The sequence below is a fragment of the Rutilus rutilus genome (assembly GCF_951802725.1).
Source record: "Rutilus rutilus genome assembly, chromosome: 22".
Classification (NCBI taxonomy): domain Eukaryota; kingdom Metazoa; phylum Chordata; class Actinopteri; order Cypriniformes; family Leuciscidae; genus Rutilus; species Rutilus rutilus.
The window spans coordinates 30,410,588-30,675,587 of record NC_140227.1 but is presented as its reverse complement, the minus strand read 5'-3'; the positions used below and the strand labels follow the sequence as shown (position 1 = coordinate 30,675,587).

The window sequence follows — 265,000 nt, the reverse complement described above, 5'->3', positions numbered from 1 at the left end:
TAGTCAACAACATTTATTCCCAAAAAAACCTAATAATCTGGGTTCCATTTTAATGGTTTAATTTAATGTGATAAAAATAATAAACAATACAAATCATATATATTTTACCAAATAATTCACAGTATTAATACTTTAATAATTAATCAAATGTATGAATTCAACTCTTTTTGATATTTTATTATATTTCGAATATTTTATTATGTTTAATTAAACCATTAAAATGGAACCCATAAAATTCATAACAGAAAATACAGATTTTTGGGAAATAAATAAAACAGATTTTATACGTCAAGACAAATGTAATGTTAATAAATGTTTAAAAAGTATTAATTCAGCTGATTAGACATGCTTTTTTATGTTTTATTACATTTTTAATATATTATTATTTATAATTTTTATTAAATCTATTAAAACAAATTAAAAAGTATAAAATAAATACACATAATTTGATTAAAATAAATAAATAATACAATATATTAAAATAATTAAATAATACAATTTGATGAAATACAACAAAAATGTATTAATTAAATAATTTAAAAGATATTACATCTAGTAGTAGTGGTGGTAAAAAAATAAAATAATAATAATCTTCTAAGTGATATTTACACATACAAATGATAAGCAGATTAAAATAAATAAATAAAAATGAGTAAAAAGTATATCAAATTATATAAATACTTAGATTAAAATAAATACAATAAATTAAATTTATATAATTAAATAAAATAAAATAATAAAACAAAACCTAAGCACAAAATACATAAATAATACATCTAACAGTACAGTGCTATAGTGAGTAGAGAAGAAAAAAAACCTTAATGTAATCAAATAGAAACTAAGAATTTTCCAAGTAATATTTTACACATATCTGTCATGTTAATTCTTCACAGTCTTTATATATTAGTTAAACCATTATAACGGAATCCATAAATCAGAAAATACAGAATCTGGGATATAATTAAAAAGATTTCATAGAGTTATATTTTAGGCATGTTATGTTTATATGTGACTCAGAAAGTCAATCCATAGTTTAGTTGAGAAAACACTATTAGACGAGACCAACATCAACCCTACAGGACCATGGTGAGGACAGGACATGAACAAAGACCTCATCACTCACTCAAACTGAGATCTGATGCCATCAGCTGGACACCCGAGTGCTGCACTTAAATATTCAGGAGCTTGAAACTCTAGATTACAGCTCGTTTCACATCCCATAAAGTCCAAAGCAGCTGATTTCAGATCAGTTTGTAATCTTGATTTGCAAGGTTTCAGTAGTGCTCACACACACACACACACACGTGACCTCGGTGGTTTTGAAGTGCGGTAACACAGTGAAAGCGGCTCAGGATTCACAAACACTCCAGATTATCTTTATAATTCACTTTAAAGCAATGCTGAAGAATTGCACACGAATATAGTTACAGGAAATTACAGAAAAACATGTTAGGAATTTTAATTAGATCTTTTGTTTGTTTGTTTATGGTCATGCAGTTTAATCCACAGGGGCCAAAACTCCAAAAACAGACAAATCAAATCAACAAATGCTGTAATGGCACAACATGGGTGAAAAGATATAAACTGTGATTTTAATTTAATATGCTTTTTAATTTAAAAAGGTTTTTAAAATGCTTTTTTGTGGGGCTGCACAACTTGCCAAAAAAAATTATAGTGATTATTTATCAATATGAGCATAAAAAATAATAATAATAACTGTTATTGTTATTTATTATATAATTATAATTCATAATAATTAATATAATTCACAATATATATTATTGTTATTAAATTAAATTAAAATATTAGTAAAATAAAAAAAATTGTATTTAATAAAAACAATATAAATGTTATTTTACAGTATATTTATCAATTTACAATACTAATATTTAGTCTTAATTTCTTCAGTGTCAAACGTTAAACACTATCAACCAGACATTTTGGTGGAAATCCACAGGAAATGTATGTGTGAGTGTTAAACGTCAAGTGTGTTTGTGTAATAAATTACACTTTGACACTTCTAGTGCAATGATGTTGTGCAATGAAGTGTGACTATAGTGTTCATGTACCTTTCAGTGGCCCTGTATAATTTAAACTTACAGACGACAAAACGACAAAAACATCATATGTTTGCTAAAGTCGGCATGAAATTTTGTAAATGCATGTTACAGATCTACCGTCAGCAATTCATCCTTGCATATGTTTTATTTATAAATAAATGTGTTGAGCTCATGATATTTAATCAAAATGTCATAACTGGACCTTGTTGATTCCCATGTTGATGACATATGCAGGATTCACCAATCATTTAGTGTGCTTAAGCCCCGCCCCCTCATCTGCATACACCTGAGTGCCACGCCCACATCTCAACATCCAATCAACCGTGGTGTATATGGTTTTGGTGGTGTATCATATGATGGGGTCATATTTTAACCCAAACACACAGTAAAGAGAAGGGATGTTCAGTAAGACAGTAACATGAAGAACATTGACATCATAATGTTGAGATTTCCACAACTTTGCACCAAATTTTCAATCCACATCTACACATCCCAAAAGTTCACGGTGTTCAAGATGTATAAGCACAATAAATCCAGTATTTCAGAATACTAATGACTCTAACTGAAAATACTGTGGTAATACCATGGTACAGAATCAGATGGTAATACTATGGTGCTTAAATGCAGAGGTTTTCAATGGGAAAAAAGTTGAGAAAAACACTGAACAAAAATGGTATAATAATAATAATAACAAATACTGTAATTTAATACATAAATAATTGTATTATATATATATATATATATATACATATATATATATATATATTATATATGATACAATAAATTAAAATATAAATGTATTTTTATATATGAAAATAATTACAAAATAAAAATTTGTTCAAAATAAATAAGTAGACAACAAAAATTTAACTAAAATAAATAATAGGCTACATTAGTAGTAGTGAGTAGAAAAAACGTAATGCAACTTAAATTAAAAACTAAGTATTTATAAGTAATATTTACACGTAAATAACAAAAATAATGAAAAGTATATAAAATTATTTTAAAAAAATACATAATTCGATTAAAAGAAATACAATATATGAATATATTAAAATAAATCAAAATGACATTAAATTTGAATTATTATATTTGATATATTAAACCTATATAATTAAATTCAATAATAAAAACACAACAAAAACATTAACAATATATTATACATGATCTAACTTTTTTTTTTTTTATGTAACCTAATAGAAACTAAATATTTTCCAAGTTATGTTTTTGGGGCCTTTCTGTCATATTATTTTCCCACAGCATTCACTTGGTCTTGATACATGAAAATAACATCGCTGCCTTTCAAATTTAAGGAATTTATTATCATATTAATGCACAAAAGTACTCCAGTTATTTCCCTGAAATATCATCATAGCGGTGTGTGTGTGTGTGTGTGTGTACCTTAGTAATGATGAGCGGCTCGTGATACTCCAGTCCTCCTCTGAGAGTGAAACCCCACGGTGATCCTCCACTCAGCTGTAACTCCATCAGCTCAACATCTTCATCTTCATCCTCCTCCTCCTTCTTCTCTTGTAGATGATCTCCTGCTGAAACTCCACAGTCTCCTCTGGTGTTCACGACTTCTTCCATGACGCCTCCAGAAACTCTTCATTCGCCTGTGAGACACAAACTCTCCAGGTAAAGCTGACAGGAGCCGCTGCTCTCTCGCATCTTCTGTAATCTCGACTTTAAAGTGTGTTTTCAGCGACAATAAACACGAGAATTAACAAACACACCCGAGCTCAAGATATCCTGCGTGAATCCAGCGGCGTGTTTCATGAATGTAGTTTGAGCTCAAACTGTTGAACATGATCAAACTCCAGTAGGATCAGTAGAACAGCGCCACCTGTCGGTCATCTGAGGCGAGACTGTCAAACACATCAACTTCCCTTATTCCTACAATTTTTTTTTTTTTTTATAATATCATTTAACATTCAATGTACATTCAAACATTCAATATATTCAATATTAATTGAATATATTTTATTTAGGCCTTTTATTTGACCAAACCTACAACAACAACAACAACAACAACAACAGATACATAAATATATAGGTGCATACAAACAAATACATATAAAGATGCAAATTCTTTTAAATATTTAACATTTATTACATATATTTTATTTGTTTATTTGACCAAACCAGCAAAAAAAAAAAAAAATCCACATATGCATGTGAAAATTCTTTTAAATATTATTATTTTTTAATATATATATATATATATATATATATATATTTTTTTTTTTTTTTTTTTTACCAAACCTACAACTATAAATAAATATATAGGTGCATACATATAAATACATATACAGGTGCAAATTCTGTTAAATATTTGACATTTATAGAATATATTTTATTTGTTTATTTGACCAAATAGCAATGAATAAAATTAAATAAACATTGAAATAAAGTTGGAGGTTTTATAAGTAGAAGAAGCAGTTCCGTCTGGTGTAGAAATGACCAAATAAATCGCAGTTATTCTCAGTTTTATGCTCAAATAAAGGATCATGTTAATCGAAACTCTACTTAGTGATGTCACAGAAATCCACCGCTCATTTCCAGTTCCCAAGAATGAGGAAATGATTTCGTATGATTGACCAGAACTGAATTCAATCTGTTAATTCTGCTGTAAAATACGTAAAACAAGCAGATTCCTCATTTTGAGTTGAGTCACTTTTTTTGGGTGTTTCCCATGTTATTTATAATCATCATTCAGCTTTTATAATGAGGCGTGTCTAATGTGGAGACGTTCACTTCCACGTCAATGAATAATTCCAGGCATTTTAAACTCAAACACCAAATCATACCGATAGATAATATTGAGTGAATCTGCCATGAATCCCGAATATAGTGTCATAGTGACTCGGTCATTCACTTGTTAGTCTTTATCGTGTTCTTTACTTCGAATCTTCAGTGCTGTAAAACTACCTAACTGCCTATCCTAGCAACCACCCAGAACACCCTAGCAACTGCCAAGCAACGCCCTAGCAACCACCCAGAATACCATAGCAACTGCCTAACAACACCATAGCAACCACCCAGAACACCCTAGCAACACCATAGCAACCACCCAGAACACCCTAGCAACCACCCAGAACACCCTAGCAACCACCTAGCAACAGCATCTTGCTAAAAACATGTTAGCAGCATGCTAATCATGCTAGCATCATGCTACCAACATGCTAATCAAGCTAGCATCATGCTAATCAAGCTAGCATCATGCTAGCAACATGCTAGCAACATGCTAATCATGCTAGCATTATGCTACCAACATGCTAATCAAGTTATCATTATGCTAGCAACATGCTAATCATGCTAGCATCATTCTAACAACATACTAATCATAGTAAATCATGCTATAATGTGATAAATCGTAGTAAATCATCTTAGAAACATGGTAAATCATGTTATAATGCGGTAAATCATGGTAAATCATGCTAAAACGTGGTATATCATGGTATCACAACATGTTATTTTGTGTTAGCATCTGCCCAGTGGCGAGTTTTGCCACTGCAAGCACCACTCACATTTTCTTCTGGAAATGTACATTCTAGTTCACTTTTCAAATTGTGTTTCAGGTTTATTTGTACAGTGAGTTTTCGTAATGGATCAGTTTGTTCTCCTACAGGATCATCTTTGACTCTACGGTCCAGATGTTAATATCCTGATGGATATATATATTTCAGTCGATGTCATGGAAACACAGATCAAATAATGGAGAAATAGTTGCAGATCCCAGTATAGAAATTATTCTTGTGACCGAACAGTAAGAACACTGACCGGTAAGACCAGCAAACGTTCCTTCATCTGGTGGAAGAACGAGAGGCGTTTGGGATCTGCATCATTCCAGCGATGCGCTAAACAGAAGGAAAAAAAACGACAATCCCTTAAAAGACTTGAAGGAAAAGAGAAAATCACACAGGTAAACCTTAAACATAAATAGATAATACATTTTTTATCTAATAGAATGTGTTAAAAAGGCTTGCATTAAATCATCAGACTGACACTGTGAATGCAAAGGACTCAACGCTGGCTGTGACCTTTGACCTGGAGGAGAAAGGAAAGTCAGTTCATCGGGAAGAAGTTCAATACTCTCATGTCCATGTCCAAGATTCTTCTTTTTTATTATTATTCTTATATTGTTGAACATTAGCAGAAAGGCATTAATAACTGAAAGTTTTACAAACAAGACTGAGCTTCAATCATCACATCATAATATACTAAGTTAAAGAGAGTGAGAGAGAGAGAGAGAGAGAGAGAGAGAGAGTAGTGGAGTAGGACGTTTTACAAATGCAATGCTTTGAGACTTTTCATCCCTCTCAATGTTTCCAAATATACTAGAAATTCATCCTTAAAAAACAATAATCGTGGAGGAATATTATTATTATTATTTTTTTTTTTTTACATTTGTGTATGTAAAATTTCAGCAAAAGCAACACATTATTTATTACATAATATACCTTTTTATCCTTAATTAACAATCCAAACTTCACAGTTTCCCTGATGTTCAGCTCTGTGAGAGCGCAGTGCTGCCCCCTACTGAGCGACTGCAGGATAGAAGATCTTATATACAGCCTGACATATGAAGAAATCATATGAAATATCTTTTTTTTTTTTTTATAATCTAAAAGTTTACATACAGTATGTGTTTTTGTTGAGCATCATAATTGATACATCAGGCTTTTATGGCTCATATAGTCTGATATAGTGAGAAAATGGAGGGGAAAAATCATTCAAACTGAGCAGAAATATTCAGTTTTGGTGCAGATGCTGATATTTAGGGCCAAAAAGCTCGTAATGTAAATCAGTGATTTTTATAACAGTATAGCAGATACTATAAAATGCATATTATAATATCAGTCGTCATTCTATCTGCCAATAATTTGCTTTAGTAAGATGATTTAAAAGTTTATTTTTTATGTATTTTTAAAATATATAATGCAATGTAGTACAATGATGGTTGAGAGATGAACAAATAAACCTTCCTCAAAGCCTGGTAATGATATTTGAGCATTTTGAAAAATGAACATTTTTTTATTTATTTTTAAACATGTGCGGATAATCAAGCAAACCTGAGTTGCTTCAGTCCAGCAAGTATTAATCTTACATTTTTTTTTACAATTACACTAAAATGCCTTTTATTTGCTAAAAAAAACATGAACTATCAATCAGACGTAGAAGGCATGTAGCGGATTGTGTGCAACAGGTTTTTCAGCAAAGTTTTGATCATTCAGAGGCCTTAGAAATGTGTGAAATAAAATAATACATCTAGGCTTTGGGTTTGACTGATGCTATATTAAAATTGATTGGTTTGACTTTGATTATAGTGCTCATGATGCGTCATATCTTGTTTTGCATGCATTACTTTTTCACTCTCATGTACAGCACTCGTATTTATCTTTCATATGAATGTACAGTTAGGCATAATGTAATGCTCCTCTCTGTGGAGTCCCTCCTCGCCTGACGTCAGTCGCCATTTGTGACGGTTGCCATGGCAACCACTAGCCTCCCCTAGAGATATATGTAGTGATGAATTCAGCTTTTTGCATTTGCACTGTACATCACATCTATCCCTATAGCTCTTACAAAAATGTATTTTGTAGATATTCTCTGGCATTAGTTTGTGTATACAGCTACGATTTTCCACTCAAATGTTTTTCTTTTTTTTTTGGTATTTCATGGTATAACCACAGTGATATAATTATTAATTTATTTAGAATGTTCTTGATTATTTTAGAAGAAAGATTTTCAGTTCCACATTTTGGAGACGTGCATGTGTTTGAGACAACAAAAGCAGGGTATCCTCTCCATATTAACACTTCTATTTATAGCCATGCTGCATCTTTTTTTAGAAGGCATGTTACTGATGCTCCTCTGCAGATCCTCAGCCATCATGAGGGACTGCTTTCCCATCGGCTGCCCGAGACACTTATTTTCCTCATACGTGTAGTATATATGCCTTATATGTGTCACTAATATGATTCTGATTTTAATGAGAACAATAACTGAGGAGCTGTGACCCCATCTGGAAGCCTTTTAAAGAGGTTAAAGCCCTGAAAGACCCCATACCATCTCTGACAGAGAACAGATCGCTTTCAACTCACGCCATTGATTCTTCTCCCACTGTTCGCTTTCATTGATGCCATTAAATATTCAATGCGAGTGGATTTATCATAAATTTTGAAATAGTGTAATTGAATTGCTCTTAGCATTTAACACAATATACAATAGCCTACACCCCAAAATTATATATGTACAATAAGCTGATAATGTACACAAAATACATCTCTATCTGTGCTATACATCTTTGGGTTTTTTTGTGTGCATGTGCAAAAATTGTGTATATATAGTACTTTATTATGGTACATGCTATCTATCTATCTATCTTTTTTGTGTGCGTGTGCAAAAATTGTGTTTATTGCACTTAATTATGGTACATGCTATCTATCTTTTATCTATCATCCATCTATCTATCTATCTATCTATCTATCTATCTATCTATCTATCTATCTATCTATCTATCTATCTATCTATCTATCTATCACAACATACTGTTAAAGTGCATTGTACAAAAGTCGCAGAATAATAACAATGGAACTTTAAATCAGACCAACGTGTAAATGTTTCCGAACATTCATACATTAAAGTTTAAATGTAACTTTTACTACGACAGAAACAATGTTTCAAGTTTCCCTGCGAGACTCAAACACGTAGCGGATACGTTTCCTGTTTCTCCTACAGGCGCTTTGTTGAGGCAGCGGACGGACTGTACCATTCATCCGTAGGGGAACACAACAGCACCAACACCTACAGTTCCGAGTGCGTTCACACGATAAACACATAGTTTAGAGGTATATTGTAGTTTTATGTCAGTCTAGGTCATATAAATCATGTTTATGCTTTTAAACAGCGATTTTAGGCATTTGTAGATAAGCGGTGTCTGTCTGGCCACCCCTCCGCCGAGTCTGTTGCCATGTTCCCGGTTCCCTTATGGGTGTGGTGACGAGATTGCTGGTGAAAATTGACTCTCAGCTCGCGTGAGGGCTGCGTGGCCCTTTAAATGTGTTTAAAATTGAGTTCCAGTTAATTAAGCTGCTTTGAAATTTATCTGTGCGCTTATCAACATGCCAGGGATCTGAAAGGAGCTGAATTTGCCCAAACCAGCCTGATCAGGTGAGGGGGTGAAAAAACAATCGTACGCTGTGTTTCTCTTCTCTCGTCTATTTCCTGCTTGTAAAATGCTCGTAAAAGGACCTGCTGGGTGATTTAAACGCATTGCTGAACTTGTTTTGACTGTTTTAGGGGTGAATGATGTGTTGAATCTTGACTTCGTATAGCTAATTAGTTAAATTATAATCTGCTGGTTGTTCTGTTTAAAGAAGAAGCAACAGGAGGCCTGATACACACACAAGAGTTGAGTCTGAACTCCAACCGTTATAATCTGTTAAGTGTTTCCTGGCAGGAGTTAATCATCTTAATGGACAGTGTGGTGTAGTGGTTAAATATCTGTGGTGATGAGTGAAAGATTGCAGGTTCAACCCTCAGCTGGGTTGACAGTATTATTGTGTCCTTGATAAAGACACTTCAGGTTACTACAGTAAACATGAACAGCCCGTTGTTTTGTATAAAAGTCTTCGTTATATGAACGAACTCCACAAGTCATTTTCCGTAGTGGTTATATCTTCCAGCTTGGTTAAATTGAATAAAATGTGAATCCCTTATTAAAAATGAAATCTAAAGTATTTGGTGAAGGACGGCAATCACTGAGATTCTTCGAGCAGAAGCTGGTAGTTTTACTTTCACTTTACCTTTGGCGAAATCTGTTTTGATCCACCTTAAGTTTTTTTTTTTTTGGTCAAATCCAGAGACTTTAAACGCTGCCAGCATGAATACTTTTGATATTTACTGGCTTAATTTGCCGTCTTACTCTATGCAGTTATGGGACAGTCTTGTGTGTTCTTTAATATTGTAGGTTATTGTGTAATTTTATTATTTTAAGGACTTAGAAATGGCCTAGCAGACATTATTTTTTTTAAACAAAATCGTTTAAGATTTCAGTATTTATTAGGTACATGAAGATGTTCACCTGTAAGGAAAGAAAGAAAAAAAAAAAATATATATATATATATATATATATGAAGAGTTCAGATGCAAAAGCCTCTAAGTGCCATCTGAAATTTTCTTCTAGAATGATCATTTTTATCAAGCTTGTATATTTAAGTTCAGTAATTTCACTTAAATTACAATTAATAGGTAATTTTCATTGCCATTTAAGTGAAATTACTGAACTTAAGTATACAAGCTGGATACTTGTACTTGTAGATACTCTGAGCTCCCTTTTGCTTCCTGGAATTGATTTTCAGTTGCAGGTTTTCTCTTTATGGGGTTATTAAATAAAAGCACACAGCTTGTCATATTTGTATTACTGTAAAAGGAGGGTGAAGATACCCATGTCCTCCGTCATAGTGTCAGGTATGGGGCTCAGCAGTGTATTTTGTCATCATTAATGGAGCAAAAAACCAGCATGGCATATCTGTGCCCACTGAGAGCGTGCCAAGCTGATCTGACACACATCCTGGCACCTTCCCGAATCCCGACGGGCTGATATCACCTGGAGTCAGAGTGTTTTAGTGTTATGGTGCACACTTGAATGAAACTTCCATTTGAATTGAATCCATAACAGACAGCACCGTATAGTTTGGTTGGCATCATCATCATCATGTCTGAAATAGGGCTGCATGATTTAGGGCGGGAAAAATTATTGCAATTTTTCTGATAAAAATCCAGAAAACTTTAGCACAATTTGACATTTTCTTTGATTTTTATAAATTGTATCATTATTATTTAGATATTATTTATGTTTAATTATTAACATTTAATTATATATGTTTAATTATTTAAGATATTAAACAAAATGAGAAATTTTACTGTTGTAATGTTTTATCGTATAATAAAAAAAAAAGTGTGTATTTAGTAAAAATATTATACTAATATTTATGGCTGTCGTAAAATTTGTATATATCAAACGTTAAATCATATAAAAGAACACAATGCCGTACTTCACTCTAAAACAGCCAGACAGTATTGTTTACTTACAATGTCGGTTGTATATCTAAATGAACAATGTTTACACCAAAAAAATTCACGTTTATTAGTCAGCAAAAGTCTTTTGACGGCTCCAGGGCTTTCGTGAAAACTACAGATTATACTTCAGCATTTCTGTATCACACAGACCGTCGGATCGGCAGAGGGTTATTAACAGAACATTGTAAGGGTTGGTTTATCACTGAAAACTGGACTCTTTTAACAGCATTATGGTACAAATGTAAGACTATGGCAGCAGCTTTCTTACCTGTATGCGTCACGTTTTGCACGTTTTTCTTTCCGTTTTATCCCCTCCGTTCGGCCTAAAAGACTGTACGTTGAAATGTTGACAACAAACTGAGGTTTTTCAGATTTCCTGTTGCGCCATTCTTTCCATATTTACCATATTTTTATTTTTTTTGCAGCCTTTTAGCCGCTGCCTACGGCGCGCTGGATCCTTCAAACCGAAAGTAACTCACTCCAATACTCTAAACATCTACTCTTTGAATTCTTGCACTCGGGAACAATACAAGTCGATAGATACCATTATGGCTAAAAGTTTGCTAAGAGGTATTTCCTACAAAAGCAAGGCGGTATTTGACTCTGGTTCAGTGTATTCATAGCAGACTGGCGGGAGTGGCCTTGGACATGCACAGTGCATTATGGGTGTTAAAGTTTCTACCTATTTGGCAAAAGGGAAGACAACAGCCTCTTTTCTCTGTGCTTTCTCTAGTCAGGATTTATTTTTTAAAACCTTGTTTCTAATGCATACGCCAAGTTTAATTGAAAGCCCGTTTTGCCAGGGATGAATTACCCCTTTAATCATATCACTAGGCGTGTTTCCATTACAGATTTGTGCGAAAATTTTTCTTTTTCTTTCTAAATGTCGTCAAAAAACGATTGCGAAATGACAGCGTTTCCATTAAACGATGTTATGCGACTAAAACGTAATTTCTTCCTCTCGCTATAAGTCATTCCAAAAATCATGGCGATGGATGTTGGTAGGTTTACGTATATCCCAGCCACCACATTAACCATTATTATTAATGGAAGGTGACGTGACGTATGTGTGTTATCCAAGCATTAATGTTAAGGAAAGACCCTTATTATACTCAGAGCGGCACATATGAGGTGTTTCTCCCTCAGATCTGCTTCGAGGTCTTGATTGTGGCATTTCTTTGAGGTTTAGAATCCAGTATTCCTGTAATTCTTCTGTCTTTTATGAATTTAATAAAGAGCTCTGTCTCGTATTCGGTCCAAACACACCGCGTCATCTACGTCAGGTGACCTGTAAATGCGCAAACACTGTTTCCATTGCAATTTTGCTAAATATTTCTTTTTCGAATTGCGTGAAAAACCTCCTCATGCGAGCGGAAAAACCTTTTTGCGATAAATGGGAGTTTTTGCGAAATTGACGTGTTTTCATTGGGCGTTTTTCCAGTTTACGCAATTTGAAGGGTAATGGAAATGCGGCTACAGACTTTGCAACTTGATAATCTCACTAAGCCATATTGATATTTAGTTTTATTTAGATTAATTGCGCTGCCCTAGTCTGAAGGAGAGCGACGTGGATTATGTGAAGGTTGAGGCTGTAGTTGCTGCATGACGTCATCTTTGCACTGATGTGAGTTTGAATCCATAGGGTCTTAAATCACTCCAACCAAAGACCGACACACAGTCCCAGCTGTGTCGTACACACGACCAAAGATAAACTAATGCCAGACTCAGGAAACATTATCTGTGTCTGATCACTTTTAAAATCATGCATACAGCATTACATAAAGGTCAAAACCCAAATTATAAACATTGTTTGTAGACAGAACTATTTCACAAATGTCTCTATCGTTGTAGTCCTTGGTATTGTGAATAAGTTGGGTGTTGCTGTCTGGTAGTGGTTCGGCAGTATGACCTAATGGTATGAGTAATATCAGTATATCATAATTAGTTTTATTTATTTATTGGAAATTCAATGGAATACATTTTTTTTTTCCTAGTTTTTAATAACCATGTGGTAAATGCCTATCTTTGTACAATCAAATGAACTGGTAACACTTTATAATAAGGTTTCATTTGTTAACATAGAAACAATGAAATTACTTTTACAGCATTTATTAATCTTAAAGACCCCCTGTGGTGCAAATCAAGCTTTTAATGTTGTTTATATGTCTAGTATGTGGTGTTTTTAATGAGCTAACCATGTGTAAATTCATCAGTCCAACTCCATTGCTGAGTATTTTCTCCTCAAAACTGCAGTGAAAAAAGATAAGGTTAAAATTAGGTGCTTTATCTCATTTGATTTTGTTTTGAACTTGATGGACGAAAAGTCTCATTATTTGTTTATAATCATTAAAAAAAAATGAACTAAGCCTCCAGTTTAGGTTGTGCCAGATGACATTTTGAGAGATGCTGGACTAGTAACCAAACCATGTGCTGTTAACACACAGATGCTGTTTGAGTTTGTAGTAGATCTTCTAACTCTTAAACACGTTCGTATGGAATCAAAGGTGAGGGAGACATTAAGACGCGGTCGCTTGATTTGACGGAAAGGTCAGTGAGCATATGGGTGGCATTTGGCAGCAGTTGGCGGGGTTTTGAAGACCCTCTGAGCTCACCGTCATTTCCCACTGCTCTCAGATCAGTTTGTGCGTTTAATTAAAGTTGCTGAAATGGATTTGCTCAAAGGAAGCTGGTCCTTTGACCGTTTGTAATTGCATTTTAAAGGGGTGGTTGATTTATGATTTCACTTTTCTAACTTTAGTCAGTGTGTAATGTTGCTGTTTGAGCATAAGCAACATCTGCAAAGTTACAACGCTCAAAGTTCAAAGCAAAGGGAGATATTTACTTTTAAAGAAATCGCTTTTTAAGGACTACAACAAACGGCTGGTAGAGACTACACCACATTCCTCCCGGGTTAGTGACATCACAAACCCCAGAATTTACATAAACCCCGCCCCCTGAACACGATTTATAGATTATCAAGACAGAATATGCTAATCAATGACTAGAAGATAACTACACATCAGCTACATAAATTCATCAACTAACCATTCAGAAATGTCCTGTTGCTTCTACATGTTGTCACTTCTTCTTGAGTCTCTCCATCATTGTCTGACTCCGGTTTAAACATTAAAAGGCTACGTTTTTGAAATTTTCAGTGTATGTCTGTGTGAGGTAAAATGACACGAGCTGTTGTAGCTCCGCCCCCTGTGCCGGGAGCAGCAGCTCATTTGCATTTAAAGGGACAGACACAAAACACGTTTTTGCTCACCCTCAAAAAGTAACAGTATTAACATGCTATATAAAAATATCTGTGGGGTATTTTGAGCTAAAACTTCACACACACACTCTGGGGACATCAGAGACTTATTTTACATCTTGTGAAAAGGGCATTATACCACCCCTTAAAGTGATTCATGGCCGCATGCATCACTAGTGCAATGTTTGATTGACAGATGAGCACGTGCAATGTAAGAATGATGTCATAATACTGTAAAATTGCACATTTCTTGCAGGTCCAGCACGTTGTCGTCTCGGGTGTAGGTCAAACAGGAACAATGAGTGAGTTGGAACAGTTGCGTCAGGAAGCGGAACAGCTTCGCAACCAGATCCGGGTAAGAGGAATTGTTCATCAGCGTTTGTGTTTGGACTGAGGCAACAAAAGGAAACGTTCATATGAGAGGACTCTCATGCAAACAATATATTTCCTTTGTCGAGTGTTTTGATTGGGAAGTTTTGTGTCATGAATTATTGTTGTTTTGCAGGATGCTAGAAAAGCCTGCAGTGACTCCACACTTTCGCAGGTACGAAACAAATCATTGATTCGTTGATATCAACCAGGTCATCTACAAACTGCTGTGGCGATGTACACTATCTGTCAAAAGTTTAGAATAATTAATATTGCAGTTAATTTTTTACACTATCTGTCAAAAGTAGATTAAAAAAAAAAGATTTCTTTAATGCTTTTGATAGAAGCCTCTTCTTACACTCACCATTATTTTGATCAAATACAGTAAAAACTGTGAAATATTATTACAGTTTAAATTTAGATTTCTTTTTTTTAGAGTCTTCAGTGTCACATGATCCTTCAGAAATCATTCTAATATGATGATTTGCATCAGTTATTATTGGTTTTCTATTATTAATAATGGTTCTGATTATTATCATTTGAAAACATATTTTACTGCTTATTATTTTCGTGGAAACTATTTTTTAGCATTCTTTGATGAATAGAAAGTTCAAAAGAACAGCATTTAATAGAAAATCTTTGTAACATCATAAATGTCTTTTTCTGTCACTTTTGATAAATTTAATGCGTCCTTCCTTACTGAATAAAAGTATTATATATATTTTTTTTTTTACTTGCCCCAAACATTTGAATGGTAGTGTATCAACATTGATAATAATGAGAAATGTTTCTTGGTTAGCATATTAGAATGATTTCTGAAGGATCATGTGACACTGAAGACTGTGATGATAAATTCAGCTTTGATCACAGGAATAAATTATATTTCACAATATTATTAACAGTTATTTTAAATGTAATAATATTTCACAATATATATATTTTTTTACTGTATTTTTATCAAATAAATGCATCATTGGTGAGCAGAAGAAACTTAAAAACAAAAAAAATCACCAGCATTTTTAGTGACTTTAGTGTAAATACTCTATAAATGAGCATTGAAATGCTATAGAAGATGATGCTGTCAGATCTCTGATGTGCCACTGCTTCATGGGAGCTGATGATGTCGTGTGATCTTTAATCTCTTGCTGTTCTGGGCTCATATGGCAGATGACAGCGAGCCTGGACTCAGTGGGGCGGATCCAGATGAGAACGAGACGCACACTCAGAGGTCATCTCGCCAAAATCTACGCCATGCACTGGGGCAGCGACTCCAGGTGTGTGTTTGATTGACAGACACGTTCTCAGAGGGTCACGATTGGTTTTATAAACAGAAAAATGCTGCTTTAAACACTCTGGGCCTCCTTTCAACTGTGTGATTAATATTACATGAAGAAGCGCTTGGGACCCTGGTGTTCGTTTTCCATGGAGCTGTAATAAGGCCTTTCCCACCATGTTACTCAAATCCCATCTGTGCCCCATATTAATTACATTTCATTATGGATATGCTGCAGTGTGGATGAATATAATTTCTTTGGCTTTTTTTTTTTTTTAGGTTACTTGTCAGTGCCTCCCAAGATGGCAAACTGATCATATGGGATGGTTATACGACAAACAAGGTAATGAGATACTAAAGCCATATACCCTGAATTTTTATTTTTTATTTTATTCAAATCAAAAGATGTTATTAAGCATCACCAAATCAACCAAAATACATTGATTTATAGCAACAAAACAACTTTTTATAGGTTAAATCTGCTTTTTAGGTTAATAATAGCATCCACCTATTTTTCTTTCACATTTTGGGATATTGCATAAAACTGCACACAGAAACGCCACATAAATTCATAAAATGTGCATAACTTTATCCAATAAGACTTGTAAACTTTTTTTTTTATCCAATAAGAAAACATGTGCATAAACTACAATGGAAACACGTTTACCGAATATGCCCGAGCAAAGTCTGTCATCAAAGTGGTTCAGTATAATTGTCTTACACGACTTACACGTGCATTTATAAAAACTTTATTCAATAAGACTTTTTAACTTTTTTTTTTTTTATCGGCTATTTTAAAAATGTTTTAGTGTACTCTAATATTTACTGAGATTTATAAGTTAATATTTCAATATTTTAACATATTTGCGGTTCTGTGATGCCAGTTAATGTTAACATGACATGCAGGTGCACAAACTTTTTATATTTCAAGTGTTTTATTTTTATTTATTTTAATATTTACATATTATTTGATATAATTAAGGTGTTTTTGTTTGTTTGTTTTGAAATAAGTCTCTTTTGCTCACCAAGACTGCATTTATTCGATCCGCTGAAAATTCAGCTTTTCCATCACAGGAATGAATTACATTTTAAAATATATTAAAAAAGGGGAACCTGTAGAGTATTATATGCAAATTAGATTTTTTTTTTTTAATAGTTTAATTTATTGCGTTTCATCTGCGCACTGAGACGCAAGTGATTCATTATATAAGAAAATTATTATATACAGTGGTTATATACTTTTTTTTGCACCAGTTTATCAGGAAGTTATGATTTTGTTTTCTTTGACTTAATGGATTGAAACGCTGCTTTATTCGCAAATGTTTTATGCAAAATTCTTATTTTGCGCATAAATTAAATCCGCAACTTTTGATGAAAGCATTGCTAATTGCACCATTATTTACAGTATAGCCCAGTCCTGCTGAGGATTGTTGTCTGTTTATCTTCTATTTTTGCTTATTGTATCACTGAAGGATGTTGTATGTTTTTAACTCAGATGCACGCCATCCCCCTGCGCTCTTCCTGGGTCATGACCTGTGCGTACGCCCCGTCCGGGAACTACGTGGCCTGTGGAGGCCTGGACAACATCTGCTCCACCTACAGCCTTAAGACCCGCGAGGGCAACGTCAGGGTGAACCGAGAACTGGCCGGACACACAGGTAGAGTCGCCTTTATTCATCTCCTCTCTTCTAAAACGGGGATTAACAAGCTTTTTTTGTTAGCCGAACCCCTTTTGACCTAAAATATGTACTAGGGCTGTCAACATTTGCACATTAACGTATGCGATTAAGTCAAAATTCTTAAATCTGCGAACTGCGTTTCTCGGCTGGATAAAGCAAACCAGCGTCTCGCTAGTAAAGTTTTGATGGACGCGGATTGTAATCAAGGTAAAGACGATGGTGGTGACGTACAGGAGTCGTACAGTAAGAACGCGTGAGTCTGTTATTATTGGTGCGCAACCAAAACCGTGTTATATTTATGCACAGACACATTTCAGCGTGGTTTCCACTAGGGCTGTCAACGAATATTCTAAATTCGAATATATATTCGAATAGTTTTAAAAAAACGAATTTCGAATGTGAAAATTAATATTCGAATAATGTGGAAAAACGCCCGGGGTAGCAGAGGCGCGGCTGTCTGCTTTGCGAGTGGGGACAGGTCACAGGAATAAGGCGTTAACGTTAAACAGAAACATTACTAAAGTGTAGGCTACTGTACTGACTGAATAGATATTGCATGAAAAAGGTAGGTTAGATACAGCAGTTTCATGCACTGCAGGCTTCCACTGGTTTGATTATTTACCGTTTCATGTCAAGGAAAAGTTATATGTTTACCACAGCACAGCTCGCTCGGAGCGTTCAATGTCGGATTCGCGTCTACAGCGTCTAGTTGGACTCTTGAACATTTTGAATCCATTCGCGCGTCAAAAGCAAAAGTTTGAAGCGAAATTGACGCGCGGAGAGCGTGACGCCTCATTCGCGCCGCAAGACCCCCAGACGCGCGTAAACGCGTCTTTACATTGACTTAACATTGAAATCACTCGCGCCAGACGCTCTATTTGACGCTCCGTTTGGTGTGAACGCAGCTGTCGCAGCATGAGCGTGAGGGCGAGAGAGAGAGACAGAGTCCAAATGTGCGAGCGAGCGAGAGTGAGGTCTGCGGTCTTGGCCATTAGGTGATTTACTTGTTTTTGTGTAGGTAATACGTTGTCAAATATGTTTAAACTTAAATAAACTACCTATACAAGTAGTTATGTCTCTTTGTATTAATTTGTCCTGTTATTGACGTAACGCGCTTCATTGACAAAATGCACAACCAGATGTTCGAATAGTTCGAATATTCGTGTGTTTTTTAGAGGGAATATTCGAACGTCATTTTTGAGCAGTTTTGACAGCCCTAGTTTCCACACACAATCAGGATCATGTTTTTATCTGTCCTGTGTATGTTGCTGTGTTTAGTAATTCTGAATAGATCCTTGTACTGTATTTTTATATATATATATATACATACATACATACACAGTCAGGTCAAGGCAATGGTCCTGCTCAGTATTGCAACTTGGCATGTCTAAAATGTGACTGTAAATGTAAAGTTTATTAATTATATGGGCTCTTTATATCATTTGGTTATTTGGGGTCCTGTTTGAGTCTCCAAGTGTTTTTTGGAAAGCTCTAAATTTACCTTGAAAAAAGCCTGCAGAAAATACAGGTCTGTGAGAATCATCCTTCAATCTGATAAATCTGATAAATCATGTATGATTCATTTCAAGATAAATATGCAGTTAATCACGATTAATCTCACAAAAAGGGTGCGATTTAAAAAATGTTTTAATCTATTAGTAGCTCTAATATTTTTGTGAGATTAAGTTAATATTTCAATATTTTAACCACATATTTGCATGTTTGCGGTTCTGTGATGATTAATGTTAACATGACATGCAGGTACACAAATATTTTGAAATGAGTCTCTTTTGCTCACCAAGACTGCATTTATTTGATCCGCTGAAAATTCTGCTTTTCCATCACAGGAATGAATTACATTTTAAAATATATTAAATTAGGCAACCCGTAGTGTACTATATCCAAATATATATATATATATATTTTTTTTTTATTATTTTTTATTTCATAGTTTAACACATTAATAATGATTAGCTTAGCTAACTCACAAACCTGCTTGGGAAACTCTGCTCTAATTCAACTCTTCAACTCTTTCTGTATGCCATTTTATACAATGCATAATTAATGAATGCAATACATAATTAATTCTTTATTTTATTTTATGAACAACCCTGTAGGTTATCTGTCTTGCTGTCGTTTTCTTGATGACAATCAGATCATCACCAGCTCTGGCGACACCACATGGTGAGTTCATGTGCCATACACCATACAATAACTCAATAAGTGCCATAATGGCATTAAGTACGAATTATTTTTCCTATTTCATTTTGGAATTTGCCTTTTTTTTTTTTTAAGCAACTTGCATTGCATTAAAGGTGCACATTTTATTAGCTCATGCATTCCCTGAAAATCAAACCTATGACTTAGTCATTGCTAGCGCCATGCTGTTTTAGCTACATTGTATATTGCAATGCTAAATGCAACAAAAAAAAGTTTTGTTCCATGTTGCTTTGAATTAAAAGTGTTTGGTTTTAATTAAAAGAAATTTTCAACTTTGCTTCCGTGTCTTTTGTTGCAGTGCATTGTGGGACATTGAGACGGGCCAACAAACCACCAGTTTCACAGGACACACGGGCGATGTCATGAGTCTGTCGGTCAGCCCCGACTCAAAGACGTTCGTGTCAGGGGCCTGCGACGCCTCTGCCAAACTATGGGACATCAGAGACGGGATGTGCAGGCAGTCTTTCACTGGCCACGTCTCGGATATAAACGCCGTCTGCGTGAGTGTTTAGACCAACCTTTAAAATCATGCTTGCTGTTTGGTTCAATTATTAAAATATAAACTACTAGTCAAAAGTTTGGAATAATTAAAGGGGTGATGAACTGAGAAATCAAATATTTTCCTTGAGCTTTTGACATATAAGAGGTCATCATCCTATAAGAATATCCTGTGAGTTTCAGAACTGAAAACTTCCTTGTTAGTCCAATAAAAGCTTTTATTGACACCAGGCACAGCGAACGAAAGTGGGGATCTATGACATCAAAGGGTATCAAACCCCGCCTCCGCAGAAGATGATCAACGCCTACTTCAACACTGCCTGTTTAGCCCCACCCACCAATTCGTGCATTACATGAAGCTCATTATAATATGCAAAACTGTCATCCAATCATAGCAGTGGGCGTTTCCTTCCGAGTCTTCAATGCGGCACGCCCATAAAAACCGAGCGTTTCAGGAGCTAGGCTCAAAACCAGGGTAGAAAATAACCTATTACTTCTACATTTGGATGTTTTTGAATGTAAAAACTAGTGCTGTAGCGGTGCGTCGATGATGTCGACGTCATATTTTTTGCTTCGACGCTTCTTTATTTATTATTTATTTTTTTGCACCATTCCCGGAGGTACAGCTCGCCACACACACACCGCCCGCCGTGTTATTCTGTCATGTTTTCTCCCTTTCTTTCCAAACCGCGACAAACGCCAGTCTCCTTTCTCTGCAGAATGCCATAAATCCGCTCAACCAATCACAGCGCCATTCCACGCATTGTAAACAGTAACGGTGGCGCTCTGACACCCGGCATCCTATTTTTCCTTATCTACTTTGCACTTTTTGATCAACAAACAAACAAAAAAATTAATACATTTGACGGCATTGATGAACCTGTGGTGGATTCTGCCGTAGGGAAGAAACGTAAGCCATCGAAATCTAATCATTTACGTGAGGAGATTAAGAAGATGAGGCACGCGGGAGGAAGAGAAATGCCGACTGTTGCTTGTTCTCTTGCTGACACGTTAACCCCAGGGGATCTTTTAAAAAACTTTCAATTCTTGTACTCAGTCAACGAAAACCGAGCAGGACCTAAGCCATTTTACAGCTGATCGCCGTCAAAAAAAGAAGGTCGCCGTCGTTCAGAAGGTATTTCTTAGCGATGGCTGATTGAATGTAGCCTATGTTTAGTCCAGATTAGTATTGACCGAGTTCAGAGGCTGTCATATGTGGATCAACTTACTTTGTTGTGTATTTTCAACAGTTGCAATGTGAAAAATAACTTTTATATTGATTCAATGGATTAATTGCATAAAAAAAAAAGGATTTATCACATTTATACTATATTATTCATAGTAAACATTGTAGCTGGCAGTGTGTTTTATGTCAGAATGTTTATTTTTAAACCACAACCTTCTAAGTGCTTCTTTTACCGGTATATTTAACATATCTTTTGCATTTCTCATCCAAACAACGTCAAACTTGGCACTGCACTTACTCGTGCCCAGACAGCTGTCGAGTTTGAAATCCATCGGAGTAACGGTTCGACAGAGATATGCGAATAACAGACAGGATAAATAATTCCAATTAGTCGTTAGATTAGTCGACTAATCGATAAAATAATCGCCCGACTAATCGTTTAATTAATAATCGTTTACCCCAGCCCTAGTAAAAACCAAGCGAACGTCATAAGTTGACCTCAGACAACAATATAATTTTTTTTTTTTTTTTAAAGCCAGTTCATGACCCCTTTAAGATTTTTTTTTAATGTTTTTGAAAGAACCAAGGCAGCATTTATTTGATCAAAAATACAGTATTTATACAGTATAATAATCAGAAATGTTTCTTGAGCAGCAGATCAGCATATTAGAATGATTTCTGAAGGATCATTCAGGATCAGTAATTCTGTATTTTTGATCTAATATTTGCCGTCTTAGTGAGCATTAGAGACAAAAGCATTCATAAATCTTAACCAAAACTACTAACCAATACTACTGGGTGGTTTATATTATGTTCTGGAAGCTTCTCTTGTGTAACACTGCATGAGTAGATGAATCTGAGTTTTTTTTTTTTTTTGTTTACTCCTGCAGTTCTTTCCGAACGGAAATGCCTTCACAACAGGTTCAGACGACGCCACCTGCAGGCTGTTCGACCTGCGTGCGGATCAGGAGCTGATGATGTATTCTCACGACAACATCATCTGCGGCATCACCTCCGTGGCCTTCTCCAAGAGCGGACGCCTCCTGCTGGCCGGTTACGACGACTTCAACTGCAACGTCTGGGACACTTTAAAAGGCGAACGTGCAGGTGAGAGCAAATGCCCTTCAGAGTTTTTTTTATATATATTTATATATGCATACCGAACCGTGAGCAACTCGAACCGTTAACACCCCTAATGGATTTGCACTATAATAATCTGCACCGCTCCCTCTGTCAGGTGTCCTGGCTGGTCACGACAACCGGGTGAGCTGTTTAGGAGTAAATGATGATGGAATGGCCGTGGCCACGGGATCATGGGACAGTTTCCTTCGGATCTGGAACTGAGAGCGGTATTAAACAAAAAAATCTCCAGGTCCAGTTTCCTTCCGTCCCATTTCTACGTCTTTCCACAGCAAGTCCTCTGCATTCCAGTTATTACACATGATTTTCAGTATGTAGTTCAATCCCGTGGGAAAGCCAATCGGCCACGGGAATCATAATAAGAGATTATTAAAGTGTCATTGTGTAATATGTAAATATACATGTATATGAATATAGATATGGTATATATGTACAGCATTATGTGTATGTATATACCATATAGTATATACATACATAGTGTTCATGTATATATTTTTCTAGTTGATCATTGGCCCATGACATTTTTATTAATCTTTCTCTTTTTTGTTTTGTATTTTACTTTGTTTTGTGTACATAGAAAACAACGCTAAACTAGTCGGAACGTTGCGTACTGCAGTCTGTATTACAAAAAGTTCGTGAATTTATGGAGGTTTTCATGCATTGGACAACAAAAGCGTAAAACATGCAGATGACCTCCGAACTTTTTTTCTTTACACGCCACTAAATCAATCATTTATTGGTGTTTGGAACGAAGGCACTGAATTTTCTCAGCCTTGAGATTGAATGTTTAATTCGAAGCATTACGACACCTTGTTTTTAGGAGTCTTGCTTTTGATTGATAATGAAATTTATAATGTCTCTGCCCTTGAACTTTAGCCTTAAAATACTAGTGATCACAACAGAACTAATCCTAGTATATCAATTATTATTTTATTTTTTTTGGTGCTTACAAAGGAAATCTGTGCTTTGAATTAATTCATAACACTTGCTTTTTGTTTTGTTTTTCGGATTAGAAATGGCCACAAACCCTTCTCTTAAATTTTTTAACGTTGCAGTGTTACAAAAATGGAGCATATTGAAAGAAGTATATATAATATTTTTGTGTGCGTCATAGTTGATTAGGAGTCATTTGAATGCTGAGACTGTTTTTCCTTCAAAGTTTTTTGCAATCTCTCAGTTTTTGCATGTAAATGTGTGCAAACAGGTGGAAATGAAGAACACTACCTGGTCAGGATGATTTAACTGCTCACTCAGTCACTATATTCGGCTTTTTCTTTTTTTTTTTTTTTGTGGATAAAAAAAATATTTGTAGATCAGAGCAATGAAGCTGTTTACTCACTTTCGCCATATTTATAAGTGCCATCGGTTCTGACAGTACGTCTCTGTGTTTGTTGTGGTTGCCGGATCGAGGCTGTTTGAGATGTGTGTCAGTAACCAGCTTGATATTCTTTCACCTTAACAAGCCTGATTAAAAATGATATCTGTGCCATTGTTAATGCTCTTAACACCTCATATAACTGTGAATAGAATTTAAAATCTTTCTCTTCACCTTTTTTGTATAAAAGGGAATTGGAAAGTGGCTTGAAATTATGTTGAGGTATTAAAGTGTATTTACAGTATGAAAATGCTTTTTAGCATAAATAAATAAAACCATTTCACCGTTCAAGACACCGTAAAATAGTTAATTTAGGGTTTAAATGTTTTTTTTTTTGTTTTTTTTTTGCTGAGTTTTAAGATGATTAACTGTGAAAAGGGATGTCTTTAGTAGCAATGTCTCATTTAGAAGTCACTTTGAATTCTACAATTTAAACAGGAAATTTGTCTGCTGGTATTATTTGTATTGGTTAGAATTTAAGTCAGATTTCTATTGTTGGTAATGTAGAGGTTGAAAGATTGCCAATCAGTGATTCTTTTTGTGGTTGTTTTATTATAATCATGTTGAAGATTTGAGTGGTTGGTTCCGGATCAGCTGAAATGGACAGTTTTAACATCTAACTGCCTTTATCCTTGGCTTATATAGTCATGTAGTCTTTTCGGGCTTTAATGAAAACCATTGATGACTTTTTCAAACGAGTTTAGCTTTTATTTCGCATTATTTCCAAACATGCCAAACCACTCAAACTCCGCAACAAAAGAGTATTTTACATGTTAGAACCCCAATGCTTTAAGTATTCATAATATACATTGGGCTCATTTGTAATCCTACATTACCTTCTTCTTTGAGCCAATAAAGCCAGGACTGTGGTGCCTGGTATAGACTTTCACAGTGCCATATTTTCAAATAATCAATTTTAATAACATTTTGTTCCTCAATTTTGTTTTGTTTTTTTGGTATTTGTAAAGTAACATGGTGATAAAGCTGCCATACACTGATATTGTAACCAATAAAAAGACTTTTAACCATATGTTAAGATGTTTCTTTTTGATTGTCTCTATTTGCTAATTTAAATGTGGATATTTGGGCTATACTATAGCCTATGTCTGGGTAAAGTCAAGATATGACCTCTTTCAACTGAAAACAAACAAAAACCTGATCAAAACATGTCCAAAGTTTTCTCCTAAACGTAATTAAAGATATTGTGAGCGATACAGATTCATTGCCTGATTCATATGATCCAAGGTTTTTTTTTTTGTTTTTTTTTTCTTACTTGCAAGTATCCAAGAAATTAAAATTGTGTTGCCATTATTATATGTTAATATGTCATAAACCACGATTATTTGTCTTGAAAACTCACCTCAGAAATTCGCGCCATAAATTTCCTCTCAGAATTCCGGCGCACGCGCTGATCTGAAAAAGCGTGCGATTTTTCTAACGAAAGTCGACAAAAATACTTTTGACTTGACACAAAGTTTATAAATAAACGATGCAATATTGCCATTACTCACCTTTAATAGAAACTGTAGTAAAACACACGCACATTACAGCAAACCTACCACGTCTCCGTCACGAATAATGTCGAAAAAGCGTGTCATGTCAACATCGAAATTCACAATAGGCCCAAGTATTATATCGTTGGGGATTATTATACTCAAACTATAAAATTTGAACAAAAGTGTAGAAAGAATTCTCGCTCAAGTCACTATAATGCCCAGACACGATCCTCCCAGTCCCACCCCATACAAAACACATAAACAAGATATTTGCGAAACAAAACGACTTACCTGTTAGTTACAGAATGAGCCGAAGTTGCTGATGGACGGGTGTTATAATGAGCTGTTTTTTTTATTTTTATTTTTTAATAGAATTTTGAATATCCCTGGTGTTTTTCTAACATTTTCTGCAAATAAACTGAATGGGCAAACACACAAACTCACAGGTGCAAAATGGCTGATAACAGCTAATTGCCTAAAACAGATGTCAATCAAACCTTCATCATTCATCAAGCATTATCCGAAAACACTTTTGTTTTTTATTTAAGGATTATAATATTGTAATAATTTTTGTAATTATATTAAAATCAATGAAACAACAATACTTTAATAAATAAATAAAATGTTCTATAATAAATGGGTGGTTCTATTCAACACAGTGGGCGGATCTGACAGGCTTAGGCCCGCCCATTATGCTTAACAGACCCACCCATTGATTATACAAATATTTCATCTATTAATAAAACCTTACATCTCAATATGTAGATTTTTTTTTCTTTGGGATTGATAGCGTTAAATCTAAACATCAAAACGTCAGAGTTTGGTTTCCCACAGTAATGAAATGCATAGAACAATTTAGTAATATTCTATTATATTTATTACATATGAGGAGCTTTTACATTGGATTACATTATTTTACATATATTTAGAAACAACAAGAAATTCATGAAGAGAATTTTAATACCGACTTGGATTCATTGAAACTACTACCAAGGAACGTATAGAAAATAGGCTTTGTGATCAAAAGGCAAATCTACAAAATCGGATTTCCTTGTCTGATGGCATGAACTCTTGTTTCGGAAGAAAAAGGCTCGGTGAAAAAGGCTTGGTATAAGTAAGTTTGTTCTAGGAAAAAAGTTCTACAGAACTTTCTATTGCAAAATTCCATCTGTTTTTTCCCTCATGTTTTGCTTCACAGTTTACTCAATAGTGTCTTTTAGTTTCAAGTGAGACGATCTCTGTACAGAAAAACTTCAACCAAAATACCGCACTGAGCTTTAATTCTACAGTTTAACTAAAAGTAACATTTTTCCCCCTCCACATTCCTTGCAACATCTGTTGAGCTGAGAATTCCCTAAACAGCAGGGCGTACAGTCTTCACGAGCTACGTCACTCTCTGAGCGTCTGTGTGAACTCAGATTCAGGGCTGAGGACGCAGATACTGGGAGCTGAAATCCTCCAACTGCTTTTCCAGAGCTGTGGCTTTATGTCTGTCAAAAAGTAAACACATCTATTATTACAAACAGCTCAAAATAACCAACATTACAGATGTGGAAAACTTTTCTAAGATGAAACTTAAAGCACAACAGAATACAGAAATCTCAAGATGCATTTTTAAAGAGGACCTATTTTGTTACATGTTCATCTTTCTTTAGTGTAATGTTGGTGTTTGAGCATGAAAACGCTCTTAGTTCTTCTCTATATCAGTGTCAGTGTTTCTGAACTCCTGAAACGCCTCCATTGTAGTCTTGAGTTTCTTCCGGGAACAAACACGTCACAATATTCCTCATTTAAATAATTCATACGCAGAATAAAGGGGCGGGGCCTGGTTGAGTTAATCAGTAGTGTGTTAAACTGGCGGTTATGGAAAGGGGCGGGACATTTCCCCAAACACACTCGAAGTGCTCGGCCAATCACAACGAAGTGCTCGGCCAATCACAACACACTGCTCCAGCCGACCAATCAGAGCACAGTGTGCTTTTCAGAAGGCGGGGCTTCATAGAGACAGGAAGTAAACAGAGCGTTACTGACAGACTGGGAAGAGAGGAGCTGCAACAATGGAGAATATGAGAAAAATAATGTGTTTTTGAACATTTAAGCATGAAAACCAATGTTATTACAGCCCAAAAACAAAACCAAGACTGATAATAGGTCCTCTTCAACATCACATCTCACACAAAACAAATGGAATGCACAAATTATTAGGTTTTGACATCACTACCGAGGCCTGATTCTTTTAATTAAGTCTTGTAAACGTGGTTTACTTGCATTGTCAAGTTATTGTATTACATGTAAACTGGGACAACGGGTTAATTCAATAAGCATATTTTGGGAGTTATCAGTGTACTGGTGTGTATGTAAACATGCTCAGTGATAACTGTTTCAAGATCTGTGGGCTGACCTGAGCACTTTAGATCGGTTCTGTACAGTTTCCAGCTTCTGGATCTTGTCAGTGAGGCGTTGGATTTCATTCTCCAGGTCCTTCTGGGTGATGTCAACTTGCTGGCAGAGTCGGGCGAATGTGCTGGCAATTTCCCTGTATCCGACAAACAAGAACACTTTAACATACAGGAACTAAATTATTTTCTATTTGCATGCACAAAAAAAGCACTTTAAGCACAATTTAAAAAAAAACTTGTGCTGCAATGAACTCCATTTCTGAGCAGCAATGAAAAATTGATTATACTGCTATACTATTACCAGCAAATGATATGTCATCAATAGTAGTTCACTTATGCACATGAAGCCATATTAATCTCAAACAACTTGTTAACTGCATTGCCCAGGGTTTCTCAAACTCGGTCCTGGAGGGCCACTGTCCTGCACAGTTTAGCTCCAACCCTGATCAAACACACCTAGCTGTGAGTTTCTAGTGATCCTGAAGACATTGATTAGCTTGCTCAGGTGTGTTTGATCAGGGTTGGAGCTAAACTGTGCAGGACAGTGGCCCTCCAGAACCGAGTTTGAGAAACCCTGGTCTACATGGACCATAACACCATAACCCAGACATTAATTTCACCCGAAGTCTAATTTCAAATGGACTCGGGTGTGAATATCCAGATGAACTCCTACTGTTGCACTTGGTGGCTGCAGTTTGAGCTGGTGAAACTGATGATCAGTTGAAGTTTCTCGGTGGCGTATTCCACAAACTGTCTCTTCAAGGCTCTTTCCTTGGCTTTGGTTGTCCAGGTGAGTTTCTCAAACAGGTACAGCACGCCATACAGACTCATGGAGAGAGCGATCAGACGCCAGCCAACTGTTCGCCACACCTAAACAAAAGGTATCGAGAAGAACTTCAATGCATTCATTTCCACCCAGGAAAGTCAAGTTCACATTTGGTTAATTTTGCAGGCAAAATCCAGTCATTTCAATAGGAATTCACACGATTGGGAATTTCACATGAGGCCAAAAAAAAATCCCAACGCAGGTTTCGCAACATATCAAGTTGGTCTTGCGAATTCACAGATGCGTGATTTGTAAGATCTGCATACAATTGACCTTTTTTGCCTGCAAAATTTTGCCGAAGTTTCACTAATGTCACCACACTTTTACACTACAGCTACTGATAATGACAAGTATCTCAATTTATGATTCAAACACATTATAAATCATATATTGGGTGTCTTAAGGTGCGTCACATTTGCATTTTCATGGGTAAAATTCAGTCATTTCAATAGGAATTAAAGTGATTGGGAATTTCTCATGAGGATGAAATATTTCCCCATGCAGATTTCCGAATCTGTTCAGTTGGTCACAGATGATGTCGCCACGTTGACCAAAAGAATGCTGCTTGGTTCGAAAGGGACATCTGTGTGAGCTGTGCTTCATACATCGCTTTTTTTTCGTGACGAAATCTCACTAATATGATCACATCTTTTGACTTTTGAAAGCTGGGCCACGTTTCAGCTTATTCTGGCCAAGAAACTCTTCTGACAGTCACATAAACTGACCAACCACATATGTGAACCTGGACAACAAAACCAGTCACATGGGTAAATGTTTTTGAAATTGAGATTTATACATCATCAGCTGAATAAATAAGCTTTCCATTGATGTATGGTTTGTTAGGATAGGACAATATTTGGTCGAGATACAACTATTGAAAATCTGGAAAAAAATCGAAACATTGAGAAAATCTCCTTTTAAAGTTGTTCATTTATGTTCACGATTGTGCTGCATTCACTCACAGAAATACATGTTTTATATATTTACGGTAGGAAATTTACAAAATATCTTCATGGAACATGATCTTTACTTAATATCCTAATGATTTTTGGCATAAAAGAAAAATCGGTAATTTTGACCCATTCAATGTATTGTTGGCTATTGCCACAGATATACCCGTGCGACTCGAGACTGGTGACGTGATCCAGGGTCACATATATAAAATATAGGGAATTCTGTAAAGCATTAATAAGGAAGCACTGAGATAATTCTCACCACTCCTCCGACGATGACCACGCTCATAGATGTGCGTGAGGTGAGAGAGGCCAGGTTGTTCACCATTGACATCATGAGTTCCTCCTGCGCCACTGAAGCCTGAATCTGACCTTGACCTCCAGGAGCTCTGGGGATCTGAGACTGAACCACCGCTGGTGCTGAAGGGGTGAGCGGTGCCGTCAGCTTAAAAAACAATATAATACACCATTAAAAATTTGAATAGAGTCTGTTTCGCTAACATTTTAGACTAAAAACAAATCAAAAAGCATCTCATTGTACACCAAAGGTAACGCAGATTTCACTTTAGCTGATGCATGTACAGTCAAACCAAAATTTACTTCAACATTTCTCACATTATCACAGTTTATTCGCTACAGTTTAGAAAATGGTAATAAAAGATGACAAGAACTCAGTTGATATTTCACTGGTTTTGTCCGTCCTTCTGTTAGACTGGCTCATAAATGAATTATGTTGAATATCTGTCAGCTGTTAAATTTAACTACACAATCAGATAATACCAGAGATGTCAAGTAACGAAGTACAAATACTTCGTTACCTTACTTAAGTAGAAATTTGGGGTATCTATACTTTACTGGAGTAATTATTTTTCAGACGACTTTTTACTTCTACTCCTTACATTTTGACGCAATTATCTGTACTTTCTACTCCTTACATTTTAAAAATAGCCTCGTTACTCCTATTTAATTTCAGCTTGCCGTCGTAAAAAAAAAAAAAAAAAGATTTTTTTCCTTACATTACTTTTACTTTTATACTTTAAGTAGGTTTGAAACAAGAACTTTTATACTTTAACTTGAGTAAAAAGCTTGCGTTGATACTTCAACTTCTACAGAAGTCTTTTTAAACCCTAGTATCTATACTTCTACCTGAGTAATGAATGTGAATACTTTTGACACCTCTGGATAATACCAGTTTAGCTCAACCAACTACAAAGCAATGCTTAATTTTGATCAGTCTGTGTGTAAAAAGGTCGCATTAGCAATTAAAGAAAAAACACTTCAGCAAAACATGATCAGCTCAAAGTGTCTGAATAATTTTTGGCCCCAAATGTTTAAAAATTGTACTGGTAGTCACTATATGAAGAATATTTTGGTATAATGTCACAGTTTACTTTATTTTGCTATCCTCACTTGCATAAAATAACTATAGTGGTCCTGCACCCACTAGTAAAAAAAATATATAAAAAATTATATCTGAATAATGTTTGGTTTGCCTGTACCTGCAATTTCTGATCCACCAGCATCAAGGCACGTCTGCCGTTGACAGGACCGAGGAAACGGTGGACCAGGGCGGTCCAGCCCAAAGAGAACTGGAACTCAATGTTTTCCTGGAAGTCTGAGCAGAGAGTGGCGCAGTTCAGGTCGTAGCTGAGCTCAAACTTCCTGCAGGGAATGAGCATGTGGAGCTGGTTCTGCACAGCGGAGGGCAGCAGAGGCTTCAGACACTCTGGAGAGAGAACAGGCAGGTAGATTACTGAACTCGCTCATTTATCATACTCTTGCTCATACAGTGAGTATCTTCAGGGAACCGCTACAGACATGAGGGATAACGCAGGGCTCGACAGTGTGTGAGCATTTTATTTGCGACAAAATAGATGTATACAAACTGTTAGATGTATTAAGAAGCATGTGTGCAAATAGAAAAAGGCTATAATTTCATTAAATAAATATGAGCGGTGCACATTTCAAAGTAAAGTCGAGCAGTCGAGACAAGCTACAAGAAGATGCCAGATACAGTAACCAAAATACTAATAATAACCAGAGGAAAAAAGTATGCATAATGCAGGACTTTTAATTATGAACATGCCAAAATACTGAATGAATCAATGAATACATTTCGTTTATACCAATAGACTGCTAGATTTATGGGATTTATATTATATGCTGAGAGCATATTTGATCTCCCTCATTCTTTTGAACGAGCAGCTAAGAATAGTAATGCATATACATTTCAAAATAAGAGTCCTGGTGTATTTTGGCATATTCATAATTAAAAGTCCTGCATGCTTTTTCTGATATTTGGTTACTGCAGTGGTTCCCAATTCCAGTCCTCGTGACCCACTGCTCTGCACATTTTGTATGTCTCCCTTATTTAACACACCTGAACCAGATCATCAGCTCATTAGGAGAGACTCCATGAACTGAACTGAGTGTGTCAGATAAGAGAGACATACAAAATGTGCAGAGCAGTGGGTCACGAGGACTGGAATTGGGAACCACTGGGTTACTGTATCTGGCACCTCATTCAAAGTAAGCTCTTGTAGCTTGTCTCGACTGCCCCGTCAGAGGAAGAAAAGACTACGAATATTATTTAACATTATTCAATATATAGATTTTACTCACTGCTGTTTAGCGTCGTCACAGTAGATTGGCACCACTGAGCAACCATAATTAAGTATTCCAGAGAGCCAGATAACACACTAATGTTTGTAAAGAACTAAATAAGCAACACTTCACCGGTTATCAGGCATTATCTATTAATAGGACTGTCACCTACTGCCGTTTAAATATCAAACACAGGTCATTGTGTCTGTCCGGGACCTGGTGTTCTCACATACCGATCATGTCTTTCTGAGAGGACTGTACAGAGTCGTTTACAGCATCGGAACAGCGGAAGGCCAGATTCTTGCCCATGCCCTGCTCGATATGGCTGAGAAGATCCTGAAAATACGGGTGAAAATTACAGGTCAATTCTGCTCATCCATTTACAAAACATGAAAATGTTGATAAATGTCTATTCTGATTTTGACTTTGAAGGGGCGAGGGCAAACTCACAGATTTGTAGATTTTAAGCACGTTTTGTGACGGGTGAAAATCCGAATGAAACTCGTCTATGAGCACAGACAGACGGCAGATCTCCTCTGCCATGGCATTCGACACCTGAGACACACAAACACAGGAAGACGTTTCACACAACATTAAATCTGCTGTGGATTCTAAGTCAAAAGACTGGTCAGATTACTCATAAACAGCAGTGGGTCACATGACAGCAAGACTTACTAACAAGGAACTTGAAATTTAAGATTGTTGTTAGGGTTAGGGTTAGACTAACCTAACCCTGACGACAAAATTTGAATTAATCAAATGAAATTCTGATGTTTAAAATCTGAATTCCTGCATAGGAGTTCAAATGCATGTTGTAAAAAGTAGTTTTATCATCAAGGTGAACAGTTAGTGGGTTCCTCTGGTTTACCTTGTTTTCTACCTCCTTTGTGATGGCCTCGATTTTTTTCTTGATGTCCTGGATGAGCAGGTTTAGTTGATTGCGGACAAAATCCAGTCGGTCAATTAGATACTCTCTGTCCTCCAGAGAGACGACCCTACGATCAGACACAACACGTGTGACTACATGACATTTAAGCTTTGAGATTAGACATGTGAGGGATAACCCACGGCTAGCTGTGCATTAAACGATTTTAATGCACAACTTGGAGGCAAAGAAATGCCCGATGCAAAGCAAAGGGTGTTTGCCTCCACGAAGTGCATTAAAATCGTTATCCCGCTTATACCATGGTCACTTGCCAGCATTGACAACTTAAAGATGTTATTAATGTTTGCGATTTGACTGGAAGGGTAAAATTGATGGTTATGTTCGTCAGTTGCGGCTCGTTAGATCCAGCATTCTGCCTGCTTTGAATCAGACAAGAGATAAAGTAGTGCGTAAGATTACATTTATTAATATATTAAACAGACTTGGAACTACATGTGCATTAAACCGTTTATTCCAGCCAATCAGAATTGAGTATTCAGACGGACCATGGTATAATGGTACTTATACCATGGTGATTGTTATTTAAGTTACAAGTTTAAGTTTTTTTATTTTTATTTCCAGTTAATAATTTTAGTGCCTTAACCTAAACTTATTTAAGTTTATTGCCAAGGCAATTTAATTTTTTCTAAGTTTTTCAACTAATATTTATCTTTTATTTTATTTTACCTTTATTTCGAAAAAAATGTTTTAATAGTTTTATTTAACGATGTTCAAAGGTTCAAAGTTTTTTTTTGTTATAAGAACAAAAAGTTATTAGGCCTGTTAGCAGGACAACGCTTAAATTTTGCAACTTAATTCAATACCGTGATAAAAGCTTAATCAGTTATCGTGATATGAAAATTTTATACCGTCACATGCCTACTTGAGATACTTTATCAATACTGGACTGTTTAAGATTTTTTGGACTCATTTCAGAGACGAATCTCTCCAAAATAATCTGCTCTCTTGCTGTAGATTACCGGACCTTCTGGTACACTATTCCTGTGACAAAATAAAGAGAAAAGAAGACAGAAGAACAGGACGCACCTCTTGTCCGCGGCGGCGATGTTGATTTGATCCATGATGTCTTTGACCGTTTCAGTGATCTGCTTTGCTCTGATTGTGTGGTGCTCAAACTTTGTTTTCACTGCTGAATGCGAGATACACTCCTGCGAGGTCATGCACACACACACACACGCTACTGTGACAGGAGCCGACTTTATGACTTTAAAGGGTTAAAGGTTCAAACCTGCTGCAGCCGTAAACTAAATCGTCAGAAATTAAAATCAAAAACTGCAGCAAATCTAAACCCTATACGTCAACGACTCTCCAATTCATCTCACAGCAGCATGAACATAAAAGTAAACCATCAATAAAACAATGCAATGAACGCAAAAGACAAACATGAAAACAACCGTTGTCCCAGAGGAATTACAGTAAGGTCAAAAAGACTCAGAGCACCACATTTTTTATTTATCATTTGACTAGTCCCCTTAAAGGGGTGGTATAATGCCCTTTTCACAAGATGTAAAAAGTCTTTGATGTCCCCAGAGTGTGTGTGTGAAGTTTTAGCTCAAAATACCCCACAGATATTTGTATATAGCATGTTAAAATTGTCAATTTTTGAGGGTGAGCAAAAACACACCGTTTTTGTGTCTGTTCCTTTAAATGCAAATGAGCTGCTGCTCCCGGCACAGGGGGCGGAGCTTCAACAGCTTGCACTCACACAGACATGCACTGAAAATTTCTGTTCAAACCGGATTCAGATAATAATGTAATTAAATAAAGTAAAGTCCTAGATTTAAATGTGGTGTCAGATTCTTTTTTTGATCACTGTATTTCTGGGATTCTTCTAAAAAAAATAATAATCAACAAAAGTATATTTGTTTCAACACAAAAAAACTGAAATATACTGTAAAATAACTCCATCCACACCGAACGAACAGAAAGAAGAGGGTGAAACAGAAATTCAAACTGAACTAAAGAAACAAAATGTCCTCGCCTCAGTAAATCTAGACTTCAGCAATGACGACACAGATTGAAGATTACATGTGCACAGAGACGCTCACAGTGGAGAGACAGACTAAACTTCACCAGGGTAAACACTGACTGCACGCAGTCATATCAAAAGAAGAAGTGAGCTTCTCTAGAAGTAGTCTTAATATGTAATATCAATATGAAGAATATGTAAATGTAGATTGTGACTCTATTAAGAAGATCATCCCAAAATGTATGTAAAAAATAAGATTTTTTTTATTTTTATAGAAAATAAAGCACATTTTAGGACTGTTAAGATGTTTTACATCCCAGTGCTCCTAATAATAGGCTTCATTTCTATTATGAACAATATAACTTTAATTTTGAAGTGTGTTTGTGATATTCATTATCCTGTAGTCTCTGTGTGAAGAGCTGGACTCTCTTAAATAACTAGTGCTGGTTAACAGTGATGCAACGGTTCTAGCTAAAATAAGGCATATAGGGATTGCACATTTTAGCACTTACATTTTTTCTATCGCACACACACTTAAGTCTTCAAACAGATATCAGCCGACCTGGACTGAGATTATCTGTAAACTGTTTCACCCACTGCTTACTGTAAACATGAGTTAATCATCCAAATCTGTCCACATGTTTTAATGCAACAAACGCTAAAACAAGTAAATAATCAGTAGAGATAGAATTTCCATCGTAGATTGCATTGCTAAGGCAGCTATTAAATACAAATTTAATTTCAACTACGAGACATGACCAAAAAAAAAAAAAAAAAAAAAAAATCACAGCCAATCAGAAGAGTGTGTGGGCGGAGTCTCTCTGCAAACGCAGTGCACTCGCAACCAAATCAATCAAGAATCACAGCCAATCAGAAGAGCGTGTGGGCGGAGTCTTTCTGCAAACACACTGCTCTCACAACAGAATGGATAAATACATAAACAGGAAACACAAAATGATATTCAAACGCACATTTAATTATTTTAACATTAAATAATGCGCATAATCAGTACCTGAGATTATCGTTATCATTCTTTGTATTAGGGCTTGCGGGTAGTCGACTACTTCAACCACTAGTCGGCACTGTCGGAGTACTTGAACGCTCATTAAACATAACAACACGCTTGTTTTTTCTTAACACAAACCAGCGACAGTGACAGGAGGATGATGACAGCGAATAGACAACATGAAAACTTTGTCTTATTCTACAATAAACTATTTTGAACAAGTTTTATGAGGATCTAAGCGATCTATGTATGCATATATTGTTTGCAGACGCAGATGTTACGTTTATAATGTTGTGTGTCGAAAATATAATCTCCTGTTACTCGTCGTGAATCGCTGGTTAGAACAAAAACTCAATATCGCAGCATTGCGTCACATCTGGCTATAACAGGTGTTAGTCTTGTTTTTGTGTTATCATGTAACCTAAAACAGCCAGAGTTCTCCTATCTAGCAAACGCAATATCTGCTCCTACTTGCCTCGAACAATCTCTCAAACTTCTGGAACTCCTTCAGTCGTTCCTGAAACCCCTCAGCGAGAGCACCACCTGTGAACACACACAAGCATCTTCATCAAGCTCTAAACACACTTCCAGGTTTAACAGAGTAACTCATGGGGAACACACTTGGACCTTGTAGCACTACAGTGCAGCCCACCAATAACGTCAGGGGAACCCATAGTAGGAACGGATACTATGACCAACAGTTCAACCACGTGTCACAGTCACAGTCTGAATGGCCAGTTTGCAAATGTGGCTTTTGTGATCTTCAGTTATTAGTAAATCACACATATTTCAGAGCCAGTCATGTACTGTTTTTTAAAATGCTTGCAGTGAGAGTATGAAAACCAGTAATACAAGTTTGAGAGGTGGCGCCCCGACAAATCTCGCGAGAATCACGACTTGCTTTACGGCACGAGGTCATTTACATCAACAACATATGAAGCAGCCTCTATGGAAGACACTAGCACGCATTTCAGATGTGAATCATGGCAGAGTAGACAAAGAAAACGAAGAGAGCGCGGTCAGAAGAGTCAAGGAAAATAAAATGACGGCTCTGTGTGAGTGGTATTTACGACAATAACGTTAAATACAAGTACTCCACAGCGACTCTAGGGGGCGCTGTTTGAGAAAAACGGAAACTTCATAGTGTGCCTTTAATAATACAATACAATACAAAAAAATGCCATGACAGATAATTTTTTAAAATACCCAAATCTATGATTCCCATCCACTAGATGTCATGCAGGCAGTGAGTATCTGGCTCTGCCACGTGATCCCCCTTTAAGATCCCACTCTTACCAGTCTCTGGCATACCCTGCGCCCGCTGCATCCGCGAGTTCAGCACCTCCTTCGCCGACACGAAGAAAATACGGTTAGGCGCCTGAGCTCGATCCACGACCTTCAGCTCTTCCACCAGGAAGTTCACACACCTGTCCGTGTGCTGCTTGCGCACCTGAGACCGTTAACACAACCCCACATCAATGACATATCCGAGACAGAGATACATTTCATTTGGCTTCGGGAACATCCGTAGTGATCCACATAAACTCACGTCCTCCATGTACTCCGGTTCGTTAGCAGAAGCATCCCAGCGATTGTTCAGGATGAAGATGTTGGGCTTTGAGAGGCGTTCGTTGACCTTGTGGAAGAAATGCTTCTCCTTTAAAAAGAAATAACAAAGAGGTTGATGAGGTTGAGTTCACTAGGGGTCATGTGATGGAAACACTGTAAAGGACAAACACACACACACACACACACACACACACACACACACACACACACACACACACACACACACACACACACACACACTGGCAGTGTAAAGACAACACATGTGTTCACTCTTATCAAATCAGCTGTTGAGCAGCAATAAACTACTGCATTAAATCAGTGGGGAACATGAAGAATGTGCACTTAAACACAGAACTACAGGAACACATGAAAATAATGAGAAAAAATATATATAATAATAATAATAATTATTATTATAATTTTTTTTATTTATGATGCACTTTACATTTCAATGAAATCTCAAAGTGCTAAACATTGGCTACCTCAGAAGGGAATAATTAAATATTATGTGCTATATATATACACATATACATATGGAGGGATGTAACAGACTAAATTACGAAAGAAGAAATAAATAGGGTGTGAAATACATTTTATTAATGTAAAATGAAAAGGGATGTAAAATACAAAATTAAATGTTATCCTCAACATTTTATTTCAAAGTGTATTTAATTTCGTGTTTCACATTCTGATGTGTAATTATCTATACTTACATTTCATTATACTTTTGATCTAAGCATCTAATCATTTCATTATATAATTTAGTTAAACACCTCCATGTTTACAGTATGCCACCATAAATGTTTCCGGTCATGCACGGTTACATTGTTTTCATTTTAATCTTAGTTAAAGTTTTAGTAATGTAGTTGCTTGTTTTTGCCATTTTTATTATTTTATTTTTTTAATAGGTTTTATTAATTTTTATTTAAAGGTATAATGGAGGATTTTTTACTTCCGGGTGGATCACCTATACTATTGGTCCTCCTAATTGTCAATCATTCTGGTGAATCAATCAAACTTATTCAAAAAGTGGAGAGGGCGGGTCTTATCTAAAATTCGGAAAGATCCTCCACTATACCTTTAAGTTTTAATTATTTAGTACATCAAGATAAATTAAAAGAATCTGAGAAATGCTCCCTAATTTAAATAAATAACATCAAATAATAACTTAAGTTGTTTTTTTATAGTTCATTTCAGTTCATGTTTATTTGATTTGATGTATCTAAGATGTTTTAATGGTTTTAGTTTTATAAAAACCCTGATAACAAATAATATAAATTTAGTTTTCTTCATGTTTTTCCATGAGTAATGCCGCCTGAACATTAGGGGATGTCATTTATAATGGAGTGTTTATCTGCCCTTTATGAAAATCCCCCCGAGAGAGGCCCTGAAATACACTGAAGCATCCTGGGATAGCAGGCATGCCTCCGTCTGTGCGTGATCTAACATTCCTCTGAACCGAACGCAACCAAACACTGAGCAACGCCTCCTCCTCCTCTGCATACTTTCCCATATTAGCACACACTTCACACCATGTGACACCACATGCCAGTCAGATTAATGTTTGACAGTTTAATAATCCAGCGTTTTTAACTCACCGTGTTCATGAGTGTAGATTCAGAGTTGGCCACCAACACAAACACATCCGCATCCAGACAGAACTTGTCGATCCAGCTGTCCAGCTGTGTGGTGACGTCAGTTCCAGGGCTGTAAGAACAGTCAAACATACACACTTTACTCTTCATACGACGCTACAACGGGGCATATCAGCAGCATTTTGGGCTCCTGGAAGTGTACCTGTCCACCAGAACCAGGTCGTCTCGGAGCAGGGCACACTTCGTCTTGGGCCAGAACACTTTCACGAGACAGCCAGCATCCAAACTCTCATCCATGTGTAGCGCGTGAGCCAACTGATTTACTGTCTGCAGAGAAAGAGTGTATTTGGCCCTCATCATATGCACTTTAAGAGGCCGTTTTATGACTATAAACACTATTATATGTGCAATTCTGTTTTTTTTGTTTGTTTTTTTCAAAACGTATTTGACGTAGTGTAAAGTCTAGTGTGAAGGCACACGATTCGCGGTCACTTTGCTGAGAGCGCTGTGTTTCTCACACACGCAGAGAGAGAGAGAGAGAGAGAGAGAGAGAGAGAGAGAGAGAGAGAGAGAGAGAGAGAGAGAGAGAGAGAGAGAGAGAGAGAGAGAGAGACCACGCAGAATCGATGCGTTAGTTGTAAACGATATTCTTTATTGTATTTCCTGTCATAATAACAGTTCATTTGGAATTATTCAGCTTTTAAGAACGAGCAAAAGATATCCCAGTTTCTCCAGTAGTGGGCGGGACTTATTCGCAAACGGCAATCTCATTGGCTGACGCTCATCCCTGTTTTGATTTCAGCAAATAAGTTTAAGCGAACGCTGACAGCATGATTAATATTCATAAACCCAGCAGCTCATCAATCCTTTGTGTGTTGTATATTGTTATTGGTAGTAGATTTAGTAGTAGTATTATTATCTTTTATTAACTATTATTTTTTTACAGAAACGCTGAATGACCAACAATATCTTAAGCACCACCACCAGTCCTAAGTTCAGTTAAAATGACAAATACGCATTCATGCATGGTTACCAAGTTTTAGTTATAATTACTAAAGTTCTATCATTAAATAGTGCTTGATTATCATAATATAATGCTTGATTGACTGATGTAAGAGTGTATGTTCAGATGTTTAAAAAGCTGTGGCATTTTTCAAAGATAAGCTGATTTGGTGGAATCATGTATATATATATATATTTATAGACTTACAAATTAGAACAATAGAAGCAGTTAAACTAACAATAGGACAACAATATGCAAGTGCTATGACACTTCCCAGTTTAATCTAACGCAGTACATGTACTTTATTTTTTTATTAATAGATATAGAATAGAAGAGAAAGTGTTAGTATTACTGGATCAAGCGTTGCTGAAAAAGATGCGTCTTCAGCCGCTTCTTGAAAACGGCCACGGACTCTGGTTGAGTTAGGTGGATCTTTCCACCAGCAGGGAACGGTCCAGGTGAAGGTCCGAGAAAGAGATTTGGTGCCTCTTTTAGATGGAGCCACAAGACGACGTTCACTCGCAGAGCGCAAGTTTCTGGACAGGCACTTACCTAACGCTAAAAGATATTTCATGCCTCTAACGAGTGCTGTCGATCTTCTCTCTGATCTGAATGGTGTGTGTAAAACACTTGAGTTCTGCCACAGACTCGTCCCAGCGTCTAGAACGCGACTGAATGCTTTTTCAAGCGACTCCATACTTGAAAAACCGCGGAAAACTACTTATAAACAGGAAATTATGAAATATTTACGGACATATTTACAGCGGGTCTATTCACACAGGATTAGTGTTACCTGAGGTCATTTTTCCAGACCTTTTTACTGAAGGTTAAAGTCGCCGTAATCTTTACTGACATTGTCCGTGATGATCACTGAGATGCACATTCGGACGGGACTAAAATCACAGAGAAGCTCTGGTAATTATTACTTTACACCAGCTCTCCATGTTAAACTAGTCCCGTCCGAATAGGGCTGATGGCACATATATATATATATATATATATATATATATATATATATATATATACACACGCATATACAGTAATCAACATTTGAAGTGGATCAAACCCTTTCATCAAAGTTATACATGAATTCAGAACAATACCCGTTCTTGTCTTAGGGCAACTTTGATTAACTTTTTTGATCCACTTCAAATGTTGACTACTGCATATAAAATAGTATATCAGTCTGGCGAGTAAACAAAAAATGTACTAGCCAATGGCGATTCTATTTTTCCTATATCTATATCTATTGTGTGTTTATTGAATAGGAGAAAACATGCACTTGTCTTCACCTTGATGCTCTTCTCCTCCTCGGACCCCTCGGTCTTCAGAAAGGCCTTGTCCTCGTCCGTTCCCTCCACGCTGAGGAAGCAGTTGGTGGTGTGACCGATGCCGCTGGGAAGCACGCGGTCATGCAGCATGGCGTTCACGACCGTGCTCTTACCATTGCTCGTTCTGATGAAACAACGAACAGAGGATGTTTGTAACATTTACTGAAGCGAAACACATGTGGAGCTTCTGCTCAAACACGAAACTCACCTGCCGAAAAAGGCCACCTTCATATGATTGCGAGATAACACCCCTTTAATGTCGGACAGTTTGCTTGTGTACGTCTCTATCTCATTCAACTGACTCCTGTTTGCAATATTCTCCAGCGACTCATTATTAGAGGTTTCTGTTGACGAATACAAGAGAATAAACAAAACACATGCAAATAGTTACACTACAATAGTTATTAACCCTTCGCAACGAACAAACCAATCCTACTTTGGCAACTGTTGCTGTCTGCTGTATTAGAACAACTTTTGCACATTTCTACTGATCTAATCAAGTCAGTGGAGAATCTGTGTGATTGGATATTTTCAGTCAAATCAAAGATTACCTTTCACAAACTCTGAGCCCTCCTGAACGTAATCTAAGAGCTGCTCGAAAACCTCGCCGATCTTCTTTTTGGCCAGCACAAAACGCTTCAGCGGAGAACGATCTGACTGCTCCATTTCCACACCTGTACTGGGAATACTTCAGAAACATCAGCAAATTCAGGAGAAGCTACTTTGGATTATCACTTTATCATTTATAAATGATTTTTACTCACTCTTATCTTCAAGACTTTCACATCAGAGCTGTCGAAACTGGGAAATAAAACAAATAGATTTGATTTTGGGGTTAATTAATATGGAAACTCTTCTCATTCTCTTCTCATCAACTAATATGTAATATAGCATTACCATGTTTGGTGCTATGATAATACCATGGTTTTCATTTAAGTAACCTGTGGTATCGTGTAAAAAAAATCATGGTAACGTACAGTTTACAATTACGTTATGTCAGGAATACAAAAGTGAAAGTAACTCATGATGTAATATTAGAGACAGACAAAATTATTAACAGCCTGTTGGCTTATAGAGTAAAATGCAAATATATTATTAAATGTTTATATTCAAATAATGACCATAATAAAACGCAAGAGTAATGTACTTTAAAAGATAGTCATAAAAGTTAAATTTGATAAACTCTATGCTGTTAACTTGGATATTTACTAATCTGAATCCTGTAAAACGATTAATTTGCTCTCTGGTTGTATAAATACTAAATAGCCTATTTAATCTCCTGTCAGAAACTTAACGTTAGTTGAATTGTCAAATGTTTGTAGAGGTGACATGAGCTTCTAGCGTTAGCGCACGAGACACATGATTTGCTAATCAGGAAATAATACCTGATTAAAATACTTTACTTTCCTTCTTTATGTATCGATATCCTCGCATAATCAGTATAAATGTTATAAAACACATGAATCACACATCTCACCCAATCTCAGGAATGTTAAATCTGCTCCTGTCATGACAAACACACCGCCTGACAGACCGACACTGAACCTCTAGGACTTCAAAATAAAAGTCCCAGAAGAGAATACTACTTTCAAAATAAGAGTCCCAGAAGAGAATACTACTTTCAAATTAAAAGTCCCAGAAGAGAAACCGACTTTCACAATAAATGTCACAGGAGAACAGATAACTCACTGTTTATTTACATTCAGTATCAGTCATTTTAAAAACATTTGAATGTTTTAGGACAACTAACCTTATGTGATGTACATTAAACATAGACAACAGTCATTGTGAAATCTCAACAATTTCTTTATTTTTAACTTGATAAAATGCAATTATATAAAAAGTTAAATACACATGATACATTATACAGACGTCAAAACCATACTATGCTGATACATTACATAAGCAGTAATTACTTTATATTATGATGAAATGTATACCTTTAAGTAATATATAGCCAATATATTTCGATATTATACAACAATATCAGATATTAATTAAAACTAGCCTACGCATGGCAAGGCAAGTTTATTCATATAGTACAGTTCATACACTATGGTAATTCAAAGTGCTTTACACAGAAAGGAATTAAAATAATCACAAAATAAAAGCAAGGACAATTAAAACAGTTCTAAAAGGAGTTAAAAGAGTAAAAAGATGATACATAGATAAACTTCTCATCTGGCAAAACACCGTATCATATTTTTCACAGCTGCTTGTTTTACTGTGAGATTTTCCCATGTTGATTGTACTGTGTCTGTGCTCTTTTGGCGCGCCTAAGAAATATTTGACGTCTCCAATAGATCAGATTTTCCCCTAAAATCGGACAGGAAGAGCTCTAGGAACTCAAACATATTAATAACTAGAAAAACACATATTTAACAAATAATTGCAAATTAAAATAGTTTTAAAACCAATGCAAACTGGATTTTAGGCATGCATTGTTTGAAGTTTGGATGCATTATCTGACATCTCTGGATTCTGGGGATCTTCTACTAGATCACTGTGTTCTGAGTCTGTTTCATATCCTGATGTTTTAGATATGCTGTATTCCTCACATTTCTGAAGCCAGCCCTTCACCATTGCATTTGTACTTTGAATCATTTCATCTGTATGAAGAAAATAAAGAAAAAAAAATGAAGAAAATATTTTCCTTTAAGCAGTGTGATTCATCATGTAAATCTATAATAACTCACCATATGATTCTTCAGGATTCAGAACGTTCAACATCCCATCCAATATAATTGCTTCCCATCTTATTACTTCTCTCCTTATCTTCTCCTTGAGTTTATCATTATCCGACACTAGAAGAGGAAGATGACACGGAAAAGTGCTCAAATGCAACATTAAGACAACATTTATAGAAGTCCTTTGCTGTTTGCAGCTATGTCTATAAAGAATTGCCAATTTACCATTTGGAGGATGTTCTATGCTAAACCGTCCGCTCCTGTCATCTGCTATACATCCACTGAAATCCATCCCTAATTCTTCTAGCTTCATTATGATCTCTTTCCGCCTGTTTTTCATCTCCTGGTACATCAGTTTCAGTAACTGGTCACTGTTCAGACTTATTTCCTCGTCGTGTTGTGCGTCAGACACATGAACACTTTCTTCTGCAGCACATTGAGTTTTGAGACTGAACAGACTGTTTTCTGCCACCATCTCATCGATCTTCTGGAGCAGCTCTGTGACTTGAGCTCGATTATTCTTGTCTGTGTTGTCAAACACATGATATCTGTTCCTGCATTTCTCAATCAGCCACTGAAGCGCTTCACCTTCACTCTCGATGTGCTGCTCGATCGATATGTCTGGAAACCTGTCGCCCCACGTGAACAGAACTATAGTGTGTCTCCAGACGTCTTCTCCAAGTATGGCCATACGCTCTGCAATGATTCTTCTCTGTTCATTCTTGAATGAACTATCAATAGGAATCACCAAGATCATGGCGTGAGGGAATTGCATGTGTTGTGATAGGCCCATGCTCTCCAGGGTTGTAGCCTGAGAAAACTTCGGGTTGAATTTAGAGGAGAAATACTTCCACCAGCTTGGGGTGTCCAACACAATTATTTCTCTGCCATTTACATCACCTGTATAATTTGTGCCCGTTTGTGATTTTTCTATCTGAGATATTTCGTTACTGAAGATGGTGTTTGCGGTTGCACTCTTCCCAGAGAGAACCCAACCCAGCAGCACGATTCTCAGTTTACAGAGCGGAGCCACTTTTTCCAAAAAAGCAAACAAACAAAAAATAGAATTAGAATTTTTGAATTTTATTAGATGTTTAAAGGCCCTTTTCACAAGATGTAAAAAATTTATTTGATGTCCCCAGAGTGTGTGTGTGAAGTTTTAGCTCAAAATACCCCACAGACATTTTTCTATAGCATGTTAAAATTGTCACTTTTTGAGGGTGAGCAAAAACGCACCGTTTTTGTGTCTGTCCCTTTAAATGCAAATGAGCTGCTGCTCCCGGCACAGGGGGCGGAGCTACAACAGCTCGTGTCCTTTTACCTCACAAATTCAAATAATTACATGAAGAAACAGAAAAAACTGAGACAGACTAAATCCAGAAGAACTGCGGGAACCTTTGCGTTTAAAACAGCTTTTGTCAGGGTACACTTGCACATAGTTTTTCAGGGAGCTTTGCAGGAAGGTTTCTTCAAGCATCTCGGAGACGTTCCTGCAGTTCTTCTGGATTTAGTCTGTCTCAGTTTCTTCTGTTTCTTCATGTAATCACAGACGGACTCGATGATGGTGAGATCAGATCAGACCGGCTGTTGTCAGACTCCTTGTGCATACACAAATCTCACTGGATTATTACAATTAATGGCAAAAAGAATGTTTGGAAATGAGAACTGATATTTCCTACTGACACACTACAGCAAAAGATATAAATAACTGACTTAAAATCATTTTTGGGGATACTGTATATATTGTAAAAAAAAAAAAACACCCAATTCACTGTATATTTGGATACAAAACTAATTTGAATCACATGAGCAGAAGCTTTTATTTCAAAATATTTGTTAAACATATTTAGGGCTTTTCACGCTTCAAATAATTAACCCCGGGTCATTTGAAGACTCCAGGAATCCTGGATTATCTTTCTTCATGTTTGCTCATAATTTAACCAGGGTTAACAATTAATCCCGGGTATTCTGTTTCACGCTACATTCCTAAACCCTGGGTAAACATCCTTATTTGCATATTTACAGTCACTGACTGGATGAACGGCACATGCTTTTTGTTAACATAAAGGCTGTAGCATTGCACATCCTCATATTATTGCTGTCTGTAGGCCTACTATAAATTTATACTGAACACTGACTTTGTAAAGGAATGACACTGTCTTTGGCTTTGACCATTGTTTATATGCTACACACTCATATTACTATGGCTGCATCTGAAATCACATACTTCCCTACTACATAGTAAGCAAAAAACAGTATGTGACAAAAGAAGTATGTCTGAATTCACAGTACTCATAAAAGAGTTGGTAAAAAGTCCTCGGATAACCTTCTGAAGTGAGCATATGGACACTTTACTATCCCATGAGGCCACGGGAGAGGATTTGTTGTGGAATTGCAATGAAGCGACGCAACTGGCGCTGGTAGAACACATAATATAGTCAGGTCCGAATCTTCAAGATTGTGTAACCCTGTAGGCATTTTTGAGGAAAAGTTGTTATGGCATATATGGCATATGGCATCCGCAGCCGCAGTAATGTCGCTCGGTTTGCTTCATATGAGACCGCTTCGCGATCAAGTCCCGAGGTGGGCATGGCAACACGGCACGCTCCGAGTCCCAGTGACCCATAGAACGAGTTTCTTGGCATGTTGTTATATCAACAGATGCCTCCACAATGGGCTGGGGCGCCATGTGCAATGGACATGCTGCCGCGGGCTCCTGGACAAGACCCCAGCGCCTTTGGCATGTCAATTGCCTCGAGTTGCAGGCTGTACGTCTCGCCCTGCACCGCTTCCATGCGCTGCTCAGGGGTCAGCACTTATTAGTCCGATCAGACAATACCGCCACAGTAGCGTACATCAACCGACAAGGTGGTCTGCGCTCCCGTCGTATGTCGCAACTCGCCCGCCACCTCCTCATATGGAGTCAGAAGCATCTGAGGTCGCTTCGAGCCATTTATATCCCGAGAGACCTGAACCGTGCAGCTGATCTGTCTCGGTTTCGGCCTCTCGCTGGAGAATGGAGACTCCATCCCCAGTCGGTTCAGCTGATTTGGGATCAGTTCGGGGACGCACAGGTAGATCTGTTTGCCTCCCACGACTCGTCCCACTGCGACCTGTATTATTCCCTGACCGAGGGCACGCTCGGCACGGATGCACTGGCGCACAGCTGGCCGCGGGGCCTCTGCAAGTATGCGTTTCCCCCAGTGAGCCTTCTTGCGCAGACTTTGCGCAAGATCAGGGAGGACGAGGAGCAGGTAATTTTGGTTGCCCCGTATTGGCACAACCGCACCTGGTTCCAAGAACTAGTACTCCTCACGACAGCACCTCCCTGGCCAATTCCTCTGAGAAAGAACCTGCTTTCTCAGGGACGGGGCACCCTATGCCACCCTCGTCCCGATCTTTGAAATCTCCATGTGTGGTTCCTAGACGGGACGAGGCAGGTTTGAGTACCCTACCACCAGCAGTGGTGGCTACCATCACTTCCGCTAGAGCATCGTCCACGAGACGTGCCTATGCGTTGAAGTAGAACCTCTTCGTCAACTGGTGTTCTTCTAAACTTCAAGAACCCACGAAAGGCCCGATCAGTGTCGTGCTTTCCTTCCTGCAAGAAGGGTTGGAGCGAAGGCTGTCTCCCTCCACCCTGAAAGTGTATGGTGCCGCCATTGCCACACATCATGATGCAGTTGATGGTAAGTCCATTGGAAAGCACGACCTGATCATCAGTTTCCATTAGTTTCCTCTCGTTCCCTCTTGGGACCTCTCAGTGGTTTTAACTGCTCTGCAGAGTGCTCCCTTTGAGCCTCTGCAATCAGTGGAGCTTAAGTTCCTGTCAATGAAGACAGTGCTCCTGGTTGCATTGGCCTCCATCAAGAGGGTAGGGGACCTGCAGGCATTTTCGGTTGACGAAGCGTGCCTGGAATTTGGACCGGCTAACTCTTACGTGATCCTGAGACCCCGGCCTGGATATGTGCCCAAGGTTCCCACCACACCCTTTCGAGACCAGGTGGTGAACCTGCAAGCGCTGCCCTCGGAGGAGGCAGACCCAGCCTTGGCACTGCTCTGTCCAGTACGCACCCTCCATGCTTACGTAGACAGAACGCAGTGTTTCAGGACTTCAGACTAGCTCTTTGTCAGTCATGGTGGGAAGCTGAAGGGAAAGGCTCTCTCCAAGCAAAGGTCTCACTGGATAGTGGACGCCATTGCTTTGGCTTACCAGCAGCAAGGTCGACCATGCCCCCTTGGTGTGACGGCCCACTCCACCCGGAGTGTGGCATCCTCTTGGGCTCTAGCGCATGGCGCCTCGCTAACAGACATCTGTAGAGCTGCAGGCTGGGCGACACCTAACACGGCCTCTGGGCGACCCCCACATGTGTAGTCCACTGTAAGCCTCTCTGAGCATGTGTCTTTCCCTCGGCAAGCCACCTTGCCACCCCGGGGTTTTAAATATTCCACCTGCGGCTGGACACCCCAGTGATTCTCAATATGCAGCCCCCTGGGGTCATGTGTATTCCAAGTTCCCCCCTTCGGGCTGGGCATAATTGCATATTTCCACTGATATATGCTTCCCAGTGTACCTTGGTACCTTGGCATAATTCCAGCAGCCATTAAAAACTGTAGCAGCATTTTTAAGTTTTTTAGACGCAGCTTATTAATGGGAGAAAAAGTGTATTCACGCCATGTATTTTATTATATGACCGAGCACAAGCAGGGCAAAATTCTCTGAATGTGGTCCAAAAAAGAAAGAAGGGGATCCGGCATTAGAACAACACCAGGGTGAGTAAATGAGACGTAATTTTCTTTTTAGGGTGAACTGTCCCTTTAAAGGGCCATAACATTATAACACGACATCATTTCACACTGTACAAGTTTGGCACCACAATGCAGGGTTACCAGCACAAAAGCGGTGCTAAATTATAAGTGTGTTTACCCAGGGTTAAAAGCGGGGTTTAAAACGACGATAACACAGGGTTAAACAGTGTTAAAAGCCCTTAAGATAGCCAAACCTTTGACTTGTGTGCATATATGTGCTTTATACTTACCCATTTCTTTCAGCAGATTTCTTTTATCCTGCAACGTTTTTTGTCTGCCTTTTGCTCTTTCTTCATTTTCATTTCTCTTTCTCTTCATCTCTTGAAACATGTCATCATGTGTTTCAAAATGCTTGCCATTGTTTTCTGCCACGACCTCGTTAATCTTAATAAGCAGTTCATGAACTCCAGCACTTTTGTTTTTGAAATCAAAGATGTGATATTTGTCTCCACATCTCTGTATGATCTTCTGCAGATCTGGATTCTTCATGCGCTGATCAATGTATTTGTCCTTCAGTGAATCGGCTCGTGTGAAGAGCACTATAGTGTGTCTCCAGATTCTCTCACCAAACAGACTGAAGTGCTTCTCAATGCTCAGTCTGTTTACTTCGGTGAAAGGCAAACTGAGATTAATGACCAGCAGAAACACATGAGGTCCCGGTGGACACTGGAAGACACTGCAAACCAGTTCCTGTTTGACGACATCTGGGGAATCTTGCAAACCAAAGTTCTCCCACCAGCATGGAGTGTTAATCAGAGTTATCTTCCTTCCATTCGCTTCTCCGTCATTCCTCACAGACTTCACAAAGTGTTTGTCAGACGCAACTTCACCACCTAAAATGCTGTTTATCACCGAGGCTTTGTCAGATTTCTTCATCCCCAGAACAACGGCTCTTACTTCTGTCAGAAAAAAAACATGACATCATTTTTTTTTTATTCTGATTATTTTAAAAAAGCAAATTCTGAAAATAGTCTCGAAAAATAGAATCAAAATGATGATTCACACTCAAAATTCAAAAAGTAAATTTTAGTAGTAAAATAAACAACTTAACTTTTTGATTTTTAGTTTTGATTCTTGTTTTAAATTAATAGAACACACACAAAAATAAGTTACAAAACATCCAACTATCCAAATTAAATTGGATTTTTGGAAATTTTCAAATTATAAATTTGAGGTGCAAATTTCCAGTTGTTTTTCTTTCTTTTTTTTTTTTACTGGCAGTCGAGTCTAAACATGTCTGATTTCAGTTTAAGCTCATGTGGTTTTATTAAAACATGCAAAAGCAAAGTTTTCATGAAATAAAAACCTGTTAAACTAGAAAATAAATGCTCCGGAGCGAGGCATGTAGTTAAAACTATATCTAACACATTTAGGTAAGTTCACAGATAAAGAACTAAACAGTTTTGTTTAGAGTACAGAATGTATTTATATGGGTTAAAAATTGAAAGCAAATGACAATTTGACATCTTAAACTTCTTACCTTCTTCCATCTGCTCTGCCTACTTTTTTCATCCAAACAAAAATCTGCATAAAACTAGCATAAACTATCGGTGGAAATCATACAAGTAAAAAACTAGAGCAAAAATTCAAACTACATTAGAACATATGCGCGTGACATTCAGGCGCTCACAATAGAGGCAAATGAGTAAGTGCGTCATAAACCTGTCTTTCAAACCAGAATATCAGGTCTGATCAGTCATGTGGTGATAAAAGAGGGATGGTTATGGTTGTAAGGACTGATTTTCCTGCTAAGACCAAACTCCCCTGCAATAAAGCCATAAAATGCACCCTGGACAGAAGATAGCAAAGACAGAGCACAGGACATTGTCCTGTCCCAGAGCAGTCTCTGGGACCCTTTACCAGGATCATCCCCCAGAGCTGTCTCAGTGTTCTCCTGTTGGAAAACACACACACCACTGTGTGTGTCTCCGTCAGGAATGCATTGCTTACTTTTAGAGTCATCTTTGAGTAATTGATGTCATGTATTTATTATGTATGAAGTGGCTTTTAATCACCTCTGTAATTGGCATGATACATTTTACCTGACAAATAAATGTGACATCTTGATTTATTCAGCATTTTTCAGAAATCATTATTTACTAGTAGATTAAAGTGCAGTCTGGTGTTTACGCAAATCTCAGTCCAGGGGTGCCTTTCCCGTACAACTATATAGCTCGCTGCTTAACTACCATAGTACGATGCATCGTTGGAGAAATCAACTAGATAGTCACGACTGTTTCCCGAAACCGTATGTCGCAAAGTATCGTTCAACCACGTTGGTTTATGACGTCTAGCACGTGGTGGACTAATAACTTATTTTAATTAATCTGTTTGAGATCGAATTAACGCTAGATTTTCTCATATAAGTTACAGACATGGCATCTGAAGACCATTTCTAATTTTTCTCAGTTATTTTGCTTTATTACCAGACTCAATATTTGGCTCGTTCTTACATAGTAGAGCACGTTCGCACATGCGCAGTCTTCAAAAACGGTGCTTTAAATCTCTTGACAAACTAAAAGACGTTAATTACATTTGTATGTATTCTAAATAAATAACACGGGTTGTACTGAATGTCAGCTTGCTTATTTTGCTAAAGATAAGGATTTATTCAGTCTTTATCTCATGTAAACAAGAAACTATGCTTCTAGCCACAGCTCGGGACGGGAGCTGTCGTTCCAACCACACAAGTTTGCGATGCTGTTTGCGAACGTTCGTTGGAACGATGGTTTCGGGAAACACCAAATCGTTGAACTATGCTGATAACGACGGAAGTTGCGACCATAGTTGGCTAACGATGCTTTCGGTAAACGCACCCCAGGATAGATCAAACCGAAGGCACTAATGAATGGAGCATGGGGCACAATACTGTGGGTCATTTACAGTCATGCAGCAGCCAATCACAACACAGAATCACATGTGACAGGGTATGAATGCTAATCTGCATTTCGGCGCTCGACACCATCAGTTCTGACGTTCTTTATAATGTCTTCATAATTGTATTATCTTCTTCTTCTTTTTAAATCTTCTAAAAAGATCTTCAGCACATATTCAGTATTTCTCTACAACCAAATACAAAACAAATAATGACAAGAAAAATAAATATAGAATAGAATTAAAATAAAGTGCAATGTAATTAATAAAACAAGATAATAATAGCCTAATAAATTCACACAATATATAATCTTTATCAAGACTTGAACAGAACTCTCTCTCTCTGTCTCCCCCTTCTGGTGGTCTTGTCGAATATCATTTTTTCTTACTCATTTACAATAACAGCATTTCTTTTTTCATCCATCATCATCCAACTTTAGTTTATTTCTAGGTTTCAATTCGACTTTGAACCGCAACAATCTACTATTTGTTTTCATTAAAATGTGTTAAAGAGGATATATGAAAGAATTTTCATGTATTAAACGCTTTTTTATTGCCAATATGTGAACAGCTTTTAACTAAACTAAAAAATGAGATCTTCCCAGACTCCACAGGTTCTCTATGAAAGCCTGTAGACTGATGTTTGTGTGAAGGACTTGAGTCGTTTTAGCCGGGAAAATCAAAAGCATGTGACATTTACTCCCGAGAGCCTCTTATCCGTTCAGTGACACATGAAACGAACGAATGCTTATACAATGTTCAGAATAATATTCTGAAAGAGCCGTTCTGTACTGTAATGTTAATGTGTGTCATGGATTCATTCAAAATATAGTCTATCATAGCCATATACTTTATAATCAAACTATCATAACAGTATAACTTTAATGAGCTGTATATTGATGTATATATTGGGTGACCATACTCTTACCTGGACATGGCCGTAAAACATCGTCTGGTCGGGATTTCTAAAATGTCTTGGCACACATGAACAAAAAATCTATTTATGACATTATTTTTGAAAGCATTCTCACTTTACAGCATTTAAACACAAGTGCCTAAAACTTCTCAGATACTGTAGCTTTGCAGGAAGGTTTCTTCAAGCGTCTTGAAGACGTTGACGCAGTTCTTCTGGATTCAGTCTGTCTCAGTTTCTTCTGTTTCTATAATATATATATATATATATATATATATATATATTTTTTTTTTTTTTTTTTTACATAATATTTTTTGTTTAATAAAGACATATTAAAAAGTTTTTTTTCATATGACAACAATGAACTGTTCCATAAAGAGATTGCATTGTCAGAGTGGTTGGGAATATTCAGACATACATAATATTTACACATGTATCACAGTTAGAAAATGAAACATTTTAGAATCAATATATATATACACAAATAAAATACATTTAATTAACAAATGACAATTAGCCTAAATGTAGTTTTTTTTTTCTTCAATTTTAGTAGATAAAGAACAACTATTAAAATGAACTTACCATATTTTTCTTCATCTCTATCGTAGGTTAAATATTTAAATGTCCGGTTTTCGGACATTTCTGAGTGTCAGAAGTTCCCAGGGCTTTGAGGGTCTCGGGTGTCTCAATCAGGTCCGCTGCTCCGTCCGAAAACAGGCAACTGAAAGTTAAAGTACACTGGGATTTGCTTTTGGAGGATAAATGTGTGTACATCTCCTTTTCTGTCTATCTAATCATTTCTTGTACACCATGTTTAGTCACACACTCGTAAGGCATGTGCTAATAGGTTGATAAGGAGCAACGTTACATGTGGTGTATAATCATGAACGAGTTGTTTGTCTCTCTGGACTGTTTCAGCGAAGCTGACAGTCTCTCCTTTCTTTTCTATATGGACTTGTTGCCTTGCTATATTAAACTATGCCACGAGCACAATAAAGCTGACTTTGAGTGAACTGATGTCCGGTTCGTGAACGAATCGTTCTTTTTGAACCGGTTCTTTCTAGTGAACCGGTCTCGTTCAAAACAGTTCGCGTCTTGCGTCACCGCAGATCCACAAGTTACTAAAGTTACTCACTTTCAGATATGCCCGGCAGTCCCCCCGAGTCGGAATAAACCTCGAAATAGCCTATGACTCTAGTAACTCCAACAGTAAGACATGTTGAGAGAAGTGATGAGCACGAGCAGCTGATAATGCGCATGCGTGTACTACTAAACATACAGGTACTACAGCAGTTCTCGAATCACCAGTACAGAACCAAGAACTGTTTCTTTTTTTACAGGCTATGTTTTGGACACGTTCGACCTACTGAGAACCGATGAGCTGATGAGCTGAGCATGCGTCCACATTTTTCAGAGGGATGAAATGTAGGCTATGTGTTGAACATCAGTAAGTGTAACAAAATAAAACATGTTTATCACATAATTACTGTCTTATCACTGTATTATTTTAAAGATTGCAAACACAATGAATGGATTGTAAAACTAAACATTTATTATTATACAAAATGAAGTTTTATGTAACAAAGTTCGGGAGGAGCATGTTCAGGTAATCATCCAATCAGCAAGAAGAAGCCAGTATAAATAAAGCCTTCCCTTACCTCCTGTCTCATGACAAATTTCTCAGCATCCCACCACCACCCCATCACCTCACTTCAGCTGGGTCTGCTCCTAGATACCATGGTCTATACATTCATAGGGGGGAGTACTCTGGGGTCAGGCCGAGCTCGGAGCCCTCCCCCCGGACAGCAAGCCAAATAGCCTACGCATTGTAATATTAGCCTACATTTACATTTACATTTAGTCATTTAGCAGACGCTTTTATCCAAAGCGACTTACAAATTAGGACTAAAATTAAGCGAGTCATCATGAAGAGGCAAAAAACAACAACAACGCAAGAAGTGCTCAGAATACGAGGTTCAGGCATTATTCAGAGTAGCATAAGCACGATAAGTGAGGTTTTAAAAAAAAAAAATTCTTTTTTAAATTTTTTTTTTATTTTTTATGAAGTTAAGTGCTCACGGAAGAGATGGGTTTTCAGCTGTTTTTTGAATGTTGTCAGGGATTCTGCATTCCGGATGAGGGTGGGGAGAGTGTTCCACCAGCATGGAACTGTGAATGAGAATGTTCTGGAAAGTGATTTTGTGGCTTTCTGTGATGGAACCACGAGACGTCGCTCGTTGATCGATCGTAGGTGTCTGGTAGGGATGTAGGCTCGTAGGAGTGAGTGAAAGTAGGAGGGAGCTGAGCCTGTGATAGATCTGTAAGCAAGCGTCAATGCCTTGAACTTGATGCGAGCAGCGATAGGTAGCCAGTGCAGGGAGATGAACAGAGGAGTCATACATCATTTCATTAACATGTGAACTCGTGAAACATTATTTTCAGGAACAGCTATTTTAATTAAATAATAAGTAAGTTGTCTTTGACGTAAACTCTTGCCAAGGTTTTAAGGGTGCAAAGCAAATATTTATAATGTAACGTACAAAACATAACGTACTAAACACACTGGAGACATGCAGGGGCGCAACTGCACATTTGCTGAGGGTGAGGGGTATGCTGCAGCAAGATCAGTGTTGGCGAATAAGCCACCTCAGAAAATTCATACGAAATCGTTGACTTTGTTTTGATATCAATTAACACTCTTTTAATTCACTATGGAGTTATTTTGTCACTTAAAACTTGAAAAAAAATTTGCACAGACAGAAGCAGTAACGATTCAATAAACAAACTATATGCAATAGGCCTATTTGTTACATCCAGTAATCCATTAAAACATGACATCATATTCCATTTGTTGCAGTGTCCAAAAATACATGTCTAGTTTGACCATCCCTTGAAAGCATAGTTCACCCAAAAATGAAAATGAAACTTCTGTCAGTAATTACTCGCCCTCATGTCCTTCCTTCGTTCATCTCCGGAACACAAATTAAGATATTTTTGATAAAATCCAAGAGCTTTCTGACCCCCCCATAGACTGCATATATTTTAACAATGTCAATATAAAGTCAATCAGGATCTCAGTTATCAAAAGAGCTGTTATTTTCTAATAGGATATACTTTTTTCTGTTATATTTATAAGTATTATGTGAAACCATGAAGACAAAAACAGAAACTTGAAATGAAAACTTAACAACATAGTAACATGTTTTTTTTTTTTTTATATAATACAGCAACTGCTGAGACTTTTTGTTTTCATTTCAAAATAAATATATTTGTATATAAACTTATGCAGGTACGTGTATTGCTCTTCTCTTATTGTCATTCAGTGTAGGTTGTTGAGTGTAAAAGTTCATTTCAAACCCTGAATATGTGTGTATTTGTGTAATACTGTGAGCTTAAAAACCATGTATAAAATATTTATTTGTTTGTTTGTTTGTTTTATGAACATTTAATGCATTGTAGATTTATTAACTTAAAATAAAATCAAGGTTGAACCACTGTCACATGGACTATTTTAACAATGTCTTTACTACCTTTCTGGGCCTTGAAAGTGGGAATAAAGTTGCAGTCTATATATTGGGGGTCAGAATCAGAAAGGGTTTCATTTTCTTTTTTGAGTGAACTATCCATTTAAGGATGGTCAAACTAGACATGTATTTTTGGACACTGCAACAAACGGAATATGAAATCATGCTCTAGGAATTCAGTTTTAAGTGCCAGTAACGCCATAGTGATTTCAAAGAGATCCAGGGCAAAACCCATCGCACTTTCACTTTCAGTTGGAGCCTATATTAGGACGGAGCAGCGGACCTGATTGAGACACCGCTACACCCGAGACCCTCAAAGCCCTGAGAACTTCTGACACTCAGAAATGGCCGAAAACCGATATTTAACCTACAGTGGAGATGAAGAAGAAGAAGAATATGGTAAGTGCTTTTTTAATAACTGGTCTTAAGTGTTATTTGTTAATGTATGTATTTAGGGTGAGCGGGTTGTAACACACATGGTTTAAAACTTTCCACAAAACTAACTTTAGTGTATTTCCTAGTTACCATATCAACACTATATATAGAAAGAATTGTGCCAAAATGAAAAAATCTTTGTAAGATATCACTGAACATTTATTTAACCATATAGCAAAAGTAAATTTCTTAAGATAATTTTTCATAAAATTACACAAATCTGCTATTATTTTAATCTTATATCTGTAATTTAACAGTTGAGATAGTTCTTTAATGCTGATATTGTTGTGCAGGTGGGGCATGTTGTCACACTGCGTTACAATGAGCCCCTATTAGAACTATGCTATTCTATTCTGTTCTATTCTATTCTATACCTTTATGAATTCTCTTTAGAAACCATGAGAAAAAGGTGAATTAAGACTGAGAGTCAATGTTCATGTTTTGAACTATGATGTATAGCTGTGTTTTGCGGTGTGTTTGTTGTCAAACAAAAAAATTACTTTATTTTTAATTATTATTTAATTATTATTATTTTATATGAAAAGGTTAATAATTGTATTTAATTGACCAAATATTTTAGTTTGTCTTGTATTTTTTTATTAATAGATAACTTTATAATCTGTCATATGGTCCTGTTACAATGTGCACCACCTATGGGGCATGTTGTCACATGTCACTTTCATTCTTTCGGGGGAAATCAAGAAAAAATTATACTCTGTAATGAATTTATGAAACAAAACCCACATAATTGTACTAGACGTGTGAAATTAATGTGGGGAATTAATGTGGGTTGTGCCCCGCTCTCCCACTACTTCTAAAATGTTTCATTTTCTAACGATGGTATATGTGTGTACATATTATGTGTCTGAATATTCCCAAACACTATGACAATTATAGAAGTTCATTGTTGTCACATTTAAAATAAATAAATAAATATAAAATAGATTATGTAAAATATAGTATTAATAACATATTATGAAGATGCAGAAGATCACTTCCTTTCTTTTGAACAATTAGTGCTGTTGTGTGAAGGACTGAAGGCAAACCAAATCTCAGACTAAATCACACCAAATACAGAACTTACAGCTTGCAGGAGTAAAACCAACTTGTCACATTCAAAATGTTCTAATATTCAGTGTGAAATAGCATAAATTCATATAAACCTGTTTTTTTTCTAAATTTCTGTATCTATTTGCACTGCACTAACGCTCATCTGTTTTATTTGCAGATGAAGAATGTGGTATTCTTTATAGAAAAAAGAATTTGACTGTTTCAAGTGACATAAATAAGAAATTATTAAAAAAGGAAACCTGGAAATTCAAAAAGGTTATTACAACAAAGCCAAATGTAAAACTTGCATCAGTTAATGCTGGTCTAGGCAGCGTCATAGACATGATCGACACATATGACCGACCAGGAGATGCCTATGCAGAAAGCACATACGCTCGAGCTGGAACATATGAAGGAAAGAGGATTCCCAAGGCTGGATTCTGTGCAGAAGCAGGAGTTGGACGAGCTCGAGCTGAATTCAGTGTATTCGAGGCCGAAGCCAAAGGTCCCAACGCCTCGGCTGGAGCTGAAATCGGTGCGGTTGAAGTCGGAGCAATGGCTCGGGCAGAATTAGGAAGCGTATCGGGTAAAGCCGGTCCAGTTGTTGGAAAACTGGGACTTGGACTCGATACGGGAGCATCTATTGGTGTGAGTGGGTTTGAGGCCAAATTCCTGGGAACTGGAGTCTCAATTGGCCCAAAAACCAGTGTATCTTTAGTGGGTTCAGAAGTGTCTTGTGCAGTCATGTAGATATGAATTAACTTTAATATTTTGAACATTTGCATGCACAATTTTATACAGAACCACAAAAACAGAAACCTGAAAAAAAAAAAAAAAAAAAAAAAAAAAAAGCAGGATAGTGTTGTTGAGCTATAAATCAACAGTATTAAACTTTAAAAATATGGAAACATAATTTTTTTTTTTTTTTTTTTACATTTTATACCGGTAATCCCACAACTGTTGAGACTTTTGTTTTCATTTCAGAATAAATATTTGTATGTGGTTATGCAGGTATTGTAACAGTCACTGGCTGTCACATGGTTTATTTGTTCCTATTGTCAGTGCTATGTTCATCCCATCCACTAGGGGACACCAGTAGCACCTATTCCTTATGGATAAAAGAGGAAGTAGAAGAGAAAGAGGTAGCTTCAGTTTGAGCAGATCCAAGCGGGTAATCCATCGACCGGAAGTTGAAGCCGGCCGCGTGCCGCCATCTTGTAGCAGAACTTCACTTGCGTTAGCATTCCATTGACTCCCATTCATTTTGGCGTCACTTTGACAGCGAATAACTTTACATCTGAGGCGTTAAAGACTCCATTTGTCCATTATTTATTTCTAAAGAAACACGAAAATGTATAAAGGGCTCCATTACCTTCTATGTTACATTATGGCCCCGTAGAAACCGTTTTTGTAAAAATAGCCTAACGATTGCGTCATAACCACTCGACTCTCTGTCGCACAGTAGAGAAATTACCGTACAGACAGGAGGAGAAGCTCGCAGGCAATCGAGGGGACGTCAATATGGCGTACTGACGTTACATTTTAAAATAAATACTATACAAAATAATTAATCAGAATACTTACTCTTGCTCACTCACGCCAAAGAACTCTTTGCTCAAGCTCGCTGTCTCTGCAGGATTAACGTTGGCAGTTTGCACGCACTGCTACATCTGCTAGAAGTGCACGCACTGCTACAAGATTTACATCTGTCAGACAGGTTGCTCACGTCATCAAGCTTAGTTTGAGTCGGTTTGAGTCTGCGCGTCAGGAACGAAAGTGCTAAAAAATCGCTAAAAATGGGCTTCACTTGTCTCAATTGAGTTCCAATGAGATTGCTCTGACCACTTATACTGTCTATGAGCAGAGCCCATCTACGGAGAGCCTGCCCAGTCCCTATTAAGTTCTATTGTACCTAATTTTGGTTGTAGTTCCACCAGAGCTCCACTGGGGGCAATCGCCCATGAGTGCAAAATGAATGGGAGTCTATGGAGCTAGACGGCTAAATTTGCCTCTTTCACCCGATTGCCGTTGAGAAATCTCAGATTTGATTGTAGGTTTTGCAAGTTCAAAATGGGTTATAGGTCGAAAGTTGAATGAACGAGTACTTATGTCCTTTCGATTTCTAACAGGTTGAGTTGTTGTTGCCCATAACACGCTAGCATTCTGCTAATGAACGCTGATTGGTCAGTGAAGGACTGATTACGACCAGAGTTACCGCTTGATGGCATCGTGGCATCCGAAGCGGGACCAGAATGTTAAGGCGAAAAGCTCTTCTAGCACGTGTATTTACCTGTGTCAGCTGTGTTGTCGAGTACCTGCACTCGTCCTGTGAGCGCCCTCATGTGGAGCCAGAGTGGAACTGCACTCGTCCTGTGAGCGCCCTTATGTGGAGCCAGAGTGGAACTGCACTCGTCCTGTGAGCGCCCTCATGTGGAGCCAGAGTTGAACTGCACTCGTCCTGTGAGCGCCCTCATGTGGAGCCAGAGTGGAACTGCACTCGTCCTGTGAGCGCCCTCATGTGGAGCCAGAGTTGAACTGCACTCGTCCTGTGAGCGCCCTCATGTGGAGCCAGAGTTGAACTGCACTCGTCCTGTGAGCGCCCTTATGTGGAGCCAGAGTGGAACTGCACTCGTCCTGTGAGCGCCCTTATGTGGAGCCAGAGTGGAACTGCACTCGTCCTGTGAGCGCCCTTATGTGGAGCCAGAGTTGAACTGCACTCGTCCTGTGAGCGCCCTCATGTGGAGCCAGAGTTGAACTGCACTCGTCCTGTGAGCGCCCTCATGTGGAGCCAGAGTTGAACTGCACTCGTCCTGTGAGCGCCCTTATGTGGAGCCAGAGTTGAACTGCACTCGTCCTGTGAGCGCCCTCATGTGGAGCCAGAGTGGAACTGCACTCGTCCTGTGAGCGCCCTCATGTGGAGCCAGAGTGGAACTGCACTCGTCCTGTGAGCGCCCTCATGTGGAGCCAGAGTGGAACTGCAACCAGTTCAGAAGCCGGAAATTTACTGAGAGTGGAATTTCTCCCCTTATTAGACATTCTCTGGTTTGAGTAACCACATGATATCTGCTGTTCTCACTAATAATCCTGGCTTGAGAAATGTTTTGTTTGCTGCTCAGCTGTGAGTTTGTAGTTCTTATTTCATCTTTTATGTATGCTTTGTTGAAGAATTTGTAAAAATGTTAATGAGTTGTTTGCTTTTGTAGAGGATTTTTGTATTACACGTGACTTACATTGCCCTTGAGTGCTGGATTGGGAGTTTGCTTGGGTGCATGGGTGCAACTGCCCAAGGATTGTATTCAAAGACTCAACCAGAAGGACAAATACTTCCTTTCATCAATTCCTACCATTTGCAGATAAGACTGTTCATGTAAAGACTGCTTACTTTATCATTATTCGTCAACATCTTTATGGGACATTTCATACTCATCCACTCACACCATTACTTTTTGTGTGATTTATTTAATGTTTGAGTTTGTTTGTTTGTTTGGTGTTTATGGTGAACTGTTTATGTAAAATATATTAGTGATTCTTATGTGGTAAAATCCATGAACCATGAACTAATAGCCTAAATGGGGCAGACATTAGCAGTAAAAAAATGCACAAATAAACTAACACATCAATTATATAAGAATAAGTCTGTCTCAAGGAAATGAAATTTAATACAAATAGATGAATATAGAAAATTGAAGATGGAGACTGTAACTCTGGTCTAGTTGCTCAAAAGAGTATTGCTTATGACCAAGTAAGGGTCACAATTGCTTACTTTTTTTGGGGGGGGGGGTTTATTATTTGAATATATATTTTATATTTAGAATTTTTATCACACCAGATTTTTACAATAGATAGTTTTAAATGTTACGTTTACAATGTTTAGATTTACATTTACATTTAAATGTTCCACTAATGGCTGACAAGTATGGAAGCAAATCAGTCTCATTAATTATTCACGCAACAAACATGATTCATACGTGCGTAAACAATTTCACATGCATGAAACCTAATTCACGTACCCCCAAAAAAATTTCACGTGCGTGAAAAAAAAAAAAATTCACAAAAAGCAATTTACATGCGCAAAATAAAATTATATATTCGTAAAATATATTTCACAAATGCAAAACACAATTCGTAGAAATACAACTGTGCACAAAAACCTTTGAATGTTTCAAATGTACGAGTTTATCCTTGAATGTGAATGTGCAAATCGTCATTCCCATGTGTGAATCGCCTGGAATGTGTGTGTGTGTGTGTGTGTGTGTGTGTGTGTGTGTTTTTGAGACTTTCCTAACAGCACAATCCACCTACACAGATGAGTCGTACTCTTTAGCCAATCAGATTTAAGCTTATCAATCGACCAATCAGTATCATGTGAGGGCGGGCCTACCTCCATGTTACGTCATCAGCTTTCGACCAAGCGGCAACCTCCCCGTCTCTCTCTTGAAACCAACACGGAAGTGAGTTAAACTGCAATTCATTGACTGGCCGCTTGAGGCTGGCTGCACAAGTGAGTCAGATCTGTATCTCCACCATGTTAAAATTACCAACTTTACAGCAGAAAAAAAACATGTTTACAGCCTGGATCTCTATGTGGCTTTGGTCTATACAGCTAATTTTGCCCTTCATAACAACTGTGAGGGGGGTGAACTCATCCGTTTAGTTGATTAATATTTAAAGTTCTGCATAATTAAGGGTGTGGCCACTTGAGTGACAGGTGGATTGCCGCTGATGTCAATGCTAGCCGTTTGTCTGCTGTTAGCCGTCACTTCACCTCAGCAAATTTTAGCTGCTGAACTTGCCACCTCTGCAGTGTTTGTGCTTTTTTTCGGGATTATTTCATACAATTTAATACACCCATTACTTCGCCCACGGCTTAGGATTCCGTCGTTGTCGTCGAGTATCGTTCGAGAGAACAACCAGCGGTGTATTTCAGTTGTTTTCCTCTGTGAACATGCACTAATGGATGTCTGACAATTTCGTTGCTTTTTGGAGTTTTCAGATTTAAAAACGTCAATAAAGGCTCGTTCGTTCTGCTCTCACGGAACAGATGGATTATAATATGCTTATGTACCGTCAGATGAAATAGGCAATATATCTATGGTTTAACCCATTTGAGAGGTGGCCAAAATCAGAATTTAAAATGTACTGAATAAGCTCTCTACGAACTTGACGAGCGATGCCGCGCTGACGGACCATAGACTATAAAAAAAGAGTGACTGACATGTATGTACAAATCACTGTCACACACACACTCTCAGAGTAATATTAAGTTACTGCATAAAACATTTTCAACTAGCAGAATAGTACAGAATCACAATACACAGTCTCACTTGTAGCCATGTCTTTTAACTATTATAATATTTCGAAGGGCAAAAATAGGATCTTTTAATTGGCTTTACATCATCAACTGTCACTTTAGCGCGAGGCCCTGTGCAGTCGCAGACTTGGTACTGTAAGTAGCATAACGTTATAGCATTACCTCCCCAGCCTGAGCTAACTCGATCACGTCGAGCTAGGCGGGGGTGATTTCAGATAGCCAGGCTCATAGATAGGCTATCATATAAAGGCTAGATGTCTTAAGGCGGAGTCACTTCCGGCATCACCGGCGGCCATCTTAGGACAGGGCTCTGTGAATTAAGGTGAGTGAGCAGCACGCACACAAATCCTCTTATCTCGCTGAAATCTGGACGGATTTACAAACGGTTTGGTTTCTTACAAACGTTATTAACGTGGCTATAATTCTGAATGCTTAAACATTTTGAACATAATTATTCATATGTATGCAGTATAATAGCTACATCTCTGACGTTTATAACAAACCAAACCGTTTGAAAATCGGTAGAAAATTGAGCAAGTTATGGTTATTTAAAAGTACATGCACCATGTTATGAGTGAGCGAGCACCCTGTCGTAAGATGGCCGCCGTGTGCGGATGTCGAGCTCCGTTGGCCAGCAGCGCGGACGAGACATCTAGCCTTTATATGATATCTATGGCCAGGCTCCTCAGCTCCACTCACGCCCCGCCTCTTTGCCCATTTTCTGTTATCCGGGAGTGACGCGAGGCCAAGATGGCGACGGCCGGCTCCGCCCACTTTAGGCTTCAAAAACGGTCTTCAGAAACCTACGGGTGACGTCACGGATACTACGTCCATATTTTTTTACAGTCTATGCTTTCGACCAGTTCATGGCTAAGCAGAGGTATGTGGGTATGTGCAGTTGAAGAACGGTTAATTTCTGTGTTTACTGAAGTTAAACACATCATCTGGCAATGATCAACCCATGTTGATTTTACTGTGTCTGTGCTCTTTTGGCGCGCCTAAGAAATCTATTTGACGTCTCCAATAGATCCGATTTTTCCCTAAAATCGGACAGGAAGAGCTCTAGGAACTCAAACATATTGATTACTAGAAAAACACATATTGTAAAGTAAGTAAATTGGTTTTAAAACCAATGCAAACTGGTTTTTAGGCATGCATTGTTAGAAGTTTGGATGCATTATCTGACATCTCTGGATTCTGTGGATCTTCTACTAGATCTCTGTGTTCTGAGTCTGTTTCAAATCCTGCTGTTTTAGATATGCTGTATTCCTCACATTTCTGAAGCCAGCTCGTCACCATCATTTCATCTGTATGTCATGAATATGAAAAAATAAGTGGCAGAGAATGAATTTTGGCATGTTGTTAAACTAAAAGAAAAATATTTAAGCAGTGTGATTCATCATGTAAATCTACAATAACTCACCATATGAAGCTTCAGGATTCAGATTGTTCAACATCACATCCAATATAATTGCATCCCACCTTCTTATTTCTCTCCTTATCTTCTCCTTGAGTTTATCATTATCCGACACTAGAAGATGACACAGAAAAGTGCTCAAATGCAACATTAAGACAACATTTATAGAAGTCCTTTGCTGTTTGCTGCCTTAATATGTCTATGGAAATTAGACAGAATTGCCAATTTACCGTCTGGAGGATGTCCGATGCTCCCGTCGTCTGACATACATCCACTGAAATCCCTCCCTAATTCTTGCTTCATTTCTCTCCTTCTCTTCTCCTTGGGTTTATCATTATCCGACACTAGAAGAGGAAGATGACACAGAAAAGTGCTCAATTGCAAAATTAAGACAACATTTATAGAAGTCCTTTGCTGTTTGCTGCCTTAATATGTCTATGGAAATTAGACAGAATTGCCAATTTACCGTCTGGAGGATGTTCTATGCTCCCGTCGTCTGACATACATCCCCTGAAATCCATCCCTAATTCTTCTAGCTTCGTTTTCATCTCTTCACGACAGTTTTTCATCTCCAGGTACATCAGTTTCAGTAACTGGTCAGTGTTCAGACTGATTTCCTCGTCGTCTGGTGTGTCAGACACATGAACGCTTTCTTCTGCAACACTTTTGAGACTGAACAGACTGTTTTCTGCCGCCATCTCATCGATCTTCTGGAGCAGCTCTGTGACTTGAGCTTGATTCTTGTCTGTGTTGTCAAATACATGATATCTGTTCCTGCATTTCTCAATCAGCCACTGAAGCGCTTCACCTTCACTCTCGATGTGCTGCTCGATCGATATATCTGGAAACCTGTCGCGCCACGTGAACAGAACTATAGTGTGTCTCCAGACGTCTTCTCCAAGAATGGCCATACGCTCTGCAATGATTCTTCTCTGTTCATTCTTGAATGAAGTATCAATAGGAATCACCAAGATCATGGCGTGAGGGAATTGCATGTGTTGTGATAGGCCCATGCTCTCCAGGGTTGTAGCCTGAGAAAACTTCGGGTTGGATTTAGAGGGGAAATACTTCCACCAGCTTGGGGTGTCCAACACAGTTATATTTCTGCCATGTACATCACCTGTATAAGTTGTGCCTGTTTGTGATTTTTCTATCTGAGATATTTCGTTATTGAAGATGGTGTTTGCGGTTGCACTCTTCCCAGAGAGAATCCAACCCAGCAGCACGATTCTCAGTTTACAGAGCGGAGCCACACATTCTTCTCCAAAAAAACAAACAAACAAAAAATAGAATTAGAATTTTAGAATTTTATTAGATGCTGAAAGGCCCTTTTCACAAAATGTAAAAAAAAAAATTTATTTGATGTCCCCAGAGTGTGTATGTGAAGTTTTAGATCAAAATACCCCACAGATATTTTTATATAGCATGTTAATATTGTCACTTTTTTGAGGGTGAGCAAAAACGCACTGTTTTTGTGTCTGTACCTTTAAATGCAAATGAGCTGCTGCTCCCAGCAGAGGGGGCGGAGCTTCAACAACTTGTGTCCTTTTACCTCACACACACATGCACTGAAAATTTCTAAAACTTATAGCCTTTTATGTTCAAACCGGAGTCAGACAATGATGGAGAGACTCAAGAAGAAGTGACAACATGTAGAAGCAACAGGACATTTCTGAATGGTTAGTTGATGAATTTATGAAGCTGATGTGTAGTTATCTTCTTGTCATTGATTAGCATATTCTGTCTTGATAATCTATCAATCTTTTTCCCAGGTGCGGGGTTTATGTAAATTCTAGGGTTGGTGATGTCACTAACCGGGAGGAATGTGGTGTAGTCTCTACCAGCCGTTTGTTGTAGTCCTTAAAAAGCGATTTCTTTAAAAGCAAATATCTCCCTTTGCTTTGAACTTTGAGCGTTGTAACTTTGCAGATGGTGTTTATGCTCAAACAGCAACATTACACACTAACTAAAGTTAGAAAAGTCAAATCATAATCAACCAGCCCTTTAAGTTTTATTTTAAAACTTTAAAGAAAGTTTAAATTTTATTAGATGTTTAAGAAAAAAGCTTTAATTTTATTAGATGTTTAAGAAAAAAATTTGTATTCATTTTGAATATATGATGAGCACTTTGTGATGCTTCAACTCATCCATTTAAATTTTTAAGTTAAAAAGTTATGCAAAGAAATATATTTTGTAAAAAACAAACAAAAAAAACAAACACAATTCACTGTTTATTTGTATACAAAACGTCCTGGTTGCGTATGCAACCCACCGTTCCCTGAAGGGGAGGACGTAGTCGACGTCGACTGAATGGGATCACGCTAGGGAGCCTATCTTTTTCGAGCATGCTTGAACGAGCCAATGTGCGCAATGGCGACGTGAATTTGCATCATGCACTCCGCCCCGCGAGACGGATAAATACGGAAGCGGATGCATACACCATCTGTTTTTCACTGAGGAGCCGAGCATAACTCGGAGTCAGTGGTGGTCCAACTATAGTGGCAAAGGGACTACGTCCTCCGTTCCCTCCTTCAGGGAATGTTGGGTTGCATACACAACAAGGACGTTCCCCCTCATTCGAGAACGTCAGACGTAGTCGACGTCGACTGAATGGGATCTTAACCCTGGGAAACGCCACTAGAGCTGCCATCTTCCAGTGCCTAGACAAAAGCCAGCTGAACCTCCCGCATCTTGAGGCGCACTGCTGTTCCGCAAGACCCGCTCAGTAGACTTGGATAACACTGGGAAAGCGTGCCCTGTCGATGGAAGGAAGGGACGCTATGGAAACCACATCCAGCCCGAAGGGGGGAAACGTGGGAGATACACATATGGGCTGGGCGAAATGTCGGGCAGCACAACATATGGAATGTCTCTGGGATGACTCCAGCCTAAGAGGGGGGAGGATCAACCAAAACAGTGACGGCAGAAAAACTCTGCCAAGGGAAAGACACGGGCTCACCGGAGGGAGTCGTACCGTGGAAAATACACATATGGGATCGCCGTAGGCATCACAACATATGGACCCAGCCTAACACAAGCGCCACAAATGCATACGAGTGGTAGGCTATGTGGTAGGAAGACAGCACACGGGAAGCAACCGGCTCGAGACGTAGGCTATAGAATCTAGCGAACGTGTTAGGTGTCACATATCCAGGCCGGGGTCTCAACACAACATGAGAGTTAGCCGGCCCGAACTCCAGGCACGATTCGTCAACCGAAAATGCATGCAGGTCCCCTACCCTCTTGATGGAGGCCAAAGCGAGCAGGAGAACTGTTTTCAAAGACAGAACTTTTAACTCAAAGGGAGGTCTCTGCAGTGCAGTTAACACCAGAGACAAGTCCCAAGAGGGTATAGAGGGGGGACCAGGGGGATTTAATCTCCTCGCACCCCTCAGGAACCTGGTCAGGTCATGCTTTCAAACGGATCTCCCATCTACTGCATCGCGATGTGCGGCAATAGAGGCAACATATACTTTGAGGGTGGAGGGAGACAGCCCACGCTCCAACCCCTCTTGCAGGAAAGAAAGCAGGCGTAATCGGGTCCTCGAACCGTACCCGGCTGCCGGCTGGCGACACAAGAAGGGACCGAGGGGTGCAAGGCTTTACAGGGTCGCACACCGCCAGTCTGACCTTCTTGGGGCCCAGGAACAGAGGAATTTGCTCTTGTGACAATTGGGGTACCACTGGACTCCGGAGAGCCAGTGGCGGAACGGTAACCGTCTGAAGAGCTCGTTCCCCCGTCCCCGGGCAGCCTGTATCAGGGACGCTTAGTCTTACAGTTGCCACCTGGCTTGGCAGTGACTGATACAGGCTGGGCGGCCTGCCTGCGGCTCGCTCTACGCTGAGGCCTGGGTGAAGGCTGCTGCTGTAGGCTAGAGGGAGCGGAAGCGGCGGCAGGGGGACGCCCTCGGCGACGAGCAGGCGGAGGATCCGCCACCGGCAGCGGGGTGATGGCAGCAGCGGGCCGCTGGGGCAGGATGTGTCGGATTGCCTCAGACTGCACCTGGGCGGTAGAGAACTGTTGGGTGCAGCTCTCCACCGCGTCGCCGAACAGCCCAACCTGGGAAATTGGGGAGTCCAGAAACCGAACCTTGTCCGCATCCGATAAATCAACCAGGTTGAGCCAACTATGGCGCTCCTGGACCACCAGGGTGGACATCGCTAGGCCGACCGTGCAGGTCGCAATGCTTGTGCTCCGAAGAGCCAAGTCAGTTGCGGTGCAGAGCTCACTGGTGAGCGCACGGCCTAGACTACCCTCGTGCATGTCCATGAGTGCCTTGGCCTGGTAGACCTGAAGCAACACCAGGGCATGCAAAGAGGAAGCGGCTTGCCCACAGGCTCTGTACGCTCTATCCGTAAGAACAGATGAGGGCGACCACAGGTCTGAGGGGGGAAACGAGGATCTCCAGTCCGCAGCGGCCGTCGGGCACAGGTGCGCCGCGACAGACTGCTCGACTGAGGGAATAGCCTCGTAACCCTTCACCGCTCCTCCGTCAAGGGTAGTGAGGGGGGAAGAACTCTCCAGGTCGCTCCCGGCAGTAAAAGGTGCCATCCACGATCTAGTAAGCTCTCCATGCACTTCGGGAAAGAAGGGCACTGGGGCGGCGGGCTGAGAACCAGCACGGCCCGCCCCGAGATACCAATCATCCAACTGAGACTGAGCGGGACACGGTGGAGGGTTCCACTCGGGCCCGACAGCCTCGGCGGCCCATTTCAGCATAGCTGACAACTGAGGATCTGGCTCGGGCAACGTTACACTCCCCAAAGGGGATAACGCAGCCGAGTCGTCATCTCCAACGGTCAGCTCACCCTCCAATGCTGCGATCGGCACCCTGTCCTCTGAGGGAGCTGCTAGTGAGACATCTAGTCGGTCCATTACAGAGAGACTAGTGCTCTCAGCAGGGGGCTCCACCGGCATCGGTGTGATGGAGTAGTGAGGAGCCCACAGGGAATGGTTATTGGGCGGAAACTCCATCACCGATCTCCGATCACCCATCCCACACGGCACCCTAGGGTGGGGCGTGGTTATGGGGACTGCACCTTCGCGGACAAAGGCGAGTCTCGATCTCAACACCGAGCCACAAAAGCTGCCTCAGCGTGCTGAACAACCAAACACGTGACCCAGCAATCGTGACCATCAGAAGGGGACAGGGAACGACCACATCCAGAAACGCACGGGCGGAATGACATCTTGAAAAAAATGCAAACGCACCCGTGTTGCTCTTTCAGGAAGTGAGAACCCTCTCACCAGTGCCGGAGCACCCAGGGGAATATGCCTTATTTGCATATTTACAGTGTCAATGTCATTGACTGGATGAACAGCACATGCTTTTTGTTAACATAAAGGCTGTAGCATTGCACATCCTCATATTATTGCTGTCTGTAGGCCTACTATAAATTTATACTGAACAGACTTTGGACTATAAAGGAATGACACTGTCTTTGGCTTTGACCATTGTTTATATGCTACACACTCATATTACTATGGCTGCATCTGAAATCACATACTTCCCTACTACATAGTAAGCAAAAAACAGTATGTGACAAAAGAAGTATGTCTGAATTCACAGTATTTATAAAAGAGTTGGTAAAAAGTCCTTGGATAACCTTCTGAAGTGAGCATATGGACACTTTACTATCCCATGAGGCCACGGGAGAGGATTTGTTGTGGAATTGCAATGAAGCCACGCAACTGGCGCTGGTAGATCACATGGCACTGGTAGATCACATGATAATGACAACATTGCGGATGCAGTACGTCCAAATTTCATTCATACTACACACACTCATACTAGATAGAACGTACATTTTTAGTGGTCGTGAAGTAATTACTTATTTAATTACTTACGTGAATTCATACTTATTACAATAGTAATTTCTCACTAGAAATGACAGAAGTGGAAAACGTTGGTGGAAAACGTATATTTGCACACAAACTGACTACCAACCGCATCTTTCAGACGCCTTTTTTTTTTTAGCTCAACTGTCCCAGAATGGAAAGCACAGGATTCTGGGACATGAAAGGCAGTGATGGGAAATGTCTATTCTGCCTTCAAAAACTGTTCAGATGAAGGAATCTCAGGAGACGTGAAGTGAAGCTGGCACTGGATTGGGACGTGATGCTTTCCGACCTTGGATTGCATCCTCCGAAAGCAGCATTTTTAAGTTTTTTAGACGCAGCTTATGAATGGGAGAAAAAGTGTATTCACGCCATGTATTTTATTATATGACGAGCACGAGCAGGGCAAAATTCTCCGAATGTGGCCCAAAAAAGAAAGAAGGGGATCCGGCATTAGAACAACACCAGGGTGAGTAAATGAGACGTAATTTTCTTTTTAGGGTGAACTGTACCTTTAAAGGGCCGTAACATTATAACACGACATCATTTCACACTGTACACGTTTGGCACCACAATGAAGGGTTAACAGCACAAAAGTAATTATGCTAAATTAGAAGTGTGTTTACTCAGGGTTAAAAGCGGGGTTTAGAACGACAATAACACAAGGTTTAGCTGTTAAAAGCCCTTAAGATAGCCAAACTTTTGACTTGTGTGCATATATGTGCTTTATACTTACCCATTTCTTTCAGCCGATCTCTTTTATCCTGCAACTTTTTTTGTCTGGCTTCTGCTCTTTCTTCATTTTCATTTCTCTTTCTCTTCATCTCTTGAAACATGTCATCATGTGTTTCAAAATGCTTGCCATTGTTTTCTGCCACGACCTCGTTAATCTTGATAAGCAGTTCATGAACGGCAGCACTTCTGTTTTTGAAATCAAAGATGTGATATTTGTCTCCACATCTCTGTATGATCTTCTGCAGATCTGGATTCTTCATGCACTGATCAATGTATTTGTCCTTCAGTGAATCGGCTCGTGTGAAGAGCACTATAGTGTGTCTCCAGATTCTCTCACCAAACAGACTGAAGTGCTTCTCAATGCTGAGTCTGTTTTCCTCAGTGAAAGGCAAACTGAGATTAATGACCAGTAGAAACACATGAGGTCCCGGTGGACACTGGAAGACACTGCAAACCAGTTCCTGTTTGACGACATCTGGGGAATCTTGCAAACCAAAGTTCTCCCACCAGCATGGAGTGTTAATCAGAGTTATCTTCCTTCCATTCGCTTCTCCGTCATTCCTCACAGACTTCACAAAGTGTTTGTCAGACGCAACTTCACCACCTAAAACGCTGTTTATCACCGAGGCTTTGTCAGATTTTTGCCATCCCAGAACAACGGCTCTTACTTCTGTCAGAAAAAAAAACATGACATCATTTTTTTACATTTTATTGTGATTATTTTAATAAAGCAAAGTCTCGAAAAAGAGTATCAAAATGATGATTCACACTCAAAATTCAAAAAGGTCATTTTTAGTTGTAAAATAAACAACTTTTTGATTTTGAGTTTTGATTCTTGTTTTAAATTAATCGTACACACAAAAATATGTTAGAAAACATCAAACTATCCGAATTAAATCAGATTTTTGGAAATGCATCTAAACAGTAAAATCAAATTTCCAGTTGTTTTTCTTTCTTATTTTTACTGTCAGTCGTGTCTAAACATGTCGGATTTCAGTTTAAGCTCATGTGGTTTTATTAAAACATGCCAAGCAAAGTTTTCATAAAAAAAAAATAAAAAAAAACTGTTAAACTAGAAAATAAATGCTCCGGAGGCATGTAGTTAATTCTATATGTGACACATTTAGGTAAGTTTACAGATAAAGAACTAAACAGTTTTGTTTAGAGTACAGAATGTATTTATATGGGTTAAAAATCAATAGCAAATGACAATTTGACATCTTAAACTTCTTACCTTCTTCCATCTGCTCTGCCTCCTTTTTTTATCCAAACAAAAATCTGCATAAAACTAGCATAAGCTATCGGTGGAAATCATACAAGTAAAAAACTAGAGCAAAAATTAAAACTACGAACTAGAAAAATCTAATAAAATGTACAAGAACATGCGCGTGACATTCAGGTGCTCAGAATAGAGGCAAAAGAGTAAGTGCGCCATAAACCGGTCAGGTCTGATCAGTCATGTGGTTATAAAAGAGGGATGGTTATGGTTATGGTTATGGTTATTGTAATGGAAAATTTAGATTTTCATTGATTTACAGTATTGATTTTCATTTATTTGCAGTAAGACATTGAAATGCTGAACTGTCTATGGTCTGCAGGGAACTTTATCTGACTGATGTGTGTTTTTACGCTGAGTGGAGTAATTGAGACATCAGGGGAGATAGCTTGACAGGGACAGCTTGACCTTAGGGGTCAGAGGTGGTCCGATTTAGGACTTGTGATCTTGTAGGCATAAGCTCAGCACAAACTGAGATTACTAGCGCAGGAACCTTCCCATCTTTGGATAAGGAAGTCTGTAAGCAGAAACCTTGAGAAATGATATAAAAGCTACTCTGCCCCTCCTCCTGGTCACACTTGTTTCACAGACTGTACTTTGTAACTTCTGTGTGGACAACTGAGCCTTCTTGCAAGAATAAATACCTTTTAAAAGACAATTTGACTCAGAATGTTTCTCTTACGCAGTGATGATTATTTAATGAGAATTTTTTGCCACAACATTATGGTGATGGTTATGGTTATGGTTGAGTGGAAGAAAACAGAAACTCCCTGACGACTAGAACTGCATGTTCATTCCCCAAATAAATCTCAGAAATGAACATCAAACCAGCAGATGCTGTATCTATATGACAGGTATAATAATAATAATAATACATTCACTCTAATAGCAATAAATGAGAGCAGGTTCACAGAACATGTACAATACTGATGGTATTGACGGAACTTTTCTTCGATTTAACTGACAGCTAAATCATTTTTAGTTCAATCTCTTGACATTATCCTTTTATTTAAAGTTTAAAGTGAGTTAACCCTTGGATATTTGTACATGTTAACATGATACTGTGGGTCATTTACAGTCATGCAGCAGCCAATCACAACACAGAATCACATGTGACAGGTTATGAATGCTAATCTGCATTTCGGCGCTCGACACCATCAGTTCTGACATTCCTTTCTAATGTCTTCATAATTGTATTATCTTCCTCTTCTTCCTCTTCTTCTTCTTCCTCTTCTTCTTTTTAAATCTTCTAAAAAGATCTTCAGCAGATGTTCAGTATTTCTCTACAACCAAATACAAAACAAATAAGGACAAGAAAATTAAATATAGAATAGAATTAAAATAAAGTTCCATGTAATTAATAAAATAAGATAATAATAGCCTAATAAATTCATTCAATATATAATCTTTATCCAGACATGAACAGAACTCTCTCTCTGTCTCCCCCTTCTGGTGGTGTTGTCGAATATCATTTTTTCTTACTCATTTACAATAACAGCATTTCTTTTTTCATCCATCATCAAACTTTAGTTTATTTCTAGGTTTCAATTCAACTTTGAACCGCAACAATCTACTATTTGTTTTCATTAAAATGTGTTAAAGAGGCTATATGAAAGAACTTTCATGTATTAATTGCTTTTTTTATTGCCAATATGTGAACAGCTTTTAGCAAAACTAAAATGCTTCAAACATATTTTAAAATACAGATAGTGATGCGTATTATTACAGTTTTTCTCAATTGTTTACTCACAAATACTGGTACTTGAGACACAATGACCACAACATGTAACTCATTCACCAACCCCATGAACCAATTCTGCTAAACTACAAGCACAATTCCTGCTTTACACTCAAACTGCACTTCTAAAACACACCTTTTTCAAAACACTACACACAATTCTCTGCTTTTGGCACAATTTTCATGCAGAAATTCTCTTGTTTCCACAAGGAACACACTGCCATTCAAATGTGCACACTGACTCATCACATGGGCAAACACCCGTCACACAGTTTTACAATTAGCAATCAGAGCTTTAGCATAAAAGGGCCACAGGTGAGCTCTTCAACGGGTGAGCTCTTCAATGGAGCAATGGATGCCAACATTGGATTTTTTTACTGTAGTAAAGGTGATGATACACAGGGCAACTTTTTGAGCAATGTTGCCGTCAACGGGCAACCCAAGCAACAATCACTCGGCAAGATTGCCCATTTTTGTTCATATTTACCAGGGGTGCCATTAATTCTGACCACCAGTGTAAGTGTGTTGTAAAATATTTGAGAATATTGTTTTTATACTCAGAATAAAAACAGTTAAGGTTAAGGTGATGATACACAGGGCAAATTTTTGAGCAATGTTGCTCAAAAATTTGCCCTATGTGTATCATCACCTTAACTGTATACAGTCAATTCTTCTGTTGTTTTGTATGTAGACCACTGTATGTCCAACTTTGTGTTGGTTGGAATGTCCATTGTTTTTGTGGGAAAAATAAAATGTATTTGTTACCGTGTATTTGTGTGTTCTGAGTATAAAAACAATATTCTCAAATATTTTACAACACACTTACACTGGTGGTCAGAATTAATGGCACCCCTGGTAAATATGAACAAAAATGTTTGTAAAAAAATAAACCTGCATTGTTTATCCTTTTGATCTTTCATTCAAAAAATTCGCAAAAAATCTAACCTTTCATTGAAGTAAAAGAATCGAAATTGGGGGGTAAATCACATTATGAAATAAATGTTTTTCTCCAAAACACGTCGGCCACAATTATTGGCACCCCTAGAATTTTTTATGAGAAAAAAAATCTCTGAAGTATATTCTCATTACAGTAATGTGTGCCTCATAGACATTGTGGTATGTTACAGTTTTTCTCGATTGTTTACACACATTTTCTGAAAGCATGCCTCATATTCTCAGAACTCTACACACAAATAAAAAAACACACACACAATGGGCAAAACCCCTCAATTCTCCTGCAAAATGAAACTTTACATTCAAAACAATGTTATTTCTTCTCAAAATGGTATTTTGTTTTCAAATGACACACACAAACCATCATATGAATAGACATTTATAAGAACCAGTTGAACACGGATGTGCTCACTGTAAAACACTATGATGAATGGAAAACACTTCTTCTCCATTCATCATAATGACTTAGGCCTTTTTTTTGTTCAGTGTTACACTTACTACAGACAGTACATAATACATACATAAGTGTGTTGTAAAATATTTGAGAATATTGCTTTTATACTCAGAACACACAAATACACGGTAACAAATATAATTTTATTTTTCCCACAAAAACATTGTACACAGTGTACATATGTAATATACCAGCCATTCTCGACCTGACTTCCACTTTTCGTCGAAAAGTCTTTTGTTTTTCTTTGTCTCTTCTTCCTTTTTGGTTTCATCGCCAGGTTTTCTCTTGTGTGGGGTGTGACGGTTAGTAACTGTGAGACCGACGGTTATAGTTGAACACCGTCATTAGAATAACCGCAATTAAAATATTTTGTATAAACTTTTTTTTATCATAGAGAATGACAGTGTACATCCCAACCAACACAAAGTTGTACATACAGTGGTCTACATACAAAACAACAGAAGAATTGACTGTATACAGTTACAGTAAAAAAAAAAATGTTGGCATCCATTGCTCCATTGAAGAGCTGACCTGTTGAAGAGCTCACCTGTTGAAGAGCTCACCTGTTGCTCTTTCATGCTAAAGCTCTGATTGCTAACTGTAAAACTGTGTGACGGGTGTTTGCCCATGTGATGAGTCAGTGTGCATATTTGAATGGCAGTGTGTTCCTTGTGGAAACAAGAGATTTTCTGCATGAAAATAGTGCCATAAGGTGTTTTGAAAAAGGTGTGTTTTAGATCTGCAGTTTGAGTGTAAAGCAGGAATTGTGCTTGTAGTTTAGCAGAATTGGTTCAGGGGGTTGGTGAATGAGTTACATGTTGTGGTCATTGTGTCTCAAGTACCAGTATTTGTGTGTAAACAATTGAGAAAAACTGTAACTTTTGCCACATGTATTTACCATTTTGCAACACAGTGCAAAATGTGTTTTAGTGAGTGAGAATGTGTTTAGAGTTTTGCAAAAAGAGTGGATGAGATTTGCAAACAGTGTCTTAAAGGTTATATCAGCGATTTCAGGCCCACATTTTTTTTTATCACATTCATCTAATCTTTCCTAACGATCCGCTAGCTGCCCGCCCCATAAGCATGCCATCAAAAAAAACGTGTCTCTGTAGGCAGCCTAGGCTCTGAGATCTGCACACAAAAACTATTGGTTTCACCAACCACTCAAAACCAAAACAAATAGTGTTCCAACCAATCACCGACAGGGGGAGGGTGTTGTGAGGTTTTGAGCCAGCTTCTTCTTCAGCTCTGACTTCGCGTGCAGCCGTGCACGAGCACAAAACCTCACAACACCCTCCCCCTGTCGGTGATTTTATTTTTAAGTTAATAAATCTACAATGCATAAAGGGATCATAAAACCACCTATTTCACCAGTTAGCTGTTCTCAGTGTAGTTTGAAAACTACAGAAAAGTGGGCTTTATACTGCAGCGTGCAGGGAGCAAGAGAGACGACACAACAACAGCTTCAGATCCAGGCAGTTTTAATTCGCTCTCATTGCCGAAATTCAGCTCTGCACTGCATGCAAACAAATATATTATACATGGTTTTTAAGCTCATCATTACACAAATAGACACATATTCAGGGATCCATATACACTATGACAATAAGAGAAATAAAACAAAGGGTCTCGGCAGTTGTAGAATTATAAGTATAAGTAAACTGGTTAAAGTTTTAATTTCAGGTTTCTGTTTTTGTTTTGATGGTTTCATAGATAATACATATACAAAAGTAATTAATAGCCTATTAGAATATAACACAGCTCTTTTGAAAACTAAGATCCTGATTGATTTTATAGTCATCGTTAATATATATATCTCTTTTAGGGATGGTCAAACTAGACTTGTACTTTTGGACACTCCAACAAAGGGAACATGATGTCAAGCTCAAGGAATTCTGTTTTAATGAATAACAGGACATATAGATAACTCCATATAGTGATTTCAAAGATATCCAGGGCAAAACCCACCGCACTTTCAGTTGGAGCCTATATTAGGACGGAGCAGCGGACCTGATTGAGACACCGCTCCACCCGAGACCCTCAAAGCCCTCAATATTTTTTTATAAATATATATATATATATTGAGTTCAAATAAAATGTATTATGTAAAATATAGCATTACTAACATATGAAGATGCAGTCGATCACTTCCTTTCTTTTAAGAGTTCTTTTGAACAATTGTAGGCAAACCAAATCTCAGACTAAATCTCAGACAAATACAGAACTTACAGCTTGCAGGAGTAAAACCAACTTGTCACATTCAAAATGTTCTAATATTCAGTGTGAAATAGCATTAATTCATATAAACATGTTTTTTTTCCCACTAAATGTCTGTATCTATTTGCACTGCATTAATGCGCTTTTTTTTTATTTGCAGATCATGATATAATTTATAGAGAAAATAATTTGATTATTTCAAGTGACATAAATAAGAAATTCTTCGAACCGGACACCGGAAAGTCAAAAAGGTTATTACAAAAAAGCCAAATGTAAAACCTGCATCAGTTAATGCTGTATGCAGTATATCTTTTCTGGGTTAAGTCCTGTATAAGTCACACAGATCTTAATTAAATGTGAACATTTTCATGTACAATAATATACGGAACCACAAAAACAGAAACCTGAAAAAATAAAATCCTTTAAAAAAAGAAGCAGAATAGTGTTGTTGATGAGCTATAAATCAACATTACTAAACTTTAACCATATGGAAACATAATTATTATTATTTTTTTTTACATTTTAAAGTCCTACAACTGTTGAGACTTTTGTTTTCAACTCTAGCAACTCTAGTCTAGTTGCTCAAAAGAGTATTGCTTATGACCAAGTAAGGGTCTGTAATGGAAAAAAATATGATTTCCATTGATCTTCAACATATATTGCAACATAATGTGTCACATGTCTATATTGTGGAATGTGAACAGGATACATGTATGTTTGTGCACCTGGCGTAAGCAAGTCACACACAGTAAGGCAAATGGTTAAGAACCTTTAACTCTTTGGGTATGGAAGATAATTTAGCCAAGGGGGGTTAGAGGGGTCATTCTATTCTAAATCAGCTAGATGGCTGGGTGAGTGGAAAACTACAGAGAAAAGACCTTGAAGAAGGAGTATAAGAAGGGAATTTCCTGGGCTGGGTGTCAGGTCTTGCTCACGTCACGGGGTAGCTGCTGTGATTTTGTGACTAAGCCTCATGGAAGACAATAAATATCTTTTAAAATACAATTTGATTCTTGGTGTCTCTTATGCAGTGATGATGATTGTTTAATGATTGTTTTTTGCCACAACAGGCCACAATTGCTTACTTATTACTTACTTGCTTACTTACTTTTTTAGGTTTATTATTTGAAGATATATTTTATATTTAGAATTTATATCACACCAGATATTTACAATAGATAGCTTTAAATGTTACATTTACAATGTTTAGATTTACATTTACATTTAAATGTTCCACTAATGGCTGACAGGTGCCTCAAAAACATCCACAACCTTTAACACATAACCGCAACCCACATACATTTTTAATTACAAACAAAGTAAAAGAAATTTCATTTAAAATTCTTCACCATTACCCTGTAATAAGGATGGTCAAACTAAACTAGACATGTATTTTTGGACACTGCAACAAACGGAATATGATATCATGCTCTAGGAATTCAGTTTTAATAAATAACAGGACATAGCCTAACAATTAATGGATTTAGTTTGTTTATTGTACTGCTTCCGTCTATTTTTTAACTTTTAACTGCACAGTGATTTCAAAGATATCCAGGGCAAAACTCATTGCACTTTCACTTTCAGTTGGAGCCTATATTAGGACGGAGCAGCGGACCTGATCGAGACACCGCTCCACCCGAGACCCTCAAAGTAGAGGTCTTCACAGTGAATCCGAGACCCGTCGACCCGGGACCCGTACGGGTTCGGGTCTATATTTTAAATTATCAGCCGGGTCCGGGTCGGGTCCGAATTTATTACTTCGGGTCCCGGGTCTGTTTAACATTGTGTGTAATACCCGTGCGATCGGAGTTATTAGATCAGACTCGGAGAAAACCCGGCCGTGATTAGACACTGCTTGTGTTTTTTTGTAACTTGCAACTTGTAAAATTAGGACACTCAAAATAAATTGCGTTAAAAAGCATATTTTAGGTTGATCCAGCTAGCGTGCATGTGCAGTCTCAAGCGCGTGTCATGTTTCTATGGCAACCAGCAGAGTTTCAGTGAGGGACCGCCAAACCGCGCTTTAGATTTTACAATATAAATTAACAGTCTTGTTTAATCTTAAAGTTTTAGTGGTCAGATTCAGACTCGATGCAGAGCAGAGAGCACGGAGATGATAGCAAATAAATAACGTCAGCGGCCATGGCACTGAACGAGCAATCGTTATTCTAACGTTAGTTCAAAAGGGCAAACAGTCAAAGTTATTATGCGAGTTAACTCGAGTCAGAATGTATGTTACATGTGCAAAGATGCATTTGTCATCCGTCACCGTGACATCAAGTGGACTTTTGAAGCTGAAATAATGAGTGGATTAAGCTTGGACTTGGAATAACTAGAGGAATAACATGAATAACTTTCTTGTCAGAAGATTGTAATGCATGATCACAGCCAGTCAGGTAACGTTAACGTTACAAGGAAGGGAGAGGAGCAGGGGCGTTGCTAGACATAAAGCTCTACTGGGGCACAGGTCCCCCATTTTTGTCTGAGATAGCAAAAGTAACTAAGGAGGCCGTGGCTTACCGATAGGTCAATTAAATATAAATTTCATATCCGAAAGAATGATTCATTTTTATCACAAACAATCAAAGACAGTAGTACAGAACACAACATTGTGTGTATTTTCTGTGCAATACAGTGCTGCAGGCAGGGACATTTGTTTTAAAAACACCAGGCTGGGTAGTTGGGTAACTTAGGGGGGTTCGGGGAAATTTGGATTTCTCAGACCTACATATGTGTATTTTAAGGTGTTTGAAAGGCAAAAAATTGGATAACAATAGCTTTAAAAGAATGTTAGTGACGAAGAATGATCTGAACGAGACACCGCTCCACCCGAGACCCTCAAAGCCCTGAGAACTTCTGACACTAAAAATGTCTGGAAACCGACGTGGAGATGAAAAAGAACATGGTAAGACAGTGCTTTTTAATAGTTGGTTTTTATTTACTAGAATTTAAAAAAACTACATTTAGCCTAATTGTTATTTGTTAATGTATGTAAAAATGTGAATCTGTGTCTTTGAATTCACATTTTGAATTCTGAGAATTTTCAGAAATTATTAATTATTATTATTATGTTTTGAACTATGCTGTATACAGCATGTGTTTTGCGGTGTTTGTCAAAAAATATATATATATTATAATTTTTTTATATAATTTAATATAATTATTTTTATTTATTAAAAAAATGCCATTATTTTATATGAAAAAGTTAATTGTATATTTTGTATAATTGTATTTAATTGCCAAAATATTTTAGTTTGTCTTGTATTTTTTTATTATATCAGATAACATTATAATCTGTCGGTCCTGTTACAGTGTGCCCCACCCATGTTGTCACATTTCACTTTCATTCTTTCGGGGGAAATCAAGAAAAAAGTATACACTGATGTATTAATGAAACAAAACCCACATAATTGTATTAGACGTGTGAAATTAATGTGGGGAAAAATGAATACAGTGAATTTACCCAAACTGAGAAAGTCAAAAAGTGTTAGGTTGTGCCCCGCTCTCCCACTACTTCTAAAATGTTTCATTTTCTAACGATGTATATGTGTACATATTATGTGTCTGAATATTCCCAAACACTATGACAATTATGGAAGTTCATTGTTGTCACATTTAAAATAAATACAAATATATATATTATGTAAAATATAGTATTACTAACATATTATGAAGATGCAGAAGATCACTTCCTTTCTTTTAAGAGTTATTTTGAACAATTAATGCTGTTGTGTGAAGGATTGAAGGCAAACCAAATCTCAGACAAATACAGAACTTACAGCTTGCAGGAGTAAAACCAACTTGTCACATTCAAAATGTTCTAATGTTCAGTGTGAAATAGCATAAATTCATATAAACATGTTGTTGTTGTTTTCTAAATTTCTGTATCTATCTCTACAGAAACCTGGGAATTTAAAAAGGTTATTACAAAAATGCCAAAAGTAAAACTTGCATCAGTTAATGTTGATTTAGGCAGCGCCATAGAAATGATTGACACATTTGACAGACCAGGAAAAGCCTATGCACAAAGCACCTACGCTGGAGCTGGAAAATATGCATACGCTTCTGAAGACAAACCAGGAAAGAGGATTCCCAAGGCTGGAGTCTATGCAGTAGCAGGAGTTGGACGAGCTCGGGCTGAATACAGTATATTCGAGGCCCTAGCCAGAGGTCCCAACGCCGCAGCTGGAGCTGAAGTCAGTGTGGTTGAGGCCGGAGCAATGGCTCGAGCAGAATTAGCCAGCGCATCGGCCGCTATTATTATTAATACAATCTCCATCTTCAATTTTCTATATTCATTTGTATTACACTTTTCTATATAAGAACCCCAAGTTTATTTGGGGTTTTTTTTTTTTTTTTACTAATGTCTGTCCCATTTAGTAGACTATTAGTTCATGGTTCATGGATTTTACCACAGAAGAATCACTTATCAAGGGTTATTGAACTTTTTTACCTCTTTATATCTTTTGCCATAATGATGAAATAATGAATTGATTGAAACAAAATCACAGTTCACCATCTTATGGAAAATCATGGAAAGACAAAAACATTTGCTAGAATATTTACACAAAAGAACGCTTTAAAGGTTTTTATTTTTCAGTTTTGCATAAATGGAAACACTGATGTCTCTAGAAAGTTCTGTGGACGTTATAACAGTTCTACACATGGCAATGACAGTACAGAGAAAAGCAATATCATACCTGCATAACCACATACAAACATTTATTCTGAAATGAAAACAAAAGTCTCAACAGTTGTAGGATTATAAAATGTAAAAAAAAAAAAAAAAATGTATGTTTCATATTGTTAAAGTTTAATAATGTGGTTTTGTGGATTTATCATCAACAACACTATTCTGCTTCTTTTTTTTTTTTTTTTTCAGGTTTCTGTTTTTGTGGTTCTGTATATAATTGCGCATGCAAATGTTCAAAATATCAAAAGTTAATTCATATCTAAATGAATGTAACAGACGCTTCTGAACCCAGAAGAGATACACTCATTCTTGGACCAATTGAGAATCCAGTTCCCAGGAATTTGGCCTCCACCCCATTCACACCAACAGATGCACCCGTATCGACTCCAAGTCCCAGTTTCGCACGAACTGGACCGGCTTTAGCCGATGCGCTGGCTAATTCTGCCCGAGCCATTGCACCGGCCTTAATCGCACTGGCTTCAGCTCCAGCCGAGGCGTTGGGACCTCTGGCTTCGGCCTCGAATATACTGCGTTCAGCTCGAGCTCGTCCAACTCCTGCTTCTGCATAGACTCCAGCCTTGGGAATCCTCTTTCCTGGTTTGTCTTCAGAAGCGTTTGCATATTTTCCAGCTCGAGCGTAGGTGCTTTCTGTATAGGCATCTCCTGGTCTGTCATATGTGTCGATCATGCCTATGGCGCTGCCTAAATCAGCATTAACTGATGCTATTTAGACACATAATATGTACACATATACCATCGTTAGAAAATGAAACATTTTAGAAGTAGTGGGAGAGCGGGGCACAAACTAACACTTTTTGACTTTCTCAGTTTGGGTAAATTCACTTGGGGTTCAGATTATTCATTTTTTCCCCACATTAATTTCAAACATGTCTAGTACAATTATGTTTGTTTTGTTTCATTAATACAGTGTATAATTTTTTTCTTGATTTCCCCCGAAAGAATGAAAGTGACGTGACAACATGCCCCATGGTGCACATATACTAATAATAAAAAATACAAGACAAACTAAAATATTTGCTCAATTATATATAATTATTAACTTTTTCATATAAAATAATGGCATTTTTTAATAATTAAAAATAAATAATTTTTTTAGTTTGACAGCAAACACACTGCAAAACACAGCTATACATAGTTCAAAACATGAACATTGACTCTCAGTCTTAATTCACATTTTTCTCATGGTTTCTCAATAGAATTCATTAAAGTATACAATACCCCGCTCACCCTAAATATAAAATACATACATTAACAAATAACACTTAGGCTAAATGTAGTTTTTTAAATTTTAGTAAATAAAGACCAACTATTAAAAAGCACTTACCATCTAAACATCGGTTTCCAGGCATTTTTAGTGTCAGAAGTTCTCAGGGCTTTGATGGTCTGGAGACGTGAAGTTCAATTAATTAAGTAAAAATTTACTGAAGAATAGTTTGCAGTTAAATTGGTAGAGCCAGCGCCAAAGTCTCACGAGGAGGTCGCAAGCTAACTCTACCTTACACAGAAATCATACACCAATTATACCATTTCCAAGGACATACATTCCATAAACATTCACTTCTGATTGGCTAAGAGAACATTAAGTCTAAACAAATAATCGACAACAGATAGATAGGTAGGCATATCGTCGTTAATCAGGACCGTTGTCGCCCGACTTCCGAGATGTACGTTCGAAGTGACCTCTTCTCGGGTCTGAGAATGTTGTCTCCAAATCCATAAATCGCATATCACAGGGTTCAGAACCTGCAAAGAATGTCAGACGCACACACACAACACTAACTAACCACAGTCCTTTCAAGGCTAAAGAAGGCCTGTGGTCATTATCTAAAAAGCAGCACACCATAACAGACTGATAACACGTTTCACTCCTTAGGGAAAAAGGAACGACAGTGATCCTTTTTACTCCCTAGAAAAGCACATGATGAAATGCACTCAACAAACATCAGTTTACACTACGTATACATTGACCTTTAACTTATGCAGGCTGACTAAGAAAGTTGGGCACGCAACATCTGGTTGCAGAGTCCTTTAAATCACTCTCTAAATCCCAAGAGAGCTATCCTCAAAAAGCCCCCTGGCTGTGAACACAACCCAAGGGCACACTTGGAATGCACATACAAGAGAACGGTTAAACACTCACAAAGATTATATGAATACATGGATATACTTGATTATTGAACTTGTAATAAGAATAAAGTAATCATTTAAAAGGATATAAATGTTTTACATTGAAGAGACGGATTCTGACCCTGACCCCTCAACATATACAAAAGTAATTAATAGCCTATTAGAATATAACACAGCTCTTTTGAAAACTATTACTAATTTTATAGTCATCGTTAAAATATATATCCCTTTTAGGGATGGTTAAACTAGACTTGTACTTTTGGACACTCCAACAAAGGGAACATGATGTCAAGCTCAAGGAATTCTGTTTTAATGAATAACAGGACATAAAGATAACTCCATATAGTGAGTTCAAAGATATCCAGGGCAAAACCCACCGCACTTTCAGTTGGAGCCTATATTAGGACGGAGCAGCGGACCTGATTGAGACACCGCTCCACCCGCGACCATCAAAACCCTGAGATCTTCTGACACTCAGAAATGTCCGGAAACCAAGGTTTAACCTACAATGGAGATGAAGAAGAATATAGTACCGGTAAGTGCTTTTTAATAATTGGTCTTTATTCACTAAAATTGGAAGAAGAAGAAAATACATTTAAGTGTTATTTGTTAATTTATTTATTTTGTTGGTGTATGTACTTCTAAAATGTTTAATTTTCTATCTGTGGTATATGTGTAAATATTATCTCTGTCTGAATATTCCCAAACACTCTGACAATGCAATCTCTGTATGGAATAGTTCATTGTTGTCATTTATATTTTTTAATTAAACAAAAAATATATTGAGTTAAAATAAAATGTATTATAATAATAATAATAATACATTTTATTTAAAGGCGCCTTTCATGGCACTCAAGGACACCTTACAAAATTCATAAAAAAGACATTAAACAATCAAACCAGTACAGCAAAAACATTAAATCACATAAAAGCCTACCTAAACACATACGTTTTAAGACGAGATTTAAAAACTGAGAGACTAGAACTCTAGAACTCTGAGACTAGAATTATGTAATATATAGCATTACTAACATATGAAGATGCAGACGATCACTTCCTTTCTTTTAAGAGTTCTTTTGAACAATTAGTGCTGTTGTGTGAAGGATTGAAGGCAAACCAAATCTCAGACAAATACAGAACTTACAGCTTGCAGGAGAAAAAACAACTTGTCACATTCACAATGTTCTAGTATTCAGTGTGAAATAGCATAAATTCATATAAACATGTTTTTTTTTTCACTAAATGTCTGTATCTATTTGCACTGCACTAACGCGCTTTTTTTATTTGCAGATCATGATATAATTTATAGAGACAATAATTTGATTATTTCAAGTGACATAAATAAGAAATTATTCAAACCGGAAGCCTGGAAATGCAAAAAGGTTAATACAAAAAAGCCAAATGTAAAACCTGCATCAGTTAATGCTGGTTTAGGCAGCGCCACAGACATGATCGACACATATGACAGACCAGGAGATGCCTATACACAAAGCACCTACGCTGGAGCTGGAACATATGCAGACCCTGTTGAAGACAAACCAGGAAAGAGGATTCCCAAGGCTGGAGTCTATGCAGAAGCAGGAGTTGGACGAGCTCGATCTGAACGCAGTGTATTCGAGGCCGAAGCCAAAGGTCCCAACGCCTCGGCTGGAGCTGAAGCCAGTGTGGTTGAAGTCGGAGCAATGGCTCGGGCAGAGATAGCCAGCGTATCAGCTAAAGCCGGTCCAGTTCGTGCGAAACTGGCACTTGGAGCCGATACGGGAGTATCTGTTGGTGTGAATGGGTTTGAGGCCAAAGTCCTGGGAACTGGATTCTCAATTGGTCCAAAAACCAGTATATCTTTTCTGGGTTCAGAAGTGTCTTGTAAAGTCCTGTAGTCACACAGATCTTAATTAAATGTGAACATTTTCATGTACAATTATATACGGAACCACAAAAACAGAAACCTGAAAAAATAAATCCTTTTTAAAAAAGAAGCAGAATAGTGTTGTTGAAGAGCTATAAATCCACATTACTAAACTTTAACAATATGGAAACATAATTATTATTATTTTTTTACATTTTAAAATCCTACAACTGTTGAGACTTTTGTTTTCAACTCTAGCAACTCTAGTCTAGTTGCTCAAAAGAGTATTGCTTATGACCAAGTAAGGGTCTGTAATGGAAAAAATTTGATTTCCATTGATCTTCAACGTATATTGCAACATAATGTGTCACATGTCTATATTGTGGAATGTGAACAGGATACATGTATGTTTGTGCACCTGGCGTAAGCAAGACACACACAGTAAGGCAAATGGTTAAGAACCTTTAACTCTTTGGGTATGGAAGATAATTTAGCCAAGGGGGGTTAGAGGGGTCATTCTATTCTAAATCAGCTAGATGTGGCTGGGTGAGTGGAAAACTACAGAGAAAAGACCTTGAAGAAGGAGTATAAGAAGGGAGTTTCCTGGGCTGGGTGTCAGGTCTTGCTCACGTCACGGGGTAGCTGCTGTTATTTTGTGACTAAGCCTCATGGAAGACAATAAATATCTTTTAAAATACAATTTGATTCTTGGTGTCTCTTATGCAGTGATGATGATTGTTTAATGATTGTTTTTTGCCACAACAGGTCACTTGCTTGCTTATTACTTACTTGGTTACTTATAGGTTTATTATTTGAAGATATATTTTATATTTAGAATTTATATCACACCAGATATTTACAATAGATAGTTTTAAATGTTACATTTACAATGTTTAGATATCGGTGGAAATCATACAAGTAAAAAACTAGAGCAACAATTCAAACTACATTACAACAAATGCGTGTGACATTCAGGCGCTCAGAATAGAGGCAAATGAGTAAGTGCATCATAAACCTGTCTTTCAAACCAGAATATCAGGTCTAATCATGTGGTGATAAAAGAGGAATGGTTATGGTTGTAAGGACTGATTTTCCTGCTAAGACCAAACTCCCCTGCAATAAAGCCATAAAATGCACCCTGGACAGAAGATAGCAAAGACAGAGCACAGGACAGATCTGTCCCTTATTTCTGCATCCCCCTCTCCCTCCCAGAGGTGGAAAGAGTACTGAAAATTTGTACTCAAGTACAAGTACCGTTACATTGCTGAAATAATACTCAATTACAAGTAAAAGTACTGGTGTCAAAAAAGTAATTAAGTAAAAGTACAAATTACTCTTCTCAAAAACTACTCAGAGTAGTTACTAATTACTTTTTAGCTGGCGATAGTTAATGCATTACCAATAAAAATATTCAACAAAATCATAGATTCATGTAGAAAATACTCAAAATAGCTACTTTTAACACGTTTTTACCTTATTGTCAAAGGACATTAATTAGTGGATACTGGAATTTCTAACTTCAATATGACACCTTGAAATATGTCAATATTCAGTAGGCCTAGCCTATAATTTTTAATACCATCGGGAAAACTACTACATACTAAATATTTTAATATCTACATTTTTGTCCATCCATTTTGTCAAGGCAATCATTATTTTCAAGCATTGAAAAGCACAACACTCATTGTAACAGTAATCTATTTGAATGGAAAAGTTTAATTCAAGTCTTCTAAAGAGACACGTCCACTTTATAAGGTGAGATTTTAATTTAGGCTTTTGTTTACATATTTAAACATTGATCAATAACCATTACAATAATCTAATATTTACTCACTCAGTGTATTAATTTGTCTTTACAATAGGGTAACGTGAACTGTTGCAATAGCTCACACACAGCACAAGGAAGCTTGATTTCAATTCAAACTGAATTTAATTTGCAAAAAGACTAGATTTTTCATAACTTTTGACAGCGTTTAATTCAAGAGCATGGAGAGATTGGAGCTGGACGTCATTTGAGTCTGCAGTGAGAACCACTTGGAGAGATTCGCGATTGCACATGATATGACACACAGTCCGAGAGCGCACACTCAATATCCGAGTCCAGTTCATTCGTATATTTGCGATTACATGAATGTGCCCTCGCGTTATAATATTGTTCGTGACATTTGCCATTAAAATATGCCATAGAAACTTGCAGGTATTAATAAAATTATATTAATGCGTAATAGGCCTACCTGCAATCCCGCGCTGAGAGGAGGCGGGTGTGTCAAACTCGCTGTCGTTGAGATGAGAGAATGAGAACGCGCAGCTGGTAAAATATAGATATTTTGACAGTACTACTATGTAGTTTGTTGTTCCAAACTTTCAGTCCAGCCATTAATCACTCCTATAGGAGCTCCTCGCCTCCTTCATGATCAGCTCTTCAAAACCTGCTGCGACTGCGGCGGCTTTCATTCAGTCCAAATATCAGGGGTTTTATTGGTCCGTTTACGATCGAATATTTTTATTGGCTACCGAAATGCCATTCAAAGATTTGAATATCAATTCAAATTGTACTCAGTAACGAAATGTGATTTTACAAGTAGCGAAGTAGATTACTTAGCTTAATATGTACTTGAGTACAAGTAAAATTACAGATTTAAAAATATACTCAAAAAAGTACAAGTAGCCTACCCAAAAAAACTACTTAATTACAGTAACGTGAGTAGTTGTAATTCGTTACTTCCACCTCTGCTCCCTCCTCCCTTCCTCTTCTCGTGACTAAAGTCACTAAAAGGTCACTAAGAATGTCTTTATATGGATCTTGTGAATCTATTGTTTTTCCTTTTCATGTTTGGTATCATTTTAAAGCTGGGTAGGTAAGAATGGTCTAAAAAACTTATTTTTCAAATTTGTTTAAACTTTACGTATATCAATACATAATTAAAATGTAAGTATTCTGAAAAAGAAAGTATAAAAATCGAGTGTATGTAGACCTCTAACGACTGTTTTAAAGACAGCTCATTATTTCCATTCAGTCCACCCTCTCCCTTCTGGGGTCCTTCCAAAGCCACGCCCCCAAAACACATGAACGCGCGACTCCGACAGCTGAGCTGGAAGACGCATTATTTACCTGAGACGAGCGGAGAGGAAGGAGCGCAGTGCATGTAGAATCATGTCAGAATCACATGTAATAAAAAAATCTAACTTTATCATTATGAATATAAACAAATAAGATGTATTTTAGTAGCCTACTCACTATCACGCTATCATATCGATATTGGTAAATTTTAAAATATATATTTTTTGATTCGCTAACGAGCTAGTTATAACTATAAGGCAAAGCTAAAAACAGGTTGCATTGATACACGTTTTTCCATTTCCATTAGTTGCACTGTGATGAAGATGAATTTCGTGTAAGATTCATAACATATAACGTTAGGCCTACTAGCTGTTAAACATGTATTTTGTTATGTAAAGTTCCCCCCACAGCGGAGCCTGCCGTGAACGCGCAGGCTAGTAAACATGCAGGGTCACCGATGACGATGGATAAGGTCGCTAGATATAAGGTTAGCAGGTTTCAATTGTTGCTTTGCACAGTGCGTGACATTTTATCTGTATGTTATGCGGCTAGAGTTTTAACACTCGTCAATGGGCTCCGACGGGCTTGTTTATCGTCATCGGTCTTTTTCCGTTTACCTGTCTTTGTTGTATGAGCAGGTTCCACTCGAGAAATTGGCAGTTTTGGTTGTTTGTCCGCGCAAGGTTTTGCACAGCTGCTCGGCACACGGGCAATCTTGATTTTGAATGACGGTACATGCTGTGCAAGAGAGGGGCGATCAGCGCGTACGCGAACTTGATTGACACTGCTAAGACACTCCTCCTGGCTCTGAAGGCATCTGATTGGTTCTTTACATTCGCACCGAATGGCAGTGATTGGTCAGAGTTTTTACTGTCCTGCAGCTGCTACAGAGGTCTGATTGTTTTCATTCCTTTTTCTGAACACATAATGTATTGACTACTCTCAGGATGGAAGGACCATTTCACCCAGTATAAAAAAAAGTGTTTCTGAACAGGATTACCTACTATAGCTTTAAGTGTCTCAGTGCGATTGGTAAAATTGTCTTAATTTCATTGCAGTCATTGGTTTAATGAGAAAGATTGAGAATCCTGTTTTCCTCTCTGGGTGATGTCTCTTCAAGATATCTCCCGAAACCAGGTGCTCCCCCCTGGGGTGCATGAATTGAGCCAAAAATATTGATACAACCCTTTTGTTCTGGTCTGGGTATTGAATGCTAGTTGACATAGCAGTCTGTGGGACCCTTTAACCAGGATCATCCCCCATACAGAGCTGTTTCAGTGTTCGCCTGTTGGAAAACACTCACACGCCACTGTGTGTCTCCGTCAGGAATGCATTGCTTACTTTTAGAGTCACCTTTGAGTAATTGATGTCATGTATTTATTATTTAGGAATTAGCTTTTAATCACTTGTGTAACTGGCATGATACATTTTACCTGACAAATAAATGTTACATCTTGATTTATTCTGCAATTTTCAGAAATCATCATTTACTAGATTAAAGTGCAGTCTGGTGTTTCCGCAAATCTCTGTCCAGGATAGATCAAACCGAAGGCACTATGAATGGAGCATGGGGCACATCATTGAGGAGACCTTCCAGACTATCACTGATTTAGCAGTTGCAAACTTGTAACTATTAAAAAAAATGACACCTTTGTTATGAGTCGCTTAGGATAAAATAAAATCCATGAACCATGAACTAATAGCCTAAATGGGGCAGACATTAGTAGTAAAAAAAATGCACAAATAAACTAACATATCAGTTATATAAGAATAAGTCTGACTCAAGGAAATGTTTTGGGTTTCTTATAGAGAAAAAATTAAAACAAATAGATGAATATAGAAAATTGAAGATGGGAGACTGTAACTCTAGTCTAGTTGCTCAAAAGAGTATTGCTTATGACCAAGGAAGGGTCACATTTGCTTACTTATTTTTTTAGGTTTATTATTTGAAGATATATTTTATTTTTAGAATTTATATCACACCAGATATTTACAATAGATAGTTTTAAATGTTATATTTACAATGTTTAGATTAATATTTACATTTAAATGTTGGCTGACAAGTGCCTCAAAAATATCCACAACCTTGTAAATAATAGTAATACTAGTAATATTAATAATAATAGCGGCTTTTGCACTTTCAATGTTTGGGCCCAAATGATATAGCAGCAAAAAACCTGCCATATGCCGTATAGGCCTCTCTCTGCTCATGAGACATTTGATATCTGACATTATAAATATCTGAAACTGAACTTCAGTCATTCCAAAATAAAAGTCACAGAAGAGCAGCGTCGACTCTCTGCGTCATTTGAAAAGAAACAGTTAATAAAAAAATGAAAAAAAGAAGAAAAGAGCACACACAAACCTTATTCTATTATGGAATTGTATTGGAATGGTAAAGAGTGTTGGTCGTGACAGGAGAGCCTCCACTCAAGGAGACAATATGATGAACACGTCTAAGAATGTTCCACATATGGTTGAAAATACCCTCATTTGCCTAGAAAGATAACATTCTGGAGTCAAGACTATAATGGAGAAAGGATGCCCTCCCTTCACTGTCACACTATATAATCACTCTGTGTGACTGTACGACTGCTGGCCTTTTCTTGCAAGAAAATAAACCACATTAAAGACTATTGGAAATGTTTGTCTTTTATTCAGTGATAGAATTTTGTTTGCCACCACTCCTCCCTGAAGGCTCTCGAGGCGACGGTGAAGCGACTCAAATTTGGCCTTACTCGTAGCCCAGCCTCCCTCATAGTCATACCATGGACATTGACATGGGCAACTAGAGTGCTTGAATTTCATCTGAGACTGCTTGTCTTCTTGCCCTTCCTCCTCCTCCTCCTCCTCCTCCTTCTTATCCCTCCTCGTTCTCTTCCTTCAAAGGCTTTCTGGATCCATTATTCTAAAACGCAATAAACTGATCTGGGCCCTTTTATCTAGGCTATCTATTGAAGGATCTGATTGATGTGTGTTCAATTTTGACTCTTAGTGTTTCCACCTGCATGCACTGCAAACCGGAATATGATATCATGCTCTAGAAAATTCAGTTTAAAAAAATTACAGGACAGCCTAACAATTATTGGATGTAGTTTGTTTTTTGTACTGCTTCCGTCTATTACATTTTTTTTTATAAAGTTCTAAGTGCCAGTAACTCCATAGTGATTTCAAAACTCATCACATTTTCACTTTCAGTTGGAGCCACTGATATGACATCATGAGCTATCAGTCATTATCAGTGGTTTGGAGCCTATATAAGGACGGAGCAGCGGATCTGATCGAGACACCGCTCCACCCGAGACCATCAAAGCCCTGAGAACTTCTGACACTAAACATGTCTGGAAACCGACGAGGAGATGAAAAAGAACATGGTAAGACAGTGCTTTTTAATAGTTGGTTTTTTATTTACTAGAATTTAAAACAAAACTACATTTAGCCTAATTGTTATTGTTAATGTATGTAAAAATGTGAATAAAGACTGAGTCAATTTTCAGAAATTATTATTATGTTTTGAACTATGCTGTATAGCATGTGTTTTGCGGTGTTTGTTGTCAAACTAAAAAATTACTTTATTTTTTATTAGTAAAAAATGCCATTATTTTATATGAAAAAGTTAATAATTGTATTTAATTGCCAAAATATTTTAGTATGTCTTTTATTTTTTTATTATATCAGATAACATTATAATCTGTCGGTCCTGTTACAGTGGGCAGCACCCATGTTGTCACATTTCACTTTCATTCTTTCGGGGGAAATCAAGAAAAAATTATACACTGTATTAATGAAACAAAACCCACATAATTGTACTAGACGTGTGAAATTAATGTGGGGAATTAATGTAGGTTGTGCCCCGCTCTCCCACTACTTCTAAAATATTTCATTTTCTAACGATGGTATATGTGTACATATTATGTGTCTGAATATTCCCAAACACTATGACAATTATGGAAGTTCATTGTTGTCACATTTAAAATAAATAAATAAATAAATATAAAATAGATATATAGAAATATAGTATTACTAACATATTATGAAGATGCAGAAGATCACTTCCTTTCATTTGAACAGTTAGTGCTGTTGTGTGAAGGATTGTAGGCAAACCAAATCTCAGACTAAATCACACCAAATACAGAACTTACAGCTTGCAGGAGTAAAACCAACTTGATACATTCAAAATGTTCTAATATTCAGTGTGAAATAGCATAAATTCATATAAACCTTTTTTTCTTCTAAATTTCTGTATCTATTTGCACTGCACTAACACTCATCTGTTTTATTTGCAGATGAACAACGTGATATTCTTTATACAAAAAGTAATTTGACTATTTCAAGTGACATAAATAAGAAATTATACAAACCGGAAACAAAAAAGCCAAATGTAAAACTCGCATTTCTTTCTGATTTAGGCGAAGACATGAGTGACACAATTGACAGACCAGGAAATGCCTATACAGAAGGCACCAACCCTCGAGCTGGAACATATGGAGGAAACGGTCTTTCCAAGGCTGGAGCCTATGCAAAAACAGGAGTTGGACGAGCTCGAGCTGAATACAGTGTATTCGGGGCTGAAGCCAAAGGTCCCAACGCTGCAGCTGGAGCTGAAGTCGGTGAGGATGGAGTCGGAGCAATGGCTCGGGCAGAGATAGCCAGCGTATCAGCTAAAGCCGGTCCACTTGGTGTGAAAGTGGGACTTGGAGTCGATACGGGATTCTCTGTTGGTGATAATGGGTTGGAGGCCAAAGTCCTGGGAACTGGATTCTCAATTGGTCCAAAAACCAGTGTATCTGTTCTGGGTTCAGAAGTGTCTTGTGCAGTCATGTAGATACTAATTAACTTTTAATATTTTGAACATTTGCATGCACAATTATATACAGAACCACAAAAACAGAAACCTGAAAAAATAAGACTTAAAAGAAAAGCAGAATATTGTTGATGAGCTATAAATCCACAGTATTAAACTTTAACAATATGGAAACATAAAATGTTTTTATTTTATATATTTTTTTTATAATCCTACAACTGTTTTTGCTTTTGTTTTCATTTCAGAATAAATGTGTGTATGTGGTTATGCAGGTATGATATTGCTTTTCTCTGTACTGTCATTGCCATGTGTAGAACTGTTATAATGTCCACAGAACTTTCTAGAGACATCAATGTTTCCATTTATGCAAAACTGAAAAATAAAAACTTTTGAAGCGTTCTTTTGTGTAAATATTCTAGCAAATGTTTTTGTCTTTCCATGATTTTGCATAAGATGGTGAACTGTGATTTTGTTTCAATCAATGAATTATTTCATCATTATGGCAAAAGATATAAAGAGGTAAAAAAGTTCAATAACCCTTGATAAGTGATTCTTCTGTGGTAAAATCCATGAACCATGAACTAATAGCCTAAATGGGGCAGACATTAGCAGTAAAAAAAAACACACAAATAAACTAACACATCAATTATATAAGAATAAGTCTGACTCAAGGAAATGTTTTGGGGTTCTTAGAGAAAAATGTAATAGAAATAGATGAATATAGAAAATTGAAGATGGAGACTGTAACTCTAGTCTAGTTGCTCAAAAGAGTATTGCTTATGACCAAATAAGGGTCACATTTGCTTACTTATTTTTTTTAGGTTTATTATTTGAAGATATATTTTATATTTAGAAGTTATATCACACCAGATATTTACAATAGATAGTTTTAAATGTTACATTTACATTCACTCAAAAAAATAACTCTTTTAATGAACATAAAAAAATCATGGAAAGGATTTCCACATGATTAACTTGCTTTATTTCAGCATTATGCAATTCTGTTATTCCAATTTAATGTACTTACGTTGGGTCAACCTAATTTATTAAGGTTGATTCAACTTATTTACTATGGTTGGACACAGCTTAATTTAATAGTGTCATCCCAACTAATTTACTTAATTTGCATTCAACTTATGTGTTTGTTATTTTTATTCATCCAACAATATTTCATTTATTTTAGTGACACATAATTAAATGATGGACTATAGCTAGCTATTTGTTAGCAGTAGCACATATTAGCATCTTAAATGCTAAGATTTACATGCTCCTTTAATCAAAACAGTTAAAAGTAACTAAATCAGTCCACAGCCAAACAAAATGCTCCACACTTCTCCACAATGGTAACCCACTGTAATTTAAATGGTTCTAATAATTCCAATGTAATTGAACATTAAACACAATTACACACTATCCCCTTTTCTAATTTTCTCAAAAAAAAAACACATAAAATAACACTTAATTTTAACATTTATTCTCTCTTAATTCAACCATATGCAAAGCATTCTGGGAACTAACAAGCACTGCCCAGTTTCAGTTAATGCAACAGAAATCAATCATGTAATCCAACACAAACGGATTAAGTAAACTTAAATTTTACATATTAAGCAGATTGAACACAATCAAATTAATTTAGGGCAAAATGGCAGTTGGCGTCGCACAATACTGTAACCCTCTGGATGTAAGAATTTTTTTACTTAACATAAATGGTTTGTGTTTAGACAACACGTTAGGATTTTGTACTGTTAAATTGAGACATAATTACGTGGACCTTAATAGAAAAAAACGTTTCAAGTAAACAAACACAATTATTATAAGTAAACTAAATATAAATATATTATGTAAAGTGCACAACCTTTCTAGTTCATTTTTTTGAGTGTTGTTTAGATTTATATTTACATTTAAATGTTCCACTAATGGCTGACAAGTGCCTCAAAAACATCCACAACCTTGTAAATAATAATAATACTAGTAATATTAAAGGGGTGGTATAATGCCTTTTCACAACTAGAGATCAATTTCAATGTGAAGAGGTTGCAATTAATGTAAAATTGGAGGGCCTTGCATTATGAATTACTCTGTCTACAACCATGAAATTTAACTTATGTGTTCTTTATAATCCACCTTCACACAGTGTGAACTTTTATAATGAATTTAAGAGTCTTCTTTCAAATATGGATTGCTCTGAAAGCATAACCTACTGGGTGACTTTAATATAAACTGGCTGGAAAAAAGTAGTAAAATTAAATTAAAAGTTCTAGTAGATAAATTTAAATATAAACAGCTCATAGACAAACCTACCAGAGTCACTAGAAGTAGTAAAACGCTGATTGATTTGATTCTTACAAATAGGCCTGAAAGAATAACAAAAACCTATAACCTCATTACTGGGCTCTCGGATCATAATATGACCTTAATTGTTAGGAAACTGGGTAAAAAACGATTGACTTATTATAACCAAGAAACAAAAATACAGAAAATAGGAATTCCAAAAGCAAAACAAAATAACTTTGAAGAAGAACTGAACCAAATAAACTGGGATAATGTTACGCAAGAGTCCAATGTGAACCAAAGTGCTAATATCTTTGTCACTACACTGAGTAATACGATAAAAAAGTTTACTAAAACATGGACAAGTAAACCAAAAAAACATTCCCTCCCATGGTTTAATGGAGATATTTGGCACATTATGAAAAAACGTGACACTGCACGTAAAAAGTCTATGAAAACTAGAAACGGCACAGATCATCTAATTTATACTACACTTAGAAATCAAGTCATAAGCAATCTGCGTGAAGCCAAAACCAACTTTTTTACTAAAAAGATAGAAGAGGCTAATGGAAGTAGTTATAAATTGTGGCAACACATAAACTACTTAACCAACCCTGCAAAGAAAAAGCACACTATGATAGATTCCATCAAAGTGGATGGCACTCTTGTTAATAACAATGAGTCAATGGCAAATGTTTTTAATAATTTTTTTATAGACTCTGTACATGAACTAGCAAACAAATTTAAAAACAAGGTGACATGTGTTGAAGATGTTAATTTAGCTAACACAGGCCTTTTTAAAATCCAAGAAGTCTCTTCTGATAAAGTTAAAAAGATAATTACGAACATAAACAACTCCGCGGCAAAAGACATCCATAACTTAAGTATGATCTTGATTAAAAAACATCAGGACAGTCTGCTACAACCAATTACATATTTAGTTAATCTTTCAATTCGGTCAAGTACATTTCCACAGTGCTGGAAGCCCGCTGTAATAACACCAATCCACAAGTCAGGGAAAAAGGACACACCCAACAATTACAGGCCTATTGCAATTCTACCTGTTGTGTCTAAAATCCTGGAGAAGGTAATTGACCCTTCGCTAAGCCCCGCCCTCCTTAGTTACTGTTGCTACGCCTGTCAAGCTTTTGCACCTGGCACGTCTATTACAGTATGTATGCACCGGTGTCAGACATTCCCAAGGAGATAATTAGTCATTTTTGGCGAACAGGTGAAAATCTGAGAGAGCAAGACAAAAGGGACTGCAGTATGCATTCGAGGGATATATCCACGACATATGCAAACGATTAGAGAATAATTTCATCAAAATTGAAGCTAAAGCCTAGATCGTTAGGTCCCAGCGCAAGCAGCAGCGCCTCATACGCTGACCGTTCAAATGGGAAACACACAAATTGAGGAACAGCTATGTGCATGCACAGCAGGGTGGGTGAAATTTGAAAATATTCTAATATTTATAAATCAAACAGCTTATCCATAAGTATTGTGGAATAAACACAAGACATTAGCCTGACCCAGAGCCATAGAGAGAAAGAGTTGCGACACTCTTTGATGTCGCCGCTATGGCTGTCACGTGGTTCATGTAAGCCCCAATAGTTCCAAAACATACGCTGGCTGTCATGTTCTTCTATGGGACAGACAGCAGCGATTGCATTATTGAACGGTAAATATAAAATAAAACACACCCCAAGTACTTTTTCCGCTGTTATTGCATTTTGTTAATGTCAGTTTTGCATTTGGAGACAAGTTTTAGGCTATATTTTTGGAGGGAAAAGCTAGTGTTCATGTTCGCATGGGTAGTAGCACTGGCTTTAGCGGCTCTAACTTAACTTTTCCATATCATTCATCTGATGATGGACGTCTCATGATATTTATTTTAGCACAACTGGGCTGTATTAGGCTATTGATTCCCGTGATTTTGCTTATAAATTTTGATCCAGCCATTAGCCTACCTTCGTGATCACGCAAAGAGGTCTGCGGTGGCGGTCCGTTCAGAGTTCGCTTAAGCTAGCTCACTTCTTCTGATGAAAGTGGCCACCCCAGGACCACAACGTGAAACATTATCATGTTAAGACTAAGAATATTATTTTAATATTAAGCCATACACATTATCAAAACTATAACAGATTAAAAACGAATTTAAGCATTGATGATACAAATGAAGGTTTTCAAATAAACTATTTTTATTAAACAATGACAGACAACAAAAATGTGTGCTTGTGTGAACAAGAAAAGCAAAAATCAGGGGCAGGTGATCCATGAAACAGACAGGACTGGTGATGGCCATAACAATCCTAGAGGTCCAGCATTGTTCTCACAAGCCACCTCACTCAAGACAATAAAACATAATGAAAAGTTAGTATATCCCAAAAAATTAAATTAAATAAAAGTTGCTATAAAGGTGGCAGCGATTCATTACCGAACTCTTAACTGACGAAGTCGCGCTAGCTAACTAGCTATGTTAGCAGGCAGTGCTTGAAAATTGGTTGAAACAACTAACATAAAATATAAATAATTACGCTGTGCATGTACAAATGAAGACCAGTATCGCAAAGGGCCTCTGATACAAAATAGACAGTTGACAATTCAAAAGAGGTCGATATTTCAACAACTTAACTCTGGAACAACTCGACACGCAGCAATGTAAGTGAATGGGGTCCAACGCCAAAATGACAGTGTTTGGAACTATTCCGCTCTTCATATCCCGGAAGTAGGCGGTTAAAAGCGCCGCCATTATTTACAACGGAGGTCTATGGGAGTGTCGCAACTCTTTCTCTCTATGGCTCTGGCCTGACCACTTTGCAATGATAACATTCTTCCGCTTATATTTTTAGCGCGCCAGGCTAACTTACAGCTCACACGTCGTGGGTCACATAAGTGACTAACGTTACTGTTATGAACTGATTAAGTTTGCATACCAACCTTTTCCTTGGAGATCTCCGGCAAGCCCCCTGATGTTCCCTCCTTTTTACTAACTACCTTTTACTTTTACTAGAACTAACACCGGGAGAGTCGCGATCGGATTGGGGTACTAGTTTAGCCGTCGATTAACAAAATGCTGAAATATATTTTTAAGTAACGTTAAGTTATGTCAGTGAGCCTCCGTCTTGCCTTTAATCACACTGCTTGATCCACGAGCTGGACAATAACTTTATTCTAGAGCTGCTATAGAGCCAAAACACTTTACTTTTAATTTCCTATTATCAATGTAAAGCTGCTTTGGAACAATCTACATTGTTAAAACCGCTATATAAATGAAGATGATGCCCGGCATTTCTCCCCTTGGGTTTTAGGTTTCGGGAAGGGAACAAAATCCACCACCCCGTCCAAACTTTTAGGATACCGGGTATCTGATTTGCACAATCCATACGCATAACGCTTGGGCATGTTTCCCTCGCTCGAAAGCTTGCCAGACCTCCAGCGCCTAGTTACGGTTGCTAAGCCACGATTGGCCAGTGGTGGTTTTCGGGCGTGGCTTAGCGAAGGGTCAATTGCAGAACAACTCATTGAACATCTTGAGTCAAACCAGCTGCTGCATCCTCAACAGTTTGGTTTTAGGCGCAAATACAGCACCGAAACAGCTAATTGTTACTTGCTAGAGAAGATCAAAGGGCCTCTAGACAAAGGGCAAGTAGTTGGTGCTGTATTTCTAGACCTAAAAAAGGCCTTTGATACTGTGGATCACAGTGTGCTAATTAACAAACTCCAGCTCTTCAAATTGTCACCTAGTTCTTTAGCATGGTTACAATCATATTTAGAGGGAAGGCAACAGTGTGTTAAGGTTAATGGGGTGATGTCAGATCTCTGCCCTAACAACATGGGGGTTCCTCAAGGATCAGTACTGGGGCCATTGTTGTTCACAATGTACATCAATGACTTCCCAGATAGCTGTAAAGGTGCCAACTGCCAGCTGTATGCAGATGATACAGTCATCCATCTATCTGCTAAAACCCCAGCTCTGGCAGCGCAGCAGTTGACACTTGCCCTAGTAGACATCTCTAAATGGTTTGAGTCATCTCACCTAACCTTAAACATGAAGAAAACTGTTGCTGTCTGTTTTTCAATTAAAACAAGACCTTCTGAGTCTGACAGCACCTTTGAAGTAAGCATAAACAATAAAAATTATTCAAGAAGTAAAAGAGACCAGATATCTGGGAATTATTCTTGACAACAACCTTAAATTTCAAAGTCAAGTCAAAAATGTTTGTAAAAAGGTCAAATCCAACTTGAATTGTTTACGTTTTATCAGGAGGGATCTGTCTCATCAGGCCGCCCTGTTATACATGCATGCAATGATTTTCTCACATCTGTCTTACTGCGTCACATCCTGGTCACAAACCTCTCCGTCCACACTCAAGCCGGCTGTTTCAGTGTACAAACAGGCAGTCAAGGTATTTGCCAGAAAACCTATGAGATCACATCACTGTGATATCATTCATAGACATAATCTTTTTACTTTTGAAAACTTTATACATTTTAGTACTCTGAAATTGGTTTTTAAATGTTTGAACAGTCATGTGTCGCCGCTGTTTTCTGCTCTCATTATTAGCCGTCAGGGCTCACTTAGACCCTCCACCAGAGCTTCAGTCAGTGGGGACTGTGTTCTTCCAAGATTTACAAAATCTTTTGGTCAGTCCAGTTTCTCTTTTAATGGATCGAGACTATGGAACTCTCTGCCCACTAACTTAAAATTGCAGACAGACATGATCAGCTTTAACAGAAGTCTGAAACAATGGCTGAAGTCAAGTCAAAGCTGCACACATGGTAATGCTTATTGAAATATATATTGATGATGTGTATTGTTTACCCTCTTAAATATTGTACTGGTTTGCATTGTGTTTTATATACTGTATTTTGTGAAATGTGTAGCCTCCTATGGACAAGTGTTGCAAATTAGCAGTTTTGCTATAACACTAAAAACAATGTATCTGGTTTGTCCAATGCAGTTGTTATGTCCATATCAAAAAAAAAAAAAAAAAAATTACACTTTTCTATATAAGAACCCCAAGTTTATTTGGGTTTTTTTTTTTTTTTTTTTTACTAATGTCTGCCCCATTTAGGCTATTAGTTCATGGTTCATGGATTTTACCACAGAAGAATCACTTATCAAGGGTTATTGAACTTTTTTACCTCTTTATATCTTTTGCCATAATGATGAAATAATGAATTGATTGAAACAAAATCACAGTTCACCATCTTATGGAAAATCATGGAAAGACAAAAACATTTGCTAGAATATTTACACAAAAGAACGCTTTAAAAGTTTTTATTTTTCATGCCTGCATAACCACATACAAACATTTATTCTGAAATGAAAACAAAAGTCTCAACAGTTGTAGGATTATAAAATGTAAAAAATGTATCATCAATGGATTTATCATCAACAACACTATTCTGCTTCTTTTTTTTTTTTTCAGGTTTCTGTTTTTGTGGTTTTGTATATAATTGCGCATGCAAATTTTCAAAATATCAAAAGTTGAATTCATATCTACATGAATGTAACAGACGCTTCTGAACCCAGAAGAGATACACTCATTTTTGGACCAATTGAGAATCCAGTGCCCAGGACTTTGGCCTCCACCCCATTCACACCAACAGATGCACCCGTATCGACTCCAAGTCCCAGTTTCGCACGAACTGGACCAGCTTTAGCCGATGCGCTGGCTATTTCTGCCCGAGCCATTGCACCGGCCTTAACCGCACTGGCTTCAGCTCCGGCCGAGGCCTTGGGACCTCTGGCTTCGGCCTCGAATATACTGCGTTCAGCTCGAGCTCGTCCAACTCCTGCTTCTGCATAGACTCCAGCCTTGGGAATCCTCTTTCCTGGTTTGTCTTCAAAAGCGTTTGCATATTTTCCAGCTCGAGCGTAGGTGCTTTCTGTATAGGGTTTTTCTTGGTCTGTCATATGTGTCGATCATGCCTATGGCGCTGCCTAAATCAGCATGAACTGATGCTATTTAGACACATAATATGTACACATATACCATCGTTAGAAAATGAAACATTTTAGAAGTAGTGGGAGAGCGGGGCACAACCTAACACTTTTTGACTTTCTCAGTTTGGGTAAATTCACTTGGGGTTCAGATTATTCATTTTTTCCCCACATTAATTTCACACATGTCTAGTACAATTATGTTTGTTTTGTTTCATTAATACAGTGTATAATTTTTTTCTTTATTTCCCCCGAAAGAATGAAAGTGACGTGACAACATGCCCCATGGTGCACATATACTAATAATAAAAAATACAAGTCAAACAAAAATATTTGCTCAATTATATACAATTATTAACTTTTTCATATAAAATAATGGCATTTTTTAATAATTAAAAATAAAGAATTTTTTTAGTTTGACAACAAACACACTGCAAAACACAGCTATACAGCATAGTTCAAAACATGAACATTGACTCAGTCTTAATTCACATTTTTCTCATGGTTTCTCAATAGAATTCATAAAAGTATACAATACCCCGCTCACCCTAAATATAAAATACATTCATTAACAAATAACACTTAGGCTAAATGTAGTTTTTTAAATTTTAGTAAATAAAGACCAACTATTAAAAAGCACTTACCATCTAAACATCAGTTTCCAGGCATTTTTAGTGTCAGAAGTTCTCAGGGCTTTGATGGTCGCGGGTGGAGCGGTGTCTCAATCAGATCCGCTGCTCCGTCCTAATATAGGGTCCAACTGAAAATGAAAGTGCAATGAGTTTTGCCCTGGATATCTTTGAACTCACTATCTTTATGTCCAGTTATTCATTAAAACAGAATTCCTAGAGCTTGACATCATGTTCCCTTTGTTGGAGTGTCCAAAAGTACAAGTCTAGTTTAACCATCCCTAAAAGATATAGTTCACCCAAAAATGAAAATGAAAATGAAAAGCTTTCTGACCTTTCTGCTTTTAATGTTATTAAAGATTTTATTTTTAAGTTAATAAATCTACAGTACAATGCATAAAGGGATCATAAAACTACCTATTTCACCAGTTAGCTGTTCTCACTGTAGTTTGAAAACTACAGAAAAGTGGGCTTTATACTGCAGCGTGCAGGGAGCAAGAGAGACGACACAACAACAGCTTCAGATCCAGGCATTTTTAATTCGCTCTCATTGCCGAAATTCAGCTCTGCACTGCATGCAAACAAATATATTATACATGGTTTTTAAGCTCATCATTACACAAATAGACACATATTCAGGGATCCATATACACTATGACAATAAGAGAAATAAAACAAAGGGTCTCGGCAGTTGTAGAATTATAAGTATAAGTAAACTGGTTAAAGTTTTAATTTCAGGTTTCTGTTTTTGTTTTGATGGTTTCACAGATAATACATATACAAAAGTAATTAATAGCCTATTAGAATATAACACAGCTCTTTTGAAAACTAAGATCCTGATTGATTTTATAGTCATCGTTAATATATATATCTCTTTTAGGGATGGTTAAACTAGACTTGTACTTTTGGACACTCCAACAAAGGGAACATGATGTCAAGCTCAAGGAATTCTGTTTTAATGAATAACAGGACATAAAGATAACTCCATATAGTGAGTTCAAAGATATCCAGGGCAAAACCCATCGCACTTTCACTTTCAGTTGGAGCCTATATTAGGACGGAGCAGCGGACCTGATTGAGACACCGCTCCACCCGCGACCCTCAAAGCCCTGAGAACTTCTGACACTCAGAAATGTCTGGAAACCGACGTTTAACCAAACGTGGAGATGAAGAAGAAGAAGAAGAACATGGTAAGTGTTTTTTAATAGTTGGTCTTTATTTCCTAAAATAAAGAATAATAATAAATAAATAAAAAATTAACTACATTTAGCCTAATTGTTATTTGTTAATGTAAAAATGTGAATAAAGACAGAGTCAATGTTCAGATAGCTGTGTTTTGTGGTGTTTGTTGTCAAACAAACAAAAAAAAATTTTTATTAAAAAAAAAATCCATTATTTTATATGAAAAATGTAATGTTTGTATTTTAATTGCCAAAATATTTTAGTTTGTCTTGTATTTTTTTATTATATCAGATAACATTATAATCTGTCATATGGTCCTGTTACAGTGTGCCGCACCCATGTTGTCACATTTCACTTTCATTCTTTCGGGGAAATCAAGAAAAAAATTATACACTGTATTAATGAAACAAAACCCACATAATTGTACTAGACATCTGTGAAATTAATGTGGGGAATTAGGTTGTGCCCCGCTCTCTCACTACTTCTAAAATGTTTCATTTTCTAATGATGGTATATGTGTGTACATATTATGTGTCTGAATATTCCCAAACACTATGACAATTATGGAAGTTCATTGTTGTCACATTTAAAATAAATAAATAAATATAAAATGTATTATGTAAAATATAGTATTAATAACATATTATGAAGATGCAGAAGATCACTTCCTTTCTTTTAAGAGTTCTTTTGAACAATTAGTGCTGTTGTGTGAAGGACTGAAGGCAAACCAAATCTCAGACTAAATCACTTCATATACAGAACTTACAGCTTGCAGGAGTAAAACCAACTTGTCACATTCAAAATGTTCTAATGTTCAGTGTGAAATAGCATAAATTCATATAAACATGTTTCTTTTTCTTCTAAACTTGGGTATCTATTTGCACTGCACTAACGCTTATTTGTTTTATTTGCAGATGAAGAATGTGGTAATAATTTGACTGTTTCAAGTGACATAAGTAAGAAATCATTCGAACTGGAAGTCAAAAAGGATATTACAAAAGAGTCAAAAGTAAACCTTGCATCTGTTAATGCTGATATAGGCAGCGCCACAGACATGATTGGAACATATGACAGACCAGGAAAAGCCTATGCAGAAAGCACCTACGCTCGAGCTGGAAAATATGAAGGAGAGGGGATTCCCAAGGCTGGAGTCTATGCAGAAGCAGGATATGGACGAGCTAAAGCTGAATACAGTGTATTCGAGGCCGAAGCCAAAGGTCCCAACGCCGCGGCTGGAGCTGAAGCCAGTATGGTTGGACTCGGAGCAATGGCTCGGGCAGAAATAGCCAGCGCATCGGCTAACGCTGGTCGAGTTGGTGTGAAAGTGGGACTTGCAGTCGATACGGGAGTATCTGTTGGTCTGAATGGGTTGGAGGCCAAAGTCCTGGGAACTGGATTCTCAATTGGTCCAAAAACCAGTGTATCTGTTCTGGGTTCAGAAGTGTCTTGTGCAGTCATGTAGATATGAATTAACTTTTAATATTTTGAACATTTGCATGCACAATTATATACAGAACCACAAAAAGAGAAACCTGAAAAAATAAAACCTTTTTTTTTTTTTAAAAGCAGAATAATAGTGCTGAGAGCTATAAATCCACATTATTAAACTTTAACAATATGGAAACCAAATTTTTTTTTAAACATTTTTTTATAATCATTACATTATACATTTATAATCATTTATAATCATTACATTGTTGAGACTTTTGTTTTCATTTCAGAATAAGTGTTTGTATGTGGTTATGCAGGTATGATATTGCTTTTCTCTGTACTGTCATTGCCATGTGTAGAACTGTTATAACGTCCACAGAACTTTCTAGAGACATCAATGTTTCCATTTATGCAAAACTGAAAAATAAAAACTTTTGAAGCGTTCTTTTGTGTAAATATTCTAGCAAATGTTTTTGTCTTTCCATGATTTTGCATAAGATGGTGAACTGTGATTTTGTTTCAATCAATTAATTATTTAATCATTATGGCAAAAGATATAAAGAGGTAAAATAGTTCAATAACCCTTGATAAGTGATTCTTCTGTGGTAAAATCCATGAACCATGAACTAATAGCCTAAATGGGGCAGACATTAGTAGTAAAAATAAATGCACAAATAAACTAACACATCAGTTATATAAGAATAAGTCTGTCTCAAGGAAATGTTTTGGGGTTCTTATAGAGAAAAATTTAATACAAATAGATGAATATAGAGAATTGAAGATGGAGACTGTAACTCTAGTCTAGTTGCTCAAAAGAGTATTGCTTATGACCAAGTGAGGGTCACAATTGCTTACTTATTTTTTTAGGTTTATTATTTGAAGATATATTTTATACAGTATTTAGAATTTATATCACACCAGATATTTACAATAGATAGTTTTAAATGTTACATTTACAATGTTTAGATTTACATTTAAATGTTCCACTAATGGCTGACAAGTGGCTCAAAAACATCCACAACCTTGTAAATACTAGTAATAATAGTAATATTAATAATTATAGCGGCTTTTGCACTTTCAATGTTTGGGCCCACAAATGATATAGCAGCAAAAAAACTGCCATATGCCTCATAGGCCTCTCTCTGCTCATGAGACATTTGATATCTGACATTATAAATATCTGAAACTGAACTTCAGTCATTCCAAAATAAAAGTCACAGCAGAGCAGCGTCGACTCTCTGCGTCATTTGAAAAGAAAGAGTTAATAAAAAAATGAATATGGTGTCATCATTTCTTAACATCATGTTGCCCCAAGCCTATGCTCGTAGTTTATATAAATATTAAACACAGACAACAGTCTTTCTAAAATCTCAACTATTTCTGTTATTAGTTTGATAAATTACAAATATGTTAAATCACTAAAATACAGACAAAAAGATATAAAAATACAACAACAACAACAAAAAATATTCAAGGCTATGAGACATTTAATTTGCATTTAATTTATTTTTTTGACAAGACTGAATCGGTGTTACTCGAAGAGAAATACAGGCTTTTAAAAGTTGTCATAGACTGTTGTCTATGTTTAATATTTATATAAACTATAAATATATATATATATATATATATATATATATATATATAAACACCCTGGTTTACATCGGATCTTCGTCTGCTAAAAGTCAAGGGGCGTCGTTTAGAACGATTGTATTCCAAGACTGGACTTGTAGTTCATAAAGATTTGTATCATGATCACATGCAAGTTTATAAGACTGCACTTTCCACAGCGAAATCAGATTATTATGCAGGTTTAATTGGATCTGGTGTAGGAAACCAAAAATCTCTTTTCTCTGTGGTTAACACTATTTTAAAGCCACCTGAGTGTTCAAAGAATTTTTGTGTCTGTTTCAAATCTGCCGGTTTTGTCAAAAATCCTGGAAAAAAATGTTGCTCTTCAGCTTCGCGAACATCTCTCTTTGCAATAGTTTATATGAGCAGTTACAATCAGGGTTTCGTGCTTTTCACAGTGTTGAAACTGCACTTGTAAAGATTTCTAATGATCTATTACTAGCGGCTGATGCTGGTCTTCTATCAATACTTATACTTCTTGACCTTAGTGCAGCATTTGACACCATTTCACATCCCATACTTTTGAGCAGGCTGGAATCTATTGGAATGACTGGTATGGCTTTAAGCTGGTTTCGTTCTTATCTCACAGATCGCATTCAATTTGTACAACTTAAACAGTTTAAATCAAAACCCACTTATGTTGTCACTGGTGTTCCCCAGGGCTCTGTTTTAGGACCTCTTCTGTTTATTATTTATCTTTTACCTATTGGCAGCATTTTTAGGAAATATGATATCCATTTTCATTGTTATGCTGACGACACCCAACTTTACCTGTCTTCTAAACCTTCTTCAAAGTTTCCCTCTTCTGCTCTTGGTGAGTGCTTAAGTGAATTAAAAAACTGGTTTTCAAGTAATTTTCTAAAATTGAACAGCAGTAAAACAGAAATTCTTCTTGTTGGTTCAAAAAATACAATAAGTAAGTCGAATATTTCTTCTGTGGAAATAGATAACTGTTCTGTTCCTCTATCGAATCAGGTCAAAAGTCTGGGTGTCATTTTTGACACAACTCTGTCTTTTGAATCTCACATTAATAGAGTTACCCGTTCTGCATTTTTCCATATTCGCAATATAAATCGTCTGCGTCCTGTCCTTTCACTCAAGAGTACTGCTACGCTTGTGCATGCTCTTGTAACATCAAGAATCGACTATTGTAATGCTTAGTTTTATGGGCTTCCTTCCAAATCTCTTCATAAATTACAGTTAGTGCAAAATGCTGCAGCTCGAGTCATTACCAAAACTTCCACTTTTGAACACATTTCTCCTGTTTTACAGAAGTTGCATTGGCTCCCAGTTAAGTTCAGTGTGAATTTTAAAATTTTACTTTTAACTTACAAGGCACTTAACAATTTGGCTCCTTCATATCTTCAAGATCTTCTTCATATACACACTCCTTCCCGCACTCTAAGATCTGCTTCTGCACTTTCACTTGTTCTCTCTTGTTGTCTTATGTCATGATTTGTCATTCCTTTTTAAGTTGTTCGTTTAACGTTCTTTCTCAAGGTAGAAAAGTCAACAGCTTAAATGATGGCTCTTAGAATGGCTCTTTTATTTTAGCAAACTGCCAAAAAACCTTTTCAGACTGTGTGCAGCTGAACCAAGAAAAGCTTAAAGTCCAACTGAAATCAAAATTGACCCTATTTACTTTGTTAGCGCATATTACTAGTCTTGTGGTGAAAAATGTATCCGTGCAAGTTAATACACAGAAGAAAATTGTTTGCCGTCGTAATCTTTAATCAAAGTCTGAAAAATTACTTCCAGTCTGGAATTGCGTTCCTTCCCTGATGTAGGTTTGACCATAGATATCATATAAAGGCTAGATGTCTTAAGGCAGAGTCACTTCTGGCATCAGCGGCGGCCATCTTACCACAGGGAAGCTGTGAATTAAGGTGAGTGATCAGCACGCACACAAATCCTCTTATCTCGCTGAAATCTTGACGGATTTACAAACGGTTTGGTTTCTTACAAACCTTATTAACGTGGCTATAATTCCGAATGCTTGAACATGTATGTTATAATTATTCGTATGCAATGTCATAGCTACATCTCTGACGTTTATAACAAACCAAACCGTTTGAAAATCGGAAGAAAATTGAGCAATTTATGGTTATTTAAAAGTACATGCACCATGTTACGAGTGAGCGAGCACCATGTTACGAGTGAGCGAGCACCCTGTGGTAAGATGGCCGCCGTGTGCGGACGTCGACCTCCATTGGCCAGCAGCGCGCACGAGACATCTGGGGCACGTTCAAGTTCAAAACGGTGCGCGCACCGTTTTGCTACGGTTTCCGGGTTGAACGTCATGTTTCCTGGAAACGGCGTGCACCGGTGTGCAACGGGGTTTGAGATGCGTTTTCTCTTGTTTGGTGGGTGTGTCAGAACTGCAGTCCAATCAGCAGCAACATGTATATAAAACAAGGGGTATTAAAGTGAACTCGCACAATGGGTTCAAGGAAAGTAATTCACAAATGTGTTCGTATATATATATATATATATATATATATATATATATATATATTTTTTTTTTTTTTTTTTTTTGTGTGTGTTGTAAATATAATTTATTCCGAATCAGTATTCTCATCAGTTCAGTCAGCTTTAACATATATAAATCGGCATATTTATGATATTTTAACCTTTATAAAGGCATTTTTTCCCTAATCGTTTGCTTCATCTTTCATTTAAAATTCTTAAATTTGATCAATAAATTAAAATAGAATAATAAGATGCTAAAGGGCTGTTACCAATCAAATTAAACTGCATTAAATAGTGTAATGAGATTATTTAAAATATTTTTTTGAATATCCAAATAAGAAATAGGCTATTATTTGTACATAGAAATAATATTTATAAACCGCCAGTAGGAGGCGGCAGGCGACCATCTTAATGAGTGAGTCATTGATGTGCATAAAGTTAAAATACTGAAACTAATAAAACAAGTTTTTAAAAAAAGAATGTTTCATTTGATTCAATTTTAGATGATGGAATATGCAGAAAGAATAGAATTAGGCTGAAAGGTCTATTGCTTTATAGGGTATTCATTTCGTGCATCATGTTTTTGAAAAGTAACTTAGTAAAGTAACTAGTAAAGTAACTAATTACTTTTGAAAATAAGTAATCAGTAAAGTAACTGGATTACTTTCTTGAAGTAATCAGTAACTAATTACTATTTCCAAGTAACTTGACCAACACTTGTGAGCGGCACATATGAGTTGTTTCTGGGTGTTTCTCCCTCATATCTGATTGTGGCATTTACTTGATGTTTAGAATCCATTATGTAACAATAGGAACTATTGTCGTATGTGATGTTGGAGTGGGGAACCGAAAAAGGAACACACCAGAGAGAGTAGTCATATGTGAAATGTGTGTAGAGACCAGTGGCCGTTTCTCAATATGCGTTCTTGTCTGTACTTGTGTTCTTGTGGACTTGTGAAACGTCATCAGTCGCTGCCCAAGTACTGTTCCAATTAAAAGTTCACATCTAGCCAAGTCCAGTTCAAATCCCCGGATGTGTTCTTGATCCGCCCCTTTTACCGAGGATGCATCGAGAGGTGACTTGTGCGGACTTGAGACAGCCAGGTATCCCAGAATGCATCTCACACCAACCAGCAAGCGTCAATAGCAGAGGAGAAACCCCGCGTAACATGAGATATAAATCGTCTTGTGTATATCTAACGGGCTATTTCTTTCTTTCTTTATTTTATTTGTCTCATTAATCTATAATTTGTTCCCTGACAAAACGTTTTGGCTGAGGGCAAAGTGAAGTTTCATAGCTTTATATATTTAGTCTATTTAACTTTAACGTTGTAGCCTAGAGAGCTGACTTATATATTTGACTGATTCGTTTGCTTTATTATTGAATAGCTTCTTATACCTTTTAGGCTACTTATACTTTTATAATGTCTATTATTGATCATTAAAACTGACATTTATGTCATTTAGGTTATGTCATTTTATTTTATATATTTAAACCGTATAAAATAATTTATTATAGGCAACATGTTGCCTACATTCTCTTCACTGTATGTACATAATAAAATAAAATGACACAACCCTGTCTCTTTTTGCTAAATGTCAGTTTTAATGATCAATATTATATATTTTTTATGTCTTAAATGAAAACAAAAAGAGTCAGGGTTGTGTTTTATATTTCGTGTTGTTATAAATATATGCAGTGAAGATAATCAATTGCGTTGCCTGAACCACATTTGTGTGGCCATTAATATGTTTAAGATTTTTTTTAATGAAAATGAAAAGAGGCAGAGTGGTGGTTTATAACATATTTTGTTTTCTTGTAGCCTAAGCCTAGATATACATAGAGATAACCGGAATAGCCAGAGCGAGCTGGGTGACGTTATCAAGTGCGCCGCTGTTCCATTTGCAGAATTATCGGACTTGCGTCCTCTCGTCCTCGGGAGTTTGTTCTCCTGAGTCGAACTTGTCAAGTCCGAACTACCAAGGACTCAAGTCCGGAGTTTGCGTACTTGGTATTGAGAAACGGCTAGTGTCTATGTTAGAGACCCACAAGTTTATTAAAAAGAAGAGTCAAGATAGTTTTGGGTGTTTGTCTTTATTAAGTTGGAAAGACACATAAAAACATGGCGGCAGGCAGCATGGGCACTTCTAGATTACTAGATTTAAAAGTTGAGAATCAAACAGTGGAGAGCTGCGGGCCTGCGGCTGAACAGAGCTGCACGATGGACGGACTAAAACCCCCATCGCCGTAATGCATGGACACCGACAATCTTTTCAAGGTCTGGAAATCCTGGAGGGACCAGATTCAGAGAACTGCTGGAAACTCTGATGAGTGACGTAGCCGCGGATGCAAGAACGGTAAAGAACATTTTTGCAAAGTCTGATGAACACTGTAATCCCAGTATAAACGAGACGGTAGAGCGTTATAGATTCTTCACAAAAAGCCAGGGAGCGGACCAGTCGATCGATAATTATGTCACGGAGTTTAGTTACGAATGCTTGCTAAAACATGCAACTTCGGAGAAATCAAAGACTCGCTCATACGTGACAGGATCGTATGCGGAATTAACAACGTAGGACTGAGAGAACGGCTGCTTCGCGAGAAAGATTTAACACTGCAGACGTGCATACACATGTAGAGCAGCGGAGCTCTCATGGCAGAACAGCAGAGCCATTGCGGGAGCAGCGGTAGAAGAGGTGCATGTTGTCAGACAAGGAGCGCGTCAAGATCGACATCAACGCGACAGGATGATCACATGCAAATTCTGTGGTAAAGAGCATGAAATGAATAAACAGAAATGCCCAGCTTTTGGAAAAAAAATGCAAAAAGTGTGGAAAGGCAAATCACTTCGCAGTTAAATGTAGAGCCCAGATCAGACGAACAAACCATAAATCAGTACACAAGGTAACTGAACAGGACAGCGATGAGTATGAAGATATTCTTACTTATTCTTAGAGAGAGAGCTATCAAGCTAAATGCTGACAAGCTCAAATTGAGACAAAGAGAAGCCTCTTACATCGGACACCTCCTGACGTCTGATGGATTGAAAATCGACCCAGACAAAGTTCGTGCAATAACACACATGCCGAAACGAACAGATGTAAAAGGAGTTCAGAGACTGCTAGGGATGGTAAATTACCTCACAAAGTTTTGTGCACATCTTTCAGACCAGTGCGAGACCCTGAGACAGTTGACGCACAAAGACATGCGAATGGAGATGGACCATACAGCATGAAGAGGCATTCTGTAAAATAAAAGAAACAATTGCAAATGCTCCAGTGTTGAAGTATTACAACCCTGAGGAAGAACTTACCATCCAATGTGATGCCTCTGACGGAGGTCTCGGTGCTGCACTAATGCAAGGAGGTAAGCCAGTAGCATTCACAAGTAGAGCACTGACACGTACAGAGAGAGTTATTAGCTCTACTCTTCGGGATGGAAAAGTTTCACCATTATACATATGGACGGAAAGTAACAGCACAAAGTGATCACAAACCCATTGAAAACATCCAGCGTAAGCCACTGTTGAGTGCGCCTAAAATACTTCAAAGGATGATGCTGAGACTTCAAAAATATGATGTAGATGTTGTGTATGTTCCAGGGCCAGAGATGTGGCTAGCAAATACTCTAAGCAGAGCATATCTACCAGAAAGTGCACCCACTGGTTCTGTGGAAGCAGAGCTAGAGACAATCAACATGGCGCAACACTTACCAATCTCAGAGGACAGACTTAGTCTAATCCGTTCTGCAACAAAAGAGGACAAAACTTTACAAACACTGATTAAAACCATACAACAGGGTTGGCCAAAGAGCAAAGCAGAGACGCCACACGAAATAGGACATTATGCAATATTATGACATTATGACATTATGGACATTATGAAGTCAACAAACAGCATGCACGCATGCTGTTTGTTGACTTCAGCTCAGCATTCAACACTGTCATCCCAACTAAGTTAATAGCCAAACTTGGAGACCTGGGCTTCAACACCTCCATGTGCAACTGGATTTTGGACTTCTTGACCAACAGACCCCAGAATGTTCGATCAGGCTCCAACTGCTCCACATCCATCACACTCAACACTGGTGTACCACAGGGCTGTGTGCTAAGCCCGTTCCTCTACTCCCTCTTCACCTCCGACTGCAAGCCTGTGTACGGATCTAATTCCATCGTCAAGTTTGCGGACGACACTACGGTGATTGGTCTCATCAGCAACAACGATGAGACTGCCTATAGGGAGGAGATCAAGCACCTGGCCACATGGTGCACCGAAAATAACCAGCTCCTCAACACCACCAAAACGAAGGAGCTCATCGTGGACTTCAGGAAAGTGTCAAGAGGCACACACGACACCATCCACATCAATGGAATGGCTGTTGAGCGTGTCTCCAGTTTCAAGTTCCTGGGGACCCACATCTCGGCGGACATGACCTGGACAACCAACACCTCCAGCCTGGTCAAGAAGGCTCACCAGCGCCTCTTCTTCCTGAGGACACTGAGGAAGAATCAGCTTTCCTCCACTATCCTGGTGAACTTCTATCGCTGTGCAATAGAAAGCATCCTGACCAACTGTGCTACAGTGTGGTATGGGAGCTGTTCTGTTGCAGAGCGCAAGGCACTGCAGCGGGTGGTGAAAACCGCCCAGCGCATCACTGGGACTCCACTACCTGCCATCGAGCACATCCAGAGGAAACGCTGTCTGCATCGAGCTCGCAGCATCCTTAAGGACTCCTCTCACCCAGCCCACAGACTGTTTTCTCTCCTGCCCTCCGGCAGGCGTTTCAGGTGCCTCCGGACCAGGACCAGCAGACTAAAGAACAGTTTTTTCCCCAGAGCTGTCTCTTTATTAAACTCTAACCCTCATTGATCCCACTCCCCTTATATACTGATTGACTCTCCTCTCCCTCCTCACACCTGCCTCCATTTTGTTATTTGCAATACTATAATGTTCATTTGCACTGCTGACTGTTATTACAGTAACAACTGTTTACATATGCATCTTGCACTACTACCTTGACTGGAATATGCTCATTTGCACTGCCGACTGTTTATTTACAGTACCGACTGTTATATATACATTGCAATATCGTACCTTAACTGTAATATGCAATTACTTTCCACTGCACTCACTCGGATAGCTTCTGTCCAAACTTTATTTGCACTACTTTAAATCCATTGTTATACTGCTCATTAGCCTAACTTATACATATATCTATTTGTAAAATTCTGTTTATAGTAATATCCATCTGTATATTATGCTCACATTCTGTTTATAGTAACAGCCATCTGTATATATATTCATAGTACATATCTATCTGTAAAATTATGTTTATAGTAACAGCCATCTGTATATTATATTCAGTACATATCTATCTGTAAACATTCTGTTTATAGTAATAGCCATCTGTATATTATTATATTCAGTACATATCTAGCTGTAAATTCTGTTCACAGTAATAGTTATCTGTATACTATATTCATAGGACAATCTATCTGTAAATTTTTGTTTATAATAGTATTCAACTCTATATTTATTCAGTACATATCCATGTTCTGCACTTATGAACCACTGTATATCCTGCACTTGCTGCTATTGCACTTCTGGTTAGACCTAAACTGCATTTCGTTGCCTTGTACCTGTACTTGTGTAATGACAATAAAGTTGAATCTAATCTAATCTAATCTAATCTAATTATGACCTGTTTCAAGGGGAGCTGAGTTACCAGGATGGAATTGTTTTCAGAGGTGAACGAGCTGTTATCCCTTGGAAACTCTGGAGAGAAATAACTCGCCGTATACACTCCTCTCAATTAGGTGTGGAAGGATGCCTGAGGAGGGCCAGAGAGTGTGTGTACTGGCAAGGAATGAACGAGCAGATCAAAGCATATGTACAGCAATGTGACACCTGCCGATCAGTGGACTGGAACCAGCAAAAGGAGACACTGCGACCACATGACATGCCGAACAGACCTTGGGCCAAGGTAGGCACGGACCTGTTTACTTTTGACAACAAGGACTATCTCATCACAGTAGACTACTATTCCAATTTTTGGGAAATAGATTATCTACCAGACACCAACTCAGCGACTGTCATCAGAAAGCTAAAAGCTCACTTCGCCCGTCAGGGTATTACGGACATAGTCATCTCAGACAATGGCCCGCAGTTCTCATCACAGGAGTTCCAGAAGTTCAGTCATCACTGGGAATTTCTACACAAGACTTCATCACCTGGCTATCCTCAGAGCAACGGCAAGGCGGAATCAGCAGTCAAAACTGCCAAGAGAAGAGACTGATGCTCAAAGCACAAATATCCAGACAGGATCCATATTTAGCAATACTGGACCACAGAAACACATCAACACATGGATTATCTACCAGCCCAGCACAGAGGCTGCTTAGCCGTCGCACTAAGACTCTACTACCCACGAAAACCAGCCTCCTGCAAACAAAGATTCACTTGTAACACAATACTAAATCATAAAACAGATGTAGCCTACAATAACATTACGATGTCCAGCAATCGATTTAAATAGTACATTGATTGGGTTTAAGTGGTCATTCAATGAGGGCTATTATATTGATCCGACTATATTTAATTGTGTATTTAAGTGGTCCAAGGGTAGAACTTTTGCCAAGCGTGTCCGAGGTTCTGAGTTCTAATCCACACTCATATCGTTTTTATTTTTTATTTTTATCAAAACCGATTATGTTTATCAGTGGTTGTATATCATGCAGGAACACGTTTGTGTGCATTTTGTTTTGTAATTTCACCGGAACGAATAGAGAGTCTCTCCACAACGGATTGAAGCGCGCGTCCGAGTGAAGACTGTGCGCGAGCCACAAACTAAACACAGTATCCGCGCCACTGATCGCAGTGGCAACGAGCACTTTGATCAGGTGATAAAAAATAATAAAAAAAAACATTTCAGCGCTAGATTGCCTCTTATTTAAAAAAAAAGAACGAAATGAATGCGCTAGTTAACAGGAGATATTTTGTTTATTTGTATTGGTACATTCGTGCCGCGAGATGTTTCAAAAGTGGTGGGGACAATATCGACCTTAGAAAATAGTGGTGGGGTGGGGACCCGCCCCACCCGCAAATTACGCCTATGCGTTTAGTAAAGAAACCTCAACACTTACAAGACTGTCACATAAAAAAAGAAATTAAAAAAAAGTAATAATTTACTTTTTGAAACAACTTTTTTTTTTTTTTTTTTAAGAAATGTAAAAATGTTGTGATGGAAATGTGAAATATGTTATAAGGAAATGGTGTATTGTTCTTGACTGTACCAGAAATTGATTAGGAGTTTTGGTTTGGAATGTTAGTTCTTATTCCTAAAAAAAAGAAAAAAAAAAGAAAAAAGGAACTATTGTTGTATATGATGTTGGAGTGGGGAACCGAAAAAGGAACACACCAGAGAGAGTAGTCGTAGACGGGCTCTGGTAGTCACATGTGAAATGTGTGTAGAGACCAGTGTCTATGTTAGAGACCCACAAGTTTATTAAAAAGAAGATTCAAGATAGTTTTGGGTGTTTGTCTTTATTAAATTGGAAAGACACATAAAAACACATTATTCCTGTAATTCTTTCGTCTTATATGAATTTAATAAAGAGCTCTGTCTCGTATTCTGTCCAAACACACCGCGATCGTCTACGTCAGGTGACCTGTAAATGCGCAAACACTAGGTGTGTTCGACATCGGCTGCGGCTGGATGCAACCGATCGGCGAGAGTAGCCGTGTGCAGGCGGGGAGGAGCTGCAAACGGAGACGTGAAGTCGGACACTTTCTGGTTCCCGTGGTGACCGCTCACGTGGTGTTTGCATACTTTGCCACAGCTGCAGTGAAATAAATGCAATATTTGCCAAATAATACACAGATGTTTCAGAGACATTTTCATTCAATACTTTAAATGTACTGCTTCATACAGCGTCTGTTTGAACAAGAATAAAGTTCAACTATCAATGAAGTGGAGTCTACGTTTTTTAAGCAGTTTTAATTTGATAAACATGACACAATATAACATGACAACGACATAAAAAGAGTGTTTACTGTTATAATAAACTGATATGAGAGCTTTAGAGGAACTAAAGGTGTTCGAATAAACACGAAACACACGTGATCGTTGTCATGCGGTGAATCCGGCCAATCGTGGAACAGCTGTGTCGTCATCAGCCCACATGCAGCCCAGTGCAGCCGCTCTTGAGAAGCTGCGCTGGCTGAGTTCTCCGGCTACTCTCCTATTGCTCTCGTGGTACTTTGATGGCATACGTCACAGTCACGTGGCGTTGGCGCTGTATCAAGTCGGACAAAATTTCTAACCGGCATGCACTGCTTTAAGTCAGCCGCCGATCGGTCTGCGCAGAGCTGCATGAAGTCGAACAAGCCTAATGTTTCCATTGCAGGTTTGCGAAATATTTATTTTTCAAATTGCCTGAGAAACCCCCTCATGCGAGCGTGAGCATTTTTTGCGATAAATGGGAGTTTTTGCAAAATTGGCATGTTTCCATTGGGCGTATTTTCACTTCGCAATTTCAATTTGCGCAATTTGAAGGGTAATGGAAACGTACAGAGCCCATCTAGTGATCTTGCCTTGCATGTCCTTTGTTTTTTTCTTGTGTTCTGACTCTTGCTCGTGTTTCCTGGATTCACCCTTAGTCTATAGCCCTTTGGACTCTGTTTGCAACTCATTTGGATTATTGCTGGTTACCTAGATTACCTATCTCTCTTTGCCTTGTCCCTGTTGGGTATTGTTCGCCGATCGTCTACCCACGCTTGCCCTAAGGTTTACTCTCTGTCATGCCTCTGCCATACCTGTTTGCTGTGTATTGACCCCGCCTGTAGTATGACCATGTTTTGGAATAAAGCCTTGCATATGGATCCGCACGTCTCGTCTTGTTCGCCCCGTTACAAACAGCTTCAGATCCAGGCAGTTTTAATTCGCTCTCATTGCATGCTGAAATTCAACACTGCACTGCATGCAAACAAATATACACATGGTTTTTAAGCTAATTAGACACATATTCAGGGATCCATATGTAACGGAGGCCAGCTAGTAGTTGCTGTGCGAGTAAACCTCACTCCTCTGATCTCAATTGGCGCTCTAGCGACAGACGCTAGAGGCTGTAGTCTTTAGCCTCCTTGTTAGAGCGCCTGACTCTCATGCCGGAGACCCGGGTTCGAGACCCGCACGGAGCGGGGTGTGAAGTTTTATTTTCAGGTTTCTGTTTTTGTCTTGATGGTTTCACCTAATAAATATACAAAAGTAATTAATAGCCTATTAGAATATAACACAGCTCTTTTGAAAACTAAGATCCTTATTGATTTTATAGTCATCGTTAATATATATATATCCCTTTTAGGGATGGTCAAACTAGACTTGTACTTTTGGACACTCCAACAAACGGAACATGATGTCAAGCTCAAGGAATTGTTTTAATGAATAACAGGACATATAGATAACTCCATATAGTGAGTTCAAAGAGATCCAGGGCAAAAACCGCACTTTCACTTTCAGTTGGAGCCTATATTAGGACGGAGCAGCGGATCTGATTGAGACACCGCTCCACCCGAGACCATCAAAGCCCTGAGAACTTCTGACACTCAGAAATGTCCGATAACGAAAGTTTCGACGATGGAGATGATGAAGAGGGTAAGTGCTTTTTAATAGTTGGTCTTTATCTACTAAAATTGGAAAAAAAAGAAAAACATTTAAGTGTTATTTATTTATTTATTTATTTTATTTGTGTATATATTTACTTCTAAAATGTTTCATTTTCTAACTGTGGTATATGTGTAAATATTTTCTGTGTCTGAGAAATTTCTTAAACACTCTGACAATGCAATCTCTGTATGGAATAGTTCATTGTTGTCATAATATATTTTTTGTTTAATAAAAAATATTATGAGTTAAAATGAAATATATTATGTAAAATATAGCATTACTAACATTATGAAGATGCAGACGGTCACATCCTTTCTTTTAAGAGTTCTTTTGAACAATTAGTGCTGTTGTGTGAAGGATTGTAGGCAAACCAAATCTCAGACTAAATCACACCAAATACAGAACTTACAGCTTGCAGGAGTAAAACCAACTTGTCACATTCAAAATGTTCTAATATTCAGTTTGAAATAGCATAAATTCATATAAACCTGTTTCTTTTTTCTAAATGTCCGTATCTATTAGGCAACGTCTTGGACGTGATTGACACATATGACAGACCCGGAGATGCCTATACAGAAAACAGCTATGCTCGAGCTGGAACATATGGAGGAAAGAGGATTCCCAAGGCTGGAGTCTGTGCAGCAGCAGGATATGGACGAGCTAAAGCTGAATACAGTATATTCAAGGCGGAAGCCAAAGGTCCCAACGCCACGGTTGGAGCTAAAATCAGTGTGGTTGAAGCCGGAGTAATGGCTCGGGCAGAAATAGCCAGCGTGTCGGCTAACGCCGGTCCAGTTCGTGTGAAAGTGGGATTTGGACTCGATACAGGTGCATCTATTGGTGTGAATGGGGTGGAGGCCAAATTCCTGGGAACTGGATTCTCAATTGGTCCAAAAAACAGTGTATCTGTTCTGGGTTCAGAAGTGTCTTGTACAGTCATGTAGTCACACAGATCTTAATTAAATGTGAACATTTTCATGTACAATTTTATACGGAACCACAAAAACAGAAACCTGAAAAAATAAAACCTTAAAAAAAAAAAAAAAGCAGAATTAGTGTTGTTGATGAGCTATAAATCCACATTATTAAACTTTAACAATATGGAAACATAAAATGTTTTTTTTTTTTATTCTTTTTTTTTTTTTACATTTTATAATCCTACAACTGTTGATTTTTGTTTTCATTTCAGAATAAATGTGTGTATGTGGTTATGCAGGTATGATATTGCTTTTCTCTGTACTGTCATTGCCATGTGTAGAACTGTTATAATGTCCACAGAACTTTCTAGAGACATCAATGTTTCCATTTATGCAAAACTGAAAAATAAAAACTTTTGAAGCGTTCTTTTGTGTAAATATTCTAGCAAATGTTTTTGTCTTTCCATGATATTGCATAAGATGGTGAACTGTGATTTTGTTTCAATCAATTCATTATTTCATCATTATGGCAAAAGATATAAAGAGGTAAAAAAGTTCAATAACCCTTGATAAGTGATTCTTCTGTGGTAAAATCCATGAACCATGAACTAATAGCCTAAATGGGGCAGACATTAGCAGTAAAAAAATGCACAAATAAACTAACACATCAATTATATAAGAATAAGTCTGTCTCAAGGAAATGTTTGGGGGTTCTTATAGAGAAAAAATTAATACAAATAGATGAATATAGAAAATTGAAGATGGAGACTGTAACTCTAGTCTAGTTGCTCAAAAGAGTATTGCTTATGACCAAGTAAGGGTCTGTAATGGAAAAAATTGATTTCCATTGATCTTCAACATATATTGCAACATAATGTGTCATGTCTACAGTGGTGGTCAAAATTGATGGCACCCCTGATAAATATGATAAAAAATGGCTGTAAAAAATAAATCTGCATTGTTTATCCTTTTGATCTTTCCTTAAAAAAATTCGCACAATTCTAACCTTTCATTGAAGTAAAAGAATTGAAATTGGGGGGTAAATCACGTCGGACATAATTGTTGGCACCCCTAGAATTTTTTATGAGAAAAATATCTCTGAAGTATATTCCCATTGATATTTACCTTTACATGCACTAACATTTGTATAGCATTTATGTACAAATAAAAAAGTTCCTGTGCAAAACTAAACTTGTAGTTAGGCGCTGGTTTGGTATAAAAAAGTCATTTTCATGCTGTGCAGGGCCCCACCACCCCTCTCGAATGAATGTAAATGGTACGACTCGCAGTTCAGGTGCTTCTGCTACGGACCCGCGGTGAATCAGTTGATGAGAGACAGGAGGAGCTGGAGTGAGCTGTGATAGGAACTAGGAAGACAGGGGAAGAGTCATGTTTTTCCTTAAGAAAGGAAAATAAGGGGCTCAAAAACGAAAAGAAAAGAAGATTAAAGAGAGAAAGGCTAATGAGGGCAAGCAGTTGCTCACTCAGTTTTTTTTAAAAGAAAGGTGAGCTCCAAATGCATCATCGAGCATTGACATTGTTTTAACATAAATATCTACTCCAGGTAGAATAGCATACATTTATGTTCGTACTCTGTTTGAATAATATACCAATACTTTATAGTATCACACAGGGATGCAAACAGCGCGCTTTTCGGCGCCTCGCGCTTTTTTCACGTCAGTTTGGGTGACAAAGTCATCTGAGGCCATTCCATAGCTTAATGTGAGGGACAGATGTCGTATTACATCATTAAAGTTTACGGAAACTCGTTTTCCCTCCTCTGCGGCTGTCAATCTCCATTCAGTAACAGCTAACTAACGTTATTCAAACAGCGCGCGCGCCTCTGCCGGTTACAGCAGGATGCACGGTAAAACTCTCTCCAATATGATATATTAACATTATAATGCTTGATCTGTAGAGAAAAGGCTGTGGATTTGCATAAAATGACTTTATTTTGTTGGAGTTTGTTGCTGTTTTTAAACGACTCGCTACCGTGTACCTGTTAGATCACAAACAGCACAAGGACTATGAATCGGCATCAAACGCACAATAACTGGAATTTAAAACTGAAGAAACAAATGATCAATAAACTGTTGGACGGATAAACACTAGGATTTGTGCGCTCGACATGTCTTCGCTTTGTGCCGTGAACTTTTAAATGCACACTTGCTGTGACTCCATGTCGCTTTGAGCACATCATTCTGCACCCGCGATGCGCATACGCGCTCTGTTTTGAAGCGTTTCATATTATCATGGTTTTGCGCACTGAAAGATTATTAAAAGCCTATATTTTTTTATACCTAGCCTGCTCAATGCATTTAAAATAAGCATAATTTAATTGTGTATTATTTCTGTGTAGTGTAGCGTAGGCTATATAAATACACTTCTAAATTCTTGACATTAATAAATATAAAATTGAGAAATGTATGATTGCCTAATTGAATTTTATACTAATAGCACTAATAGCAATTTGTTTTTATTAACGTGTAGATTTGATAAAATTACTGTGCAGATTTTTTCAAGAATTACTTTTTGCTGCTGATTTATAGGCCTACACTCAATAAGTTTAATAAAAATACATAATAATACATTTATGTAATATTTAAAGGTGTTAACCGTAATCTTACACTGCAAAAATCAGATGTTTACATGAAAACACTGTATATTTCCCTCCGTTGTCAAAATCTAACACCCGCAAAAACACAGATCGTTAGCGCCTATTTTTGCTATGCAAATTAGCTCGCGCACGCTCTTACATTAAGTACAGAATTGTTCTCAGTTTAATGCACATCTTAATGATTGAAAATAACTAATTTTAAAAACGTAATTCAAAGACTGAATGTCTAGTTTGGCGGTTAGTGTACCCTGTGATTCTATAGTCTGCATTTATTTTAAACAGACAAATAATCATCAATTAACTTGTACTTTTGACAATAAAACAAAAATATATTAATCAGAGTGTGGCTTATTTTGTTTACATTTTAAGTGTTTTTATGATAAAAATGCAATACCCCACCCATTGGTATCACTATGGTATTTGGTACGGGGGCCCAGCAAGATGGTTTGTACCCAGGGCCCAAAATTTGGTGCTACGCCCCTGTGTATATGTATGTATAGAAAACTGACTTCTAAGGGCCCCCCCCCCCTGCCTCGGGCCCTGGGAACTCGGTACCCTTTATCCCCCCAGTCCGACGCCCCTGCCTTTATTTAGCACACCAGGGTGACTAGGAACATGAAACTGTCCAGCTATGACTTCTTGTTTCACAGGAGTTTAAATATGAGGAAACACAAAGGCCAAACCCCCTTAATCATCCGTCACAATGAGTAAAACCACAGAATATAGTTCTGATGTGCAGCAAAAGATTGTTGAGCTTCACAAAATAGAAAGTGGCTGTAAGAAAATATCTAAAGAATTGAAAATCACCATTTTGACCATCAGGGCAATAATTAAGAAGTTATAATCAACTAAAGATGTTACGAATCTGCCAGGAAGAGGATGTGTCAGGGGCGGCTGGCCAATAGAGGGCGCTAGGGCGCCGCCCCCCCCCATGAGCCAGCCCACAGTTTATGAGCCACACTCATTAAAATAAATAAGTAAATACATACATAAATCATACATACAAATTGTCAGTATTTGTATGTTTAAGATATTAAATACACCCAGTATATGTGAAAAATATGATAGAAATTAAAAATGTCTGCTTTTTCAACACGTCTCCTCCACCTGCGTGCACGTCGATCAGCTCTGGGGCGCTAGAGAAATCGCCCCAGAGAGGCGGGTCTGTGGAGCAGCTTAGCCAATTGCTGATTTAAGATATACATGTTTGACATAAACTGTAGCCAATCAGAGAGCTCAAATCTAGTCAGCTATGGGCGCTTCTGTTAGCGCCCCAAGCTGCGCGTGCCCGCCCGCGCACGCGCTCATGCGCGCCTATCTCCATCAGACAGCTATCGGCCTGGCTAGCTGGATGCGGTCATGCTAATGCCTTGTTTTGCTTTCCGTGATTACTTTTTAAAACAACAGGGACAGATCCAACATGGACAGTTACCGAAGTGAGGGACCTTTCTGAGAAAGTAACTAAAATTTTTGAGTTAAATTTCAAATGCAAATGGAAAGTTTGTGCAGTTTGTTTGTTTTTGTGTATGCTTCAGTCTTGTAATATGGCATTAAATAATTACTGACTTTTTCACAGAGCACTGGTATCATGCAGTTTGTTTTAAATTGTGTTTGGGTGGTTAATACTAATAATTATTTGTAATATTATTATTATGTTTCGTTTTACAAAGATATATAAAGGCAGTGGTTCTCAAACTGGGTTTGTGGTGGTTCTCAAACCGTGAGGTGACAGAAGGGGGTGCGGGAACAAAATGCTGAATTTTGCCGTTCCTTTAATACTACCTCATCTTAAAATACGATTTAAACTGAGTATGCATTTCTCTCAGGTTAAATGCTGTAAATACATGGCATACGATCAAAGTACCTCATCTTTTGCGGTCAAAACAAAACTTAATGCATTTAAGCAGCGTGTCGGCTATATGACAGGTCTCGTGCAGATTGCTGCCTCGGCAAATCGCGCTATACTGCCGTTCTCGACAATGTACGTTACCTTTGTAAAAGTAGGGATTTAAGTTAGCACTTACTAGCATGAAGAACAAATATAGACACAGGCTGTGCATGGAGATCGATATAATTCAAACTCTCTTTGATACAAACACATACCCTGTGTGAGTTCCTGTGTTTAATGTTGATTACATTATATGAAGATCCACACGATTGCGAATGTGACATTGATTTTATACAACAGTTCAACAAACGAAATATTAAGTGATGTTCATTTTCAACACAGTTGTCAGTATTTTTACAATAAATGAATAGCGCCAATGAAAGCCACAGCAGAACTGCAGCACACAGCAGTGTTTGTGAACGAATCTTTAGAGTCAATGATTCAATGATTAATTCATAAATACAGCCACTTGCTTCGTTACTGAATGAATGACTCGATGACTCATCACATAGGCTACTGGCGGTTTTAATTTAATATTTAAAAGCATCTCTTCGTTTTTACCATCATTGCATATTTATCTATTTAACTTTTTTTATTTTTTTATTCAAAGCATTATTTATTTTATAAAGGTATTTGTAAAGGTAAAAATGCATTTGAAAAAATCGATTTAAGGGGGCAAATATTGTCCCTTACTGAAAAAGGTGTGACTGAAGAGTGGGGGTAAGCAGAAGGATATTAAAGCATGGGGTACAACCCTAAAAAGTTTGAGAACCACTGGGACTGGGTTAAGGAATAGAACAAAATAAACATCAAAGCACAATACACATACCAAGGGCAGAAAGTAGGCCTAATACTCCCATGGTTACCAGACTATTAAAAACGGCTGATTATGACAGCCCCACCTAAGATATTTTTCACCAGCCGCCACTGTGTGTCTATATTGTCTTAATGGACGGTGAGGAGGAAAGTTTGAGTGGCCAAAGACTCTCCAAGGATCACAGATGGAGAATTGCAGAGATTACTGGAGTCTTGGGGGTCAGAAAGCCTAAAAAAAAATGATCAAACAACCCCTACATCCCCACATGTTGTTTGGGAGGGTTTCAGGAAAAATCCTCCTCGCTCCTCCAAAAGTAAACTCCAGCATATTCAGTTGTCAGACACGACTGGATCTTCAAAAGGGACCGGATTCTATGGTCAGATGAAACGAAAAAAGGGGCTTTTTGGCAGCAAACCCAGCAGATGTGTTCGGTGCAAACAGGGATGAAGAGTACCCCATGCCTACGGTTAAATACACTGCTGGATCTTATATGTTGTGGGCCTATTTATTTGCTGGAGGTCCTGGACATCTTGTTCAGATATATGGTATTATGGATTCTAGCAAATCCAAACAGATAAAAAATCAAAACCTGACGGCCTCTGCTAGAAATCTTATAATGGGCCGTGGTTGGATCTTCCATCAGGACAACGGTCCAAAACAAACATCAAAATCAACACAAAAATGTGTAACTGAGCACAAAATGAAGCTTCTGCCATGACCGTCCCAGTTCCCTGACCTGATGAGTGGAGCGAACTGAAGAGAAGAAGCACCAACATGAACTTGAAGGATCTGGAGAGATTCTGTATGGAGGAACGGTCTCTGATCTCTGGTCAGGTGTTCTCCAAACTCATCAGGCATTATAGGAGAAGACTCAGATCTGTTATCTTGGCAAAAGGAGGTTGCAAAAAGTATTTAATAACAGGGTGCCAACAATTATGGCCAGCGTGTTTTGGAGAAAAACATTTATTTCATAATGTGATTTACCCCCCACTTTCAGTTCTTTTACTTCAATGAAAGGTTACATTTTTGTGAATTTTTTGAATGAAAGATCAAAAGGATAAACAATGCAGATTTATTTTTTACAGCCATTTTTTATATTTATCAGGGGTGCCATCAATTTTGACCACCACTGTATATTGTGGAATGTGAATAGGATACATGTATGTTTGTGCACCTGGCGTAAGCAAGACACACACAGTAAGGCAAATGGTTAAGAACCTTTAACTCTTTGGGTATGGAAGATAATTTAGCCAAGGGGGGTTAGAGGGGTCATTCTATTCTAAATCAGCTAGATGTGGCCATGCTGGGTGAGAGGAAAACTACAGAGAAAAGACCTTGAAGAAGGAGTATAAGAAGGGAGTTTCCTGGGCTGGGTGTCAGGTCTTGCTCACGTCACGGGGTAGCTGCTGTTATTTTGTGACTAAGCCTCATGGAAGACAATAAATATCTTTTAAAATACAATTTGATTCTTGGTGTCTCTTATGCAGTGATGATGATTGTTTAATGATTGTTTTTTTGCCACAACAGGTCACAATTGCTTACTTATTTTTTTAAGGTTTATTATTTGAAGATATATTTTATATTTAGAATTTATATCACACCAGATATTTACAATAGATAGTTTTAAATGTTACATTTACAATGTTTAGATTTATATGTACATTTAAATGTTCCACTAATGGCTGACAAGTGCCTCAAAAACATCCCCAACCTTGTAAATAATAATATTAATAATAGCGGCCTTTGCACTTTCAGTGTTTGGGCCCAAATGATATAGCAGCAAAAAAGGCCTCTCTCTGCTCATGAGACACTGGATATCTGACATCAGAAATATCTGAAACTGAACTTCAGTCATTCCAAAATAAAAGTCACAGCAGAGCAGCGTCGACTCTCTGCGTCATTTGAAAAGAAAGAGTTAATCAAAAATTGAATTTGGTGTCATAATTTCTTAACGTCATGTCGCCCCATGCCATATGCTCATAGTTTATATAAATATTAAACATAGACAACAGTCTTTCTGAAATCTCAACTATTTCTGTATTATTAGCCAGATAAATTACAAATATGTTAAATCACTAAAATACAGACAAAAAGATTCAAGGCTATGAGACAATTAATTTGCCAAACTTTTTGACAAAACTGAATTGCTGTTACTCGAAGAGAAATACAGGCTTTTAAAGGAGTCATAACCTAGTATTACATTGGATACCTACTGCTGTATTATAGTCTTTCAGGCCCTTCTAAAAAAGAAAAGTGGAAAAAAAATAAACACAGACCTACTTTTACCCTTATTTCTGAAGGCATTATTGTCTCGCGAGATCAATGCGATGTTTTGGCTGTCGTGGACGCTCTATATGGCTCTGCACACCAGTTGAAAGGGTTGTTGGGACAGCGTCATTAAAAATGAATTTCATCCACTGGTCCCTGATAGTTTCGTCCGATTTTGGGAGATAAAACACATTTACATGTTTTTTATGGCAATCAACCACAGAGCAAGTCCGGTGTGCACTCGGTTTCTCCATCTTTCTCGACTGAACTGAGGGGAAGGCTTCCTGCTGCGGTGTCCATATATGGTATATCCTACTACCTCATGACGTCAAGAGGGAGCTGAAATCAAAATCTCGTATTTGAGTGCGCGTGCACGCGCGCTGGTTTATTTACCCTGAGGTAAACAAACGCTTCACTTTTAAATATCGGCTTCCCGGCCAGTGTATAATCGTTAGTCGATCATAACATACATTGATTCTCGTGGAAAAGTGAAAATTGCAGGTTATGACTCCTTTAAGTAAAGTTGAAAATGACAGCTTATGAAATGCTTCAAAATTATTTTAAAATACTGATAGTGATGCGTATTATTAACACACCACAAAGTATATGAGGCACACATTAATAAAGCATGACAACATTCCACCATTAGGAAACATCTCCATCATAATTCTCAGGCACAGTGGTCTGACAGCATTCGTTTGGGGATGTAGTCGTTTCCTGGCACTGCAAGGACAGTGAAGGAGCACGTCATGTTCTGGGAAAAACAAGAAATATATATATAGTATATTTAGATATTCACATTTCAATCAAAATGCATGCAAAAATGATTATACATTTGTTCACATAATTTCAATTACACATTCAATTACATGCAAAATTATTGCATTGTAATGAATTATTGCTTTCCATGACTGCTTTGCATTACATTACATTATTGCATTGCCCAAAATGCAAATAGTACACATTAACATTTACAAAACTGGGTTCAAACTGCATATGCCTCAAATATGTGCATAACCAGAACATTTTACATTTCTGTAGTAGTGCTCTTCACTTGTCCCAAAAAAAGATTCTATATTTATTAAAATTCACCACAAAACACAAGAAAATACAAACTGTGAACTCTGATTAGATGTAATGTCTCACCTCAGCGTTAGCCTGTAAAGCACAGTGTGTCAGATTCACACTCGCCTGATTCTCACACACAGTCTCTTCAGCCTGGACCTGTAACGTGTGTTTAACCCGTGCAGGAGGAAACAGCTGCAACAAACACACACACTATTAGCAAATCCATCAGAGTACAGCAGATGTGCGTCACGTGATGAACACGACACTTACCTGAGTCGTGTCTGATATGATGTCCACCACTTTAAACGCGTACGGGTAGCTGCTCATGCGATTGTGGAAGTTCATGGCAAAGTTTGCCACACTGATCACATCACTGTTGTAATTTTCTATCATGCCTTCCCCTGAAACAATAAGAGCTGAGAAAACGGATGCAAAGAGGATCAGAATGCAAACCATCCTGGCAGGATCCGAATCTGTGGGAACAAAAGAAGTCAAAATCATCTAGGTGTGTCTCAGTATGATGGTGCAACATTAATAGTCATAAAACACAGACGGTTTAACACACCTCTATTTATTCGTCAGTGAAAAGCTTCTCGTGTTTCTGCATTCTGCTGATGAGAGACGCTCATGCTTGAGTTCATTTCGCTGACTCAAACACTAGAAGAGATGCAAAGCTTTTCCATCGCAGAAATCCAGTTCATATTCTGTTCTTCACTGCAGCTGATGATGCGGTGGAGCGTCACGTCATCAGCAGGTCACATGACCAGCCCAGGACCCGAAAGAGCAGCGGTCTAGCAGAGCTCCTGCTGAAAAACACTCAAGGAACGATTCTTGCTGGAACAAAACAGCTTTATGCTGGTTTTCATGGTGTAAACTGGTTTCAGAGTGCCCAAAACTATCAAACCAAACCAGTCTGACCAGTATAATCCGGCCAGTTGCTCGTATTTAGCACAAATAAACACATGCAAACCACTTTAGTTTAAACAGTATTAAAGTTTATATTTGATAGAAATGCAAATTATACCTTCTACAGTATAATCCACCATTTAAAGGTGAACTAAGTAACTTTTTTTACCTTAACTGAACAGCTTCGGAGTCATTGGAATGGTTATATGACTTATTTCGGGTTGAATGGTGGTGGTTTCGCACCCCCCTGGTGCCCGTGAGCGGAAAAGCCGCACTTTGAAACTTTGGACAGCCGCCGCGTCAGGATGTATCGCGTGATATCAGGTCTCGCGATGTAAACAAATATTTTTTTTTGAGTTTTTTGAGTTTTTTTTTTTTTTTGAGTTTTTTTTTTTATTGACATATTTGTAGAACATTAACAAAAAGGCATACGTAGTTTCAGATTTTACAAACAAACCTAAGCGTACATACAAATATTGCATCACAATATGTAAACATTCCCCTCAGTAGGCTAAGTAAATTGAAGCCAAGGATAAACAAAAAAAATAATAAACAAAAATAATAATAATACAATAAAAAGACGAACAAATAAATATATAAAGTAGGGGAGTAGGACATTATTCAATTTATAAAACCAAAATCTTCCAATAAGGAGTACAAATACACTGCTTTAGGACTTTTCATCCTTCTCACGGTCTCCAAATATACTCTAAATTCCTCCTTAAAAACCAATAATCTTGGAGGAATTTAGAAAAATTTACATTTATGTAACGTTATATACAATTTCAACATAAGCAACACATTATTAGTTACAAAAGATACCTTTTTATCCTTTATTAATAGTCCAAACTTAACAAATTCCCATGACAGTATCGCGATGTAAACAATTGCTTTACGGCCAAAAGAAATCTGCTAAAATGCTGTCATTATTGCGCTCCCTCACGCTGTTCGAACCCGAATGAAGAAGACGTTTTAAAGAATGTCCCATCTGCTAGGATGTCGTTGATCTACTAGCCTCTGGGCCCGGTTTTTCAAAAGGTTTAATCCGGATAAAATTGATCCAGATTTAGTAATCCTTTTTTTTGCGATCCGTGATCACGTAATCCATCTTACTTTTGAGCCAGTTTTTCAAAGCAACATCGGATTGGATCAATCTGATCCGGATAGGAACTTTTCAGGATCACCAAATCCTGTTTACTAGAGCCTTAAATGGAACCAACAGTGTCGCCTACTGGCTTAGCAAAGAACAACAGTTGGCAAAATACCGGTGGCCACAAATAACCATTGTTTATTTAAATTTTAAGAAACAGAAACACTGTAATAAACAGAAACATTTTACTTACCTTATTTTGTTATAATGTTAAATTGCAGATTTTGTTGTTTTACCATATCTCATTAGATGTGACATGCTTCATATATGCTTCAAATATGAAGAAATGTATATATCATCAGTAAACATTGATTTTGTGATCATTCACTTAAAAAAAAAAAACCTCTCTGGTTTTATTTAGTTCGAAAAATCACAACTGAATCCACCCTTCTGATGGGATCAGGATAATCCTGTTTTTTTGGATCAAATAGATCCCAAACCGAGTTCAAAGTTCTGAAAAACCCAAAGGGCATGTTTGATCCAGATCAAATTTAAGATCGGATTACATGATCTGATCTTAGTTCAGAATCCCTCTTTTGCTTTTGAAAAACCCATTTCCAAGATTTGATCCAATCCGTGATCCGAAATCCCACTGGATTACTTTTGAAAAACTGGGCCCTGGTGTCCGAGAATCGCCAACGAGTTTTTACGACAGTGTTGTCAAATATCTATTCCGAAGCTGTGGGGGAGCTCTAGAGAGAAACCTGCGAGCAAAACGCGAGAATACAGCGAAGAAATCTTTGCAAACCGAAAGTTCAGGTAATGTCATTTTACAAATCCAGACATTTATGATTTTCCACTTTAATGAAACAAAAGCAAACTACTGTAATCTGTGAGTCTGAAACGCGCAGCTGCTGAGACTTTTAAAACACGCCAAAGGATGATCGTTCTCAGGACAGAGGAACTCACACAGGCTGAGAGCGTTTTAAAGCAGTTTTTCCCCGAGTCCATCAAGGTGTGGAGATTCTAGAAAGTTTTAAGAAAGTATTTTGCTTCATACTGAAATCAGATTCCCACAATGCTTTTAGTTTCACTTCTTCAATAGCAGCGGCTGTTGTTAATAATGCCTTGTTTTCCAGGTTTATGGCTGTATATTCAACATAAACAGAGGGAAACCTCACAATCTGCAGGTTATTGCAGACCAGTGGCCAGATTTCACTGTCATTCTTTGCAAACCGAAAGTTCAGGTAATATCATTTGACAAATCCAGACATTTATGATTTTCCACTTGAATGAAACCAAAGCAAATGTAAAAACATTCCTGTTGCTTGCAGGGCACAAATGATCGGGAAGGAGATTTCAACATATACAGCATCTACTCAAAGAGCAAAGCCGGCCTGAGGAACTTTCTGGACACACCTGGTGTGATCAATAAGGACTCATTCACATTACTGGCAGGTACACACACACTATTCGCTGAGTAAACTCCTGGGCCCGTATTCATAAAGAATCTTAATGCAAAGAGTAGCTCCTAGTGACAAAATTCTAAGAAACTTCTTAGAAATGTGGGCGTTTACTCTTAAAATTAAAGAAAAACTCCTAGTAAAGAAAAAAGTAATTCAGAAAGCATCTTAACCCTTAAAAGAGGTCTTAAGGTAAAAATTGTTAGGAGCACGGACGAGGACTTTTAAGAGGCTTAAGAGTTTCTTTAGCAGAGAAGAACATGGCAGAAAGATGAAGAGGGAGAAGAAATGTGTTGCAGACAATGGATGACAGTGAGTTAATAAGACGCTATAGATTAGATCGTGCAGAGATCGTGTTTGTGACTGATCTTTTTAGAGACACGCTAACATCTCAGACACAGCGCAGAAATGCCATAGCGCCTGAAATGAAAGTAATCACTACATTACGATATTTGGCAACTGGGAAAATTCCATGTTTGATACATTAAAACCAACATTCAAACCACCACTTAAATAGACATGCCAGCAATCAGTGTAACTGGAAAGAGTGGAACAATTTGTATCATTCTAAGCAATCAAATACCTTATAGGAAATCAACAGCATGGTAAATAAAAAAAGGATTTATATACACATATATAATGTGTGTGTGTGTGTGTGTGTGTGTGTGTGTGTGTGTGTGTGTGTGTGTGTGTGTGTGTGTGTGTGTGTGTGTGAGAGAACGATCAAATAGGAAAAATTACGCATGTAAGTTCAAAGTGAAGGCTTAGAATAGACCCTATACTTAAAATCACTTTTTTTTTCCTTCTTGGACAACCAACCAATCACAGTCTTCAAAAGATTGTGTCATACATAGCAACGGGGTCAACCCCGCCTCCTCACTAAGATAAAAGTTTTTGTATTTTCCTTACTCAGAGTTGCTCTCAGATCGGTCCCGAATCGCTCTTAAAGGGTTAGTTCACCCAAAAATTAAAATTCTGTCAGTAATTACTCACCCTCATGTTGTTCCAACCGCGTAAGACCTTCGTTCATCTTCGGAACACAAATTAAGATATTTTTGATGAAATCTGAGCCATGTTTCACTCCTCCATAGGCTTCCAGTGTGACCGAAACTTGCTGGCCCAGAAAAGTTATTAAAGAGATCGTTAATATAGTCCAAGTGACTCCAGTGGCTCAATCTTAAGTATATCAAGCGACGAGAATACTTTTTGTGCGCAAAAACAAACAAAAATAACGACTTTATTCCACTATTCATTTCCTTCTCTCTGGATGTCTAGTTGGTTTGCGTAGTGTTTTTGCGCAGCGCGTCTGTGTTACACGTCACCACGTAGGCCCACTATTGGCCGACGCCGGTCATGTGTGTGTTGCGTGATGACGTGCAACACAGATGCGCAGCGCAAACACACTACGAGGCCCAGAGAGAAGGAAATGAAAAGTGGAATAAAGTCGTTATTTTTGTTTGTTTTTGCGCACAAAAAGTATTCTCGTCGCTTGATATACTTAATGTAGTGCCACTGTAGTTACTTGGACTATTTTAACGATGTTTTAATAACTATTCTGGGCCGGTGAGTTTCGGTCACACTGGAAGCCTATGGAGGAGTCAAAATTCTGTCAGATTTCATCAAAAATATCTTAATTTGTGTTCCGAAGATGAACAAAAGACTTACATGGTTGGAACAACATGAGGGTGAGTAATTACTGACAGAATTTTCATTTTTGGGTGAACTAACCCTTTAAGCTAAGACTCCTACGTAAAAGTTTTTAAGCTAAATTAAGAGTTTTCTCAGAGGATTCTTAGAATCTTTATGAATACGGGCCCAGTAGTTGACTGTGGTTAAATGAAACATGCACTAACCTGTTGTTTGATAAAGGGCTAGACATCCGGCATTCAGAAGCGGCTCAGGAGTTTGCGGATCAACATGGACTTCCTTGGAAAGTTCAAGTAGTGATGAATGTGTTAATGTTGCAGGACGCAGAGCAGCTGCAGTTTAGAGACAGGTACATCACCATCAAATCATCCTCTTTATCAACACAGGCTGATGCTTAATCACACAAAACATGTTCATACACACACTGAAGAAATATTATATATCAGCTGTTATAATATTTCCATTTATTTTATATTTTGTATGGAGGCTTGTTTCTTATGGAAGCCCATTTCTGCCACATAAGAAATGTGTACAGTCAAAATTATGGCATATACTGAATCATAATTATGACATACAAAGTAAAAATTGAGATTATGACTGTCATAATTATGACTTAAGTCATAATTACGATTTATGTCATATTTTCACTTATGTCAATTTAAACTTTTCATCTCATAATTTCATGAGATGAAAATGTAAATTATGAAAATATTATTAATTAATGACTTGATATGTTAATTTCGATTTTCTTCTCATAAATACGACTTAATGTCATAGTTTCTATGTCAATTTCAACTTTTCATATAATCATGACTGTCATCATTAATGTCATTTTGACTTTTTATGTCATAATTATGACTTTTTATCTCACATATATGATTTAATAATTTTGCAATTTTTCCAGGGTTTCTCTAAATGAAGTTTAGCACATTTTGTTGTTTCCAATAAAATGGGAACATTTGCAAATTGGAAGTGGGAACGTTGGAAATGGGAACATTAGAAATGGGAAAGGGGGGCGTTAGACATGGGAACTTTGGAAATGGGAAATGGGAACATTTTCAAAACCTTGTTCTTGCACAGAGTTGTCTTAAATTTCCCTTGATTTAATATTTGGCATTTTCTCATTTCTCTTCAGTGATGTGAGTTCGGCTGGAGTCAGGTTTCTTCCGCTCAGCGCAGCTCACGCTCATCTGGTGAACAACACATGGAAGTATGGCGGAGACCGTAACAGCTATAACTCAGTGCTGAACTACATCTCCCATAATCCTTCACTGTGTGTGATGGAGGAGGGCGGCACTGAGCCCGTGTCTTGGCTCCTCGTGTACCAGCACGCTGCTCTTGGTTTACTCCATACGTTACCACAACACAGAGGTAAAAGCTACGGCAAGATACTGGTGTGTAAGATGGCCAGAACGCTCCTGGAGCGAGGACACCCTGTGTATTGCTTCGTGGAAGAGGAGAACAACACTTCCTTCAAGCTCTTCACATCGCTGGGGTTCCAGCGCTCACCGAATTACAGGGCTGTGTGGTTTGAGATCAATAATCGACAGGTCAAGAAATAGAAATAGAAATCAATACAAATTCACTTGAAATGTCACTCAGAAGTTTTTAATCACTTCAATATTTGTAATATTTTATCATTTATATGCATATTTCTAGCATACAAAAATATATATATATGTAAATATAAATCCATGGTTGGAACAACATGGATAATATTGTTTCATCTCGCATACTCAATCCATGCACAGCTAGTAGTTTTTCAGCTGTTTTTAATGTCTCTCCTTTTTTTTCATTGATCGAGTCACACTCTCTCTGTATGGGTTTAGAAGAGTTGGTCGATCAGTTTAACTCTTCTTGTTTAGAGATTTTAGATGTTGTGGCTCCTGTCAAAGTCAGGGGGAAAAAAGTTAAATCGCAGCCCTGGTTAAACAGTACTACCCGTGCTCTTAGGCAGGAGTGTAGGAGAGCTGAACGCAAATGGGTTAAAGATAAATTACAAGTCTCTTATGAGATTTTGAAGAACCATTTGAACGAGTATCAAAGAGCTGTTAAATTGGCTAGATCAAATTATTTCTCTGTCATCATTTCCAGAAACTGTAATAATTCTAGAGTACTTTTCTCTACTGTAAATTCTGTTCTTCACCCTACTGTTACTCCTTCACTCACTCCTTCTGCTGACATGTGTGAAGAGCTCTTAAACTTTTTTATTGGTAAGGTTGATGGAATTAGATCTCAGATTTCATCTGTTGGCAATAATTGTATTGCTTCTGTTGACCTTCCGAACCAATTAACCAGTTTTATGCCTGTTTCTTTGCAGCAGCTTAATGATATTACTGCTCATATGAAGCCCACCAGGTCTCCTGGTGATGTGCTCCCTTCTTCTCTGTTTAAGAAAGTACTTGATTCAATTGGCCCAAGTATTCTGTTTATTATGAATACTAGTTTGTCATCTGGTGTTGTTCCGGTTAGTTTTAAGCATGCGGTTATTCAGCCCCTTTTAAAAAAAAACGGCTTAGATCCCTTTGACTTGAGTAGTTATCGTCCGATTTCAAAATTGCCTTTTATTTCTAAGATACTAGAAAAAATTGTGAATGCACAGCTTAATGACTTTTTAACGAGAAATAACATTTCCGATAGATTCCAGTCAGGTTTTAGAGCTGGCCATAGTACAGAATCTGCTCTTTTGAGGGTCTCTAATGATATCCTGCGAGGTGTTGACTCTGGAAACCGTGTTGTTTTGCTCTTGTTAGATCTTACAGCGGCATTCGATACAGTTGATCATAACATTCTCATTGATCGCCTTAGGGATCAGGTTGGTATTCAGGGCTTAGCCCTGAAATGGTTCTCTTCCTATTTGAAGAATAGGACTTTTTCAGTAAATTTAGGGGATTATTTTTCTTCCGTTGCACCTCTTGTGTGTGGGGTTCCACAGGGCTCTATACTGGGACCAATTTTATTTTCCCTTTATATGCTCCCTTTAGGCTTGATTTTTGAGAAATTTGGGATTCAGTATCATCTGTATGCGGATGATTCTCAAATTTATTTACCACTTAAACATGGGCATAAATTTGCCATTCAGTCTCTTCAGGCATGTCTTGCCGAAGTTAAGTGTTGGCTTGCGAATAACTTTCTCCAATTAAATGAGGATAAGACAGAGATGATTTTATTTGGAAATAAGGGGTGTGTGGATGATGACTGCCTGGGGTTGTTTCCTGGGAAAAAAATGTCTAGCGTGAGGAACCTTGGTGTCATTTTTGACTCGGAGCTTAAATTTGACCGGCAAATCAATGCTGTCGTTAAGAATAGTTTCTTCCATCTTAGATCAATATCTAAATTGAAATCTATCCTTTCTTTTGACGATATGGAGAAGGTTGTTCATGCCTTTGTGTCATCCCGTTTGGATTATTGCAATGTGTTGTATTTGGGTGTGAGTCAGGCTTCTCTCTCCCGTTTGCAACTCGTTCAAAACTCAGCTGCTAGACTTTTAACCGGTACTAAGAAGAGAGAGCACATTACTCCAGTGTTAATTAAACTACATTGGTTACCTATACGCTACAGAATTCAATACAAAGCGTTGTTGTATGTTTTTAAGTCTCTGCATGGTATAGCGCCTGAGTATGTTACTGATTTAATCAGCCGCTGTCAATCCAGTAGATCTCTGCGCTCAAATGATCAATTGCTTCTCATGGTTCCGCGATCCCGTTTAAAATGTAAAGGTGATCGGGCATTCTCTGTTGCAGCTCCTAGGCTCTGGAATGACCTTCCTCTGTCTGTAAAAACGTGTCCTTCATTGGGTGTTTTTCAGAGTGCGCTCAAAACTTATTTGTTTTCTTTAGCATTTGATAATGCTTTGTAAGTGTGTCATTTGTTTGTATTGTTTTTATGTTTTTGTTTTTATTTTCTCTTTTTATACCTTCTGTACAGCACTTTGGTTCCACTTGTGGTGTTGAAAGTGCTTTATAAATAAAGTTGAGTTGAGTTGAGTTGAGTAAATATAAATCACTCAATGTCACTTAGGAGTTTTAATCACCTCTTCATTATTTGTATTATATTTAATTTTGAATGCATATTTGTAGCATAGAAAATAAATCTGCATTTATGCAAATATATATATATATTCTTTTTTTATATGCATTTTTCTAGTATATAAAAATATGCACATATGCAAATGAGAATGCAAACTTCAAAATGTCACTATGGAGGTTTTAATTGTCTAATTTATTTTTAACTTTTTTATATGCCTATTTTTAGCTGAAAATAAATCTGCATATATGCAAATATAAATCACTTAAAATGTTACTGGAGGTTTCAAACACCTCTTCATTATATGCAATTAAATTTTTGATGCATATTTCTAGCATTCAAACATCTGCAAACTGTTTAAAGCAGTATATAGCGTGCGCCTGGTTAGAATAGTATGGTAGTGTGTTATTTTGAACAAAACCTTTTACGTATTCTTTTATCATCCTGAGATTATTCAAGCATTTTTCCTAAAACACTTCAGTAATAACTCACAGTCACAATGCGTATAAATCTTAGTTTTATTAAGTCGTATCTCCTACATTAGAGTACTATAAAACAGTACAAAGTTTATATAATGTAGAAATCACTTCTAATATTCTAATAAAAACTGTACAAAACCTGGATAAAACAGAGTACACAAATAGAAATGGCACATCTCAATTTTTTTTTTTTTTAGCTTGTACTTCCCTTTGCCATAACCTACGCTAATCTGCTTATGCATTTCTGAAACTTTTTTTAAGGTCCATTTTTTTAAAAAAAGGCCTAAAATCATTAAAAAGCTCTTGATATGCTCGTTACCTCAAAACAGCTTCAGTGAAACGATACCAGGGCTAATGTGACGAACACAAAGTGCTGATCTACACACGTCTGCAGTGAACACCACACAACTGGAGCCTGTTAATGCAATAAATTAAAGTGAAATGACATGTTAAACGCATTCAGAATAACGGTCACAGGTTCACGGAAACCCAGAAGGTCTGAATGACGTGGGTTCTTTCGTAGTAACACACACAGCTGTAATGCAAACACAAACTCAGTTGCATACCTAGTACACAACCACTTTGGTTAAAAAGCGCCTCGACAAAACAACCTGCAGATTTCACACACTGCAATGTCCAGTCCCTTAAGATCTAGTCCGTCAAAGGTATTCCCTGATGAAGGGGTTTTAATGTTGGCAGCTTGGCATGTTTAGAAATTAAAGTGGCGATGCAAGTTCAGTGAACGGCCACTAGGTGGAGGCTGTGGTCACGAGTCCTTCACTGTGATGATGGATGTTGTGATGGAGCTCTGCCTTACAGATGGTGTGTCCTGAGCAGTGCAGAGAGCTGACAGCAGGGGGCTCCTCGTCTCCTGTCACACACACACACACACACACGATCGTCAACAGGCTGAAACTGCAGCAAACCTCGATCTGAAAGTGCATCTTTATCTACTTATCAAGATAAAAATCTGCAGAATTGGTTAATGTCACATAAAATGTCCCCATTCTCTAGAGTTAGCACCAGTGCTGAAGCAAAACTGTCTGAATCATATATATGTGGTAATATGTAGTAAACAGTGCATACTACAATCTAACCAGTTGCTGAAACCGCTACCAAATAATATTAATATTAACTATCCAGAATGCATACTTTTGAATTCAGGACGAATCTGTGAACAGGCATATTATCAGATTCACTATATACTATTTAATAACAATAATATCAATAAAAATATTCAAAACATCATTATATCATATCAAATATCATCATTTTTAATTTTATTATTACAATTCTAAAAATGTAACTAATCAATAAGGAAATATTACCATTGCAATAATACTACTGTAATGTAAAAATAAAAATGATTAAATCATTATAATAAATATTATTATAATTATTCAATCATTATAATAAATATTATTATCAGATTCACTATATACTATTTAATAATAACAATAATATCAATAAAAATATTCAAAATATCATAAATGTAACTAATCAATAAGGAAAATTAGCATTGCGATATACTATAATATAAAAATAAAAATGATGAAATCATTATAATAAATATTATTATTATTAAAAATAGTATTTTAATTGGATCTTTATTTAAATTATTTAACTATTCAATAAATAAATATATTACTATTGCAGTTTAAAAATAAAAATGAGCATTTATTAATCATTATTATAACTATTATTATTAAAAACAATAATATTCAAAATAATATTTTATTATTAATTAATATTTTATTTTTATTTGCATTTCAATTACAAAATTAATCAAAGAAATTATACTATGGCAATAATACTACTGTAAAGTAAAATAAAAAATGGATTAAATCATAATAATAAATATTAGTATTATTATTAAAAACTTTTTATTTGATCATTTTTTAAATTAGAAAAATTAAAGTAATTAATAAAGAAATATATTACTATTGCACTGTAAAAATAATAGTCATTTTATTTTACAAAACAGCAGTAAAATGATGATAATAATATTTCTGGCCGTAAAGATCTTCTTTTATAAACAAACTGGGAAGAAGTTTGGAATGATGTTGCATTTGAAAATACAGAAGTCTGTATAAATGTGTCATTTAAAAAAAAAAAAAGGAAATATTATTCTACAAATAAATGATAAGTTAAATTCCTACCCAGTCCCGAGGAGGAGGACACGCTGTCGGCCAGAGACGAGGTGTCGGCGTGATCCGGGGAGAGTCCCTCCATCAGCGGGATGGAGAGTTCGGACGAGGGCACGGATGAATCATAGATCCCGGAGTCTCTGGGCATCTCCGGTGGACTGGCGGATCCATCCATGTGAAGAACCGGAACCGGCCCGGACAAACCCACGTCCTGACCCGATGATCCTTCCCCGAGATCATCCCGAGACAGACTCAGCGAGAGGATCCTCACCGGGACGTCGCTCTCCGAGGGATGTTTCAGTCTCACCTCGTTCAGGACCAGCCCGGATTCGGGAAGTGGAACGGCGCGTTTATTGGGCGCCGGCGCCGGCACGAGCTGCTTCTCGAACCAGTCGGGCTCCTGATCGATGTGCTGGTGCATGTTACAGATGGCCACGTACAGCGAGCGGCCCGACTTGCTCCGGAAGTAGTTGCGTTTGCTGATGTTCGGTGGCTGTGGCTCGCGGTCGGTCAGGCTAAGCTGGCGGGAGTGAAGTCGGGCGAAGAGTTGAGGAAGCTGATCCATTAGTTTTAACTTCGGCGCCAGGCTGAGGGAAGTCGGCACGTCGCTCTCGTGAGAGTAGTCGAAGTAAACCGCCATGAAGCGCGAGAGATCGGAGGACTTCTGATGCACATCTTTGATCTTCTCTGAGATGATGGCTGTGGCTACGATGAACAGATCCCTGCTGTTCCCGGCGTCTCCGCTAGCGCTCGGTTCCCGGTTGTTCTCCTTCGATGTGGCCTTGCCCTTACGGTGTCTTTTCTCCACGAAATACTTCAGACCTTTGGAGCAGACGGTGATGATGAAGTGAGCCTCGTCGATGCGGCGGCTCAGCCAGGCCATCTGACCCTCCTTACAGATCTCCAGATGCTCCCACAGATCCAGAGACACCTGCACATCACACACAACAACACATGAAGCCTCACAGGAACACATCATGCACTCTTACACACTTTTATACCATGACTTGAGGTTAAGTGTCAAGTTTTAATTTCACTTAAAGGGATACTTCACCGATAAACATTAAGCTTTGTATCCCGGTAGAAACCCAGTAGAAACCCGGTCGTATTTTCGAGTGACCGTGCTTCCCTCCCTCATGTCCCCCTGAGACCAGAGATTTCTGTATTGTGTGTCTGGAAAAAACCTCTGATGACGCAAAAATCTTCATTTAGCTTCATCATCAGAGGCGAGAGACTCCAGCCAGTAGCAGGAGCTCGTCCCGCATGTCTTCAACCCGCCCATAGGGGGAGCTCACGATAAAACGCCGTCTTTTCAGTTTCGAGTCACTAGTAGCCTAGCTGTATCATTTCTCCCGACACTGCCCTCTGTAACCGGTAGGCGTGGCTTGGGAGTGTCCTCGTAGGGCAGCGAAGCAAGTGCATTCTGGGAGTTGTTGTCTTTCATCCACATGAGCCAAAAATACATTTTCTGGCTTTTCTCAGTCTAGAAGGCACACACTTCTAAAATAATTTCACATTTCTACTACATAAATGACCCAATTTAAATACACATCCATCTTTCCAGAGGTGAAATATCCCTTTAAAAGCATTAAAGTTTCCCACAAATGCACACAAAGAGGCATGTGATCAGCTGGACAGAAAAAGAAAAGTTTTCCCCATTCAATATGACTATATAATAATAACAATAATAACATCAATACTACTACTACTACTACTGCTGCTACTACTGGTAAAACATTTTTTATTTTTTTATTAATTATTTTTTAAATAATTTAAATTATTATTAATTTATAAAAATTTAATCAATAAAGAAATGTATTACTATTTCACAATAAAATAAAATACATACTACTACTAGTTATTATTCAAAATAATATTTTAGCATCATTTTTGATTATTTGATTATAAGAAAAAAACTATTCAGTCAAATAAAAATATTTACTATAATATATATATATATATATATATATATATATATTAAAACTATTTTATCATTATTTAAATGAGAGAAATTCAACTAATCAATAAAGAACTATTGTAATAATACCTTTTAAAATTGTAATGAGCATTTAATGATAATAGTAATCATTATAATAAATAATAAACAGTAAAATTACAACATATTTATGTCTGTCTTAATTTCTTTGCTGTCAAACATTAAACTATAGATGATTCTCATTACAAATATGGGAAGATGGTTGTCAGTTTTATTTCACCTTCTGTAGAAGTATTTATCATTGCTCATGTTAACTAATGTAGACCTTACTGTAAAGTGTCACCAGCTAATATTGTAAAAAACAAACACTAATGAATCATGCACATAACCAAGAACATGCATTAGTAAAGTTAAATAGCATACATTTGCAGGTTACCAAACTAAGTGCCACTAGGTGGCGTCATCCGCACACATTACAAACCTGTTCTCCAACTCTATATGACGTGGTTTTCCTGACCCCGAACTTTTGAACGCTATTGTTTTTTTTGTACATAAATTTGAGCACACATCAAGCCAAAGCCTCACCTCACACCCGCAGAAGTCCTGCAGGAAGAAGGCAAAGCTCTGGATGACAGCGAGATGTTTGGGACAGTCTTTGCTGGAGTAGCAGATGAAGATCTTGGGTCTCGGCCAGGGCCTGTCGGCGCTCAGCGCTGTGGTCAGAGACGAAGACTCCGAACTCTCCTCGTCCAGGTGGGAGTAGATGTTTTCTGCAGAGGAATTCCAGATCAGAGACGTGAATCTAACCGGGATCAAATGAGATTTGAAGCGAGTAAAAAAAAAAAAAAGTGCATTCATTGTTTCCATATGAGAACTCCTTTTAGAGCACTGAAAGTAAAGCCTAATTTGTCCATGTCAGAGAAACATGTGTTTCTGTCTTACATCCGTCCTCATCCACCTTTGCGATAATGCACCATTGCAACTCAATTTTCAGCTTACCCTCATCCTTCCCTCGCGCTTTGTAACACATCTTTCCCTCGCGGGTCAAAATGACCCGAAGCCCTAAAATAATACTGCTTTTTTTTTTTTTTTTTTTTTTTTTTTTTAGAAAGCTTATTTTATTTCATTTTGATGATATTTGTTTTCTATATTTTTTGTTACTTTTTATTTTATGTACCTTTAAATGACTAGATTTGATCAATAAATAATAAATAAATAGTCATTTAAGCACATTCTTTCAACTTGAATTCAAAATAACTCACAATTTCATGCATAACCCTTTTAATTCAGCTCAAAATATCTTACATTGGGTGTCCGACTCGCGCTTGTGGAAAACAAATAACATAACATGATATTTCATGACTCTTGCCACTAGATGGAGCAAATGAGCTGTTTCCGCTGGGTCCTAAAGTCATTTTCTTTCAGATAAAGTAGACATTATAAATTTTTTTTTAAGTTTTAGCATTTTTAGTTTGAATTTTGAGCATTTGTAGGTTTTTCTGTGTGTACTGAAGCATCCCTCGCATTACATTCATTCCTATGGGGGTCAAATTGACCCGCGACGGAAGGATTTGTTTCAGTTTTAAATTTCAACCACAAAACTCCCTCGAAACCATTAAAAAAGATTTCCGTGTGTGTATTCATGGTTCAAGTGCAACAAAAGCCCAAGGGTCTTGAACCCCTCAATTTAAAAATAAATAAATACATTTAAAGGGAAGGATGAGGGTTAAAATGCCATAGTTATTAGAAAACATCCTATAACTAAAAGCATAAGAACCAGAAGAGTTATGTCAGCGATTCTGAAGGACACACACGTGTAATTACAAACAAACATGCGTTACTAACAGGAGTTTCTTTTGTCTGGATCAACCTGAGCTGCAACAGAAAGCGCTTAGATTCCATCATCCATTAATCCTCGCGAATGCCGTGAGATTACAGAGATCGCTTTACAGATACTGGACGAAAGCAAGTATGCGAGGAACCGGAGAACTGGCTAATGACGGACACACACCTTGCTGTTTCTTGCGACACATGACGGTGAAGAGGGTGGCGAAGGCCGACATGATGACCAGCGGGACGGTGATGGCCATGGCTCGGATCGGGCCGGCCCACGGGGAATGCACTGCGACAAACACACACAACATCAGATCGAGCTCAACAAGTCCAGGACCTTCCTTTCTCTTCACAAGAGTGCTTTACCTTGGCTCACGTGATACTGCGTCTGTCTTCTGGTCGTGTTGTTGTCATCTCGAAGCTGCAGGAATAAGAAAGTGGGGAATTAATTAAATATGCAATAAGGTTCATTAGTTAATGTATTAACTAACATGAATTTACAATGAGCAATACATTTGTTACAGTATTTGTTAATCTTTGTAAACGTTAGTTAATACAAATTCAGCTGTTCATTGTTTGTTCACGTTAGTTCACAGTGCATTAATGTTAACAAGATTTTAATAAAGCATTAGTAAAGATTAATAAATGCTGTATAAGTGCAGTTCATGCTAACTAATGTTAACTAATGAACCTTATTGTAAAGTGTTACCATAAAGTGTGTTTGTTCTATTGAGTTCGACTTTAAAAAGGTGTTTAAATGAAACTCTGTTCATATGATATATTAACACTCTCACCTCTATTGCATACGTTCCTGGAGTGACGTCTTGTAAAACACATGTTGTTTTGAAGCCATTTTGCTCCTGCAAAAACACATTTTTAACATCAATATCTAATGCATTTTATGTAAAATCTACATGCAATGTTCAGTGCAATGAAAATATGATGTACTGAATCACATTTATACAGTATCTGAGACTTTTGTGCACTTCATTAACAAATGTGTAAGTTAATAATAGGCACCAACTTTTTAAAATATATCCTAAATGCATTTCTAAACTCTTGCCTACTATTTTTCTATCACTTGATATTCAGCTTTGCAAAAAGATGCAATCTTAAAAAAAAAAAAAAATCAATTCTATTATCATGATTTTATATACAGTATTTTTGAAAAACGGACACATCGGCACTGAATTCTCTTTCTAATAAACATGCATTACTTTGAGAACTAAGCCAGAAAACGCTAGATTAACTGCTGACCCGGTCACTTCACTAAGGTTAACATTAAACTTCATGATTACTTGCAAAAGCAAGAATGCAAACTTGCACGTTTACTGATGCTCTCCGTTAACGTAAGGTTTCTAATGCACTCAAATGCATATAACCTTACACCTCAATATACCTCTTAACCTCAGATGCGTTCATACAGAGGAATTGTTCCTCAGACAGCACCGGTGGGAAGCGTGATCTGAGAGTCTGACCCTGGAATCCCCCGTCGGTGACGTCGCACACCTCAGATTTCACCTCCATCTATTATCGAACTAACAATGCCGGCCGGCCCGGCCACAGATACGAGCGCTGTGCTCTTCTGAAAGGAGCCAGGACAATGCTTTTGCACCCTTTAATATGTGAGAAATATGTTTCAAAAGAACCAGGTCATGTTCCACAGTGACACGGACATGAAACACCTCGTGCTCAAGCTGAAATGATAAAAGCCCAGCGCTGTGATTTCAGTCACAGGTGTACAGCGCGTCCTCAGACTCGATCATCATTTCTCTTTCTGTCCTTAATTAACTTGCATTATTTGTTATTGTAATATTTGGTGTATAGGTGAACTTCATTGTGTTTAATGTGCTTATATCACTTTGAGTTTGAGCAAAGCTCGTAACAAATCAAATGCATAATAATAATAAAATAATAAATACCACTACTACCACTACAACTACTACTAATAATAGATATAATAATAAATAATAACAAATATTGTTATTATTAATAATAAAATAAATAATAATGAATAATAATAATAAATACTACTACTACTGATACATATAATAATAATAATAATAATAATTGATAGTAATAACAATTGTTATTAATAATAATAATTTTAGTAGTCATATTTATTAATTATTATTTATTATTAAAAATAAAAATAATCACTATTAAATAATCAGTAATAAATACTATTACTACTAATAATAATATATATAATAATCAATATAAAAATAATTATTGTTGTTATTAATAATAAAATCATAAATACTACTACTACTACTACTAATAATAATATTAATAATAGATATAATAAGAATAATTATCATTAATTTTAGTAGTGACATTTATTTCTTATTATTTAATCATATTAATAATTATTATTAATTATCATTATTATATTCTATTACTAGTAGTAGTATTATTACATATTTATTAATTATTTTATTATGATAATAATAATTATTATTATTATTATTATCATTATCATCACTGTTTTAAATTCCTGTCATAGTTAAACGGATATTCTTTCTGTTTTTTTTTTGTTTGTTTGTTTTTTGTCTAACAGCATCATTCCCCATTCGATTAAATTTCTCCGTATGGAAAAGAGCAGCATGAACACACTTCTCCCGTTGTGTCTCACAGAGGAAAGTCAAATGCGTCTGAAATTACATGATGGTGAGCCATTTTTGGCTGAACTCTCCCTTTAAGAGAGTTATTCCTGAACCCAAAAAAACACGCGTCTTCAGCCAAAAAGAAAGACAGATAGCGTCCTCTAACTCCCAGCACAGTTCCTATGTGACGAAGTGCGGCTGTGAAAGCATTTCCGTTTCAATCACAACCAAAGCGTGGAAAGCAGCAGAACACGTCCGTCTCCCGTGTGGCGTGAGCGTTCAGAGCGGCTCTGCGAGGTTCAGGTCTGCAGGACCATTCAACAGACACGACTATATATTATTCCAGCAGTCTGGGAAGAACATTACACGCTGCTGGGAGCGTTAACCCTGAACATCTCACTTCCAGCCAGAGCAACTCCATGTGTGTGTGTGTGTGTGTGTGTGTGTGTGCAAAGCTTCAACGCTAACAGAGTATGCAGACAATTACAGTTATCCATTCTTATCCACAATTACAGACATTTTCCATTCTTTCTGATCCGAATAAACAGGCTTTTTTTGTGCTACTGTACCTTTAAGACTCTCAGTTCACTGGTGCAATTCAAGTTTATATCACATTTTAAAAAGCATTAAAAGGAACAAATTGCTGAATATTGTTTAATCTTGGATTTTATCTATAGTGTTCGTCAAGGTTTATTGCCACAATAATGTAAAAAGTAGCTTTTTATGGTCATTTTCCACCCTTTCAGATCTGAATAAACTGGCTGCTTTTGCTACTGTACCTTTAAGATTGTCAGTTCACTGGTGCAATTCAAGTTTACGAAATAGATCACATCCTAAAAGGCATTAAAAGGGACAAATCTGGGATTTGATTTAGAATTTTAGTCAATGTTTATTGCCCTAAAAATGTAAATGTAGTTTTAATGGCCATTTTCCACCTTTTCTGATCTGAATAAACAGGCTTTTTTTGTGCTACTGTACCTTTAAGATTGTCAGTTCACTGGTGCAATTCAAGTTTACAAAATAGATCACATCCTAAAATGGACAAATCTAGGATTTGATTTAGAATTTTAGTCAATGTTTATTGCCCTAAAAATGTAAATGTGGTTTTAATCTGAATAAACTGGCTTTTTGTTGCTACTGTACCTTTAAGATTCTCAGTTAACTGGTGTAATTCATGTTGTTCCTCATCAGGGTGAAGCGTTGAATATGTAAATGTGGGCGGTCATTTGATAATGACCTCATGGTTGTGAAAATAAAATTATGGCTATTTCAAAACTTACTCCTTTGCATAATATTTTTAACAAGATCGATTACATTTTCCAATGAAAATGTGAGTTTTAAAAGTGTGATACAGCATCGTGAAACACCACAGACAGCTGTAAAGTCTCGTTTTAAAGCGAGCCTAACAGATGTAACTGCTTAACTCCTGTAATAAACACGAGAGCGCGCATTTTAGGGTGAACTATTCCTTCAACAACATTTGCATCTCAAAAAAAAAAAAATCACCCGAAGGCAAATGCTTATGAATTTGTGCCAGAATTCTCCAATGCAACTATTAGACAAAAATGCAGAGTGAAAATGCTCACAGGTTTGCAGCGCTTCAGTCTGAAGGGCCCCTCCTGTCGCAGCTTGTAATACAGGTAGTAGATGGAGAAGCCGAACGTGGAAGGGGCGTGGTCAAACACAACATGCAAATTAGATCCCAGTTGAGAAACATTCAGCATCTTGGGCTTCCAAACTGTCAGGGAAAGAGAAAGAAGAGTTTCGGCTTTATTTAAGATCCCCGTTCAGGCCGTTTCACAGCTTGGGTTAACAAAAACAGATGAACTGGATTTGATATCTTTTTTCCTCTCTCTCTCTCTCTCTCTCTGTCTAAAGAACTCACATGGTTTGCAGACGAGGTTATCCGGGCCAAGAAGCACTTCACAAGCTGTGAGAACGCAAGGAACCAGGAAGAGAAATTACTTCATGTTTTGAACTTTTCCATACCAGTTAAGTCATTTTAAACAACCATTAAGTAAGAATATGACACTATAACTTACAGTAAAAATAAGTAAATGTCATTTTGTGTACCAGAATATTTTAAATTCAAAAGTAGGACAGAATAAGGTGAGTATGCATGGTGTGTTTCAGGGCTAACACTCACTGTTAGTGCGCAGAAACGACGGTGGAAAGAAGCTGTCGTTCAGGAACGTGGGAAACGGCACGATTCTGACCATGTAGTCGGCCTCGAAAGCCAGACCGGCGAAGGGCTGTGAGCTCATCCTCTGTTGGGAAAAATGCAAAATGGTGCCAAACAGATGAATATGAGCATAAAATTTCATTTTCCAGTGAATAATTCATCTGATATAAACCATATTACTATGTATTCTGTTTCGTTGAACACAACACTTACAATGGTTTTGTATGAGAAGTTAAGCTGCCGTGGATCCTTTAGGATCATGTGCTGGCACTGTTTTCCCTCGGGATTCTTGTCCTCCAGATACACTCTGAATCCTTTCACATGTTCAATACCTAGCAGATCAAACGGGTTGTGTGAAATACAGGGGTTTAAACAATAGAAAAGCACAGTATAAATCTAGATGGCTGCAGCAAACATGTGCAACTGACAGGTAAAAATTACTTTTCGAAAATGCATAAATTATTAAGGAATTCATAGTTGCATTGTGCCAAGAAAGTTTATAATACAGATCACATCCTAAAAAGCATTAAAAGGGACTTTTTTTGTTGATTTATAATGTTAATAATAATTATTGCCTATTTTATGGCTATTTCTACTCTTTCTGATCTGAATAAACTGGCTTTTTGCTACTGTACCTTTAAGATTCTCAGGTAAATGGTGCAATTCACGTTTATAAAAAGCTTTAAAAGGGACATATTTTTGCATTTTTATTTTTTTCTTGGAATTGATTTCTAATGTTAGTCGAGGTTTATTGCCGCAAAAATGTAAATGTAACTTTTTTTGTCCATTTTCCGTTATTTATGACAGGCTGTTTTTGCTACTGTACCTTTAAGATTCTCAGTTAACTGGTGCAACTCATGTTGTGCATCATCAGGGTGAAACGTTGAATATGTAAATGTGGGCGGTCATATGATAATGAGCTCATGGTTGTGACATCACAAATTACTATTTCAAAACATATCCCTTTGCATCTTAGTTTTTTTTTTACAATTTCTAATGAAAATGTGAGTTTATAACACCATAGACAGCTGTCGAGTCCCGACTTTACAGCATTAATCCATGGTGCAAATTCAAACTAGTCCCGCCATAAACTTCCAGGACTGGAAAAGGCATGCATCATTTTTCTTCCTTTTCTTCCCTGTTTTTATTTGTATTTTTATAAGCACCCCTGAAGAAAGAGAGGAGGCATTTAGCACAGCGAGAGGACGGGAGCATGCGTGCCAGCGGAGCGTTCCCGTGCCCTTCAAAGTGTGCCAGCCTGCCTCGCTTTTAATTAGATTTCTGTCTTATCAGTTGCAGAGGGAAGAGGGCAGAAGAAAAGGCTCCCGCACACATTCCGTGTGGTTTCGATTACCAGCCTGAGAGAAATCAGTCTTTGTGCCGGGGTGTAACTCCACACCTCCGCCAGCCTACAGATAGCATCAAGAGAGAGCCGTCCCATCACACAACCTTCAAAAACACGACTGAAGGTGAAAAAAAAGCTGCGGAACTGGTTGTGCGCTCTCATTTTCCTCGCTTTTTATCATTCCCTCAACGGGTTCCTTTAATATTAATAGTCGTAGGGTAACGGTTCAATTCGTTAACATTAGTTAATGCATTAGGCATTATGAACTAATGATGAAAAATACTTTTTTTTCCAGCATTTATTAATCTAGGTTGATGTTAATTTCTACATATGCATTTTTAACATTTCATGAGCAAACATATTTAAACAATGACAAATATTATATTTATGAAAACGAAAACTTTTTGACCAAATTATTCACTGTGATTTTAACACATTTGCATGTTCACGGTTCTCCAATGTTGATTAATGGTCGTGCGACATACCAGCATGATAAAATATGGAATAGGTCACCCAAATTCATCATTTATTCACCCTTAATGTCGTACTCAAACCCATATGGCTTAAAAAAATAAAAAGGAGAAATTCTGAAAAATGATCATGCTCAATGACAGTGAATGGGAACTCCGAAAATGACATAAAAACATCATAAATGTACTGAAAATATGAAGCATTTGACTTGTGTGCTACATTCCCAATCTTCTGAAGCCAAATGACAATTTTGTGTGGGAAAATGACTGAAAATTAAGTCATTATTCCCCTAAGCTACAGATATCAAATCTCATTCCCATCATTCGAAGTCTGTCGTCAGTGAAAAAGCAAACGCCATTGTTTCTCGTAACTCATGCATGTTTGAGATTTGAGAACTATGGCGAAGAGAAAGATTTGTACGGTAACTCTGAATATGCTGTAGTGCGAATGAGATTTGAGAGGTACAGCAAAGCAGAAGATAGGCAGTGAAAAATTACTTACATTTTGGTACTTTGTGTTTTTTTATGTACTGGACAAAATATGCTTTAATTGCATAAAAAAAAATTAAAAAAACATCTCTGAGATTTTCTTTGGGACAACACGAGGGCGAGTGAGGCCTGCTTTTCCACTATCGGGCCAGTGTGAGTCAGTGTAAGTCAGTGTGAGCCAGGGCTAACAGCGTGCCGGGCGGGGCCAATAGCCTCGGACCTGGAGCCGCAAGGCCAAAGTCAAGCTACGTTTCCACTGTCGGGCCATTAGCCCCGGAGCGCTATCCTAAAACATGCCTCTCTGGAATAAACATCACACAACCTCACCATTTCACCAGCATTGGGAAGCTAGGTGACTGATCGCAAAATGAACATGACAGACTTTAGGGCTGCACGATTTAAAAAAAAAAAAAAGGCGATATGCGATAACTCGATATGCGAAACAATAATGCTTAAAGTGTGTAAAATAAACTTAAATTATCTTTAACCTACATACGTGTTTCACATTCTTTTTGTGACAAGAAAACATCCCTACAACTTCTGAAAGTGAACAGCAGTGTTTTACTGTAGCATAACAAGTGTTATTTTAACATCAGTGGGGTTTAGGGGTTCAGGTTATCCTACATTAGGTTTCAGAAACTGAATAATCAAATATAAAAAAAAAAAACTGCTTAGTTTTCACTGTATGCATTAAATATATACTGATTCTTATTAAAACTACAAAAGTTATTCAGCCAAGAGCAGTGAGTGATTTTCTCTTTGTCTTTTGTTCATGACCCCAGTTATTTCAAGCTGTTGCGATATGCAAACTGCGATATATACATTTGCGATATTTCGATAATTTCGATATATTGTGCAGCCCTACTTAACATTAATATTTGATGCTGGATCGCCCCGAAATAACCCCCGAAAAGGCCTGATCAAGCTCCGGAAGTGAGAGTAGAAACGCATCTGGCACACACCCGCTTTTGCCCTGACAGTGGAAACGCATCTAATGATGAATTTTCATTTTTTGGGGGGTTGAACTATCCCTTTAAGCTTAGTGCATTAGGAGAAGGCCCCACACCCAAGGCTTTCTTCTTTGAGTTTCTTTAATATACACCTGAGCTGTGTCAAGTCCTGCCCCAGTCAAAAGGATTAACCTGGAGCAAACAACAGGCCACATTGTCCCGCTTGTCAGGCGAAAGCTCGCATTACCAAGTTCAATAGCGCCCTGGCAGACGGAAGCAAGGGACATCCCCGTCTTTCTCTCAACCACACACACACACACACACACACACATTCCTCCGAGGACAAAAATCACAGCACTGCTGCTATGTGCCGATCTATTCCCGTCTCTTAGACGGATCCGTGGGACTGTCAGGGCCGAAGAATAATACGGCCGGGAGGAGGGAACCTGCAGCTTTGATCAGGACGAGCAGGAACTCTCTTTGAAGAGCCTTTCTTTCTTTCTTTCCTTCTCCTCTTCCATTCTCTCCAGGCTGGAGATAGACTTAGATAAATCACCCTCATGTGCAACCACCCATGCAAAACACATGCACTTTAAAATGCACTTTGTTATGGGTTCGTGCACGCTAATGGAAAGCGCAGACACGCAGTCTGAAGTCTCTGCTGTAGGACTGTTCAGGGACACATTTTTCCAAATACTGGTTATTGATTTTAGAGGAGGGAGTAAAAGCAGCAACATAACTAACTTTATTCTTCAGCACGCTGACAGTATCTCAGCTATTTTTCGTGACAAGATACTTGTTTTTTATATTGCAAACATAAATATAGAGGAGTATATATAAATATATGTGTGATAATAAAGGCATAAATATATATATTATTTGTGCAGTCAAATTGATTAATCTGGATTAATCACATCAAACAAAAGTTTTTGTTTATATATGTGCGTATACATATACATACATATATATATATGGCGATTAATCGATATGACAGCAATAATATATATATATATAGTATATATATTTAATCTGTATATATACTGTATACATCGTGATTTCTTCACGTTTTGTTCACTGTATTAATAATTTATACACTTAAGATGTATGTAGTGTATATACTGTATACACACAAACAAACATTTATCCATATTTATATATACATTTATGTTTATGTTTGTCAGCACTTATACTAAATGCAACTATTTGCAACAAAATAAAAAATGTATACTCACATGCACACATACATATATACATATATATATATATATACGCACACACACAGTATATACACACACTACATATTATGTGTGCATTTATATATAAGTGTGTGCATATACATATTATCATTTACACCAAAAGCAGCTGATATTAAAAAAGGTTGCATTTTATGTAAATTTGTCTGATAATAAAGTCTGCCGTCGTGCATCACCCTAATCGAGGACCTCTTTGTGCTTGTTTCGCATCAGATAAACACAGCTATGCCTTTTTGAGACAAATTATTTAATCTGTATTTTAATGTTAACTAATGTTGTTAACTACTTTTGCAAGTAGGCTGCTTTGGTGGGGTAGGCCTACTATGATATTAGACCACATAGCCTATAATAAAAGATAATGAATTTCAAACCAGAACCAAACATATTTTTATTCAAAGATCAACAGTCTGTCATTAGTCTTTAGTCTGCCACAAAAAAACAACATTAAAATCATGAACTCAAATGTCATTGTGAAAAAAAATAAAACAATGACTGTTGTAACAGTGCGTGAATCAGACCTTTCAGGCTATAGTCTAACGCTAATAAGTCTTATGCCAAAATTATTATAACAACTAAATTGTCGGTCATTAAATAAGAAAACTAAATAATTGTGTAGATGATTTGCTTCGTGTAACCCCACATCAGACACACGACGACTCGAACACTTTTTTATATTTTATCAGACAATAACTACTCAAGATTTTGCTTTAGTATAATTTTCGGGACAATTAGGGACGGATTCTGGACTCGGGACAACAGCTTAGATTTCGGGATGTCTGGTCACCCTAATTGGGACAGAAGTTGACATGTCGGGCATTTCAAAGTAGTTTCTCCAACCCTACTGAGAAGAAACCTACCGAGAGGACTGGCCATCCAGTGGACCACCACAGCCGCCTGGCTGTCACATGACAAGTGACTGTAGGTGATGTTGTTCACTTCATGGATGGCGTGTTTCCCCAGCAGATTCCAGTTGAGAGAGCAATCTAATTGGGATAAAAAGAGCAAGAACACAAAGAGAGAGAGAGAGAGAGAGAGAGAGAGAGAGAGAGAGAGAGAGAGAGAGAGAGAGTTAAATAGAAAGACAGACAGTGTTTCCCAGTGAGAACATCGGTGAGATTCTTTGGCAAGCGCTGAGAGAAAATATGCAGCCATGCGAGGAGACACTATTTCCCCACCCCCTTCCTTCCTTCCTTCTTTCTTTCTTTCTTTCACTACTTTCTTTCTCCTCAGCGACTACAGATCAGCAGGTAAAGGAAGAGGAGCAGTCGCTTGTGTCCCTCACACCCCGTCGCTCTTCTTTACGCAAGCCTTGTTGTGATGCTAATGAGAATGGCTTTGAGCCGAGGCCCGTTCCCGTTCGTAGTCACACATAATGGGGATTGAATGCTGAGGAAAAATCAGGATTAGCTATGAGAAACTTGACTTTTCATCGCTTAAGGGGCGGACAAGAGCTCAGGACGCTTGACTGAAACAACGTTAGGCATTAACAAGAGAATAAATACTATATTAAGCCAAGCAAAGAGAATCAATTAAAGTTAATCTCACACGGAACATGTCATATTTCCCCACAGAAATCACATTACATTTTATATAATGTAATTATATTTTGCTTGAAAGACATTTTTATGGCACTAGCATAAAAAAATGACTGTTTTCAAACAGGTTGCCTACTGCAAACAGATCATCCCGTCCCAAACTCACGCCATTGGTTGAGTCAACGAGTTTTGAGAGGAAGTATTGTAACAACTCAAAATGCAGGACAGTCACTGTTATTATAAAAGATGCATACTAATAAGCCTATTTATTAAACGTTTGAAGAGACAGATGTGCAAAGTACAGAGACCCTCTTTGCTGATCATTGCAAAACTTGGTATAAGCTTATGCTTATATTTAGTGCTTAATTTTTTTTTTATTGTGGCATTATTTTAATGACAATTAAGCACATTTCCAACCCAATTCTCATTATCATAATGCATCCTTTTTTGGTTTATTATATTTATTTTAATTTGCACTGATTTAAATAAAAATAATTATACTATTCTTAAACTATTCTTATTATCATAATGCAAAATAAATCATGTTATATTATTTAAATGCATTCATATGTTTTTGTTTATTTAAGTGTACACTGATTTAAATAAAACAAAATTTTAATAAAAATAATTTGCATAATTTTCCCAAACAACTGTCATTCTCATAATGCAAAATAATGAATGATATAGTTTTTTAATTGCAAAATATTGATGAGATAATGTAGTATGCGGACTGCCTTTTTTGGTATTTATGCCGATTTAAATAATTTTTTTTTAATTTTATGTTTCTTTGTATAATATATGCAAGAGTTTGATTTGTAATTCAACAAAAAACCAAAAGGAAAATGTCCAGGTGCATTACAGTGATGAGAATTTAATATTAATGTCACAGTGTTTAAAGGAACACGCCGACTTTTTGGGACTTTAGCTTATTCACCGTATCCCCCAGAGTTAGATAAGTCCATACACACCCTCCTCATCTCCGTGCGTGCCGTAACTCTGTCTGACGCACCCACCGCTAGCCTAGCTTAGCACAAAGACTGGAGATAAACGGCTCCAGCTAGCATACTGCTATACATACTGGGAACTATATTCTCAGAAGGCGAAGCACTGCTACTTGGGCGGAGTGATCAGAGTTGGAGTAAATCACTCCGCCCAAGTAGCAGTGCTTCGCCTTCTGAGAATATAGTTCCCAGTGTGTATACGGTTAGAAGATGGCTGTGTGTCATGTGACCTTGTTATTTGTACACGCTGTGACTATACAAATCACAACATAGGAATATTTTGTCACTTATTGGGAGCAGTATGCTAGCTGGAGCCGTTTACCTCCAGTCTTTGTGCTAAGCTAGGCTAGCGGTGGGTGCGTCAGACAGAGTTACAGCACGCACGGAGATGAGAAGGGTATGTGTGGACCATACCTGTCAACCCTCCCGTTTTTCCCGGGATTCTCCCGTATTTTACATTGCTATCCCGCTATCATCCCGTTTAAATATTTTCCCGTATTTCTCCCGTATTTTTAATCTTTCTATAATATATATTTTTTTTAAATCCCAATGGGCGCAAACCAGTTAAGCGAAAATCCCGCCCTGCAGCTAATTTCATTGGTTAAGGTTACAATGACGGGTAGGTTTAGGGATCAGTGTTTGGTGTAGGCAATCAGTACTGTGATTCACATGACCAATAAAATCTTTAGAATCGGCTGCAGGGCGGGATTTCCACTGAAGTAGTTAGGGGGGAAAAATCGCGCGAAGAAGAACAGCAGCATCCGAGGATGGACGAACATGAGAGAGATGGCATTAACACACGCAGTTATGTCAAAATGTCCGTTTTGTCGAGTATCCTCATAAGAGCAGTCTGAGCAGTCTTAAATTAGTTTAAAAAAAAGTCGTAAATGAAAGCAAAGAGTTGTGAGAGAATGAGACGCGTGTGAGATCCGTCAGCGGCTGTTTTTAAAGAGACAGTAGCCAATAAAGCTTTCTGTCAGTAAAGTTAATCAAAGAACAAAGGTAACAGAGAAAAGCACTCACTGCTCTTGACTAAAGATCTTTTTTTACTTTAATAAGGATTAATCTATGTACAATTTAAATTGTATGCAGTGCAAACTGTTTGATAACTTCAATTTCTGTATATTTTTCCTACCTGTTAGACAAATGTTTAAAATATACTGTTTTATGTTTTTCTACCTTAATTTGGAGATTAATTGTGAAATTATTACATTATAAAATGTTAAAAAGTAAGTTTTTTTTAATGGCAATTAATCGTGATTAATTAATGCAGTTAATTGTTGCAATTGATAAAAATAAATAAAGAAACATGATATAAATTAAAAAAAAACAAAATAAATAAAGAACCCCCCCCCCCCCGTTCAGATTTCCCGTATTTTGGTATCCAAATGTTGACAGGTATGGTGTGGACTTCTCTAACTCTGGGGGATACGGTGAATAAGCTCAAGTCCCAAAAAGTCGGCGTGTTCCTTTAAAGTTTCTTAAATCTGTTGATTTTGGGTTAAAATGACATGTTTTCATTAGATCCACACATTAACAGTACGGTTAAAGAGAGGTCTTACTGTCGTTTCGAAACGTGACTGCGAGTTTGCGACCGCTCTCATCGGCGCTGGACGACTGCGTTCCCTGCGGAGAAAGAGAGAACAGGAAAAAGAAGCAGAAAATGTTTTATTACACAACAACCATCTGAAGTTCACAGTAATGGCAGCATTAGAGATGTCTGAGAGACAAACAGTAACTTGTGTAACAGGAATGTGCGCTCAAGCCTTCAAAACCAGCAGCACTTCATGTGGTGACAGCCGCAACACACAATCCCACAATTATCAGAGTCCTGGCACTCAACAACACAGCGCTCGCTGCCAAAAGACAAATATAACCTTTTTAAACACAATACAGCACTGGCTGACCCAGAATCAGCCGTTTAAACTCACACACTGATCTCAGGTGAGATAATGAGGGGTTACGGCTGACTCCAGAGCAGCGCTTTAAGGTGTGTAAGAAAAAAGAAGTCAAAACAAATACGCTTGCGTGACAGAACCAGACAGACTCGAGAGCTCTGTAATCAGCGCGCCAGATCGGGGCGGATGTGGAAAAACAGAAAGGAAGATACATAAAATATGGATTATCAAATAAAGACACGGGGCGAAGGGTGTTCGCAGTCGTGGAGCGACACTAAAGAGGCCTTGTTCTCGAGGCCACGGCGCTCTTCTGTGCATCTTCACAGATCTTATCATATTCCTGCCGTTATCTGGGATAAAGGAAGTTGTTTGACATGGCGGGACGAGGGACAATTCACTCCCACCCAAGAGATGAGAGTTAACATGCATACTTTAAAATGCTTTAAAAGGTCTGTTGTTCTTTACCGTTTAACAAAGCACGTCGATCATCACATGATAATTATTGCCTTCTAAAAAATGCTGGGTTGTTTCAACCCAACGTTGGGTCTATTATGGACAAACCCAGCCGTTGGGTTACATTTTTAAATCACATTTTTAACCCAACGTTTGGGTTTGTCCATATTTGAAACAACCCAGCATTTTTTAGAGTGTTAACATTAAGATCTTCAAGAATCTTCATACTTCATTTTGATTAAATGGGTCACAAAATTTGTACTTTACATTGTTTATATTTGGATGCAATACATGATCCCAAAATAAGACTTTTTCATTTTACTATTGCAATATTACGGGGCATTTTCCATAAATCGAAGTTGTAAATAAAATAAAGATTGTCTTTTTTACTTCAAAATGTCTTAATTCAATGTGTAACTTGCCGTTCCTTTATAATTAATTATGAAATTTACTAGCAAATTCTGAGTGCAACGTTTTTTAGAGTACCTTTATGGAAAAATAATAATGCTGGCCAGTGATTTTCTAGTTATTTTTACCCCGTAAAAAGAAAGCACTGTCAAAACAACCTCAAAAAATTGGATTGACACATGCACCTGTTTGGTTCACTCTGGAAATGCAATTTTCGATGCGGATCTGTTTTTATCCCGAGTTGGAACATCTCTACTCCCCGTACAATTAATTTCTTCCTCCAAACACATAAATCATCCATAGATTTCCAAAACGCTCAACTGGAAACCTCAACAATCACATTACCAAAGATAAACATGACAGAAGACTTGTAAAAACTATTTCAAAACTACTTCTCTGCTGCCAATCCAGTAAATGTCAATGATGTTTTGCTTACATTAGAGTAAACTGTGCAGATATGCAGCATGTAGACTGTAGACTGGATGCTTGGCATGAATTATATGTGGGAAACTGCTTCCAAATTGCAGTTTGAAATGTTAAGTGAGCAGATTTATGGACTAAAAATAATGCAGCAAAACAACCTAATTCACAATTAATGCAAACCGTGAGCTGCAACTAAAACGGTGTGAGTAAACTACTCCACATGCTCCAGACTTTGACTAATCTGTCTTAATGACATCCTCTGCCCCATTTCCACAGGATGTACACTGATGAGGGCGTGACCTCTTGACCCCGGAGTCTCGCTCACACCATACCTGGACCAGATGTACAACTCCAGACAAACAGAACAAGGTTATAAAGAGTAAAAACTAAAAGTACATGTTTGTTACTTGAAATAAATAATAAATAAAAAAATATCAAACTTACTGAAGACAATTTTAAGTTGAAGGACTAAAAGTACAAACTGGACATAAATAAAAACCATTAAATAAATGGACCCTAAAGAGTAATGCAAATAATTAATCAAAATGACTAACACGTCCCAAAAAAAATACTTACAATTCAACAAAAAATACAAATAAAAGGAAAACTTATAAATATAAAAAATAATACAATTTATTATTATATTAATCAAATCAAATATAAATATTATAAATCTTAAACTTACTTAATTTAGTTGCCAACACGTCTAATTTTGATTAGTTTAAGTTGAAGCACTAAAATTACTAACTGGAAATCAATATAAAACTAAAACTGAAGCAAAAAAAAACCAAAAATAGACCTAAATAGTAATAAAAATGACAAAAGCACATACCAAAATTACTAAAATTAAACAAAAATTATAGAAAATATAATAAAAAAATAATAGTACCCTGAAACAGACAGACCACATGGAGGACACCAGGAATATATAGAGCATAAACAATCAAAAACTTTTGCTAGATTTCTTTTATATTTAGTGTTAAGTGATTTAAACAAACCCCTAACACTAAGTATAAGCGTTTTCCTTCATGCTATTAAAAACCCTAGTTCCTGATCAAGATGTCCAGGAGCATTTGTGGAAAAAAACAACACTGGGAAACCTTTCCTGAAGGTTTAATGCTGCAGTTAATGAACTGAGGGGAATGAAAGCACAAACTAATTTGGCTCATAGCCCTCGGCCTCGCTTTTAAAGCCAGAGATTTTAGGTAGCGAGAAGCATTTACTGCGTGCAGAAGAAGGGGGAGACTGGCTGATTCCTCATTTAGCACCAGAATAAAGTGAGAAAGCCAGCAGCTTTCGAGCCGCACTAATGGCTCCTGCCATGCCGTCCTGGGGTTGTTTTAACACCGAGGGCCCAGCGGGGTCCCGAGGGTCACGGCAGACACACACACATCTGCTGCCGGGACTGTTACACACCTGCAGATCATCAGAGGAGCCGTTCTGACCACAGACATTAATGTGCAAGATTTAAGAATCCTTATTAGCATACCTAAAAAAAATATAAAACAATACCATAACAATCATCGAAATAAAAAAGTCAATGCATGTATAACTAATGTTCACAGTTAGGGTGATGGGAGTTTGAACAAACCATCTAAACTTCCGCATGTGACCCAAGACATGCATGAAATCATCCATTGTTATGCATTTGGCAGATGCTTTTACCAAAGCATATTATATTGCATTTAAGGTTTACATTTTATTAGTTCATGCAAACCATGATCCAGTGTTACAGAAAAATGGTCAGATGTACAATTTTTGCCCGTCAGATGATGAAATGAGATGGGAAAAACCCAAAGACTTTCTTTAAAGGACCAACCTAAAGCCCAAAGTATACTCTGGTCTGCGCACTGTCAACATGACATCATTTTCATCATCGGGAGGGTCCGTGGACATCCCAATTTGTCCCAATGCGAGATATATCAGCCACCATATCGGTATCGGCCGATATATTATCATTTTTAATGTTATCGATATATTAAAGCTGATAAATAATGTATTATTTCCTTCAGCTGAGACGCTTCAGATGCGCACCGTTCAACATAATGGTTTTGAATTGCTTGAAATATGATTGGAATCAATTCAAAAAGCAAAATACAGTAAACGTGCAACACAAGTCTGTGATATTGGCTACATAAAATTATAATGAGAACATCATTATAATTGTGTGTTTGGGACATGGCTTTTAATGGTGAGACTTTTGTTTTTGTAAACTGGCTTTCAAAAATTAAATAAAAATTCGGATTTACATTTATCGGCCAATTTATCGGTTATCGGCTTTCAAATATAAGGAATTATCGGTTATCGGTCAAAAATTTCATATCGGTGCATCACTAACAACAGCATCATGTGCAAGTGATGAGCGTATGAAAACAAAAGTCCACTAGAAGGTGGACAAGATATTTCCACTCCTTTGAAAGGAGTGGAACGTGCAAAATCAAGTATTTAATGTCATGCAAAATTGCCTTTCCTTGAGTATAACTGCACATCTTCCAGGTCTAGTTCTCTCTCTACATGCGAATGAGTGTTTGTGATGAAGGAAGGGGGTCTAAGATGTGACACATTCCTCCTAACAAGTCTGTCACACTCTCCCCGACACCCTTTTACGACCTTCCTCAACAAGCACCTCCTCCTCCTCCTCTCGTTCCCCGTGTCCCCGTGGGCCGCCGGTCCCGCTGAGAGGAGCCGGGGCTTGAGGACCTTCAGCGCTCGCTCTGACGTCTCGGCCCTCGTCGTGCTAATAGCCCTAGCAGTCATTTGGCATCCTAAAACTTCAAATGGACAGTTTGGGCCGGGGGTGCTGCGATGGGGCTCGTAAACTTGCTGCATCCCATGTGGCAAATGAGCAGAAATGTTGCCCGTGAGGTAAAACAAGGAGGTCAGACCCCGGTCAAACACGGGTCCCCGCGCTTTATTAGGCCTTATTAAGTGATTGTAAAAGAGGGAAGACTGTGTGCCTTTTGTTTAATGACCGGGGTCATTAAACGCACCGTGGAAATTAAGAGAACACACAAAGACCCAAGTCAAAACCAATCTACAATTACAAAAAAAATACCATGGTAAAACTTCAAGCATGATTTTGCATGTGTCACTGTGGTTTTCTGTACTTGTACCATAATGCAATGTTCTTCTAATCATGTACTATAATTACTGTTCACCATTGCTATCCTTATAAAGGTGATTTTGTAGCCCAACACTAACTAAATAAAGTACTAAAACTATCATACATCATGTCAGTAACATGCTTTTAGTCAGTATGATCATGATATACCTTGATGTACTATGCAAATACCATGGTATATGAATATATAATACTGTTCAAAAGTTTGGGGTAAGTAAAAAAGCAATTAATTTGATTAAAAATACAGTAAAAAGTTAAATAATAACTGTTTTCAATGGTGATATATGTCAAAATGTAATTCACTGAATTTCCAGCATCATTACTCCAGTCTTCAGTGTCACATGATCCTTTAGAAATCACTCTAATGTGATGATTTGCTGCTTAAGAAACATTTATGATTATTATCAGTGTTGAAAAGAGTCGTGCTGCTTCATATTTTTGTGGAAACTGTGATACATTTTTATTTTCCAGTATTCTTTGTTGAATAGAAAGTTCTAAAGAACACCATTGATTTGAAATAAAATCTTTTGTAACGTCATAAACGTCTTTACTGACACTTTTGATGCATCTTTGCTGAATCCATTTCTTACTAAAAACCCAAATGTTTGAACAGTATTAATACATCATGATGCATATCAAAAGTGCCATAGTAAGAGTTTGATGAACAAGAGGAATGAAGATCAGTCCTCTGGTCAAACACACACACACACACACACACACACACACACACACACCTGGCGGGGGCAATAGAAGAAGCCATTATGGAGATGAGCTTTAGCTGCTATTGTGCGGGATCAGGGATACGAGCGTGTCTGAACAGTGACGGCAGGTGAAGGGGGACGTGTTTCCTGTTGAACACCAAAGGCTGATCCAACCAGGTGTTCCACCTTCCATATGAATAATAACAGTAATTATATCATCCGAAACGAGGGAAAAACTTCACAGCATGAGAGCTGGGCTTCGTCTTTTACGCATTCATTACCTTTTATGTTTTCACAAAAGACTGAGTTCTCGTCACGACACCAGAGCAAGTTAGTTAAATCTACTGTACACTGTAAAACAAATTATGATTTACTTAAAGCCTTTATATATATAATGCATTATAAAAGTATTTTAACGCATTAATTATGCAGCTTATAACTATTCATGTTACACCTTTAGAGAGTATAATGCATTAAAACATGACAAACAACCAATTTCAGATGTGATAAGGAATCTGCAAATATTATAAGGCCTTTTAACATTTTAAAATGCATTGTACATAAAGTAAAAAGGTACAGAACTTTTTTTTTTTAAGTAAATAAAAAAACAAATATTATTGGAGTGTTTTACTATTTAATTACATACAGTTACATAATGAACAATACTTCTACAGCATCTAACCTTGTTTTTTACTAATACATTTTTGAAATAAAAAGCTGTATCTCAAAGTTTCAAAGTTTATTTATTTATTTGTTACTTTGTATCTGTTAATGCACTCTGAACTAACATGAGCAAATTAGTTTTTACTGACTAACACTAAGGTTAATAAATGCTAAGATATGTGTTAGTCACTGCATTATGTTAAAAATGAGACCATATTATAAAGTGTTACGGTGACAATCGTTTCTACACCAATTTTTTATTTTTTTTTATTTTTTATTAATTCTGTGATAAATCGTCAGCTATAGTTAGCACACTGTCCCATTTTGAAATGTTAACTTTTTTTCACAATCTAATGCAATCCCCCCCACACACATAATCAAAGCAGAGTTTTCCTTGCCTTAAAAGTACCTGGTTTGACTTGTGCTTTGGCATCTAACCTCACACATGAAGCTGATTTAATGAGAACACTGTGTAGTGTAGATGGTTCTTTTTAAGAACCCAATTAGCTGTAACCCATATGGAGACAACAGCAAACAAGCCAGCACACCACACTTTTTTCAAAGGCCAGCTATTTGTTTGATCCTTCACTGCTAGAATCTTCTCCCACCCGACTCGAGGAAACGCATCCCTCTGGGATTTTGCCCCTTGCATGGAAAATGAACATGCATGCTATCAGTTCCTATTTGCTGAAGGGTAGATAGTGCATGATGGGATATCTGACCAGCGATGATCAATCAGAGGGACACTGCTGCTATTCTTTGCTCTGGGACCAGGAGGGGGGGTAACTAATCTCCCTATCCTGAGAACTTACTGAATTACCCAGTGGCATTTGTTAGGATTACGCGTGACCTGCATCTCTGTGCTTGCTTTTTAAATCCCCCCCCCCGTTTGTCAGAATAGACTGGTACCCATTTACAAGACACGATCTGCCTCGTATGGATCCCAGGTGAATAAACTTCGTGAATAAATATCACAAGTAAATGGCGCTTCAGTGTAACCTGAGAGTAAAACTTGCTGCATGATTTGGGACGACAAAGCAATCCCCCATTCACACATATCTGTGAAAACGACTAAAAATGCTGTATTATTCAAGCCGGCCAGTAGTTGGCGATGTCACTTTGTAAAGAAACACTACACACCTATAGACTGAATATGTAACTGGATGTCATTGTTTTCACAAATTACGTTTTTTTGTATCATTTTCAAAAACATTTTCATGCCCCCAAAACGCAGTTGTCATGTAAATGAACGGCCAAAACGCATTTAGTTTGACGTTTTTACTTTTTAGCTGAAAATGGTGTCATGTAAACGATCCCTTAGTGGAAAACTGCAGGGTTAAAGCTTATACTTTGTTGGCAACAGATTTGCAAACGTTTCCTCATTAAAAATGTGGTAAAATGCATGTGTACGAGTTGTTATCAAATGCTCATTACAAGCGACGTAACCTCACAGCGTTTGCAAAGTTGAGCGTGTAAATGAAATTGCGCAATTTCGATGTTGTACTGATTAATCGTTCAGTCCTACTAAAACTCCAGACATATTTATGCACATTTATTTTGCATGCATAAACTATATATTGCATGGTCGAGACCCCGTGGGCTAAAGGAAGACGTCTCCTCCGACGTGATAAATCCGGCGCAGGAGAGCGGCTGGCGAACGCTGTAAAGTTAAAAGGGGTCAGAGTCTGCAGCAGCCGCTCTCCATCACTGTGTTTGTCTTACATGCTCGTATGATATTGAGCTTCAGATCTCGCTGATCTGAGAACGCAGAGCTGCTCTCGGGGGGCTTGTTCCTCAGCGCTGTGAAAACAAACAGACCACTTCTCACTGTTTGTCCAACAAATTACTTGGGATATAAAAGAAAGAACAAAGCAAGATCCGCGCTGGCTTGATTTGCAATGTTGTGACGGGGAACAGAATGTCAAAATTGACTTTATTTTACCAAATACGCTTTAATACATGCTACTGGTCTTACTGTGAAAGAGTTGTGCAATATTAACCAAAAACCGAATAGCTCTTTAGTAGAGCTGCATGATTCTGGATAAACTGAGATCACGATTTTGAACAGACAACTTTAACAAAATACCATGTCATTTACTAAAGGTTCTGACAAAATGTTAATTGCTGCGATCTTTTTTTTTTTTTATTTTATTTTTTTTTATCGGTTTGAATGAATGATTCATTGACTCATAAATTCTTCACTTGTTTCATTACTGAGTGAATCAGCATTTTTGAACAAATTTCTTAAGTGAATGATTCAACGACAAATACATTTGTTTAACGGTCACTTGTCGCCACCTACTGGTGTAACGATGTAATCGTTTTTTTTGAAGCGGCAAGTTACTTTCAAAAGGTGATTTGCTCTATTTTGATCTCTACCGTAGACATCAGTGTTTATATCCAAACTATAAACTTTATCCCAGTACTTATGAGATCATTTTAATGTAGTAACACAGAATTAACGATATCGTGTGGTTAAAAAGACAGTTTGAGAAGCTGTGACAACGGCTCTCTCTGGATCTGAAACGCAGATATGAATATCCGGTGTGATTTTGTCAAAGGTTTAATAGACACAGGCGAATCGTTGTCATTTAGGAATAAGATTGCGTGGGTGTTTGAATCGAGATCGCGATCTTTTAACGATTAATCGTGCAGCTCTACTCTTTAGTAAGTGCTTATAGCAAACTGACATTTAAGTTTGCCATCTACGAACAATGCAACTAATCCAACTCAAGTCTTGTCCTGCAAAAGAGACAGACGTTCTAAATTCTATTATTATAATAAAAATTATAATTTTTTTTATTATATATGAACTAATAGTATATTTTATACATTTAATTATTGTACATTTATATATATTTCTTTAAAATGTCATTAATAATAAAACTCAGTTTACAACAAATTCACATCTCTTCCTTGACAAAACCACTCGAATCAGCGAAATCCGATTCTTGGGGAATAAAAACTCAGCCGTGCTGTCAAAATAAAAGTCCTGCACAACAAAATAATAAACAAATTAAATTATAAATTGAAATAATTATAATAATACACAATCATAGAGTATAAAATGGAATACATTCTAAGGTGACTTTCTTTTCAGCGGACATAAAGAGGCTTGTGAACATTGGGGAAAACTCTTCCCCAATGTCCAAACAAAGGAAACAAGCACCTTTTTACATTGGAGTTGACAAATCTGACCACAGCCTAGCCCAGCAGAGCCCGAACACACGTTTCTCATTTCCTTAACATGTGTCTCCAGTTTCATATTCCAAAAAGAGTCATTTTCTTGGACAATCAACGTTGTGTTTGCTATCAGGTCCTGTTGTTATTAATTACCTTTATGTGCAACTTTCTAATGGGTTTGTGTCTCACGAAACCTGGGGATTTGTGACTCAGCAAGTCAGCAAAGACTTTTGTTTGTGTTTACTGTGCCGGTACCATGGTAAAGTGATAGTGTAATCTTGCATTGCTAACTTGCATACAAACTATACGTTTTTGTCTTCTTGACATCAAAAACAAACACGGATCCAGATTGAGTTTCATGCATCTGTGTGGCGCGTTTCCTAAAGCTGCAGGTGATCATGTGGCATTAATGAGCAGGTATCAGCTTTCTTCATCTGTGTAATTATGGTCATCTCAGAGCACGTCTGCAACTCAACGACGGCTACAAACATCCTGCACTAGAAGTAAATGAGGCCTTGTCCACACTAATACGTTTTCGGATGAAAATGCATATTTTTCTCTCCGGTTTGGCCTTCCGTCCACTGAGACGGCGTTTTTATTCATGAAAACGAAGCTTTTTTTAGTGTGGACTGTGAAAACGACGGTATTTAAAAACGATGATGCAAGTTTAGTCATGTGACGCATATTGAACCCATAGATAGTCAAGTTTATAACGCTAGTGGACAGAAAAGGTTTTTATACGAAAATGCTGTTTTCAAATGTATCCGGATTAATGTAGACGTATACACAGTAAAAAACGTTGGGTTATTTGTTTAACCCAACCGTTGGGTTACACATATTGGGTCAATTTGTTGGGTCATTTTTTAAATTGTTGGGTAATTTCTAGAAATAACCCGACTGTTGGGTTAAATAGCCCACGGTTTCCCAATATATAGTTTGTAATTTAAAAAATATATTTGTTGAAACATATGTATTGTTCTATACAAATAAACAATCTGTATTTGAAAACAATGTGTATTTTATTTATTAAATATTATAAATATTTAACTCAACTGTTGGGTTATTTTAACCCAACGCATTGGGTAAAAATAACCCACAGTTGGGAAGGTGCTATACCACCCCATAGTTGGGTTATTTTTTACCCAACATTTTGTAAGTGAGTAGTGACACTGGTCATGTAACTCTTTGCACAGACTGCTTTCATCATATCAGCTTCAGTGCTGCAGTCAACACAAAAGACATAGCAAATACATTCAACACAACTACATGAAACACTGAATTGGTACTGATCAAGTACCTAAAACTTTCCACTCTCAGGCTAAAGAGGAACCGGATGGGCAGGTCAGAGAGGGAACATCTGATGAAGGGTCAAAAGCTGGAGGGCAATATTCAGTCTGCTCCCCTTAATGTCTTTCCTGTCTTCCCAGCCCAATCGGTCCCGAAAACGCTCCCATATGCCATTACATTCGCTCTGAGGAACTTAAGCAGCTCATTTTCGTAAACAGAGCACAGTTGAGGTGCACTTCCCTTCACATACACACAATGTAAACACCCACTGGACTGAAGCAACTTAGGTTTACTTCATTATCCATACATCATTTTAGGAAAAATCATGATCAAGTGCGAGTCTCAAATATGATCTTCAGGATTCTGAGGATGATCTTCATTTATTTGTTCATCTCTTGTTTATTATGGCATTGCATTATATGTTTTGAAACTACATAAAACTAAGCATTTAAATATCATCTTACTAAGGCATATGATTGGGACTGATAGAATGACATATATATATGCATTTTATAGTCTGTTATACTTTTATAAAGATCATTGATTTACATTACAAGCATCAGAATTTCATCTCACTTGCTGGCCATATAAATATCAGCATCTGCACCAAAATGCATATTTTTGCTCAGTTTGGGCCTCTGAATGATATTGAGTTTTTCTCCCCTCCATATTCTCACTATATCATAGCCTACTATATGAGCCATAAAAGCCTGATGTATTAAATTATGATACTCAACAAAAACACATATGCAAAGGTTCAATGAGTTGTTCTGTTTGTGTCTTATTTCATGCATCAGGCTCTTGTGTGTAAAGTGTGATGAGCACATGTAGATCACGCTCATGTGTTTAACAGACAGTGCACTTCCATACTGCTAATGGATTTTCCAGTCCCAAAACAGGTAGCGCTTAACTCAACCCACTGATCCAGGACCAGCCTTTTCTATCAAAAAACACCCGAAATCTGAAGAAAGAAGTCATGATAAATGTCTGAGATCAGAGGTCCAAACCACACAATTCCCTGGAAAGATCTGGCCTCTGAACCATCATAAACTGATTTGTGAACTTGTGCACAGTTGACCTGAACTGCCGTGCAACACGTGGCAAAGGTCCCGAACATCTGCAGAATTCATATCCGCTGGGATACAGCAAACTTAAAAATGAAACATGGATTTCACAATCATAATGAACAAAACGTGTTTCGTGATAATGAGAAACAACATATTGTGATTACGTTTCAGAGAGAATCATGTCTTCAGTTTTATAATATGACAAATATCGGTCAGTGTCTTGCACAGAAATATGATATGGCTTGGGATATAACAAGACTTTTATAATGCTTTTATTTTTTGTTTTTGGAGCTCATCGTATGCTTTTATGTTAAAAAAGCAGCGTGAACATCCTGCTAAACATCTTCTACAAGTGAATCATTTATGACAGAATATTCATAATTTCATATTCATATTCATGTTCTTAAGTTAAAGTATCCAAATAAAATAAAAGTCAATTTTTAGTTTATTTTTTGCTGTATAGATCAGGGTTTCTCAAACTGAGTTCATGATGAAAAGCTAATAGTGCATTAAATCATAAAAAATTTAAAGTAAAAAAAATATATAATTATAAAACACTATAAAATCAATGTAAAAAAATAATAAAATAAAAATAAAATAAAAAATAATAATAATAAAAACACTCTATATAAAAAAAACACTAAATATTTATAAAATCATAAATGTAAAAATAACAAAAAAAAAATTACAAAAAAAATCTTAATAATTTAACAAAAAACTAAAGAAAAAAATTTAATAAAACACTCACTAAATATTTACAAAACCATAATGTAAAATTAAAATAATTTTAAAACAATTAAAAAAAATAATCATACAAATATTAGGTTAAAACAATTTAAAATAATCAACATAAAACACATACTAAAAATTATTCAATATTCTATTCGTTTACATGCATATCATATGACCATTAACCAACATCAGAGAACATGAACATTGTTAAACTATTGAAATAACAGGTTTTGCCTGACAAATCCGTTTGGGAATCTCTATTATAGAAATGAATAAACACGTATTTTCATGTCAGCAAGACATCCACTTTAGTTTCGAGATCTTTGTTCTTTGGATTCTTGCTCCTTTGTCATCACATCTTGTTTTTATAATCGTTTGAAATTCACATTACTTAAAAAGGAAGTAAACAGAGCAGGCAGAAACGTCCCGAAACAAGCCCAGACGTGCCGAACAACATGAGAGAAACCCATCCTCAAAAAAGTGCTTTCATTTACACTTCTATAGGCCTGGATTAATCGTTTGCGCTGATAAAACAGACATTGTGTGTCTGCCCTGCGAGAACAAGCAGCGATACAACGCACACCGAGAAAAGACACGGCCATGAATGACCTGCCGGATGACATTAACAAACAATGAATGTCTTCACAGGGAGGACAGAGGGCTTGTGGGATTTGAAGTTTTGGGTTTCATGCGTTAAGAATGCACCGCTGCCCAGAGGCTTCCAGAACTGCATGACCATGAAGAAGAGGAAGAGAAGGGAAGATCATCTCGCGGCTCTAATGGAAAACACAGACACTGTGCCAAGAACGAGGGATGAGACACAAGAGAGGAGATCACATGCTGAATAACCTCTCAGCCCGAGGCACAGAGCCCCTCATAATCAACCGGAGCCCCAAACGCAGTGAACGCAGGAGCTTTTAGCCGCACAAGCTCAATTACACAGGCTTAGTTTTACTTCTTTCGCGTTTTGGAAAACACCTATGTGTGTTTAATCTGACTTATTGTACTTCGGTACAGTGACTCTTCAATTCAACATGAAACAGAGTTCACAAGCCTCTTTATGTCCGCTGAAAAGAAAGTCGCCTTAGAATGTATTCCATTTTATACTCTATGATTGTGTATTTTTAGTTAGGAGATATATTTATTAGACCCGTGAAATGATTAATCGCATTCAAAATAAAAGTTTGTGTTTACAATATATGTGTGTGTGTACTTTGCATAATTATTTTGCATATATAAATATACACACATGCATATATTTAAGAAATAGTTGCTTATATATACTGTATATATATATAATTTGTATTATAAATAAATATTTTATATATAAATAAATAAAAATTCTTAAAATATATACATGCATGTGTGTGTATTTATATATACAAAATAATTATGCACAGTACACACACACATATATTATGTAAACACAAACTTTTATTTTGGATTAATCGTTTCACAGCCCTAATCAATTAATATTTACTATTATTATAATAATTAGAATTATTTTAATTTATAATTGTATTTATTTATTATTTTGTTGTGCAGGACTTTTATTTTGACAGCGCGGCTGAGTTTTATTTTGACAGCGCTGAGAAAGCATTAGCCTGAGCACACAGCGCTCACATTCTCCATCTTCATTAGTTTACATTCTGTTTAAAAGTCCTATCTAATAGGTTATTACATAGAACTGTTAAACAAACAAAGTAAACTGTATACGAAAAACTATTATATCGCTTGCCGTGTGGTTGATGCACAGCTGAGCAGAAATACATAATCATGTTTCGCTTGGTCCCTTTAAAGTCACTTTGGATTTCTTACTTAGCGTAACGACTGAGAAGTGACTTCGGCATCGGTCCATCTATAACGTTTTCCATGTTCATGGAGTAAATATAAACTGTGTTTTGGATGGCTTTTTAGAAATGGCGGGTGTCGGTATTTCGCGTATGTTCGGCCAATCAGCGCACACTTACGTCACTGGTAACTTCTATTGTGCTGGGTTAGATCCTACTCTGAAGAAGGAGCTCAAGTCCCCCAAAAGACGTTCATATAACTAAAATCGTTCCCAGTTCCTGCGGTGTGAAAACGCCAAAAAGCGGGTACTTTCGCTACTATAGAAACTATGAAAATGGTTCATAGTGGTTCACCGGTGTGAAAGCAATTTCCATTGAACATAAAGTTATTTTTAGTAGTAAAAGGTTCTTTAGATTATTAAAAAGTTCTAGAAAACTTCTTTAAAAAACTGTTCGCTGAAAGTTCCTTGGGGAAACCTAAAATGGTTTCCGTGAAAACAGTGCCTATATTTTTTTTTAAGTGTATGATGGCCTAGAATGTGCATTAAGTAAGTAAATAGGGACACTTTTGACTTTGAATCTAATAGTTACGTCAATCTAATGTGATTTACTGTAACTTGAAAACTTCAGGACACTCTGGACTTCATTATAGCTTTAAAAAGATCAGCGATAACACATATAAACTGTGGTTTTGAAACAGGGGACTTAAAGATGCATCCACCCCAGAGCTCAGAGTTCGCCACATGCTTCACCCTGTAAAGGACAGACACTGTATAATCTCAAATCATGGCCTGAAACCTACAGGCAGGAAGTTTCTCTGGACCAGATCCTTGATTAGGCCGGAGCAAAGAGCAGTTAATTGATTGTAATGACTTCAGTCTGTGGGGCGGCAGGGAGACGGAGGAGGAGGAACTGGTTGTGACCGCAGATCGAGTCTCTCTGTAATGCGAACGGACTCGAGTTACTGCCCTCGGGGTCGCCTGAGCATCCACAACCGTACCAGCTTAAACTGCAAGCTCCAATAGCATACATAAATGCTCAAATTTGTTCTGTATTAAGTTTAGGAGACATTTTATAGCCATATTACAAATAATTATATTTTGCATGGTTTATTTCAGCATTTTATTTGTTTCATGGTTAGTTATGACTAGAAGTGGGCGGTAAGACCGCATCCTCAATGGCAGAAATGGTAGTGTTTACCACAGTACATTCACAGTATAATATTAAATAAATAAGCAAACAATGAAATTATCAATATACTATTATATATATGAAGAGTTCAGATGCAAAAGCCTCTAAGTGCCATCTGAAATTTTCTTCTAGAATGATCATTTTTATCAAGCTCGCATATTTAAGTTCAGTAATTTCACTTTAATGACAATTAATAGGTCATTTTCATTGCCATTTAAGTGAAATTACTGAATTTAAATATACAAGCTTGATAATTGCATTTTTAAAGTATTTAAGTGGATTTAAAAAAAAAAAAGATTATATATGTATAAATAAAATAATGGTAACACTTAAGTTTAGGGTCTAATTCTCACTATTAACTAGTTGCTTATTAGTACTTATAAAGCACATATTAGTGCCTTTTTCTGCATGACAATATTCTACATCCCTTAATCCTAAATTTGTAAACTTAACAACTACCTTACCAACTATTAATACGCAGTAATTAAGAGTTTATTGAGGCAAAAGTAGTAGTTATTAGTGAGAATTGGACCCTAATCTAAAGTTTGACCAAAATAATTGTATAATTATTAATCTATATATCCGTGTATCATTAATAACATTAAAAAAAATAATGAAATAAGTAAATAATAAATAAAATTATATATACATATATCATATTAAATATTTTTTTTAAGTAACTATATAATGATATTTAGATTCAAATTATTCAGATATAAGAAGTTAGTCAAATCCTTCGCAACTAATTCTGAAAACACATGCAGGCCTGACCAACTTCTTTAGTCTGAGAGCAGAAAAATCACTGACCAATCACAGGCCCCCAACCGAGCTGAACAGAGTGTCCCGACTCTTAATTCACTTTTAACATACCTAAGTTTACCAGCGACATCCTGCCATTCAGACCGAGCGGCAGGAGCACTCGTCCGGTCAAAAGAAGTGTCGCTACTCAAAGACCTCCATCCCAGAATTCAAAGCGGTTCAGCGAACCGGGCCGATTCAGAGCTAGCCAACCAGGGATTTTCCCAGCGCACCACAAGACACAGCCTCCAAGGTGACGAGCTGCTTGGATGGTTTTCAATGCACCCTTAAGATGGCACAGAAATAACTCAGATCTCACCCCCCTTTTCATTCTCTCTCAAACACACCCCCTTCCCCGTCATTCATCCTCAAACAGATGTTTTACGAGAACAAGGACCCAAAGTGTGAGGGCTCTTTTGAAAAACACACACAGAAATGGAAAAAGCCGGCCCGTATATGCACTCGTGCACTTATTAGATCCCCGGACCACGGTAATAAAGCAAGGTCTTGGCCGGGATTCGGCTTGTGTAAAGTAAAACAAAGACATTACGCTTTTGTTTTGTTTGATCGGGTATATTAGACTGTATCTGGGTGATTTCAGGCCAATCCTCAAGCCGTAACTAAACGCCAGATATAGATCGGTTGTCAAGACCACCAATGAGGGTCGATCTGGTTTATAAACATCTCTTATCCGACTGCTTCCGTTTGAGGGTAAAAATAACATGTACATGAAGCACCTGCAAGACTGAGAACGAACGAAGAACGAACACAAGGTTTTTATTGAAAACACTGGAACATAAAAAGAAACGTATTATTTCCATATAAGCACGTTTTAAATCACGTCTTGTTGATTGTATTGCTAAAAATGCTGGGTTGTTTCAACCCAACTTTGGGTCAAATATGGACAAACCCAATGGCTGGGTTACATTTTTAAATACAATTTTTAACCCAACGTTTGTGTTTGTCCATATTTGACCCAAAATTGTGTTAAAACAACCCAGCATTTTTTAGAGAGTAGTTTGACTTTCTTTCGATTATAGAAAAAATTCACAAATGACTCCCAACCCTGTGTGTATTATTATTAAAATGATGTTTAGTGTTCTTTTCCACACAATAGATTTATACTTCTGAAATCCAAATAAAATAAGCAACATAAATGTATATTCCATGTTTTCTGAAGTGATATAACAGCTTTCTGTGAGATTATAGATAATCTTCTCAAATCTCACTCAAGCTTGTGATAAAATGTTGTCTTTTCGAGGCATTGGTTTTCATGATCAAATCGTGATGCGGCAAATTTGAAAAATTCGATTTTAGAGCTTCAGGATGGAAACATATCGACTTTTTTTGGGGTCCGATGCTCATACAAAGCATCATATGAATCAAAACACTTGAAATATAGCGCACAAGTCGTACGGACTATATTTACTGACTTTACAGACATTCATTTGCTTGGATTTTGGCTAAAAGCTCATTTTGTTTTTCGCTGCAGAAAGTCATTTACATTTATGCATTTATTCAAAGAGACTTGCAAGGAAATGCAATTTGTCAAAAAATCAACAATATTCATAATATTATTCAAACTGGTTTAGAACCACATTATGGCGAGTAAATACAGACTAATGATTTTAGTGAACTACTGCTTTAAAGTTAAATGGGGAACAAATAAATACGCTCTCTCTGCAAAACATTTACTTGAACAGTGAGCTATACGTGTTTCCAAGTTGAATATTAATCACGGCGATTCCCTTGAACGCACATCTGTTACTTTAATTTCCCATTATCACTGTAAAGCTGCGATGAAACAATCTACAGGGTGGGCCATTTATATGGATACACCGTAATAACATGGGAATGGTTGGTGATATTAAAGTCCTGTTTGTGGCACATTAGTATATGTGAGGGGGCAAACTCCTCAAGATGGGTGGTGACCATGGTGGCCAATTAGAAGCCACAAACAGGACTTTAATATCACCAACCATTCCCATGTTATTACGGTGTATCCATATAAATGGCCCACCCTATATATTGTTAAAAGCGCTATAGGCTATATAAATGAAGGTGACTTGACTTATCAATCAAAACTAACTTTATCTGGACAATAACTTTATTAAGCCAAAACAATCTCTGTTACTTTAATTTCCTAATATCACTGTAAAGCTGCGATGAAACGATCTACATGGTTAAAAGCGCTGTATAAATGAAGGTGACTTGACATTTGAGGTTAGTACATGAAAAGCACAGACTCCCCCGATGCTAATCGCCGGCCGCGTCGCACCCCCAGAAACCTTGTGGAAACAGCTTCAAGATGCTTGCTGAAGTCTGTGAGGTTTGGCTGACATCGCTCTCAGCACATTCAGAGATGCATAACTTCGCCAGATGGACTTTTGCAGTAATATCTGTCCTGTAATGAATTCCCGTTATTTCTTTAACAGAGATACAGGGCTTGAGGTCAGCCACTGAGAAGGAGAGGAAAGTTAGGCTCATTTCTCTCGACTTTCTCGATTCTCTGGCAGCGGGACTTCTTCTCACAGAGCTCATTGGAAAGCTGAAGGCATGGATGCTATTGAGCCGAGAGGCCTGGGACTTCCGGAGAGAACAACCACTTTAATCCGAGTCCAACAGGCCCCCGTCGGAGATCCGATTGAGCCTCCTGCCCCCTCGGCTGGAGCCTGGCGAAGCTCAGAGGCCAATTGAAATATCTTCCTTTGTTTTTCCTGAGACTTAACCTGATCTGGGTGGCAGCCAGGCAGTCAAAAAACAGGAATCAATGCACAGACAGAAAGCGTAAAACTCTCTACAGAGACAACATGCAACATGTTGCATCATCATTTATCGTCATCAGAGGCTCTTTTGTCCAGAGGCGAGAGACTCCAGCCAGTAGGAGGAGCTCGTCCCGCATGTCTTCAACCCGCCCATAGGGGGATCTCACGATAAAACGCCGTCTTTTCAGTTTCGAGTCACTAGTAGCCTAGCTGTATCATTTCTCCCGACACTGCCCTCTGTAACCGGTAGGCGTGGCTTGGGAGTGTCCTCGTAGGGCAGCGAAGCAAGTGCATTCTGGGAGTTGTTGTCTTTCGTCCACATGAGCCAAACATTTTTTTTCTGGCTTTTCTCAGTCTAGAAGGCACACACTTCTAAAATAATTTCTACTACATAAATTACCCAATTTAAATACACATTCATCTTTCCAGCGGTGAAATATCCCTTTAAATAAACACTTATGATTTATGAAAATGTGAGTGGCGCTAACATGCAAAACATACATTTCTAGGTTATTGTTTAATGACCCATATACATTTTTTTTGCCAACTTTATGTCTGATTGCATTAAAAAATAATATGTGGCCTCTCCTATACAGGGCATATTAAAAGTTGGATATATACTGTACCTGAATATATACAAGGAATATATACTATATAGCAAACCTCAGCTGTGTGATTGTTAATATCGTGGCAAAATGTAAACTGTATTATCGCCCAGCTCTACTCTGCTAAAATGTGACTTTAATTGCCCATTCACACTAAGGACGATAACGTTAAAGACATAGTAATAAAAATAATTCTAAATATAAAAGAATAGAGTTCACACCACAACTGTAATGATAAAGGCACAGACGAACAATATAGTTGGAATCACTTTCAAGTAAATGTTGTTCCAGCGGATGAATGATAAAAACACTGACAGCCAATCAGAATCCAGCTTGACCATTTAAAAATACTAAATAAAAAAAGACAAAATACTATAGATATCCTGGTTCTTGGCTCATTTTGATCAGATCATTGAATCAGTGTATTCTTGACTTGAGAACAGCTGCAATCAGATCAATTTGATTCACAAAGGAATCGTTCAATATGATTTGTTCACCAATTCATCAGGTTCATTGGAAGGAACCAGCTCGTTCGTGAATCATGTAGTGTAGTAACAACAAGTACGATATTATGCTTTGGAATGTAGTGAAGTAAAAGTTTCCCAAAGTAAAAATCCTCTGATAAAGTATAGATTCTTGAAAAATGCCCTTAAGTACAGTAAAAAAGTAAAAACATTTTGTTACTGTCCAGTCCACCACTGATAAATGATGATACAGTTTTCATTTTTGGGGGAACTAAACCTTTCAGATATTATAAACATTGCTGTGTAAAGCTGTTTATATAGGCATAATTCACATCTAGAGCACAAACACAGCAGGGACAGATTACACACCAAAGTTTACAACTCAGCAAACTACTAAACCATATGAGTAATAGTATAGAGCAAAATCATGTTAAAGACACAGAAAGCAAGCAAAACCACAACTTCTTTATACTTTTGCATATAAAAATGGACAATTTCACAATTGTTCATTTACTGTGAGCTTGTATTAATGAAGTCTGTCGCATATAAAAAGTAAGAAGTTCAACCATGTATCAGCCTAGGCGTCACAAGAACACACAAGCAGGGTTCGAATTACAAAGTGGCTTTCGGGGGAGCCCTATTTTCCGATCCTCCCTGACTGATTTTAACGCTTTTGGTGCATGTTCGGGCATTTAAAACAATAGTTTTACAGTAAACAGTACAGAACGTACTTGGTTACTTACGTAACCTCGGTTCCCTTACCTCGGAGATAAGGGAACGAGTACTGCGTTGCCTTGCCGTGCTATTTCTCTCACGTCAGGTGTTTTCGCTTCAGTCGATTAGATCTGTCATATGGCGAGTTTTCTCTGTATTTATACTCTTCTATTTGGCGCGCAGAGTCTGGCAGGTCGCCAAGCGCTCCTATTGGATCGCGTGCTTCTGCTTTCTCGCCATTGGTTTGTGCAGTTGCCTCAGCACAGCCCATCAGCGGTGCTCTGATGCTCTCGCCTGTGCTGCTGCAATACGTTTTAAAATAAAGGCTTCAATATTCTCGAGAAAAGGAGTTTTCCCTTGTACAGAATGTACAAAAAATGTATAGAAAATCAAAATCTATATGCGACACAAAAAAATGGACAGTGTTTTAGAGCTCCCCCTAAATGTCTCAAAGTAGGCTTTCAGGGGAGCCCAGGTCCTTTTCAGGGGAGCCGAGCTCCCCTTAGCTCCCCCGTAATTCGAACCCTGCACACAAGTCATTTACACCTGAAGTGTTTCTCTCAACAGGACGGCTTTGATGTCGCGGTGGAGGGGGGTGATCTGCGCTTCCTAAAAGGAAATGCCAAAGAATTTTAATAGAGCACACACTTCCTATGGGAAATGAGTTCAAAGCAGCTCTGCCCCTATAAGACAATGAGATTGAGGGCAATCTGTCCGTCAATAGCCCGTCTGTCATCAGCAAACTACCCAGACACGGCCCAACAACAGGAAGAAAAGACAAAGACAAACACTACCAACACAACATGGACGTGTGGAGAGTCTCGCATTACAGCCATTTTCATTTTTTTAATCATCTTTTGTCACCTTTCTTACATGATACTCATTAAAAAGGAAAAAAAAGTCATATCTCTGTAGCTAAAAATGGAAATTGTTTTACACTTGTCTAAAATAAAAACATAATTAGTACACATCTGACATCTCCCTTAACATAATCAACTAAATAACATTTCAAATTCTCAAAATAGTGCTTTAAAACACCTCATTGGAAACGTATTCATAAAAGTCATCTATAAATAGGCCTAACTAAACAACTGCTCATGCAAAACAGTTGCATTTACTGTGTGTATGCAGTTGCACATGTTGCATTTTACTGTATTTTCATTAATGAAGCAGATGTGTTAATGTCTATAAAATCCAAAAGATTAAACCATTAAAGTGCACATTATGGCTTCCTGTGTTACATAAGGCAGTTTTATGTTGTTCCGAACATGTTTTGGACATGTACAATGCCTATAAAAGGAAGTAAATTCAACGGAATGCTTTAATGAAAATCTGTAAAGCCTTTTCATTTCTACTTCCCATAGTGATCTCCAGTCTACAACCTCCATTCAACTCCATTCACAAAAGCATCAACAGGTCAACTCCAGCAACAATAGGCCTTCCCGAGAGACTCATTCACACATCTGACCTCCTAAAAGGCCATTTCCCAAAAGCTCGATGCTCCTGACCGGATGAACACTGTTTGCTCAGGTCTTCCACAGAGTGAAGAACACGTTAACTTTAAAACACAGCACGAGTCATACAGGTGCACTCTTAAAAATAAAGATTATTTAGCTTTTATTGGCTGTATGCGTCTTTAGACGTTACAAAAGTTGCATAACAGTTTCTTCAGGTTTTGTGTTTAATGGTTTTCTGAAGAACTAAACAGACATCAATGTTGGAAGAAAAAAAAAATCAGTTTTAGTTTTTAGTTTGTAGACAATCTCAGACCAGCAACAAACCAGTTTACTTCGTGTCAGACTGGTTTACAGTAACTTGTCAAACAGATAATGGACCTGCTAAATTCCAATTCCAAACCAAAGATTGGAGAAAGTAAAAATGTCTTCCTTTAATATCAGACCTTTACTTTAAAGAGTACACCTCAACAAACACACAACATCTGCCCTACAAATAAAGGTATTCGATGTTACATTGGTATCGGATACGTGTAGATTCACTTCAACAAACACTATAGATCAATAATTCATCATAGTTGTTGTTGAATGCTCTTGTTTAAAGCTCAAACTCCATTATTAAGAGCTTTAAATGTTCTTCTGATGTACATGACATGACTCTACTTGTTTTCAGCTCGTGTCTCTGACAGAAGTATCGCTCGCACGCGAAGTGTTTTACAGGTTTCAGTGAAACGCGACTCTTTACCTTGTAGTTGCATTTCTCCGAGTTTCCTCTCTTTCCTCCGCTCACCGAAGCGCTGCCGCACAGAAACACGCATAAAGCCGTGAACAAATGAACAAGTCTCCGTGATCCAGCCATTCCTGCCCGTCCATGAAGCTCCACTGATGAGAATGAACGCGAACGATTTCAGCCGAGGATTGAGGAGGAGGTTCACGAGCCACACAAGGTGGAGCTCTCTCTCTCTTACTCTCTCTCTCTCTCTGTGTGTGTGTGTGTGTGTGTGTGTGTGTGTGTGTGTGTGTGTGTGGGAGAGAGAGACAGAGTGTGTGTGTGTGTGTGTGTGTGTGTGTGTGTGTGTGTGTGTGTGTGTGTGTGTGTGAGAGAGAGAGAGACAGAGTGTGTGTGTGTGTGTGTGTGTGTGTGTGTGTGTGTGTGTGTGTGCGTGTGTGTGTTGTGTGTGTGTGTGTGTGTGTGTGTGTGTGTGTGTGTGTGTGTGTGTGTGTGTGTGTGTGTGTGTGTGTGTGAGCTACTAGGTCTATTTGGTCTATACTGACTGTATTTAGCATACACTAAATACTTCTCTCAATAGAACTTTACATAATAGAAATTTGAACTTTTATTATCATCTCACCCCAGTCTCTGTCATCTTAGTTTATTTATTTATTCAAATGTTGCATGCACTATTCAGAGACTGGTTTTCTGGTATCACACATTAACATACAACTCTTTCAGTATATGTATGCAAATGTTCTGTAGTTGAATAACATGATTACCTGATTTGTGTGCTGTGCTTCATAATCCAAAATGTGTTCCAAACATCAGTATGTTACATGTTGCCATATGACCTTATCATGTTGCATCCATAATTGTATATATAAATGTAATAGATCATCCAGATTATATAGTATATTAGCATAATGTGTGCAGAATGCTGCAAAAATAGTACAAGTTGTGTGATCATCTGATTACAACCGATGTGTACCTGTACCCTTAGACAGATTATTTCATATTTTATAATGAAACCATGTTTGCTTTTACAGTGATAAACACACTGCCATATTTCATTGTGTTATAATTTCAGGTTAGGGTTAGAGATTCATTCACACCCTGTTATGGCACGCTTGAAACACGTGAGACATCTGAAGTATGTTAGATGATTGTATAATCATAGTGGATGATTGACACATTAGTGAAATATGAATAATCTGCAGTATGTTAGGAGGTCACCGTATAGGTTATTATTGCACCGGTGGTTGTTTGTTGAATGCGTTACTCTCGTTACTCTCGACTCTCCATACATTTTGTGGAAGAACAAACCATTTTCTTTAATCTATAATCTCAAAATGACACCAGTTTGTATTTAAAGGGCTGGTTGATTATGATTTGACTTTTTTAACTTTAGTTAGTGTATAATGCTGCTGTTTGAGCATAAACAACATCTGCAAAGTTACAACGCTCAAAGTTCAGAGCAAAGGGAGATATTTGCTTTTAAAGAAATCGCTTTTTAAGGACTACAACAAACGGCTGGTAGAGACTACACCACATTCCTCCCGGGTTAGTGACATCACCAACCCTAGAATTTACATAAACCCCGCCCCCTGAACACGATTTATAGATTATCAAGACAGAATATGCTAATCAATGACTAGAAGATAACTACACATCAGCTTCATAAATTCATCAACTAACCATTCAGAAATGTCCTGTTGCTTCTACATGTCGTCACTTCTTCTTGACTCTCTCCATCATTGTCTGACTCCGGTTTGAACATAAAAGGCTAAAAGTTTTAGAAATGTTCAGTGGAGTGCATGTGTGTGTGAGGTTAAAGGACACGAGCTCCTGAAGCTCCGCCCCCTGTGCCGGGAGCAGCAGCTCATTTACATTTAAAGGAACAGACACAAAACGGTGTGTTTTTGCTAACCCTCAAAAACTGACAACTTTAACATGCTATATAAAAATATCTGTGGGGTATTTTGAGCTAAAACTTCACACACACACTCTGGGGACATCAGAGACTTATTTTACATCTTGTGAAAATGGCATTATACCACCCCTTTAACTTCTGTGTGTGTGTTTGTACTTCACAAACTTCTGTGACAAAACCAAACACATAAAAGAATATTCTCTTTCCTCAAATCAAACCCTGGTTTCAGATGATACACAAAACCCAGCGAATACACATGAAATATGGATGTGAGCAGGTGCCAGACAACAGTTTCCAGAGACTTCAAATTAAAACAAAAGGTGAATGGTGTTGTGAGAGTTGAAGTAAGGTTTTAGGGTTTACTGTTTTTCATTCTTTTCAAAATATGCATCACCTGGAAAATATTGGTTTCTATGCAGACCTGATGATATTGCTGGCAGTGTCTCAAATGCTGGGAGAAAGACAGAACGTTTGGCTCATCGGCTCCTGTAGCCAACAGCCATGATGTGCATCCAACTCTCCTGTTTCAGATCAAAGACAGAAACCTGGAGGCCAAAGAATCCGGTGCATTTGAGCCGCCGTCTGCACAGATACACCCAGATCCTCTTTCAGCTCCGCTTCTGTTATTCTGACACGCATCAAAAGAAGCTGCTTTTGAAAGATCAAACCAGTAATGCCCCAAACAGCTTTTATGATGCATTCATAATGCAGGGCCAGCATAGTCAACATTTGAAGTGGATCAAAAAAGTTCATCAAAGTTGTCCTAAGACAAGAACGGGTATTGTTCAACATTCATGTATAACTTTGATGAAAGGGTTTGATCCACTTCAAATGTTGACTAGCTACTGTATTTTCTAATGGCAATGCCACATATGTTTACAGTTTTTAATACATATCCAACAATTGCCCTTTGAATATATATATAGATGCTGGCCCTGCATTATGAATGCATCATAAAAGCTGTATGGGGTTTGTATAGATATATATGTTTATTGTTTACATATAGGAAGAGAGACAAAAATGTATAATTTGTCCAGAATATGAATGCATATTTTCAAATTGCCAATGCCACATGTTTACACACACACACACACACACACACACACACACACACACACACACACACACACACACACACACACGCACACACACACACACACACACACACACACACACATATATATATATATATATATATATATATATTAAAAACTGTAAACATATGTGGCATTGGCAATTTGAAAATATGCATTCATATTCTGGACAAATTATACATTTTTGTCTCTCTTCCTGGGAGACATTTTTTTAACATTATTTTATGTACTGTAATATTATACATTATATAATGGCAAATATAATAATAGAATAAGTTTTTTTTGTTTTTTTTTACTATTTATAACAAATGAAAGAAAATAGACTTTTGTAACAAATTTAAAAAAGTTCTATTTCAGAGCAAAGTTGAATTCAACAGCGCCACCAAGTGTTTTTAAATGTTCACAACACATGCATGCAAATTAACATACAAATATATTATTTTAACCTATATTATATTAAATTCAATTCAATTATATTATAATACAAGGCTCGAAATTGCGACCATTTTGGTCGCATATGCTCCTGAAATTTAATCTGTGCGACCTAAAAATATATTTGGGAGCATTTGTGCGAGTGCAAATAATGGTTGTGGTGCGACCTGTTTTCATTTCTCTAAAAAAACGTTTGTAAATTACTTCACAGTGTGTACCTTATGTGCGCTGATACGCGATGGCCGGACCGTCATTCTATCCAACGCTATATATATAACCAATCCCGGGGTTTTTCCTGCATTGATTTTTTTTGGCGGCCGCCAAAGCCTTTTGATCGGTGCGTGAGTGACTGCTGCGCTTGACGAGAGAAAGCCCCGGCCGCGCGCGCGCTGTCTTGCTCTCTCTCCCTCGCGCATATTAATCAAAATCATTTGACACGATAGAAAAAGGGTGGAAGACCGAAGTTTCACGTGGAGCATTCGGAGATTTTTTTCTCCTAAATTACCGTGGAGTGTGAATTGTGCTAAAAAATAAACTACCGGGATAATCACACAACGCTTGCCGTATGCTACACGTCCACTAATGACACGTCCGATTCGCGAACTAATGACTCATTTGAACCGATTCACTTTAATGAATGGTTAAAACAACTGATCTGTCCAAAACACTCACGAGACGTTTGAATCGGTGTATAACAAATCGGTACCACTTTACAATAATGTTCCACTTATTAAATTCTAGTTAACACAGTTAACATGTACTATTAATAAACTGCACTTTGTTAATTTGTTAACCATTGTTAAAATGTTAATTTCAACATTTGGGCTATAGTAGCCTACATTATTGAATTATTTTTTTATTTTATTTGTTAACATAGTAAATGCACTGTGAAGTAGCCTAACATTAATGAACAATGAACAGCTGTATTTTTTTTAACTAAGATTAACAACGATTAATACAGCATATTAATAGCAATAGAGTGCCAAGTGCCAAGCAAAAAATGCAGGGACAGGTGTGTGGCAAACAAATCAGGTTCATCAGGTTCGATTATTAAGGCTTTTAATCAGCAGGATACGTCAAATATAACCATACTGTCTATGAATATAACACCGCATACACCATCGCCAAAGAAGAGCTTGCCTTCACTTAATTTATGTCAAATGACAAATCATGTGCCAATATCATCGGGGTGAGATGATATAGAGCCAGAAGACCAAATTTCAAATCTTGGCCACAGGATGAAATAAAATCTGTTAATATATAATTTGTAGTTGTGGTGCTCCTTAATTTTTGGTGGGTGCTCCTAAATTTTTGCTGGTGCTCCTAACTTTTTGAAGTTGGGAGCACCAGTGCTACCAAGTAAAAAAGTTAATTTCGAGCCCTGTAATATATTATTATAGTTTAAAAAAAAACTTCCTTACAAACATGCAAAACTGTGCAAGTGCTGTAAATGTTGAAAGTGACTCAAATGCAAATATAAAGCCCCCCTCAGTGAAACCCCCCTTTGTGACCCAATCAATACTTAATAGGTTTACTGAGCCCTATAGTTATAAAGCACTAATTAGTTTGGCGGGGGTGTGTGTGTGTGTGTGTGTGTGTGTGTGTGTGTGTGTGTGTGTGTGTGTGTGTGTGTGTGTGTGTGTGTGTGTGTGTGTGTGTGTGTGTGTGTGTGTGTGTTTTTGCTTAACAGTTGGCAGGAGATAATGTTCACTTAACTCCACTTGGAACTAGAGAAAGAGTTTAAGTTTTAATTGGAATGAAAGTGTTGGAATAAAATTGTATTTATAATGACTTTATTCTTTTATATTTTCAGTAAACACAATAAGAAATAACAATAAGAATCTTTAGCATTTAAATCATAGCGAGAGAGAACTTGTAATTACATAAGTGGTAAAGACATATATAATAAAATTACAATATCACAACAGAAATAATATGAGCAAATGTGGTTCTGCGACCATCAGTGTTCTTCCCTGCTGGTCTGTAAATCATTAAGAACGTTTTTCACCATGAGAAACTGAGACTCTCTGTGTGAGCGCTTCAGCTTTGCTCTTCGGTTCTGGAACCAAATCTAAGAGACAGACATAAGAACATCAGTCAAACATCCACTGCAAACTTCTTAAAGATCGCTGACACACTTGATTGAACATCTGTAGTCCGAGAACTAATCCAAATACCATAAAACAAACAGTATTGTACTAAATGAATAATCTTGGTTATTTACAATATCTATAAATATTAAAGCAAATGATGCACTGATTATCAGTCTTTACCTGAATTCTGTCTTCATCCAGGTGAAGTTTCTTAGCAAGTTCTTCCCGTATATCGATGCCCGGGTATGAGTTCACTTGAAACACACTCTCCAATATCTTGATCTGGACATCATGACAAAAAAAAAAAAAAAACATCATTAATATATTTATTTAGTGTATTAAGCCTTTATATAAGTGTATTAAGCCTATATTTTTTGTGCATTTGACAAAATTACTATTGGAACCAATTGACTAAGGTTTGACAGGAAAACCAAAACGTTCTCAGAACATTGAACGTTCTAAAAAGGTTCTTTCAAAGTTACGAACTAACGTTCTTCCAGTGACGTTAATAGAATGTTCGTTCAAAGTCATCTGATCTTGAATTCATGGAACGTTCTGAATACGTTTCAGAATGTTCAGAGAACATTCAAAAGTAACGTTTCAAATCCATTATGTTTGCAAAATGATAAAGTGGAACGTTTCCTTAACCAAGAAAAAGGTTTATAAAACCTTTAAAGGGTTTGAACGTTCGGAGGACATTCAGAAATAATGTTTTCATAACTTAATGGGTTAAAATGTTCTATTTTGTTAGCAGGGCACACATTTAAAAACACGTGTAGGCAGTACATGTTATGATTATGTGAGCGACTACAGCGCATGCGCAGGTCGGCATCGTTTACCTGAACGCTCGAGAACGCCGTCCGCGGCCTGCGCCCGATGTACCAGTTCAGTGTTCTCCTGTACGTGTCTGCTGGCGATTTACTGTAGGATTTACCATCTTCATTCACTCTCACATCCACTGAAGCGTCGCTGTCTGTGAGTACGAGGAGATTCTGGAATGCTGGTTTCACGTCTAAAGTAAATAAGAGACATGATGACAGTTAATGCGCGATTCGTTTAAGTGAATCGGTTCATTCGGACGGACAACCGGTTCAGTAAACAGAGTCATCGGTCAATATCTTTGTAGTAAAATTCCGGAACCCGCTTTGATTATTGTTATTCCTAATGTTAATTAATATGTTTATTTATTTTTTAAAGTAACATTAAAATGAATTAATTGTATCGTACAGTTTTACTCCAAAAAATAGTCACCAGGACAATAGATTAGGTCAACTTAAAATTATTCACAGTTATGTTTGAAAATTAATATTAACTGTAGCTATATTGTAAAGCAGTTTGATGTAGATTTATCATTTGTCACTTTGGATAACATTAGTGCTGTCGATTAATCGCATCTAACAGAAGTTTGCATTTATATAATATATGTATGTGTATATATCATATCATGTCAAACACATATATAAACACAAACGTTTTTGTTAGATGTGATTAATCGCGATTCATCTATTTGACAGCACTGTAAATGTAAATTTTCCTGATGTATTTTTGCACACACGTTTTTAAAATGTATTGAAAACAAATACCAAAAACACATTAGTGCACGTAAGCTGTGTTCTCTCACCTGTCCAGGGGCGGTAAGGCGCCGACAGTGCAGTTCTCTGGTCCGGTCGGTTCAGTCCCAGGATGCTGTCGATGGAGAACGAGGACGGTCTGTTCATCTGGATGTCCTGATGAGCACTGACTGTGAGAGACGCCATCCGGAGATCTGAGTCCTCTTCTTCTCCGACTGGACCTCCACTGCTGTGATCCCAAAGCTTGAGGTTCACCTTCACACCTCCTCTCTTATAGTCCCCGAAACGTCACCAATTAAAGCCTGAGACGGGGGTGTTTTACATGTGAATCGCCGGCCCTCACCGCGGGACCCCTGGACGACTGCAGGTAATTCAGGGTCTCAACCTGTTATCTTCTGGAGACACTGAATCCCTTAAAGCTGCTATTGAGCGGGACAAAACACGGCTGATGTGCCATTCTTTTTACTCACCAGGTAGAAAATTAGGCCCCGTTCCCAGGATTTATCTTCTCCTCATTTCCTTCCGCTGCATCTCCAGCATTATGAGAAAGCAGTCAACTAGTGCCTAATCTTATTTACCTTATTTTCTACCACACGAGTTTAAAATAATAATAAAGCCTAATGCTGTTTAAACTAATCCTGCTGAATATTCCCATTCTCTCTTGACATGCATGGAGAAAGATGCTCCGGAGCACAAAAGCACAATGGCTGAATGGCAATTTGCTGGAAGCAGCATGTCATGATTGTCTCATTGAATGCTGAATTGATCTCTTTTGGTTGCTTGGCTGCTTTTAATAAATGACTGGCTTGTTTATTTGTCTTGGCCTCTTGGAGAGCTCCGGGGACACAAGCGCGGTCCCTGCCGCTCCATTGTTTCGCAAAGAAATGACCAATTAGACTTGTTTAAATGCAAACCAAATGAAGACCAATTAGAAATGAAAATAAGATCACCTAACCGACAATGCAAGCAATTAACTCTTTATTTCACAGAGATAATCCAGTTGCTTGCACAACTTTTAGTTTTAGGAAACTCATATTGAGGTTGTTTTCAGATCCTCAGGGTTAGATGATAACAATTTGAGCATTAGATATTTATTCTGTAACACTTTACAATAACGGCAGTACTTGAACTAGCAATGAGCAATATATTTTTTTACAGCATTTATTGTCCTTTGTTAATAAAAAATGTTCATGTTAGTTTGCAGTGCATTAACTAATGATGCATTTGATCTTTGAAATGCATTAGTAACTTTTGAGATTAACATTATAATGAAAACTAATGAACTAATTAAACGTCATCTTATCTAATTAAACCTTATTGTAAAGTGTTCCCATTTCAGATATGTGAATATGCACTTAACAGATAAAAAAACAAAAGAAATATCAAAAAATGCTAAATTTCAAAAAATGTATTTGTATAATATTGTTTTATCAATTACAGAAAATTCAACAAAAATGTTTCCTAAACCAGGCCAATAACATCCCTGCTTTTAAATATTACGTTTGGAATAGCCTATTAAGATGATGAATTATTCATATTTATTACAATTTGTATTCATATTTTGATCATGGTTAAATTATATTTACGCAAATGTAGATTTGTTACGTTTTGTGGCATTTAAGAATGATTTGAAAATTTTATTGCAATCTAAAGTCCTTTAAAACTCTTTAAATTACTTGAAATATATTTGGATTAAGTTTAAATTTTTTTTTTTTATTATTATGTTCAACAATTATTTGAAGAATTGTAATAGTTAAAAGTTAAAGTAAAAAAAAAAAAGTCAAAAACCAGAGTATAAAAAAATTAAGATTCTGGAGTCTTAAGAGGATTAGCTTATTTAAACAGATTTTAATACCAATCTTCATTGTACCCCATGATTTTGTAGAAAGACATTCAGACAAACAGTTTTTTAAAGGTTAGAAACAATCATTGACAAATGAAATGGAGCAAAATCGCTTTACACTCAGTAAACGGACTCAAATGAAACAGAAAGTGCGTTTTTCTGACGTCTCAACAGTTTATGAACCATAACCACTGTTTTCATTAAAGCAAATTGTCAAATAAACCAAATCGATGAACGAGACGATATTTAACTCGGTAGCGTTCTGTGCAACTTCCACCACAAAAATAATGAATATTTCAGTTTGCAATTCCATCACCATTTTTTTACCCTTCTGCTGCAGAGTTCAATATACTGGACCAATAAAACACTTATGATGCAATGCAGTCTTCAATATATCTGTTATACAAAAAGAATACAGTACACCCCAAGTCTAGAGCCATTTGATCATGTGATTTTGAGCAACAAATGTGTTCACATACAAAACTTAAGTCTGTAGACTGAACAGATGTGTGTTTGTAGATGTAGAACATTGTGAATCATGGTTGCAACAGCTAACAGACACAAATCAGAACCGTATTAGCGTATTAATAATTAAATATAACCATATCAAATCATTTTAAACCCATTATATAGTGAACCTATCAAAATTTTGCATGAAGAAAATTAAGCCTATTTTAGGATGATTAAGATTTTTAGAATTGAAATTGACAATTACAATAATACATCATTGACACCTTTGTGTGAAACTCTGAACAGAAACACATGCAGCCTTAAAACCTTCTCAGTGAGAACCGAAAATGAAGCCCAACGTACAGTATTAATGTCTCTGTTATTCACACGAGCACTACGTCTCATTAGGTTGTAGTTTGTCCTGGTAGTGGATTCATTTACACACATACACATATATATATAAAACCCTCTAAAAGCAAATGCAATTCGATAACGGATATGGTAAAAAATACAGGATTCATACAAATATCAACTTCTGAGGAGTTTTCCCCAAAGTGTCCACTTTTGTGTGTGTGTTCCGCAGTTTGATATTAAATCATTGCTCCTGAGGCCACTCTGGAGAACCCTTGAAGAACAGGAAGTGATATAATAGAACGGTTCTTATCAGGCCTCTGATTCGCCCTTTTTCTGCCCCTCCTCTCCTACATCGCTGTCCTCTGATTGGCTGTTGCTAAGGACCAAGACCTGTCCGTCAGCGGCTGTTTGGCTGGGTCGGCTCGAGGCGGCTATCAAGCGACTTTGTTCCTCAAGATCCTGAAGGTTTGGAGAACACAGTTCACTTATGAAATGTGTTAAAATATACACTTCTGTTTTTTCTGTGTGTTAAAGTGATGGTTCGGAGTAATTTCAACCTAGGGTCCTTTGCACCATGACCTCGAGCCAAACCCCCCCCCCAGAAGCCTTTTTTCCCCTTGGTCGAATATTATTAAAGTTAGACCTTATTTAGAGAAATCAGCCGGATGGGTTAGTGCAGGCGCTAATGGATCCAAGGCTGTATCTGGTAAATTACCCCACTAATAATGCCCAGAATGGTACCAAACTTCTACAGTAGTACAAATAGGTTCTGTACACTACATCCTTATGCATCGCTTTCTGTCAGGACTTTTACGGGCTTTTCCCAAACCCCTGAAGTGACGTCGACGTCCAGGTTAGCGGTAGCATTAGCCATCAAGCACGTGTTATTTAAATAAACTCCTGATGTACTTACAAACTTTCCAATGCCTCGTTTTATGAGTACAGAACCTATTTGTACTACTGTAGAAGTTTGGTACCATTCTGGGCATTATTAGTGGGGTAATTTACCAGATACAGCCTTGGATCCATTGGCGCCTGCACTAACCCATTCGGCTGATATGGTGGGGGGGGGGCTCGAGGTCATGGTGCAACGGACCCTAGGTTGATTTTACTCAGAACCATCACTTTAATACTTTTATTCAGCAAAGATGCATTGAATTGATCAAAAGTGACAGTAAATGCTACAGAAGATTTCTATTTCAAATAAATGCTGAACTTTCTATTCATCAAAGAATCTAGAAAAAAAATAATATCACGATTTCCACAAAAATAAGCAGCACAACTGTTTTCAACACTGATAATAATCATAAATGTTTCTTAAGTAGTAAATCATCATATTAGAATGATTTCTGAAGGATCATGTGACAGTGAAGACTGGAGTAATGATGCTGAAAATTCAGCTCTGATCACAGGAATAAAATATATTTTAAAACATATTCTAATAGAAAGCAGCTATTGTAAAAATTGTAATAATATAATCACATTTTTACTGTATTTTTGATCAAATACATTTGAATGTCTGTTACCTTCTCGATCTGTTTTTGTTTATGGAGTTCTTCCTGTTGTTTCTCCTTGGCTTTATTCAGCTCTCTCTGTTTCTGTGAGGCTTTTCGGTCCTGGCAGGAAAAAAACAAAAAAACATGCATATTCTCAAGAATCATCAGCATTATCAATTTCATTTTACCCAACATGCATTTCTGCACAAAGTCTTTTGAAATCAAATAAATGTCGATTTTCCTCACCATCTCAGAGTGGAGGGCGATCTGCTTTGCCAGTCCTACACTGTCACAGATCTGATTTATTCAAGAAAAAAAGTGATATTTTTTAAATCAAGTATAAAAGGGAAATATTATATGCATATATGAGAGATCAAGGTTTTTGTACCTTCTCTCCATCATTGTTTGACTCAAAGACGTAGCAGACGGTCACAGGCCGTCCATCCACTCGTCCTCCTGCCGTCTGCAGCACGAACCCAAACAAGCGCTTGTTCTCCTGATGTGACGCACACAGCACAACGCTGGACAGAGAGAACTGAGGAACCACAGAACAAACACTGACTTCAGAACAGCACAGGATCCGATATGAGCAGTGAACAAAACTGTTAAATGATTGGTTAAGGACGTACCCGTAGTCTTGTGACTTGTGTCTGTGGGTCAATAAGCCTGAAATAAACAGACAGAACTTTATAAAAGACAAAAGTATGGCGTGAAGTAAGCCTGATGAGCCTGACATGATTAACCCTCTGCTGATGCTCACATGTCCGTCAGAAATTATAGAATTTTTATTTTTAGATTCGATTTTAGTTTGATAATGTATTTGTTAAAAAAAATTGGGATTTTATGGTACTAAATTATATTTATGCAGTATTTACAATCAATTTGTTCACTTGAGCATAGACCTGAAAATTAAATTTCCAACTTAAATGGTCATAAATCTTTGGATCACCGACTTAAGTTTGGTCTCTTTTTAAAGACGACTCTTGGAAGTTTATTGGTGAAGTGAAAAACGTTTAAAAAGTGAAAAACTTGAAAAAAGTTATATGAAATACATTTTTATGAAATATATATTTTCCAAAACACATTTTTCTCTAAAACTGCGAGGAAATCAAAGCTATAAATCTAAACAAGCTGTGGTCTAAATTTGAGGTTGATATCTCAAAAAATTTGCTCTCAGTGAGAGTGTGTTTGGCTGCAGTACCAAACGCTTCCACTAGAGGAAATTCACTTCCAATTCATTTCCAACACGCTAATTTTTGACCATGACCAATTCAAGTGTCTATTTTTTTCAGAACCATTTAACCTTTTCGAATCATGTCCATGATTTTCATGTCCACAACCGTTACAAAGTTTCATACCATTCCAATGAAGTAAAAAAAAAGTAAAAAATCATAAATTTTTTGGGTCAAAACCGACCCAACAGCACCAGAGGGTTAAAGGTCCTTGCATACTCCGAATTTGCACTATGCGTTTTTTCGTATTCGTCATTCAAAACACCTCTCAAAATGCTTGCTACGGATGCGAAAAACACAGAAAATCAAACCCGATCCGAATTTTTTTATGACGGACGAAAGTTTCGGAGGCAGTGTGTAAACGTGATTGACACAACGCGAGGTCCTATTTATTTTTTAATGTGCGAAAATTCGCGAATTTCGGACTCAGTGTGCAAGAACCTTAAGGGTGTGTTCAAACTTGTAGTTCGGTTCTCTTGGTTCTTTTGGTTTGGACCGAAAAAGAAAATTATATAAATTTACTCCTGGTTCACTTAGTGTTCACAGTCACACTGTCATTTTTAAGACCAAACCTAAAGATACAAAACAAAAAACCCGGCTTTTAAGGTGTAAATTTTGCAACGTAACTTACCGAACATCCAGACCAATGCTGTGTGCCGGGCTAAATGCACTTGTCGTAAGCGTGTACATATGATGGCATTACTGCCAGCTGAGAACTCACAAAGAGTTTCTAAAATGTGTAAAGGAGTCGAAACAGCGGCAGGAATTCACAAAGATCAGCTGTAAAAAGACGGCGATTCTGACGCTTGTACCAACTGTGATGGGCAACGTCGCTCCAATCACGGTAAAAACCAGGTGTGCTTAAGCATTCTGTCCTTTTTAGGACATCACGTCCTGTTTTTGGTTTGTTTAGATGTCTTTGGCCCGTGTTGGGTTCATATTTCAGTCGATCAACACCAGAGTGGACCAGGGTTCAGATGGCAGTGTTCACACTTATAACACTAGAGTTCGTTTTAATCCAACCAAATATGCCAAGAATGAACACACCCTAAACATGTCCACATTTTCTGAGTGGTGTTTGCCCATCCGAATTTAAAATGCTTGACATATTCACAGGCTCTTTTTAATGACGAGCAGCAGAGCCCTGATCCAGGGTCAGTTCAACACAGCTGTGAGAATAACAAACGTCGTAACTCACTTCAGGCATTCGCATGTGACGAGCAGATGAGACTCGGTCATCCTGAAGATGTTGTGTATGGCTCGGGCTGCCAGGATCTGTCTCATGGTCTCGTAGATGACGTCAGCGTTCTCTGTGGCCTTCACCTCCATGCAGCCCAAGAACCGAACGATGAAAAGCTGGTGCAGGATCGAGTCTGAAACGACACCAGAGCAACATAAAAAAAAAATAATTAAATCCATTTTCTTACTAAAAGTCTCTCGTCTTGTACACGATTTTATAATCTTGCATCAAAATGCATTAACTTTCTCTGCTTTTCTGCTGATGCAACCAGAGCCAAATGTGTGGAGAAAATTATATTAATTAATACTATCATAGCCTGCTTTGCACAATCTAATCAAATCAGATGAACATAATCAAGTCTCAGCCTACATTATATCCCTAAATATTCTGTTTCAACAGAAAATATACGACATTATGGATGTTAAATGCACTGCGAATGCCATTTCATGTGCAATTTAAGCTTTTAAAGGAATAGTACACACAAAAATAACAATTCGATAAAGTTCCCTTGGCCTTTGGAATTAAAATAGCCCCACATCATCACATAGCATTCACCATACCTAGAGATTGGCATGGGGTATTTTCCATAAGATCATCTCTCAATGCAAATCAAACTAGCTATTAGGCTAACTGAAATAAAATCATGCCAATCTCTAGGTATGGTGAAGGCTATGTGATGATGTGGGGCTATATTAATTCCAAAGGCCAAGGGAACTTTATCAGGATGCATAGTATCCTAAAAAAAAATATAAAAAAATACTTAAAAATAAAAATCTGCCTGCCTCTATGGGAATTTAACATAGGGGTGTACTCACTTATGCACCATGCATTTTAAGGAAGTACATTTATTTATTTACGATACATTATTCATTCACAAAGAAAATTGGTGTCCTTAAAAGTTGGATTTTTCCTAATTTTTTAAATTAAGGCATTAAGTTCAATTTCCAAAATATGATTTTTTATTCCTCTTTTTAGTCAACTTTAGCATGGGTGTATTCACTTATGCATTGCACTGTATATATATATATATATATATAAAAATAATTTTGGGGTTGGTGAGATTGCATTTATCTGATCAAAAATACAGTAAAAACTGTTAATTTCTAAAATGTTTCGAGTGTGTTATAAAGTGTACTTTATTCCTGTGATCAAAGCTGAATTTTCAGCATCATTACTCCAGTCTTCAGTGTCACATGATCCTTCAGAAATCATTCTAATATGATTATTTGTTGCTCAAGAAACAGCATTTATTTGAAATAGAAATCTTTTGTAACATTATAAATGTCTTTACTGTCACCTTTGATCAATTTAATGCATTCTTAATGAATAAAAGCATGAATTTCTTTAAAAATAAATAAATAAATAAATAAAATCTTACTGACCCCAAACTTTTGGATGGTAGTGTATACATATTATTTTATAAACGTACCTTCACTTTCCTCAGATTGCGGCCCTCCAGATTCCCCAAATGGATTGGTCCTTCTTTCCGAAAAGGGAAAAACACAAACCAGTGCTTTACGTCTAGATGCTTAATAATTCCCAAATAAGAATCAAGAGTAAACTGTCCTCTTTATCTATCAACTTTGAGGCGTTCATAAACATAATCAGAGACCTGCCCTGGCCGGCGCTCTTGGCCTGACCCGCGTGCTCCTCGCTGACGGGGGAGATGATGTCGAACTGGATCGGTGTGTCCGAAGCCACGAGCGAATCCAGAGAGAGAGACGACAGCGCCGGAGACTCGGAGCCCACGGAGCACTGGCTGCCGGACCGGCCCGGTTTGGGTCGACCTTGCCTTCAGGGCGAAGAAGGCAAATGTTTGAGAAAGAAAACATCGAATCTTTTACAAGAGCAAAAAAAGTTTCTCTCTGATATGGGAACTCGTGTGTTGAGATAAAATGCATTTAGTATAAAACCGGTCAAATGTTTTGAATAAAATTAAAAGAAAAGGTTTTATTATGTTTCTGAAAGAAGTCTCTTCTGCTCACCAAGGCTGCATTTATTTGATTAAAAAAACAATAATGTGAAATATTATTCAAATTTAAAAGAACTGTTTTCTATCTGAATATTAAAGTTTGATACACTGTGAATCACGGCAAATCAACATTTGGGGTCAGTAAGATTTAAAATAGATAAATAAATGAATGCTTTTATTCAACAAAGACATTAAATTGATCAAAAGTGACAGTAATAAAGTTACAAAATATTTCTATTTCAAATAAATGCTGTTTTGAACTTTCCATTCATGAATGAATCCTGAAAAATGATGTTTACTTACTATAAAGCAGCACAAGAATTATCAACTTTGATAATAATAAGGAGGACCGTTACTAATAATTGAGCTACAAATCATCATATTAGAATGATTTCTGAAGGATCATGTGACACTGAAGACTGGAGTAATGATGCTGAAAATTCAGCTTTGATCACAGGAATAAAATACAGTTTGCTATATATTCACATAGAATACAGCTATTTTAGATTGCAATAACATTTCACACTTTACAGTATTTTTTTTATATTTTAAAATCTTAATTACTCCAAACGTTTGACTAGTAGTGTATTTCCAGTAATGGAGTATCCACAATTACAAGATGATTAACTATTATAGGCAAAAATATTGCAATCATATAGGAATAATGATTGCAATATTCTATATTAAGTGCCAATATTAATAATGATGTTGTCGCTCACGTGCTCGGTCTGAAACTCTCGTGTCTCTGTTGAAAGGATGGAGAAGGAGTCACGGCCTCCAGCGCAGACTGATTCACTCTTGCTGCGATCTCCTGCCAAAGAGAAGCATTAGCAATAACTGACTTTAAAATGCATTAAAGCTGTGTTATATATGCAGAGGTTTATGTTTTCAGCTCGACAGTAAGACTAAATCTGAACCCAACACTCACCTCTGGGTTTTCACTGAGGTATATCCGCTTAGATATGTTGTTTATCGTTGCAATCCACTAAAAAAAAAAAGGAAAAAAACATTTGAATTACATTTTAATTGGTGAATCTAATGTTTAGGGTCATTTTTCACACCAAAATCTAAACATATTTAATATAAAGCCTATATATTGTGACACTACATGCATGACATTTATGCACATTTTCCCCAGAATTCTCATTACTGTAAATAATGTATATAAAATTATTATTTTTTTAAAGCATTTACACATCATGATAATTTTCTTTATGCATGCTGATTTTAAAGAAATGATTGCTCTCAAACAGGTTACAGTTACAGTAATGAGATTATAAAGAGAATTAAAAATAAACTCGTTAGAATTATAAGGTCATTAGAATTATACTCACCAAGGCTGCATTTATTTGGTTAAAAATACAGTAAAAACAGTAATTTTGTGAACCATCATTACAGTTTAAAATAACTTTTCTGTTGTAATATATTTCTGCTATTTAAAAATGTTGAAAAGAGTTGTGTTGCTTCATATTTTTATGGAAATCGTGCAACTTTGGGGGGGGGGGGGGGGGTATTCTTTGATGTACAGAAAGTTGAAAAAAAAAACAGCATTTATTTGAAATGGTAAAGTTTATAAAATTGATTTCCGATCAATTTAATGCATCCTTGCTGAATAGTATTACAGTATTAATTTATTTCCAAAAAATTTGTACTGACTCCAAACTTATAATTTCTTGGTGAACTTGACCCTAATATCTGTATGTGCCTTTCAGAGAAGGTTGAGCTTTAATTGAGCAGTTTTCTCCTCACCTCCTCACAGTCTTTCCTGCTCTCCGCCTGTAATATGGCCGCCCTGCGATACACACAGAAACAGTGACTCAGAATGACTCAATATCTTGGCACATGCACTGAGAAAGGATAAGGCAGCCGTTTACTCGCCTGATCAATATTCATTGGAGTTTAAAGGAACACGCCGACTTTTTGGGACTTTAGCTTATTCACCGTATCCCCCAGAGTTAGATAAGTCCACACACACCCTTCTCATCTCCGTGCGTGCCGTAACTCTGTCTGACGCACCCACCGCTAGCCTAGCTTAGCACAAAGACTGGAGGTAAATGGCTCCAGCTAGCATACTGCTCCCAATAAGTGACACAATAACGCCAACATTTTCCTATTTACATGTTGTGATTTGTATAGTCACAGCGTGTACAAATAACAAGGTCACATGACACACAGCCATCTTCTAACCGTATACATACCGGGAACTATGAGATGGAACCGGAGATGAGAAGGGTGTGTATGGACTTATCTAACTCTGGGGGATACGGTGAATAAGCTAAAGTCCCAAAGAGTCGGCGTGTTCCTTTAAACAGGATCAGCTCTTGGGAATTCTCTGGCAGCACTTCAGTGTTTACATCTCTCATTACTAGACTAATGCCATAAGACCAGCAAAACTCACCAAAACATTTAGGGAATTTTAGAGCAACACTGTGAAAACTGACTACGACTAGGCTCAATTTTAAGACAAAGGCATTTTAGTAACCACAGAGATGAAGTTACTGTAAAAATAAGTCAAAGTTAGACACATTTGACCTTATAGCAAAAGGTCTGAACTACATTGCAGCTTATTCTGGCCTAGATTGACATGTAAAACAAGGAAGTGTTATTTTAGTATCACTGAAAGACTATTATATATATTTTTTTAAATATTCGTTTTTATTTTTATATTTTCAGTTTTTCATTTTAAGTCTAAGTAATTTCCTTGTGTTGTTTGTCATTTTTTTTATAAGTTTGTCTGTGTAGTTTTTATTCATTTTTATTTCAGTTTAAATTGTTTCAGTACATCATTAAACTAAATGGAAATGAGAAAGATGCCTTGGCAAGTAGCTGAAATAAAATATGTTTAATTTTTTTTAAATATTTGATCTGTTAGTGTTTATTTTATTTCAAAATGTTAGTGTTTAATTTTTTTTAATATTTTATCTGTTAGTATTTATTTTATTTCAAAATGTTAGTGTTTAAAAAAAATTATATTTTATGTTAGTATTTATTTTATTTCAAAATTTTAGTGTTTAATTTTTTAAAATATTTTATCTGTTATTATTTATTTTATTTCAAAATGTTAGTGTTTAATTTTTTTAAATATTTTATTTTATTTCAAGCCAAAAAAAAAAAAAAAAAAGTTTGGTTTTGTTTTAGTTTCAGTTAACGATAATAACTCTGCAACCAAGCACACTTCCTTTAGTTTTTAGTAGAGCTGCACGATTAATCATTAAAAGATCGCAAACTCCATTCAAACACCCACGTGATTGTATTCCTAAATGACAGCAATTCGTCTGTCTAATAAACCTTTGATATGTACGATCACAGCCAACATTGAGATCTGCGTTCTGATCCAGAGAGAGCAGTTGTCATGTTTAGGGATGAAACAGCTTCTCAAACAGTCTCTTCAACCACACAGTATCATGATTTCTGTTACAAATTCTCAAATTCTCACGGAAGTACTGGGATAAAGTTTCGGATATAAACAAACACTGATGTCTACGGTAGAGATCAAAATAGAGCAAATCATGCTTTGAAAGTAACTCGACACTTCAAATAAAGATTGTATCAATTACGTCGTTACACCAGTAGGTGGCGACAAGTGACCGTTAAACAAATGTATTTGTCATTGAATCATTAATTCAAGAGTTTCGTTCAAAAACGCTAATTCATCCAGTAATGAAACAAGTGAGTGAGTGAGTCATTGAATCATTCATTCAAATAGATATTTCTTAAAAATAATTCAATTTAATGAAACGTTTTTCAAATAAACTGCAGCAATTTTGTCAGAACCTCTAGTAAATCACATGTTATTTTATTTAGCTGTCTATTCAGAATCGTGATCTCTATTTGGAACAATATTGTATTGTATTGGTATACTGTAATTACTACAAGACAGATTTGTGCATTGAAAATCGTACTTCTTTCCGTCAAACGATGTGATCTGAAAGCAGAACCGGCGGTCCTCACAGTCCACAGCCATGACGGAGCAGTTGTCAATGTCCATAACCAGACCTCCGGCCACGTCCCCACGCGATTGGCCCATGAGGTTTCCTCCCTGGGTGAAGAAGTACTGCCGGTCCCAGCTGGACGACACCAGGCCCGTTTTACTGGCGGGTAGAAGCACGAGATCAGCATGAATGCAGGCGACTGAAGCGCACTGAAACGGTGATGTTCTCTTACTTGCGAGTGTTGAGGTATCCGGCCTTGCGGGTCAGGTTGCGGTTCACAGGGACGGTGTTCGGGTCGGGGTCGGGCATGTAGAGCGGGTCGCTGGCCTCTTTCAGCTCTTGAATCGTCTGATCCATCGCTTCAGCGTCACTGTCCATTTCCCTCCGAACACTACGGCCACCAAGAGAGGAAAGTCAGACTCACAAATACAGTACGTCACCATTCATTTCAGAGTAATTCATGGACTTTTGTTCTCATTTGGAGAATAGCACAGACACACATGCAAACAAACCACAGTGATTTCTTGTAGTTTCTTGTTTAAGAACTTGCTATTATCATGCAAAGAACACTTTATCAGCAACGCAAAAGCACAAGGGTGAGTTAAACATTACTGAAACAGGAATGACAGTGTACAGTAATTTGCATATTGTATCAAATATAAGATACACTTCCTGTCCAAGTTTGGGGTTGGACATATTTATGTTTTTGAAACACCTCTTCTGCTCTCCAAGGCTGAGAAAAAACACAGTAAAACAGTTATTACAGAACTGTTTACTATGTGAATATATTGTAAAATGTAATTTATTCCTGCGATCAAAGCTTGAATTTTCAGCATCATTACTCCAGTCTTCAGTGTCACATGATCCATGAAAAAGTTCAACAGCATTTATTTAAATAGAAATCTTGGTAACACTTTTAACCTCACTTAATCAACACTTATCACATACAATTATACATTTCTTTAAATGTATTGTCAGATGAATCAGTCCAGTATATGGTGAAAACCAGTGTTATTTTAGTATTACTTAATACTATTATAGTAATATTTTGAATTAACTTTTATTTTTATATTTTCAATTTTTATTTTATTTTAGTCATTTTTTTTAGTTTGAGTTTTATTTTTTATTCAGCTTCATATCTTTTATTTATTATTTATTCACTCGTCTATTTCAGTTTTAGTAATTTTCGTATTTAGTCTATTTAGTTGTTTCAAAGGCAACATTAGAAATTTTTTAAGGTTAAGTTTTTCATAATTTTTTGTTAAAATGTTTTATTACTAATAAACATAAAAAAAATCATCTTTATTTCAGTTTTTACTAGTTTTAGTGGAAGTTTCCCCCAAAACTCACTTCTGCACGCTGGTTCCGATGTTGGTGAGAAAATCCTCCCATTGCTGCGTCAGATTCTCTGATCCCAGTTTAAAAAAGCTGATCTGATAAAAAAAAAAAAGCAAATAATAATAACAGACAACAGGTTATTATCTGGTGTTCTGAATGAAATATGATGCCGATAGCTGATGTTAAACTGCTGCATGAGCACCTGCGCCTGCATGTATCCCAGCAGCGGCTCCAACAGCGCGATCTTCTTCTTGTACTGCAGCATGTTGAGTGAGGCGAAGTAGTGCATTGTGGTCTCGTGATGTTTCTTCCTGGATGTGTACACGTCCTCCATCACTTCATTCTTCACCTGCAGTGAACACACGGAGGAGTGAGTCACATGCTTTTAACAACTGGGAATTGATTGGATGGTGAAAAGTCTCTATAGGACATGTGGATGATTCAAAAACTCATTTCAGAGTTGGTGCAAGTTTGATGCAAGACGATGAAGAATAGCATTTGGAATAACATGCCCTGATGAATCGGGAACATGCATTAAGAAAGTTTGAATTCCATCTTGACTTTTATCTTAAAGTGAGAGTTAAAGTGCCCCTCTTATGCTTTTTCCGAATATCATCTTTCATGTAGTGTGTAATACAGCCGACTGTGAATGTAAAAGCTCTGCAATGTCTTAAAGATCAAAGTGCACGATAAATAAAGTTATTAAAAGAAAGAATCGATGCTGAACAGCTTGAAATGAGTCGTTAGTAATTCCAGTCTCACTTCTTGTTACAATCCTACGTAACAATGTAACAAAATTTGCATAATGCCACCCTATGGTTTTCATTGGTTGCCTGCCAACAACATCTACTTTGACCCTCAAACACAGTAGTTGAAGCTGAGACTGGAAGAGTTTGGTTCGTGTTGTCGACATGTTGAGAAGACGCTGTTTTCAGCGCTGCGAACCCACTTTGATTCACTTCCAAAGAACGAAGACTCACGCTGGAATTGATACGGTAAAACCAACGGCATCTGTTCGTTTCCATTACCCTTCAAAATTGTGCAAATTGAAATTGCGAATTGCAAATACGGCCAATGGAAACACGTCAATTTCACAAAAACTCCCATTTATCGCAAAAAAGTTTTTACGCTCACATTGGGGGTTTTTTCAGGCAATTCGAAAAAGAAATATTTCGCAAAACTGCGATGGAAACAGTGTTTGTGCATTTACAGGTCACCTGACGTAGACGACTCGGTGTGTTTGGACAGAATACGAGACAGAGCTCTTTATTAAATTCATAAAAGACAGAAGAATTACAGGAATACTGGATTCTAAACCTCAAAGAAATGCCACAATCAAGACCTCGAAGCAGATCTGAGGGAGAAACACCCAGAAACACCTCATATCCTCACAGTATAAGGGTCTTTCCTTAACATTAATGCTTGGATAACACACATACGTCACCTTCCATTTAATAATAATGGCCATATACGTAAACCTACGTTTACGACATCTGTCGCCATGATTTTTGGAATGACTTCTTCCGAGAGGAAAAAAATGACGTTTTAGTCGCATAACATCGGTTAATGGAAACGCCGTCGTTTCGCAATCGTTTTTTGTCGAATTTAGAAGAAAAAACTAATTTGACAAAATTCATCTGTAATGGAAACGCACCTATTTTATCAAGTGCTGATCCAGAGCTGAAATTCAAATATGCTAATGAGCGTTTGGTATCCGACACAAGCTGTAAGTGGTCGACCAATCACAACAGACTGAGCCATCTGACCAATCAGAGCAGAGCAGGCTCTCGGAAAGGCGGGGTTTAGAGAGACTGAGTCTTCAAACAAACCGTTTTCAGACTCTGAGAAATTAGATGATGTGCAATAATATATAATGAGAAAATGTTATGTTTTTTGACCTTGGATGCATATAGACCTATTGTAGGAGACTCCAAAACAAAACTAGAAGCCTTAAAATAGCATCATAAGGGCACTTTAAACTGAATAGTGAGTTTATTCTCGTCCTGGACGCAGGTCTCAGAGTCACAGATGCTCATCTATCTGCGGTCAGGCCAGCTCTCAGTGTGTGTTTTATTAAATGAGGACAGCCAGAGCATTCAGCAATAAAGACACACACACACGTTACACTCTTATCAGCACTGCGGAGCCGCATGCAAACTAACCAGCTGTCAGTCATACAACACCGTAAGATCTCAAAATGCAACACCTTCTCGTTTTCCTTTCGCTTAGACAGACGACTGTATCGGTTTATCGCCGCATCGTGATCTGAAATGAAATATATTAAACATAATGAGGCAGAAATAATGGCTTCATTATCAAATGTTGCAGCAATTATGTAGAAAAAAAAACAACAAAGTGCTTACCATCACTTGCAATCTGAAACACTTCCTTCAGGATGACAATTTCTAGAGAGCGAGATGGAGGAAAATTAATGTGTTATATAAGAGACCATGTACAGCTTTAATCAGCTACTTAAATGACTAAGTGGACATGAAATATTGAATTACTTTTTATGCCAGAAGAATGAGAGACACGAAATGAACACAGATATCTGGAAATAGTGGCAATTATATAGTTTATAGAGTCATTATGAGAAAAGATTTGACAACAGAGTAGTAGACCAATCAGAATCAAGTATTCCAGAATGCTTGCCCCCATAATGCACCGCTGTCTCATACCTCTCAAGTCTCTCTCTTTAAACTGTGTGATGGGGAACATCATGGCGTCCGCGAGCTGAGTGGAGAGAACGGCGTGACAGGAGCTGAGCTGAAATGAAAGCACAGAGAATTATGAGCGGAAATCTCAGTTATCAAACTCGCATGTTAATGAGTGAGTGATGTCACTCTGACCTCATCGATGACTTTGGCAAACTGCTGGAGAGTGGAGCTCATGACCTCGTCGTCGCCGCCCAGAGGGAAACGCTGAGAACGTTAAGCATCGACAGCACGAGGTTACAGTACCGTTCAACTCCAACACAAGTCCATTTATGGACAACGAACAGAGGAAAGATGAGATATAATAATGCAGAAAACGATCAGAAATCACCTGTTTCTCATAGTCTTTCAGTAATTTAGACGTCAGATGTGTGGCAGCACTCAGTTCATTCTGAAAGAGAACCATGCGAATCTCATTAAAACATATGGACCATTTTCACATTTCAAAAATATTATATTTTGTCATTCTGTCTTATTTTTTAATTTTTTTCATTGCATTAATTTGTTTTATTCATTTGTTTTTTTCAAGTTAGCAGTAAAACAATCTAATAGAATCATGTGTAAACAATTTACAGTAATCACTATTATTATTATTAATAATAATAATAATATCATAATGGTATTATTATTATAGTAATTACTATAATAATCACTAATTATTCTTAATTACTATTATTACTAATAATATAATTAATTATTATATTATCTAGTATAAATATGAATAATATTAATACTATTACAGCTGTTGTTAATAATAATAATTTAAAAACAGTATAAATAAAATAAAATACTGTCATTATTATATTATTAATAATTTTAAAATAGTAGAAATTACATAAAATACTATCATTATTGTATTATTAATAATAATATAACTGCTGTTGTTAATAATAATAATTTTAAAATAGTGGAAATAAAATATAATACTATCATTATTAAATCTAGTATAATATTAGGGGTAATTATTAATTAATAAAGGTACTAAAAATTAATTTTCTTTATCCAACGTATGACTTCAACTTTATTTCTTTTGTTTTTGGGGTGAAATATGACTTCTAAACTTGTGTGTGATTTATCCATTAAGACTGAAGTTATCAAACACTATTATACTGTGAATATATTCTTGAGCATATCTCATCTAATATTTCATGAGTCAGTTCTCACCTGGGCGTCGTAGATTCTCTGCATGGCTTTGAAGAGCTGACTGAAGTAACTGGATATTGATGCTGTATCTTCTTCAAACACCCCGAGCAGAGAGCGTGTCTACAAAAACAACAGGAATATGAGAAACAATAATGTTTAAACAATAATCATATCGTGTATTGCTTATAGAAGAGACCTCAGACTGTGTTTCTGAAGTTCTGTTGTGACATTAGACTAATAATGAGCCACTGTTTTCACTGCAAAATATTGCACTATGAATGTAAACATGAACATTCACACTTATTGTTGATGAGTTTCCCTCTGATATCGATTTACAGCACTGATCATGCAATGTTTAGACTCTCATTACAGTTTTCTGATATATTTAAGATATGATTTTTGATTCATCTGTGTCTTATTATAATAACCCATCATGCCATATCCAATCCACCAACACCCATCAAAAACAGCTTAAAATCCGACATGACTCAGTCAGATCAAACCATCAGGATGAACAGACTCGTGATCTGCTCTGCTTTACATGATGAGAAGCACGAGCAGCAGATGTTTATGATTATTAATGATTATTTGTTTATTTATTTCTGTTAGCTTGTTAGCTAAATGATGATTATTTATTACCTGCGGACTGTCTTCCAGAGTTTCCTCTATCGGTAATGTATCGAATCCAGGCATGACTGCAGATTTAACGTGAGCGCAACGATATATACGTTTTATTCAGAATCAAAAGTCACAATGTTATAATGTTGATCTTCGCTTTATTCCTGACAAATCAACACCCACCCGGATCCGCCCACAAACGCGGAAGTCCCGCCTCCTCCTGCCCGCTGATTGGCCGAGGCGCTATTGATAATATGATGACGTCCGCGCTTGTTTATAAGAAATAAAAGCCATTCGTGACTCTTTGATGGTTAGTGATATCATATTAACCCCTTAACGCCTACTGTCGCGAATTTGCAACAAACCCCTTCCATTCAGACTGCAGGCGAGATAGCGTGTGTTTTCCCCCAATGCCTGTTTGTGCACATTCGATACATACCTAGGAACATTTTGCACGCACTGGTTTATCGTAGGAGCGGTCGGAGTGGGAACTACATCCGGTTCACCGAAGCTAATATTTTGTTTTGCAAAATCCGCATATCAAGTGCGCAAATGTGGAGAAATTTCCCAAAATGAGTTAAGTTGTGCTAAGATAAAAATATGTACCAGCTTATTGATTGCTTCTATAGCTATGTTATTCATATAGACTTCATGTGACGAATATTTTTTACGTACTTTGTAGATTTCTGTTTGTAGCAAATTTGCGACATTGGGCCATAACGGCTGGATTAGCCTAATGGCTACATATTATAATAATGCTGTATTTAGATGGTTTCAGCCAAAAAAAAGTATTTTTTTTTTTTTCACAAAAAATAGCATGTTAGGATATAACACTATAAGAATATATAATGTATGCACTGGAGAAACAAGGAAAGAGTTAAACAGAGTGTAACATGGAATGTATAAAAACTACTGTCAATGTTAGGGAGTAGGAGAGTGTTTTGTTTCTTGCTGTTGTCAAGATTCATTAATTTGTCAAAGTTTATAAGTATAAAGTTTATAAGTTCTAACAACTTTGTGCCATGAATAAAATCTACATTCCTGAGATGGGAAAATGTGTTTTATTAATTTTTCCATTTTGTAAAAAAATACCCTAAATGCCCACTGTCGCAAATTTGCAACATACCAAAATTACCCTAAATGCCTGTTGTCGCAAATTTGCAACATACCAAAATTTCTATTTATTTGTTGTGCAAAAGTGAAATTGATAATCTCAACATTATTTACCATCTACCTAAAGTCAAAAACACACAGAATTTTTTTTTTTATATACAGCTTTATAAATTCAGGCGTTAAGGGGTTAATATATAAGACAAATATTTTGTTCATTAATGTGTTTTTTACTCTTTACCAAGATTTTACATTTTTATTTTTCGTTTTGTTGAATATTTATTGTGTATATGTTTTATGTTTATATTTATACACACACACACACACACACACACACACACACACACACACATATATGTATACATTTTATATACACATATACACATATATACACATATATACACATATACACACATATACACACATATACACACAACACAAATACACACATACACACATATACATATATACACATATATACACATATACACATATATACACATTTACACATATATACACATATACACATATATACACATACACATATATACACATATATACATACATATGTTTGATGTTTGTCAAATTTTGAATTTCAATAAAGGGAACATTTTTAATAAATACATTTAAAAAGAACAATTTAATGAGAATTTATTTTCATATGTTAAAATATATCTTGCACACACACTTTAGCCTCCTAAATTTAAAATCTCACTAGATTAAAAAAAATTTTTTACAAAGGTGTGCTTCTTAAAAAAAGCAAATTATCTTTTAAAGACCACTTTCCTTCATAAAAGATGCATAGGTGGCTATTATTTATTAATTATACATTTAAACAATTTACTGAGTTCTATACATATTCATTAACATTAAGACTTTGTTTATTTTCCAAGAACTGTATTTAAAGAATGTATATTCTGTAACAGTGTCCATTATAGTTCATAATTCAGTAATTGTGTGTGTTGTGGGTCATTTGCTGTGCGTTGGGCATTTCTGAGCGTAGAGATCATATTCTCTGTATAGGATGTATCGCTTCAGTCGGTCTGGCAATGGAAGGAAACTCATGAAAACTGGAGCTCTCAAGCGCAGTCGACCCAAACAAGCTCTGATCTTCAGCCGGGAGAGATGCTGCAGACTGCGCACGCTCTCTGTCAACACACACACTAACATATGAATATATCAAAACATGACATGAGCAGAGAAAATGCAGTTTCATGCACAAGTCAAAAGAAAAGGGTTCATATATTTTGTATTTGGAAAACGAAGCTTATTTTAAAACCCATTCTTTTTTTGCATAGACATTTTCAGGACAATTAAGCAGTTTTTTGTCATTTTCAATTGCGATTCTCATTTTAAAGTATTTTTTTTAACTTTATTACAGTATTATTTCATTTAAATCAGCAATGAAAATGAAATGAAAATATGCAACAATGAAAATATACAATATACAAACAAGTATCCACTGTAACAATTTACAGTAGTATATTATATAAAGTGTAATATAACAAATATCTATTATTTTTATATAAATTGTTATTGTGCAAACCTTGAATTTAGCTGTAATTTTTCATTTTAAAATATATTATTTTAAATAAACAGTAAAAAAACATTCAATAAACATATACAATATATACAAATACAATAATAATGTGTGAACAATTTACAGTAAATACAATTATTAATAGTAATATCAATAATATATAATACTATTATTATACAAGGTATAATATAATTAATATCTATTATTAGTAGTAAACAAATTGCTAGTGTACAAACCTTGTAAATTTCAATTTAAGCAATTTTTCACTGCATTACATTTCTTAAATAAATCAGCAGTAAAAAACATACAATACAAATTTGATATGTATATAAATAATTTAATAAATATATATGAGTGCGTGATATAATCAGAACATTTGTATTGTATGTTTTTACTTCTGATTTACATAGTAAATGTGTTTATGTATATATATATATAGAGAGAGAGAGAGAGAGAGAGAGAATATATTATTATAATTATTATTATCATGTACAAACCTTGAATTCTGCATATTTCAGCCCACTGTTTTTGCTCCATGAGCAAAGCCTTGAGTTTGGAGCAGATGGTCACATGATCTACGTAATCCAGCATGATGCGGACCACGTTTCCTGTGAGATGCTTCAGCCACGAGACCGACATGAACTCACAGAACTGCAGAGAGAGGAAGAGAGCGTTCAAAACACACACAACACATTTAATCAGACAGCAAACTCTACGAAATCAATCACCAGGGTGTCTTTAATGACAGTGTCACTCCAGCCCTCAAAACCACTCGGCACATGAGATCCCTCCCCGTACGAGCAGTCGAAGCATCTCTCCACATCGTAACCATAGTTACACAGCATCCGCAGCACCACCTCGTCCCTGAGGGCGTACTGTAGGGCCGAGGGGAAGTGAGTGGTGTTCACCCGGCAGAAGTAATTCACGTTGGCTCCGTGTCGAAGTAAAGTGTCAATGAGCTCGTAGTTGCCCAGACGCAGCGCCACCTGGAGGCATTTGACGGGGTCCTGGTTGGGCATCGCTCCGGCCTCCAGTAAAACTCTGGCGGATGCGACGTCGTCATTGGACACGGCGAAGTAAAGCGCAGACTGGCGCTTGTCATCATAGCCACGCCGAACCCATGGATGAAGCATGAAGTTGGGGTCGTACCCGGCGTTGAGCAGCATCTCCAGACAGTGTGTGTGTCCGCCAGCCGCTGCTGAGTGAAGAGGACTGATCCCACTGTCGTACACCGCATCCAGCGGCGTGATGGGTATCAGGAGAGCCAGAGCCCTGCGCACACATCACGGTCAGTTATACAGCGCTTTATACAATACAGATCTTTACAGTGATGGTGTATTCAATTCAAATTCATGTCATTTTTTTTCATGTCATCACATTGTTTAGAGCATAAGAAACAAATGGTTAAAAAAACATTTGAAAAATAATATTTTATTCATACGTTATGCTATGTCCTCTGTAGTGGACACCACAGGGGCCGGTTTCACAAAGACAGACTTTGACTATGGCTTAGATATAGTAGATAGTCAGACTTCAGATAGACATCAAAATCAGACCATTACACAAAGCACTTAAGACTCTGACTATCTTAAGTAGGACTACACTGCAATGCATTCTGGGTAAAATAAGACACTTTTCAAAACAAAAAACATGTCGGATCGAGAAAGCGCATTCAACCGCTCAGTGCAGTTTACGCCAGCGGAGAATATGTGTTTGTTGGAGGAGTGTAACAGTTACAAGGACATTTTACTTGGGAAATTTAGCGGAGAATGTAGTAACAAGAAGAAATGTTTCAATTATGGTTGCCACTTGACTATCACTGTCATAGAAGAAACCATGTGTGTGATATGACTGACACTAACTTCACGTGTCCACGATGGGCCACTCTGTGTATGGGAAGGTGTCCGGTGTGTGTGGGGATGTTGGCATCAGCGCCGTGCTCCAGCAATAATGATATCACATCCGGGTTTCCGGAAGCACACGCCTCAAACAGGATCGTCACGCTATCCTGAGCCTGAGACTCGACGTCAGCGCCTGAACACCAACAGAAGCTTTTATTACGCACGTGTTTGCATGTTTGGTATTTAAAAATAAAATGAAGAATCAATTTATCAATTTAATAATTCAAACATAAAAATGTATATAAATAAATCACTTTTAAATGGACAAATTAATAGACATTTTTAAAAGTTGTTTATTTGATTCGTGTTTTTAAATGCATTTTAATAAAACCATAAAATAAATAAATAAAAACATTTTAAATGTATGAATAAATAGATTCTGTCGGGTCAAAATAAATTGTGCATTGTTAAAAGTTACACTTTTGCTTTAAAATACAGTTTGGAAGTGCAACAATACAACATTTTAACACAAATACAATTTTTTTTTTTTTTTTATTTAGCATATTGTGGAAATAAAACACATTTTAATATATTTTAAGGAAAGACACTACAACCAAAAAACACTGGTCAATTTTGAGATTTTGCTTCCATCACGTGTCTTTTTTTTTTCAGACTAGTGGAAAGAAAACATCCAAAATACGCTAAACACATTCACATCATGTGTGAAATAAAATACATGTATTTTCTAAATGTGAAAAAAAGAAAAAAATTCATCAAGTTAAACTAAATAAAAATGAGGAATGTTGCAACTGGGTGAAATAAAAAAAGTTTACGTTTGTATATTTAGTCAGTTAACGTTTATTTTCTTTCAAGTAAATGCCACACATCGCAGATAAAGAGAGCTAGTTATTTTAGTATGATTAAGACACTATTATAGTTTTTATTAATATTCTGAATTACTTTTATTTTTAGATTTTCCAGCTTCATTTTAATTGTAGTTAAAGTTTTAGTAATGTTGTCGTCATAATTTTTTATATGTCTATGTCTATACAGTTTTTATTACTTTCAGTGTTAGTTATTTTAGTTAACTTTTTTTTTGTGAACTCTAATAACCCTGTGCTGCATCCCAGTTCCCCCCTGACCTCTGAACTCTAATAACCCCTGACCTCTCCGGAGAAGCGTGCGCGTGATCTCCAGGTGTCCCGCCTGCGCAGCTAATGCTAACGGGGTCAGGCCGTAGGAGCTTCTGGGGTCAGGATGAGCTCCGTTCTCCAACAGCAGATCCACGAACTCGTCCAGGCCCAGGCGAGCAGCTTCGTGCAGGGCAGTCCTGCGGTGCGCCCCCTCCTGGTCAACTCTCGCGCTGAAGCTGAGCAGAAGCTTCGTCACGTCGTAGTGCTTATTTCTGATAGCTGCGGGAATAAAAAGACTTGATTTAATTATTTTAAATACTTTTTTTAATCAGGAAGATTAAACTAAACTTAAAGACCCAATTGCAATCATGAAATCAGGCTTTTTAAATAGCGAGTTCAATCTTCTATTGCGGTGGCTCTACTATTTAAACTGTAAACTGTATAATAGTTCACTTTATTAGAGTCCACACGACATGACCTATATGGTGACCGTGATTTCACCAAGTACCACATGTTCCTGGATCAAAATCTTTGTTGATCCTAGAACAACTTTCCAATCAACCAATCAGATTTGAGGGACAAGTTTACAGTTTATGTCAAGTTTAGGCTTAGAACCAGCGTGAGATGCTTCAACATCAGTGTCATTTCCCTCTGATTTTAGGGAAAAGTTATGGGTAGGGTTAGTTTTAGGGGTAGGGATAGAGTAAGGACTATATATACAGTAGGCTATATCCCAAACTCCGCCTCTCGTTTGTAACTCCGACTGAAGAGTGCTGTTTTCCTGACCTACGACGAGCGGAGAGTCCTCCTCCTGGTCCAGGCTGTCTGCACTGCTGCCGTTGTCCAGCAAGAAACAAGCGTTGTCCAAAAGACCCTTTTCCACAGACAAGAAGAGAGCGGTCTTTCCCCGCCGAGTCTTTCTGTGCTTCGCATCCTCAGGAGAGGCTGAGGAAGAGTTGAAATCACAGTTACTCCTGTCCTGAGATGAGGAGTAAATAGTAGTGTTGTTTTTGGCGGCCTGTTTTAATTTTAGTTTTAGTCTAGTCTTTGTGTCAGGCTGTCATTTTAGTTTTTATTAGTTTTAGTCACATTCATACTCTTTTTAGTCTAGTCTAGTTTTAGTCGACGAAAACTGATGACATTTTAGTCTAGTTTTAGTCAATGAAAATTGTATTTTAGTCTCTTTTTAGTAATGCAATTCTATTTAACCCAGTCAATATAGAATTTCAAACAAGTCTATCTTATTATAGGCTATTTAGTAGGCCTATATTTAGGGCTGTGACGGTGGCAGTTTTTTTTACCACCGCGGTAATGGACCAACTACCGGCGGTGGTTGGGGGGTTATAAAAAAAAAAAAAAAAATCGTTTTATATTTCCACACAAAGACATACACTCTGCGCTTTGAGAGGGATGTGGGACACGAGCAGGAAAACACGAAGATATCGATCTCTTTATGATATCTTCGTGTTTTCTACTTGATGTAAATTGGTTTGAAGAGCGAATTTTATCCTCCACAAGGGCGAGATATTTAGGCTGTGTTTGAGATTGCGCTGCCAGAGAAAGTGAAACTAAAAATCACCCACACGTGTGAAACGCGCTTTACAACTAAACTCGCGCCCAATGTCTAATATAACAAGCACAAACTGTGTAAAAAAGAATTTGACATGCAAGTACAAATGTAGGCTATCAGTCCTACAGCGTTTTTCTACTTTACCACAGTAAAGAATACGAATATAATAGGCCTAATTAAAAGCGAACCAAGAAACGTTTATAATAGGCTACCTTTAGAAAATGGGTGAGACGTGACGTGAGTGAAGATTTGGGAAAAGAAACAAGAGATTCCATGCAGGGATGAGTCACGATTTTTGGATATTCGATTAGTTTATTTAATTATAAAATATCGAATAGGTTGTGCGATTATATCTACTCTAAAATAAAATCTCCATGTTCTGGCGCTGATGCGGTGATGTGTTCATAACGCACATAACAGCTGTCACAAAGAACCAGCAAAAGTAATGATTATGAATGTGTCAAATATATCAATGAGACATTTTAATAGAATAACTAATGGAGTAATATATTGTTAAATTCGCTGATAATCGGGTGACCAGATCGCAATCCAGAATTTAAAGCCGACAAAGCTATGGGTTCACGCACAACTCTCTCATTCGTCGTGACGTTACATTTCGTCTCGTCTCGTTTTGGTCAACGAAAATGAAGAGACATTTTAGCATAGTTTATATTTTTTAAACCACATTTAGTCTCGTTTTTATTCGTCAACGATATTGCATTATACATGTATTTTAGTCATCGTCACATGACCATGCATTTACGTCTAGTCTCGTCTCGGTTTCGTCAGGTGATAACGGTTCATTGACGACAATATTTCGTCATAATTTTCGTTGACGAAAGCAACACTAGTAAATAGGGTTGCAAAATTCTGTGAATTTTCAAAGATGGAAACTTTCCATGGGAATTAATGGGAATTTAAGGGAATTAACAGGAATTTATGGGAATAAACGGGAATAAACTGGGAATTTTCAAATTTGAAGGTTGGCTCTTCATAGGGAACTTAAATATAGTTGAGGAAAGTATATTTTAGCATAATCTTGACTAAAACAAACAGATGCCATTCAAATACACTTGAATATCCATGCCATTCCTCAATCACATGCACATAGCACACTGCTTACTGCATGGCTATTGAGACCACACCCCCTACTGGCACTGTGCATGCCTCCATCACATGTACAGAAGCCCAAAGCACAAGACTATTGAAGGCACACATTTGAGCCTGTGGACTAAACAAAGTGAAGTAAGTTTTGATGATATTATGGGGAAATATATTTATTAAATGTTTAAATTGCAAATATCACATACAAATGTATTCATCTAGTAGATAGTAAGCTGATAAGTTAGATGCTAAATAAGCTAGCATAACTATTTACCACATAAGTAGCGCTGGGCGGTATGACGGTATATATCGTTACCGCGGAAGAAAATGTCAACCGTAACAGATTTTTTTATTCCGTGTATACCGCGACATGTAAATAAGTAGGCGTGGTTAACTCACGTGCAGCGTGCGTGAGACTGAGACACTGATATTTGTCAAAGAAACATGAAGAAAGACCAAGAGGATCCACAAAAGGAATTATGTTTTCAAAATTAACGTGATATTTTCGGGGGGGGGGGAAGGCGCAGAAGTCAACTAGAGCAGTGCAGCACACTGAAAGTTTAGAGAGCCTTTGCTCTTGCTCGCAACGGGGCTTACTTGACAACAAGCTCATATATCAATATTCTAACGAATAGAAATAACCTTAAATAATGTATCTATCCGTCTCTTATGTGTACAGTTACTTTCAGAGTGGACGCGCAAGCGGTTGCCGTGGTAATGAATATTTCCCAAATTCCCCAGCTTAACTTCCCATGGAAATTTACCGAAAATTTTCCGCCCCTTTGCAACCCTAGGAGTAAAACACAACACTGATTCCAAATGATGTGCCTCCTCACGACAAACCCGTAAACGTGATCTGAAGGATGTTCTGGTTGTTCTGTACGGCGGCCTCGTGTAAAGGCACGAAGCCTGTGTCGTCCTCTTCGGAGAACGCCTGCTGATGGACACACAGCTTACGGAGAGTGTTTTCATCTCCTGAGAAAGACATTAGCAAACAGAAGCAGATCAGGTATATTAGTGAACTTCATGGCTACTGCAAACCAACACAAACTACCATAAACCTGCACACATTACACTTACTGTTTAAATGTGATGATAATAATGGTAATATTCAAGGGAAATGAAGATGTCAAGGTCATATATCACTTATAACTATTATTTATGAAAATATTATTTATAAAGCCTGGGACCATTTTGGAATATTAAGGTAAATATATTTTGCTTAATTGATATGATTGACAATTAAATGCATCTCTCCAAAAAAATCTGTAATGATATTTGTTGAACTGCTTTGATTTCATCAAATGTCTAATTTGTTCTGCGTTATAAAAAAATACAACAACAACAACAACAATAGCAATAATAATGACAATGTACAGTAAGTATAAAATAAGTAAAACAATATTTGCATCACAATACAAAAAAATCGTAATGCTCTCTTTATTTTAAGACCGGTTTTACCTATATAGTTTTAAGAAATGCATTTATTTTATTTAAGTTAAATCTTCTTTACTTTAATTAACTTTTTATTCATTTATTTTTATTTTATTTTTTTATTTATGTAGTTATTTATTTTTTTATTTAAATCTAAATGTATTTATTTTTTTATTATTTAAATAAAAATGTATTTTAATTTATTTTAATCTATTGATTTATAAATTATTTTTTAAATATTTTTTTTAAACTAAAATGAATTAAATGGTATTTGGCATGAAAACATTGTTACAATTATATATATATATATATATATATATATATATATAAATCTTCTTTTTTATTTTGATTCTGGTGTGAAAATAACCTAGATATGTTACTGTGTGATTCACCCATTCATACCATGCTTTATTGCACTGAATATCTTCTCTCTCTCAGGGCTGATCTGAATAATCCTGCAGACACAAATACAGCACATCTCATTCCAGTATCAGCAACATCAGTGACTCTGAAGTGACGGACAGCAGAGTGTGTTTGTGACCTGCAGACGTCAGCAGACACAGACTTCTTCAGCTCGGTTCGCTTGTGTCTCTGCCGGAGACTCTGTTCGATCATGAGTTGAGTCGCAGAATCATCGTCAGAAATCCCTCCGGATGTTTCCAGATCCATGACACTGTGTGTGCGGATGTTGATGAGGCAGATCTCCTGTGAATCCGGTCCAGAAAAGACAACACACACACACTGAAAACTGTGAATTACTCCACGTGCAAGTCTAAAACCGAACATTAGCAAATCAATGTGATGTATAAATGCTTTAATGCATGTCAAAGTCTGTCAATATCATGACATGCAGGCCTAGCACAATAATCATAAGCAGTGTGTGTAGCTTCAAAAGTTAACACATTCAGACAGCTTCAAATGTTACCTTTTTCTGACCGCTAGAGTTGTTGTTTGTCGTCTGTGGTTTAGGGGGGTCGCATTGACTGCATACTAGGTTATTTAGGTCAGAGTTCTTCTATAAATACCGGATCATGCGACACAGAAGGAGACTTTAGTGCAGGGCTTTTCAATCTTTCCAATCCCCCAAATATGATCATCCTCATGCGAGGGATCCCAGTCCTAAAATTTAAAAGGCGGATATATGTTGTCATGTATAAAGGCCCAATTAATACCGGTACTGTGAAAAATGAATATTATTAATGTGCAAAATATTTATTTCTAATATTTTACTCACTGTAGAACTGTACTGTATGTATTTTTTTAAATCAAATTATTTTAATCAAATGTATTAATTTATTATTTATTTAAATAAAATTTCATTTATTTATATTAATCAGTTTTTTTAAATCAATTGATTTACTTAGTTTAATCTTAATTTTATTTTATTATTTACATTTATTTACATTTTTACACTGCTTATTTAAATTACATTTTATTTATTTATTTAGTTTTATAAATGTATTATATTTATTTAAATAAAACAGTATTTCCTTTTAAACATTTTTTTATTTAAATATTTATTAATTATTTAATTTTATTCAAATGCATTAATTTAAATCAATTTTATTTTAATAAAAAAGATTCAATAAATTTAATCTAAATTATTTAGTTTAATCTTATTTTATTATTTTTTTTATATTTGTATGTATTTATTTATTTTTATTCATTTATTTGAATCAAAAGTTTTAATTTAAATCACGTCAATTTTTATTTTATTTTTTCAGTTAGTTATTTTAATCTTGTTTTTATTTATTTTTAATAATAAATAATTATTTTAATAATCCAGTTTGAAAACCCCTGCTTTGGTGGATGGTCCGCACACACGCACACACACTTCCAGCCGGTCATTCTGCATCATAAAATACCATTGTTTTCTGACATGGCATCATTACTGCTGCTTTATGCCTATTGAGTATGGGATTCCATTTGTGCCAAAATTATGTCGACATGCTGTCTGTCTATGCTGTGTGTCGTCTTTCATGTCTATGTGTCTGTTCACTGTTTATGTCCATGTCTGTCTGTTTATGCTATGTGTCGTCTTCCATGTCTATGTGTCTATGAACTGTCTATGTCCATGTCTGTCTGTCTATGCTATGTGATTGCCCACATGACTCAACTTTTGTCTTTGTCAACTCAACTTACTCCTGTCATATGTCCTTGTCGTTTGACTGTGTCGTCTTGCTGTGTCAATGCTGTATGTGTCATGACTACGTTCCAAAGGACGAACACCTCCTCAAGGCTTGGGTGAGATTAATAAGGAGGGATGAAGGTCCTTCGTTCCATATAAGTCGGGGTAGTACGTTTGTGTGCAGCTTGCACTTTGACAAGGAGAGCATATACGTCTGGAAAAGTGGACGGAAGAGACTACAATCCGGTACTACACCAAGTCGATTTTTGTGGAACAGCTGGGGGGACACTCGCGTTCTTCGCCAGTCAGTTTTTGATCGGGTTACTGCGCGTCTTGGAGAGATTCAGAATAGTGACTCTGCTATAGAGGAAGCGGATGAACAGCCTAACGTTACAGTCGCGGAGGATCAAGAACGCGCCAGAGATCACAACTACACCCGCGACTCCGCAGGTGGACTAAATGCCGATGCTGCTGCCGAAACCATCAGGCAACTGGAGGCTAAGGTCAGGAGTTTAGAAAGACAACTGGGACCTGCCCTGCACACTAAACTTCAACAGATACTGTGCCACTGACGAGGAATTCCGGTTCTACACCCGGTTTCAATCAGAGAAGGTGTTTTGGTCGTTTTGGGAATCGGTTGCCCCCTCAGCATCCAGGCTAGTCTACTGGAGCAGAGCTCAGAGGACAAGTGATGTCATGGCATTGGAGAAACCGAGCCCGAACAGGAGGCTGGCACTTGTGGATGAACTGTTTCTTTACTGGTGTCGAGTTGCCGTTGGTATGAAGGAGAAGGTGATTGCCGACATCTTCGGCATCAGTACCACTACGGTGAGTAGAATAATAATTACATGGGCCAACTATCTATTCATTGTTTTGGGTTCAGTACCAATCTGGATGACAAGGGAACAGGTGCAAGCAATAATGCCACCAAAGTTTGCACAATACTGTCCGAACGTGCGTGTTATTCTGGACTGCACAGAAATCAGATGTGAGGCACCATCATCACTTACCCTCCAGACAAAAACACTGACTACGTTTACATGCAGCCAATATCCAGGTTATGGTCGGGTTAGGGTCACTATTTGGGTTTCTGAAACATTCGGAATAACCCGTTTACATGCGTGAGCAGAGAGAGTTACTCCTGTATACATGGAATTTGCAATATCCCGATGTAAACGGCGACGCACGGTTAGCGTCTGGACGTACGGACTTCCTTAAGACGCAATATGCGTCATTTCCGATTCTTTTTCCTGTATCCAAAGACAACAACAACAGCAGCAGCACGCGGATAATGAATAGTTCGGGGCAGATAGTGATCGCCTTTGTTTGCGCTTTCCTCCTCGCTCCAAAAGTGTGGTTCTGTGCTGCGTCTCGCCATGTTTACCTCTACTTCTTGTTTACTTCCGGTATACTGCACGCGGGTTTCTGTATGCGCCGTCCCTACTCAAAAGACCAAGATTCCTTGCGAATAGAACATGCGCAGAACACAAATCAATGTTCCTTTTGATGGGGATATGCCGATACGCGTTTACATGACCAAATATTCGGGTTAGAAAAGGGGTACCCCAGGGGTCATATCCGGGTTTTTAAAAATGTAGAAATGTTTCCTAGGATTCGCCAACTTCTACAGAAGATTCATCAATAATTACAGCCTCATCAGCTCACCTCTGACTTCCACCCTCAAAGGCCGGCCCAAGTCTCTGTCCTTCACCCCAGAAGCCTCCAAATCCTTTCAGCAGCTAAAAGAAGCTTTTCAGACTGCTCCGATCCTGGCTCATCCGAATCCAGATCTCCCCTTCATCGTCGAGGTAGATGCCTCCTCTACTGGGGTCGGAGCGGTCCTATCCCAGCGGCAGGGTGATCCTCCTAAATTCCATCCATGCGCCTTCTATTCTAAGAAGCTATCCCCGGCGGAGCAGAACTACGACATTGGTAATAGAGAACTGCTCACCATTAAGCTTGCCTTAGAAGAATGGAGACATTGGCTGGAGGGAGCAAACCATTAGTTTGAAGTTATCACCGACCACCACAACATATCGCCCAGGCATCAAGAACTGTAAAGCTGATGCACTCTCTCGTCTTCATCATCCTTCTCCTGAAGAAACCCATCCGGAACCCATTCTCCCTCCAGCCATGATCGTCAGTCCCATTACTTGGAAAATCGACGAGCAAATCTCCCAAGAAAATCTTACCAACCCTGCTCCGCCGGGAGGTCCAGAAGGGCTCCTCTACGTACCACCTCCTCTCCGTTTAGCCCTTCTGGACTCTGCTCACACCTCTCCGGGCTCTGGACACCCAGGTAGCAGGCGTACCCTACGTCAACGATACTGGTGGCCCTCTATGCCTCAGGATATCTCCCGGTACATTAAGGGTTGTTCAGTCTGCGCTGTTACCAACACCCCAAAGAAGCTTCCAGAAGGCAAAATGTGTGGATCTTGTCGCTGTGGGAATTGTCAGCCAGGTGGTAAGGAGATGACATTGGCAGAGGAAAGAGAACTCGAGGTTATTAAAGAGTGTCTTACCTACCTAGAAAGTGATGATCACAGCAAGTCTCCTCATTGGCATGCAAAATATCCCTGGACTGAAGATCCAGCTTCCCTTCCCAATAATAGAGGGGGAGTAGAGGCAACATTCCTGAGAACAGAAAAACAGCTCAAGAGGGAACCAGAGTGGCAAGTCGCTTATACAACTCAAATGAATGAAATGGTGGAGCGCGGAGCAGCAATCAAGCTCACTGAAGATACGATGAATTCCTGGAATGGACCAGTATGGTATGTGAGTCACCTGATTGCACCAAATCCTCACTCAGTTACGACTCCAGTGCGCTTGGTATGGAACAGCAGTCAAAAATTTAAAGGAGTGAGTATGAATGATCTTCTTCTAAAAGGCCCAGATTTTCTTAATCCGATCAGAGCTGTTCTCCTAAGGTTTAGGAGAGGAGTTTATGCTGGCCTAGGAGATATAAGGAAGTAGGGATGTCCCGATACCACTTTTTCACTTCCGATACGATACCGATACCGCAGCTTTGGCTATTTGCCGATACCGATATCAATCCGATATTTTTATTTTATTCTTGAACTAATACTACTAATAATAAAATATATGGAAGCACTTTGCTCAATTAGCCACATAAAAACATCTCACTCAAATGGAGAACAAATACTTCTCCAGTATATAGTCCACAACAACAGATGATAATGAAAGACTGCCACCCTTTATTCAAAAGACCTTGAGATATGTTTGGTAATTGTACCTGAATGAGTTTAAAATTAATTTGCTATATTTCAGATCAATATATTTGTTTCCTTAAAATTTTTATTAACTTTAACTTTATTCTCATCTGAATTATAAATAATTTATTTCTGTATAAAATAATACTACTTTTAAAAACACATTTGATTTTCTTTTTTATGCAATGTAGAATGTGTAAACACTTTTTGCAGTTTTAATGATGTCCTGTATGAAAATGACGGAGTATGTTTTTATGTTTCCACTGTTCGATCGCGCCCGTGCCTCTCTCTCTCTGACACACACACACACACACACACACACATTCCAGCAATGCAATCTTGACATCGCTGCCTGTTCATTTTGCTGCGTTCACACCAAACGCGAATAGAGTGTCAAATTCGCGTCTATCGCGTCTAGTTCGATGCTTGAACAGTTTGAATCCATTCGCGCGTGCAAAGCGAATAGGACGCGCTGCACGCGTATAATGATAAAGCGAGCGTTTGAAGCGATACAGACGCGCGTTCCCGCATATGTCTATGCGCGTATCTAACAGTATCACATTAATTAATGTGCACGCGAGTTTTATTTATTTTTATGCCGTGTATTCTCCGTGTAAATCCATGCACCGAACGTACGTTCATTACGAATACATGTACCGTTCCACCCCTAATAGGTATCGATCATAGATATCGGATAATTATTTTTCTCCCCTCCGATATCCGATCTAGCGTTGTGGGCCAGTATCGGCACGATACCGATGCCGTGGATCAGATCGGGACATCCCTATAAGGAAGATGTATAACTCTGTATGGCTGGAGGAGAGAGAAATGCATCTACATAGGTTTCTGTGGAGAGGTGATCAGAGTAAGGAGATAGAAGAGTATGCAATCACCAGAGTTAACATCGGTGACCGACCAGCAGGGTGCATTGCGCAGTTAGCCATGCGTGAAACTGCAAAACTGGCAAAGTTCTCTCATCTGCATGAAGAGCGCAAAGTCATCGAAGAGGATAGTTATGTAGATGATATTCTAACTTCCCACAATGATCAGGAAAAGCTGGACAAAGTAACCGAAGGCGTTGAGGAGATCCTAAGAGCTGGAGGGTTTTTCTTGAAGCACTGGGTCAGGACAAAGTTGGAAGCCTGGTGATGGTGAGTCAGAATCAACAGTAGAAAACAGAATCCTGCAACTTCCAAACCAGTTGAGGGACAAGGACAACAAGGCCCTTGGAGTTGGGTATCTGGCAGAAGAGGATATACTTTACATCATGACATAAATTAATTTTTCCAAGCGGAAAAAGAAGATGAGAGTAGGACAAAACCTCCTTAGAGCGGAGGTCAGGGCCAAAACCCCTAATCCTCTGACTAGAAGAGAGCTGCTCAGTCAGGTGGCAGGACTGTATGATCCGATTGGCCTGGTCACATCGGTAAAGCAAAAAGGGGCCATCCTTGTACGAAAGGCATTTCAGGAAGCCGGACGTGGAAATTTGACCAAAGATACATGGGATATACCATTGTCAGAAAACCTCAGAGAAGAAGCCATTAGTGTTTGAGGAGTATGTTCAGCTAAGCAAGATAACGTTTCCCAGAGGCTTAACACCTGGAGGCTGGAAAGGAAAACCATTGGGAATAACATTCTCAGATGGAAGCGATAAGACCTATGGAGCTGTAACATATTTCAGGTGGGAAACAGACCAAGGCATTGAAGTGAGGTTAGTTGAATCCAAGGCCAAATTGACTCCTTTGGATCAAAAAGGGGAAGCAGTCGAGGCTGAAATGTGTGGTGCAGTTTATGCAGCCAGACTGAGAAAGTATATTGAAAAACATTGTCAAGTGGAGATTGACCGATGGTTCCATCTGGTGGACAGCCAAACAGTTTTGGGAGCTATTCAGCGGGCTAGCTATGGCTACCAGTCCTTCTTTGCCAACAGAATTGGAGAGATCCAGAGAACTACGCTTGTTAAGGATTGGTGGTGGATCCCAGGCAAATTGAACGTTGCGGACATTATTACAAGGGGAGGTAGTCCAGAAGGCCTAGAACAAGATTCTGCATGGCAGAGAGGGCCTATGTTTTTGAGGTGGCCGGTAAAGGATTGGCCACTAAAGTCAGCTGCTGAGGTTGCAACTGCTGCAAGAGAAGCTATTAACAAACTTCAGAGGAAAGCATTCTCTGCAGTACTAACCAGAAGTCTGACTAGGAAAAAGCAAGACTCAGTTCTCCTGCAGAAAGTTAAAGTGAGTGTTCATGAGGACGGAGAGAAGAGTATGGTAAAGAACCTCCGTGCGGATTCAGGCACTCCTGCAAATCAAGAGGAAGAGCATATGATTGGTCCAACAAGAAGGATGTCTGACGGCATAGTAGCAAGTAGGTTACTTGATGTTGAACAATTCAGCAAATTGTCCAGACTGGTCAGAGTTACTGCTTGGGTGCGTCGAGCTGTCAAGAAGTGGCTAAAGATAAGAACTAAGACCTCGGGTTCATCAAAGTGGGAGGTAAAGTCTTTGGAAGGAAGAGTCAATGAAGCAATCCTGACAGTAAGTGAACAGGAGGATGCTCTTGAAGATCTCTTTCTACCAGCCCAAGAGAATGTGGTCTTTCCTGATACTACCCTTAGTAGGTTGGCAGTGTACAAGGATGGAAATTCTGGACTGATTGTTTGTGGAAGAAGAATTCAGATCTTCAATGAGGACAAAACTGCTGTTTCCGATTTTACCATATAATGCATATGTGTCTACACTTTTGGCTCAGGAAGCTCATCAAGTAAACCATGAAGGAGTGGCTGGAACTTTGTTGAGAATGAGAAGGAGAGCTTGGGTTGTAAAAGGCTGCAGATTAGCTAAGAAATCTGTAGACTACTGTGTGACCTGCAGAAAGGCAAGGTCAAAGCAATGCCAACAGATTATGGGAGACCTTCCACCAGAGCGGTCTGAACCAGCTGCGCCATTTGAGTTCACAACCCTGGATTTGTTTGGACCATATCTGGTAAAAGATGAGGTAGAGAAAAGGGTGAGGCTCAAAGTTTGGGGAGTTGTCTTCTGTTGTATGGCATCAAGAGCTATCCATACTAATGTTGTCAGTGACCAATCAACAGAAGGATTTCTGATGGCATACCAAAGGTTTACAGCTTTAAGGGGACATCCCCGGAAACTGTGGTCAGACCCGGGATCAAATTTCATAGGGGCCAAGCCTGTTCTTGAAGATCTTCATAAGTTCCTAGAGCGACAAGACGGGGTAAAGTTAGAGATTGAGGCAGCCAAGAATGGTACGGAGTGGTCTTGGAAAATTCATCCAGCAGATTCCCCTCACAGAAATGGAGCAGCAGAAGCAGCTGTCCGTCTGGTGAAGCGAGCCCTCCAGAATCTAGGCTGTAATGGTGGTATGTCATAGGGAGAATTTCAAACTTTTCTTTACACAGCAACCAATTTAGTCAATGAAAGACCTATCGATGCCAGGACACAAAGTCGGGAAGACTGTGTGAAATACATAAGTCCAAACTCACTTCTCCTGGGACGTACTGGGAACAGAGGGGATCAAGGAAGTTTGGAGTTTGAAGGTTATCCATACAAAAGACTAAGGATCATCCAGGAAGAAGTCATCAAGTTCTGGAGAAGTTGGTGTCAGCTGGCAGGACAGAACCTGTTTGTAAGAAACAAGTGGCCTACTAAAGAACGGAATATTGCCAATACCACATTGGTATTGACTTCATGACCGACCTTCCCAAGTCAAGAAATCACACCTGTATCTTCGTCGTCGTTGACCATTTCTCAAAAGCCTGCAAGTTGATTCCACTACCCGGACTGCCCACTGCCTTCGAAGCCGCAGAGGCTCTATTCCAGAATGTGTTCCGAAACTTCGGTATTCCTGAAGACACAGTGTCTGATCGAGGTCCCCAGTTTATATCCAGAGTGTGGCAAGCCTTTTTCAGACTCCTGGGAGTCACCGTAAGCCTCTCCTCAGGTTACCACCCTCAAACTAATGGCCAGACTGAGCGCAAGATCCAGGAGATCGGGAGATACCTGAGATCATATTGCCACCAGAACCAAGACAGCTCATTGACAAATGCAGAACAATTAGTTCATGTGTTCATGACCTCAAGGCTAGATTATTGTAATGCTCTACTGGGTGGTTGCCCTGCATGCTTAATAAACAAATTACAGCTAGTTCAAAACGCAGCAGCTCGAGTTCTTACCAGAACCAGGAAGTATGACCATATTAGCCCAGTTATGTCAACACTGCACTGGCTGCCTATTAAACATCGCATACATTTTAAAATATTTCTGATTACTTACAAAGCACTAAATGGTTTAGCTCTGCAGTACTTGAGCGAGCTCTTAACGCATTATAGTCCTTCACGTCTATTGCGATCTCAAAATTCCGGCCAGTTGATAATACCTAGAATATCAAAATCGACTGCTGGCGGTATATCCTTTAAATATTTAGCACCAAAACTTTGGAACAGTCTTCCTAACGTTGTCCGGGAAGCAGACACACTCTGTCAGTTCAAAGCTAGATTAAAGACATCTCTTTGACCTAGCATTCACATAATACATTATAGACTTCTATAATTCAATGTTAGGCTGCATAGATAAGGTCAGCCGGAACCGGGAACACTTCCCATAAATCCTGATGTACTCGTTACATCATAAGAAGAATGGCATCTACGCTAATTTTATTGTCTTTGTTTATCCCGAGGTTTTCCCACAGCCTGCCGGGTCCAGGCTGTATCCAGATCTGACGAAGGACCTTCGCCTGGACCCGATGACAACGCAGTGCTTAAGTGCCAACTAGTCTCTCCCTATGGAGGATCCCTTTCCACTCTACAGATAAAGCGTTGTCGGGAAAATTCGTTTCGCGTACCTACCCCGAAGTGACAAAATAAAATAAGATTCTGTATAAAAATTTATAAGGAAAGACCAGTACTTTGTTTAGGCTTGGTTTGTAGGGAATTACAAACCTGCGCACATTTATTCAAACGCACATAACTATAGAACCAATTCTTAATGTCACATTGTTCTAATTATTCAATAGGATACGTTTTTTTTTGGCTGTATTTGAACCTATCTAACAAGCTGACGATTAGCTTATTAAACATAACAAGCAAGCAGTCAGCGATAACTCGCCAACAGAATTCGAGCCACTTACCTCTATAATTAAAGATAAAATTCTCGTAGAAGAACTTGTATCCTTTCTCCAGCTTGGAAGATTTTACCTTGGAGTGTTCATTCACGAGTCGCACCACATCATCTTGACCAACTTTTGGGAGATTTTGGGGATTTGAGGACCCCCATGAAAACGAGATGTTTCATCTCATGGGGTTGATCCTCTAATAAATGTTCATAAATAAATAAATAAATAGATGCGAGAGCGAAGTAGTCCAGCGATAACAGGCAGCCATGGTGAACGCAATAACCGGAAGACGCAGTACACTGCTTCGCGGCTACTTCCGGCGATCTATTGTTTTGTGATAAAAGCCTATTCAAGAGATACAAATGTTAAATAAAATATAAACACGTTAAACAAAATAAACGTTCTTGCTCAGACCTGGACAGACTCTGAGTTTCTGTCAGGTTGGTGTTGGACTTCTGGCTTAGGATCAAGTCTCGAGCTCAGAGCTCACAGCAAGTATGTTTTTTCCTATCCAAAACAAAGAGTATATGAACAATTCAACTCATGAATGATTTTTAGAGCTAGAACAGAACTGAATTCTGTTTGGTTTACTAATTCTGTTATTTTCCTGTTTACTAAAGGAATGCCGCTTTAAAACAATCTGTATAGTATCAAGCGCTATATAAATGAAGGTGATTTGACTATAACATGAACATTACAATGAACACAAATTTGAAAATCGTACTACAAATAATCCAGAATTTAAGACAAAAAATAATAATCCTACTCAGCCTGTTACACTTCCTCACACCTAAAACTGAGTGAATCTCCTGAACTTTTCCAATCTAGTTTAGTCAGAGAATGTCTAATAGGAAAACAATTGTCACTCTCTGGTTACTTCCGGTTTCTGGACTGGCTGCAGTAACACGTCTCTGTCCATGCAGGGCCTCGCAGACGAGTGCAGAATGAATGGAGGTCTATGGCGCTATACCCCTAAAAATCCACTTTTCTCAGGATATAATTTTTTGTCTAGTAATTTTTGGAATGTTGTATTCGAAAGGAGATGCAAAGAAATTACACATTGCTGGGTGTTAGATTATTTAGAGTCACTTATTTGCTTTAAAAAGTCTTTTAAAATGTCAATGACGTCATAAACATCGTACGACCAGAGATACTGCTGATAGACTTGATAGACTCCCATTCAGTCTGCACTCGCCCACGATCACCTCCAGAGGAATTCTAATGGAACTGCAACCAAGATCGATACAATGGGGCTAATAGGAAGTGTCAAGGCTCTCCGTAGACGAGCTCAGGTATGGTGGATGATCAAGCCATTCATGTTCCAACATCTGCTCAAAGCTGGGGCGTTTAGTTGGATCCCGGGCTAGACACCGTCTAATCAGATCCTTGCAGTCTGTACACATTTTAATAAGGAGAGAGCTGGTTAGTCATGACCATGTGATCTAGCATTTTTGAAAACAGCGATGGCTCTCACTATATGTTGAGCTTTATATAAAAATTCTGACACACTACAACCGTTAACTTTCTGTACAAATCGTTTGCTTTATGTGTGTGTTTATCAATGTTAATCATTATTCACTCACATTTGGATAAGTTGGGGTTCTGAAATGTAACTTTGGCTTCTGTGATTTCCGTTATATTACAAAAAGGAAGACATTCGTTCGACAACTCGTACAGCAACACTCCTAGAGACCAGACATTTGCTGGGACAGCGTGGACTCGAGGTTCTGTAAAGACTTCAGGTGGGTAGTATGCCGGAAATCCTGTAAGAAAGACATTTGCACATTGTTGAGCTTTTTTTTTAAAGCATCATCAAATAATTAGTAAGTCACTACCTTCAGGTTTCCACACTCCCAAAATGCTCACCCATGAATGTGTTGCTGTCGTAGCCTTCACTACTAAATAGCTGACCGCAGCCAAAGTCTATCAGCTTGAGCTCGCTGTTGTCTTGGTTATACAGGAAATTCTCCCCATGAATGTCACTATAGAAAACACCATGATCGATGCAGTGTTTCACTGCACACACAGCCTGTATCATGATGTCCCATGTAAACGAGTCACTCCAAGTTCGACGAGCCATTGCCTTCTTCAAGGTCTCGCAGGGTTCCGGATACTCCATAATCAGAGTGAATTCACTAGGATGTTCAAACCACTCGTACAGTTGTATGACGAAAGGGCTCATGGGTACTCGGCACATCATCAGCAGCAGCGCCACTTCTGTAACAAGAGGTTCAGGATTCTCAGGCTAGAGAGAAGAAGCAGACAGAAGGTTAGCTGGGTAAAAATCTGAAGAAAACATCATTTTGAAATGGACTATTCTTTGATCTTTTTAGATGCGTTCAAAAGAGCCTTTTCAGCTCAAAGTTATTTGTTGATCACATTTATACCTAATGCTTCCTACGGGTGTATTAACTACAGTAATCTGCACTTAAACAACTCAATACACATTCAGGTTTTGGCCAACTTACAATTTTAAGACAGCGATCGTTGACAGACTTGCTTATCCGCTTGATGGCAACCTGCACAAAAAAAAGACCCAGTTTCAATAACAGTAACAGTATTCATGCACCTGGCCTTGTACTAAGTATTAAACAATCTGTATATTGTTTTAAATGTGTTTTGATGCATGCAAAAGCAAAATGTTTGTGCAATTCAGTAGGATTTACCTTTCTGCCATCAAATTTGCGTGTTCCCAGGTACACGCTGCCAAATCTTCCGGATCCAATTTTCTCTTCCACGTTATAGAGAGACTCACAGAACTCTGAAAAACAAACAGAAAAATATGAGACAATTATTAGCTTGCTAGATTCATTGTTTTATTTTAAAAATATCAGTGCTGGTTGAGAAACAGTAAATGTGACCAGACATGTTAAAGGAGAAGTTCACTTTTGAAAAAACTTTTGCTGATAATTTACTCACCCCCATGTCATCCAAGATGTCCATGTCTTTCTTTCTTCAGTCGAAAAGAAATTAAGGTTTTTGATGAAAACATTCCAGGATTTTTCCACATATTATGGATTCCATTGGGACCCAAACGGTTCAAGGTCCAAATGACAGTTTCATTGCCGCTTCAAAGGGCTTTAAACGATACCAGACGATGAATAAGGGTCTTATCTAGCGAAACGATCGGTCATTTCAAAAATAAATAAAAAAGTTTAAGTTTTATAAGCACAAATGTTCGCCTTGCTCTGTTCTGTGATGCGCGTTCGTGACGTCACGTAATACGCAATTACGTTGAAAAGGTCAAGTTTGATGTGTTTACAAATGTGCGGAAGGAGGACCATATAAACATTTTCAAATGTATTTGTGTCAGTTTATCGTTTAAAATGCCCATTTCGTGTGCGCATCCTGAGTGTTTTAATATTAAAAAGCCAAAAAGAACATTTTCTTCAATTTTTCAAGCGTGACCTTTTCAACGTAATTGCGTATTACTTGACGTCACGAACGCGCATCACAGAACAGAGCAAGGCGAACATTTGTGCTTATAAAACGTAAACTTTTTTTTTTATTTTTGAAATGACCGATCGTTTCGCTAGATAAGACCCTTATTCATCGTCTGGTATCGTTTAAAGCCCTTTGAAGCTGCAATGAAACTGTCATTTGGACCTTGAACCGTTTGGGTCCCAATGGAATCCATAATATGTGAAAAAATCCTGGAATGTTTTCATCAAAAACCTTAATTTCTTTTCGACTGAAGAAAGAAAGACATGGACATCTTGGATGACATGGGGGTGAGTAAATAATCAGCAAAAGTTTTTTTAAAAGTGAACTTCTCCTTTAAGAAATTGACTCAGTTATGTATGAAATAGCAAAATCTCTATCTGTAGACTTTGCACTGCCCAGCCTTATTTCAGTCTCACCTTTTGAGCGCTTGTTCCCTGAAGAAGCCTCCACGGCACCCTGAGCAGTTCGGCCAGTTGATGTCTCTGTTGGCTCGACAGGAACTTGACCTGGCAGCGGAGGATGAACTGACATTGAATTGTTCAGACTTAGAATTGAACTGACATTTACCAACTTGCTTTTCCTTCTCTCCTCCTGTTTCGCGTGCAGGAGACAGACGTAATGAGACTTCACTACATAAATAGCTGCTCCCGACGAGCTGGATGGCGCCTTGCATGGCTGACACCGCCGTCAGTGTATGAATGAGTGAGTGAATGGGTGAACGTGAGGCTATAAGTAAAGCGCTTTGGTGGCCATAGGTCTGTGAAAGCGCTATATAAATGCAGTCCATTTACCATAAATATGTTTTTGTGTGTGTTTAATGTTTTTGTTTTTTTACTGCATATTTGAGCAGCCAACAGGAGTAGAGAAGGAAAAATGAAGACTAACACCAGAAACATCAGGCTGAAATGGCCATGAATCAGGGTGGTTAAAACTGGAGACTCACCATCTGTCGGCTCGGACTCGAGCGCATCTGTGCCGGCTGGCGGCTCTACGCTGGATGTGTCTGGATGAACCTGTGATTCCTGCTCAGCCACAAGAGGACGCACTTTGGATTTGGTTTGAATGGACTTTCTCATAGCCTTCCATCCTCTCTTGAAGATGTTCTCTTTTGCCTGTTTTTCTGCAAACAACAAATATTGATTAGAAACGTCTGTTTTATTAGCACAGATTACAGCTCAATGATTCGCTAGTTCATGTTCCAAGAACACTAGAGAAATGGGCTAGTTGCATATGGCCGCCATGTTGGATTTCCGATCTAGCGAGTTTGTGCAGGCGCCAGTGCAGAGAGCCGGAGAAACCAGAGAATGATCTTTAATAGTTGTATAAAGAAAATGATACATCACTTAAAATAATACTAAAACACACTTTACTGAACATGAAGACAAAATTGGCGCGGAGTTATGGTGGATGAACATACACAATGTCTGATTCCTGGACCAATTATGCCAACTATAAATATACAAATATGTAAATATAACCAAATTTAAAAAATAAAATATAGCACAGAAATGTATAAAATAGAAATAAAAATATCCATTTAAAGAATCTTAAAAGACTTCAATCCTTTGATTTCTGATCTGCTGCAAATCAGCTACAAGAAGTTACTTTACGTGATGTCAGAGGATCAGAATTATAGCCTAGTAGAACAGTAGGAAATAACATATGGCAGAAAAATAATGAAACAAAGGTAATAATGACTCACTGTCATCCAGATCACAACTGGAGGGCTCTGGCACAGGCGGCAGCGCAGGACCGACAGGATCTGCATGCTGTGTTTTCTTAATCTTTGATGGACCTGGCACACACAGATCTTCACAGACCTGTCCTGGCAGGCACATCATCGTCTCATGATCCACAGGATTTGTGTCCGGCGTTTGCTTCATCTTGGAGAGACCTGGCATAAAAGAACATGTGTTTTTATCTCAAAATATCTTAAAGAACAGTTGAGTATTGCAATAAGGGACATATAATCTTCACTCATCTTAAAATGGTGTGATTTTCAGCAGTTTTGAAAGGATGACAACAAAGCTTGTCTCGTATTTATTGAAAATGTTCTTTGTTTTTTGTTATGTCACACCATCCATAAGACACATTTACAGTACAGTTTACAGGGTTTCTGCACACTTTTTAAATTATTTTTTTTTTTTTTTAAATTTAAGGCTTTTTAAAACCCGAAAAAATCCAAATTAATACCGTGCATTAGGAGTGTGCAATATTGACAAAATATGTCTCGATAATTTCAAAGTTTTGTTGATAATAATTAGATAATATTTTACTGATTGAGTTTTTGTGCTTGGTGCCATGGCTGGTTTAGGCCTGTTGTTGACAGCTGACTGACGAAGATATTCATATTTTTCATATTCTATGCAGTGGTCAGTTCACAGCAGTGACAGAAATTTACATTTTTTATTAAGGGCTAATATTTGCCACCTCAAATTTATTTCCAGGGGCATTTTCACCTATATATGGACATTTGTTGATGTACGCATCACCTTTTATGTCAAATTATAACATTCCAATTAAATTCTATTAGAATAATAACACAATACCAATGTTAGCAGTCAAATTAAATCATTAAATCAAAATCCATGTTTGCAGTTCAGAGGTGACAAAGATCCGGCTTCAGATCTGGCATTCATATATTTACACTGCATTAACAATTGCATAAATAAAAATTTGAGATTGTTGTTGTTGTTGTTTTTTTATTCAATATTTAAATATGAAATGATTTCTAATTATAACGTTCTAATTAAAGGGTACTTTAAATGTGAAACTAAAACTGCCAGTAGGTGGCGGCAAGTCACTGTCTTAATAAGCGAGTTGAGGGATTCATTCATTCAACCGATTTGTTCAAACAGTTGATTCATTCAGGAAAGAAGCAAGTGATTGATCATTGAATCATTAAATTGATTCGTTCAAAATGTGGATTTCAGTCAAAAAAAATCATCGCTGTCTGTTGCATTGAGACTCTGCTGGTTTCATTAAGAAATTGTCGTCGGTGAAATAAAGGGAAAACAAACAATACTGACAATATTGTTTATAAAATGTAACTCACAATGTTCATTTATTGTTAATTTAACTGTTATATAAAATATCACATTTGCAATTGTGCACGGAAAACGAAACTCTTGCTGATGTGATATTGTAGGCCTATGATAACTAACAACATAATATGATATAAATATAAGACGAAAACTCATTTGGGAACATACCTATAACTGCACACATCACGCAGTGAAAGCACGAGAGATAAAAAACGATGTCAGCTCGCAGTGCCTCGCACATCGTTAAAACAACTACAATATCACAATGGACAATACACATCGCACACCACTACGCACATAAAGAATGAACTTAGAATTGAACTGACATTTACCAACTTGCTTTTCCTTCTCTCCTCCTGTTTCGCGTGCAGGAGACAGACATAATGAGACTTCACTACATAAATAGCTGCTCCCGACGAGCTGGATGGCGCCTTGCATGGCTGACACCGCCGTCAGTGTATGAATGAGTGAGTGAATGGGTGAACGTGAGGCTATAAGTAAAGCGCTTTGGTGGCCATAGGTCTGTGAAAGCGCTATATAAATGCAGTCCATTTACCATAAATATGTTTTTTTGTGTGTTTAATTTTTTTTTTTTACTGCATATTTGAGGAGCCAACAGGAGTAGAGAAGGAAAAATGAAGACTAACACCAGAAACATCAGGCTGAAATGGCCATGAATCAGGGTGGTTAAAACTGGAGACTCACCATTTGTCGGCTCGGACTCGAGCGCATCTGTTCCAGCTGGCGGCTCTACGCTGGATGTGTCCGGATGAACCTGTGATTCCTGCTCAGCCACAAGAGGACGCACTTTGGATTTGGTTTGAATGGACTTTCTAATAGCCTTCCAACCTCTCTTGAAGATGTTCTCTTTTGCCTGTTTTTCTGCAAACAACAAATATTGATTAGAAACGTCTGTTTTATTAGCACAGATTACAGCTCAATGATTCGCTAGTTCATGTTCCAAGAACACTAGAGAAATGGGCTAGTTGCATATGGCCGCCATGTTGGATTTCCGATCTAGCGAGTTTGTGCAGGCGCCAGTGCAGAGAGCCGGAGAAACCAGAGAATGATCTTTAATAGTTGTATAAAGAAAATTATACATCACTTAAAATAATACTAAAACACACTTTACTGAACATGAAGACAAAATTGCCGCGGAGTTATGGTGGATGAACATACACAATGTCTGATTCCTGGACCAATTATCCCTACTGTAAATATACAAATATGTAAATATAACCAAATTTAAAAAATAAAATATATTTTTGATTTCAATCTTCACTCATCTTGAAATGGTGTGATTTTCAGCAGTTTTGAAAGGATGACAACAAAGCTTGTCTCGTATTTATTAAAAAAGCTTCTTAGTTTTTTTGTTATGTCACATCATAAGACACATTTACAGTACAGTTTAGTAAAAATGTTTTTTTTTTAAATTGACCAAGTTAGTGATCCAAGAACACTAGAGAAATGGGCTAGTTGCATATGGCCGCCATGTTGGGATTTCCGATCTAACAAATTTGTGCAGATGCAAAAAATCTTTAAAAAATGTTGAAGGACAGCATAATTTTGTCTATTTAACTGAACATGACTTTAAAGTCCTGCCTTGTATTATCTTAGAGCTATTTCCATATGGACATTTCTTTGTTGTGTCACAGTTTGAGTCACAGTTTTTCCTGGCAGATTAAAGGATATTTTGCGATTGTAACTGTAGGCTCGGAAGGTCTTTTCTCGAGGCAAAGTATTTTTTGATTAAATGCAATACATTTTCTTATTTGTATTTTCTCGTTATTTCATCTGACTCCATAAATGAAAAGGTTTTAATGATATCTGTGCATCATTAAATGCTCTGGAATAAAGAGAAGAGATGCGAACCCAACGTTATACATGAAGCTGAGAGTCTCACTCTTCAGGCTAATCTGAAGAACAGAAAGGCCCCGAACCCTTTGCTAGCTACATTCCATTATATAGACAGAACCTCTTTCACATGGAAACATGTGCTAACAATGGAAATTTGCATTCAGAGGTTACACTTTTTGGGGGTAGGAGACCATTTGCCAGGAGACCACCTTTCTTTGTGTGCCGGTAATCCCTAAACTCTTAAAAACCTTATTACCTTTTGTTTTACTTATTTGGAAATGAGGCATTTGTACCAGTCGCACTTATGACATTTCAAATGATACTAAATGTGTATAATACTCGATGATAATCATTCACATTAAACGATATATTTTCTTGGGTGAATTCAGGTGATCTGAGTATGAGAGAGAGGGGGTGAGGGATGAGGGAATGAAATGTAGATTAGGATGCCTCGGAGGTGAGACTTTAAATGGTGAGTTCAAATGGTAATTTCCAGCAAAATCCTATCAATACAATAGTTTTTAAATCAATAAACTCGTTTTTAAATCAATATTTTGTGTCAAATTATTTATTTATTTTGTAGGTAGCCATGTAATAAGCGGGATAATGTATAGCGAGGCGGTTGTTATAGCGAATAACAACCCCTTCAGGCTGATTCAGGCGAATAACAACCCCTTCAGGCTGATTCAGGCGAATAACAAACCCTTTAGGCTGATTTAGGCGAATAACAACCCCTTTAGGCTGATTTAGGCGAATAACAACCCCTTCAGGCTGATTCAGGCGAATAACAACCCCTTTAGGCTGATTTAGGCGAACAACAACCCCTTCAGGCTGATTCAGGCGAACAACAAACCCTTCAGGCTGATTCAGGCGAATAACAACCCCTTCAGGCTGATTTAGGCGAATAACAACCCCTTTAGGCTGATTCAGGCGAATAACAACCCCTTCAGGCTGATTTAGGCTAATAACAACCCCTTCAGGCTGATTTAGGCTAATAACAACCCCTCCAGGCGAATAACAACCCCTCCAGGCTGATTCAGGCAAATAACAACCCCTCCAGGCGAATAACAACCCCTCCAGGCTGATTCAGGCGAATAACAACCCCTTCAGGCTGATTTAGGCGAATAACAACCCCTTTAGGCTGATTCAGGCGAATAACAACCCCTCCAGGCGAATAACAACCCCTCCAGGCTGATTCAGGCGAATAACAACCCCTTCAGGCTGATTTAGGCGAATAACAACCCCTCCAGGCGACTAACAACCCCTCCAGGCTGATTCAGGCGAATAACAACCCCTTTAGGCTGATTTAGGCGAATAACAACCCCTTTAGGCTGATTTAGGCGAATAACAACCCCTTCAGGCTGATTTAGGCGAATAACAACCCCTTCAGGCTGATTTAGGCTGATTTAGGCGAATAACAACCCCTTTAGGCTGATTCAGGCGAATAACAACCCCTTTAGGCTGATTCAGGCGAATAACAACCCCTCCAGGCTGATTCAGACGAATAACAACCCCTTCAGGCTGATTTAGGCGAATAACAACCCCTCCAGGCGAATAACAACCCCTCCAGGCTGATTCAGGCGAATAACAACCCCTTTAGGCTGATTTAGGCGAATAACAACCCCTTTAGGCTGATTTAGGCGAATAACAACCCCTCCAGGCGAATAACAACCCCTCCAGGCTGATTCAGGCGAATAACAACCCCTTTAGGCTGATTTAGGCGAATAACAACCCCTTCAGGCTGATTTAGGCTGATTTAGGCGAATAACAACCCCTCCAGGCTGATTCAGGCGAATAACAACCCCTTTAGGCTGATTTAGGCGAATAACAACCCCTTTAGGCTGATTTAGGCAAATAACAACCCCTTCAGGCTGATTTAGGCGAATAACAACCCCTTCAGGCTGATTTAGGCTGATTTAGGCGAATAACAACCCCTCCAGGCTGATTCAGGCGAATAACAACCCCTTCAAGCAGCTTCAGGCGAATAACAACCCCTTTAGGCTGATTCAGGCGAATAACAACCCCTTCAGGCTGATTTAGGCGAATAACAACCCCTTTAGGCTGATTTAGGCGAATAACAAACCCTTTAGGCTGATTTAGGCGAATAACAACCCCTCCAGGCTGATTCAGGCGAATAACAACCCCTTCAGGCTGATTTAGGCGAATAACAACCCCTCCAGGCGAATAACAACCCCTCCAGGCTGATTCAGGCGAATAACAACCCCTTTAGGCTGATTTAGGCGAATAACAACCCCTTTAGGCTGATTTAGGCGAATAACAACCCCTTTAGGCTGATTTAGGCAAATAACAACCCCTTCAGGCTGATTTAGGCTGATTTAGGCTGATTTAGGCGAATAACAACCCCTTCAGGCTGATTTAGGCGAATAACAACCCCTTCAGGCTGATTTAGGCTGATTTAGGCTGATTTAGGCGAATAACAACCCCTTTAGGCTGATTCAGGCGAATAACAACCCCTTTAGGCTGATTCAGGCGAATAACAACCCCTTTAGGCTGATTCAGGCGAATAACAACCCCTTTAGGCTGATTTAGGCGAATAACAACCCCTTCAGGCTGATTTAGGCTGATTTAGGCGAATAACAACCCCTTTAGGCTGATTCAGGCGAATAACAACCCCTTTAGGCTGATTCAGGCGAATAACAACCCCTTTAGGCTGATTCAGGCGAATAACAACCCCTCCAGGCTGATTCAGGCGAATAACAACCCCTTCAGGCTGATTCAGGCGAATAACAACCCCTTTAGGCTGATTTAGGCGAATAACAACCCCTTCAGGCTGATTCAGGCGAATAACAACCCCTTTAGGCTGATTCAGGCGAATAACAACCCCTTCAGGCTGATTTAGGCTGATTTAGGCGAATAACAACCCCTTTAGGCTGATTTAGGCGAATAACAACCCCTTCAGGCTGATTTAGGCTGATTTAGGCGAATAACAACCCCTTTAGGCTGATTTAGGCGAATAACAACCCCTTCAGGCTGATTTAGGCTGATTTAGGCGAATAACAACCCCTTTAGGCTGATTTAGGCGAATAACAACCCCTTCAGGCTGATTTAGGCTGATTTAGGCGAATAACAACCCCTTTAGGCTGATTTAGGCGAATAACAACCCCTTCAGGCCGCTTCGCGTCGGGGTCCCGTTCAGCCTAAAGGGGTTGTTAATGTTATTCGCTATAAGTTCGCTTATATTAAGTATGTCAGTTCTGAATGATGTGTATTAACTCAGTACCTGTTGGGTGGTCCTCCAAAGGGACTCTCCGGTCCAGTGGACAGTTTGCAGACATGATATCAGATTGACACCGTCTCTGCCTAACGTTAGTTGTTTAACTTACTGTTGTAGACTGCGTTTGTACACTTCGTCTGCTAGTGACTCTACTAAACTACTGTTATGATCACCTAAACTGAAGATTCCGTCAAAGTAACTCAATTTATATTGTATATATATTAAATAACACCGTATTCTGTCAGATTCTGAATCTCAACGAGCTGTAGACTCTATTTGACTGATTCTGATAATCGCTGCTGACCTGAACAACTCTGTGGCGTCATAAGGAACTCGCGCTGCCTGTGACGCCACAGCTGCTGCTTTTTTGGAAAAAAATAAATGTAATAATTTACTCGCCCTCATATAGTTCCAAACCTGTAAGACTTTCAATCATCTTCGGAAAAGAAAATAAGATATTTTAAACTAAATCTGAGAGATGTCTGTCCCTCCATTGAAATTATTTTCACCCAAATCTAGTAGGCTATTTCGAGATTAAAGTCGAAACAGTATGAGAATAAAGTCGAAATATTTCGAGAATAAAGTCGAAATATTTCGAGAATAAAGTCGAAACATTACGAGAATACAGTCTTCCGTCGAAGTTGCGTGCGTGTTTGTGTGTGTGTGTGTGTGTGTGTGTGTGTAAAGAAATGCGCTTGTGAACTCGAACTGCCTTGAACATGGATCTACACAAAATAGTAGGCTAGCTTTTTAATTTTATCTGGGCTTTCAACAAAAAGAAAATTCGACAGGTGCCAATCTAACAACATATTACCATGGCGTAATAGAGCACAGACTCCGCCGGAGTAGGTTCACGTGCCAGTGTTTTTGACGTGTTTTCGTGCTCGTCAATAATAGGCAACACTATCTGGGTCGAGCACACTTAACAGTAACCGCACTGTCTCCCTCTTCACCATACGTTCTGGGTACATTTTAAGTGCATCATTCTGTATCCAATCATTTGGTCGGATCCCGTGATTTCCTCGAATATAATAACCACTGGTGGTGGTTGAGGAGAGATTCCCTGAAATTATTGTAAAGCGCTTTTAAGTCTAGGCCTACAGTAGACACATGAAAGCACTATAAATGCCTCATTCATGCATTCATTCATTCATAAAGCTGGATATCTTGATCCAGTCTGAAAAGTGTTTTCGCCTGTAGGATAAAGTCTATTCCGGAGCAGTATATTTTATAACGTCCTATCCTAATGCCATGTTGGTAGACCTGTAGAATTTCCTTTTGTTGAAAGCCCAGATAAAAGTATAAAGCTATTATTTTGTGTAGATCCAGTTTACACACACACACACACACACACACACACACACGCATGAATGCCTGTGCAGTAATGTGAAATGCAAGCACACACGCAACTTCTACGGAAGATTTTATTCTCAAAATATTTCGACTTATAGTCTCGAAATGTTTCGATTTTAATCTTCTCGAAATATTTCGACTTTAATCTCAAAATATTTCGACTTTCATCTCGAAATGCTAGATTTTTTTTACGTTGCGGTTCAGGGCTTCCGTATAAACAAGTAACAAAAAATATTGAGATAATTTTTGCCATTACATTAAACATTGAATATTAATTAAATTTTTGTGTTGAGCACATTCCTGTAACCTTCCTATAACCCTTCTTTAGGTAAAACAAAATAAATAAAATGTCAGTGAAAGTCAAAATTGCACATTTAAATTACACTACCTTGTGTTTGTGGCAAAACTTGCTCTCATCAATGTGAACAAGGACATTAACTCCACCAACTTTCTGTCTCCTTTTTTTTCCGGTGCTTCTCCAGGCTTTGTACACAAATTCTTCTGAGTTTCTTTGACATCATGGAAAGTGTTGCTGTGCTCTTTGCAATGCCATCTTGAAGCATGTCTACTTGCCGTAGATGTAAACCCTGAGTAAATCTACAAAGATTAACAAAAATTATTATCATTACTGCAGTTTCACACAAAGAGAATGTGTGCTTTATCAACCTGCAGGCCACAAAGCATAATTTGTACATAGTATTTTGAATACTATTTTTTTTTAACAAAAGCATAACAAAACATAAGCATATTAATACATTATGTCATACATAGTTGACTAAACAGTACAACATACTGTAGTGCTGTACAAAAACTGACTAAACTTGAAAGCATCAAAGTGCAAACATCTATAATCACCACCATAATCTTCTGTTAGATGTTTTATAAGACATCCTAAATACTAATTCAAAGTATGGTCTAAATATAGTCAACTTGATATCATTTTAAAAAGAGTTTGTTTTTAAGTTTTTGGGTTACTGTAAGATATCTGGCAAGGTGGGATATATTACAGGAAATGCTTTTGCAATAGGATATGCTATAGATTGACCATCATATTTTTTTATGCCACCATAAACTATGATAACGTGCTGTAATGCAATTGTGCTCTATGGACTCAAAATGCACCATACAAATAGTGTAATATGTCAAATACTGTAGTTATGTAATATATTTGCATTGCTTACTATGTATATACTTCATCCATGTGAACAGACTGCAGTGTGATTGTGAGAAAAGTGAGTTTGTCCGAACACTTCTTCTCAACCGTCCACATCTTTTACGTCAACACTCCCTGGAAGTTTCAGATTGTATGATAAGTTGACATTTTTAACACATGTCTTGGAACACACACACATGATAGGTTGGATATATAATTAATATAACAAAAGCTTATGTAAAAAGCATGTTGTTTAGTACCAATATGTCAATGCAGATGTTGAGCAATATTTGATTTTTTTTTTTAAATAAAATAATGTTTAAATAAAAGACAACACTAGTAAAATCTATTTACTTGAAATATGTTTTTACTACTTCCAGCTGCTTATTCAAACTGATTAGATAAAATAGAAATACAATCATGATAAATTGGCACTCTTACAATGATCTACATTAACCCCTTAAGTGTTATTGCTGCTTTATGCCTATTGAGGGCTGTTATGAGGGAATAATAACTCCATCATGCGTCTGAACACTAGATGGCGATGTTTAATATGTTTGCACTGATTCAGATTCCATCTGTGCGGAATAGAACTCTAGAAAACTGCCTAACATATTTCTATAAATAAAAGTTTTTACAAAGCAATAGGTTAAGAAGTATATGCAACATCAAACATTTCACACTTGAATTAATTCAGTGACTGACGATCAGTTAAAATCTTAGTAAAATGCTTCAAATCTAAATGTGTGTCATATTTTTATTTTTGACTCCCCAATCAAACAAGTAGACTCGTGTTAGAGATCATAGTTTAGCTATATTGCGTATACAGAAAATCTGAATACAGTCACAGTTCAGATATTATTTAATGCAGAAACAGAATAATATTGTGGTAAGCCAATTCCAATTCAATGGATATACAGTGGTGGTCAAAATTGATGGCACCCCTGATAAATATGATAAAAAATGGCTGTAAAAAATAAATCTGCATTGTTTATCCTTTTGATCTTTCATTCAAAAAATGCACAAAAATCTAACCTTTCATTGAAGTAAAAGAGTTGAAAGTGGGGGGTAAATCACATTATGAAATAAATGTTTTTCTCCAAAACACGCTGGCCATGTTGGCACCCTGTTATTAAATACTTTTTGCAACCTCCTTTTTGCCAAGATAACAGATCTGAGTCTTCTCCTATAATGCCTGATGAGTTTGGAGAACACCTGACAAGAGATCAGAGACCGTTCCTCCATACAGAATCTCTCCAGATCCTTCAAGTTCATGTTGGTGCTTCTTCTCTTCAGTTCGCTCCACTCATCAGGTCAGGGAACTGGGACGGTCATGGCAGAAGCTTCATTTTGTGCTCAGTTACACATTTTTGTGTTGATTTTGATGTTTGTTTTGGACCGTTGTCCTGATGGAAGATCCGACCACGGCCCATTATAAGATTTCTAGCAGAGGCCGTCAGGTTTTGATTTTTTATCTGTTTGTATTTGCTAGAATCCATAATACCATGTATCTGAACAAGATGTCCAGGACCTCCAGCAAATAAATAGGCCCACAACATATAAGATCCAGCAGTATATTTAACCGTAGGCATGGGGTACTCTTCATCCCTGTTTGCACCAAACACATCTGCTGGGTTTGCTGCCAAAAAGCCCCTTTTTTTTGTTTCATCTGACCACAGAATCCGGTCCCTTTTGAAGATCCAGTCGTGTCTGACCACTGAATATGCTGGAGTTTGTTCTTGGAGGAGCGAGGAGGATTTTTCCTGAAACCCTCCCAAACAACATGTGGGGATGTAGGGGTTGTTTGATCTTTTTTTTTTTAGGTTTTCTGACCCCCAAGACTCAACTAATCTCTGCAATTCTCCATCTGTGATCCTTGGAGAGTCTTTGGCCACTCAAACCATCCTCCTCACCGTCCATTAAGACAATATAGACACACGTCCTCTTCCTGGCAGATTCGTAACATCTTTAGTTGATTATAACTTCTTAATTATTGCCCTGATGGTCAAAATGGTGATTTTCAATTCTTTAGATATTTTCTTACAGCCACTTTCTATTTTGTGAAGCTCAACAATCTTTTGCTGCACATCAGAACTATATTCTGTGGTTTTACACATTGTGATGGATGAGCAAGGGGATTTGGCCTTTGTGTTTCCTCATATTTAAACTCCTGTGAAACAAGAAGTCATAGCTGGACAGTTTCATGTTCCTAGTCCCCCTGGTGTGCAAAAAAAGGTCAATATTAATGGGAATATACTTCAGAGATATTTTTCTCATAAAAAATTCTAGGGGTGCCAACAAATATGGCCAGCGTGTTTTGGAGAAAAACATTTTTTTCATAATGTGATTTACCCCCCAATTTCAATTCTTTTACTTCAATGAAAGGTTAGATTTTTGTGAATTTTTTTAATGAAAGATCAAAAGGATAAATAATGCAGATTTATTTTTTACAGCCATTTTTTATCATATTTATCAGGGGTGCCATCAATTTTGACCACCACTGTATTATTAGCATTCCGTGCAGCATACAATTTATGTTGCTTACCATTTATATATATATGAAACAGTGCTCAATATGCATTATTATAGAACAACTTTTGAAAGCCCAATCAAATAAAATAAGAAAGATTACATTGGTAAAACATCAAATAAAAGCAGCTGTAAACTATTGAGGAAAGAGAGACTAAACAAAAGATTCCTGTTTGAGAAGAACTGCATCAGCAAACAACGCTAACAAACGTGTTTTCATAAAATAATCATAGATTATATCAAATCTCTCACGAGGTAATTTAGTTTGAGAACAGCAATGACATCAAGTCAGACACATACACACAGATGCTGCTTTAACACACACAGTACTCGCTGGGTCCAGAAGAATCAGATTCAGTCCAGCTCATGCAATAATGTTCTAGGTTGATTCTAGGCCAGGACAGGCTTGACACCAATCTGACAAAACATATTTCATCTCTTCATATCTCACCTTATGTATTCCTGTCCTAATCTGCCCAGAATCCTCTTATATTGCACTATTTCATTCGTCTTTTTGGAGGGTAGTTTGTCTCGGCCTATAATCGCCTTTGAAAACGTGGATCTTGTATCATCTCTGCAAAGAACAAAAAGCATCAGAATTGTGTGTTATATTTTAAGCCATTTTGTTTAGTTAAGACTGCATCTGCTAATAACATGCATATAATGTTTTGAAAGCCCCTCCATTAGCGCATCTCACCCGATTTATCTATATAAAAAACGTGTGAATGTTCAGAAGACTTTAATGGAAGGAATGGATTGGTGTGAATCACATTTGAATCCCAGGCTGTATAAAAGCAGCCGCTCAGAGATCGATGAACCAGCCCTCGTTCAGTTCATTAATGACAACGAGACACTGCTCAACATCAGATGCAAATGTTCATTAGGAAATAAGCCTGGGTCAGTTCTTTTTATGCACGTTTGGCCTAATTAAATGAAATAATTTAGCATTTTAATCCAATTTTATGTAGAAATATATTACAAAATATATAGGAAAACTAATCTAAAGACTAAATAAATAATGATAATAATAAAATAGTATTTTTGGAGACTGATTTCCAAACAGTTTGCTTATCACTTTACATTGCATGTTTAATTTAGCGAGATATTATCTAAAAAAATAAATTATTATTTTGTATTTTTAATGCAATTTTATATGAAAAAATGTTTTGATAAAATAAAATAAGAGACTAAACAGTAAAAAATAAAAAAATAAAATAAAGCAGCTGTAAACTGTATATATGAAAGACAGATTAAACAAAAGTAAAATATAAAATAAAATGTTGGAGTGTTTTCCTTTCACTGATGCTAATCTCTTTACGGTGCATGTTCAGTGAGTTATCTCAGAAGTAAATAGGATTATTTTGCATTTTTAATCCAATTTTATATAAAAAAAAAAGTTTTGATAAAATAAAATAAGATTAAATAGTTAAAAATTAAAACAGCTATAGAGACAGATAAACTAAACAAACAAACACAAAATAAAATAAATATTTTCCTTTCACTGAAAGAGCTTATCTCTTTATGTGGCATGTTTAATTTAGCAAGATACGACCTCAAAAATAAATAAATTTGCATTTTTAATCCAATTGTATGTAAAAATGTTTTGATAAAATAAAATAAGAGACTAAACAGTTAAAAAAATTAAATAAAGCAGCTGTAAACTGTATATATGAAAGACAGATTAAACAAAAATAAAAAATAATATAAAATGTTGGAGTGTTTTCCTCTCACTGATTTCTTAACAGCGTGCTAATCTCTTTATGTTGCATGTTCAGTGAGTTATCTCAGAAGTCAATAGGATTATTTTGCATTTTTAATCCAATTTTATATAAAAAAAAAGTTTTGATAAAATAAAATAAGATTAAATAGTTAAAAATTAAAACTGCTATGGAGACAACTAAACTAAACAAAACAAACAAATACAATAAATATTTTCCTTTCACTGAAAGAGCTTGCTAATCTCTTTATGTGGCATGTTTAATTTAGCAAGATACGACCTCAAAAATAAATAAATTTGCATTTTTAATCCAATTGTATGTAAAAAAATGTTTTAATAAAATACAGGAGAGATTAAACAAAAATAAAATAAAAATAAAATAGTCTTTTCCTTTCACTGTTTCTCAGCCGAACACAGAGCTGTAAACACAGTGATCATCATTTCCAACAGTAGATCTCGGAGTCTGTGAACGCATCAGTCGCAGCCGCTCTGCCAAAGCCTTCGGTTACATTAACACCACCTGCAGAGAGAGAGATTGAGCAAACACAACACACACACACACACACTGCAGCAGAAACACAGCAGGTTATCTCAGGTCGAGCATCACTAGCTCCACTGCTTACAGGCCTAGTGATCTGAAGAAATCCATAAAGGGTTAGTTCACCCAAAAATGAAAGTTCTGTCAGTAATTGCTCTCCCTCATGTTGTTCCAACCCCGTAAGACTTTCGTTCATCTTCTGAACACAAATTAAGATATTTGTGATGAAATCTGAGAGCTGTCTCACTCCTCCATAGGCTTCTAGGTAATCGATATCTGCCATCCCTGAAAAGTTAGTAAAGACATCGCTAAAATAGTCCAAGTGACTACAGTGACTCAACCTTAAGTTTATCAAGTGACGAGAATTATTTTTGTGCGTAAAAATACGACTTTATTCAACTCTTCATATTCTTCTGTGTTTCTCTGAGTGAGTTCAGCGTAGTGTAACGGCGCAGCGCTTCTGGGTTGTACGTCAGAACGGAGGCTCACTATTGGCCGACGCTGGTCATGTGTGTAATGCGTGTGATGCTGGCCAATAGTCATGCGTGATTCTCGAAATTACCCGATGGAGGAATATACACCACCATGACACTGGGTGGATAGTAAGGTCGAGCTCAATGTTCAGGTCACAGACTCTCTCTTTTACCGTAACATTGTGTATGACACCACCGGTCATTCACGTACAAACAGACACCTCCACCTGGCTTCTTACCCGTGCTTGCTTGATCGCTGTCCACCCTGAGCAGCGCTTCTGGGTTGTACGTCAGAACGGAGGCTCACTGTAGGCCAGCATCACACACATGACCAGCGTCGGCCAATAGACCTCATTCACAGCAGCGCCATCTTTGATTTTTAATGGGAATGAAAGCGAGGCTGTGAGGGACAGACGTGCATCTCTTCAATGGGCTGTGCTGTTATATTTAATATGTTTTTGGATTGTTCTGCTCATGAAACACTGGAAAAATATCTCTCCAAGAAATTTCAGTTGACAAAAAAACTCCCGACAATAACGCTGTGGAAAATTGTAAGTAATCTAGGAGCTTTTTACAGCGGATGCCATTGGAAACACTACAAGTCTATCCCTCACAGCCTCGCTTAATTCATACCTGTCATGGCGCCGCTCTGAATAAGGTCTATAGCGAGTCTCTGTTCTGACGTACAACCCAGAAGCGCTGCGCCGTTACACTATGTGAACCTCACTCAGAGAAACACAGAAGAACATGAAGAGTTGAATAAAGTTGTTATTTTTGCGCAAAAAAAGTATTCTTGTCGCTTGATAAACTTAAGGTTGAGCCACTGTAGTCACTTGGACTATTTTAACGACGTCTTTACTAACTTTTCTGGTCAGATATCGATTACAGAGAAGCGTATGAAGGAGTGAGACAGCTCTCAGATTTAATAAAAAATATCTTAATTTGTGTTCTGAAGATGAACGAAAGTCGGGGTTGGAACAACATGAGGGAGAGCAATTACTGACAGAACTTTCATTTTTGGGTGAACTATCCCTTTAAGAGTCATGCAGCTATTATTTTTCCAAGCCTGGCAACCGATAAAATGAGTGGAAAAGGCATAAGCTCACAGTGAAGTAGGGACACACAGATCAGAATATACGGGGCTTGAGGCTGGAATGAAATCTCTTATTATCTTAAAATCAAATGTGCTCTGAAACACAGTTGGGTTGCATATGCAGTCAGTCAGAAAATCAATGTTATTGGTGTAGTGCAGATGAGCGGACCGTTCCCGTTTTACACACATGTGCACTTGGATGGGTAATGTTCCAGAAACAATAACAGCTGCTACGGAAATCATAGAGCTTAACAGATGAAATGCTGCTCAGATGAGTGAAACCGGACCGTAACGTCTCCTAAACACCAGCCGGATCCGTCTCACAGCAATGCAGGAAGATTACAAGGTTTTTAATGGACTGTCAACCAATTAATTCCACTAATTTCAACTAATTTGCAACATGTGGAAACTTTTAACTCTTTAGAAATGTACAAGTTACTCTATTTTTCCAGATCTAGTGTTTATATGTCACGAGTCGCACGGGTATATTTGTGGCAATAGCCAACAATACATTGTATGGGTCAAAATTAGCGATTTATATTTTATGCCAAAAATCATTAGGATATTAAGTAAAGATCATGTTCCAATAAGATATTTTGTACATTTTCCTACCGTAAATATATAAAACATGTATTGTTGTGAGTGAATGCAGCACAATCGTGAACATAAATGCACAACTTTAAAGGAGATTTTCTCAATGTTTCGATTTTTTTTTTGCACAGATTTTCAGAATATTGTCAAATATTGTCCTATCCTAACAAACCACACATCAATAGGAAAGCTTATTTATTCAGCTTTCGGATTATGTATAAATCTCAATTTCAAAAAATGTACCCATGTGACTGATTTTGTGGCCCAGGGTCACATATATGGATTAACCTGATGATCGATATAGACTTTTAAAAAGTCCACGAAACAATTGATTATCCTGCATTTTATACTGGTGACCTGTCAATCATCTGACTTCTCTTGTGTGCTGGAGAAAGAAAGTGCAATAATAGCCTGTAAAAGCACTAAAGTGCACCTAGACTCTTTTAGGAAAAGCCTTCCTGTCCCCATTTATTCAGCTTTCATATGATGTATAACTCTCAATTTAAGAAAATTGACACATGTGACTGGTTTTGTGGTCCAGGGTCACATATTGCAACCTCAGGAGAAGCACATTCAGTGTTTTCTCTTCCACATCATTTCCCCACAAACTTTTAAAACAGTTAATGCACGATCCAGTCCACACCTGCCTCCTTTTAGAAATCCGACCAAATACATTATATGAGCCAGTGAACATTTCACTGGACACCAACTGACGCTCTGTTAGTTCACAGAAGAAAAAATTGCATTTTGAGTCTCAAATGTGTTTTAGTCCCACGTGATTTACCTGTTATGAAACTAGTGATGGTCTGGATGTGATTTTGAGGCCAGGAGCCGTCTGGATTCTGGGAACAATCACAGCGTTCACTGCCACGGTCGGTCAGCTTCACATTATATCGAGAGAGAGAGAGAGAAACAGGCTGATTCTGCACAAGTGTTTCCTATCTGGGTGCACTTTAGTGCTTTTAGAGGCTATTATTGCACTTTCTTTCTCCGGCACACGAAAGAAATCAGATGATTGACAAATCACCAGTATAAGATGTAGGATTAAAAAAAAACAATGTTTCAATTGTTTCGTGGACTTTTTAAAAGTCCATATCAATCATCACGTTAATCCATATACCAGTATGTGACCCTGGACCACAAAACCAGTCACATAGGTAAATTTTTTTAAATTGAGACTTGTACATAACCCGAAAGCTGAATAAATAAGCTTTCCATTGATGTGTGGTTTGTTAGGATAGGACAACATTTGTCCGAGATACAACTATTGAACATCTGGAATCTGAGGATGCAAAAAAAATCGAAACATTGAGAAAATCTCCTTTAAAGTTGTGCATTTATGTTCACGATTGTGCAGCATTCACTCACACAAATACATGTTTTATATATTTACGGTAGGAAATGTACTAAATATCCTCATGGAACATGATCTTTACTGAATATCCTCATGATTTTTGGCATAAAAGAAAAATCTATAATTTTGACCCATACACTGTGTTGTTGGCGATTGCCACAAATATACTCATGCGACTCGTGATCCGGGGTCACAGATATCCGGTTTTTAAATTACATTGATCTCCATTATGAGATATGAAAGCATCTGCTTGAGAAAGACTTTTTGTTTTGCCGCATTAACAGACTGAGCATAATTACACCAACTTTTGAATCCTGCTTTTCCAGATTTGGATATTAGATGGAATATGATCTTGATAACCCTAACCAACTAATTCACATTGAACTGTTTATATAATCTATAAATGTTACTCAAGACCATCACCACTATTTCCTTTCAGAATTGGCCATAAAACATTAATGCTTAATGTTGTGAATCCAGAAATACTATACCTATTGTACTACACTGAAAACCTAAACGTATGAGATTTTACTATTAGCAGAGCAGGAACTTTAAAACAACATGTTTTAATGCCAAAAGCAGGAAACAACATTTGGTAACTCTTTATTTTACAGTGTCCTTGTTACATATGTTACATGTACTTACCATAGTAATAATAGTGAATTATGCATAATTACATGCAAATAGCCCTCAACCAAATCCTAATCCTACCCCTATAGTAAGTACATGTAGTTGCTTAATATTACTCAGTACTTAAATATATAATTACACTGTAACAATGACACCTTAAAATAAAGTGTAACCCAACATTTTAGCACTTCTGGCTCCATCGTCCTCAAGCCAATGGTTTGTTGGTTAAATGACTGAAATAAATGGTTAACAAGCTCAAAATCTTTTCATATTGTACTGGACAACACAAAATACATCAGTAATATCCTTTATGATATTATCATCAGACATTTACTGATGGTGACCGTGACACTCAACTTTTTATTTCCACTGATTATATTTAGGCTTCAAAATTAATAAAAGTTGTTAATTCATGAAGATTATGATGGACAAAATGTGTAAGAATCAACCTTCTGATGGTCTCAGTCAGAGCATATTTTCTGCAATAATCTAAAAGCCTATGGACAAATCTTACTGGATATTTGTGACCCTGGATCACGTCACCAGTCTCGAGTCGCACGGGTATATTTGTGGCAATAGCCAACTATACATTGTATGGGTCAAAATGATACATTTTACTTTTATGCCAAAAATCATTAGGATATTAAGTAAAGATCATGTTCCATAAACATATTTTGTAATTTTCCTACCGTAAATATATAAAACATGTATTTGTGTGAGTGAATGCTGCACAATCGTGATCATAAATGCACAACTTTAAAGGAGATTTTCTCAATGTTTCGATTTTTTTGCATCCTCAGATTCCAGATTTTCAATAGTTGCATCTCGACCAAATATTGTCCTATCCTAACAAACCATACATCAATGGAAAGCTTATTTATTCAGCTTTTCAGATGTATAAATCTCAATTTCAGCAAATTGACCCATGTGACTGGTTTTGTGGTCCAGGGTCACATCACGGGGGTGTTAACTTGCGTCATCACTGCAGCGCACACTTCTAAACCATCTAAACCTCAAAGCTTTCTATAAAAGACACAAATGGACAGTTTATGGAACAGAAAAAAATTCCTTTTATTGTGATTTCACCAAGAACAGTTTATGATCTGGGTCTCTCCTTCTTGCCTTTGTACAGAGCCAGAAGAGAAACGTTGGCCACCTTCACCACCTTGAACCGAACACCAGGGATATCACCCACGGCGTGTCCCTTACGACCGAACCCTGCCACCAGAACCTCATCGTTTTCCTGGAACAGACAAATTATGCGGTTCATTCATGCACTGTTTTATTCTCTTAAACTCAAATACAGCAAATAATGTCTAGTTACTAGGGGTGCAACAATATATATCGTCACAATATATCGCAATACAAAAAATGCAACAATATGTATCGTGGATAGTGACTATGTATTGTGTTTAGTTCACCCAAAATAAAAATAACTGAGGAAAAAATTCAAGTTTACGGAGTTTGTGTCAGTACTACATTAAACTACTATATATAATGCTGAATATAATGTAAAATAATGCAATTATTTGGAATATTAGTGGGTCCTGATAATGCCAAATGTCTTGTGTTGCCAGTAAAACTTAGCCTATGTTATTTTAAATATAACTAGTGAAAGCATGTTCGTCTAAAATTCTGTATTCTCAGCTTCAGAATCATCAATATATTTTATTCTGGTGTCTCTATTGTCCTGTGCATTAGTTTTCCAGAACCAAGTCCAAGCCTATTCATCACACACAAAGTAATATCAAATTTAGCATTTTAACCTTTAACCATATAGATTGTATCGTGAGTTCAGGATCGTGATATATATCGTGACATGAGGGTATCGTTACACATGCATGAATCCAATTTACCTCAATGAAATTCAAGCAGCCGTCGTTGGGCACGAAAGCTGTGATCTTCTTGCCGTTCTTGATCAGCTGGACCCTGACGCACTTCCTGATGGCAGAGTTGGGCTGCTTGGCTTCAACACCACTGTCAAGACGACAAACAAAGTTAACGTCATTTATTCCTTCGTAAACCTACATATATTCATCATTGTCTTGATGAACATCGCCTTACACTTTCTCAAGCACGATGCCTTTGGCGTGAGAAGCTCCACCGAAGGGGTTGGCCTTCAGAGCGGTCCCCAAATGAGCCTTCTTGTACTGTTTATCATGCCATTTCTGCTCGCGGCGGTGGTTCCGCAGTTTTCTAGCAGTACGCAGTCCACGACACTTGCCTAAAGGAGGAAAAAGGGAGAAAAAAGGGAGAAAGGCGTAAGAAAAAGCAGTAGTTTCAAGTTGTTCATATACCCATAATCCTACTATTAACATCCATTACATTTTGAATCATTTGCAATTACAAGGAAATCTTTTATACCTATACATGAATTAGAACTAAATAAAAAAATATATATATAAAATAAATAATCGCTCAGTAAAAATAAATAAATCGCCCACATTTAAACTCCAGATGTTGTTCACTTGGTGACTGTCAAGATGCTCATCAAAATATAAACCACAATTACAGGTATGGCTGGTTCGGAGTCATCGTTTAAGAGTTAAAAAGCATGTAAAGAAACCTTCTAGCAAGAGGATTCACTGAAGATTCAAACTACTGCTACATAACCCTAAAGAAACCAACGTTGCCATTATTTTAATGCAGAATTTTTTTTAATATACATATAAATGCAAATCAAAAGGCCGTTTAATAGTGTGAATTAACGTGTAAATGAAGATCATCTCAGTGTTTGGTGCATCACTGTATGAGCAGCTCATGGCCGCGCCACGATGCCTCCGTTAGAAAACACAAAATAGCTACAAAAACGGCTTCATAGCGATCATCACTACGTATAAAGCGATACATTAAGCTTTTAACGACATGTAAACCCATATAATTATGAGATAACATCAAGTATTACAGCGTTTTGTGAAGTTTTATTGTCGCCTCACACGTACCCATGATCGCGTGCTCTGAGTCCGGACAGGAAAGACCGATCACGTGACGCTCTGCGCAAATGACTGCTAGAAGGACCCCACGGGAAGCCAAGGCGAGCGCCTGTACAAAAGGACGTGAATTTCAGCCTTTTTCTTTTTCATACCTATATCATATAAATGACAGAACTGATACTGTAATACATTTATATTTATATGGGTTATTTTACTACTATTCAAGTCGAACTGTTTTATTAAACACCTATCTACTTGATTGTGACTGGAAAAAATGCATAGATTACCATATTCGTGTAGCATTACGGTACTCCATAATGCAATGATATAACCTTAATGTAAGTGTCCAAAAATTATGGTATTAGCATTGTACTTTTTTTTTTTTGAGTGCTAGTCATTAGTACTGGTTTCTTTTCAAGTGCATGTTGACTGTATCTATCAAGTTTTTACTCTCTAATCTATCTATCTATCTATCTATCTATCTATCTATCTATCTATCTATCTATCTATCTATCTATCTATCTATCTATCTATCTATCTATCTATATATGCTTCTTTGTTTGCGATGTAGTTTCTTGTCTAGCTAGAGAATAGGCCATTTTTATCATGTAACTCTTACACATGCTGCCCATTAAAGTGCACTACAGAAGCAGTGCTGTCACTGTGTAATGTAGGTCACAGACACACATGAAATAATGCAGGAACAGACTATCTTCGACCTTCTACCACAGTTCACAATCAATACCATTGTCTAATGTTCGTTAATTATTCGGCTAATTAGTTAGGTTTATGGATCAGTCGTTAATAGCTCCTGCTGGTTGTGTATTACTGTGTCAGCAGCACACGTTCTTTGAAAGGGCGTGGCCGTGTCGCTGGATTGACCCGCCCTCTGGACGCTGATTGGCCGCCGCGCCTGTCAATCATCGGCTGAGGTTGCGCCCGTTATCCAGCAGATTATGAAGCAGCAGTGAGTGTTCAGCATCATCTCTGGCACTCATCTGGATGTATACATGGCATCAACGTGGCGTCCAATGTCTCTTGCGTTATTTTCCTTTGTTTTCCTGCAGATATCCTCGTCTTATGAGCAGCTGTCTGCCTTTGTGGAAGGAAGGTGAGTGAATTATTTTGAAATAACAAGCCAGAGACGTGATATTTTATGCATCCCATTTATTCCGATGGTGAAACCAGGAGAAACAAAGACTGTATATTGAGAATCTTTTATATGCATTTATCAATGTGTCAGAGACAAACTAGTGCTTGCCTCCTTTGTCCACCCTTCATGCACATTGTGTCTGCATTGAGACTCCACTGAAGGGCTCTTGCAGTGAAACACAAGAGAAAATCCATCGGCATCAGTTTACAGGGCAAATCCATATTTGCTACTAAAATTGGAGGCAGAGATGTGTGTGTTAGATAAGATGAGAGCAGGCTGGGATGCAGGAATGATCAGGATTACTGAAGGAATGTGGAGCATCCTCCTGATATCATGCTTCTATTGATTGAATGAAATATGAAATATATATATTTTTTAAATGTCTGAGGCTAAACATCACATAAAAAATGTGTAGAATCAAGCTGTAGAATCACATTATGTATAATTTATATATTACATAAATGAGCCTGATCCGTGTTTATTATTAATAATTTATCTTTTGATGCATTAATGAATAACATTTTGAGTTATTTGATTTTGACCTGGTGTTAGATAGATAGATAGATAGATAGATAGATAGACAGACAGACAGACAGACAGATAGATAGATAGATAGATAGATAGATAGACAGACAGATAGACAGATAGATAGATGATAGATAGATTATATTATATATTCTTTGCAAGACAGCTGCAGATCAACATAATTTACGACAGACAATATGCAAAACACAATATGCCATAAAAATACACTACAGTGCACAATATACTCAAAGTAAACACAGTGAAAGTAGTCAAGTATGCAAAAAATTTATATTTGAAATTTTATGAAAATTGCATAAAATGTATAAAAAAAAAAACATTTTTAATTGCGTTTAAATTTACTTTCTGAGCATGCAGTGTAAAATTCAAGATGGTAGAATTGCATTTTATCTATATCCACCAGATGGTGCCTAAGGTTATTATATTATTACTATTTAGTTTCCCCCAGAAAATCTGAGTATCTATTTAAGTTCTTGACTCACTTAAAGCGTTGTATAAAACGCTGAAAGAATATGTAAACAAACATAGATAAATCAGCAAAAAAAAGAAAGGCAAAAGTGTTACCCTAAACAGATATCTGGATCTCTTTTACTACATGAAGCAACTAAGTGATTACACCGTATTGTTTTTTAAGCTGTAGGCACCAAGGCATTTTAATGGCCACATATGTTCAGTTTCTCTGCAATCAACTTCATATTGCAGTTCGCATTAAAAACACATCTAATTGGCAGCATATTGCGTTGTAGGAGCTGAATGTGTAGCGTTTCTCCACTAGCACTCGCACAGATGGAGTTTTATTACATGTAGGCCAGTCCAGGCTTTAGCTGTGTATTAACAGATTTGATTTGGTGAAGCATCTAGATACAGGCAGAACTTTAAAGACACGCACTAATCTGAGCATCCCAGCGGAAATATGCTACACGCGTTCTGAAGCGGTCAGCAGATTCCATTGATTATATAAATGTGCAGACTGTGGCCCATCACTAGCCCACATGTTCAGATACAGCGACGGCAGATCAGCGCTGAGAAGATAAGCCACTGCCGAAGCTGATAGAAGGAGGGATTTGTGTTTTCTTTCTGCCTTTCCTTCTCTATCTGTCAACACTTTATTTACGCGATCTGGTTGTTTATTTGAGAGGTGCTGTGCAGGTCAAGTTCAGTTGATGCAGACTCACTGATGGATGGATGGATGGATGGATGGATGGATTAGATATAGATGTTGTTTGCAGTGCAGTAATTAAACAGCTCCTCCTCTACATGGACAAGGGCATCAGTACAGGGTCACCATCTTCTGCTGCACTGTGGGAGTCCTGAGGTGATAAATGAGTTTAGATTGGTGTGACGATGCACAACAACAACAACAAATACATGCATTTATTGTTGAAATTATATTAAAGGATAATTATTTTGGTTGTGCTTCGGCTCTGCATGACTGTGCAAATGAATATGATTCTTTCTCATAACTAAAAAAAGAGATATACGATATTCACTGCTAGGCTTCAGAGATATAACCAGTTTAGTTTAAAGGATCTCATGTTGTCTGGCTGAAGATGTTACTGTAGATTTACCCATTAATAGACACGATACTACAACAATCATAATGAAATGATCTTCACAGTAGATAATGCTTTACAGCGAACTCTGTTAGAGAGACACATATGACAGTTTATCTGTTCAGTAAAACACTTACTCTCCTGTTGAGTAATAAAACACCATCATCTCCGCATCGCTTTTACAACATTTCAGATCCCTCAGTTCTCCATCTCCTAAAGTAAAGCCGATGTTGATTCTTGTTTTATTACGAGCTCTGTCTCGTTCTCTTTTCTCCAGCTCTCCTCTCACACACACACACACACACACACACACACACACACACACACACACACACACTCGATCTGATGTTGATTCTTGTTTTATTACGAGATCTGTCTCGTTCTCTTTTCTCCTGCAGACTCTCCTCTGTTCTCTCACACACACACACACACACACACACACACACACACACACACACGGTCTGATGTTGATTCTTGTTTTATGACGAGCTCTGTCTCGTTCTCTTTTCTCCAGCAGACTCTCCTCTGTTCACACACACACACACACTCGATCTGATGTTGATTCTTGTTTTATGACGAGCTCTGTCTCGTTCTCTTTTCTCCAGCAGACTCTCCTCTGTTCTCTCACACACACACACACACACACACACACACACACACACACACTCGATCTGATGTTGATTCTTGTTTTATTACGAGCTCTGTCTCGTTCTCTTTTCTCCAGCAGACTCTCCTCTGTTCTCTCTCTCACACACACACACACACACACACACACACACACACACACACACACACACACACACACACACACACACACACACACACACACACACACACACACACACACACACACACACACACACACTCGGTCTGATGTTGATTCTTGTTTTATGACGAGCTCTGTCTCGTTCTCTTTTCTCCAGCAGACTCTCCTCTGTTCGGATAACTTTGACATGTTTGTTTGCAAAAACAATCAGAAAAATGTGTGCATAAACGCACTTGCGATATAACAAGAAATGCACAATATTTGTGGTTTAATATTGTTGTTTTTCCATATATAAACATTGTATGATATATAGAAACAAAAATGAATGAACATTCACTGTTGTTTGTTGATACAGCTCAACTTGTGTTTAACCTTCTTTTAATTTCATGTCTTGAAAACAAAATATAATAAACACTTTTTTATATAAGTTTAGAATTATTTATATACTGTATATGAGTTACAGACTGAACTTTGATCACATCCCTACGAGCATTAGTGCTAGTGATTGATGCTTGATGTAGAAAACACTACTAATTCTTCTCACACCAGATTATTTATGTGCACAGTTAATCAATCCGAGTAGAGCTGCTGCGCCTCACATTCATTTATTTGTGTTATATATTTATATGTGAGCCAGAATCTCTGCTTCATCTTTCATCCTTGCTAAACGAATACATTCTCACGTCTTTCTTTGATCCCTTACTTTGACATTACGATCCAGAGACTGACCTGTAATCAGCTCTGAGAAGCAGGTTAAGCCCATCGCAGCAGCATTACTCAGTGATTAGATGTTTAAACGGTTCATCTTTGAGTAATCTGTCTTGCTGTTGAAGAAATCAGAAGAACATACAGCACATTAGATCTCTTATATCTCAATTGTTTCTCCTAGACAGCAAAACGATTAAAAGGAGAGCATTTTCTGCTGATCTTAGATGTTTCTCCTGAGAACCCCCCCCCCCCCCCCAAAAAAAAATAATGTTCTTTAACAGAAAAAGGTTATTTTTAGATTGTTAAAATGTTCTTCACACTAAGAAAAAAAAAGTATTTTAAGAACTGATCACTGAAAGGTTCTTAACACCGTGTCTTAACTGTGTTAATCAGAGTGTTTGTCCTAACCAGCCGTGACGGCGACACGCGACGACTCCATTTTAGAAACGGTTTCTATTTTTCTGACGTCGCGCTGGAACAACAAACACAAAGTGTGGCAATGATAATCTCAGGGACTGTTTATGTGCTTTATTTAATGTTAAAAGCGTGTAATGTGACTTTGAATATCATTTAGTGCTCCAGCTTTGTAGCCGTAAAAGCAACGATGGATATAAATCACCTCAGATCTTGAAATTAAACAAATGGAAACAAGAACGTTCAAACTGTGAACAAAGTGTATTCTTTGACAAAGATTGTTTTAGTAACTCAGTAGCCTATGTATTTTTAATAATGTTTAAATGGTGTAATATTTCTGAATCTGATAATGTAGCCTTATCCATTTTCTTGCGAGTGCCGTCAAGATTGCGCTCTGGTGCCGCGAGACTCCGCCCACACGCTCTTCTGATTGGCTGACTCCGCCCACACGCTGTTCTGATTGGCTGACTCCGCCCACACGCTGTTCTGATTGGCTCTGGGTTTTGATTGATTTTGACGCATCTCGCAGTCGCGTCTAGTGTGGACAGACAAATTATTTATTGCTGGAATTTTATCGCATTGTGTGACATGGTGTTAGGGAACCCAAATGGTTCTTCTATGGCATCGCTGCAAAAAACACTCTTTTTTACAAAAATGTAACTGAGATGCTCTCCAAATTTATTTTATATCTCTTGCTGTATGTTAATTTACACATTTATGTCTATATTTATTTCTCTTGAGGCATTTGCAGGAGAAACATCTGAAGCAAAGTTGATACTTTAAAGGAAACATAACTGAGATCTCCTGAGCAATAGAATTTCCCTGCGGCAACAGAGCAAAGCGTAAAAAGTGACTTGAAAGAGAGTTGGTCTCACTTCACGGATGGTGACGTTTCAGCAGTGACTCACAGCATCAAAGCCTCATATTTCTCATTCATATTCATAACATGCGAAGATTCTATCTGCAGCTGAGACTGAATGACTGAATCCAACTAGATAAAATGATTTCAACTAAATGTTTATGATGGTAGATTAATAATGCACGCTTAAATTCTCATACTTACAGCTCAGATGATGCACCATCCCAAGACATCACCATTCAAGAGAGTAAGTTGTTTTGATAAATATCAAAACTAAATTTCTTCCCTCAATGTTTTTTTGTTGTTGCAATATTTAACCCTTTCAAACCTACATGATCAAAACCTGTCACACAAATTCTTCAACATGCCATCTGTCGTCTGATTGATAGACTGAGCAAGTAAAAGGTCTTTTAGTGTAATTGTAAATACAATACTGTTAGTAATATTTCATGATGAACACTTACTGGACTGAAGTAACTGAAGTTTGCTTGATTATCAATACGTCATTTTTTAGAAAATCATGTTAAAATGTGAGTATCAAATATGATGATCATCAGGCTTCCGAGGATCATTTATTTGTTCATCTCTCAATTATTATTGTATTGCATGTTTTAAAACTACATAAAACCAAGCATTTAAATATCATCTTAATAGAACTGATTCTTGGGAGATATATGCATTTTATGTCTGTTTTACTGTTATAAAGATCAGTGAATTACATTACAAGCATCAGAATGTTATCTAACTCTTTGGCCATATAAATATCAGCATTTGCACCAAAATGCTTATTTTTTTGCTCAGTTTGGCTCTCTGAATAAAAGTGAGTTGTTTTTCCCACCATATTCTCACTATATCAAGAGCCAGATGTCAAATACAATAAAGAAACGTGTAATTTACAAAAAAATGGTCTAAGCCACTATTTCACATGTCAGGTTTTGCAGGGTTAAAACATTCCTCTATACATTGTTTTAGTAAATGAACAGCTGTAGTTCTTTCTAAACTTGTTTATGAGGATAAATGTGATACGCCTGTGGTGTGTTGTTTGTGTGCAGACGCTGATGGCTCGGTGTTCGTGTCTGAAGCGCGTCTCAGACGAACGCTGCAGGTGAGATGTGTTCGTCCGCCAGCGAAGCCAATGTGACCTTGTGCCGCCGCTGGGGTGCAGATTCCCAAACTAGATGAATTTAATCCTTGACAGACTGCACTGTCTTTGGAAAAACAGATTACAGACATGCTACATTTTTAATCAGGAATTTCATTCTGATGTAGGATACATTACAGTCAGTGTTCGAATTTTGTCAAAGCTCTTGGGGGGTCCCCACAAACAATGAAAAAAAAATTTTTTTTTAATAATATACATATTTTCATTTATTTATTTCATATAATACTATAATTTCATTTACTTAACTTTTAGTTTTTCAGAACATGTTTTTGCAGTTGAGCATTAACATTAATTTAAGAAAATTTTGTACATTTTAAAGATAAATTCATTAATCTGGTGCACTTTGAGTCCCCCGAATCTGCTGTTAAAAATAAATAATCCACCCGCCAACCTCCCGAACCTATGATATTCTCTGATTTAGATATCTGCATCTGATCATCACATTTCAATTATTCAAATTCTCAGTGTTAAGCATGATAATATGATGAAATATCACACTGTAGGCTGATTTAAAATTAAGATTTATTTAAAATAAAAGTTCTTCTTTTGTCAAAAATTACATTTCCAGCCTAAACAGAGGCTTTACTCCCTTCAAACTTAAATTGTCAATGTGTCATAACATCACTGTTGGAAAACACTCTTATCAGAATAATTTTTTTAGCTTTATAAAGGGCATTTCTTTCCCTAATTTGTACTCTCTATACTCTTTCCCTACTCTCAGGGAACTGAGGTTACGTTAGTAGCCTAACCGAGTAGGCCTACGTTATTTCTTATTTTATTTTTTTGATATTGAAAATTGTTTTAATCAGGGCATTTGTCCGGTTGGGCAAGTAGGCTACAATTCTCTTTCACTTGTCCCTTAAAAAACATACGCACGTGTCCCGGACAACCGTTAATGTCGAAATTCTATTCAGATCAGTAAATTACCGAACAATCATAAAAGAAAGAAATATTATCTTACTGTCATCGTGAGGTGAAAATGAGGATCCACTCTGCCAGACTCTCGTGAAAGTGCTTATCTATAGCACGAAATTTATTTCTCGTACCATTTATTCGCCAAAAATAGTTTTTGCGTGCATATGATACGCACTTTATGGTGTGTAATACGCATGTACTCCACACCCCTAATCCTACCCAAGGGGTTTGCAGTGTGTATCATTTACACGCAAAAAAAAAAAAAAAAAAAACCTATTTTTGGCATATAAATGGCACGATCAATAAAATGTATCTGCTTATAAATTTGAGCGTCTTTTCAGAGGCAAATCTCATTTGAATTACTTTCTAATAGGAGCGGCAGCAAAATACTTTGATTAAAAAAAAATATATTACCTAATAAATTATGTTTCTATTATTTTAGTTTTAATGAAAAACCAGGGGACCGCCCGAGGTAATTTTTTTGGGCCTTATGGGGGGTCCCTTGATGCTTATGGGGGGTCCCGGACCCCCCCAGCCCCCCCTCAATTCGAACACTGATTACAGTGCCTCAAAAAGTCTCGTTCTGTAAAGTGCTTTTGGTAACACTTTATTTTACAGTGTCCATGTTACATATGTCACATGTAGTAATAACAGTAAATTATGCATAATTACATGCAACTAACACTCAGCCAAACCCTAATCCTCCCCTAACCCTATAGTAAGTACATGTAGTTACTTAATATTACTCAGTACTTAAATGTATAATTACACTGTAACAATGACAGCTTAAAATAAAGTGTATCCCTGTTTTTCATAAGTGTATTTAAAGGAACACTCCACCGTTTTTTGAAATAGGGCTTATTCACCTTCTTTCCTACATTTAGATAGGTGGGCAAATGCATTTTTGTCTCAGTGCATACATTGTTTTAGTTTGACAGGGTCGGCGCTAGCTTAGCTTAGCATAATGAATGGAATCCTTTGTTGCCAGCTAGCATGTCCTGAGTAAAAGTGATATATATATTAAAAAAAAACCCACCTAATTACTTCTTGTGGCCTGCGTATTCACAACGAGTACAAATAGCGATGCAGATTAACACTAGGCGATTTCCTAGGCAGATATTGACTTATATATTAAGGACTATATTAGGGGGAAGCACAGGTGAAGCACTGCTACTTGGGTGTGATATCTCTGCGCCCAGGTAGTAGTGCTTCGCCTGTGCTTCCCCCTAATATAGTCCCAAGTCAATATCTGCATAGAAAATCGCCTAGTGTTAATCTGCATCGCTATTTGTACTTGTTGTGAATACGCAGGCCACATTAGGTGTTTTTATTTTATTTTTTATATCACTTTTACTCAGGACATGCTATCTGGCAACAAAGGATTCCATTCATTATGCTAAGCTAAGCTAACGCCGACCCTGTCAAACTAAAACAATGCATGCACTGAGACAAAAATGCATTTGCCCACCTATCTAAATGTAGGAAAGAAGGTGAATAAGCTCTATTTCAAAAAACGGTGGAGTGTTCCTTTAACAGCAGGCATAGGGGAGAATGGGGCTAGTTGTCACACAGTATGTTTCATACGTTTTTATTAGGGCTTTAATGACAGATGAATAATCACAATGTATGTTGGCCAAAAGGTCTGGTTTATATATAGGTTTAATATATGTTACCTTTTACATTTGTGTTGCTTAATCAGCTGTTTTGTGGTTCATAACTGTTTTACTGTTTAGATTTAGCTGAAAAGCTCTTTAGTGACATTTTATATTGTGACAACTTACCCCACTTTGTGTGACAATATGTCTTGTTACTAAAAGGCGTGACATAGCCTTGTTGAAAGAAGTTAATATTTTTATTCAGCAAGGATGCATTAAATTGATCAAATGTGACAGTCAAGATATTTATAATATTACAAGAGATTTTCATTTTAAATAAACTTTCTATTCATCAAATAATTCATCATTTTCATAAAAAATGCATCACGGTTTCCACAAAAATATGAAGCAGCACGACTCTTTTCAACATTGATAATAATCAGAAATGTTTCTTGAGCAGCAAATCATCATATTAGAATGATTTCTGAAGGATCATGTGACACTGAAGACTGGAGTAATGATGCTGAAAATTCAGCTTTGATCACTGGAATAAATTACACTTTACAATATATTCACATAGAAAACTGCTATTTTAAATTGTAATATTTAAGTTTTAACTGTATTTTTGATCAAATAAATGCAGCCTTGGTGAGCAGAAGAGACTTCTTTCAAAAAAAAAACATTAAAACATCTTCCCAGCCCCAATCTTTTGAATGGCAGTGTGTGTATGTGACCCTGATGTGCTCTTGTTTCAGCCGTACGGATGGCAGCTTCACGCTCCTCCTCGCAGAAAGTTGCTTCAGTCTCCTGGATTGTTGCCGTATTCTCCTCTGAGTGTGACGTACAACGGCAAGACCTGTATCCTCTTCAGGGCCCGCAAACTGGCCATCAGGTACAGGAATCACAGTTTAGTGGACCTCACAGAGAGAACCTTCAGCCCAGACGCACCGGTGGACACCAAAGGCTCATTCTGCAGTAAAGACAAAGCCATGTAAGTTCAGTTGCACACTCTACTAGAACAGGTTTTCCTGCTTAAATGTTGATTATTTTCCTCATATTCTCCATTGTTGCGGCTCCTCTCTTCCCAGTCTGTCAGTAACACTCTGTTTACTTCCTGTCTCTGTGAAGCCCCTCCTTCTGAAAAGCACACTGTGCTCTGATTGGTCAGCTGGACTGTGTTATGATTGGCCGAGCGCTTCGAGTGTGTTTGGGGAAATGTCCCGCCCCTTTCCATAACCACCAGTTTAACACACTACTGACTAACTCAACCAGGCCCCGCCCCTTTATTCTGCGTATGAATTATTTAAATTAGGATTATTGTGACGTGTTCGTTCCCGGAAGAAACTCAAGTCTACAATGGAGGCGTTTCAGGAGTTCAGAAACACTGACACTGATATAGAGAAGACCCGCAAACCACCTCAGTCTGCTTTACGATGCTTTATTGAAGAGTGAAATTTGACAGCTGAAGAGTGTACATGTTAAACTTATTGATATTTAATAATATCTTGACATATTTTGTTATTCTCCAGACTCAATCTACGGTTCGGCGATGTGGAAGATCTCAGAGGCCTCTCCATCAGGTTATTTCTCATTTTTTTTCTTCTATGATGTAATGCATTACAGTGATTTTTACCTCGGTTAAGTGGTGATTTCTAGGCTAAAGCTCCATTAACTGTAAAATATGGCCTGTGATATGACAAAAGATTCCAATCTTCAATAAATAATTATTTTGATCAACATTCTGATATTTTAGTATTCTTATATTAACATTGACATGATCCCATATAAAGGCAGTCAGTCCCAAACAGCTCTGGTATTAATATGAAAGAAAACCTATTTATAATGTTATTGTTAATGTTAGAATATTAAAATATAGAATGTTTTAAAAAATGTTAATGGGCACGTTAATATAAAATTCAACCGGTGCCATCACAGATGTGTCAATATTGGTTCATTTACAGTGCAATATTTTTTGTGTGCTGGTAAAACCATCCAATTTGCTTTGCTTTTCATCGAAAAGAAGAAATATAAATTCTGTCCCATGCCTTTAACCCTTCCTTGTCTGGCTTATGCTACTGAACTTTGTATTTTGAGCACTTCTTGCGTTGTTTTTGCCTCTTCATGATGACTCGTTTGCTTTACTCCTCATTTGTTAGTCGCTTTGGACAAAGGCGTCTGCTGCTAAATGACATAGGCCCCTATCTTGCACCCAGCGCAATTGACTTTGTACACCGACGCATGTATCATTCCTATTTTGCACCCGCGCACAGCGGACTTTTCCCTCCACAGACGCACGTCGGTAAACTAGGAAATGCATTTACGCTCCCGGGGGCGGTTCAGCGAAAAGAGGAGGCGTGTTCCGGCGCAAACGTTCCCTGGTGCTATTTTGCAGTTTCAGAAAACAGTTCCACCACAGACCAGGAGAAACCTCGTCTAAAGTCAGTGGCGTGTTGCGCATGTTATTCAGATGCTATTTTAAGGGCGCATGCTTGGCCATAATGTAG

General features: G+C 37.5%; 16 protein-coding genes and 1 long non-coding RNA gene across 18 annotated transcripts in view; 5 read left to right on the top strand and 12 right to left on the bottom strand.

Moving 5' to 3' along the window:
* The window catches only part of shroom2b (shroom family member 2b), a 36,286-nt gene extending 32,335 nt beyond the window's left edge, over positions 1–3,951 (bottom strand). Inside the window, exon 1 of the mRNA XM_084394629.1 lies at positions 3,462–3,951. Within this exon, the coding sequence (XP_084250755.1) occupies positions 3,462–3,650 (189 nt within the window). The 5' untranslated portion in view covers positions 3,651–3,951. The remainder of the gene's footprint in view (positions 1–3,461) is intronic.
* Positions 3,952–9,055: 5,104 nt separating this feature from the next.
* gnb4b (guanine nucleotide binding protein (G protein), beta polypeptide 4b) lies at positions 9,056–25,173 on the top strand. Its single transcript, XM_084395339.1, has 10 exons — positions 9,056–9,236; positions 14,660–14,758; positions 14,909–14,947; positions 15,940–16,046; positions 16,325–16,388; positions 17,541–17,703; positions 19,842–19,908; positions 20,243–20,444; positions 22,519–22,735; positions 22,866–25,173. The coding sequence occupies exons 2-10, from the start codon at positions 14,702–14,704 to the stop codon at positions 22,970–22,972; spliced, it is 1,023 nt and encodes a 340-aa protein (XP_084251465.1). The 5' UTR covers positions 9,056–9,236; positions 14,660–14,701; the 3' UTR covers positions 22,973–25,173.
* Positions 25,174–26,484: 1,311 nt separating this feature from the next.
* On the bottom strand, positions 26,485–43,411 carry mfn1b (mitofusin 1b). The gene is made up of 19 exons (XM_084395088.1): positions 43,318–43,411; positions 42,605–42,641; positions 42,392–42,528; positions 42,049–42,184; positions 41,802–41,964; positions 39,709–39,833; positions 39,510–39,618; positions 37,892–37,999; positions 37,639–37,792; positions 36,818–36,885; positions 34,394–34,515; positions 33,290–33,416; positions 32,872–32,976; positions 32,655–32,757; positions 31,317–31,543; positions 30,080–30,262; positions 28,712–28,908; positions 28,041–28,175; positions 26,485–27,129 (listed from the first exon to the last, which is right to left on the bottom strand). Exons 3-19 carry the CDS (start codon positions 42,504–42,506, stop codon positions 27,060–27,062), a joined length of 2,247 nt encoding a protein of 748 aa, XP_084251214.1. The 5' UTR covers positions 42,507–42,528; positions 42,605–42,641; positions 43,318–43,411; the 3' UTR covers positions 26,485–27,059.
* A 373-nt stretch (positions 43,412–43,784) lies between these two features.
* Positions 43,785–72,891, bottom strand: LOC311282213 (uncharacterized protein). Its single transcript, XM_084395847.1, has 10 exons — positions 72,669–72,891; positions 71,436–72,104; positions 65,327–66,118; positions 65,091–65,204; positions 64,867–64,974; positions 64,596–64,750; positions 49,567–50,245; positions 44,753–45,559; positions 44,537–44,644; positions 43,785–44,449 (listed from the first exon to the last, which is right to left on the bottom strand). Exons 1-10 carry the CDS (start codon positions 72,676–72,678, stop codon positions 44,271–44,273), a joined length of 3,621 nt encoding a protein of 1,206 aa, XP_084251973.1. The 5' UTR covers positions 72,679–72,891; the 3' UTR covers positions 43,785–44,270.
* A 10,075-nt stretch (positions 72,892–82,966) lies between these two features.
* On the bottom strand, positions 82,967–84,612 carry LOC311282456 (uncharacterized protein). The gene is made up of 2 exons (XM_084396253.1): positions 84,112–84,612; positions 82,967–83,489 (listed from the first exon to the last, which is right to left on the bottom strand). The coding sequence occupies exons 1-2, from the start codon at positions 84,134–84,136 to the stop codon at positions 83,026–83,028; spliced, it is 489 nt and encodes a 162-aa protein (XP_084252379.1). The 5' UTR covers positions 84,137–84,612; the 3' UTR covers positions 82,967–83,025.
* Positions 84,613–85,341: 729 nt separating this feature from the next.
* Positions 85,342–86,896, top strand: LOC311282339 (uncharacterized protein). Its single transcript, XM_084396049.1, has 2 exons — positions 85,342–85,449; positions 86,205–86,896. The coding sequence occupies exons 1-2, from the start codon at positions 85,395–85,397 to the stop codon at positions 86,789–86,791; spliced, it is 642 nt and encodes a 213-aa protein (XP_084252175.1). The 5' UTR covers positions 85,342–85,394; the 3' UTR covers positions 86,792–86,896.
* A 17,678-nt stretch (positions 86,897–104,574) lies between these two features.
* On the top strand, positions 104,575–106,201 carry LOC311282255 (uncharacterized protein). Its single transcript, XM_084395893.1, has 2 exons — positions 104,575–104,665; positions 105,572–106,201. The coding sequence occupies exons 1-2, from the start codon at positions 104,608–104,610 to the stop codon at positions 106,117–106,119; spliced, it is 606 nt and encodes a 201-aa protein (XP_084252019.1). The 5' UTR covers positions 104,575–104,607; the 3' UTR covers positions 106,120–106,201.
* A 21,907-nt stretch (positions 106,202–128,108) lies between these two features.
* LOC311282254 (cystatin-2) lies at positions 128,109–130,593 on the bottom strand. Its single transcript, XM_084395892.1, has 5 exons — positions 130,501–130,593; positions 129,991–130,259; positions 129,696–129,898; positions 129,504–129,617; positions 128,109–129,111 (listed from the first exon to the last, which is right to left on the bottom strand). Exons 3-5 carry the CDS (start codon positions 129,879–129,881, stop codon positions 129,028–129,030), a joined length of 384 nt encoding a protein of 127 aa, XP_084252018.1. The 5' UTR covers positions 129,882–129,898; positions 129,991–130,259; positions 130,501–130,593; the 3' UTR covers positions 128,109–129,027.
* A 1,612-nt stretch (positions 130,594–132,205) lies between these two features.
* LOC311282455 (glycine N-acyltransferase-like protein 3) lies at positions 132,206–136,200 on the top strand. Its single transcript, XM_084396252.1, has 6 exons — positions 132,206–132,240; positions 132,333–132,436; positions 132,561–132,668; positions 132,756–132,879; positions 134,754–134,880; positions 135,667–136,200. The coding sequence occupies exons 2-6, from the start codon at positions 132,362–132,364 to the stop codon at positions 136,091–136,093; spliced, it is 861 nt and encodes a 286-aa protein (XP_084252378.1). The 5' UTR covers positions 132,206–132,240; positions 132,333–132,361; the 3' UTR covers positions 136,094–136,200.
* Positions 136,201–139,058: 2,858 nt separating this feature from the next.
* il17rd (interleukin 17 receptor D) lies at positions 139,059–181,485 on the bottom strand. The gene is made up of 13 exons (XM_084396034.1): positions 181,246–181,485; positions 158,346–158,409; positions 155,105–155,230; positions 149,954–150,072; positions 149,705–149,825; positions 149,444–149,488; positions 149,145–149,296; positions 145,747–145,812; positions 145,319–145,373; positions 145,131–145,241; positions 143,705–143,889; positions 141,196–142,114; positions 139,059–139,907 (listed from the first exon to the last, which is right to left on the bottom strand). The coding sequence occupies exons 1-13, from the start codon at positions 181,357–181,359 to the stop codon at positions 139,786–139,788; spliced, it is 2,199 nt and encodes a 732-aa protein (XP_084252160.1). The 5' UTR covers positions 181,360–181,485; the 3' UTR covers positions 139,059–139,785.
* A 5,146-nt stretch (positions 181,486–186,631) lies between these two features.
* Positions 186,632–188,630, bottom strand: hesx1 (HESX homeobox 1; the record flags this gene model as incomplete). Its single annotated transcript, XM_084395744.1, has 4 exons — positions 188,386–188,630; positions 187,604–187,776; positions 186,945–187,046; positions 186,632–186,742 (listed from the first exon to the last, which is right to left on the bottom strand). Exons 1-4 carry the CDS (start codon positions 188,519–188,521, stop codon positions 186,632–186,634), a joined length of 522 nt encoding a protein of 173 aa, XP_084251870.1. The 5' UTR covers positions 188,522–188,630.
* A 1,533-nt stretch (positions 188,631–190,163) lies between these two features.
* Positions 190,164–206,893, bottom strand: appl1 (adaptor protein, phosphotyrosine interaction, PH domain and leucine zipper containing 1). 2 transcript variants are annotated; one of them, XM_084395743.1, is made up of 22 exons: positions 206,689–206,893; positions 206,071–206,169; positions 205,238–205,297; positions 205,042–205,113; positions 204,871–204,958; positions 204,556–204,597; positions 204,399–204,457; positions 202,395–202,541; positions 202,205–202,287; positions 201,087–201,245; positions 200,825–201,013; positions 198,672–198,714; positions 197,851–197,907; positions 197,642–197,733; positions 196,563–196,742; positions 196,380–196,429; positions 194,909–195,083; positions 193,108–193,144; positions 192,867–193,013; positions 192,725–192,775; positions 192,509–192,598; positions 190,164–191,441 (listed from the first exon to the last, which is right to left on the bottom strand). In XM_084395743.1, the coding sequence occupies exons 1-22, from the start codon at positions 206,740–206,742 to the stop codon at positions 191,292–191,294; spliced, it is 2,124 nt and encodes a 707-aa protein (XP_084251869.1). In that variant the 5' UTR covers positions 206,743–206,893; the 3' UTR covers positions 190,164–191,291. The 2 variants fall into 2 exon arrangements, with proteins under 2 accessions (XP_084251869.1, XP_084251868.1); XM_084395742.1 differs by having other exon boundaries at positions 196,380–196,432; positions 206,689–206,889.
* A 1,749-nt stretch (positions 206,894–208,642) lies between these two features.
* Positions 208,643–217,465, bottom strand: asb14a (ankyrin repeat and SOCS box containing 14a). Its single transcript, XM_084396073.1, has 10 exons — positions 217,325–217,465; positions 216,941–217,104; positions 216,802–216,854; positions 215,809–215,940; positions 213,078–213,236; positions 212,325–212,570; positions 211,180–211,351; positions 210,046–210,589; positions 209,815–209,968; positions 208,643–208,925 (listed from the first exon to the last, which is right to left on the bottom strand). The coding sequence occupies exons 2-10, from the start codon at positions 217,066–217,068 to the stop codon at positions 208,747–208,749; spliced, it is 1,767 nt and encodes a 588-aa protein (XP_084252199.1). The 5' UTR covers positions 217,069–217,104; positions 217,325–217,465; the 3' UTR covers positions 208,643–208,746.
* Positions 217,466–227,705: 10,240 nt separating this feature from the next.
* LOC311282284 (serine/threonine-protein kinase pim-2-like) lies at positions 227,706–232,213 on the bottom strand. The gene is made up of 8 exons (XM_084395967.1): positions 232,031–232,213; positions 231,272–231,448; positions 230,745–230,834; positions 229,551–229,645; positions 229,353–229,403; positions 228,751–229,129; positions 228,468–228,647; positions 227,706–228,277 (listed from the first exon to the last, which is right to left on the bottom strand). The coding sequence occupies exons 1-8, from the start codon at positions 232,209–232,211 to the stop codon at positions 228,138–228,140; spliced, it is 1,293 nt and encodes a 430-aa protein (XP_084252093.1). The 5' UTR covers positions 232,212–232,213; the 3' UTR covers positions 227,706–228,137.
* A 7,992-nt stretch (positions 232,214–240,205) lies between these two features.
* On the bottom strand, positions 240,206–244,057 carry LOC311281854. Its single transcript, XR_014625855.1, has 2 exons — positions 243,951–244,057; positions 240,206–240,414 (listed from the first exon to the last, which is right to left on the bottom strand). It is a non-coding gene; the product is annotated as an uncharacterized lncRNA (long non-coding RNA).
* A 6,879-nt stretch (positions 244,058–250,936) lies between these two features.
* On the bottom strand, positions 250,937–252,921 carry rps23 (ribosomal protein S23). The gene is made up of 4 exons (XM_084395479.1): positions 252,838–252,921; positions 251,960–252,119; positions 251,752–251,872; positions 250,937–251,138 (listed from the first exon to the last, which is right to left on the bottom strand). The coding sequence occupies exons 1-4, from the start codon at positions 252,839–252,841 to the stop codon at positions 250,992–250,994; spliced, it is 432 nt and encodes a 143-aa protein (XP_084251605.1). The 5' UTR covers positions 252,842–252,921; the 3' UTR covers positions 250,937–250,991.
* Positions 252,922–253,779: 858 nt separating this feature from the next.
* The window catches only part of atp6ap1la (ATPase H+ transporting accessory protein 1 like a), a 14,971-nt gene continuing 3,750 nt past the window's right edge, over positions 253,780–265,000 (top strand). Inside the window, exons 1-5 of the mRNA XM_084395478.1 lie at positions 253,780–253,939; positions 259,031–259,071; positions 259,877–259,929; positions 263,252–263,487; positions 264,026–264,076. Of these exons, the coding sequence (XP_084251604.1) occupies positions 253,839–253,939; positions 259,031–259,071; positions 259,877–259,929; positions 263,252–263,487; positions 264,026–264,076 (482 nt within the window). The 5' untranslated portion in view covers positions 253,780–253,838. The remainder of the gene's footprint in view (positions 253,940–259,030; positions 259,072–259,876; positions 259,930–263,251; positions 263,488–264,025; positions 264,077–265,000) is intronic.

Excerpts from the sequence above, each read along its gene's own strand:
- LOC311282284 (XM_084395967.1), bottom strand. The coding sequence starts at position 232,211 with ATGAAGCAAACGCCGGACACAAATCCTGTGGATCATGAGACGATGATG. Across the intron at positions 230,835-231,271 it reads CGAGTCCGAGCCGACAGATG|GTCAAGTTCCTGTCGAGCCA; the intron begins GTGAGTCTCCAG and ends CTCCGCTGCCAG. Across the intron at positions 229,404-229,550 it reads GCAAATTTGATGGCAGAAAG|GTTGCCATCAAGCGGATAAG; the intron begins GTAAATCCTACT and ends TTTTTTGTGCAG.
- LOC311282456 (XM_084396253.1), bottom strand. The coding sequence starts at position 84,136 with ATGCCTGGAAACCGATGTTTAGATG. Across the intron at positions 83,490-84,111 it reads TGGAAACCGATGTTTAGATG|CATCAGTTAATGCTGATTTA; the intron begins GTAAGTGCTTTT and ends GTGTCTAAATAG.
- LOC311282339 (XM_084396049.1), top strand. The coding sequence starts at position 85,395 with ATGTCCGGAAACCAAGGTTTAACCTACAATGGAGATGAAGAAGAATAT. Across the intron at positions 85,450-86,204 it reads TGAAGAAGAATATAGTACCG|ATCATGATATAATTTATAGA; the intron begins GTAAGTGCTTTT and ends TTTTATTTGCAG.
- rps23 (XM_084395479.1), bottom strand. Across the intron at positions 251,873-251,959 it reads GGCATCGTGCTTGAGAAAGT|TGGTGTTGAAGCCAAGCAGC; the intron begins GTAAGGCGATGT and ends TCGTCTTGACAG. Across the intron at positions 251,139-251,751 it reads GCTGCTTGAATTTCATTGAG|GAAAACGATGAGGTTCTGGT; the intron begins GTAAATTGGATT and ends TGTCTGTTCCAG.
- asb14a (XM_084396073.1), bottom strand. The coding sequence starts at position 217,068 with ATGGATCTGGAAACATCCGGAGGGATTTCTGACGATGATTCTGCGACT. Across the intron at positions 215,941-216,801 it reads ATTCAGTGCAATAAAGCATG|GAGATGAAAACACTCTCCGT; the intron begins GTATGAATGGGT and ends TGTCTTTCTCAG. Across the intron at positions 210,590-211,179 it reads GCCCATCGTGGACACGTGAA|GGCTCTGGCTCTCCTGATAC; the intron begins GTTAGTGTCAGT and ends ATGTGTGCGCAG.
- LOC311282254 (XM_084395892.1), bottom strand. The coding sequence starts at position 129,881 with ATGGTTTGCATTCTGATCCTCTTTGCATCCGTTTTCTCAGCTCTTATT. Across the intron at positions 129,618-129,695 it reads TCATATCAGACACGACTCAG|CTGTTTCCTCCTGCACGGGT; the intron begins GTAAGTGTCGTG and ends TGTTTGTTGCAG. Across the intron at positions 129,112-129,503 it reads CTTTACAGGCTAACGCTGAG|AACATGACGTGCTCCTTCAC; the intron begins GTGAGACATTAC and ends TGTTTTTCCCAG.
- LOC311282455 (XM_084396252.1), top strand. The coding sequence starts at position 132,362 with ATGATCGTTCTCAGGACAGAGGAACTCACACAGGCTGAGAGCGTTTTA. Across the intron at positions 132,669-132,755 it reads TTTGCAAACCGAAAGTTCAG|GGCACAAATGATCGGGAAGG; the intron begins GTAATATCATTT and ends TGTTGCTTGCAG. Across the intron at positions 132,880-134,753 it reads CTCATTCACATTACTGGCAG|GGCTAGACATCCGGCATTCA; the intron begins GTACACACACAC and ends TGTTTGATAAAG.
- mfn1b (XM_084395088.1), bottom strand. The coding sequence starts at position 42,506 with ATGGAGCAGTCAGATCGTTCTCCGCTGAAGCGTTTTGTGCTGGCCAAA. Across the intron at positions 36,886-37,638 it reads GCAGGGTATGCCAGAGACTG|GTGGTGCTCTCGCTGAGGGG; the intron begins GTAAGAGTGGGA and ends GTGTGTTCACAG. Across the intron at positions 33,417-34,393 it reads ATCGCCGCCGCGGACAAGAG|GGTCGTCTCTCTGGAGGACA; the intron begins GTGCGTCCTGTT and ends GTCTGATCGTAG.
- LOC311282213 (XM_084395847.1), bottom strand. Across the intron at positions 44,645-44,752 it reads CATAGAACATCCTCCAAATG|TGTCGGATAATGATAAACTC; the intron begins GTAAATTGGCAA and ends TTCCTCTTCTAG. Across the intron at positions 44,450-44,536 it reads GAATCCTGAAGAATCATATG|ATGAAATGATTCAAAGTACA; the intron begins GTGAGTTATTAT and ends TTCTTCATACAG.
- il17rd (XM_084396034.1), bottom strand. The coding sequence starts at position 181,359 with ATGGCTGGATCACGGAGACTTGTTCATTTGTTCACGGCTTTATGCGTG. Across the intron at positions 149,826-149,953 it reads ACTTCTCATACAAAACCATT|AGGATGAGCTCACAGCCCTT; the intron begins GTAAGTGTTGTG and ends TTTTCCCAACAG. Across the intron at positions 145,242-145,318 it reads GCAGTATCACGTGAGCCAAG|TGCATTCCCCGTGGGCCGGC; the intron begins GTAAAGCACTCT and ends TGTTTGTCGCAG.
- gnb4b (XM_084395339.1), top strand. The coding sequence starts at position 14,702 with ATGAGTGAGTTGGAACAGTTGCGTCAGGAAGCGGAACAGCTTCGCAAC. Across the intron at positions 14,948-15,939 it reads GTGACTCCACACTTTCGCAG|ATGACAGCGAGCCTGGACTC; the intron begins GTACGAAACAAA and ends CTCATATGGCAG. Across the intron at positions 16,389-17,540 it reads ATGGTTATACGACAAACAAG|ATGCACGCCATCCCCCTGCG; the intron begins GTAATGAGATAC and ends TTTTTAACTCAG.
- LOC311282255 (XM_084395893.1), top strand. The coding sequence starts at position 104,608 with ATGTCTGGAAACCGACGTTTAACCAAACGTGGAGATGAAGAAGAAGAA. Across the intron at positions 104,666-105,571 it reads AGAAGAAGAAGAAGAACATG|ATGAAGAATGTGGTAATAAT; the intron begins GTAAGTGTTTTT and ends TTTTATTTGCAG.
- appl1 (XM_084395742.1), bottom strand. The coding sequence starts at position 206,742 with ATGCCTGGATTCGATACATTACCGATAGAGGAAACTCTGGAAGACAGT. Across the intron at positions 197,908-198,671 it reads GCAGGAAAGACTGTGAGGAG|TGGATTGCAACGATAAACAA; the intron begins GTGAGGAGAAAA and ends TTTTTTTTTTAG. Across the intron at positions 197,734-197,850 it reads ACCTCAGTGAAAACCCAGAG|GAGATCGCAGCAAGAGTGAA; the intron begins GTGAGTGTTGGG and ends TCTCTTTGGCAG.